The sequence below is a fragment of the Homo sapiens genome, chromosome 17 (genome assembly GCF_000001405.40).
Source record: "Homo sapiens chromosome 17, GRCh38.p14 Primary Assembly".
Taxonomy (NCBI): domain Eukaryota; kingdom Metazoa; phylum Chordata; class Mammalia; order Primates; family Hominidae; genus Homo; species Homo sapiens.
Genome location: NC_000017.11, coordinates 44,370,286 through 44,642,840, shown reverse-complemented (window position 1 = coordinate 44,642,840; position 272,555 = coordinate 44,370,286). Strand labels below are relative to the sequence as shown.

The following is a 272,555-nucleotide window of genomic DNA, read 5'->3' as shown; positions in this document are numbered from 1 at the left end:
GCTTTTCCTCCATAACCTGTTTCTTCCACCCACAATAATAACATTTATTCTTAATAGATTAGTACCAGTCTGGAGTTCTCTGTCATTCCCCTCTCTTAGCGTGCGCGCGCACACACACACACACACACACACACACACACACACACACACACACACACATGTCCATTCCTTTTTTCCTTGCTCTACTGATTATATTTAGGGCTGTTTAACTCACTCACTCACTCCCTTCCTTCCTTCTTTCCTTCCTTCCTCTCTCCCTCTTTTCCCCTCCTTCCCTCCTTCCCTCCCTTCCTTCCTTCCTTCTTTCCTTCCTTCCTTCCTTTCCTTCTTTCTTTCAGACAGGGTCTCACTCTGTCACCCAGGCTACAGTGCACTGGCATGATCTTGGCTCACTGCAACCCTTGCCTCCTGGGCTCAAGTGATCCTCCCACCACCTCAACCTCCTGAGTAGTTGGGACCACAAGTATGCACCACCACACCTGGCTAATTTTTTATATTTTATGTAGAGACAGGGTTTCACCATGTTGCCCAGGCTGGTCTTGAACTCCTGGACGCAAGTGACCCACCGATCTCAGCCTCCCAAAGTGCCGGGATTACAGGTGTGAGCCACCACACCCGGCCAAGACTGTTTAATTTTCTAATATTAGTTTCTAAGTAAATTCCCTGACCATTATAATGATGTTATCCTGGTTATTGATGGAATATTAATGGTTAAAATGTAAACTGTCAAAGTTAGGGAGGGATCTTATATCTCTCTTCATTTAAGAACTCTTTCCTTTAGAGAATTGCCTTTAGATTTTATAGTAGAGTTGAATTTAGGCGTAGGGGTGGGGAAAGGCAAGAACCCTATAACATAGGAAAATCCTAAAAACACTTGAATTTCTCTATCTAGCTTATCCTACATTTTGGGCACCATGACGGAAATCTATTGAGGGCTTCTAGCTGATTCTAGAATTTATGTTTCCTGAAAGGATTGCCTCCTGAGAAAGAGATGTCAATAAGATCACAATTACTTTGTTTTCAATCCTTAGTCTGTAGTAAGGCCTCATAATCTTCTCATAATGTTGGAAAGTAAGCTGGGGGATCAGGGAGCCTAGTATTTTATTCCTACTCTTATCCAGATGATCTCCATATTTCTGGCCTTTACCTTCTCCGGGTCTCACTTTTCTTTCTTTCTTTCTTTCTTTTTTTTTTTTTTTTAATTTGAGAGGGTTCTTGTTCTGTCACCCAGGCTGGAGTACAGTGATATGATTATAGCTCACTGCAGCCTTAACTCCTGAGCTCAAGGGATCCTCCTGCTTCAGCCTCCCAATGTATTGGGATTACAGGCATGAGCCACTGCACTGGGCTTGGTCTCACTCTTCTCATCTGTAAATTAAAGGGTCTGATTAGTCAACTTTTAAAGTTCCTTCCAACTTCAAATTGTTCTGATTCTGCATCCCCATTGATAGCCTAGAGACAATAATCTCTATTATTCTCATTCGAAGATTGAGTAATGCTAATGAAATACCAAAAATAAAAACTTGTTGAATTCCTCAGAAGAGAGATAGATTATCGAACTCCCACTTATTCAGAATGAGCAAGAAATGAGATATTTCAATTAATTCCATGTGTTGGTTAATGGAAGTTGTTATATACTATATATGGTTAACAAATATTTAGATAATTAAATATTATCTAAATATTTAGGTATTTATTCTAAAATACACAATAGAATTACCATAACCATAATAAATTTTTTATTCAGTCTGTTACAGGGCCCTCACAACAGAATTCTGAACTCATAATCATTGTATGGCACTGCAGCTACAGATAAGATTGAGCTAAGTGAACAATATATAATTGTAGACTGGATGCAGTGGTTCACACCTGTAATCCCAGCACTTTGGGAGGCCGAGACGGGCAGATCACTTGAGGTTGGGAGTTCAAGACCAGCCTGGCCAACATGGTGAAACCTCAGTTCTACTAAAAATACAAAAATTAGCTGAGTGTGGTGGCACATGTCTATAATCCCAGCTACTGGGGAGGCTGAGGCACAAGAATCGCTTGAACCCAGGGGATGGAGGCTGCAGTGAACTGAGATCATGCCACTTGACTCCAGCCTGGGCAAGAGCATGAAATTCTGTATCCAAAAAAAAAATATATATATATATATAATATATTTATATATATTTTTGTATATATATAAATATATATAAATATAAAAATATAAATATATTTATATATATGCATACTTGTTTCTTGAAAGTTTTGTTTATTTGTAATTTTTCCTTCTTATAAAATTGGAATATATAAAAATTCAAGTTTTTTTTTCTTTTCTTTTTTGAGATGGAGTCTTGCTCTGTCATCCAGGCTGGAGTGCAGTGGCACGATCTCGGCTCCTGCAACCTCCACCTCCCAGGTTTAAGCCATTCTCCTGCCTCAGCCTCCCAAGTAGATGGGACTACAGGCACCTGCCACCATGCCTGGCTAATTTTCTTTGTATTTTTAGTAGAGATGGGGTTTCGCCATGTTGGCCAGGCTGGTTTCAAACTCCTAACCTCAGGTGATCCACCTGCCTCGGCTTCCCAAAGTGCTGGGATTATAGGCATCAGCCACTGTGCCCAGCCAGAAAAATTCAAGTTATTGGAAACATAGAATTACAAAATTTTAGATCTGGATGGGCCCTTGAGAATCATTTGTCCCAACTCTCAAATGTACAGATGAGAATCCTGAGGCTCAGAGAAGTCCAAATCACACAGCTAGTGGTGCCACGGATGGTTCTAGAATTCATGTTTCCTGCAAGGGTTGCCTCCTGGAGAAAGGGATGCTAATAAAGTCATGATTACTTTGTGCTTAATTCTCAGTCTGTAGTAAGGCTTCATAATCTTCTCATAATCTACTCATGTAATCACCATTATAATCATTTATAATTGAGATAATTTCCTAGTACTCAAAACAATGTTGCCATCTTTTGAAAATAATCCGTAAAATAAGGGGCAGAGGGGGATATAGTAAAATTGTTTTTTTTAAAGAGATAAAATGTAAGTTTTTGATACCAACATTTTAAAGCTTATATAGGCAGAGTGAGGTAGCTCATGCCTATAATCACAACACTTTGGGAGGCTGAGGTAAGAGGATCACTTGAGCCCAGGAGTTCAAGACCAGCCTGGGCAACATAGTGAGACCCTATCTCTACAAAAATTTAGCTGGGCATGGTGGCGTGTGTCTGTATTCCCAGATATTCTGGAGGCTGAGGTGGGAGGATTGCTTGAGCTTGCCTGGAGGTTGAGGCTGCAGTGCACCTCTATCACAACATTGCACTCCATCCTGGGTGACACAGTGAGACCCTGTCTCTTAAAAAAAAAAAGCAGCAAATATCTTATTTGTAATAATTTTCTTTTTTTATGCAGGTATTTTGGCATCATATATGTCAGACTCCCTAACTAAGTTAGGCATTTGCCCATAAATTTAGGAACAATTGTCCCGAGTTTCCTCCAATTTCTTTGGTAGGAAGGAGAATGTAAAATATATTAATGCTTTTTCTCACTCTCCTTTGCTCTTTCTCTTTTTTTATATAATAATTTTTCTTGGAGGTGGGAGGTTTTGAGACAGGGTCTCAATCTGTCACCCAGGCTGGAGTACAGGCACATTCTCAGCTCACTGCAGCCTCAACCTCTGGGGCCCAAGCCATCCTCCCACCTAAACCTCTCAAGTAACTGGGGCCACAGGTGTGTGCCACCACACCCAACTAATTTTTGTATATTTTGGAGAGACAGGGTCTTGCCATGTTGCCCAGACTGGTCTCAAACTCCTGGGCTCAAGCACTCCTCTTGCCTTGGCTTCTCAAAGTGCTGGGGTTACAGGTGTGAGCCATCATGCCCAGCCTCTCTCTTTATATATATAACTAGGGTTTTATACCTAGCACATTCGAAGACTTGAGGACAATAAAAGTGGCTCTTCAACATACAAATGCTGGGGACCTTTGAAATAAGACATAAGTTTGTGACTATACCCATAAAAATTTTGGAAATCAAACACATTTTAAAAATTGTGTTCTGTGCCAATCACCTTGTTTTGATCTGCCGCAATCATATTTTTTTTTGTCATTAACAACATGGCTAGCTTCAACCATCAGTTGAATAATTTTATCTAAATTAGTGGATCTCCCACTTCAGCCTACATCAGAATTACCTAGAGCAGGGGTCCCCAACCCCTGGGCCATGGACCAGTCTGGTGGAGGTCCATGGCCTGTTAGGAACTGGGCTGCCCAGCAGGAGGTGAGCAGCAGGCAAGCCAGTATTACTGTCTGAGCTCTGCCTCCTGTCAGATCAGTGGTGGCATTGGAATCTCATAGGAGTGCGAATCCTATTGTGAACTGTGCACGCGAGGGATCTAGGTTGGCACTCCTTGTGAGATCTAATGCCTGATGATCTGGAGTGAACAGTATCATCCCGAAACCATCCCCTGCTCACTGTCTGTGGAAAAACTGTCTTCCAGGAAACTGGTCCCTGGTGCCAAAAAGGTTGGGGACCATTACCCTAGAGCATTTGTTAGAAAACAGATTGGCCCAAATCCCAGAGTCTCAAATTCAATAGATCTCGGGTGGGGCCCCAGAATTTGTGTTTCTGAGGTGATATTGATGTTCCTGGCTAGGGGACTTTGAGAAGTTCTGTTTTAGCCAGGTGCCGTGGCTCATGCCTATAATCCCAGCACTTTGAGAGGCTTCTTGAATGGACTGCTTGAGTCCAGGAGTTCGAGACCAGCCTGGGCAACATAGCCAAACCTTATCTCTACAAAAGACACAACAATTAGCTGGGTGTGGTGGCCCGCGCCTGCAGTCCCAGCTACTGGGAGGCTGAGGCGGGAGCATTGCTTGAGCCCAGGATGTCGAGGCTGCAGTAAGCTGAGATGGTGCTACTGCACTTCAGCCTGGGGGACAAAGTGAGACCCTGTCTCAAAACAAATAAATAAATAAAAATAATGATCTCTTGAACTGAAAATCAAAGTAAGTTATTTGGTATTATGTAGAGTAGGCCAAGACACCAGTATCAAAATGTTTCACTTTTACATAGTGAGACCCCTTCTCTATCAAAATAAAAAGGTGAACTTTTTTTTTATAGGGATGAGGTCTCACCACTCTGTCACACAGGCTGCAGTGCAGTGTCACGATCATAGCTCATTGTAGCCTCGAATTCCTGGGCTCAAGCGATCCTCTCACCTCAGCCTCCTGTAGTTTCTACTTTTTAATGAGTTGTGTTAATATTTTATTGACATACCTATTTATTTTTGTCAATCGAGTGAATTCCACCAATTATGGAGCTGTTTTGGTGTTGTACAGATAAAACCTCCAAATAAACAGGTAGCTGGATGGGACTGGTCCATCCAGTCCCATCCAGCTATAGTTAGATGCAGTTTTGTCTGGTTATTTGTGTGGTTGTTGCACTGTTCTAATTTAAAAGAAAGGAGGACTCCCATCTGATTAGCCTGGTGGAAAGCTATATTCTGTATTGGTTAGAGCTCCTAAATGATCTCCAAAGGGAGTTAAGGGGATTGTGGTGATGTGGTTTGCAGGTCAGCCCACTAGCTATTAAGATCAAACCACGCCTGGAGAGTTTGACTGTTTCTGTTTACTCAGTACTCCCAGGCTCACACTCCTCCTGCCATCTTGGTTATTATTTTTGTTGTTTGAGCTTTCAATTTGGCTTTAGGAAAATGTCAAACATTTGGTGGGGGAGTTGCATGGGTCATGACTTTGACCAGTGCACTATTAGAAAACATTTTCAGGAATTTCTCATGCTGGGAGCAGTACTGAAAAACTAAAATTATATATATATAAATAAAATTATGAACGTATAAAAACTGTATATATATAGTTTTTTAACTTTAATTTCCACTTCTTTCTTAAGTATGGTTTTTACATTTTACAAAGAAAGCACTGCTGGTTGTAGAAAGGTTAAGTAATACACAATGGGTTAAAGAAAAAGAAAAAAATCTCCTAGAGATTGCACCATACTGTTAAAGAAAAGCCTTCAGTCACACACACACAGAGAAACACTGGGCACAATTTTAACTACCACATGGTAGTGGTAAATATCTCCATGAGATGGTGCTCAAAGATTAGTTTTAGTTTCCATCCTGACTATTGTGAAATTACAATCAAAATTTATGTAGGTGAGTTCATGCCCTTTAATGTTCATACACATCTTTGTGTGTGTTTTATTGTATTTAGGGTGATTATAAAATTTCGCCCCTTTGGGGCTTTTGGTCATTACATTGTTTCTTTGGAAAATGTTATAAAAGAGATGAGGAGGACATTGTAATGTGTACCCAATTTTCACCAGACAGTATTTTATGGAAATCTTTCCAAGTTAGAATATACATATATATGATATTTATAATCCTTTTAAAGTCTTTCCTTATTTGAATATTCTGTAATTTATCATTAATCTTCAGATTTAATTGATTTGATTGTAAAATTAATACATGCTTGCTGTAAAACATTTTAAGACAGTACACAAATGTACAAAGTAAAATTTAAGTTTCTTCCCCCATCTTCCCCACCCCCTTCCAGAAGTATTCAGTTAATAGTTTGGAATTATTCCTCCAGACCTTTTTTACCTTTGATACAAACAAAAGTAATATATAGTTGGATATTTATTTATTTATTTAATTTTTATTTTTATTTTTGAGACACAGTTTCGTTCTGTCACCAGGCTGGAGTGCAGTGGCACGATCTCGGCTCACTTCTGCCTCCTGGGTTCAAGCAATTCTCATGCCTCAGCCTCCTGAGTAGCTGGGATTACAGGCATGCACCACCACACGCTGCTAATTTTTGTATTTTTAGTAGAGATGGGGTTTCACCATGTTGGCCAGGATGGTCTCGATCTCCTGACCTCATGATCCGCCCCCCTCAGCCTCCCAAACTGCTGGGATTACAAGCATGAGCCACCATGCCTGGCGGATTTTTAAATTTTAATTTTTTTAAAACAAAAACAGAGTCATAGTATAATGTACTATGATTCTGCAACCTTTTTAACTAACAATAAATATATCATGGTACAAATATCGAGGTATATGGTTTTTTAAATTAATTATTTACCTTTTCTTCTTCTTTTTTTTTTTTTTGAGATTCTGTCACCCAGGATGGAGTACAGTGGCGCACTCATGGCTCACTGCAGCTTCCTTTAGCCTCAAGCTCCTGGGTTCAAGTGATTGTCCCACCTCCGTCTCCCAAATCACTGCGACTATGGGCATGCACCATCACACTTGGCTAATTTTTAAATTTTTCATAGAAATGAGGCCTCACTATGTTGCCCAGGCTGGTCTTGAATTCCTGGGCTCAAGTTAGCCTCCTGCCTCTGCCTCCCAAAGTACTGGGATTACAGGCATGAGCCACCGTGCTGGGCCAGGTGTTTTTTTTAAAATGACTACATCATATCACAGAATATGGAGCAATCCTCTATTGAGGGACACAGGGTTTTTTCCTTAGCTTTCACTTATTATTTTTGTTTACTTGTCTTATTAACTCTGAATGATAAAGTTATAATAGAGTTATAATAGTTGTAATAGTGGGATTTCTGGGTTGAAGGGTAAACTCATTTAAAATGTTGATACATGAGGCTGGGTGTGGTGGCTCATGTCTGTAATCCCAGCACTTTGGGAGGCCAAGGCGGGCAGATCACCTGAGGTCAAGAGTTCGAGACCAACCTGGCCAACATGGTGAAACCCCGTCACTACTAAAAATTCAAAAATTAGCTGGACATGGTGGCAAGCACCTGTAGTCCCAGCTACTCGGGAGGCTGAGGTGGGTGAATTGCTGGAACCCAGGAGGCAGAGGTTGCAGTGAGCCAAGATCGCGCCACTGCACTCCAGCCTGGGCGACAAAGCTAGACTCAGTCTCAAAAAACAAACAAAAAAATGTTGATTCATGAGACAAAATTGCCCTCTAGGAAAGTTATACAATTTTATACCTTCACTAGAAGGTCAGAGAGGGTTGTTTCTTTATCAATCTGTTAAGCAATAGAAACATAGGCCAGGTGTGGTGGCTGACTCCTGTGATCCCAGCACTTTGGGAGGCTGAGGCAGGCAGATCATCTGGAGTCAGGAGTTCAAGACCAGCCTGGCCAATGTGGCGAAACCCTGCTTTACTAAAAATACAGAAATTAGCTGGGTGTGGTGGCATATGCCTGTAATTCCAGCTACTCAGGAGGCTGAGGCAGGAGAATTGTTTGAACCCAGGAGGCAGAGGCTGCAGTGAGCTGAGATGGCGCCATTGCACTCCGACTGGGTGATGGAGTGAGACTCTGCCTCAAAAAAAAAGCAATAGAAACAATATCATTGTTAGTTTTATTTGTATCGTTTTTCTGGATTACTAATGAGGTTAAACATATTTTCATATGTCTATTGACCACTCAGAATTCCTTTCTAAATTATCCATTCTTATTTTCTTTTCATTTTCTTTCTTTTTGCTTTTTTTCTTTTTTGAGACAGTCTTCCTCTGTCGCCCAGGCTGGAGTACAGTGGCAATGGCGCGATCTCAGCTCACTGCAGCCTCCACCTCCCAGACTCAAGCCATCCTCCCACTTCAACCTCCTGAGTAGCTAGGAGCACAAGCACATGCTACCACACCTGGCTAGTTTTTGTATTTTTTTGTAGAGACAGGGTCTCACCACGTTGCCCAGGCTTGTCTCAAACTCCTGGGCTCAAGCAATCCAATCGACCGAGCCTCCCAAAGTGCAGGGATTACCATGCCTGGCCTCCCTGCTGATTTTAACGGTCTTCGTTAGCATATACTAAATCCCCATATAAAAAAAAAATAAAAAGAAACAAACAAAAAAATCCCCATATATATTTAAATCTGCCTCTGGACTCCATTCTTTCCTTTCCTATTTCTGTACCAATCTCATATTGCTTTAATTTGCATAGGTTAAAAAAATTTCTAATATCTGGTAGGGGTACTCCTTTAAAAATTGTTTGTTTGTTTGAGACAGGCTCTCACTCTGTCACCCAAGCTGGAGTGCAGTGGCGTGATTTCGGCTCACCGCAACCTCCATCTCCCAGGTTCAAGCGATTCTTCTGCCTCAGCCTCCCGAGTAACGGGGATTACAGACGCACGTCACCACGCCCAGCTAACTTTTCTATTTTTTGGTAGAGACAGTGTTTCGCCATGTTGGCCAGGCTGGTCTCGAACTCCTGACCTCAAGTGATCTGCCCACTTTGGCCTCCCAAAGGGCTGGGATTACAGGCGTAAGCCACTGTGCCAAGCCAAATAGCTTTTTTAAAATTTTATTTTTACTTCTTTTTTTTTGAGACCAAGTCTCTTTCTGTCGCCTAGGCAGGAGTGTAGTGGCGCCATCTCAGCTCACTGCAACCTGTGCCTCCTGGGTTCAAGCTATTCTCCTGTCTCAGCCTTCAAAGTAGCTGGGACTACAGGCATGCGCCACCACACCCAACTAATTTCTATATTTTTAGTAGAGACAGGGTTTCGCCATGTTGGCCAGGCTGGTCTCAAATTCTTGGCCTCATGTGATCCGCCCACCTCAGCCTCCCAAAGTGATGGGATTACAGGTGTGAGCCACCACACCTGGCCTATTTCTAAATTTCTATGAATTTTTAAATTGAGGTGAAATTGTAGCATAAAGTTAACCATTTTAAAGTGAACAATTCAGTGATATTTAGCACATTCACAATGTCATGTAACCATCACCTCCATCTAGTTCCAAAACATTTCATCGCCCCAAAACAAAACTCTATATTCATTAGGCAGTTTTTCCCATTTCACCCTCTCCACACATTTTTAACACATAAAAAATAAACTTGTTATAAAATCCCAAGCTTCAGGTTTACCAGGTATTAAGGAAGCTTAAAAATCAAGTCCCAGTTCAGAATCATACAGGTTTTCCAGATTTAGATCGTCCTCCGGCAGGGTGTCTGCATCCTCCAAGCATGATTCTACATCCCCAGTAGCCCAAGACTCAATTTGGATTCTGAAAATTTGCTGCTAAATTGCTTTGTGATTCTTCTCAAGTGTCTATGACTTCTGTTGTCTCTTGAACAACCTTGTTTTTGTTGTTGTTAATGTTTTTTGTTTGTTTTTGAGACAGGGTATCTCTCTGTCACCCAGGCTGGAGTGCAATGGTGCAATCGAGGCTCACTGCAGCCTCCACCTCCCGGGCTCAATCAATCCTCCTGCCTTAACCTCCCAAGCAGCTGGGACTACAGGTGCATGCCACCATGCCTAGCTAATTTTTTATTTTTATTTTTAGTAGAGATGAGGTCTCACTATGTTGCCCAGGCTGGTCTCAAACTCCTGGACTCAAGCAATCCTTCTGCCTCAGCCTCCCAAAGTGCTGGGATTACAGGTGTGAGACACTGTGTCTAGCCTTGAACAATCTTGCAAACCCTCTACTTTTTTTTCTTTTCCCCTGCCCACCCATCCATAGCATCTGGCACTGGCTTTGTACCATCACATGCCCATCAAATTATTGTTGATTGATTTCTTTCAAAATTTCCATATTAGACCCTCATCAGCGTGTCAGGAGACTGTCTGGGGCATGATTTAAGTGGGAGTTGAATTAAGAAATTTCAACACACTGTATCTTACTTTCAGATAATATGACACTACTGGTTGCCATTTATTTAAGTGCCTATTAATTGTCATACCCTACAAATGGTTTTATTTAATTCTTATAACAATCTCATGCAGCGGAAGCTTACTGATGATATTCACAGAGGTTAAGTGACTTGCCTAAAGTCCCTGGGCTTAATTGTCAGAGCCAAGCTTTGAACCCAGTTTTGTCTGACTACACAGCACTTTCTAACATGCTATATTGCCTCCATATACTTTCTCCATCAAAGCCCACCCATCATGTTATCCAGGTTTGTTTTTACTTCATTGTCATAGTCATGTTTGCCTAGAGGGAGCATCCAAGCCCTCCTGCTGAGGTATATGATGGAGATACTCAAGAAGCACCACAGAATCATTGCTTCTCTCACAGGTGACCTTACTTCCTGCCCTGGCCAAGCTATCAAGGATCAAGTTAATTCCTCGCTTTACTATGTTCTAGATAGTAAACCACGTTGGGCTGGCACGGTGGCTCATGCCTGTAATCCCAGCACTTTGAGAGGCCACGTAGGGAGCATCCCTTGAGTCCAGGAGTTCAAGACCAGCTTGGGCAACATAGGGAGACCCTGTCTCTACAAAAAATAACAAAAAATTAGCTGGGCGTTAGGCATGCATCTGTGGTCCTAGCTACTCGAGAGGCTGAGGTGGGAGGATCACTTAAGCCCAGTTACTTGAGCCAGGGAAGTCGAGGCTGCAGTGAGCTGGGATTGCCCCACTGCAGTCTGGCCTAGGCAACAGAGGAGACCCCGTCACCAAAAAAAAAAAAAAAAAAAAAAAAAAGTGTGCCGGATGGAGTCCCATACTGTCTGGCCCACGTGTTATAACTGTCACCTTAGCTAGAGCTGGAGCAAGAATATGGAATTGAATCCAGGCTCAGCCTCCACTGTAAGGATGGGAGACATTATTTTCCTAAGGAAGAGAATCCCAGTGAGTGCCTGGGAGCTCCATCTCTTCCCAATCTGCCCATACTTGGCCTCTTCCTATTTCCTGTCTTCTAAAAATGTATGAAATTCAGGGATGTTAGAGAGTGCTATTTGGAGAAATTAAGTTTAAATGAATCAGAAACACATGGATTGGCTTTCCCTCAGAAGAGACTCACATTTTAAAACGGAAAGGAAAATATATGGGACGAAGACCAGATGGGATTTTAAGTATGGAAGAAGGGTTGGATTGTTTCAGCAAATCCTAATCAGTTGGGCACACCCAGCTCTAGCTCCCCTTCACAGCTGCAAAGACAGGTCACCTCTGGGATGGTATGGTCCTGGATGTGTGTTCTCAGAGGACAGAGGCCCTGGATGTGGAATTAGAGGGCATGAGTTCATGATGAAGCAATGTCACTTAGCAGCTCTTATGGCCTTGCCACTGGACATTTGGCCCTTGTAGGGCGTGGTGGCTCACGCTTGTAATTCAGCACTTTGTGGGGATGAAGTGGTCAGATTGCTTGAGCTCAGGAGTTTGAGACCAGCCTAGGCAACATGGCGAGCCCCCTTCTTTACAAAAAATACAAAAATTAACGGGGTGTGGTGGTGTGCACCTGCAGTCCCAGCTACTCACTCAGGAGGCTGAGGTGGGAGGATGGCTTGAGCCTGGGGGGCAGAGGTTGCAGTGAGCTGAGATCGCACCACTGCACTCCAGCCTGGGCAACATAACAAGACCCTGTCTCAAAAAAAATTTTTTTTTCTTATCTGCTTTAAAAAAGGGGGAGGAATTTATAACATCTTTACTACCTACTTGTATGGCTTTTGTGACATCATGGTTCCAGTTTGCCAAAAACTATTAAACCATTATTGTAATTTAGCTGCATAATAAAGACTTTGAGGAGGGTAATAAGTGATGAAAATGACCACATTAGGGCAAATAGGTTGACAATTTATAAAATGGCTTTAAGACTTTTCCTTCAAGGGGATGTTAGTGTAAGCACTAACATCAGTAACTGGTTTTTGTTAGGTGATCCTTATCAGCCCAGCCTCCTAGGTCACAGTCATTCAGTCAATAGCGTCACTTTTAGATGACTTGCATGCAGGAACCCAGCCCCTGGTGCTACATATGAGTATGTTTGGGAGTGGGGTAGTGGTGGGGATATGGAGCACTGGGACGATGAGCAAGAAAACTAAATGCTAGAAGGATGCTTAGAAATAATTATGTCCAGTTTCCTCCTTCTCCAAGATTAGAAAACTGTTAGCTAGGCACCGTGGCTCATGCCTGTAACCCCAGTGCTTTGGGAAGCTGAGAGGGGAGGATGGCTTGAGGTCAGGAGTTTGAGACCAGCCTGGGCAACATGGAGAAAGCCCTGTCTCTACCAAAACAACTTTTTTAAAAAATTTTTTTTGGACAGGGTCTCACTCCATTGCCCAGGATGAAATGCACTGGCCTGACCACTGCTCACTGCAGCCTGGACTTCCTGAGCTCAGGTGTTCTCCCACCTCAGCCTCCTGAGTAGCTGAGACTACAGACGTGTGCCATGGCCGGCTAATTTTTTCTGTATTTTTTGTAGCGATGGGGTTTCACCATGTTGCCCAGGCTGGCCTCTAACTCCTAACCTCAAGTGATCCTCCTGTCATGGCCTCCCAAAGTGCTAGTGAAATGGGAAGAGTTCCCTTGTCCCCCTTGCAGGGCATACGATAGGGGTGTGGCTCGCTTCTTCAGTGCCCCGCTGCTCAAACTTCTAGGGGAGACATACAGACAGGCAGGCTGTGGGGCTCCGGCCCTACCGCAGTGTCTAAGAGTGAATGCTTACAGCTCCTGGCGCCCCAGTGGGCGCGTGTTACAGGGTGCTCTTTCAGCTTTGCTGTCGATAAGTGGCTTGTCTTACCAGCTCAATTAGACTTCTTCCTTGGCGCAGAGACCGAGAACAGAGGGCTTTCTGTATCCCGGGGTTCTTCCCTTGGTGTACCAGAATCGGATCACATGTGGGCTTGGAGTATGAGTGCAAGGTTTTATTGAGTGGAAGTCGCTCTCAGAATATGGGACAGCCAGAAGGTAAATGGTTGTCGCCTAGGAATCAGGCCGCTCGGTGGCCCGCGCTCTCCTCTGACTGCCTCAGCCAAACTCTGTGTTGCTCTGCCTGATCAGTGGCCTGCCAGCATGCCGGTGCCTATCAGTGCGTTCCTCTCAACGCCTAGCCAATGTGTGTGCCTCCGCTGACGTGCTCCTCCTCAACATCCAGCGGCTTGGCTTGGCTTTCCTTGGGGGGGGTAGATCTCGGGTTTTTATAGGCACAGGATGGGGGCGTGGCAGGACAGGGTGGACTTGGGAAACGCAACATTTGGGCAGGAAAACAAAAATGCCTGTCCTCACCTAGGTCCGTGGGGGTGGAGCCCTAGCCAAGGACTACGCCCTCCTGTACCCAGCACTTCCGTTACCCCTTTCTGTATCATTTAAAGGCACCACACACTTCCCTTCCTAGCACTTACGTATCAGTTTCAACAGAAGAGAATGATTTCCTGGGTTCTCAGTTTTTCTCCCTGACTCGGGGTACCAGCCCAGTGTCTAAAGGCTCTTCGGGGTGGCGGTGGGCCGTGTTTTTCTTTCTCTCTCTCCTCTGATTGGGACAGAAATGTCTTACTCGCCTGAGTGAGCAGGGCACACAAGCAGGCGGGCTCTCTCTCCGGCCGGCTTTGAAGCCGACTAATTAGGGCTTGGGCTGTCACAGCTGGCTTCCCCTGCGCCTCCCCTGACCCTGCCCCTGCCGCTGCCCCTGCCTCCCAGCCTGAGAGCTCCTCCCCTGCTGCCTTGTCTTCCACGGCCGACTGGTGGCTCTGCCAAGCCATCCGGCAAGGCCCTGGGATCTGAGGCCTGGAAGGGCCAAGGCAAAAGCAACCGAGAAGGGACAAGATGAGGCGTGGGACATGGAGCGAGCCCACAGACCACGGGGTTTCTAGAGGACTGCCTCTTTCTGGAACCCCTCATTCATAAGGAAGCCTGGAAGAGAGCCGCCTGGGCTAGGGACTGAGCCGTGGGCCCTTTATTTGAAAGCCAAAGCTTTCCGAAGGCTCCAGCCTCTCAGCCTGGCCCTTATAATTAGCCCCAATCAAAGTGTTTATGTCAGGGCCTACTGCGGAACTCAGGGCCCCATGATTTCATTCCAAACCTGGGGGGAGGAGAGGGGAGTGAGAGGGACTTGTGTTGGTACAAAGAAAACAGAGGGATGGGTAAGAAAGTTGGTGAGTGAAGAGGAGGCCGTCCTGGAGCAGGGAGGACAATCAGCCTCCGTTTGGCCATCAGCACAGGGGTCAGGAATCCACCTAGAGGAGCTGGTGCCCCAGCATCCTGACCTGGGCCCGGCCTGCCTGCCTTCTGGGCAGGCTCTGTGGGTGGGTGGGCTTGTGCCAATCGGAAATGGCTCGGATATAATTAACCCAACTAATCACCAGCCTCAGCCCTGTGGGAGGGGAGGGCACAGCCCATAGCCACGGCCCCCCCAGGAAGCTCCCATCTCCCCATGCTCCCTCCTCTGACTGGGGCCTGGGGTGTTCCAGGCTCTGCAGCTGCTTTGGATGGTAGAATCAGAGGGCGGGCAGGGAAGGGATGTGGGAAGAGACATGTTGCTTATTCTTATCTCTGGCCTCAAGGGGGATGTGACCGGAGGGAGTGTGCCTGAGTGTCTGAGCTGGCAAGGGTGGGTGGGGGGTGACTGAAGGGATTGTGGGGGAGGGCTTGGAGAGAGACTCCCAGCCATGGCTCCCAGGTGGCACTGGCTGTGTCCCACACTCAGTTAGCACTGCCCTCCTGTCTAGCCCTCCCGGGGAACTCTCCCGAGTGGGATACAGCTTGTAGGGAATTCTGTGTACTGGGTTTCGTGTCCTGGGCAGGGCAGGTGGAGTGTGGCATCTGAGTTCATATCTCCCTTGCGAACAGTCCTGCGAGGCCTCCAAGGGGTATCCCAACACCCTTCCTCCCTCAGCAAGTGAAGCTTTCCAGGATCTGGACCTGGCTCCTCTCTCCAGTTTCACTTCTCTGCACTTCTGGGCTCCGGCCTCGGGACTCTCACCTTCTCAGACCAACCATACCAGTGGCCTGAATGCTCTTCCCTTCCTCTGATCTGAACATTAACTACCAGTAGCCTCAGAACTTGCCTCAGGTCAGGTGGCCCCTCTGCCGTCAACCACACCTGTCCAACCCTCTGACACCCTCTGTCCCTAGCATCGTGTTCTCACTTGCCAGAGCACGTCACATTCTTTTTAGTTATTTGTTGCCTTTCTTCAGTGTGACCTCCTTAAGGAAAGTCTGTGTTTGGTGTGTCTTTTATCTCTGTATATCAGAACCTAGCAAGATGCCTGGCGCATATGGGTGCCCAAGATCATAGGCTCAGGAGCCAGGCTACCAGGGCTTGAATTCTGCCTCAGCCATGGCTAGCTGTTGACCTTGAGCAAGTTCATTCACCTCTCTGTATTATGTGTAAATGAGGATAGTAATTAATTGTACCTACCATGTAACTAGTTTGAGGATTAAATTAAATAAAGTGTTTAAAACAATGTTCACCACATAGTAAACACTTAGTAAAGTCTTGCTGGGCTTATTCATTCATGTGTTGGCTCAGTGGATGTGTCTTTAGTACTTACCATGAGTTAGGCACTTGCTAAGCTCAAAAGAGGCACAAATGCAGTCCCTGCCACATGCAACTTCCTATCATTGAATGAATACATGGATAAGTATTTGGTGTGGTACTTGTAGGTTTGTTATATGTTTTGTTAAACAAACTCATATAAATGTTTGAGAATGTGTCCAGCTCAAATATTGAATAATTATGTATCTATTTGGATGGCATAAAACAAGCAATGAAGTGGGGGTAATCCCCTATAAACCTGACAGATGAGCCGGACGTGGTGGCTCATGCCTGTAATCCCAGCACTTTGGGAGGCCAAGACGGGCAGATCATGAGGTCAAGAGATTAAGACCATCCTGACCAACATGGTGAAACTTTGTCTCTACTAAAAATACAAAAATGATCTGGGTATGGTGGCGTGCACCTATAGTCCAAGCTACTCTGGAGGCTGAGGCAGGAGAATCGTTTGAACCTGGGAGGCGGAGGTTGCAGTGAGCCAAGATCGTGCTACTGCACTCCAGCCTGGAGACAGAGCAAGACTCCGTCTCAAAAACAAAACAAAACAAAAAAAACAACCTGACAGATGTAATGGCGATTGGAGCCTGTGGAAAAGCTTGTCCGGGGCAGAGGGTCTTGGAAACCTCCTGCCCAATCTTCATTGTTAATGAGAATGTCAAAAAAAAAGGTTTTTTTTACAAAGCAAAATAATTACTCTCATAGAAATATACAATAATCGTGTCAAAATTTTTATTTAACTCATTAATTAGTGAAGGAACCAGTAAGATGTTACAGTCAGTTCAAAGGACGATCCAAAGAGCAGAGACGTATTTAGGCCATCCAGAATGATGAAATAGGCTGGGCGTTGTGGCTCACACCTGTAATCCCAGCACTTTGGGAGGCTGAGGCAGGTGGATCACTTGAGGCTAGGAGTTCAAGACCAGCCTGGCCAACATGGCAAAACACTGTCTCTACTAAAAATACAAAAATTAGCCAGGCATGGGGGTGCATGCCTGTAATCCCAACTACTAGGGAGTCAGAGGGATAAGAATCACTTGAGCCTGGGAGGCGGAGGTTGCAGTGAGCCACGTTCGCACCATTGCACTCCAGCCTGGGTGAACGGAGTGAGACTCTGTCTCAAAAAAAAGAAAAAAAAAAAAAAAAAGAATGATGAAGTAGCAACCTGGGCAACATAGTGAGACCCTGTCTCTTCCAAAAATTTAAAAAATTAGTCAGGCATGGTGATGTGCACCTGTAGTCCCAGCTACTCAGGAGATTGAGGCTGCAGTGAGCTAAGATCATGCCTCTGCACTCCAGCCTGGGTGACAGAGCAAGACCCCGTCTTAGAACAAAACAAACCAAACAAAAAGAGTGATTAAGTAGGCACGGCACAGTGGCTCACATCTGTAATGCCAGCACTTTGACAGACCAAGGTAGGAGGATCACTTGAGCCCAGGAGTTCAAGACCAGCCTGGGCAACATGATGAGATCCAAAAAATAATCTACAAAAAATTTTATCTACAAAAAATAATTTTAAAAAATTAAGGATGGTGATGCACACCTGTAGTCCCAGCTACTCAGAAGGCTGAGGCAAGAGGATCACTTGAGCACGGGAAGCTGAAGATGCAGTGAGCCATGATCACACCACTGTACTCCAGCCTGGGCAACAGAGCTGTCTCAGAAAAAAAAAAAAAGATGAAGTAAATCTGCTTAATAGATGCTAAATTGGTCAATAACCACTGAGCAATAATCAATTGCATATGCACCAGGCAATTTGCATTTCTATGGACAAGAATTATTTCCATTGATTGGGTGGTAAAATAGCTCGATGACCATAAAACTAGAAAATAACACACAAGGACAGACAATAATCTTTTTGACCATATTGGAGTCTTTCACAACTCTCCTTGAAAAGAAGTTCTGTACTCAGGTATTTCAAGATGACAAGTGCCACTCACCTCTTTCAAAGAGCTTTAGTGTCAGTAGGGAGCCCAGGGCCAACCAAAGAGAGCTGGGAATCTGCCCACAGTCTCAGGCAGGAATAGCCTTTGTCACCTATTCTTCTCCACCCCAGCACTCTGGCTCCTGTCTCCCTCTCTTCCTCTTTCCCATTCCACCACCATGTCCTGTCAAACTGTGCAGGCAATATATTCACCCCTCTACATGGTAGTCACCATTTATTTTATTTTATTTTATTTTATTTTATTTATTTTTGAGACAGAGTTTGGCTCTGTTGCCCAGGCCAGAGTGCAGTGACAGGAGCTTGGCTCACTGCAACCTCTGCCTCCCGGGTTCAAGTGATTCTCCTGCCTCAGCCTCCCGAGTAACTGGGATTACAGATGCACACCACCACACCCAGCTAATTTTTTGTATTTTTAGTAGAGTTGGGGTTTTGCCATGTTGGCCAGGCTGGTCTTAAACTCCTGACCTCAAGTGATCCGCACTCCTCAGCCTCCCAAAGTGCTGGGATTACAGGCGTGAGCCACCGTGACAGGCCTAGCCACCATTTATTGAATATCTGCACATTCTATGTGCCAGACACTTAACATTCATAATATCATTTAATGTTCTTTGTTGTTGTTGTTTTAATTGAGACGAGATCTCACTCCATCACCCAGGCTGGATACAGTGGCGTGATCATAGCTCACTGCAGCCTTGAACTCCTGAGCTCAAGAGATCCTTGTGCCTCAGCCTCCCAAGTAGCTGGGACTACAGGCGTGTACCACCAAACCCGGCTAATTTTTAAAATTTTTTTGTAGAGTTGGGGTCTTGTTATGTTGCCCAGGCTAGTCTCAAACCCCTGGGCTCAAGCAATCCTCCTGCCTTGGCCTCCCAAAGTGCTGGGATTACAGGCACGAGCCACCACACCCAGCCTCATTTAACATCCAAAACTACAAAATGAGGGCTCTCTTTACCTCAAATTACAACATATTTAAATAACTGATGTTCATGAAAGCTGCTGTAAGGGCATCAAACTAGCCAGAGTGGAGCAAAAGTAGTCAGACTCTTAACCACAATACCAGAAATAGCAAGTGGGGTTATTTCTCATGCCAACTGTAATTAATTGGGTGACTACCTGGAGTACTGTGGTGAGATGGATTCTGAAGCATCCTTTTGGCTTAGTGGGAGATAGTGCTGGGATCCACTAGTGATGTCTGCCATGGTCACAGAATCAAAGAATGGAAGGGTAGGCACGCGGGCCAGATTTTTGTCAGGCTTGCTTTGTGTATTGTCTCCTGCATCATCTTCTGAACACCTTACTGATGTTGCTGATGGCAGCTACTCCCTTTAAGGGCTGAATCCTCAGCGTCTGGATCATAATGCTAGTTTTCTAGGTCTTTGCTACTCAAAGTGTGATTCCAACTGCGTTCTGGCCCCTCCTCTACCCTTCCAACAGTGCCATCACCTGGGAGCTTGTTAGAAAAGCAGGATCTTGGGGCTGACCTCATACCTTCTGAATCAGAAGTTGCATTTTAACAAGATTCCCAGGGAATTTGCACATTCAAGTGTGAGGAGCACTGATCTTTTATTTCATTTTTTTTCAGATGGAGTTTTGCTCTGTCACCCAGGCTGGAGTGCAGTGGTGCAACCTCGGCTGACTGCCAACTCCGCCTCCCAGGTTCAAGTGATTCCCCTGCCTCAGGAGAGTAGCTGGGATTACAGGTGTAAGCCACCTCACCTGGCTAATTTTTGTATTTTTAGTAGAGATGGGGTTTTACCATGTTGGCCAGGCTGGTCTTGAACTCCTGACCTCAAGTGATCTGCCCCCCTCGGCCTCCCAAAGTGCTGGGATTACAGGCGTGAGCCACCACGCCCAGCCAGGAGCACTGATCTTGAGGACTGCTTTTTTCAACTGCACCTGCCCCCACCTCAGCAGCCAGAATTATTTTCTTCCAGCAGGGTACTGGCTCAGTCCCAGTCTAAGTATTCCCAGCAGACCCTAACACTTAACCCAATGTTTACAGGCTATTTCGGACTTTGAGACATCCTCCCCAACATTAGAAAAACCCTGCAGAATTCTCTGGCTTTTCCCACTATGGGTGTGAGGGCCTGTGGGCCTGCTGGGCCCACCTCTACAACATGGAATCCTTCCCTGTTTTCGGAGACTCTGCAGAATCTCCCTGGGGCCTCAAGAATGCAGCCCAAACTTTACACTCTAGCCTTTGGGACCCTTGCCCCTTCTCATAGCAGCCCGGGGAATTGGGGTGGAGTTGGACAGAGCAAAGACATGGAGGAGAAATAGTTGCTGAATCTGGGAGCAATAGCTGTTCATTCAATCATTAGTTCAACCAGTGTTTGTTGAAAATTATTGTGTGCCAAGCACTAGTGATATGGCAATGAGTAGAGCATGGTCTCTGCTCTTGAGGAAAGTGGAGCTATTAATATATACAGATCGCCGGGCATGGTGGTTTACGCCTGTAATCCTAGCACTTTGGGAGGCCCAGGCAGGCGGATTATCTGAGGTCAAGGGGTCGAGATCAGCCTCACCCACATGGCGAAACCCTGTCTCTACTAAAAATACAAAAATTAGCCAGGTGTGATGTCACATGCCTGTAATCCCAGCTACTCGGGAGGCTGAGGCAGGAGAATTGCTCGAACCCAGGAGGCGGAGGTTGCCGTGAACAGAGATCACACCACTGCACTCTAGCCTGGCAACAGAGTGAGACTCTGTCTAAAATAATAATAATAATAATATATACAGATCATTGCAATATCATGTGATACAAAAGGCAGACACTAGGGTTGTCAGGAAAAAGAGGGGGCAAGGGCATTCCATGCAGAGAGAACAGTATGGGCAAAGCTGCAGAAGAATGGAAGAATGTGGCATGATCAGGGAGCGGTGAGTACGCATGGGACAGAGGATGAGTATGGGGAAGAGTGTGGCAGGGCTGGTTAGATGGAGGATTTGGGCTGACCCCTGCAGAATTTGGATCTCACTTTGGCTTCCTTGGATTTATAGAATGTGTGTGAGCCATCCAGCCTGCTCTTAGCACCAGAACTTACTTCTATACTGACTCGAGCCAGTCAGAACCAGGAGGCATTTATGCACACACGTGCATGCACACCCCAGAGAACACATCAAAGTCAGACTCCCCAGTCAGTGACTGACTGGGTTTCATCCCTACCGACACCCCCTGTTCACACTAGTGGGAGCAGGAATGGTCAGTTAATTAACTTCCCAGGAAAAACTCTAGGGCAGGACTTTGGGTCTCCTTGACCTGAAAAACGGATAGAAATGGAGAGAGGGCTGGCTACACAGATGTACCAGATCTGCCTGTGTGAATACCTGTGTGTGTGCATGTGGATGGATATGGGTGAGGCTATACCCGCACACCTCCAGGGAAGGGTGTGAAATGGTTGCCTCTAAATCACAGGAGATATAATCCTAATTCCTTGTCAGAGAAAGAAGGATAGACTGTTCCATCGACATCCCTCTGGAGTTCATCCCTCCGGGAAACTTCTTTTGGGGGTCAAAAAGTGAGGAGGGTTTAATGTATAACTTCAAATTCTTTGACACTCCTCCTATTCAGAGGTAAGGTCTGTGTCTCCTTGCCTTGAATCTGGACTACTTTGACCAACTGAATATGGTGGCAGTGACTCTATGTGACATCCAAGTCTAGGTTATAAAAGCCTTTGCAGGGCCAGGTGCAGTGGCTCGTGCCTGTGATCCTACCATTTTGGGAGGTCGAGGCGGGAGGATTGCTTGAATCCAGGAGTTCAAGACTAGCTGGGGCAAAATAGCAAGACCCTGTCTCTATCAAAATTGTTTTAATCAGCTGGGTGTGGTGACGCATGCCTGTAGTCCCAGCTACTCAGGAGGCTAAGTTGGGAGGCTCGCTTGAGCCCAGAGTCTGAAGCTGCAGTGAGCTTTGATTTCACCACTGCTCTCTAGCCTGGAAGACAGAGCAAGACCCTGTCTCTAAAGAAAAAAAAATTTGAGACCAGCTTAGGCAACATAGGGAGACCCTGTTTCTATAAAAATTAAAAAATTAGCTGGACGTGGTGGTGCCCACCTATAATCCCAGCTACTCAGGAGGTGAAGGGGGAAAATTGCTTGAGCCTGGGAGGTTGAGGCTACAGGGAGAAAAAAAAAAAAAAAAGCTCATGCAGCCTCAACCTTGGTCCTTGTAACGCTCAAACCCGTGCCCTTTGAGCTGCCTGAGCTGTCATGTAAGAAGTCAGACTATTCTGAGTTCACTATGCTAAAGAGGTCATATGGAGGTGTTCTGTTTAATAGTTCTAGTTGAGTTAATAGTTCTAACTTTTTTTTTTTTTGAGACAGAGTTTCACTCTTGTTGCCCAGGCTGGAGTGTAATGGCACGATCTCGGCTCACTGCAACCTCTGCCTCCTGGGTCCAAGCGATTCTCCTGACTCAGCCCCCGAAGTAGCTGGGATTACAGGCGCGTGCCACCATGCCTGGCTAATTTTGTATTTTTAGTAGAGATGGGGTTTCTCCATGTTGGTCAGGCTGGTCTTGAACTCCCGCCCTCAGGTGATCCACCCACCTCGGCCTCCCAAAGTGCTGGGATTACAGGCATGAGCCACCACGCCCGGCCAATAGTTCTAACTTTAGCCATGCTCACCAATACAATAGACATGTAGGTGAAACTGTTTTGAATTCTCCTGACCAGCCCATCTGCCAGCTGAATATCATCAAATGTCCTTATCAACACCTTGTGGAGTGTGGAGCGGAAGAATCTCCCCAGCCAAGCCCTGCCCAAATTCCTGACACATAAAATCGTGAGATATAATAAAACAATTGTTGTTTTAAGCTACTAAATTTTGGGGTACTTTGTTATGCAGGAATAGATAACTGAAACAAATGGTAATAATAATTATTAAGCTATCGCTGAGCGCAGTGGCTCACACCCATAATCCTAGCACCGTGGGATGCTGAGGTGGGAGGACTGCTTGAGGCCAGGAGTTTGAGAGCAGCCTGGGCAACATAGCAAGACCTCGTCTCTACTCAAAATAAAAAAAAAAATTGGCTGGGCGCGGTGGCTCATGCCTGTAATCCCAGCATCTTGGGTGGCTGGGGCGGGTGGACCAAGAGGTCAGGAGTTCCAGACCAGCCTGGCCAACATGGCGAAACTCCGTCTCTACTAAAAATACAAAAATTAGCCGGGTGTGGTGGTGGGCGCCTGCAATCCCAGCTACTCAGGAAGCTAAGGCAGGAGAATCGCTTGAACCTAGGAGGCGGAGGTTGCAATGAGCCGAGGTCACGCCATTGCACTCCAGACTGGGTGACAGAGCAAGACTCCATCTCTAAATAAATAAATAAATAAAATTAGCCAGGCGTGGTGGTGCACACCTGTAGTCCCAGCTCCTCAGGACATTGAGGTAGGAGGATTGCTTGAGCCAGGAAGGGTTGAGGCTACAGTGAGCCATGATCAGGCCACTGCACTCCAGCCTGGTGACACAGCAAGACACTGTCCAAAAAAAAAAAAATTAAGTTTATATATGTGGCACTGTTCTAAGTGTTTGACATGTATTAACTCATTTGTTCCTCAGAAGATGAAGTAGAGCTTGCTGGGCACAGTGGCTCATGTGTGTAATCCTAGCACTTTGGGAAGCCCAGGCGGGCGGATCACATAAGGTTGGGAGTTTGAGACCAGCCTGACCAACATGGAGAAACCCTGTCTCTACTAAAAATACAAAATTAGCTGGGCGTGGTGGTGCATGCCTGTTATCCCAACTACTTGGGATGCTGAGGCAGGAGAATTGCTTGAACCCGGGAGGCAGAGGTTGTGGTGAGCTGAGATCGCACCATTGCACTCCAGCCTGGGTGACAAGACCGAAACTGTCTCAAACAAAAAACCACTACTAATTTTGGGGCCGGGCGTGGTGGCTCACACCTGTAATTCCACGTTGGTCAGGCTGGTCTCGAACTTCTGGGCTCAAGCGATCTACCCATCTTGGCATACCAAAGTGCTGTGAGCCACTACACCTGGCCACCTATTATAGTTTTGATTTGCATTTCCCTAATGATTAGTGATGTTAAACATTTTTTCATTTGTTTATTGGCCATTTGTATATGTTCTTGAGAGAAATATCTTTTCAACTCCTTTGCCCATTTTTATTTATTTTTTTATTTTTTGAGATGGAGTTGCTCTGTTGTCCAGGCTGGAGTGCAGTGGTGCGATCTTGGCTCACTGCAACCTCCACCTCCTGGGTTCAAGCTATTCTCCTGCCTCAGCCTCCCGAGTAGCTGGGATTACAGGCACATGCCACCAAGCCTGGCTCATTTTTGTATTTTTAGTAGACACAAGGTCACCATGTTGACCAGGCTGGTCTCGATCTCCTGACCTTGTGGTCTGCCCATCTTGGCCTCCCAAAGTGCTGGGATTACAGGCGTGAGCCACTGCACCCGGCTTCTTTGCCCATTTTTAAATCAGGTGGGCTTTTTTGTTGTTGAGTTTTAGGAGTTCTCTATATATTGTGGCTATTAATCCCCTACCAGATATATGATGTACAAATATTTTTCTCATTCTGTGGGTTACCTTCTTATTCCGTTGATATTGTTTTTAATGCACAAAAATTTTACACTTTTATAATGTAACATCTAATTTACAATGTTTTCTTTTGTTGTCTGTGTCTTTAACGTCATACCAAAAAACCATTGCCAAATCCAGTGAAGTGAAGCTTCTGCTTACATTTAGGTCTTTGATCCATTTCTTTCTTTTTTTGAGACGGAGCCTTGCTCTGTTACCCAGGTTGCTGTAGTGCAAAGGCTCGATCTCAGCTCACTGCAATCTCCGCCTCCCGGGTTCAAGCAATTCTCCTGCCTCAGCCTCCTGAGTAGCTGGGATTACAGGCATGCACCACCATGCCCAACTAATTTTTGTATTTTTAGTAGAGAGGGGGTTTCGCCATGTTGGCCAAGCTGATCTCGAGCTCCTGACTTCAGGTGATCCACTGGCCTTGGCCTCCCAAAGTGCTAGGATTACAGGCATGAGCCTCTGTGCCTGGCCCTTTGATCCATTTCTAGTTAAATTTTGTATATGACGTGTAAGGGTCCAACTTCATTCTTTTGTGTGTGGATACTCAGTTTTCCGACTCCACTTGTTGAGAAGACTATCCTTTCCCCATTGAATGGTCTTGCCACCCTTGTCAAAAATAATTTAACTATATATGTGAGAGTTTATTTCTGGGTTATCTATAATCAACTCAGTTTTGAACACATATACTTTGAGGAGGAGATATCTAGTAGGCAGTTGCAAATGTGGTTGTGATGCCGACAAGAGTTGGGAGCTAGAGCTGTAGGTTTGGGCACTGACATTGTCCCTGACTTCTGGAGGGCTTATGTTACAGACGGAGACAGAATCATACACAAATAGCTGTGATCTACCAGAGGTCAACTTACATGCTATCTGGCTGTGAGCAAAGGGCCATGAAAAGAACGACAGAGGAGCAGTTAATCCACAATGGCGAGTAGGAGTTCAATAAGGAAAAGGCAATAATAGCTGATCTCTCTGTGGACTGGTACACCCATACAGGTAAACAGCGCATGGAACGGCAGGGTGTGGTGGCTCACACCTGTAATCCCAGCACTTTGGGAGGTTAAGGTAGATGGATTGCTTGAGCTTAGGAGTTCAAGACCAGCGGGGGCAACGTGCCGAAACCCCATCTCTACCAAAAATACAAAAATTAGCAGGGCGTGGTAGTGCTTGCCTGTGGTTCCAGCTGTTCAAGAGGTTGAGGTGGGAGTATCACTTGAGCCAGGGAGGTCAAGGCTGCAATAAGTCGAGATTGCACCACTGCTCTCCAGCCTGGGCGACAGAGTGAGACCTTGTTTCAATAATAATAATAATAATTTAACAACAAATTAAAAAAAAAAAGTACAAAGAAGTATGCATTGTGTGGTGGATGTGGGGAGAGAGGGCACGAAGAAAGGGAGACAGACCTGGAAGGACGGTTGGGAGCGCAGATAGAAGAAAGCTTTAATGTGAGGTCAAGGAGTCTGGGCTTTAAGTGTAGTAATGGAAAATCCAGTGGAGGCTTTGGGAGGGAATGGGAAGTGCATGAAGAGTGATGAGCAGTTTATTTTGCAGTACTTTCTTCCTATCAATATAAACCAGTTTCCTCACTCACTTGCATGCACACGTGTGTACACATACGTGTGACACTGCTTTTTCTGCCTAGATCCCAGTTCCATGCCTTAGTCCTAGATTGTAACTGCTTTATCACTCTCACTCAACTAGGCAGTTGACTTCAATTTACAGCCAAATTTTTTTTTTTTTGAGACGGAGTCTTGCTCTGTCACCCAGCCTGGAGTGCAGTGGCACAGTCTCGGCTCACCGCAACCTTCACCTCCTGGGTTCAAGCAATTCTCCTGTCTCAGCATCCCAAGTAGCTGGGATTACAGGCGTGCACCACCACGCCTGGCTAATTTTTGTATGTTTAGTAGAGATGGGGTTTCACCATGTTGGCCAGTCTGGTCTCAAACTCCTGAGCTCAGACGATCCACCCACCTTGGCCTCCCAAAGTGCTGGGATTACAAGCCATAAGCCACCATGCCTGGCCTAAATAATTTTATTTATTCCTTTTTAAATTCTTTCCTTCCTTTCTAATTTTTATTGAAATAACATAGACTAAAATGCATAAAGTGCTTTTTAAAAATTTTTTTGAGACAGGGTCTTGCTCTGTCACCCAGGTTGGACTGCAGTGGTATAAACACAGCTCACTGCAGTCTCAACCTCCTGGGTTCAAATGATCCTCCTGCCTTAGCCTCCCAAGTAGCTGGGACCACAGGCATGTGCTACCATGCCCAGCTTTTTGGAAAAAAATTTTTTTTTGTAGAAATGAGGGTCTTGCCATATTGCCCAGGATGTAAAGTGCATTTAAGTTTTAAGTACAGCTTAATAATTTTTTTTTTGAGATGGAGTTTCATTCTTGTGGCCCAGGCTGGAGTGCAATGGTGCGATCTCAGGTCACCACAACCTCTGCTCCTGGGTTCAAGCAATTCTTCCGCCTCAGCCTCCCGAGTAACTGGGATTACAGGCATGTGCCACCACGCCTGGCTAATTTTGTATTTGTAGTAGAGACAGGGTTTCTCCATGTTGGTCAGGCTGGTCTCGAACTCCCGACCTCAGGTGATCTGCCCACCTCGGCCTCCCAAAGTGCTAGGATTACCGTGCCCAGCCAGCTTAATTAATTTTTACATGTGTCTACACTCATGTAAACACTACCTAAGTAACGAGAGAGAACATTTTGCTCCTGCTACCTTCCAGTGAGTACTGTGCTACAGGTAACCACTATTCTGACTTTTATCACTATTGATTAATTTTGCCTGTTACAGAACTTCTAGAAAAGGAATCATGTAATGGTTGTATCTCTTTTGTATCTAATGTCTATGATATTTATTCACATGGTTGAGTCCACATGGCCACATAATTCCTTACAGTAAAACTCCCCACTTCATATTCCAAAATTAGCTTCCTGACCTGCTGCAGCTTTTAAACCAACTTACCTTTCTTCTCTTTCTCTCTCCTCCTTTTCTTTCTTCCTCCCTCTCCTTTTCCTCCCTCCATCGGTAAGTAGTAAGCACCTTTGCACGGGTGTTAGGGAAGCAGCAGGGAGCATCACAGTCTTGGTTCCTGCCCTGTTGGAAGTGTATGCTATGGTGGGAGGGACAAGTGAAGAACCAGGTAAAGACAATAGAGTGTGAGGCTGGGTGTGGTGCCTCAGCCTGTAATCCTAGCACTTTGGGAGGCTGAGGCGGGAGGATTGCTTGAGCTCAGGAAATCGAGACCAGTCTGGGCAACATAGCAAGACTTCATCACTACTAAAAATTTAAAAACTCAGCCTGGCGTCATGGTGCACATCTGTGGTCCAGCTACTCAGGAGGCTGAAGCAGGAGGATTGCTTGAGCCCAGGAGTTCAAGGCTGCAGCAAGCTATGATCGCACCACTGCACTCCAGCCAGTGCAACAGAATGAGATCTTGTCTCAAAACAAAACAAAACAAAACAAAACAGGCCAGCACAGTGGCTTATTTCTGTAATCCTAGCACTTTGGGAAGCCAAGGCCGGTGGATCCCTTGTGCCCAGGAGTTTGAGACAAGCCTGGGGAACATGGTGGAATCCTGTCTCTACAAAAGAATACAAAACATTAGCCAGTGTGGTGGCATGCACCTGTAGTCCCAGCTACTCAGAAGGCTGAGTCAGGAGGATCAACTGAGCCCAGGAGATCGAGGCTGCAGTGAGCCGAGATTGCGCCACTGCACTCCAGCCTAGGTGACAGAGTGAGACCCTGTCTAAAACAAACAAACAAAAAGACGGTAGAATGTGATGAGCAGAATGCTAGAAAAGTCAAGGGCACTATGGGAACTTGTAGAAGAGACTTCAAACCCCAACTTTATGGACCATGAAATACTTCCTGGAGGAAACACCTGAGCCGAGACCTGAAGAATAAATAGAGTGTTGTGAGCAGTCACCTGTACAAAAGCTGCAAGCAAGAGAGAATTTGTACTTTCAAGGAAATGCAAGAAATTCAGAGAAGTTCGGCTCGACTGGAACATAGAGCGCAAAATTGAGAAGAGTGCCTGCAGGGCCAGGCGCGGCAGATCTTGAAAGGTATCTAAGCTCCATTGAGAGTCTAGATTTTATCCTGGGAGCCATGGACCATCACTGAGGAGTTTCCAGTAGAAGAGTGACACAGTGAGGATCTGGTTTATTTTATTTATTATTAAATTTGATTTTGAGTCAATTGTTTTGTGTGTGGGGGGTTTTGTTTTGTTTTGTTTTTTCAGACAGGGTCTCACTCTGTTGCCCCAGGCTGGAGTGCAGTGATGTACTGCTCACTGCAGCCTTGACCTCCTGGGCTCAGGTGATCCTCCCCCCTCAGCCCCCACCCTCCCTCCACCATGTAGCTGGGACACCACCACCATGGCCAGCTAATTAAAAAAAAATTGTGTAAGGCTGGGTGCGGTGGCTTATGCCTGTAATCCCAGCTACTCGGGAGGCTGAGGCATGAGAATTACTTGAACCCGGGAGGCAGAGGTTGCAGTAAGCCAAGATTGTGCCACTGCACTCCAGCCTCGGTGACAGAGCAAGACCCTGTCTCCAAAAATAAAATAAAATAAAATTACGTAAATAATTTTTTTTTTTTTTTGTAGAGACAGGGTCTCCCTGTGTTGCCCAAGTTGGTCTCAAACTCCGGGGGCTCAAACGATGCTCCTGCCTCGGCTTCTCAAAGTGCTGGGATTACAGGTGTGAGCAACTGCACCAGGCCCTAAAAGTCATTTTAGTTTTTGCAAAGGTACACACATGGTACAAAAGAGCACATATTAAAGCACAAATCCCCCTGACTTTCCTGTCCCCGGCCATCCAGCACCCCACAGGTGTAGCCTTTGGAATGCTCATTTTGGCTGCAAGTTGAAAAGCAACATGGTATTGAAGCAAGAGTGAAAACAGGAGACCCTTTAGGAAGCCGTTGAGCATTCTGGATAACAGCGGATGGTAGTGACTGTGAGAATGATTTTACACTCTAGGAGGCCAAGGCGGGTGGATCACTTGAGGTCAGGGGTTCAATACCAGCCTGGCCAACATGGTGAAACCCCGTCTCTACTAAAAAAAAAAAAACCTACAAAAATTAGCCAGGCATGGTGGCACGCCTCTGTAATCCCAGCTACTCAGGAGGCTGAAGCAGGAGAATTGCTTGAACCCGGGAGGTGGAGTTTGCAGTGAGCCGAAATCGCCCCACTGCACTCCAGCTTGGGAAACAGAGCGAGACTCTGTCTCAAAAAACAAACAAACAAACAAACAAAACAAAAAGAAAAGGAAAAGAAAAGAAAATAAATAGAAAAGAAAAGAAAAAGAATGATTTGAGAGACATGGAGGAGGCATCAATAACAGAACCTGGGGACTGATTGGACATGGGGTATAGGAGAAGAAGAAGGACGACACTCCAGAGAGGAGATAGTGCTTCAGTGTGCCAAGGAGGAACAAAAGGGGAGCCAAGTTAGGGGGATGGCGGGGTGGTCCGCGAAGATGGGCCACCAGCAATGCCGTCCCCTCATGCGCATGCTGCTCCGTTAGTGCATTTTCTGTCTCCTTAAATCCAGGGTGGAGCCGGGCACCTGATTACATGCCTGTAATCCCAGCATTTTGGGAGGCCAAGGCGGGTAGATCACTTGGGTTCAGGAGTTTGAGACCAGCCTGGCCAACATGGTGAACCCCATCTCTACAAAAAATACGAAAAATGACAAAATCCAACAAAAAGTACATCTCTACAAAAAATATGAAAAATGAGCCAGACGTGGTAGTGAACACCTGTAATCTCAGCTACTCGGGAGGCTGAGGCATGAGAGTGGCTTGAACCCAGGAGGCAGAGGTTGCAGCAAGCCAAGTGCGCCACTGCACTCCAGCCTGGGTGACAGAGTGAGACTCTGACTTAATAAATCAATCAATCCAGGGTGGCCTGTGATTTGCTCTGACCAATGGTGGCAGCAACACTGATGCCCTGACAGGTGAGGTCTAGGTCTTTTTTTTTTTTTTTTTTTTTTTTTGGAGACAGGTCTCTGTCACTCAGGCTGGAGTGTAGTGGTGTGATCATAGCTCCCTGTAACCTCCGCCTCCCAGGCTCAAGTGATTCTCCCACCTCAGCCTCCTGAGTAGCTGGGTCTACAGGCCTGTGCCACTACACCTGGCTAATTTTTCTTTCTTTTCTTTTCTTTTTTTTTTTGAGACAGGGTTTTGCCATGTTGCCCAGGCTGGTCTCAAACTCCTGGCCTCAAGTGTTCCTTCCACCTGGCCTCCCAAAGTGTTGCGATTACAGGCGTGAGCCATCGCGCCCAACCTGAGGTCTAGGTCTTAAGAGACCTGACAACTTCTACTTCTTCCCTGTTGGAAGCCAGTCACCATGTAAAGAGGTCTGGCCACCCTGGAGGAGAGGGAGCTATAGGGAAAGAGAGCGAGGGAGAAGCACCAGAGGATGAGAGACTATGAAGGAAAAGAGAGAGCCCCAACCAGCCCCCTTCTCCTCCAGCCGTCCCAGCAGAGGGGCCAGATATATTTGTGAAGCATCTTGGATGCTCCAGAACCAGTGTGGCAAGCTGTCCACACTGAATCTTGCCCAATTTGTAGAATTGTGAGCAAAGAAAAACTTGTATTATTGGCTGGGCGTGGTGGTTCATGCCTGTAATCCCAGCACTTTGGGAGGCCGAGGCGGGCAGATCACCTGAGGTCAGGAATTCGAGACCAGCCTGACCAACATGGTGAAACCCCGTCTCTACTAAAAATAAAAAATAAAAAATAAAAAAATTAGCCAGGCATGATGGCACATGCCTGTAATCCCAGCTACTTGGGAGGCTGAGGCAGGAAAATTGCTTGAACCCGGGAAGCAGAGGTTGCAGTGAGCTGAGATCGTGCCACTGCACTCCAGGCTAGCCAACAGAGCAAGACTCAAAAAAAAAAAAAAAAAAAGAAAAAGAAAAGAAAAGAAAAGAAAAACTTGTATTGTTGTAAGCACTCAGTTTTGGGGTGGATTATTTACTCAATAGATAACTGAAAAATGAAGGGAGTGGGGAGTAGAGGAGAGAGGCTTTGGGTTCAGTTTGTTGCCTTAGGGTTCTAGACCTCAGAATTTCACAACCATGGCCGGCTGCTTCCCTCCTTTCCTGTTTCCTTGCTAAGCGTCTACAGCTTTGTAGTCCAGAGCTTCAGCCTGGGAAGTTCAGGCATCTGGTCTGCTGTTTCTCTGGTGCCCAAATAAACAGCTCTAAAATTCAATAGCATGTTGATGGCTCTGTTTCTTTGGTCAGTCTATGGTAGGTTCCAGTCCACCTTTGGTTTGGGGGAAGGATTTTTTTTCCTCTGATTTGATACCCCTGGGAGAAATGTTATTTCTTTGTATTATTCAGCTTCTATTAATAACACAAGTCTGAATACAAAGTAGGTGTTCACGAAATGCCAGATGAACAGCTAGATGAGGCTCACTTGGATAGAGTCCTAAATGGGGTCCAATTCCTGAGTTCCCGTCCCACCCAGAGCCCTTCAGTTTCTCCATGTATGCAAAGGAGGTCTCACCTTACTGTTTCCCTGCAGCTCAGGAGCTGGTCCCATAGCTGGGGGTGGGGTGGGGAGTGGAGATACAGATCAATGATGAGTTAAAGGGCTCAAATGCTGTCAGAGTGTCATTCCCTCTGTGCCTCCATGGGGAAATGGCCAGAACTGCAAGGAAGCAGGTGATGTGACATGCATGGGCAGTGTGATTGATGGGGACCAAGACCTGGAGCGGTGGGTCTGCATTCCTTGGCCTGCAGAGGCCTGAGGAGGGGCCGCATGTGTTTGCTGTGTGCACGTGAAAAAAAGAGAGTAGAGAGTAAACAGATCCTTGTTGTTTGGCTCAATGGCCCTCTTCCCCTTCAACCCAGGACGGCCGCCAAGAGCTCAGCCAATTGAGATCACCTGCCTTTATCTGTCTCCATGTTGTGGTGTACTTGGTTTCCCTGCAGAACGGGACTCCCCAAGACAGGGAGCACACCCCTTTCTCAATTTCCTCTTCAGGGCCAGAGAGACTAGGGACCCTCTACGCAGTCCCTATAGGCTGCTCTTGGTGGCCCCTCCAGAGCCCCTTTCTTGCAGCTCTGAGAGGATGTAGCATCCTCCCGTGTCCCCCAACCCAGCTGTCATCACAGTGGAATCCAAGAAGGGACTCAGGAGAGACTCTTGTCCAATCTTCTCTTATTCAAGGGAAGGATACTGATCAGGGAAGTGAAACATCCAACGTCCTGGCTGGTCTCTGGCAGAGTTGAGGCCAAGACCTATGTTTCCTAACTCCCAAGTCAGTGCCTCAGCTGCCCGCACAGCCTCCCTCAGAGCTCTCGCCTCATCAACCTTTTGTTTTTTTGAGACGAAGTCCTACTCTGTCGCCCAGGCTGGTGTGGAGTAGCGTGATCTCGGCTCACTGCGACCTCCACCTCCCTGGTTCAAGCAACTCTTCTGCCTCAGCCTCCAAGTAGCGTGTGCCATCACGCCCAGCTAATTTTTGTATTTTTAATAGAGATGAGATTTCACCATGTTGGCCAGGTTGGTCTCAAACTCCTGACCTCAAGTGATCTGCCCGCCTCTGCCTCCCAAAGTGCTGGGATTACAGGCGTGAGCCACCACTCCCGGCACTACCTCTCTTTTGTTTGTCCTCTACTTTCTCTTCTCAGCCTCTCTCTGGCGCATGCCCCGTGGGAGGGACACTTGCAGCTTCGGGGAGGGGTGGCCAGCAGGCAGCCTTTCTGAGTGAGCGTGGAGCTTACGGCGTTTTTGAACACAGAGAGGCTGACGTGCACTGGCACACGCACACACACTGCCACATCCACATGCAGGTGCTACTTGACTCAGCTGCTTCCGCTTGGCCAGGGAGACACAGGCACACACACAGCCACACACACCTCTGTTAGGTGGCGTGCTCTCCACTAGTCCCTGCTCAGATGGACCCTGGCACCAACAGGAGTCATGGGACTCCTTCCATGGCCTCAGCCCTTGGTGTCCACAGCAGGCGTAACTGGGGGCAACAGATCAAGGACAGATCAGGGACAGTGGAATGACTGACCCCTGTAGCCTGGGATCTGGGAAGACAGGTTCAGAGCCATCATCCTCACGGGCTCATCTTTGTCCACTTAGGATTCCTCCCACTGGGGCCCTGAGTGTCACTCCCAGCTGGATAATGGGAGGGTGAGAACCCCTACTTTCCTTCTTCCTCTTGCTCCCTTTGCCACCCCTTCCCACTGCTTGATAAGAATCTGTTTAAACTAAGCTGCTGCCAGGCCATAGACTCCATGGAGACCCAGCTGGATCTCTTAAAACACAAGGGGAGATGTTTATCTTTTCTCCTAGCCCTGCCTGGGTTACCTCCTCCTGGCACTGCCAGCCAAGGGCCCTGCCTGGTGAGACAAATTAGGGAAGACCAAGCTGGGCCCTGGCACCTAGGCTAAGGGTGTGAGCAGTGTTGGGGGAGGGGTGGGCCTGGCAGGCGGGGGAAGGGCAGGTAGGGAGGTGTCCTTTCAGAGTTTACTCACCTCTTCCTGTCCCCTCACCTCCCACCCCAGCCCCAGTCACTCCACTGCCCCCCACCTCTGGAGAAGCTGAATTGGGATTCGATCCCCAGCCAGTTGCTGGAGTTCCGGAGCAGCTGGCCCAGGCCTTGGGGGAGGGGGCCAGGAATGCTGGGGCTGAGGCCTGGGCCGCCCCAGACAGAGCCGGCTCTGAATTCTGGGAATGTTTGTGCAGCTGGAGCCCATTAGGGGAGAGAGCCAGGCCGCTTATTAATCCCAGCCTTGTTCCCCGGGAGGGGCCAGGGCCCTGCACACGAGTAGAGGGGGAGAGGGCTCTGCTAAGGGAGGCCAGCCCCCAGCCCCCAGCCCCCAGCCCTCAGCCCTCAGCCCCCTGCTTGGTGGAGTCTCAGACAGGAGCTTGGAGATCTGGGGCCCTGCACTTCACTTGCATGGTGCACATGTGTGTGTGGGTGTATGTACCCACATGTGTGTGGGGATGAGTGTGGAGGCAGGGGTGTGGGCACAGTGAGGGGGCAACTGGGGTATGGGGAGGTACAGAGGGTATGGGGGGTATGGCAGAAAGCGCTCCTACATGGAGAGGCAGGGAGCACATGGTGGTCCTGGGAGGTGGTGTGTACACTCCTCAGGGATCCCCACCTGCCCCCAAGAGCTCCTGCTGCCTGCCACTCTGGCTAGTGGGAGAAGAGGAGAAGGAGGGGATGGATTTGTGTGGCCCAAGTGTTGAATGTGTGCACAGATTGCTGAGGACTGAGTGTGGAGGCAGGACCTCCACGTGGAGCCATGGGGGTCATGTCCTGCAACAGCTACAGGGGACGCCATCTGCCCTGACCTCAATGTGAGGAGCACAATCCTGGGGTTGTGCAGTGTATGACCTGCTCAGCTACACACAGTGCTCCTGGGAGTAGGCTGGGAGTCTGGGGGCCTGAGTTTGGTTCCAAGCTGGCACTGCTGTAAGATGTGGCACAAAGGGTGATGACACTGAAACCAAATGTAGGCCTGGCATGATGTTCCAGCTCTTCTGAATAGCATGGGGCCTTGCATCTATTTCTTTTCTTTTCTTTTTTTTGAGACAGAGTCTCGCTCTGTTGCCCAGGCTGGAGTGCAATGGCACGATCTCGGCTCACTGCAACCTCCGCCTCCCAGGTTCAAAAGATTCTCCTGCCTCAGCCTCCTGAGTAGCTGGGATTACAGGTGCCCGCCATGACACCTGGCTAAATTTTTTGTATTTTTAGTAGAAACAGGGTTTCACTATGTTGGCCAGGCTGGTCTTGAACTCCTGACCTCAGGTGATCCACCCACCTCAGCCTCCCAAAGTGTTGGGATTACAGGCGTGAGCCACTGAGCCCAGCTTAATCTCTCTGAGCCTTACTTCCTTTATCCACAGATGGGCATTGGGTCTGTCCTATGTACCTCATAGTAGTGTTCTAACTTGGTGCCATGGAGGGTGGCAGAGGAAGCACCGCTTGCCCGCCTGTTACATGTGTGTTCTCAGGATGCCATCTTGGCAGCGACCTGTCTCCTGTCAGGCCCAGCGCCGTGTGATAGACAGCTGTGGGGGGATGCTCTGGTACATCTGGTACAGAGCTGAGGTCCCCTTGTACTTACTGCTCTCACTCAGGCCCTGCCACATCTCCAGCTGGGGGCTAAGACTGTTAGATGCACAGGGTGATGATACCAGAAAGGTTCCAGGAAGAATTCTACTGGAACTTGGGAAAGTTGGGACCTGTGACGAAAATCCCAGCACCCCGTTTGGGAAACAGGGAGGAAGACGCCATGACCATTCCTTAGAGAGAGGGTTCGCTTGCACGGCCTCTGCTGAACTGCGGTCCAACCCTTCCTGGGAGAAGGTGTGACTTCGGGCTGGTATATTAGAAGGAAGGTCAACGCGGGACAGGGGCGGGGTGGAGGGTGGCTTTGGAGAGACAGTCATCGGCCTTAGCCATCCCCAGAAGCCTTGGTGAAGGAGAAGAAGAAAACCCTCTCCTCTAACCCCTTGTTTCCACAAGCCTCCCTTTGTTCAGAGGGTCAGCTTAGGTATGGTGAGTTCTCTTCAAAACTTCAGAGAGGATTTCCCTGGAGGGTTGGTGGAACAGGAACCACAGAACACCAAGGCTGGTGATTACTGAGACAACAAATGGAAATCTCGGGATGCGCAAAGAATAAGAGCTGTCCGAGAATCCCCAATCATGTCCCGAGGTGGTAGTCCCAGTGGCTTCAAATGCCAGCGGCATTTCTGTCATAGGTGGTCTCTGAACCAGGCACTCTGAGGGCCTCCTCCTGTTAAAGTCTAACACCAGGGCTGTCTCAGTTGAAGAGAACTGCGGAGGTGGGAAGGAGACCCACAAAATTCTGGAGGCTCAGCTCCTGCCTTCAGGGAACCCCAGTCTAGTAGGGAAGACAGTCCCTGACCTCAGGAAGCTCCTGTTCTAACCGAAGGGAGACACCATTTGTCCTCTAGGAACGCCCAGTGTGATGGTGGAGACATACCCTCTGTCTAAGAAACCCCCTCATCTGATGGTGAAGGCAAGACACACAGATGCACACACACACACACTCTCTCCCTCTCTCCCTCTCCCTCTCTCCTACGACACAGAGAGTTTTAAAGATGAAGTGGGCCGGGCGTGGTGGCTCACACCTATAATCCCAGGACTTTGGGAGGCCAAGGCGGACTCCTGAGGTCAGGAGTTCGAGACTAACCTGGCCAACATGGTGAAACCCCATCTCTACTAGTAATACAAAAAAATTAGCTGGGTGTGGCACATGCCTGTAATCTCAGCTACTTGGGAGGCTGAGGCAGGAGAATTGCTTGAACCCAGGAGGCGGAGGTTGCAGTGAGCCGAGATTGCGCCATTGCACTCTAGCCTGGGCGACAACAGCAAAACTGTCTCAAAACAAAAACAAAAACAAAGACAAAAGATGGAGTGAATGTGAGATAAACTAATGGATCAAGTTCTAGGCAGTTGTGAGTAGTGGAATGAGTGATAGGGGAGAAGAAATGAGGCGTCCACTGGGGCAGCTCCCTGGAGGAAGATCTTGTGTGATGGCGTGGGCTGCAGTAGTGTGGGCTGCAGTAGTGTAGGCTGCAGCTTTTCATTGAACAGTTACCCCTGGCTACCTTTCCCCTCTGGGTGAGGTCTGGAAAGAGCATTGGCCTGGGAGATCAGGTTTGTGCTGGGCTCTGACACCAATTTGCTGTGTGACACTGAGCAAGACACAACCTCTCTGAGCTTGTAAAAGTCATGAGCTGATCCCTCAGATCCCTTCCAGCTCCCACATCCTAGACTTCCTGGCCCCAGCCCTTTCGCCCCCGCTTCCTCTCCCCCAGAGCCTCCCCACCGCTGCCCTTCCTCTTGGCCTTCCATTTGGTCTCTCCTGGGGCAGGTGGTCCAGGCAGCTGCCTGGCCTGTGTGGCGATGGGATCCCACCCACAGCGAGGGGTGGTGTTCGCTGGGAGTGGCTGTGACCTGAGGAGCTAGGTTTGGGGCTCAGGTTGGGGGTTCTCGGGTGAGGACCTGACTTTTGGCAGCTTTTCCCAATGCCCTCCAGAAGAGGATATTTGAGGGGAGGGAGAAAAGGGTTCAGGAGATGTCTTGGTTCAGGCTGTGGTGGGTCTGGGTTCCTTGGGGAGGCCTGGGAGGAGCAGTCATGGAAGAACGGGTTGAACTCCACTTCCCCTGAGCTTGGGGACATTGGGGCCAGCATTGGGCCAGGGTGGTTGCTGCAGCTGCTGGGTGTGCTTGTTGTGAGGGAGTTGGGTGAGGGGGTGGGATGTGGATTGGAAGGGACAGCTGGGTCTGCAGGAAGCCTTGCCTGACATCCCTCCTGAGACGCTTCCTCTCCCATCCCCACACTCATGGACGAGAATGAGGGGGGTACTCTCCACCCACCCAGAACAAGAGGCTAGACAGAGACTGGGGAGAGAATCAAGAGGGGCTGGCCTAAGACAGCCAGGTCATGTCCATCTCTGTGCCTTTCCAACAAAAAGGCTTCCATGAAAATGGCTTGGGTGACATAGAGGAGGTGGCAACAGATGACAGCTGGATGGAGGACTCAACTCCTGTTGTCGCTGATTCAGCCTTGAGCACTTCCAACATTTTGCCCTCTCCAGTGTGGGTCCTTCAACTTCAGCAGTGCCTGAGTATCACTTGGTATGCTTGTGAAAACACACGGGGCTGTAAGGCTGGCCTCACTTCAGAGATTTTGGATCAGCAGGTCTAGGGTGGGGGCTAAGAATTGGAATTCCCAGTGAGTTCCCAGGCGATGCTGCTGGTGCTGGTGCACAGGCCCCACTTTGAGTAGCACTTGAATGCTTCTTTCTCCCCTCTCTGGTCAGCTGTCTCATCCCTCTCCCCTCCCTAAACACAAGCCACCCCAGCTGTTAGGGGCTAAGCACATGGTGGGCATGGCAGAGGGCCAGGGTCAGACCCTGCGGTGGGAGGGACCCTGTGTGGGAGTCCGAGTGGGGAGGTGTAGAACAGGGCTCAGCCTGGTTTCTTCTGTCTGGCCCAGGCCCCTGCAACACACTGGGGTGACGCTCTATTCCCTCCTTTCCTCTCTTCTCCAGCACAATGGCCCTCAATCTGCACAGATTCTGGGAATTATAAGTGGACCAAGCATCCTATGTGGACCATGCATTAATATTTTCCACTCTTGCCTAGGTTTGTGCCCCATTGTTCTCCAAATACGTGTGGAGGGTGTTGTGGTGAAAAAAAACATAAAATTATTTAAAACTTCTTGATTAATTTATACTTTCTGGCCGGGCACGGTGGCTCATGCCTCTGATCCCAGCACTTTGGGAGGCTGAGACAGGAGGATTGCTTGAGGCCAGGAATTGGAGACCAGCCTGGGCAACATGGCAAAACCTCATCTCTACAAAAAATAGAAAATTTAGCCAGGCGTGGTGGTGCACGCCTGCAGTCCCAGCTACTCAGAAGGCTGAGGTGGGAGGATCACCACAGCCCAGAAGAGCAAGGCTGCAGTGAGCCACAGTTGCACCACTGCACTCCAGCCTGGGCAGCAAAGACACAGTCTCAAAAAAAAAAAAAAAGATAAATTATACTTTCTTAACTTCTAAAAATTATAAGGCTGGGTGCAGTGGCTCACACCTATAATCCCAGTGCTTCGGGAGGCTGAGGTGGGAGGACTGCTTTTGGCCAGGAGTTTAAGACAAGACTGGGTAACATAGCAAGACCCCATCTTTACCAAAAATTTAAAAAAAATCATCTAAGCATGGTGGAGCATGCCTATAGTCCCAGCTATTCAGGAGACTGAGGCAGGAGGATTTCTTGAGCCCAGGAGGTTGGGGCTGCACTCCAGTCTGGGCGACAGTGACCATCTCTAAAGCCAAAAATTATAAAATAGATCACACTTATAAAACATATTGGCTTTTTAATCAAGATGATTTCCGTGGTGATGAATGACCCCTAATGTAGCCCAGGCTACTGTTCCAGCCTCATCCAGATCCCCCTCTCTTCCAGGCCTTATTTCAGTTACACAAATGGACTTTGTTCCTCTGGCCTCAGGGCCTTTTCACTTGCTGTTCCCTCTGCCTACCACCAGCTGCCTCATGCACACTCACCCCCTCCACTCCTTGGCCTGATTAACTCTTGCTTTTCCCTCCAACCTAGGCTATCACTTCCTTACAAAACCTTTCCCATCCTCCTATGTTAATTCCCTCATTAGCGGCTCTTATATACAGGTATTTACCCCTCTGTCTGCAGCCCTTAAGTTACTTTTACATTTGTGTGTGACTTTGACTAATTTCTGACTCCCCATCAGTCTGAAAGTTCTGCGAGGCAGAACCCATTCATTTCTCCCGCTTATTGCCCACCACGGCAGCTCTAGAGCCAACCACAGTGCCTGGCACAAACCAGGTGCTTAATCAATATAAGATAAAAGATGACATCAATTAGCCAGTTGGTGAATGAAAGATCACCTCCATGTTGGAGGTAATGGCCAGAGACTTGCAGCCAACCTGGCATCGAAGGATAAAAGTTAATAAAAACCTGCACCGTGGCCTTCGGGATTTTCTGACCACCTGTTCTCATAGGTAGACCACGGCTTTGGCTTCTGCAGTGGAGATAAGAAAGGAGACAGGTGACTGGCAGGCCGCCAGCTGCAAAGTAATGGGAGTTGGGAGAGAGAAACATGGAGGGAGAAGGGCAAATGAAAAAGAAGGCAGAGAAGAAATCGTGGAGACAGAAGAGAGATGGAGAGGAGAAAACAGAGCCTGAAGAAGAGAAAGAGGACAAAGCCCCCTTAGGACAAAGCTGAGGGAAGAGGGTCTCCAGGAGGGTCGATGGAGTGGGGTCAAAGGGGCATCATTTGACGGCCTTGCTCTGTGACCCCCGCCACCCGTCTCAGCCACCTTCTCTCTTTCCCCACCCCCTGCGCCCTCCCCCTCTGCCCCAGGAGCTGGGCTAGTTTATTTTCCTTGGGCAGGCTTCCTGAAAGGGGAGCCTGGTTTTCCTGACACATGAAAAGTGTCTCAGACTGCCGTCTGACCCTTCCTGCAGAGCCCTAGCTCCAGGGAGTTTGTTTGACAAGCAGTCACACACGTGGACACATGCAGACATCCTGGCACATGGCACACACATGCACCCGGAGACCCCAGGGTGAGTCTGGGAGTTGTGCGGCCACAAGCATGTACGCACACATGCACCCCCACATGTAGAAATAAAATGTAAGGCACATACACCCCACATGTACTCCCCACATGGGTGCCGGGTGCCTGCGCTTGCAGGCTCAATGCGAACTGGCTCATTCACACGTAACACGTTATTCCCAACATCCACGTGTTCCCGTTTCCCCTCTTCACTGTACCGCTGGCGGCGAGAGGAGTTAGAGTGATGTACACAGGTTGTGTGTGGGCCATGTAAGTGGCTGGTGTGGCCCAAGGCCAGCTGCGGCTTCTCCTTGAGTCAGAGGAGGAGCCCTGGGCCAGAGCCACCACCCACTGCGATGTCAGGGATCCTCCCCTGCTTGTGGGTGGGAGGTGGGATGTCTGTGTCCCCCGCGCCCCCTGACTTCAGGCTCTTGGAGTCAAGTATACCATCGCCTTTGTCGCTGTGCTTCCATTGAGGGCTCCTGGGACTGGCATTCTCCCCTGCAGGTGCTTCCTCTGCCCAACCCCGCTCTCCAGGGGCAAGCCTATGCCACAGGGCCCACGGCCCCTGCCTTCTGAGACAGACCTTGGCAGAGAGCGCCCAGAGACGGGGATGGGACTGTGGCAACAATTATAATCTCAGCACCTACCAAGGCTGGTTGCCAGGTATTTCATGAACAATGTCTTATTTATTTATTTTTGAGACAAAGTCTTGCTCTGTCACCCACGTTGGAGTGCAGTGGCGTGATCTCAGCTCGCTGCAACTGCTGCCTCCTGGGCTCAAGTGATTCTCCCACTTCGGCCTCCCAAGTAGCTGGGACTACAGGCGTGCACCACCATGCCCAGCTAACTTTTGTATTTTTGGTAGAGATGGGGTATTGCTATGTTGCCCAGGGTGGTCTCAAACTCCTGGCCTCAAGTGATCTGCCCGCCTTGGCCTCCCAAAGTGCTGGGATTATAGGTGTGAACCACCACGCCCGGCCAATATCATTTATTTTATTTTAGACAGGGTCTTGCTCTGTCACTCAGGCTGGAGTGCAGTGGTACGATCATGGCTCTTTGTAGCCTCGACCTCCCAGGCTCAAGTGATCCTCCCATCTCAGCCTCCCACATTGCTGGGACTATAGGCATGCACCACCATGCCCGGTTAATTTGTAAATGTTTTGTAGAGAGGAGGTCTCCCTGTGTTGCTCAGGCTGGTCTTGAACCCCTGGGTTCAAGTGATCCTCCCGTCTTGGCCTCCCAAAGTGCTGGGATTACAAGTGTGAGACACCACACCCATCTTATTTAATACTTCTAACAACTCTGTGGAGGGCTGTACATCCTTCCTTTAGGGATGGGGAAACTGAGGCTTGGGGGAGGAGAGGTAAAGAAACTTGCCCCATTCACAGAGCTGATGAGGCCAAGAGCTGGGATCTGGTCCCGGGTCTGTCTGCCATCCAAGTCCATGGTCTTGATCAGTGTGCCATACTCGCCTCGCTGTGTCTTCAGCTGTAAACTCTCACAAGCTTTCCAGGAAGGAGCTGAGATTATTTTTGTAAAATGGCCTAGCACAATGCCTAGCACATAGGGAGCATTTGACAATTTGGTTTTCTCTCTCCTCTGGGTTCCTATGTGGAGGAAAGCGGGGTGTGCAACACTCCCCCGGGCCAGTGGATGGGGCATCAGCAGCAAGGAGGGAGGTGGGCAGGGTGGGCAGAGAGGCAGTCATAGAAACCAAGCCCCTCCAGCCTCTGGGAAGCCAGAGAAGCCAGCGATCATCACCCTGCGCCCCCAACACTCACCACATTCACCCACCCGATCTTGGGCTTAAGAGGCCCAGGAACATCCCCAACCACCGCATGTCCCCCCTTCTCTGTGACACTCCCAGGTAAAGGAGCCATTCCCAGACTCCCAGACAGAAGGAGGAGAGGAAAGGGCTGGGGGAGGAAGGGGGAGGGGCTGTCACACACTGAAGGCTTTGTGGGATTCCCAAGCGTCTAGGTGGAAACACTTCATATATCAAGTGTGTTTGTCCCTCCCTGGGGAAAGTGGGGGCAGGAGAGGGGAGGAGAGGCTGGGCCATTGGCAAGTGCGAGGGCCTGAAATAGGGAACACCAGTGTGTAACCCGAGAGGATGGGGAGAGGGCTGCCGAGAACCTTCCTTGATGAACTGACCTGGTCTGGGCTTCTGGGAGCCTTTGATTCTCCAGGCCTCTGTTGACTGAGCAGAAACATGCCCCCCACACCCCTCACTCCTTCCAGAGCCCTGGGCTCTTCCTGCAGGGGTCTACCACTCCCTTCCCTGCTTCCACTCCTGCTCACTCCCAGGCCTGCCCCTTGGTCCTCCCTGAGCCAGCTCTGCCCTCCCCCTCCATCCCTCACCATAATCCTGCCTCTCCTCCCCCTCCCTCCTGCCTTCTAAACCCTGCTCTGTTGAGTCACTGAGACCCCTGACCTCCATATCACCCGTTCCAAGATCCTAGCCCAGTCTCCTCTAAGTCTTGGCAGGTTCCCTGTCTCCACTCTCGCCAGCCCCTACTCATGCCCTGACTCAGCCTCCAGCCAGCGTGCTGTGCTGAGAGCGGCTGTCCTAGTAACCCTTGTAATGAATATGACTGCAATGGTGATTTTGGAAAAGTCAGCATTATTCATTTACATATTCAAGAATTTCTCACTGAGGGCCTACTAAGTGCTAGAGACTCCACTAGATGCTGAAGCCCTCACGGAGCTCTCAGTTACTGTAATACCACACTGAGGCTCCAGGCAAGACAGGTCCCTGTTCTGCAGCCTGTTCTGGGAGCTTCTGGTTGCTCCCAGCCCCACAGAGCAAAGATTCCCTGGGATATGCATGCCCAGAGCCTGCAGAGCCCACTTCGCCCTCCCTTCTACACATGCTCTGGGTTCCTGGCCCAGAGCTGTGTAAGATCTTATTGGAACCTGAGGCAAAAATAAATAAATAAATAAATAAATAAATAAATAAATAAAATCAGTAATACTGATCCTGTCTTTAAAAATTTGATATTTTGTTTATTATGGATTTTTACATTAATTTTGATTTTTAAAATATTGCATTAAAGTATCATCTCTATCTGCTGGGTGCAGTGGCTCACCCCTATAATCCCAGCACTTTGGGAGGCTAAGGCGGGAAGATTGCTTGAGGCTAGGAGTTTGAGATTAGCTTGGGCAACATGGTGAAACCCCATCTCTACCCCAACAACCAGAGAAATTAGCCAGGTGTGGCAGCATATGTCTGTAGTCCCACCTATGTAGGGGGCTGAGGTGGGAGGATTGCTTGATCCTAGGAGATAGAGGCTGCAGTGAACTGAGATTGCGCCACTGCACTCCAGCCTGGGTGACAAAGTGAGACCCTGTCTCAAAAAAAAAAAAAAAAATCACCTATGTTTATTACTGAGTTTTGTTGTATGTGTGTACCTTCATTTTTGCACCTGGGTGAGGGCCTCAATGGACTCACTCCAGTCCTGGCCGTCTCCTGGTCCCCAGAATTCCCCATCCAAGTGACCTCAGCCTATTTCCAAGGCCTGAGGAAGCCTTTGCCCTGTCCATCCTCCTGAGGGCCGACCAAGCTGCAAGTGCGCATGCCCTTGGGCTGAGGGGTGGTCTAGGGATGGCTGTCGTACAGGGGTGGGAGGAGTTTGCCCACAGGGCTGACTGAAGTGTCCCCTCAGGGGCACAGCAGAGGAAAGTGGGGGTAGGCCAGAGGGTGGAGGCAGCACCGCCATGTTCCAGTGCACAACTCCAGTCATTATGAAAGGATATTTGTCAAGGTAAGAGGATAGGATACATTTTTATTTAAGTTTGTTTGCTTGATTTATATGTTTTAAATATTTAGAAATTTTGTTTGAGGCCTCTTATGTGTACTTTTGCCCCAAGTCCTCAAATGTGAAAGGTGGGCCCATTTACAGGGTTGGGGAGTCGGGGGACAGAAGTTGTCAGGATGGAGTGAGCCAATCTGATGGGCTCACTGCCGTGTGCACCGTGAACCTCTGCTCCTGCTCTTCCCACACTGCCAATCCAGCCCAGCCTTTATGTCCCCTTCTTCTGTGCAGTCATCAGTGGTCCCTGCTGGCCTTGGTGGCCTTCTTCCTCCAAGCCTGTGACATTTACTGCCAGTCCCACTCCCGGAGCCATCACCCACACTGCTTGGTAACAGCCCCCCAAAAGCAATGTCATGCTGTTATTTAACTATTAGCGTGTGTGCGCCATGTCCGGGCTGCTGGGTGATCCGTGTTTTGACAGCACTGACTATGTATTCTTTTATTCTTCATGTTCCCTACAGTGTCAAGCCTGGAAAAGAATGGGTTTGAAGTTAGCCTGAGACCTAAGGTTGCTGCTGGCCTTGCCTCCTATTAGCTGTGTGATTGAGCAAGTTAACCTCTCTGAGTCTGACTTCTCATATATAAAATGGGATAATACACTCCAGCCTAGGTGACAGAGTGAGACCCTGTCTCAAAAAATGAAATGAAATGAAATAAAACTAAATAAAATGGGACAATAAGCCCTGCTTGGCAGGGTGTTGTGAACAAAAGAGGTAACGTATAGAAAAGGTCTGACAAAGTAGGAAGTCAATAAAATGTTAACCATAATTGTATTATAACTCATAATGTATTAATATATAGCTTACATGTATTATGTGCCATATATGTATATACATATATATATATTTCAATTTGAAAGCAGTAATTGTTTATTAACTGACTGAATTACAAAAATGATGGTGGTGGACCCCTTCCCAGTTCATCCTTCTAATGAGCCTGTTAATCTGGTCTTCCCTGTTACTAGTATCTCTACTTTCTACAAAATGAGTGGTCGTCTTCTTCATTCCACCTCGTTGGGAAGATAATTTGAATAGCCCTGGGAAGTTATTTGCTTCTTTGAAGTGTTTTTGTTTTTTAACAATACAGATCTCATGAATCAGATCCTTCATGCAGGTGACGCCACATTAACAAAGAGATCAAGCAGTAAAGTGTTATCTGTCACGGAAATTTGCTGCTGCTGCTTCATTTTTTTTTTTTTTTTTTTGAGATGGAGTCTCACTCTGTTACTCAGGCTGGAGTGCAGTGGCGCGATCTCAAGTGATTCTCAAGTTCAAGTGATTCTCCTGCCTCAGCCTCCTGAGTAGCTGGGATTACAGGCACGCACCACCACACCCGTCTAATTTTTTAATTTTTAGTAGAGATGGGGGTTTCACAATGTTGGCGAGGCTGGTCTTGAACTCCTGACCTTAGGTGATCCGCCCACCTTGGCCTCCCAAAGTGCTGGGATTACAGGCCTCAGCCACTGTACCTGGCCCTTCCTTGCCTTTTGGATTTTTTTTTTTTTTTTTTTTTTTGCAACGGAGGCTTGCTCTGTTGCCCAGGCTGGAATGCAGGGGTGTGATCTTAGCTTACTGTAACGTCCACCTCCTGGGATCAAACCATTCTCCTGCCTCAGCCTCCTGAGTAGCTGTGATTACAGGCACGTGCCACCACACCCAGCTAATTTTTGTATTTTTACTAGAGACAGGGTTTCACCATGTTGGCCAGGCTGGTCTTGAACTCTCAACCTCGTGATCTGCCTGCCTTGGCCTCCCAAAGTACTGGGATTACAGGCATGAGCCACTGTGCAAGGCCCTCTCCTTGCCTTTTGAAGTGTCTTCTGGGCAAATATTTTTCTCAGGCACTTGATCTTCACCTCTGAGAAATTCCTTTTCTCAACGATTTCTGGCACAGCCAGAACCTTCCTTTTCTTCTCTTTGACATTCTCCATGGTTCCAGGTGGGAAAGAGTCTATCATATTATTTATTTATTTTTTAAAATTCGATTTGGCAGGTGAGTTGTCACACATTCCTTAGTGGAATTTTATTATTAATATGTCAGTTTTAATTATATATTACTAGAGGCATTATATAAATTAAATGATTGAATGGGACAGGCAGGAGTGGAAGGGGAGGTGAGGAACTTAAGGGAGTGGAAATGGGTCCCTTCCAACTTAAGGCTCTTCTAAGAGAGAATGAGGGGCCAGGCGCGGTGGCTCACGCCTGTAATCCCAACACTTTGGGAGGCTGAGGTGGGCGGATCACCTGAGCTCAGGAGTTCGAGACCAGCCTGACCAACATGGAAAAACCCCATCTCTACTAAAAATACAAAATTAGCCGGCCGTGGTGGCACATGCCTGTAATCCCAGCTACTCGGGAGGCTGAGGCAGGAGAATCGCTTGAACCCAGGAGGCGGAGGGTGCAGTGAGCCGAGATCCCACTATTGCACTCCAGCCTGGGCAACAAGAGTGAAACTCTGTCTCAGAAAAAAAAGAGAGAATGAGGAAGCCTCGAACGGACCCTTGGAATACACAGTTCCTCCCTGGGCATTTGGCACAGGAGTGAGCAGTACGGGGCTCAGAATTAATCCCTCCATGTAGCTAAAGCATCCTGACCCTGGGCACTTCATTTAACCACCCGAGCTGCACACTTGGCACAACCCTGTCCCTGTCCTGCTGGCAGAGGCAGCTGTGCACCAGGCACCACCTCCCTCTGCTGAGGTATTGGCCGGTCTCCCCAAGTGGTTGCCCAGCCCCAACACACCTCAGAGTCTTGCCCAGGAGAAACCACAGGAACTGCGGGATCCAACAGGAGACGACTGGATCCCAGCTCCCAGGACCACCCACCCTGACCTCCTCCCCTATGATTATTACAAACATACTTCCAAGGGATTAGCAACCGTGCCAGGGATGTTGATCGCTAACCCTCAGTCCAACCAATGGTTTTAATCACCAGCTGCAGCCATAGTAACATTACTAACTAATAAGCAGTCTGCTAAGGTGGGGTGGGCATAGAGTGAGGAATTGGGCTGCAGAGGGAGGCACCTGCTGTACAACCGAGCCAAGGGGCCACCCTGGGAGAGGGTGGCTCAAAACTGCATTCCGCCTAATCAGGAGGTCAGCTCCTTAGGGCATTAAAGATACTGGTTTGAAGACGGGGAGCCTATGTTCAGGGATTCTGAACTCCCACGTCTTGCAGGGGGCCCCCAGTTAGGCTCCCCCATGGGAGAGTCCACACAACAGGACGCTCAACCTTGTCTGGCCAGGTTCCTAGATGGGAGCTCCCTGTAAATGCTGACCTCTTGGGTCTCAGTGTGTGCAAAAGTGTGGGAGGCTCAGGCTCGGAGCCTTTCTCATTGTCCCATGGCAGGGACGATAGCTGAGTCTACTCCTTGTCTTAACTCCATCTCTCCCAGCTGGGCTCTCATTTTTAACAAGCAACTCTAAAGTATTATCCAATGGGGGAGGTTAAAAGGTGGCCACTGGGCCCGGCGCGGTGCCTCACGCCTGTAATCCCAGCACTTTGGGAGGCTGAGGTGGGCAGATTGCCTGAGGTTGGGAGTTTGAGACCAGCCTGGCCAGCATGGTGAAACCCTGTCTCTACTAAAAATACAAAAATTAGCCAGACGTGGTGGCAGTTGCCTGTAATCCCAGTTACTCGGGAAGCTGAGGCAGGAGAATCACTTGAACCCAGAAGGTGGAGGTTGCAGTGAGCTGAGATCGCGCCATTGTACTCCAGCCTGGGCAACAGAGAGAGACTTTGTCTCAAAAAAAAAAAAAAAAGGTGGCCACTGGTACACCAGGAGTTCCCTTTGTCTGGGGACATTGACAAAGCAAGGGGGCAAGAAGGGCATAGCCCAGGAAGATGATAGGAGTAAAAATCAGAGGCAGATGAGGTGGTAGGGGGAGGGTAGAAAGGTTGAGGGGAGTCCGGAGACCCCCTCTGACTCCTAGGAACGTTCGGGAAAGTGAACGTCAGTCCAGAAGGAGTCTGTCCCTGTAGATCATGGTTGTAAGCTTTTTGTAAGCCAGGTTGTAACCTGGCCCTGTTACACATACACATCCTCATCCCTTCCTCGCTCTCTCTCCCTCCTTCTTTCCCTGTGTCTCTTTCCTTCATTCGTTCTTGTTCTAGACAATGGCTGAGACCTAGAGTTGGCTTCTTCATCTACCGGTTTTTCCTGGGGAGACTCCTAGGAGCTCTACCTCCACCCAAACCATGAGCCGCACCTCCTCACTGTCAGCCCCATCTGCCTCAACTTGAACAGAGCATCCCCTCTTCTCTGTGTGTTCCCCTGTGCTAGGCACTGAGGAACAAGTTGCAGGAAGGAAGGGACCTGCTGGAACCTGCAAACTCAGAGGCAAAAAGGTGCAGATTCCAGAGCCAAATGGAAATTCCAATAGCCCAAGTAGGCATCCAGCTAATCAGAGTGAAAGAAGAGGAAGAAAAGGCCCTTCTGAAGGAGGGGCATGCAGGTGAAGGAGCTGGGACCTGGCCCAGGCATAGAGGGCTAAGCTGATGCTGGAGATGGAGAGCTGTTTGCTTGGAGTGAGCTCATAGGTTCTAAGATGAGGGCTGGGATGGGAGGGCAGGGGGTGGCATGGCCTTGACCCCTGGGAGCCCAGACTAAAATGTCTGGCATACAATTGAAGGGAATAGAAGCTCCTCTCTGGGGCCTTGGGCAGGGAAGAAGGCAGCCTCCCTTTCTGTGCACCTATGCCCCAGGTAGAGGCAGGCATGGGGGAGATAGTATCCTGGGGGCAGTTGTCATGGAAATTGTCCCTCTACCCGCCTAACCTGGTGTCTCTGAAACCCAAGGGCCTCCAAAGCCCCTCCTGCCCCACCCCATGCAGCCAGTGACAACAGAACCATCTCTGAAATAAACACCATATAAGAACAGCAATCCCCAGAAACTCCAAAGGGGCTTTGATGTTGGGGCCAAGGATTTCGACTAAACAAGCTGGAAGCGATTTAGGCCAGGAAGGCTGCAGCGGTGCTGTAGCAGCTGCCCTGGGGAACTGAGTCAGATCGCCAGAAGCAGGGAGGGTCGCTACCCCCACCCTACCCTCCCCAACCCACCACTCTGGGCTCTCAGAGACCCATCTGGAGAGGCAAGGGCATGGGTAACTCCGTCGTGATTCTTCCTCCTGCCAGGGGGACTGGACCATCTGAGGACACCGTGTCTCCCAGCCAATGCCAGGCTACGAAGCAGATGAGTGGGCAAGCAGGCCACTGCTGTGTCCTCTCCTCCCCTCCACTCTCAAGCCCCCAGAACACAAATCTATCCCCCTCCATGTCTGCCATGCCTTCTCCTCCCTATCCAGTCCTCACTGGAAATTTCTTTATGAGGAACAGCTAATCTGGGGAGTAAATCTTGCCCCAGTCCAAAAAGTCCTCAGCCCCATAACAGCCACCGCTGCACTGGCACTGGGAATGGTCTGCCCCAACTAAAGAGTGAGAAGAACTTCAACCTCTTTCCTTCCTTCCTTTTTTCCTTCCTTCCTTTCCTTCCTTCTTTCCTTCCGTCCCTCCTTCCTTCCTTCTTCCCTCCCTACCTCCCTGTGTCCTCTGTCTTTTTTCCTCTCTCTCTCTTTTGCTCTCTCACCCTATCGCCCAGGCTGGAGTAGTGCGATCATGGCTCACTGCAGCCTCAACCTCCCAGGCTCAAATGATCCTCCCACCTCAGCCTCCCGAGTAGCTGGGACTGCAGGTGTACACCATCATGTCCTGCTAATTTTTAATTTTTTTTTAGAGATTTGGTCTCGCTATGTTGTCCAGGCTGGAGAACTTCAATGTTTGAAGCATCGATTCCCTCCCTAGAGAGTGGATTCTGTGAGGGCAGGGACTATGTCTCGTTCACCTCTGTGTCCCTCATATCTAGCGTAGTGCCTGAGCAGATAGGTATTCAATACATGGGGGCCAGGCACAGTGGCTCACACCTGTAATCCCAGCACTTTGGGAGGCCAAGGCAGTCCATTGCTTGAGCTCAGGAGTTCGAGACCAGCCTGGGCAACATGGCAAAACCTCGTCTCTACAAAAAAAAAAAAAAAAAAAAATTAGCCGGGCGTAGCGGCGCACGCATGTAGTGTCAGCTATTCAGGAGGCTGAGGTAGGAGAATTGTTTGAGCCTGGGAGGTGGAGGCTGCAGTGAGTCAAGATCATATCATTGTACTCCAGCCTGGGTAACAGAGCCAGACCCTGTCTCAAAAAAAAAAAAAAAAAAGTATTCAATACACATTTGTTGGATGAACAAATGAACTATCACCATGAAGGGTTAAAGTCCTTACTCATCTATCATAAGCCTCAGTTTCCTCTGCAAAAAGGTAATAACAAGCTTATAAGTGATTTTACACACACACACACAGATACAAAAACACATGTAAAGTACCCAGCTGGAGTCTGATGTGCTGCAGGTACACCATGGCTAGCTGTGGTTGTTGTTATGAGAAGACTACTTCCTAACTGGTCTGCATGTCATTTATAGCAAAATTCGCATTAGTGAATGTGCACGTAGGCCTTTAGAAGAAAGGGGCTTGATTCTTCTTCCAGGGTAGAGATTCAGGCAGGAAGGCAATAGGAGCCCCTCCCCTGCCCAACCTTCAGGGGTAGAGGCAGCTAAACCGTTGTGGAAGCGCGTGTTGCCTTTTTCCATCAGAGAGATGGGGGGAAACTGGGGCCTTGTCTGTACCTCCTAAAAGAGCCCCTCTGCCCTGCAGGTCCCCTTCACCCTTGGCTGTCTGCTCTCAAGGCACTCTGGCTGCTTTCTACCCCTCATGTTATCTCCCCGAAGGCCATCTGCCTTCCTTCCTTTTTAAAAAAAAATCTTAATTATTGTATTACATTTAATCACCAAGTCGTGAGTAATAAGATCCTGAAAGGACTGGTGGGGACTCTCCAAGCCAGACTGAATCTCACAAAGGAAAAAAAATTAAACAAAACAAGGGAGCCACTCACAGAGCCCCAGACACACACTTACATACTTTCTCACACATACACATACACGCGGAGTCTTAAACACTAAAGATGTACAAGGAGCACAGGTACCAAACACACATGCACACACTAGACACAATACACAAACACACATGAACACACTAGACACAATACACACAAACACATGCACACAGTAGACACGATACACACAAACACACATGCACACACTAGACACAATACACAAACACACATGAACACACTAGACACAATACAAACACACATGAACACTAGACACAATACACACACTAGACACAATACAAACACATGTGAACACACTAGACACAATACACACAAACACATGCACACACTAGACACAATACACACAAACACACATGCACACACTAGACACAATACACAAACACATGCACACACTAGACACAATACATACAAACACACATGAACACACTAGACACAATACACACACATGCACACTAGACACAATACACACACATGCACACACTAGACAATACACAAACACACATGAACACACTAGACACAATACACACACACTAGACAATACAAACACGTGAACACACTAGACACAATACACACAAACACATGCACACACTAGACACAATACACAAACACACATGAACACACTAGACACAATACACACAAACACACATGCACACTAGACACAATACAAACACACATGAACACACTAGACACAATACAAACACACATGCACACACTAGACACCATACAAACACACATGCACACACTAGACATAATACATACAAACACACATGCACACACTAGACATAATACAAACACACATGCACACACTAGACATAATACATACACACATGCACACACTAGACACGGTATACACAAACACACATGCACACACTAGACAATACACAAACACACATGAACACACTAGACACAGTACACACACACATGCACACACTAGACAATACACAAACACACATGAACACACTAGACACAACATATACAAACACATGCACACACTAGACACAATACACAAACACACATGAACACACTAGACACAATACATACAAACACACATGCACACACTAGACACAATACACACACATGCACACACTAGACACAATACACAAACACACATGAACACACTAGACACAATACATACAAACGCACATGCACACACTAGACACAATACACACATGAACACACTAGATACAATACACACAAACACACATGCACACACTAGACACAATACACTATTTCCAATACAAGTATCTGCACACACACACAGATACACATATAGCTAATAAAAAACCCCAACCAAGCAGTGTGCACTCACACACACGAACTTACAGGAGGCCTGACGACTGTATTTCAAACTTCACCTCCCAACCCAAGTCCAAAATCTGTCTCCAATTATCTGGCCCGTGTTGAGAGCAACAGGAAATCCAGAGCTGCCTCTGTCTTCTGCGGGAGATGGCGGGATTTCAGTCATCTCTCCATCGTAGAAAAACAAAAGCCTTCTGGCCTTGCCTCCCTCTCCCTGCCTCTAAGTCAGCTGGGGCTAGGAGGGTGTGGGTGGGAGGGGTAGGCAGGATAGGGGAAGAGAGGTGTCAAACCAAGCCTAGGAACAGCATGAGGAGCCTGGGAAGCCTGAGTCCTGAGCATGAGTCTTTCCGCCTTCCCTCAGAACACTGAACAGGGCACTTGTGTGGGTCAAGGATGGGGCAGACAGTGGGGACTTGGAGACTCAGTAATGACTCTAGACACCAGCCTCATAAGTGACCAAGCAGCATAGCAGAATAACCACTAGACTTACGTTCAGAAGACCTGGGCTTGGCCCCAAATCAGTGAGCCAGCTGCCAGTGATTTCATTTCTTAGAACCTCACTTAGAAAATGGGGGTGATCATAGCCACCCGCCCTACAGGGTGGTTGTGAGTGGTAAGTGACTTGTGCTTGTGTAGCTGGGAAAAATGACCACACCAACGTCATTATTAGCTATGAGATGGTGTCCCAGCCTGTGTGCAAGTGGCCGCTCTCCCCTCAAAGGAGGTAGTTCTCATTGCTTCTCCAGATGCCCTTGGCTAATCCCAAAGAAGAGAAAATACTGCTTCAAGAAACCTGGGTGAGTGGCCAGGTGCAGGGGCTCATGCCTGTAATCCCAGCACCTTGAGAGGCTAAGGCAGAAGAATTGCTTGAGACCAGCAGTTCAAGGCCAGCCTGGACAACATAACAAGACCCTGTCTCTACACTTTTTTTTTTTTAAATAAAGGATCCTGGGACTTCCGTTATTCAGAATGGTTCAAAACTTGCTTCTGGACAGTCATGCCACAATGCTGATTATTCTCTGTAGCACCGGCATTTTGAAGGATTTGCAATTGTGACCATATTGCTCTGTCAGTCTTCCATTGCTTTAGTCTAAGTTCCTCCACCAGACTGGGGGTTCCCAGAGACCAAACTGTCTCCCCCGCACATTACAGTCAGGTCCTTGCATCCTCCAAGAATGCAAGGAGACCAGAACTGTCTAACGTGCTAGAATTTAGAGGGTAATAATTCAGCAGCCCCTCCCTGTGCCTTCAGAGTGGGACATTCTTATTTGCATTTCAGACTTCTACCGACACCCAAAATATAGGGAATCCAAAGAAGAAAAAGGAGTAAGACGGAAAAGGAAAACTCTTCCCCCTCCCCACCCACCCTTCTTGTATTGTGAAAGATTTGATGGGCTGATATGGTTGATGGGAAACAGGAGAATGCTGGGTGCCGTGGCTGATGCCTGTAATCCCAGTATTTTGGGAGGCCGAGGTGGGAGGATTGCTTGAACCCAGGAGTTCAAGACCAGCCTGGGCAACATGGCGAGACCCCATCTCTACAAAATTGAAAAAATAATTAGCTAGGCATCGTGGCGTGTACCTGTGGTTCTAGCTACTTGAGAGGCTGAGGTGGGAAGATCGCTTGAGCCTAGGAGGTCAAGGCTACAGTGAGCTGTCTTCACACCACTCCACTCCAGCCTGGGCAATAGGGCAAGACCGTGTCTCAAAATATGAATAAAAATAAAGTCTGGGCGCGGCGGCTCACGCCTGTAATCTCAGCACTTTGAGAGGCCGAGGCAGGTGTTCGTGACTAGCCTGAGGTCAGGAGTTTGTGACTAGCCTGGCCAACATTGGCAAAACCCGGTCTCTACTAAAAATACAAAAAATCAGCCAGGCTTGATGGCAGATACCTGTAATCCCAGCTACTTGGGAGGCTGAGGCAGGAGAACTGCTTGAACCCGAGAGGCAAAGGTTGAAGTGAGCCAAGATTGCACCATTGTACTCCAGACAGAGTGAGACTCTGTCTCAATAAATAAATAATATATAATAAAATAAAATAAAAACAGTAGAATGATGGAGAGAAACCTGAGAGGGAAGGAGGAGAGGGGAATGAGGAGAGAGTGATGTGAGTGCCTCAAGGTCGAGGAACAGCCTTCAGCAAAGGAAGAAAATAACCCCAGAGCTTGGGTTTGGGTCCCCACCGTGGGTCAGCAGAGGACAGGGTCCTGGACAGGGTCAGGAGCTCCGATGGCTCCTGCTTCTCTCTTGGAAAGCACAAACGGGGCAAGTTTTTTTCTCCCTGCAGGCTCCCAACACATAACCTTTTAACATGTGGGATTTTCCATGTGGGGTGAAGGGGAGGAAACAGTCCAGCTCTGGAATTAAGAGGCCCCCGCTCTGCCTGCCCAACCTGGAGCTCAGAGGGTTGCATGATCTGAGTGGCCCTCCTGGGAAGGCCAAGCAGAGAGGTTGAGCTTTCCAGACTGCAGAGAGTGAGTCACAGTCTAACAATGTTATCTGTCAAGTGCTGCAGCTCCCTGGCTGGTCATGCCCATGGCCTCTCTCAGCCTGGATTCTCATTGGGTGTCCTCAATCTCACAAATGTGGAGGTCACACTGGTGCCTTTCTGTGCACTCCCCACCGGCCCCAGATCCAGTTATTTTTTTCAGCATAGGCAATCTCATGGGGAACCCAGCTAAAGCGATGGGTCAGAGGTGCAAAATGCTGGAAATATGGGGCAACTTTTAAGCCCAGAACTCTTAGGGAGTTAAGAATCAGGGCTGGGTGCAGTGGCTCACGCCTGTAATCCCAGCACTTTGGGAGGCTGAGGTGGGCGGAACACGAGGTCAAGAGATCGAGACCATCCTGGCTAACATGGTGAAACCCCACCTCTACTAAAAATACAAAAATTAGCTGGGTGTGGTGGCAGGCGCCTGTAGTTCCAGCTACTCAGGAGGCTGAGGCAGGAGAATCGCTTGAACCAGGGAGGTGGAGGTTGCAGTAAGCCGAGATTGGACAACTACACTCCAGCCTGGCGACAGAGTGAGACTCTGTCTCAAAAAAAAAAAAAAAAAAAAAAAAGAATCAGGGCAGGAAGACACCAAAGGAAAAGGAACCAAGGAGGTCTGTGTGGCAAAGAAGGCTGGATTGGTATGGCATTCAACACAAGAGGCTAAAGGCCGGGCACAGTGGCTCACACCTGTAATCTCAGCACTTTGGGAGGCCGAGGTGAGCAGATCACGAGGTCAAGAGATCAAGATCGTCCTGGCCAACGTGATGAAACGCGGTCTCTACTAAAAATACAAAAATTAGCTGGGCATGGTGGTGTGCGTCTGTAGTCCCAGCTACTTGGGAAGTCGAGGCAGGAGAATGGCGTGAACCCGGGAGGCGGAGGTTGCAGTGAGCCGAGATCGCAGCACTGCACTCCAGCCTGGCGACAGAGCGAGACTTCGTCTCAAATATATATATATAATTTGTGGCCAGGCAGGGTGGCTCATGCCTGTAATCCCAGCACTTTGGGAGGCCGAGGCAGGAGGATCACCTGAGGTCAGGAGTTTGAGACCAGCCTGGCCAACATGGTAAAACCCCCTCTCTAGTAAAAATACAAAAAAGTTAGCCAGGCGGGGTGGTGCGTGCCAGTAGCCCCAGCTACTTCGGAGGCTGAGGCAGGAGAATCGCTTGAACCCAGGAGGCGGAGGTTGCAGTAACCAAGATAGTGCTGCTGCACTCCAGCCTGGGAGACAGAGCAAGGCTCTGTCTAAAAATAATAATAATAATTTGCACAACACTCTCACATACATTTTCTCTTTTGATGCTCAGAAAAGCCCATGTAGAAGGTAAAGAAAATATAACTATTTTCTATTTTTAGGCTGAGGGGGATTAAGGACCTTGGTCAAGGGCATCTGCTATGGAACGAATGGTGGAGTAAGAACTAGGACTCAGGTATTCTAACTCCAAGGTCCCACTCTTTGCTCTGCAGAAGGTGCCAGAAGCAAGCCCTGGAGAAGGGCCAGGTTGTCTTCCTCCAGCCTCGCCAGTGCATACATCACCACCTAATACCACACAGGTCATTAGCAGAGAGGTGACCATGCCTATCTGCACACGCAAGAGACCAGGGCCACAGAAGAGATGGCTTTTGATTTCTCCCTTTTCTGGCGCATTCATTCCAAGAACTCAAAGTGAACAAATGTTCCGGCCAGACACGTAACCATGGTACCTACCTCAGGAAAAGAGCAAACGGGACAGTTTCATCCCAAGCCTAGAACACAGGTCCCCATTGATCTCTGTGGTGTTTGTGTCGGCTGGGGGATGGGACATAGGGTGGGGTTCAGGGCTGACCTCATCTCCTGACTTTAGAGGGGAGGCTGTGAGTTAAAAGGAGAGCCCTCATAGGGAAGGACTTGAAGGGGTGGCAGCAGCGGTTGCAGTGACAGGTTCCAAACTCTTCCCATTTCTCATACTCAAAGCAGAAAGAGGAGGTGGCAGCAGGGGAGGAGTCTCCAATTTCAGAGTGACTCAGATCAGACGATTGGCTGATACTGATCAGCGGTAGACAGTGCATAGATGACAGACACCTGTTTGGCTCTCCAGCGCTCACTGGGGTGGGGCAGGAACGAGGATGCAAGATAGAGGGGACTTGAGACATGAGAGGTGGAGAAACGAAGCCTGAGTGGGAGCCAGGCCAGGAAAGATCATCCCCTGAGACGTGGGATGAGCAGGCAGCTGTGGGCCAGTTACCTTTGAGAAAGACCCTGAAGGATATGGGAAATTTATATATATATATATATATATATATATATATATATATATATAATTTTTATTTTTTAGACAGAGTCTTGCTCTGTCTCCCAGGCTGAAGTGCAGTGGGGAAATCTCGGCTGACTATAACCTCCGCCTCCTGGGTTCAAGCGATTCTCCTGCCTCAGCCTCCTGAGTAGCTGGGATTATAGGCTTCCACCACCATGCCCGGCTAATTTTTGTATTTTTAGTAGAGACAGGGTTTCACCATGTTGGCCAGGCTGGTCTTGAACTCCTGACCTCAAAGTGATCCATCTGCCTCAGCCTCCCACAGTGCTGGGATTATAGGCGTGAGCCACCATGCCCGGCCTATATTTTTCTTAAAAAGAAAAACCTCATTATTCTTACTTTCTAAACAAAGCATGGCTGGGAAAAGAGAGAGAGAGGAGGGCATCCGCCATGGCAGAGGAGCAGGGGTACATGTTCTGGGCAGAGAAAGGACGACTGGGGCGAAGGCGCAGGGTGGGAACGTGGGCACACGGGGAAACACTGAGTCAGTCTGGAGCGTGAGGTAGTGGAAAAAGGGACTGGGAATGTAGACCAGAGCCATATCACGGAGGCCCTTAAATTCCAAGCTAAGGAATTTGCACTTCATTTAGTAGGCCACGGGGAACCTCTACAAGTGACTGGATTAAAAGCGCGCTTTAGGAGGAAAATTTCAGGCTGTGGATGAACTGCAGGTCTCATTACATTAGTTAAGCTGCCAAAGAAAGATGTGGGCTCCTTCAGGTTGCCGTTCTTGGGAACTGGAACCGGGAAGAGAGTCATTCAAAGTTCCCAGGTGTTGATTCTGCCCTTATTCTGAGGAGGCCTCAATAAGGTGTGAGCCTCAGGTTGATCACAGGTTTATGAAGCAGGCAGGTGAGCAAGCAGTTACTCTGCCTGGTGGGCCAGGACTCCCTCCTGTCAAGGTGAAGTGCTCTGCACTGCAAAGAAACCTGCAAAGGTTTCCCACACAGAAGGGAACAGGAACCCTAGCTTTTTCTTGGTCTTACTTTAATCTAAAAGCGCTGCTAGCAAACACATTTTATGTTTAGCTGGCACCTAATCTGAGGAAGTTTCAACCTGCCAGTCATGAAGCAAACAACATCCGCTGAACACAGCCAAGTGTCCAGCTACCTGCTCTTTGTCCACCATCCTGACACCACAGAGGGGTTAGGATGAGAAGACCGAAGCACTGAGTGGCCCACTGGACTGAGTGACTCTGGGAAGCCCTTGGACTCAGGGGTAACTCTGACCACAAGACAAATGTGCCTGGGCCAGGTGCAGTGGCTCACACCCATAATCCCAACACCTTGGGAGGCCAAGGTAGGAGGATGGCTTGAGCCCAGGAGGTCGAGGTTGCATGAGCTATGATTGTGGCACTGCATTCCAACCTAGGTGAGAGAGTGAGACCCTGTCTCTAGAAAAACAAACAAACAAACAAACAAAAAAAACCTGTGCCCCATCCCTCAGCTTTGCTTAATTGGGTTGCAGAAATTATTATTGAGAAACAAAGAAAAGGTAAAAACAAGAACAAACAGACAAAAACAAAAAACAAAAAAAAACACATTCTCCTCACTCCTAACCCTCTACAAGAGGTCAAGTGAGGTCACCCCTCCTTGACTTGCTGAGGATGGCCAAGCCATGAAAATGGCTTCCTAACGGATGCAACAAGGCAAGACAGTACAGGGCAGGCAGGAAATGACACAGTGAGTTGGACCAGGGACAGATGGAGGAGTTTACCCCAACACAGTGCCTGGAGGTACCTGCTAATTATTTATGCATTGTATTAATGAATCTCAGAAATCAGGAAGCACTTATTATAAGAGAAATGCAATCAAATCTGCAGTGAGGGCTGGGTGCAGTGGCTCACGCCTGTAATCCCAGCACTTTGGGAGGCTGAGGCGGGCGGATCATGAGGTCAGGAGATCGAGACCATCCTGGCTAACACTGTGAAACCCCGTCTCTACTAAAAATACCAAAAAAATTAGCCAGGCGTGGTGGTGGGTGCCTGTAGTCCCAGCTACCAGGAGGCTAAGGCAGGAGAATGGCATGAACCCGGGAGGCGGAGCTTGCAGTGAGCCAACATCGCGCCACTGCACTCCAGCCTGGGCGACAGAGCAAGACTCTGTCTCAGAAAACAAACAAACAAACAAACAAAAAACAACTGCAGTGAGAAACCATCTTTTACCTATAGGATAGGCAAAGATCAGAAAGCTTGATAAAATTCTGAGTTGGTGAGGGTGTAGGAAACAGACTTGTGTGCCCCCCGATTGCAGCTGTAAATGGGTAGCTTCTGTGCAAGGTGATTTAGCAGTATTGATCAACATTACAAATGCATGCCATTTCAGGTAAGCAGGTTCACTTCTGGGGATCTATCCTGCAGAAATGCACACGTGCAAAGCGATTTAGGGAGAAATGTATTTATTGCAGCTTTGCTTGTAACTGTACAGGATTAGAAAATAGAGGGCTGGTAAAATTGATTATAGTTAACCTATTCAATTAAATATTATGAATTATGATATGGATTAATCTGCAAGATAAATTACTTTGAAAAAGCTAGGGGAAGAATAGTGTGTATAGTACGATATCATTTGTGTGAGGCATAAAAAATAATATGTGCATGTTTGTATGCTAACATTGACGTGGAAAACAATATATACTTGCTTATATAAGCATAAACTGTCTCTAGAATGAAACACTACAAAACTTCCTCAGCTTGCTCCAGGAAGGGGAACTGCACAGCTGGGAGGCAGGTACATTGCATATTCATTTGTACCTTTTAAATTTTATACTACGTACAAGCGGTACTTGCTAAAAAAACATCTGCAGTGGCTCACACCTGTAATCTCAGCACTTTGGGAGGCTGAGGCAGGCAGATTGCTTGAGCTCAGGAGTTTGAGCCCATCCTGGGCAACCTGGCGAGACCCCACCTCTACAAAAAGTAAAAAATTAGCCCAGCATGGTGGCACATACCTGTCTGTAGTCTCAGCTACTTGGGAGGCTGAGGTGGGAGGATCACCTGAGCCGAGGAGTTTGAGGATGCAGCGAGCTGTGATCGCACCACTGCATTCCAGCCTGGGCGACGTAGCGAGACCCTGTCTAATAATAATAATAATAATCAGCAGCAGCAAGTGCCATGGAGATTCCTCCAACAGGGTGCCCGCCTGGCAGTGCCTGTGTGTTCATCTACAGCACCCCCTGCTGCTGTTTGTGAGCATGCGCTGTGCAGGGCTCGGGGGGAGGTGACAGGGTGGGGGATTTTTTTTTAAGACAGAATTTCACTCTTGTTGCCCAAGCTGGAGTGCAATGGCTTGATCTCGGCTCACTGCAAACTTGGCCACCTGGGTTCAAGTGATTCTCCTGCCTCAGTCTCCCGAGTAGCTGGAATTACAGATATGAGCCACCATGCCCGGCTAATTTTGTATTTTCAGTAGAGACGGGGTTTCTCCATGTTGCTCAGGCTGGTCTTGAACTTCTGACCTCAGGTGATCCGCCCACCTCGGCCTCCCAAAGTGCTGGGATTACAGGCGTGAGCCACCGCGCCTGGCCAGGGTGGTGGATTCTTTCAGGGAACACTGCATCCTCTTTAAAGAAACGCAGAGAGAAAAAAACAGTGTATGATGCTGGAGCTGCAAGAGCCTTGGAAAGGACAGGATGAGCTGGGTGCCCTGGTGTGCACCTGTAGTCCCAGCGCTTTGGAGGATAGAGGCAGAAGGACTGCTTGAGCCCAGGAGTTCGAGGCTGCAGTTAGCTATGATCGACACTGCACTCCAGCCTGAGCGACTGAGTGAGACACTGTCTCAAAAAAGGAAAAGAAAAATGAAAGGACAGAAAGTATTGTTTGGCGTCTGAGATCCCAGGCATAGCAGAAGGGGCAGTGGGAACGGATGGTCCTGGATTTGAGTACTGAATCTGTCTTTGTCAGCTGTGAGCCCTTGGACACATGACCCTTCTAATAAGTCTCAGTTCTTGCCCCATAAATTGGGCTAATAATGCCTTCCCTTAGGGTTGTTGTGAAGATCAAATAGGGCACAGAATGTGAACAGTGCTTTAGAATTAGAAAAGTGCTATAAAAATGCTAGGGGATTATTTTTAACTAGCCCCCCTCATTTTATGAGGTAATAAGAGGAAGTATAGGGCAGTGGTTAAGACAGGGACTCTGGAGCCCAGAACTGCCAGAATTTGAAACCCAGCTTCACTGCCGTCAGGGGTGATCCAGGGTGAATTACTTAATTTGGAGACCTCTGTTTTTCACCTGTGAAATAGGGTTAATAATAACATTTTCATAGGGTTGTTGTGAGGATTAAGTGAATAAATATATATAAAGCACTTGGCATCGTGTGTGGCACACAGTAGATGCTGTGTAAGCATCTGCTATGACTGACTTTTCATCATACATGCAATGCTAATGTACCTTACGTACCTTACATAGGGACTTGATAGGTGTTAACAAGCAGTACCATTTTACATGTGAGGAAATTCAGGCCAGGAGAGGGGACATAACTTGCCCAAACGCCCACCCCAAAGAACTCTAGGCACCTCCTAGACTTAAGTGCTGTAGTTTAGAGGGCATTCCCAGGTAGGGGTGTTATTTCTTAATTGAGCTCAGGAGTTCGAGTCCATCCTAGGCAACATGGAGAGACCCCATCTCTACAAAAAGTAAAAAATTACCCTGGCTTGGTGGCACATGACTGTCTGTAGTCCCAGCTACTTGGGAGGCTGAGGCAGGAGGATCGCTTGAGCCCAGGAGTTTGAGGATGCAGTGAGCTGTGATCGCACCACTGCATTCCAGCCTGGGCGACAGAGCAAGACTCCCTCTCATCATCATCATCATCATCATCATCATCATCATAAGCAGCAGAAGCAGATAATGCTATGGAGATTCCTCCAACAGGGCACAACCTGAATTAACAACTTGAATTAAAGCAGGGATAGATGGAGAACAGAGGAAGGGGGACCATGAGGAAGAGAAGCTTTGGAAGAAAGAGAGGACGGGGTTTGTGGGGAGACAGATGGGTATCCTGCTTCAGGCTCTATGAGAACTTAGCAAACAGATGTGGCACTAATAGGAAACTGAATTAGAATAACAGGAAATGAGAATTAGGGTTGCAGGACCCTGGAAGAACTTTAGGGTACAGAATCAAGGATAGGAGATTTTCAGCTAAGCTCTTGTGGGGGGTGCAGAGGTGGGTAAGAATTGAGAACACGATGAAAATTATTCATCTGCCCTATGAATAACTATTCCCCCAAAAAGGCAACATGGTATAATGGAAAGAGCACTAACAAGTATTTATTGAGTATCTACTATGTACCAGGCTATAAACCAGAGAGTTAAAAGGCTACTGTTTGTTAACTGGGTGCCCTTAAGCAAATGACTAAATCGCTGAAGCTCCGTTTTCACAACAGGCATAGCAATACTTACCTGGCAGGATTATCATAAAAAATGAAGTTAGGTGATAATTAACATGGAGGCCAAGCACAGTGCCTGGCATCCCGTTGGCACTCACACACATTAGATGCATCTAAGTTGAATATCTCTACGTAGGGCACTGAGCCAGGTACTAGGAGGAATACGAGAAGCTGTGAGATGGGAAGCCTCTTGCCAAAGGTGTTTGGGATCTAGTTAAAGAAACAGGACAGACGCATGAAAGATTTAAACAAACAGAAAACAGTTACCATAGTACATTCCACAAACTGGAAATGAGAAGCTAAAGAGTTTGAGGCGTGGGCATTCATCAGGGGCTGGGCTGAAGGGGGCTCCGGGGCTCCCTGAAGACATGACCTTGAGGGACCTACTGAGGTTGAGAAGAATGAGGTGCAGGGCAGGCAGAGGAGTAGAGGAAATGTGCTGGCCCTGAAAGCAGTGAGCAGGAACAAGGGTTTACTGAACGCTTTGGTCAGTTACCTGCCAGGGGCTTTCCAGGACCTATTCCTACTGGATCCTCACAGCAACTTGTGAGACACTTATCTCTATCCCCATTTCATAAGTGAGAAATGTTGAGAATCAGAGAGGCTAAATAACTCACTAAAAGTTTGGGAGACTGAGGCAAGACAATTCCTTGAGGCCAGGAATTTGAGGCCAGACTGGGCAACACAGCAAGACCCCATCTCTAAAAATAAATAAATAGCTAGTGTGGTGGCGAGCACCTGTAGTCCTAGCTACTCAGGTGGCTGAGGCGTTCAAGGTTACACTGAACTATGAGCTCACTACTACACTCCAGCCTGGGTGACCGGGAAAGACTCTGTCTCTTAAAAATAAAGCAAAACAAGGCTGGGCACGGTGGCTCACACCTGTAATCCCAGCACTTTGGGAAGCTGAGGTGGCCAGATCACCTGAGGCCAAGAGTTCAAGACCAGCCTGGCCAACATGGTGAAACCCCGTTTCTACTAAAAATACAAAAATTAGCCGGGCGTGGTAGCGCATGACTGTAATCTCAGCTACTCGGGAGGCTGAGGCACAAGAATCACTTGAACCCAGCAGGCAGTGCTTGCAGTGAGCTGAGATGGCACCACTGCTCTCCAGCCTGGGCGACAGAGCGAGACTCCATCTCAAAAAAAAAAAGGGGGGGGGGTACAAAACAAAACTGGATTTGCGAAAGCCATAAGGAAGAAACTAAAGATCCTGTGAAGTATTACTAAAGCAAGACAGGTGCTGAGGCTGGGTGCGGTGGCTCACATCTGTAATCCCAGCACTTTGGGAGGCCGAAGTGGGTGGATCACCTGAGGTTAGGAGATCAAGACTATCCTGGCCAACATGGTGAAACTCCATCTGGTGCTGAGATGGGGCTAGAGAGGTAACACAGTCTGCCATTCAGACTCTCATACACCAAAATTAAGAACTTTGGATTTGATCCTAAATACAATGGGAAACTACCGAACAGTTAAAGCAGGGGATCCAACTGATGTTGGGGAAAGAGCATTCTGGGCTGTTGTGTGGAACAGGATTGAAGTGGCCAAGAGCAGAGAGAGAACCAAATTCCAGTTATCTCAGAAGATTGGTGGTGGCTTGGACTGGGGTGGCAGTGGAGACAGACAGAAGTACATGAAAGTCTATTTTAGGAATAGAAGTGTGAGATGTGGCTGAATTGGGTATGAGGAGAGTTAAGAGTGTTTGAAGACAACGCTGACTCTGAGATCAGGAAATGCCACTTCTGAGATTGAAAAGATTGAAGGAGGAAGCAATTTGAGGCAGGAGGGAGTAGATCAGGGGCTTAGTTCATGTGGCAAAGAGAAGACTGTAATGTAAATTTACCCTGAGAATACTCAACCCTGCTAGAAAAGATAAGTGTGTAGTTTGGAAAACATGGGTGAAACATTTTAAGATGTTTCAACAAAATGTTTTTTAGACATAGGCAGAACGGTGTGTTAAATAGTTAGCAAGTAGAGCATCTGTGTGTTAAACATAGAAAGGACCAAGAGATGCCTAACATTCATGAGGCACCTGGGTACTAAACAGCCATGCTATACTAAATGCACAAAAGGTACTAAAGATTCCTAATATCCTAAACATGCGTAAGACATACAAAGCACTAAATACACCAAAGGCACTAATATTCAGGAGACACCAAATATGTATGAGCACTCAATATTCATGAGATTTTGTTTTGTTTTTTTTGAGATGGAGTTTCGCTCTTTTTGTCCAGGCTGGAGTGCAATGGCACGATCTCGGCTCACCGCAACCTCCGCCTCCTGGGTTCAAGCGATTCTCCTGCCTCAGCCTCCTGAGTACAGGCATGTGCCACCACCCTGGCTAATTTTGTATTTTTAGTAGAGACGGGGTTTCTCCATTTTGGTCAGGCTGGTCTTGAACTCCCGACCTCAGGTGATCCACCCACCTCGGCCTCCCAAAGTGCTGGGATTACAGGTGTGAGCCACCGTGCCCGGATGTGTGTGTGTGTGTTTTTTTTTTTTTAGATGGAGTTTCACTGTCACCCAGGCTGGGGTACGGTGGCACAATGGCACGATTTTGGCTCACTGCAACCTCCGCCTACCAGGTTCAAGCGATTCCCCTGCCTCAGCCTCTGGAGTAGCTGGGATTACAGGTGACTGCCACCACACCCAGCTAATTTTTTTGTATTTTTAGTAGAGACGGGGTTTTGCCGTATTAGCCAGAATGGTCTCGATCTCCTGACCTCGTGATCCGCCTGCCTCAGCTTCCCAAAGTGCTGGGATTACAGGCATGAGCCACCATGCCTGGCCTGTTTTTGTTTTTATTTTTGTTTTGAGACAGTCTTTTTCTGTCGCTCAGGCTAGAGTGTAGTGGCGCAATCATGACTCACTGCAACCTCTGCCTCCCAGGCTTAAGTGATCCTCCCACTTCAGCCTCCCAAGTAGCTGTGACTACAGGCACGCGCCACCAGGCCCAGCTAATTTTTGTATTTTTAGTAGAGGTGGGGTTTCGCCATGTTGCCCAAGCTGGTCTCAAACTCTTGGGCTCAAGCAATCTGCCTGCTCCGCCTCCCAAAGTGCTGGGATTACAGGTATGAGCCACCGCACCTGGCCCGTGAGGTTTTTTAAAAAATAAGTTTGATTTTAATTGACACATAATAATTGTACATATTTATGGGGTACAGTGTGATGTTTTGATACATATACACATTGTGTAACCATCAAATCAGGGTAATTAGCATATCCATCACCTCTCATAAGGTTTTTTTTTTTTTTTTTTGAGGCAGGGTCTGGCTCTGTTTCCCAAGCTGAAGTGCAGTGGTGTGATCTCAGCTCACTGCAACCTCTGCCTTCCAGGCCATCCTCCCACCTCAGCCTCCTGAGTAACTAGGATTACAGGCATGCACCATCACTCTTGGCTAAATTTTTTTTGTATTTTTAGTAGAGATGGGGTTTTGCTGTGTTGTCCATGCTGGTCTCGTGAACTCAAAGCAATCTGCCTGCCTTGGCCTCCCAAAGTGCTGGAATTACAGGTGTGAGCCACAGCGCCTGGCCCCTCTCATGAGGTTTTTTTTTTTTTTTTAATTTCCAACTTCTGAGTTTAGGGGTATGTATGCAGGATGTGCAGGTTTGTTACATAGGTAAACGTGTGCCATGGTGGTTTGCTGTGCAGATCATCCCTTCACCTAGGTATTAAGCACAGCATCCCTGAGCTATTCTTCCTGATGCTCTCCCTCCTCCCACACGAGGTTTTAATTCAATCTATTGGTGACATTTATTCTGGCCCATGTGCCCTCTGCTCAAGATATACAAATATAATCGTGGCTGCTCATCAAACTAATTAGCAAGCTACAGCTACGCCCCTGCAAACTTGACTTCCTCTGTCTGAAAAAGCAAGTGTGTCATTGGACCAGGACATCTATCTGTGGGTACCCCTGCTTAAATGTCAACGCTGGCCCTTGTAACATCCTCATCAGGGAAGGAGATGCAATAGAAAAAGATACAAAACAGATGAACCTGTGCACCCTAGATTCAGGTAGTATGGTCCTTCCACCTAGCTTGCACCCTACCCTAACTTGGTTAAATAGCCCCATCCCTTTTCCCTTGCATCTTGCTCTGTGTTTTAAGTTGATTTAATAAACCATGTGATTCGAGCATTTTAGCTTTGTCTAGGAGCCTTTCTGTTGTGTGACCTCAGAGATAGCTCTGTGGTCATGAACTTGGAGGCTACTATTGCAGCAAGATAATTTCCCACATGACAGAAGTCATGGGTGTATTTTTTTTTTTTTTTTGGCAAGTGAGGTAGCATGTTTAAAGTGGTGTTTTGGCAAGATTATGTGGCAGCTGTGTGTGGCATGGATTGAAGCAGAGAAGGCTGAAGGCAGAACTAAGACGAGTGCTGGCTAGAATCTCTGAGATCCTAAACCAGTGTAGGAGCACTAGAAATAAAAGAATGGGGTGTATTTTAAGAGACATTTTTAAAGGAAACATCAGTAGGATTTGGTGATTTACTGGAACTAAGAAAGAGCAAATGGGCCGGGCGCAGTGGCTCACGCCTGTAATCCTAACACTTGCAAGGCAGGCGGATCATTTGAAGTCAGGAGTTCAAGACCAGCCTGGCCAACATGGTGAAACCCTGTCTCTGCTAAAAATACAAAAATTAGCTGGGTGTGGTGGTACACACCTGTAGTCCCAGCTACTCGGGAAGCCGAGGCAGGAGAATCTCTTGAACCTGGGAGACAGAGGTTGCAGTGAGCCAAGATCATACCACTGCACTCCTGCCTGGGTGACAGAGCAAGACTCCATCTCAAAAAAAAAAAAAAAAAAAAAAAAAAAAAAAAAAAGAAAGAAAGAAAAAAAAAGGAAAGAAAGAACATATGAGTAGAATCAAAGACCATCTAAAGTTTCAAATGCAGATGGCTGAGGGAGTGACAGAACCACTGAATGTAACAGGTGGCCTAAATCTGTTAAGTTTTAGATTCGTTGGTTGTAGCTGCCCATGGGGTGATCCAACTGGAGATAACCTGATTACATCCAACAACGGCCTTGGCATTGATTAATCCTTCTCTCCTTTCCCTCTATTTAGTTTCCAAGTGATATTGCTCTTTTTCATGAAAATACCTTGTTTCTGTCTCTTGCTTTCTCTTATCTGTTCACTGCTGTCTCTCCAGTTCAGGTTCTTGTCCTTACGTTCCAGATTATTATAATAACCTCCTAACTGGTGCCTGCTCACAGACATCATTGAAACATTCTGGTCTTGGTGGGAGCAGTTTGAGTAATTGCTTCAAATGGACAAAATGGCTTGTTACACCTTTCCTCCTTCGATGCCATGTGGATGGCTACAGGAAATAATCATCCTGGTTCCATTCTCTTCCCATGCAAAGTGCTGGGTCCAGGGGAGTTGAGAGGATTTAGCAGCTTTGTTGCATTCAAGACAATTGGTCTGAAATTCTATTGATGATTGGCTGTTGTGGAGGGAATTGAGGCTATGAAAGATAGGCCATGTCCTGCAGCCACAGCCCAGTAAGGACACCAAGTGACTCTTAAAGAGTGACAAATGAAGGCAGGGTACATGGTGAATGGTTATCTCACCCTCTTTTTCTTTTTTTTTTTTTGAGATGGAGTCTCGCTCTGTTGCCCAGGCTGGAGTGCAATGACATGATCTCAGCTCACTGCAATCTCTGCCTCCTGGGTTCAAGCGATTCTCCTGCCTCAACCTCCCAAGTAGCTGGGATTACAGGCGCCCGCCACCACACCCAGCTAATTTTTGTATTTTTAGTAGAGACAGGATTTCACCACGTTGGTCAGGCTGGTCTCGAACTCCTGACCTCATGATCTGCCCACCTCAGCCTCCCAAAGTGTTGGGATTACAGGCGTAAGCCACCGTGTCCAGCCTCAGCCTCTTAACTTGTCAGTTTGGAGCTGGAGCTAAGCATCAGAACATGAAGGAAGGGTGAAGCAGAAGAGTCACCCCAGAAACTGAGGAATAACAAGAACATAGTGGTAGGAGGAGCCGGAGTTAAGGGCGGGCAGGCAATGCAACTAAGTAAGTTGGGAGGACAAGAAATCACAGAAAGTAAAGGACAGAAGGAGTAGCATGCATGAACCATGGGGTAAGCAAGCAAGAGGTCAAATCCAGGAATCCAGGATCCCTGGAGGGTAGCTGAGTGTAGGGAGACGATTGAGGCATGGCCTAGGAAATCAAGGGTCAGGAAGCAGGAATCCAGACTGGGAGACTGGAAAGCAACAGGCCAGGCACCAGGCAGAGGGCTGAACATTAAGGGTTGGATCCTCAAGCCAACAAGTCCCAGAAACAGATATAAGCAGCAAGAATGGAGCCCAAAATTTTATAAGTCAAGGGGTCTCAATTTCCCAATTACAGCCAGACCTGCCTCAGGGCATGCACTCCTTGTAACTTGAATGTGGCTTTAAAAATACGATTACACCCGGGTGTGGTGGCTCACGCCTGTAATCCCAGCACTTTGAGAGGCCGAGGTGGGCAGATCACCTGAGTTCAGGAGTTCAAGACCAACTTGACCAACACAGTGAAACCCCATCTCTACTAAAAATACAAAATTTTAGCTGGGTGTGGTGGTACATGCCTGTAATCCCAGCTACTTGGGAGGCTGAGGCAGGAGAATCACTTGAACCTGGGAGGCGGAGGTTGCAGTGATTGGAGACTGTGAATTGCACTCCAGCCCGGGCAACAAGAGTGAAACTCTGTCTTAAAAAAACAAAAACAAATACAAAAAAAAAATGTTTTTTGCCTAGCCAGAGATGTAAAGAACATATTCCTAGTATTTATTCCTATGCTGGTCTGAATCCAAGAGTCATTTGGGCACTCCTTTAGGAATGGAATCAGCCTGAGTATCTCTCTAGGGTGAGAGGCAGGGAGAAGGAGCAGGAAGGGATAACATTTGGAGTTGGCCAGGTCCAAGAGCTCACGACAAAATGTTCTAAATGGCCAAATGCTGGCAGTCATGGCTCATGGCTGTAATTCCAATGCTTTGGAAGGCTGAGAGGATTGTTTGAGGCCAGGAGTTCAAGACCAGCTTGGGTGACATAGCAAGACCCTGTCTCTACAAAAAAAAAAAAAAAAAAAAAAAAAAATTTAGCCAGATGTCGTGGCATGCGCCTATAGTGCTAGCTACTCAGGAGGCTGAGGCAGTAGGATAGCTTGAGCCCAGGAGTTCGAGGTTACAGCACCACTGCACTCCAGCCTGGGTGACAGAGAGAGGCCCTGTCTTTTTTTTTTTTTAAAAAAAAAGAGAGATGTACTCCTTATTATCAAAAGCTTGAGATCTGATAAAGGCCTCAACCCAAGCAGGACAACTAAAAGTTTTAAAGGAGGCTAGTGGGGATTTTGTGGGAGCCAAGTCTTCCCTAATTTACCAATCAGGCATTTACCTCTGCATTCCCTGAGAACAGAAACAAAATTGGTACAAATTGACATATTCTATAATGTTTTCAAAGTGTTCTTTAATTAGTTCATATACGTTTATTCTTTTATTGACTTAGAGTATGAGAACCTGAGGACAGAGTAGATGTCCCTTTAGAGTAGCAGTTTTTAGACTTTAAAAAATTATGAAGGCCAGGTGTGGTGACTCACACCTATAATCCTAGCACTTTGGGAAGCCGAGGCGGGTGGATCACCTGAGGTCAGGAGTTCAAGACCAGCCTGACCAATGGTGAAACCCCTTCTCTACTAAAAATACAAAATTAGCCAAGCATGGTGGCGCATGCCTGTAATCCCAGCTACTCGGGAGGCTGAGGCAGGAGTATCACTTGAACCCAGGAGATGGAGATTGCAGTGAGCCAAGATTGTCCCATTGCACTGCAGCCTGGGCAACAGAGTGAAACTCCATCTCAAAAAAAAAAAAAAATATAATCCATACATTTTATGTATGATCCAGGTCACATGCACTTATATAATCATATAAGTGGAAATCAAAGTTTCTCCAGACATTACTTACCTTTCCTATTGGTGCTGCACTGTGATCTTTTCTATTCCATTCTGTTCTAATTTTTTTTTAATGCTAGTTACATCTCACTAATTGATTTTGCAACTCACTAATGGATTACATATTGCAGTTTGGAAAACTCTGCTAATGAGTGTGTGAAGGCATATGGAGAAAGACATTGTCAAGAGAATGAGAAAACAAGCCACAGACTGGGAAAAAATATTTGCAAAATACACATCTGATAAAGTACTGTTCTCCAAAATATACAAAGAAATAAGTCTTTTAAAATTTTTCTGATTTTTTATTTTTTTGAGATGGAGTCTTGCTCTGTTACCCAGGCTGGGTGCAGAGGCGCGATCTCGGCTCACAACAACCTCCTCCTCCCAGATTCAAGCAATTCTCATGCCTCAGCCTCCCAAGTAGCTGCGATTACAGGTGCATGCCACCACACCCGGCTAATTTTTTATACTTTTGGTAGAGACGAGGTTTCGCCACGTTGGCCAGGCTGGTCTCAAACTCCTGAACTCAAGTGATCTGCCTGCCTCAGCCTCCCAAAGTGCTGAGAATGCAGGCGTAAGCCACTGCGCCCAGCCACTATTTATTTATTTGAGACATGATCTTGCATCGTCACCCAGGCTGTAGTGCAGTGACATGATCATGGCTCACTGCAACCTTCATCTCCCTGGGCTCAAGTAGTCCTCCTGCTTCAGCCCCCCAGAGTAGCTGGGACTACAGGTATGCGCCACCATGCCCGGCTAATTTTTAAATTTTTTTTGTAGAGACAGGGTCTTGCTATGTTGCCCAGACTGGCCTCAAATTCCTGGGCTCAAGAAATCCTCCTGCCTTGACTCCTAAAGTGTTGGGATTACAGACATGAGCCACCATGCCGAGCCAAAAACTCTTGAAACTCAACAATAAGAAATCAAATAACCCAATTAAAAAATGGACCAGGCCGGGCGCAGTGGCTCACGCCTGTAAGCACTTTGGGAGGCCAAGGCGGGCGGATCCTGAGGTCAGAAGATTGAGACCATCCTGGCTAACACGGCGAAACCCCATCTCTACTAAAAATACAAAAAAAAAATAACCAGGCGTGGTGGCGGCAGGTGCCTCAAAAAAAAAAAAAAAAAAAGGACCAAAGACCCTAACACACATCTCACCAAAGACATACAGATGGAAGGTAAGCATATGAAAAGACCTCTATATCCTATGTCATCGGGAAAATGCAAATTCAAACAATGAAATACTACTACGTATCTATTGGAATGGCCCAAATCTGGAATACTGACAATACCAAATGCCGTGGAGGATGTGGAATAACAGAAACCCTCATTCACTGCTGGTGGGAATGTAACACGGTACAACCACTTTGGAAGATAGTTTGGCAGTTTCTTACACCACTAAACATACTTTTACCATACAATCCAGCAATCAAGCACCTTGGTATTTACCCACGTGTTAAAAATTTACGTCTAGGTGGCCGGGCACGGTGGCTCACGCCTGTAATCCCAGCACTTTGGGAGGCGAGATGGGCGGATCACCTGAGGTCAGGAGTTCAAGACCAGCCTGTCCAACATGGTAAAATGCCGTCTCTACTAAAAATACAAAAATTAGCTGGGTGTGGTGGCAGGCACCTGTAATCCCAGCTACCCAGGAGGCTGAGGCAGGACAATCGCTTGAACCCGAGAGGCGGAAGTTGCAGTGAACCTAGATCATGCCACTGCACTCCAGCCTGGGGAAAGAGAGCGAGACTTTGTCTCAAAAAAAAAAAAAATTATGTCTACATAAAAACCTGTACATGGATGTTTACAGCAGCTTTATAATTACCAAAGCTTAGAAGCAACGAAGATGCCCTTCGATAGGTGAATAAACTTACCAGACAGTTCTCCGGGTGGCCTTGGGCCACCCAGTTCTCCGCTTTCTCACTTATAGTATTCAAGAATAACCGTAGATTGTTCTGGGAATGCAGCATCCTGGGATAACGAGGGACTGGACAGCACAGCCTGAGCTCTATTCCAGGCCCTCCTAGAAATAGAATATCCTTTAAAAAAAAAGAAAACAAGAAAGAAATAGGACGTCCTTCAACATTTTAGCCCACCAAGTCCTGTTGTCCCTAGGATACAAAACCCAGGGCAGTTTGCTAGTGAGGTAAGCAAGACATACACACTGACAAGACTCCATTCACCCCAGGCAGCTTTTGTGAGCCTCGGGGGACTGGCTGAGTCCTAGGCTACGCTGTCCCTTGCTGCCTATCTGTAAGTAATACATCTGGTGCGTGTAGCTTATTTGATTGGGGGGGTTTTTCTGTTCCACCCAACTCAAGCAAGTTGGTAGCCAGGGCATAATTAATCTGCTTTGAAAAACTGTGGAATAGCCAGACATTATTCAGTGCTAAAAGGAAACGTGCTATCAAACCACGAAAATGTGTCCAGAATTGGTGGGTTCTTGGTCTCACTGACTTCAAGAATGAAGCCGCAGACCCTCGCGGTAAGTGTTACAGTTCTTAAAGGCGGCGTGTCCAGAGTTTATTCTTTCTGACGTTCGGATGTGTTCAGAGTTTCTTCCTCCTGGTGGGTTCGTGGTCTCACTAGCTCAGGAGTAAAGCTGCAGACTTTCGCAGTGAGTGTTACAGCTCTTAAGTCGACGCATCTGGAGTTGTTCGTTCCTCCCGGTGGGTTCGTGGTCTCGCTGGCTTCAGGAGCAAAGCTGCAGACCTTCCCGGTGAGTGTTACAACTCATAAAAGTAGTGTAGATCCAAAGAACAAACAGCAACAAAATTTATTCCAAAAAGTGAAAGAATAAAGCTTCCTCTCTCCACCCCCCAACCCCCCCCCCCCCCCCCCCCCCGGAGAAATAGGACCCGAGTACATTGCCACTGCTGAGTCGGGGCAGTCTGCTTGCACTGCTGAGTCGGGGCAGTCTGCTTTTATTCTCCTATCTGGCCCCACCCACATCCTGCTGATTGGTCCATTTTACAGAGCGCCGATTGGTCTGTTTTACAGAGAGCTGATTGGTCCATTTTGACAGGGTGCTGATTGGTGCGTTTACAATCCCTGAGCTAGACACAAAAGTTCTCCACGTCCCCACTAGATTAGCTAGACACAGAGTGTCCATTGCTGCATTCACAAACCCTGAGCTAGACACAGCGTGCTGATTGGTGTGTTTACAAACCTTGAGCTAGATACAGAGTGCTGATTGGTGTATCCACAATCCCCCAGCTAGACATAAAAGCTCCCCAAGTCCCCACTAGACTCAGGAGCCCAGCTGGCTTCACCCAGTGGATCCCGCATCGGGGCCACAGGTGGAGCTGCCTGCGGGTCCCGCGCTGTGAACCCACACTCCTCAGCCCTTGGGTGATCGATGGGACTGGGCGCCCTAGAGCAGGGGGCAGCGCTCTCCGGGAGGCTCGGGCCGTGCAGGAGCCCACGGCGTGGGGGAGAGGAAGGGGTGGAGGCTCAGGCATAGTGGGCTGCAGGTCCCGAGCCCTGCCCAGCAGGGAGGCAGCTAAGGCCTGGCGAGAAATCCAGCACAGCAGCTACTGGCCCAGGTGCTAAGCCCCTCACTGCCCGGGGCTTGCGGGCTGGCTGGCCGCTACGAGTGCGGGGCCCGCCGAGCCCACGCCCACCCAGAACTCGCGCTGGCCCCCAAGCGCCCCGTGCAGCCCCAGTTCCTGCCCGCGCCTCTCCCTCCACACCTCCCCGCAAGCTGAGGGAGCCAGCTCCAGCCTTGGGCAGCCCAGGAAGGGGCTCCCACAGTGCAGTGGTGGGCTGAAGGGCTCCTCACGTGCCGCCAAAGTGGGAGCCCAGGCAGAGGAGGCGCCGAGAGTGAGCGAGGGCTGCCAGCAGGCTGTCACCTCTCAAAAACACGTGGAGGAACCTGAAATGCATATTACTAAGTCAAAGAAGCCAATCTGAAAAGGCTACATATAGTATGATTCCAACTCTATGATATTCTAGAAAAGGCAAAACTGTGGAGACAGTAAAAAGATCAGTGGTTGCTAGGGGTTGGTGGGGCTGGGAGGGTTGAATAGGTAGAGCATAGAGGATATTTAGGTCAGCGAAAATAGTCTGTGTGATACTTTAATGTTGTATATATGTCATTATACATTATAGAAAGTACAACACAAGTCCAGGCACGGTGGCTCACACCTGTAATCCTAGCACTCTGGGAGGCCAAGGCAGGCGGATCACTCGAGCTCAGGAGTTCAAAACCAGCCTGGGCAATATGGCAAAACCCTGTCTCTACTAAAAAAACCAAACCAAAACAAAACAAAAAAACCACACACACACACACAAAAATTAGTCAGCTGTGGTGGCACACACCTGTAGTCCTAGCCACTTGGGGGGCTGAGGTGGGAGGATCCCTTGAGCCCAGGAGGTCAAGGCTGCAGTGAGTCGAGATCGTACCACTGCACTGTAGCCTGGGTGACAGAGACCCTGTCTCAAAAACAAACAAACAAGAAAGTAAACCAACAGTGAACCTTAATGTAAACTGTGGACTTTGATTGATAATGATGTGTCAGTGTAGGTTTATCAATTGTAACAAATGTACTCCTTTGGTGGCCGGATGTAGTAGCTCATGCCTGTAATCTCAGCACTTTGGGAGGCTGAGACAAACGGATCATCTGAGGTCAGGAGTTCGTGACCACCCTGGCCAATATGGTAAAACCCTATCTCTACTAAAAATACAAAAATTAGCTAGGCGTGGTAGTGGATGCCTGTAATCCCAGCTACTTGGGAGGCTGAGGCAGGAGAATCGTTTGAACCAGGGAGGCAGAGGTTGCAGTGAGCTAAGATGTGCCACTGCACTCTAGCCTGGGCGACAGAGCGAGACTCCATCTCAAAAAAAAAAAAAAAAAAAAAAGTACTCCTCTGGTGAGGGATGTTGATAATGGGGAAGGTAGGTTATGTATGTGTAGGGACAGGGGTATATGGGAACTCTTGTACCTTCCTCTAAAAAAATTAGTCTAAAAAAAAGCATAAGGACTAAAAGCTGGGTTTGAGCTCCAATTCTGCAATTACCTGTGAGCTTCAGGCAGTGTCTCTCTGGCCTCTGGGCCTCATTTTTCTTTTTCTTTTCTTTGTTTGTTTTTTTTTTTTTTTTTTTGAGACGGAGTCTCATTCTATCACCCAGGCTGGAGTGCGGTGGTGCGATCTTGGCTCACTGCAACCTCCGCTTCCCAGGTTCAAACGATTCTCCTGCCTCAGCCTCCTGAGTAGCTGGGATTACAGGCAAGCGCCACCACGCCCGGCTAATTTTTGTATTGTTAGTAGAGACTGGGTTTCACCATGTTGGTCAGGCTGGTCTCCAACCCCTGACCTTGTGATCCGCCCGCCTCGGCCTCCCAAAGTGCTGGGATCATAGGCGTGAGCCAGCGCACCCAGCCGCTCTCACACGGTTTGAAATGTGCCAATCAGACCAACTTTTCCTAGAGGTGCCATGTACACCTTTACCTTGACAGCCACAGGCATGGCTCAGGGCACCTTTCTTCACCCTTTCCCCTCCCAGCTCAGGCGCCCATGCGTGCCCGCAGCAGGCAAAGGCCAAGCCCAACAGCCAAGAGTGGGCGGGAGAAAGCCGTGGTGGTAGCCAAACAGGGCAAACGGATGGGCGCTTCTTGCCGGCTGCGCCAATAAAACCTTTCCTCCCCTGGCCAAAGAATTCAACACGGTCTGAACTAGAGGAAAGATATAAGGATTAGGGGGGCCCACTTGCAGTAAGCAAGGGGTTCTTCTCCCAGAATCCTCCTCTTTTTGGCCTTTTAACTGTTTTTCTTTTTTTCCTTTTCTAAGTGAGAGGGCTCCCCCATCCCAGTAGTTTCTGATAGGGAAGTTAACGGAGGAGCGACCCCTGCTGGCTGAGAACTGCAAATTCAGCAGGGCACATCTGAGACACTCTGAACAGATACAAACAGCCTCTAAACCAACTTTTCAATCCCAAATTCGATTCCAGGCTTCAGGCTGAGGCCCTAGAGAGAAAAACCAGGTCCGAGGGATCCAAAGCCAGGCAACAGGCACAATGTAAATGGGCAGAACCAATTCCTGACGAGTGAACCCCCCACCACATAGAAGGAGGCCATGTTCCATGGCACAAACAGGCCCAGGGAACTCAGTTTGCTGACAGCAGGAAGAAAGGGAGGGAGAAAGGGAGGTGTAGATGAGAGCAGTTAATTCCTATTCTCCAGGTTTTCCCTGCTTCATGGGTACATACCGCATTGGTACCCATGGCTGGCACCTGACAAGGTCACCAGGGCTCAGGGACAAGAGGTGGAGGGTGCAGGGAGGATACTCGCTTTCTCTCTCCATCACACTCTGAGTATTCGCTGAAAGAAGGAAGGGAGTAGGGGACGCCTTTTTTCCCTGTCTTTCAGAATGGGCAACCAGTTCTCTTCACCACCCCCAGCTTATACTCTTCTGGAGTATAATGTATTCTGAACCATTGGGATTGCTTTGACCCTCAGCATCTGAAGGAAAAGCACCTCATAGCCCTCTGCACAAAGGTTTGGCCAAATTATGATTTATAGGAAGGACTGGCGTGGCCTCAGGAAGGGACCATTCATTTCAATACCATTGAACTAGGACCAAGCCCCTCAATTATACTAAATTGTCCATGATTGACCAGGGATTTGATGAAAATCCCACTGCCTTCCTGGAGAGGCTAAGAGGGAGCTTGGTAAAGCACCTCTCTCTATCTCCTGATTCAGTAGAGGGACAACTAATTCTAAAGGATCAATTTATTACTTGGGCAGCTCCTGACATCAGAAGGAAGATACAAAAACAGGCCCCGGGACCAGATAGTACTTTGAAGAAACTCCTGAAAGTAGCCACCTTGGTCTTTTATAATAGAGACTGGGAGGCCCAGGAAAGAGAGAGGAGATACAGGAAAGAGGCAAAAGCTTTAATGGCCATCGTGCAAGTCCACAAATCCCAGAATTCCCAGGGTGCACCTGTTAACTGCTAAAAGATATGGCAAGAACAGTTATCTCTTCTCAAGTTGAACTGCTCCTATATAAGGTTTAATTTCTTACAGCTCAGGGTACAATGTTGTTAGTATATTTTACTTCTTGTCTCTGGAATCTTTGGCACTAAATTCTTTCCTTGTATAATACACGTTTAATTTATGCACACTTAACCTTATAAAACTTGTTTTATTCTCTTGCGCCTAGAAGCCACCAAACTGCAAACGGTCAGGCAATCGGAGCCTCGGATGATGGCTCCCCTTTCCTAGGAACCCTTAGATAGACCTCTAGGAGGAGTCTGACTGCTGTTTTCCCCAAAACAATGCCCCCTATCAGCATGAAGCAGCTAAGACCAGTCATCGTCCATATTCTAAGGGCAGTTAGATGTACCTCTTCACACGGAGGAAATGATAGGGAAGTGCTGGGAAGGGAAGACTGTGGTCCTTTTAAATGATAGGGAACAGTTTAAAAACTATTGGTAACACTTCTCTTGTCAAGAAATTAGATCTTTTGATCCACTGATTTTATTTTTGGAAATGTATTCTAAGTGGGGGCCAGGCGCGGTGGCTCACACCTGTAATCCCAGCACTTTGGGAGGCCAAGGCGGGCGGATCACGAGGTCAGGAGATCGAGACCATCCTGGCTAACCCGGGGAAACCACATCTCTACTAAAAATACAAAACAAAACAAAAAAAACTAGCCAGGCGTGGTGGCGGGCGCCTGTAGTCCCAGCTACTCCAGAGGCTGAGGCAGGAGAATGGCGTGAACCCGGGAGGCGGAGCTTGCAGTGAGCCGAGATCGCGCCACCGCACTCCAGCCTGGGCGACAGAGCCAGACTCCGTCTCAAAATAAATAAATAAATAAATGTATTCTAAGTAATTGGAAAAGTGCTACAATTTATTGAACTACTGCCTGAGGGCTCTGTAGATGTATGGTCCCGTCTACTACTCATGTTACCAGACAGGTACTATCAGCCTTTTTATAGATGAGGACACACGCTCAGAGGTTAGAAAAATGCCACAAGTGCTCACAGCTACTACTGCAGTGAGTGGTACCAAAGCATGTCAAAGCCTCTGCTCGCCATACATTGTCTGTCTCTCTCTCCGTTTTTCCCAACTACAAATTTCATTCATCCATATTCCACTCTGCTGCATCTTGATCACTTGTTACCTGATCAAGGGGCAGGATTGAACTGAGTGAATAATCTGGTTCCGGGGTACTCCTGGTTTTGTAGGCCCAGTGGCTTTCCCTCCTCACCCCCACCCCCTTTCCATAGCAGAGGTGATTAGAGACCGGGGGATACTGGAGTCTGAGAAGGTAAGGGCTGTCCTTTAGAGAAGGAGAGGTAGCTAGTAATCAGGACTAGAAAATGTCTAGACAGGCCAGGCACGGCGGCTCATGCCTGTAATTCCAGTACTTTGGGAGGCCGAGGCGGGAGGATCACCTGAGGTCAGGAGTTTGAGACCAGCCTGGCCATCGTGGTGAAACCCCATCTCTACTAAAAATACAAAAATTAGCCAGGTGTGGTGATGCACACCTGTAATCCCAGCTACTCAGGAGGTTGAGGCAGGAGAATTGCTTGAACTCGGGAGGCGGAGATTGCAGTGAGCTGAGATCGCGCCACTACACTCCAGCCTGGGCGACAGAGTGAGACTCAGTCTCAAAAAAAAAAAAAAAAAATGTCTAGACCAGCGACTCGAAAACTAGTTTGGGGGCAGGCGGGTAGGGAGAGAGGTCAGGGAGGGATGATCTAGAAACTTCCTAAAGCTACACACAATTGCATATTCATGGGGGATCTGGCTATTTTTTTTTTCCAGGAAGAGGTCCAAAGAGTTTTGAGATTCTCAGATGGTCAGTGGCCCCCAGAAGTTTAAGATCCATTTAAGGTAAGAAGAGTGATTCTAGAGGAGGAGGGACCCTGGTACAGTGAGTAGCAAGACTGCAGAAGGGAGGGCTCGCCCGGCTCAGACCCCATGGCAGGCACCCCCGGGACAGCATCTCCCCACCCTCCTGAAGAGATTTTGGAACAAAAAGCAGTTCCCCATCCCACTGGGCTGAACCTAATCTTAATTCTTTGGGGATGTTCAGAAGAATTTTGTCTTGAGAAACTTTAGTGGCCTTTTTCTAGAGCTAGCTCTTCAAAAAATCTTAAAGGGCAAAAAGTTTGGAACTAACGTTAAAGTCTTCTGGAGGGAAGTCTGGGCTGGGAGGAGGGAAAGCCTGATCAATAAGAGGGGGGAGTCTGGAGGAGAAATGCCTGGGACCTTGAAACCCCAGACCATTGCCCTGGGGGAGGGCAGAAGAGCAGGCAGAAAGCAGCGTGGGCCTGAGACCTGCCCCAGGCCCAGGTGCCACAGGTGAGTGTATTTCCTTCTTGGCCCTGACCCTCCAGCAAACACAAAGCCTCGCTCTTCCAGAGGGAGGGACCAGCCCACTTACAACATGGAAACCCTTTTCTGCTCAAAGGACGACCTAGAAATCTCCAAAAGCAGATCTCTAAGCTCCTGTTTTTAACTGGGTTTTCTGAACAAGGGAGCTGAGGTGCCCTCTCCCGTGAGGCAGTGAGTTCAGGTGGTTTACCTCTGAGTCTTCCTCCAGGGTGCTTTCTCCTCTTTACCCCAAATTCCCCAAACTGTGGTCTAAAGCTTCCCTTCCTCTAAGAGTGTTTCATTTAAGAAACAGGACAAGGGTGTGGAGAGGAGGGTTCCCCCACAACAATTTTCAGTAGGGTAATTCAGCCCTTGGCTACTCCCCCTGAAGAAGGGGAAGGGTATCTCTAAGATCTGTTCTTTCCAAAAGATGGAACTGTCTTATTATCTGTCTTCCTCCTCAGTCATATAATCTATTTTGTCAGTGTCTCAGGCTCTCTTCCTTTATGTTGGCAGGAGACTTTGAGGAGGGGGTTGCTCAGTGCGAGGGTCCAGGGACAAATGTACCCAAAGCACACAGAGCCAAGATCTTGGGTGGCTTATAGGTGGGAGAGGCTCTCCCCAATCTTCAACAGAGACCAGCTCCTCTTCCCACTGAGCTCAATACCAGGTACTGGAAAATCCCACCTGATTCTCTGGCTTTTCCCATTATTACAAGGAGAGGCACTCACAATTTGTTTGTAATTTTACTCTTTCCTGCAGCCTTTGCGGGGTCCCTTTAGAATCCTGCAACAAATGGAGCCGGGGGCGGTGACACCTCCTCCCGCCTGCTTCTTTGATAATTGAGGGAACCTCATGTTGAGATCTCACACTTGTCATCATTTGATAAAAAGCTAGGTTTAACTGGCCACTGACACAGATGATTTGGGGGGAAATTATATATTTTTGGGAGGGGGCGCTGCTGAAATCCACAGGCTTCATACAATTCCAAACAAAGCCCCACATATCACTTCAATTACCACCAAACATTTCCAGTTCCCCTCCCCCAACATAAACTAACACAAGCAAACACTTCGAAGTAGGGGTTCTAACTTAACTTTCTCCCTTGTCCGGAAGACAGCCAACAAAGGGTGGTAAGGCACCATTTCTCCCATCACCATTTAGCTAAGAAAGCAAGGTCCAGGGCTGGGAGCACTCTTCTCTGCCCCACCCCCAGCCAAGTAGGTAAGGGAGAGAGGGGAGGAGGAGGTGTGGTTTGGTTAAACTAATAAAATGTTACAACCCTGTTAAATACAATTAAAAGGATAGATCTCTCAAAGATAATTAAATGCACTTTATTATTATGATTATTAGCTTTTAATTTACACTGTTAAGAAATGGAAGATGGCGAAAACTGAGTTATGTGGCATACTTGTATTCAAACTAATCCTTTGGAATTAAAATTCTAAAATATTCCAAATAGTTGAGGGAAATAATATGTGTTGGAAACTGGAGTTCTCACACCAGCAAAGATACTTTTAGACATCACTTCTCAGGAAGTTAACTTAAGAGAAGTCTTGACAGGCCAGGCACTGTGGCTCACTCCTGTAATCCCAGCACTTTAGGAGGCCGAGGCAGGCAGATAACGAGGTCAGGAGTTCGAGACCAGCCTGGCCAATATGGTGAAACCCTGTGTCTACTAAAAATACAAAAATTAGCAAGGAGTGGTGGCGTGCGCCTGTAGTCCCAGCTACTTGGGAGGCTGAGGCAGGAGAAACGCTGCAGTGGAGGTTGCAGTGAGCCAAGATCGCACCACTGCACTCCAGCCTGGGCGACAGAGCAAGACTCCGTCTCAAAAAAAGAAAAGTCTTGACTTTATTTGTAGGGGCTCAGGGGAAGATAAGAAACATCTGCTTTAAACATCCTATCAATCTTGTGATATAGAATGTAATGTAAACACTCAACCCACCCCCACAGCCACAAAGGGCCTATCCAGAGACTTCTTCTAAAGCAAAGATACCACCTTTTTTTTTTTTTTCATTTTTTTCTGGACAAATTTTAAATAAACCAGTCTTTTTCTCAAAGGAAAACTAAAAAGCCCACCAGCCCATCAGTCCCCTCCCTCCAACCCACCCGTCTTTATCACTTTTTGAAAAAAATAAGCCCCAAACAACAACAAAAACCCACACAAACCAACCCAGAAACTGCTAACCTGAACGCCAGAGATTTTTGGCTGCGGGAGTGAATAGACTGCAGGGAAAGAAGGGAAGAGATGCTAGGAGGTCTCAAACTCCCCAGATTTGCAAACAAGTGCTCAAAGGCGAATGCTTCCCCTAGACATGAAGGGAGGCAGGATCAGTACTCCTGGTGGGGTGTATGTTGGTGGGGGCTGTTTCAAAACACACTTCAAAAAGCATTTTTGGGCCACTGGAAGCACTTGGTGCAGCGAATTGAAAAGAAGAGAAGCCAGACAGGAGAAAGATCTTCCAGCCTGCAGGGGAATGGGCCAGGGGGTGGAAGCCATTCCTCACCGGATCTCTGCCCTCTCCCCACCAGCACACCCCGACCCCGATTTTTTTTTCCACGTCTTCATCTCTGTTGGGACTTTTCCAAGAGTGAGTGAAGAAGACAGGACAAATGAGTAGGGAAAGAAAAGGGGGAAGGAAACAAAACGAATCCAAGTCCTGTTCAAAAATATCCAACGGCTTCCACAGGCCCAGCGTCAGAGAGGAGGCTCACAAATTTGGCTTTTATATTAGTTGAATGGAACAAACTCCTAACGACTCAAAGCCAACAAAAACAGCGCTCAGGCTGGGTGCCTCTCCCATCAGGCCCAGCCCTGCCATATCACCAAAAAACTCCAAAAGTGGGGCGGGTTTTGAAGGGCACTTAAGAAAGAGAACCCTCCCCCCAACTACACTCCCCAACACACACACACCTCATTCTTCAGTCCTGGCGCCCACACCCCTGTTTTTTTTTCTCCTTTTTTCTTTTAAATAGAAAATATATATAATTAAATTTACAAAGACTATTTACAGTTTTAATTACAAACCTTGTGGGGGTGTTGGGCAGAGAGTTCTCTTTTAAAAAGCAACCTAAAAGTGAAATGGTTTCGATCGTTTTTTATTTAAAAAAATAAAATACGGAGTCTGTAGGGGCCCCACCCCGGGCGGAGGAAAGCGCCGCGCGGTTCCGGCCTGGGGGCGTCCCTCACACGGTGGTCTCACCGTGTCGGCTGTTGGTGAGGCGAGTGTAGAACTTCCTCCACGAGTGCAGCGTCTTGCCCGACCAGATCCAGAAGCCCGACGTGATGCCCACGATGAGCGTCATGAGGTATTTGATCATGTAGACCGTGAAGTCGGGCGACATGCGCGGCGTGTAGTGCGCCGGGCACGGGATGGCCAGGCTCTTGCAGTGCTGGCTCACCCACGAGCGCTCCCAGTGCTCGCGGAAGGCCTGCTCGTAGAAGTAGCAAGCGATGACGATGGTGGCGGGCACTGTGTAGAGCACGGAGAAGACGCCGATGCGCACCATGAGCCGCTCCAGCTTTTCGGTCTTGGTGCCGTCGTGCTTCATGATGGTGCGGATGCGGAAGAGCGACACGAAGCCGGCCAGGAGGAAGGACGTGCCGATGAACAGGTACACGAAGAGCGGCGCTAGCACGAAGCCCCGCAGCGGGTCCAGGCTGTTGAGGCCTACGAAGCACACGCCGCTCAGCAGGTCGCCGTCGATCTGGCCCATGGCCAGGATGGTGATGGTCTTGACGGCCGGCACGGCCCAGGCGGCCAGGTGGAAGTACTGAGAGTTGGCCTCGATGGCCTCGTGGCCCCACTTCATGCCGGCTGCCAGGAACCAGGTGAGCGACAGGATGACCCACCAGATGGAGCTGGCCATGCTGAAGAAGTAGAGCATCATGAAGAGGATGGTGCAGCCCTCCTTCTTGGTGCCCTGCACCACCGTGCGGTAACCGTCCTCGGAGAAGCGCTCGTTGCACACCACGCGCTCCTGGAGCACGAAGCCCGCGATGTAGGCCACCGACACCATGGTGTAGCAGCCCGACAGAAAAATGATAGGCCGCTCTGGGTAGCGGAAGCGCTGCATGTCTACCAAGTACGTGGTGACAGTGAAGAAGGTGGAAGCGCAGCACAGCACCGACCAGGTGAGGATCCAGAGGCGCGCGAAACGCGTCTCCTCCTGTGAGAAGAACATGGAACCATCGGGCCGCGCAGGTTCGCAGGGCGCAGCACAATCACGCTCGCCCAGAAACTTGTAGCTGAGATAGGATGGCACCTTGAGGACGCGCGGGCAGTGGAAGGGGTGCTCCAGCGTGGCGTAGCGCGGGGGAGCGCCGCCGCCGCCCGGGCCACCCGGGGTGCCCCCGGCACCCGGCTGCAGTCCCGGCGGCGGCGCGGTGGTGAGTAGCGCGGGAGCTCCGTCCTCGGAGTGGTTCTGGCCGACGCAGATCTGCTCGGCGCCGTGGCGCGGGAAGTGCTCGCAGCGCAGGCGCTCGGGCCACTGAAAACCGAACTTGTTCATGAGGGCTTCGCAGCCCTGGCGCGCGCGCTCACAGATAGAGCGGCACGGCGGGATGGCCTGTTCCAGCACGGTGCACACGGGTGCGTACATGGAGCACAGGAAGAAGCGCAGTTCGGGCGAGCACTGCACCTTCACCAGCGGATAGAACTGGTGCACCTCTAGGCCTGCGTCCTCCTGGTTCGTGTGGCCCAGAAGGTTGGGCATGATGGTCTGGTTGTAGGCGATGTCCGTGCACAGCGGGATGGAGATGGGCTGGCAGAAGCCGTGGTCCGGGATGGAGATGCCCTTCTCCCCGTGGAACTGGGCCGGCCCGGCGGCGGGCAGCAGCAGCAGCGGCAGCAGCAGGCGGGGCAGGGCGCTGCGGGGCCGCATGCTGGCCGCCGCCCCCCACCCGGCTCCTTGGCGCCCCCCCCGCCCCCGCCCCCAACCCGGAGACTGCGCTTCTTCCCCGCCGCCTCCTCGCTGCGGCTGCCGCCTCCCGCGCCTCTTTGCAAACTTTACTCGCGGCCGCAGAGTTGGGGAGGCCGGGCGGGGGAGGGGGCGGTGCGCCTGCCCGCTTGCTTGCCGCGGTCGGACTGAGCAGCCGGAGACACCGCGCGCTGCTGCCCTCTCTCCTCTTCCTCCTCCTCTCGCCTCTCAGCTCCCCCTCTCCCCTCCCTTCTGCACCCAGCGACTTCTTTGTGCCTCCTCCAGCCCTCACCTCGGCCTCTCCGATCCCAATTAGTCGGTTTCAAGGGGGCCCCCGCTGGCGGCCCCGCCCTCTCCTCAGCCCCCCAAAAAAGGGATCCTTGAAACCGCCCCGTCGAGCTCTAAGCACCAACCCAAAATGTGCTCTCGGCCAATCAGATTTAAACCCGAGGACCAGGCCCGAGGGCTGGATTGGTCGACCACAACATAATGAGATCAGAAACCAGATGCCAACAAAACTTTCCCCCCCTTTTGCTTTTTAAAGAGACAAGCTATTATTATATTAAGGGCTGTTTGCCCAGCCCGGGATTTCTCCGGAGTTGCCGCGGCGAGATCGGGGGACACTACTCGACCCTGGCTCACTCCTCTTCCCGGGCCGAGGTGCTCTGCCGGGTGGGGACTCTTTAAACCCTTGCCCCCGCCCCCGATCCTCGAACCCCACCTATTCCTAGTCCAATTTTTCAAATCGAGTGAAAAATCTCAAATTTAAAAATTAAAACAGACTTTAAAAAAACTAACAATTTACAAAGACCTTTTCTGTCCGCTCTTTCTGGAGCCCAGGCGAAAGTTTCACTTCACTTTACACGTAGATCCCTCGCCCTCCCCCTCCACACACCCTTAAAAAACCCTCTGAAAAATGGGATCCTGTCTCTTTAAGAGACTCTTAAAGGGACCAGGACTCCGAGGCGTAATTGCCCCGTAGCCAACACAAAGGAGCCCATTATGGTTCTTTGTGTTCGGTGGCACCTCAAAGTGAGAAAACTCAGGAACTCGGAGGCCCGGAGCTGGAGGGTTGGGGCGGGGGGCTTGGAGGGAGCGAGGGAAAGGAGAATGGCCCGGAGCTGCGGCTTCTCCCTCCCGCTTCTTCTGCGGCAAATCTTAATTGTGCAAAGTAAAGTTTAGTTGCCCTAAGGAGGAGGTCTTAATCGAAAGTTAATGGTGGGGGGCGGGGGGTGACGGGCAATTTTGAGTGAAGGGACGACTCTCTTAGGCCTGACGAACGTTTGAGGGAATTTTCCTTCTGCCTCCCCACCTCTACCTCCGCCCCCTAAAAGCTTCCAGATCCCGTCTCCAGGGCGAGAGGGGAGTTTTACCCAAATCTTAAGTGGTTCCACACCAGAGAGGGGTGGCGTGTGTGACGCGGGAGGAAACTGGGGGGTTGTGGTGAATTATCCCCTCCACATCTCTCACCTGGTAAGGGGTGGGGTGTGGCCAGCAGGGTTCCTGCTACTTTTAGAATTTTTCTTTTCCCTTCTAGGATTTTAAATTTGGAAAGGGGTCGAGGAGGAATTTGCATGTAAATCTCCTGGGCCTGATACTGGATGATGGATCAATTATTTTCTGTTGTCTCTCCCGAGGGACAGGGGAAAGGGGGGACTTAAAAAGAAGAAAGAAAATTGAGTTTAGAAAGCCCCTTTGCTTCACAGTATGGGCCAAATCCTCACAGTCTGGTGAAATGTTTCTTGCTCCAATATAGAAAAGAATTGTTTTAAACAACAACAGCAGAAGAAGAAAAATAACAAAAAGAGGAAAGGAGTAGGGAGAAGGAAAAAATATTCTAAGTAGATGGATACAAAGGGATCCAGGTTTGACAGGATTCAAAAAAAAATTTTTTTTTCCTGATCGAATGAATGATATAAAGATGTTCCGGTTTCTTACAACTTGAAAATGTTCCTTATTACATCCTGGGGAATTTGCCTTTTCCCTACACCAGGATGAAAATTTTCCTTCAAAATTGGGGCATGAGTGGGTGTCGAGGGGGATATGCCTTTTTTTGTGCATCCCATTTCCAGCCCACCCATCTCTATTCCACCAGCAAGCCCATTTTCTCTCAGAGCAGTCTAAGGATGGGAATGTTGTGCTCTCTCTGCTCCATTTGAGCCTGAGCTTTTGATCCTCAGATCTCCTGCCTAGTCCATCTCAAAGCATCTTGAGAGCCGGTACCAAACATGGAAGCTGAGCAGTGGAAACAAAAATGAATGACAGGCTCCTATACCCCATTCAGGAAGCTCGCAGTCCGATAGGAAATTGAGAGCAAATCTCCAATGTAAACGCAGCATCTTCAATTTCCTTCCATGACAAACCCGTTTTCCTGGCCTAGGGCCAGGTCTGAATGACAGTTATCCCCTCCCAGCCACCCCAAGGCAGATGGGGAGCTGGGGAGCTGGAAACAGGAAATAGAGGACATTCTTCCATTCACTCAGGCAACCTTTCATTCCTTCAACACACTTTTTTTCTTATTTCAAACCACCATAATAGGGGCTATGGAGAATGTGGAAAAAGATGACAGCATCTGCCCTTCAAAAATTTATAGTAGGCCGGGGGCAGTGGCTCATGCCTATAATCCAGCACTTTTGGAGGCCAAGGCGGGCAATCACCTGAGATCAGGAGTTTGAGACCAGCCTGGCCAACATAGTGAAACCCCGTCTCTACAAAAAATACAAAAATTAGCTGGGCATGGTGGTGCATGCCTGTAGTCCCAGCTACTCAGGAGGCTGAGGCAGGAGCTGAGGCTTGAACCCGGGAGTCGGAGGCTGAAGTGAGCTGAGGTCGCGCCACTGCACTCCAGCCTGGGCAACACAGCGAGACTCTGTCTCAAAAAAAAAAAAAAAAAAGAGTTTATAGTAGCCCAGAAGAAAAGTGATTCCACAAAGATGTTACACTTGTCTAGCATTTGTACATGAAATAAGGAGAAATCACGGTATTTCATGTTTACTCTTGCCTTTCACGTGAGGGACCTGAGTGTGAACAGGACCAGAACCTGCATCTTCAGATTACAGGCCTACCTACAGCACTTCTCATTCTGCCAACCTGCCTCTTGAGTACAGGAGCCCTGTAACTAAAGGATGTAATTTGTTATTTGATAGATACAGCATTTATTTCTGAGTTTTTAAAAATTAGCTTGGGCAGGATGCAATGGCTCATGCCTTTAATCCCAGCACTTTGAGAGGCCAAGGCAGGAGGATTGCTTGAAGCCAGATTTGAGACCAGCTGGGACAAGAAGTGAGACCCCTGTCTCTACAAAAATTTTAAAACATTAGCTGGGCATGGTGGTGCATGCCTGTGGTCCCAGCTACTTGGGAGGCTGAGGTGGGAGAATTGCTTGAGCCCAGGAGGTTGAGGCTACAGTGAGCTGTCATCATGCCACTGTGCTCCAGCCCAGGCAACAGAGTGAGACCTCTAAATAAATAAATAAATTAGCTTGGTCATTGACTTGGACCCATTTGTAACTCTGCCACTAACTATACAGCCTTGGAACAGTCACTTTACTTCTTTGAACCTCAGTTTTCCCATCTGCCAAGTAGGAAACCAACAGATTTTAAAAATGTGAGACTCCACATCCAAAATAATTTCAGAATGACAAAAATACATTTCATAATCATAAAGCGCCTTTTAAAACAAGAAGTTACGTTGAATTAAATATTTATTCAGCAGGCATCCTGGGAGACCTAGGGTAATGGCTACCCTTTTTTTTTTAGACGGAGTCTCGCTCTGTCGCCCAGGCTGGAGTACAGTGGCACAATCTTGGCTCACTGCAACCTTCACCTCCCAGGTTCAAGCAATTCTCCTCTCTCAGCCTCCCAAGTAGCAGGGATTACAGCCGGGCACCACCATGCCTGGCTAATTTTTGTATTATTAGTAGAGACAGGGTTTCACCATGTTGGTCAGGCTGGTCTCGAACTCCTGACCTTGTGATCCACCCACCTCGGCCTCTCAAAGTGCTGGGATTACAGGCGTGAGCCACTGCGCCCGGCCAATTGCTACCATTTTTTGAGCTCCTGCTAAGTTCTGCACATGTATATGCCTACAAAGTGGGTATTGTTTTTTGTTTATAGATGAAGAATCCACCTTAGGTGAGATCTGGCAACTTTCCCAAAGTCACATAGTATGTGGCAGGGGTGAGATTAAAACCCAGGCCTGTTTGGCTCTTAAAGCTGTGTTCTGTCTCCTGCATCACATAGCCCCTAATATCTGTAAGAATTGTGTGCTCTTATTCACTTAACAAATTTATGGCCAGGCACGGTGGCTCATGCTTGTAATTCCACTTTGGGAGGCTGAGGCAGGAGGGTCACTTGAGGTCAGGAGTTTGGAACCAGCCTGGGCAACATAGCCAGAACTCATTTCTTTTTTTTTTTTTTTTTTTTTTTTGAGACAGAGTCTCACTCTGTCGCCAAGTACAGTGGTGCGATCTCAGCTCACTGCAACCTCCACCTCCTGGGTTCAAGCGATTCTCCTACCTCAGCCTCCTGAGTAGCTGGGATTACAGGCGCGCACCACCACACCCAGCTAATTTTTGTATTTTTAGTAGAGACGGAGTTTCACTATATTGGCAAAGCTGGTCTCAAACTCCTGACCTCATGATCTGCCCACCTCGACCTCCCAAAGTGCTGGGATTACAGGTGTGAGCCACCATGCCCGGCCTCATCTCTTAAAAAAAAAAAAAATTACACTGAATACCAGACCCAACCCTTTGTTCCTATGGAGCTCATGTCCTAGTGGGAGACACTCACGTTGACTGCACAGTCACTGACATGGATGTAAAAGTGCCATGGGATTCAGTGCTGTGAAGGGAAGATCCGTAGTTCTTTGAAAGCATAATTGGGGAGGGAATCTGACTGAGTCGGGGAGGGCAAGAGAGGCTGTGTGGTTGGAGTGAGGAGCAAAGTAGGACGAGGTAAAGAGGCCAGCAGGGATCAGAGTTGCAGGGCCTCACAGATCACGTGTGAGGTGTTGGATGTAGAAACATGAACTCACAATCTAACAGGGAAACAGACATGTAAACAGACAAGGGAGGGACAGGCATTCCAGACAGAGGGAACATTGTGTGCAAGGGCGTGGTGGGGTGAAATAGATGGAGTAGGGAGGCAGCGCAAGACTTTGGCCCTGTGAGAGTCCCACGTGCATCTAGGAGAACGACGGCAGAGGAGGCTTTAAGTAGTCAGAGATCTTGGATACCTTGCACACGGTCTGGGCTCCTGGAGATGAGGATATACTGGAGAATTTTGGGAAAGGAAGAGGTCACATTTGCATTTTAACTAGTGCATTTGGGCAGTTTTGAGGAGCATCATGCCGGGAGCCTGAGATACCAGTTACAGATTGATCACAAGAGACCAGGCAAGAAATGGTGACGGCAGGAACTGAGATGTGACAGTGCAGATGGTAAGGAGAGAGAGTAAGGGACGAGATCAACCAAGGCTCTGACCTAGGTGCCCTAATGCTATTAACCAGGCTGGGAAATGCAGGGAAAGGGCAGATAATGAGTGCAGTCATGCAAGCCTGGTCCTATGGCACATCCAAGAGAAGGTGTCCAGAAGGCAGGCGAATAATCTAACTCAGTGCTCAGGTCAGAACTCTGGGCTAGATTTAGATCTGGCACCTTCAGCCTATGTCTGATGGTATGAGCATGGCTAAGATCACCTAGGGAAGATGGATAGGGTGGGAAGGCCAAAGCTTTGGGGATGTCAACATTTAAAGGCCCTGGGGCCAATAAGGAAGGAGACTGAGAAGAGGTGTTTGGGCCAGCAGAGATTCTAGCCAACATGAGGATGTCACAAGGTTTGTTTCTTCTGGGTCTGAGAGCTTCAAGTCAGGTTTTTGTTTTCTTTCTTTGTTTTTGTTTTTGAGACAGGGTCTTGCTCCATTGCCCAGGCTGGAGTGCAGTGGCTCGATCTCACTCATTGCAACCTCTGCCTCCCTGGTTCAAGGGATTCTCCTTCCTTGAGTAGTTGGGATTACAGGTGTCCACCACCATGCCCAGCTAATTTTTTTTTTTTTTTGAGATGGAGTCTCGCTCTGTCCCCCAGGCTGGAGTGCAGTGGCTCCATCTCAGCTCACTGCAAGCTCCGCCTCCTGGATTCACGCCATTCTCCTGCCTCAGCCTCCTGAATAGCTGGGACTACAGGTGCCCACCACCATGCCCGGCTAATTTTTTTGTATTTTTAGTAGAAATGGGGTTTCACCATGTTAGCCAGGATGGTCTCGATCTCCTGACCTCGTGATCCGCCCGCCTCAGCCTCCCAAAGTGCTAGGATTACAGGCGTAAGCCACCATGCCCGGCTAATTTTTGTATTTTCAGTAGAGACAGGGTTTCACCATGTTGGCCAGGTTGGTCTTGAACTCCTGACCTCAAGTGATCTGCCCACCTCAGCCTCCCAAAGTGCTGGGATAACAGGTGTGAGCCACCGCACCTGGCCCAGAATTTTTATTTTTCTTATTTCAGTTGTGAGAATTAAATGAGACAGCATATGACACTCACTATGACCTGGTGCTAGACTAAAAGCTTGGTAATAGTAGCTATTATTTTATCCAATAAATTATTGAGCATCTACTACATGCAAAGCAGATAGTCTGCAGAGACTCAGCCTCCAGCTTCAGGGAGCCTACAGTCTAGGGGGCCACATTCTGCTATCGCTCCCTAAGGAACATTTCTCTTTAGTCTTGGGCTTCTGCTGTGGGCTGGGAGCCTAGGTGTCCCCAGTGCACAGAAGTGCCACTTCTCCCCCAAACCCCGAAGTACCACTGTTAATCGTGTCTGCTTACAAATCTGACATCTAGGACCAGGTGGAGTGGTTCACACCTGTAATCCTAGCACTTTAGGAGGCTAAGGTGGGAGAATTGCTTGAGCCAGCCTAGGCAAGATAGCCAGGCCCTATCTCTACAGAAAATTTTAAAATTAGTCTGGTGTGGTAGCATGCACCTGTAGTCGCAGCTACTCAGGAGGCTGAAGCGGGTGGATCACTTGAGCCCAGAAGTTTGAGGCTGCATAAGCTGTGATCACCCCACCGCACTCCAGCCTGGACAACAGAGTGAGAACCCATCTCAAAAAACAAACAAACAAAAAAAAAACCAAATCTGATATCTGGGATAATTGTTGGGTACCTACTGTAAATCTGCTGCAGGGTCCATTCCCCCGTTCTGTAGGATGGGCTTGGCAGGAGCAGAAATCTCAACCTAACAGGAGAGCAGAGAAAATAGCTGTTGGAGTGGAAAGAAACCTGGTCTGGGGCTCCAAATGTCTGGGCTGCAGGCCTGGCTCCAGCCCCACTGGCCCAGTAGCTTAGGCAAGTCACCATCCCTTCCTTAGCTGCAGCTTTTTCATCAGTAGAAAGGGATCATAAAACAATTTATTGATTTTACCCTTGAGCCAGATGTAGGAGGCTGTGAGAATATGATGCTTGGATCATTGAAACTCTCCTTGCTTCATGCCACCCAAACAAGATGAAAGACTTGTGTGTCACAGATAAGTGAAATGACAGTCAGCAACATCCAACACACACAGGCATGCTCAGGAGAGGAGAGCACGGAGAACTTCTCCCCGCTAAGGAAACCTGGGGAGATTGCCTAGGGCTCCCACTCCCCGCAAAATATCCTCCTGTCTCTGGCCTTTCACCTTCCCCCGTCACAGTTTAGGTAATCACACATGTCCAGGTCTCCTTGCACGTTTTCCTCTAGAGCCCTTGCTTTCCAGAGAAGCTGTCCCCTCTGTCCTTGAGGGCTAATCTAAGGGACAATGCCTGGTATGGTGACTCCCGAGGGAATTCCCCCTGCTCCAATGAGCCTGCCAGAGGACAGGTCCCCTCTTTGTTTCCTCAATTCTGGGTCAGTGTTCTTTCCTTTTCAAAGCACTGAGGTCCCTCCACCCTAAAGAGGGAAGGGCTATGTGTATCTGTTTAGGAGACAGAGATCAAGGAGGAGGACTTAATTTCAGATACTTTAGGAGCCTCAATGGTTTTATTCTCTAAGCAAAAATGTTCTGCTCTAAACGGGGTGGGTCCTAGATACTTTGTGGAAAACAGGTCTGAGCATTCAGAGAATCAGTCTCCTTGGCTCCCCTCTCCCCTGACCCACACAATATGCCTCTGCTTTAGGTGAATTCACCTTTCCTCCTCTCTCCCTGAACCTGTCCATCAAGACCTTGAATCCACCTTCAGGTGAGGTATCAAATTCCTTCTCCCTGCACTCCATCCTCCATTTAGATCTCAGGGAAATGACCCTTAGAAATGGGCCACAGACCGGGCACAGTAGTAATCCCAGCACTTTGGAAAGATGAGGCTGGTGAATCACTGGAGCCTAGGAGTTGGAGACCAGCCTAGGCAACATGACAAAACTGTCTCTACTAAAAATTTAAAAATCTTAAAAATAAAAATAGCCTGGTGTGGTGGTGCATGCCTATGGTCCCAGCTACTCAGGAGGCTGAAGTGGAAGGATCACCTGAGTGGAGGCTGCAGTGAGCTGTGATCCTGCCACTGCACTCTGGCCTGGGCAACGGGAGTGAGACACTATCTCAAAAAGAAAGAAAAAAAGAGAAGGAGAGAGAAATAAAAGTAAGAGAGACAGAGAGAGAGGAGAAAGAGAAAGAGGGAGAAAGAGAAAGGAAGGAAGGGAGGGAAGGAAGGAAGGAAGGAAGGAAGGAAGGAAGGAAGGAAGGAAGAAGGAAATAAAGAAATGGGCCACCAAATAATCAGGAGACCTAGGACTCCTGGAATTCCAATTCCTGACAACTTGTAGGTTCCTTCAGTGCACCCTGCCCCACCCCTGCCAAGTTCCAAGGCTGCCCCTGGCTTTGGGGCAGAGGAGGAAGGAGACTTAGCAGAGCATAGCTGTTACCCCTTTATCTCTCCAATGTCTTTCTTCAAGGTCTCTGGCAGGCAAAATGGGCCATAAAAGGATTAAACAGATGTAACAGATGATCTATTAATTAAGGGCCTTCATTGGCCCAAGCCTGGGCTGAGCAAGACCAAGGTGTGGGCTGCTCAGAGCCAAATGGGGAAACAGGATCTAGAAAGCCAGTGCTAGGTTTGGCTAGTGAGGTTCTTGGGTGACTCTGCCTTCTAGAACAGGAAATAAATGTCCCTAGGAATGAACGGTTTCGATATTTTGTCTTCCAGAACCTTCTAGAACCTAATGCCAAGGGGAGAGGAATAGGGAAGCCTGAATCATAGCTCTGTAGCTATGGAGGGGTCCTTGGGGTGATGGGTGTGGGGGTGCTCCCTTGGGAGGGAGGAAAAGGTAGGTTGGCTTCCCAGCTGGAGCTCCCCTCCTGCTCCAGCAGAGCCCCACTCTTCCACCCTGGCTGCCCCCCTCCCATCTTCTCACTCTGCTCTTTCTTTTCCCCCTTCCTCATTTTCTACTCCTCCTTCTCCCTCTTGCTTCTCCCAGAATGTCTCTCCTTTCTCTCTAGGCTGGGCCACCTCACCCCCTCCCCTTCCCCTTTCCTGTAACTGAAGCTGTTGTTGGGAGTTGGAGGAGCTGGGCTGGTTTGAAAGGAGGCCCTGCTGCTTTTCAGGGAGGAATTGAAACTGTGGAGCTGGGGGTGAGGGGAGGCAGCAGAGGGGGAGGGGGGTGACTTGAGAAATCAAAGCGGCTGCAACTCCATCTGGGAAACCAACTTTGATTTACTAGCAAGGACCTGGCTCTCCCACTACCCCCACCCTTGCCCACTCCCCCTCCTTCCCTGGACTTTGCTTTGTGGTGATAACTGGGGGAAGGGGGGACGGACCCCCTTCCAACATGGAAGCCTGCTCTTAACCTGGGAGGACCAGCCTAGAGGAAGAAGGCCTGGGGGACTCTGCTCAGTCAGGCTGCAGATGCGGCTGAAGGGGGCCCAGCATCTCAGGAACTGGGTAGGAGAATGGATACCCCTGGGAAGGAGGAAAGCCTATTGGCCAGGCAGCCTGGCCCAGGCAGACTCAGCCCTGCTCTGGCTTGGGGCGACCCCCTCCCTGAGATGTGGGGCTGGGATGGGGGCACAGAGGAAGAAGGCCAGGGCTTTTTCATTTATCTATGGCCTTCCCCTCAGAACTGGGGGGCTTAGGGTCCAAGGCTGCCTGGTAAGAGCCAAGAAAAGAAAATGACTGAGAAGGAAAAAGGAACATCTATTGTAATAGACTATTTTGTGTTGAAATTCAATGTGAGCTATGGAGGACATTGGGTTCTGGTAGGGACTTGAGGCCATTTTGGGTGGAAGTGCTACCTTTCTCCTCCCTTCCTCTCTTGTACCCTCTGTTTTACTTTTCTTCTCCTCTGTCCAATTCTTAAACCCCTCAAGGTTGAAGGGGCTCTCTAACCAAACCCCTGCAATAGAAATAGGATCCCGAAGGTCCTAAACCCCCGGGGCCAGGGTAGAAATTCAGAACAAAATGAGTCATAACTTCAGGAAATGCTTATTCATGTTGTCAGCTGACTCCATCCAGTCCTCCTTGGTGGGGTGGTGAGTTTAAATCCCTGGACTCCTGGGTTCTAGGCAGACCCCCCCCTTCTCCTGAGCCTCCATCACAGCAGCATTTTTCAGGGTTCAGCATCCAACTTTCAGGACTAGCTCTTAGGAGAGAAAGGGACTAATTCAGCACAAATCTAGCCTTTTCTGCTCACTGCTAACCTTTCACTGCTCAAATCTAACCTTTCACTGCTCACTGTAGTGTCTGGGACTGCCCCATCAGAGCTCCTGCCCAGGGATAAAGTTTCTGAAAGCTGAGTCCACATGCATCAGTCCACATGCTGAGTCCATTATGGCAGGAGGGGAAATGGGAACTGGGGTTTGCCTGTTAGGAATATAGATTCCTGGGCCCTGCCCACTTATCCAAATATACCATCCCCAAGTGATTCGTACGTTCACTCTAAAGCTATCTGCTTTCCAAACCTCCAGACCATTCAATTAGCTTTCAGAGCCCTAGTTACTTTTTTTTTTTTTTTCTCTTCCAGATGAGGTCTTGTTCGGTCACCCAGGCTGAAGTATAGTGGCACGATCACAGCTCGCTGCAGCCTCAAACTCCTGGGCTCAAGAGATCCTCCCACCATTCCCACCACCTTCCTATACTGCAGAGGTTGGAAGCCAAAAACCTCACCTCTCAGCCTCCCTTGCAGCTAGAGCTCTGGATGCAAAATACGCTTATTTGAGATTTGGAAGGTGGAAGGGAAATGAGGTCATGTTCTTGCTGCAGTGGCAATTTCTAGTGATCCCTAGGTGCAGTTACCTTGGCTTAATTACAATGGAAGCCTTTTTTTTTTTTTTTTTTTTTTTTGATAGAGTTTCACTCTGTCCCCCAGGCTGGAATACAATGGTGTGAACTTGGCTCACTGCAACTTCCCACTCGCGGGCTCAAGCGATTCTCAGGCCTCAGCTTCCTGAGTAGCTGGGATTACAGGTGTGCACCATCACACCCAGCTAATTTTTGTTTGTTTAGTAGAGACAGGGTTTTGCCACGTTGGCCAGGCTGGTCTCAAACTCCTGACCTCAAGTGATCTGCCTGCTTTGGCCTCCCAAAGTGCTGGGATTACAGGCATGAGCCACTGCAACCGGTCCCAATGGTAGCCTCTTGATCCCCCTACCTGCTAGTGGCAGAGGTAGCAGCTTCTACTGGAGGGTCATTTCTGTGGCTTCGTGACAAAGTCTACTCCTCCAGGCCATCCAAGTTTCACAAACACCTAGTTTCCTGCTTGTTTTAGTCTGCTTGGGCTCCATAACAAAATACTACAGATTGGATAGCTTAAATGACAGAAATTTATTTTCTCATAGTTCTGGAAGCTGAAAGTCTGAGATCGGGATGCCAGCATGGTTGGATTCTGGCGAAGGCTTCCTTCCTGGCTTGTAGATGGCCACCTTCTCAGTGTTCATGTGGCCTATCATTGGTGTGTGTAGGTGGGGAGAGAGAGGTTTCTCTCTGTTCCCCTTATAAGGCCACCAATCCTATCAGATTAGGGGTGGGGACCCTCCAACCTCGTTTAACATTAATTACCTCCTAAAACCCCTATCTCCAAATACAATCACATTGAGGGTTAGGGCTTTAACATATTAATTTTGTGGGGCCATAATTTAATTTCGTCTATATGTATTGCATCTTTTTTTTTTTTTTTGAGACGGAGTCTTACTCTGTCACCCAGGCTGGAATGTGCAGTGATGCGATCTCGGCTCACTGCAGCCTCGACCTCCCAGGATCAAGCAATCCTCCCATCTTGGCCTCCTGAGTAGCTAGGAGCACAGACACATGCCTGGCTAATTTTTTCTATTTTGGGTAGAGATGGGGTTTCACCATGTTGCCCAGGCTGGTCTGGAACTCCTGAGCTCAAGCAATCTGCCTGCCTCGGCCTCCCAGACTGTTGGGATTACAGGCATGAGTCACTGCACCTGGCCTGAATCTCTTTTTTTGATAAAATACCTAGAGCCATTCCACCACTGTAAATCCTTGAAGTCCCCTTCTCTGTGGTGCTTCCCTGATACCACCCCTGTCCTTTCCCTGAGTTGATGTTTATCTTATGGCATTTAGCATGTGGCATGTGTTACCTACATATGTCTAACTACAGCCTCCCCACAGCCCAACAAGATAATCTCTTGAGGGCAGAGGCTGTGTCTTAGTTTTTGTGCATACCTTAGTGCCTTGCATATCATAGGCACCCAAGAAAAAATTGTTAAATGAATCAATGCTCTCTGTAAATAGGGCAAGGTCTGAAGAACTCCCTGAGCTGGGTAATCTAGAGACACAAGCATCCTGCCCTGGACAGCGAGCCCAATTCCCTTTCCATACATTCTGCCCTGCCTCTGAAACCCACACTTAGGGAGGGGAGAAGCTCAGCTCTGAGGATGAAAAATGAGCAAGGTTTCTAGGACGCAGATTTCTAGTCTCCAGTTTTGACAAGTATCTAGTTTCTCAAAGCCACATTTAATTACAAATATGCCCTGTCTCTACAAAAAAAAAAAAATTAGCTGAGCATGGTAATGTACACCCATAATCCCAGCTACTGGGAAGGCTGAGGCAGGAGGACCTCTTGAGCCCAGGAGGTCGAAGCTGCAGCGAGCTGTGATTGCAGCACTGCACTCCAGCCTGGGTGCCAGAGCAAGATCCTGTCTCAAAACAAAACAAACAAAAACAAATCTATTCTGATCTCCAATCTGAGAAGGGGTGAAGTGACAAATAAATCTGACATCATCGTGAGAACCCATGAAGTGGACGTAGGACACCTGAATGCTCGTGTCCTGGTCTTGGTGCTTAATACTTTTCTGACCTTCAGTGAATCTTTTCTCTGAGTATCAGTTTCTCCATCTGAAGAATGGGCACAATAAGTCTGTCCTGTTCCCTGTGAAGTGAGGACTGAAAGAGAAACTGGATTTGTAGGGACAGTTGCTTTGGGAAAGGAAGCTCAGATGGTACATGCTGCTTTGTAACCCAGAAGCAGAATATTAGCCAGAGGTCAGCCTGGGAGCCTGGACACAGGCACCTAGGGCAGACCTAGTCACGAGGCAGCATGCTAGGCAGACCACTGTCCTGGACTTGGACTCAATGGATTCAGCTCTGCTTCCTCACTGCATTCCCTGAGATAGGTCACTCTCCCTTTCTGAAGCTCTGACTCTTCATCGATAAGATAGGGACACTAATCTTCTCTTGAAGGGTGGGGAAGATAAGATGAAGTGGTAAGTGACTTCACATAGTGGATGCTCAATATAAGCCTTTAGTGTTGGTTTTTCCTGCTCTCAGGCAGAGGCAGCTGGAGAAGGAAGTTTGCTGGGGAGTTGGGGCAGGTGTCAGACTTCTAAGACCCTGGGGGTTGGTTGCTTTCTCCCGTGACTGGATCACTGATTAATCCTTGAGGAATCTCGAGGCCTAAGGGTTGGTAGTCTAGAGGGACAAATATGTGAATACTGGTTAAAGAAAGAAAAAATCTACAAGGGACTTCAGTTTTGGGGATAGACTGATATAGCCTCTTTGAAGCTGGGGCTGACCCAGTCACTCTGCAAGCATCTGGTTGTGCATACCTTAGTGCCCCTCCTCCAAACTCTTCCAAACATCTCTAAGGGTCCCAAAAGGGTAGAAATGGACTCATTCAGAAGTGAAGAAAGAGATCAGGGCCGCAGCTCTCCATAGCTCCTGTCAGGCCCCTTGGGAGGAGCCTGAATGCTGGGGCAGCTTGTGGGGGGGACTCCAATGATGGAACCAGGAGAGGCAGTTCCTACCTTGTGGATGGGGGTCACTAGGAAGGGAAGAAAAACACTTCCCTCCTCTCCCCGGGAAGCTTTCCTTCCCTGCAGCTGGTGCCCCAAGGATCCCCGCCCCCCATCCCAGGCCCTTCCCTTAGAGAGAGCCTGCTGAGCCTGGAATGAGAAGAATCTGAACTACAAACAGACCTCCCAGAGGCACCCCCAACTCTTCTCTAACCACTTCTAGCCAGCAAAAGGCTGGCTTCCTGGAGTGGAGGCAGGACTGGGGTTTGGGCCTTGGAGAAGGGGCCTAGGTAGGGGCGGTGGGGGGATATTTTTTCCTGGAGAGAGAGGGGAGGGAAAGGTTGAGGTCAAGATAAGGACCAGGTCATACAAGAACCATTTTCCAGGCAGGGCACGGTGGCTCAGCACTTTGGGAGGCCAAGGTGAGCAGATCACTTGAGGCTAGGAGTTTGAGACCAGCCTGGCCAACATGGTGAAACCCCGTCTCTACTGAAAATACAAAATTAGCCAGGTGTGGTGACAGGTGCCTGTAGTTCCAGCTGTTTGGGAGGCTGAGGCACAAGAATCACTTGAACCCAGGAGGCAGAAGTTGCAGTGAGCCGAGATCATGCCACTGCACTCCAGCCTGGGCGACAGAGCGAGACTCCATCTAAAAAAAAAAAGAACCATTTTCCAAACCAAAAATCATCAGAACCAGCGAGAGTATACTTGCAGGGGCTATGAAATTGGGGGTGTGAAATTAAGCCTGCCCCAGAATGATCCAAGCTATGAGGTCTGTGCCCCAAGAGTGACAAGCAATTGCCCAAATCCAAATACAACCTAGGAAGACAGAAAGAAACTGTTGGCGCCCCTGCCCCCACCCCCACCCCCTTGGCCTCTCTCTCTTCCTGTCTGAAACATTCAGTTGAGGTGGCCTCCAGGGCACACGCTCTCCCAGCCCTGTCTGGGCTGCATAACTGAGTCTAAGAAACCTGTGAATGGGCTTTGGGGAGTTGAGGGCAGGGGTTGGAAGCAGAGGGAAGATGGAGACACCAGCCAAAAGGACAGATGGCACAGAGCCAGAGGAGCCCCTCATGCCTGCCACACTTCCCCAGACCCTGGCCTTCTGCCCACTGTCCCCCTAGCATCCCTCCTCTCACCTGGACCCAGTCTGGGGCTTTGATGTGAGTCAGCCAGGGCTGTCAGTGCCCAGGGATGCCAGGCAGTGTACCAGTGGGGGAACCCTGGGGAGGGGACCAGGGAGGAGAGGCTGCTGGAGCTGGAAGCCGCCTTAGGCACGATGACCTCTTTGCAGGGGCCTCTCTCTCCAGCTTGTATAACACAGCTCCTGCCAAGGGTGGTATAGAAAGGCACAGAGCCCACAGCGGGCTGGGGAAGGCGGCTGAAAAGGCAGCTTAAGGGCTTCCTGCTGGGTGAGATGGATTAGGGGCCTGTGAGGAGGGAGCCGGGCAGTGAGAAAGGCACCGGCCCAGCGCCAGAGCCCCTTGGCCAAGACCCTCTGGGAGCAGGAGGCCCTAGGTGTCTGGCAGGAGGCAGTCAGATCAGCATCCTCCACTTGGCCGAGGGGCTGGGAGGATGGGGATCCAGCCGGAGCGACACACAGGGATGGGGAGCTAGACCCCGGGGCCCCCAAAATAGAGGGGGGAAGGAACGGAGGAGACATTTCTCGATGAAGAAGTGGACTTCTAGCAGGAAAAGGGAGGAGGGAAAGAACTGACTTGCCCAGCGATTCTATCCGTGTCATCCCGCTGCCTCTCAGAGTGAAGGTGTCATCCCAGAGGTTTTCTGCTGGGAGGGGAGGGGACAACCCTTCCTATCCTCCAGCCAGCCCTCTGCTTCTCAAGGACCCCAGTGTGGAGCTGAGAGAAGGGGACCCACATGGTCCTAAAGTTTCCACACAAGCACTGATTTAGGAGAAGAGTGCAGGTGGCCACTAAGACAAGCTGTGCTATTGAGAAACCCTGGGTGATACCTTGGACGGTGACAGTCTCCGGCTGGTTTTGCTCTGGCCTTGGGCTCCATTTGTCTAGTCTGTGAGATGGGATCCCTGAGGCCACACCATGGAGTGGGATGAGCATTGGCAGAGGTGTCAGGGGATCTGACTTAAGCTCTTGGAATCTTGATTTTTTTCACCAAATATAGAAAAGAAGAGTCTGTTCCATTGATTAGATAGTGTATCATTAAGAGATGACATGTGGCCCAGCGTTGTGGCTCACGCCTGTAATCCCAGCATTTTGGGAGGCTGAGGCGGGTGGATCACTGATGGTCAGGAGTTTGAGACCAGCCTGGCCAACATGGTGAAAACCCGTCTCTACTAAAAATACAAAAATTAGCCAGGAGTGGTGGTGGGTGGTAGTCCTAGCTACTCAGGAGGCTGAGGCAAGAGAATCACTTGAACCCAGGAGACGGAGTTCGCAGTGAGCCGAGATCATGCCACTGCACTCCAGCCTGGGCGACAAAGTGAGATTCTGTCTCAAAAAGAAGAAAAAAGAGAAAGAGATGTCACGTGCATTGTGGAAATTGCAAAGTGTGATATGGACATGAGGTATCACTATCCCTGAAGTGCTTGTGTGTGTGTATCCATCCTTTTGATAGATGTTCCAGGGGAGGGGAGGGGACACACTGAGAACCAGGGACTGCCATACGGGATGCGTTGCATCTTTCCATATCTTCACAAGGATTTTGAGAGGATGATATTGTCCCCATTTTACAGATGAGAAAACTGAGGCTCAATAGCTGATATAATTTGCCCAAGTTTATAGAAGCTCATAAAAGGGGGCATCTGAATTAGAAAGCAAGATTCTTGGGTCTCTAACAGGTTATGTGGCCCCAGGGTCTGGAAGCATTATTCGTAGGTCCCTATGTTTAGAGCAAAGATTTCCCCAAAGGTATGAGTCCTTCTTCTCCCTCTAGTTAGGCTCAGTTAGGAACTAACTTGGATTCACAAAATCCATCTCCTCAGAGTACAAAGGTTAGGGAGGGTTTGCAAAGTGGGTGAGAAAGTCTGAAATGGGCCCAGATGACCAGATAAGATACATGGCCAATGGGGACATTCTCTAGAAGGGGATCCAGGGATGGGTACTTCAGCCTCAGGGCATCCGTGGATCAGAGCTGCCCCGTCTCCCATCTCAGCGGGGCCAGCCCCCTTCTTTGTGCTCTTTTTTTTCCCACAGTCCAGCAAGGGGGGTACTGGGATCCCAGGCCCACCCCCTCCTGCTGGGCAGCACCCCATCAACCCCCACATAAAAAGCTTGAGAGTGGAGAAGGAGGGGGGCATTCTCACTCTGAGGAGGCCTCGGCACCCTTCTCCCTTTCTGGGGAACAAGAAACTTGCTGATGGCTTGGGCCCCTTCCCCAGCCCCTGGCCCCAGCCCTGGCTCCCCCAGACAAAAAGCTGCTTTACATGAGAAGAGCGGGCTGGCCTGGCCTTACCCGGGCACTCAAAGAGGCGGTAGCCCCTGACAGCCGCAAGACTGCCCCTTCCCCCACGCCGAGGCCTCGTTTAGTTGCAATTAGCAATTCTTTGCATATCCCCCCACGGGGCTGAGAGGGACGCTCGCCCTCACCTCCCAAACCCAGCCTTCAACCTTCCGAAGCCTCCCAGCCGCGGCTCCCATCACTCTCCCCTCTCCTCCCTCCTCCCCAGTCTCCTCACTGCCCCACCCCCAGCTCGCAAACTAGCTCATCGGCTTCCTGAGTTCTCCAAAGAGGGAGGCACCCAGAGGGGCCAAACCTAGGGTGCTCAGGGTCAGGGTGGGGGTGACCCCCTCCTCGATCCACACTGCCCCTTCCCTCCTCCTTTCCCACTTGCCACCCCCTCTCCAAATCAGGCGTAGCTTTTGGATCACTGGGAGGGGAAAGATAGAGGGAAAAGACATTTTAAGAAAGAGACCTGGGGCTCACGCCTGTAATCCCAGCACTTGGGGAGGCCGAAGCGGGCGGATCATGAGGTCAGGAGTTCGAGACCAGCCTGGCCAACACGGTGAAACCCCGTCTCTACTAAAAATACAAAAATTAGCCAGGCATGGTGGCGCACACCTGTAATCCCAGCTACTTGGGAGGCTGAGGCAGGAGAATCGCTTGAACCTGGAAGGCAGAGGTTGTAATGAGCCGAGATCGTGCCACTGCACTCCAGCCTGGGCGACGGGGGAAACAAAACAAAACAAAACAAAACAAAAAACAAAACAAAAAAAGAAAGAAACAGATCTGAGGGTGAATTGGTGGTGCAGAGATTCGGGGTGCTTGAGAAGGGGAGGAGGCTCTGTCTCGGAGGGAGTCGGGGACTCACCTCTTCTCCCCAGGCTGGTGGGCCTCTCCTTCATTCAGAAGGGCTTCTCTGCAGGGCTGGGGACCTAGAGCCCTCTGATGCCACACCAGCCAGGCAGTGGTAGGGTGGTGCAGCTTTGGAAAATGACTAAGAGGAAATAGAACCCCAGAGCTCTTGTGTTTAGGCTCACACAAATCCACTCCTCAGTATTTGGTCCACCTGAGGCGGGCGTGGGGGTGGGGGTAGGGGAGGGGAGGGAGAGTCAGGAACGTCTTCAAGCCCTTGATCCACATTAATTTTCCCCAGGGCCCTCCCCTCCACTCCCCCAAGTCTCCCGTGGACTTTTCCTGACCCCACCAAGGGGAGCCCCCGGTACAGCGGGTGCTCTAGAGCTGGCAGAGAGCAGGGGACCAGCCAGGCCTGCACTCCCCACACCCGTAGGACCTTCCTTTCCCTGTGGACTGAGACCAAGCATCCCTGGGGGAGAAGACCCCTTCTTTCAGCAATTCCATCCTTTAATTCTGCCCTGGCCTTAAGTGGGGGTCTGTGGGGAGTGGGGTATGATGTGCAACAAACACTTGTGGTCTACCTGGTGGTTAAGGGGCAGAGCAAGGCAGAGGGACTAAGCCCCCTCCCCTAGGGTCATCTCAGCTCCAAGTGTGGCTTTTATGGAGGACTCAGGGATTCCTGGCTGGTATGCTGCTGGTGAGGGGCATCTCCTAGGGGTCTCTAGGATTTATGGAAGGAAGAGGGCAGGACTGATTTAGAGGCATAGCAGAGGCTCATGGTTGAGCTGAGATGGGCTGGGTTATTTGGGGTAGTCCTCTCCCCATTTTAAGTATTGTAGTGTACCCTGCACTAGGGGGTGGGCAGGCATGGCTTAGGTTTAAGAGATAAAGGAGAAAGATCTGGCTCCTTTTGAGAGGTGAAGCTAGCTGGACTTTCTGGGTGGAGTGGGGGCTTGGAGAATTTCTTGGCTAGCTAAAGGATTGTAAATGCACCAATCAGCACTCTGTAAAAACGCACCAATCAGTGCTCTGTGTCTAGCTACAGGATTGTGAATGCAGCAATCAGCACTCTGTAAAATAGACCAATCAGCACTCTGTAAAATGGACCAATCAGCAGGATGTGGGCAGGGACAAATAAAGGAATAAAAGCTGGCCACTCCCCCCATCCCCACCCCCACTCCCAGCCAGGAGACCCAACCCGCTTGGGTCCCCTTCCCTGCTTTGGAAGCTTTGTTCTTTCGCTTTTCCCAATAAATCTTGCTGCTGCTCACTCTTTGGGTCCATGCCATCTTGAAGAGCTGTGACACTCACTGCGAAGGTCCACGGCTTCATTCTTGAAGTCTGTGAGACCAAGAACCCAAGAAGCCTGTAAGACCAAGAACCCATGGGAAGGAACCAACTCCAGACACACTTTTAACAACCTGTGATGGGCTCTCAAAACTCACATCTTAGGCTGGCGTGGTGGCTCACGCCTGTAATCCCAGCACTTTGGGAGGCCGAGGCGGGTGGATCACGAGGTCAGGAGATCGAGACCATCCTGGCTAACATGGTGAAACCCCGACTCTACTAAAAATACAAAGAAATTAGCCGGGCATGGTGTTGGGCACCTGTAGTCCCAGCTACTCAGGAGGCTGAGGCAGGAGAATGGTATGAACCCGGGAGGCAGAGCTTGCAGTGAGCTGAGATCGCGCCACTGCACTCGAGGCTGGGCGACAGAGCGAGACTCCGTCTCAAAAAAAAAAAAAAAAACCTCACATCTTTGGAACCTGGCCTGACATCTCAGAACCAGGGAGAAAACTGCAGATTGACTCTCAAAGAAGGGGTTCATTGGAGGCCTCAGGTGTTTCTGGAGAAGTAATCACTCATGATTATTTCCTAGGGAATTTGCCTCCCTTTCCCTTCAGAAGTCCCCAGCCATTGTTTGGGAAGAAAAAGTGCCATTTGTTTTTCATTTTTTTGAATTTTTAATTTTTAAAATATTTATATTTCATTTAAAAAAATAGAGACGAGGTCTCACTATGTTGCCCAGACTGGCCTCGAACTCCTGAGCTCAAGCAATCCGCCTGCCTTGGCCTCCCAAAGTGCTAGGATTACAGGCGTGAACCACTGCACCCAGCCTAAAAGTGCCCTATAAATGAAAGAAGGGATGTAAGTTCCCAGCTGGAGGTGAGGGGGTGGAAGAGGTAACTAGGAAAGTGGGAACTGAGGTCCTAGCCGGTGGGAGAGAGGCGCCATCTCGGGCTTCCTCCTCCAAATCTATCCCTGAGGCTTTCAGTACAAGCCTGGATTCCAGTTCCTCACCAGCGCCGGGCGAGGCTGGGCTTCTGGACCCCTGGGACGCTGCCTCATTCAGCTTGCTGAGAAGCTCCGGGTCTCTGGACCTGTGAAGACCTCGTGGCCACCCAGCTGCCCTGGGAGGAAGGAATTGAATGGGGGTCAAGTGTTGGGAGGTCTGGACAGGAAGCAGTTGTGAGCCAAAGGCAGGAAATGCTCCTTAGGAGCTGTCCTCCCACAGCTAACCTCCTCTGAGAAGATTGTTCACCACCCTCCCCTCCAGAGCAAGGAAATGAGGACAGAGGGAGAATGAGCCAGGGGCCCTGCCACTCACTGCCACCTCCCATTCCTGCTCACCAATTTCTGTAGTCTGTCCAGGTCCAGACCCTCCCTAGCCTAAGGTGTCTGGAGCTCCATCTGGCTGACAGCCCCTCTGTCTGGCCCCACAGTCAAGGCCCTCACAGTTTGTGGTCAGCAGGCCTTGTCTCCCTCCACTCACCCAGGAGCACTGGGCACCCAGCCCCACTGCTGGCTGGCCTTGCCTCCCTGGCCTTTGCTGTTTTGGCCTTCGTGTTTCCCTCTGCTCTTCTCCCCAGGGCAGAGTCCCACAAATCTTTAGAAATACAGCTGGAACCTGGAATCCGCTGAGACAGCTTCCCTGAAACTCTCTCCCTCAGGAGTTCCCGCCTCTGAGGTTCCTACACCAAGTTGTTCTCACTTCTTAAAACACAGACCACATGTTCCCCTGCTTTAGAATATTCAAATGATCCTGTCTGTCTTCCACTGAGCTGAGAGTTCCCAGAGCAGCTCTGCCCCACAGAAATAAGATGGAAGTCACAGATGCCATTTAAAATGTTCTATCCAGCCTGGGCAACATAGTGAGATCTCACCTGTTAAAAACAAACAAAAACCTACATAAAAGTTAGCTGGGTACAGTGATGCATACCTGTAGTCCTAGTCCCAATGACTGAGGAGTCTGAGGCAGGAGGATAGATTGAGCCCAGGAGTTTGAGGCTACTGTGAGCTATGGGAAAATTAATTTTTTGAGACAGGGTCTCACTTTGTCACCCAAGCTGGAGTGGAGTGGTGTGAACACAGTTCACTGCAGCCTCAACCTCCTGGACTCAGGCGATCCTCCCCCGCCCTCAGTCCCCACAAGTAGCTGGGATTGCAGGTGTGTGCCACCATGCCCAGCTAATTTTTGTATTTTTTGTAGACACAGGGTTTCACCATGTTGCACCGGCTGGTCTCGAACTCCTGAGTTTAAGCGATCCGCCCGCTTGGCCTCCCGAAGTGTTGGGATTACAGGCATGAGCCATCGTGTCTGGCTAAAATTAATTTTAATAATATATCTTATTTAACCCAATAGATCCAAAATACTATCATTTCCACGTGTAATCAATATAAAAGTTGTTAATGCTATATTTTACATTTTTTTCAAAAAGTCCTTAGAATTCAGTGTGTATTTTGCACTTTCAGCACATCTCAACTTGGATTAGTCCTGTGCTCTACAGTCATGTGGCTGGTGGGTAGTATATTAGCACAGTTCTAGAGAACAGGGATGGAGCCCTGTGTCTATACTTACATTAAGTCCAGATAATGTCTTGTTTAAAAAGCCCAGTTGTTTGGCCAGGCATGGTGACTCACACCTGTAATCCCAGCACTTTGGTAAAAGGTGAAAGATTTATACGATCTGAAGAGAAACCAGACTATACTCCCAGCACTTTGGAAGGCCGAGGTGGGTGGATCAGCTGAGGTCAGAAGTTCGAGACCAGCCTGGCCAACATGGCAAAACCCCGTCTCTACTAAAAATACAAAAATTAGCTGGGGGTGGCTGGGCGCAGTGGCTTACGCCTGTAATCCCAGCACTTTGGGAGGCTGAGGCGGGCAGATCACCTGAGGTCAGGAGTTCGAGACCAGCCTGGCCAACACGGTGAAACCCTGTCTCTACTAAAAATACAAAAAAATTGCCAGGCATGTGGTGGGCACCTGCAGTCCCAGCTACTCAGGAGCCTGAGGCAGGAGAATCGCTGGAACCCGGGAGGCAGAGGTTGCAGTGCGCTGAGACTGCACCATTGCACTCCAGCCTAGGCAACAGAGTGAGGCTCTGTCTCAAAAAAAAAAAAAGCCCGATTGTTGGAATCAGACTGCTTGGGTTTGAACACTGGCTCAATCACTAGCTGTGTGACCTTAGACATGTCCCATAACCACTCTGTGCCTTAACTGTCTCCTCTGTAAAACAGGCCTAACAACTCTCATAGAATTGCTGTGAGGATTAGGTAAAGAACTTAGATCAATGCCTGGCATACAGTAGGTGCTCACTAAAGGTTGGCTGTCTTCATCTTTGCAGGATGCTAACCTTGGCCCAAAACAATCATTTATTTATTTATTTATTTATGACAGGGTCTCTCATTCTATCACCCAGGCTGAAGTGCAGTGGGACGATCTCAGCTCACGGCAACCTCCACCTCCTGGGCTCAAGAGGTCCTCCCACCTCAGCCTCCTTAATAGCTGAGACTATAGGCACATGCCACCATGCCTGGCTAATTTTTAAGTTGTCTGTAGAAAAGAGGGTCTCACCACATTGCCCAGGCTGGCCTGAAACTCTTGGGCTTAAGCCATCCTCCTGCCTCCCAAAGTGCTGGGATTACAGGCCTGAGCCACCATGCCAGGCCTCTTGCCCCAAACAATCGTTTGCTGGAAGATTAAATGAGAAAAATAGTGCTTTGCCCTCCAGCCGATTGAGGCAGAAGTGAGAGCTGGGTGGGGCCAGTGAGTTTTGTCTGGAGAAGTTGGAATAGGATGGAAGAGGCGCAGGCTGTGGGTGGCGGGAGGCTCTCTGTAGGGCGAGATGGAGGTTTACAGCTGGGCTGCCACGGAATTTGGAAACTAACATCAGCATAAGGCCTGGATGATTCATTGCTGCAGCGAAGCTTCTGGGGTTCAAAGAAGGAAGGTCTAGAGGGCTGGAGCCTGCAGAAAACGCTTCAAGGAGCAGCGTGAGGTTTGAAAAGCCAGCGAGCAGCGGGTGATGTGGAGCTCCAAGCTCATTGCTTGGAGAAAAGGGCTGGTTGGGACAAAGGGTCTGATTGGAGTCAGGCCCGCTGCCTCTGGCGGGTGGCCTCCCTCGCTAGCGGTAGGCCTCGCGGGAGAGGGGAGCATCTGAGGATTGCATTTTAGGGCCACAGCGCCCTCTGCTGGACATGGGGACCTGGGGCAGCAGCACGAGTGGGAGCAGGTGACAAAATGTGCGGGAAAAGGTCTGTGCCAGATAGGGTCCTTCCCATTCCCAAGCACCCCTAGGAGGATCACACGATTGGAATCCCTTAACAAGTATAGGAAGTTTATAGAAAATGAGCAAGTCTTGAAGTGTAGCCACCTATTGGTTCATCTTTATTTGCTCACAGTTGGTGTAGATGAACGTGTACTACATTGAGTTTATTTCATCTCGTAATCCTTTGGAGTTATAGGACTGTGGGTTAGAGGCAAATAATAATAACAGCTAATGCTTGTATAGCCCTATGATGTGCCAGGTGCAATTTTATATTATTTTACAGATGAGGAAACTGAGGCACAGAGAAATTTAAATCACCAGCATAACATGACATAGCTGACATAGAAGAGCCAGTATGACTGCAGAGTGTGTACACAAAACCACCACTTCCTACTATTTCTCTGAAATAATCAAGGCCATTTTCCCCTTTACATGAGGTATGGTAAGTCCTGGGTGCTCCATGAATCTAGACCTTCCTAGTTCTGTTCCTGATTCTCAGACCGCTGCTAATTTTTTTTTTTTTTTTTGAGACAGGGTCTTGCTTGATTGCCCAGGCTGAAGTGAAGTGGCATTATCTTGGCTCACTGCACCCTTGACCTCCCTGGCTCAAGCAATCCTCCTGCCTTAGCCACTCGAGTAGCTACAGGCGTGTGCCACCATGCCTGGCTAATTTGTGTATTTTTTTAGGGACAGGGTTTTGCCATGCTGTTCAGGCAGGTCTCGAACTCCTGAGCTCAAGCAATCTGCCTGCCTCAGCCTCCCAAAGTGCTGAGATTACAGGCATGAGCCACAGCTCCTGGCTTAAAGAATTTTTTTTTTTTTTAAGTCAGGGCTGGCTGGGCGCAGTGGCTCACGCCTGTAATTCCAACACTTTGGGAGGCCAAGGCGGGCAGATCACTTGAGGTCAGGAGTTCGAAACCAGCCTGGCCAACATGGTGAAACCCCGTCTCTACTAAAAATACAAAAAAATTCGCTGGGCGTGGTGGCATGTGCTTGTAATCCCAGCTACTCAGGAAGCCAAGGAAGGAGAACTGCTGGAACCTGGAAGGCTGAGGTTGCAGTGAGCCAAGATCGCACCACTGCACTCCAGCCTGGGTGACAGAGCAAGCCTCCATCTCAAAAAAAAAGTCAGGGTTGACATTTATTGGTTTGTCATGCATGTCGGGGAGAAAAAGCCATCTCTTTTCTTCACCCATCACAAGGTTCATAGCTGACACCACTATAATAAAAGACAGATTAACAAAATAAAAGCATAACAAATTTACTTAACCAAAGTCTTATGTGATATAGGAGGCTTCAGAAATGAAGACCAAAGACCTAGGGAAAATAGTATATTTTTATGCTGAGTCTGAAGAAAGAAATGGATAGCTGTGGAAAAACATGATTAGAGGAAAAGGGGTATGATCTGATGGAAATAAACTGGGAGAGAACTCAGGAAGACCTATCTTTTCAGGTTCTTTTTTTTTTTTTTCCCGAGACGGAGTCTTGCTCTGTCACCCAGGCTGGAGTGCAGTGGCGTGATCTCGGCTCACTGCAACCTCCACCTCCCGGGTTGAAGCAATTCTCTTGCCTCAGCCTCCTGAGTAGCTGGGATTACAAGCACCCGCCACCACACCCAGCTAATTTCTGTATTTTAAGTAGAGACGGGGTTTTACCATGATGCCCAGGCTGGTCTTCAACTCCTGACCTCATGATCTGCCCACCTCAGCCTCCCAAAGTGCTGGGATTACAGGCATGAGCCACCGTGCCCAGCTTTTCAGGTTCTTTTTGTGTGCGTGTGCCTCTATATGACTTTCCTTCAACCTCCTCCCCCACCATTCCCCAGGTATGGTGCAGAACATCTGTCGCATGTGGGTCTTATGACCTAATTTCAGAGGAGATAGGTCAGAGAATTATTTTATAGATAGTGCTCACACAGAAAGGCCAGAGAAGGTCAGTGTGACCTCTGGAGGCTGAGGTGGGAGGATCGCTTGGACCTAGAAGAGTGATCGCCAAGGTACCATGTTTTGGGGTACTGTGTCCTGCACCCTGTCAGGAACTAGATATGTGGCATGCACTGTGCCGAGCACACTGTTGGATTGTCTCACTTAAGCCCAAGAATGGCCCTGTGAGACGACTATTATTATTTTCCTTCTTTGACTAATGGAGAAGTGTCCAGGCATGGCTTAGCTGGGTTCTCCACCCAAGGACTTGTGAGGCTGCATTCAAGGTGTTGGCTAGACCATGGTCTCATCTGGAGCTTTGACTGGAAAATGTGCTTCCAAATTCATTCAAGTTGTTGGCAGAATTCATTTCCTCATGGGTACAGGACCAAGGGTTCCAGCTTCTTGCTGGGTGTTAACTGAAAGTGAATCCTTTCCACGTGGGCTTTCCCAAGGTATCAGTCGGGGTCCTTCAGAGAAACAGTAGGATGCAAACATACAAACACAGCAAGACATTTATTCCAAGGAACTGGCTTATGCAACTGTAGGGGCCCGCAAGTCTGAAATCCACAGGAGACTGGCAGACTGGAAACTCTCAGGCAGGAGCTGATGCTGGAGTCTTGTGGCAGAACTTCCTCTTCCCTTTCTTAGGGAAGCTTTAGTTTTGTTCTTTAGTCCTTTCAACTGATTGGATGAGGCCCATCCCCGTAGTCGAGAATAATCTTTTTTTTTTTTTTTTTTTGAGACAGAGTCTCGTTCTGTTACCCAGGCTGGAATGCATTGGTGTGATCACGGCTCACTGCAGCCTTGACCTCCTGGGCTTAATTGATCCTCCTGCCTCAGCCTCCTGAGTAGCTGGGACTACAGGTGCACACCACCACATTTAGCTAACTTTTGTATTTTTTGCAGAGATGAGGTTTTGCCGTGTTGCCCAGGCTGGTCTTGAACTCCTGCGCTCAAGGCATCCTCCCACCTCGGCTCCCAGCTGAGATTACAAGTGTGAGCCACTGCACCCAGCCTGTTGAAAATAATCTTTATTTATGGTCAACTGATTGTGGCTATTAACCACATCTATAAAATACCATCACAGCAACACCTAGATTAGTGTTTGATAGAATAATTGGGACCTACAGCCTAGCCAGGTTGATGCATGAAACTAACCATCACACCCAACCTGGCTGCTCGCTTCACTAAGCCAGCAAGGAGAGTCTCTAGAGTGAGTTGGCCAGCAAGGAGTCTTATAAAATGTAATGAAATCGAGTGACATCTCATCCCTTTTGCCATATTCTATTGGTTAGAAGCAAGTCATGGAGCCAGGCACAGTGGCGGCATGTGCCTATAATCCCAGTTACTTGGGAGGCGGAGACAGGAGGACCGCTTGAACTCAGGAGTTCAGGAGTTCAAGACTAGCCTGGGCAAAATAGTGAGACCCCCCATCTCTTTTTAACAAAAAAAAAAAAAAAAAAGCAGCAAGTCATGGGTCCCACCCACAATCAAGGGAGGGGATTTCATGATGGTGGTGAATGCCAGAAGGTAGAAACATCTGTCCACCACAGAAGCTAAGGTTCAGGGAGCTTAGGAAGAGGCCTAGGGTCACGGTGGTGGTAAAACCGGTGGCCTGTTAATGGCCCTGCTGGAAGAGGCCCCTGTCCTGTTCCCTGCTGGTTGCACTTCCTTATGCTGACTCAGGTGTGTGCTGAGGTTCCTGGCTCTCTCCCACACTCCTTAGACAACTCAGCCTTTCCTAGGTTCCACTGTCACAGATAGGTGAGGTTTAAAGTTCGCTTACTTCCTTTACTTACCTTCCTCTTGGATCCTAGAACACTAACTTCATTACATCATTTATGTTGTACATTCTTTTTTTAACCTCACTGGACACCATTACTACTGTTTATGTAGTCAGTACTTGTTTAGATTCATCTACATATCTGTACTCTTCATTTCTTTTTAAAATTATTATTATGGTTATTATTATTTTGAGACGGAGTCTCACTCTGTCACCAGGCTGGAGTGCAGTGGCGCAATCTTAGCTCACTGCAACCTCTGCCTCCCAGGTTCAAGTGATTCTCCTGCCTCAGCCTCCCGAGTAACTTGGACTACAGGTGTGCGCCACCAGGCCCAGCTAATTTTTGTATTTTTAGTAGAGATGGAGTTTCACCATGTTGGCCAGGATGGTCTCAATCTCTTGACCTCATGATCCCCCCGCCTTGGCCTCCCAAAGTGCTGGGATTACAGGTGTGACCACCATGCCCGGCCTTAAAATTATTTTTTTTATTGTGATGTAATTCACCATTTTAGGCTGGGCATGGTGGCTTACACCTGTAATCCCAGCACGGAGAGGCCAAGGTGGGAGGATTACTTGAGATCAGGAGTTCGAGACCAGCCTGGCCAACAAAGTGAAACCTTGTCTCTACTAAAAATACAAAAAAAAAAAAAAAAAATTAGCTGGGCATAGTGGTGGACACCTGTAATCCCAGTGTGTCTGGAATTGGTGGGTTCTTGGTCTCACTGACTTCAAGAATGAAGCCGCGGACCCTCACGGTGAGTGTTACAGCTCTTAAGGTGGCACGTCTGGAGTTTGTTCCTTCTGATGTTCGGATGTGTTAGGAGTTTCTTCCTTCTGGTGGGTTTGTGGTCTCGCTGGCTCAGGAGTGAAGCTGCAGACCTTCCCGGTGAGTGTTACAGCTCTTAAGGCAGCGCGTCTGGGTTGTTCGTTCCTCCCGGTGGGCTCGTGGTCTCGCTGGCTTCAGGAGTGAAGCTGCAGACCTTTGCAGTGAGTGTTACAGCTCATAAAAGCAGTGTGGACCCAAAGAGTGAGCAGTAGCAAGATTTATTGCAAAAATCAAAAGAACAAAGCTTCCACAGTGTGGAACAGGACCCAAGTGGGTTGCCACTCTTGGCTCGGGCAGCCTGCTTTTATTCTCTTATCTGGCCCCACCCATGTCCTGCTGATTGGTAGAGCTGAGTGGTCTGTTTTGACAGGGCACTGATTGGTGCGTTTACAATCCCTGAGCTAGATACAAAGGTTCTCCACGTCCCTATCAGATTAGTTAGATACGGAGTATGACACAAAGGTTCTCCAAGGCCCCACCAGAGCAGCTAGATACAGAGTGTCAACTGGTGCACTCACAAACCCTGAGCTAGACACAGGGTGCTGATTGGTGTGCTTACAAACCTTGAGCTAGATACAGAGTGCCGATTGGTGTATTTACAATCCCTGAGCTAGACGTAAAGATTCTCCACGTCCCCACCAGACTCAGGAGCCCAGCTAGCTTCACCCAGTGGATCCTGCACCGGGGCTGCAGGTGGAGCTGCCTGCCAGTCCCGCGCCGTGCGCTCCCACTCGTCAGCCCTTGGGTGGTCGATGGGACTGGGCATGGTGGAGCAGGGAGTGGCACTCGTCGGGGAGGCTCGGGCGCACAGGAGCCCATGGAGGGGGTGGGAGGCTCAGACATGGTGGGCTGCAGGTCCCGAGCCCTGCCCCGCGGGAAGGCAGCTAAGGCCGGGTGAGAAATCGAGCCCAGGGCCGGTGAGCTGGCACTGCTTGGGGACCAAGTACAGCCTCCGTAGCCGCTGGCCCGGGTGCTAAACCCCTCATTGCCCCGGGCCGGCAGGGCCGGCAGGGCCGGCCGGCTGCTCCGAGTGCAGGGCCCACCAAGCCCACGCCCACCCGGACATCCAGCTGGCCTGCAAGCACGGCACCCAGCCCCGGTTCCCGCTCGCGCCTCTCCCTCCACACCTCCCTGCAAGCTGAGGGAACTGGCTCTGGCCTTGGCCAGCCCAGAAAGGGGCTCCCACAGTGCAGCGGTGGGCTGAAGGGCTCCTCAAGTGCCGCCAAAGTGGGAGCCCAGGCAGAGGAGGCGCCGAGAGCAAGCGAGGGCTGTGAGGACGGCCAGCACGCTGTCACCTCTCACCAGCTACTTGGGAGGCTGATGCAGTAGAATTGCTTGAACCCAGAGGCAGAGCTTGCATTGAGCTGAGATCACACCACTGTACTCCAGCCTGGGCAACAGAGCAAGACTCCATCTCAAAATAATAATAATAATAATAATAATAATAATAATAATATTCACCATTTGAAGTGTACGATTCAGTGGCTTTTAGTATATTGACAAGGTTGTACAACCATTACCACTATCTAATTCCGTAACATTTTTATCACTCTCAAAAGAAATCCTGTACCTATTATTTGCCATTCCTCCCTCCTCCCCCCCTCTCTGGCAACCACAAGTGTACCTTCTGTTTCTGTGGATTTGCCTACTCTGGACATTTCACATAAATGGAACATGTAATATGTGGCCTTTTGTGTCTGGATTCTTTCACTTAATATAATGTTTTCAAAGTCCATCCATGTCATAACATGTATCAACACTTCATTCCTCTTTATGGCTGTATAATATTCCGTTGTATGGATATACCACATTTTGTTTATCCATTCATCTGTTGATGGACATTGAGTTGCTTCCACTTTTTGGCTATTATGAATCATACTGCCATGAACATTTGTGTACAAATCCTCATCCCTTCTTGCATCTCAGACCTTCCATCTGGGATCCCTTTCCTTCTGCCTGAATTGCATCCTTTAGAATTTTTTTCATGAGGCACTTCAGTGAGGCTGATAGCAAACTGTTTTAGTTTTTACTTGTTTGAAAATTCAGTCTTGGCTGGGTGTGGTGGCTCACACCTGTAATAACAGCACTTTGGGAGGCCGAGGCAGGTGGATCACCTGAGGGTCAGGAGTTCGAGACCAGACTGATCAACATGGTGAAACTCCGTCTCTACAAAAATTAGCTGGGCGTGGTGGTGGGTGCCTGTAATCCCAGCTACTTGGGAGGCTGGGGCAGGAGTAGGCTGCCCCACTTGAACCCGGGAGGCAGAGGTTACGGTGAGCTGAGATCATGTCATTGCACTCCAGCTTGGGTGACAGAGAAAGACTCCATCTCAAAATAAAAAAGAAAGAAAGAAAAGAAAAGAACATTTACTCTTGAATTCTAGGTTGGAAGTTATTTTCTTTCAGTATGTTCAAGATATCATTCTACTGGCTTATGGCTTCCATTATTGCTGTTGTTGAGAAGGCTGCTCTTAAGATTTTCTTTCTATATTCAGGCCAGGCGCAGTGGCTCATGCCACCTAGCACTTTGGGAGGCCATGGTGGGTAGATCACTCGAGGTCAGGAGTCAAGACCAGCCTGGCCAACACAGTGAAACCCCGTGACTACTAAAAATACAAAAATTAGCTGGATGTGGTGGTGGGCACCTGTAATCCCAGCTACTCGGGATGCTGAGGCAGGAGAATCTCTTGAACCTGAAGGCAGAGGTTGCAGTGAGCTGAGATCATGAGCTGAGATCACGCCACTGCACTCCAACCTGGGTGATGGAGTGAGACTTTCTCTCAAAATAAAATTTTTTTTCTTTCTGTATTCAGAATTCTGACATTTCATTGTGATGTATCTGCATGTAGATTCTATTTTATTTATCCTGCTTAGAATTCTTCACGCTTCCAGAACTTGTGGATTGATGCTCCATCAGAATTGGGAAATTCTCAGCCATTATCTTTTCAAATCTTCACCTTGCCACATTCTCTTGTTCTTTCCTTTAAAAAAAAAGTATTTTAAATAAAATAAAATGGGGTCTTGCTGTTTTGCCCAGGCTGGGTTCAAAATCCTGGCTCAAGCAATACTCACATAGTGGGATGAAAGGTATGCATGCACCACCATGCCTGGCTTCTTTTTTTTTTTTTCCTTCTAGAATTCTGATTAAACGATATTAGATTCTTTCATTGTATCCTCCATGTGTCTCAAACTCTTCTTTTTGTCCCTTTTCTGCATTCTGGGTAATTTCTTCTGCTCTGTCTTCCAATGCCTCTCTGGGATCCCACTTTCCTTTAAGTTTTGGCCTGGAAATTCATCTCTCTTGTCAAATATCTGTAATATTGCTAAGGATTTTTTTTTTTTAATTGATCATTCTTGGGTGTTTCTCGCAGAGGGGGATTTGGCAGGGTCACAGGACAATAGTGGAGGGAACGTCAGCAGAAAAACAAGTGAACAAAGGTCTCTGGTTTTCCTAGGCAGAGGACCCTGCGGCCTTCCACAGTGTTTGTGTCCCTGGGTACTTGAGATTAGGGAGTGGTGATGACTCTTAAGGAGCATGCTGCCTTCAAGCATCTGTTTAACAAAGCACATCTTGCACCGCCCTTAATCCATTCAACCCTGAGTGGATACAGCACATGTTTCAGAGAGCACAGGGTTGGGGGTAAGGTCACAGATCAACAGGATCCCAAGGCAGAAGAATTTTTCTTAGTACAGAACAAAATGAAAAGTCTCCCATGTCTACCTCTTTCTACACAGACACAGCAACCACCCGATTTCTCAGTCTTTTCCCCACCTTTCCCCTTTCTATTCCACAAAACTGCCATTGTCATCATGGCCCGTTCTCAATGAGCTGTTGGGTACACCTCCCGGACGGGGTGGTGGCCGGGCAGAGGGACTCCTCACTTCCCAGTAGGGGCGGCCGGGCAGAGGCGCCCCTCATGTCCCAGACGGGGCGGCTGGCCGGGCGGGGGGCTGACCCCCCCACCTCCCTCCCGGACGGGGCGGCTGGCCGGGCAGGGGGCTGACCCCCCCACCTCCCTCCCGGACGGGGCGGCTGGCCGGGCAGAGGGGCTCCTCACTTCCCAGTAGGGGCGGCCGGGCAGAGGCGCCCCTCACCTCCCGGACGGGGCGGCTGGCCGGGCGGGGGGCTGACCCCCCCACCTCCCTCCCGGACGGAGCGGCTGGCCGGGCAGAGGGGCTCCTCACTTCCCAGTAGGGGCGGCCGGGCAGAGGCGCCCCTCACTTCCCGGACGGGGCGGCTGGCTGGGCGGGGGGCTGATCCCCCCACCTCCCTCCCGGACGAGGTGGCTGCTGGGCAGAGACGCTCCTCACTTCCCAGACGGGGTGGCTGCTGGGCGGAGGGGCTCCTCACTTCTCAGACGGGGCGGCTGCCGGGTGGAGGGACTCCTCACTTCTCAGACGGGGCGGTTGCCAGGCAGAGGGTCTCCTCACTTCTCAGACCATGGGTGGCCGGGCAGAGATGCTCCTCACTTCCCAGATGTGATGGCGGCCGGGAAGAGGCGCTCCTCACTTCCTAGATGGGATGGCGGCCGGGCAGAGACGCTCCTCACTCTCCAGACTGGGCAGCCAGGCAGAGGGGCTCCTCACATCCCAGATGATGGGCGGCCAGGCGGAGACGCTCCTCACTTCCCAGACGGGGTGGCGGCCAGGCAGAGGCTGCAATCTCGGCACTTTGGGAGGCCAAGGCAGGCTGCTGGGAGGTGGAGGTTGTAGCGAGCCAAGATCACGCCACTGCACTCCAGCCTGGGCACCATTGAGCACTGAGTGAACGAGACTCCGTCTGCAATCCCGGCACCTCGGGAGGCCGAGGCTGGCGGATCACTCGCGGTTAGGAGCTGGAGACCAGCCCGGCCAACACAGCGAAACCCCGTCTCCACCAAAAAAATACGAAAACCAGTCAGGCGTGGCGTCGCGCGCCTGCAATCGCAGGCACTGGGCAGGCTGAGGCAGGAGAATCAGGCAGGGAGGTTGCAGTGAGCCGAGATGGCAGCAGCACCGTCCAGCTTCAGCTCGGCATCAGAGGGAGACCGTGGAAAGAGAGGGAGAGGGAGACTGTGGAAAGAGAGGGAGAGGGAGACCGTGGGGAGAGGGAGAGGGAGAGGGAGAGGAGGATTTTTTTTTTAAAAAGCCTTTATCCAGCTTTTGCATTTGTTTTCAATGGGAAGGTTGGTCTGAATAACTTAGCCTATCATTACAGGAAATGGAAGTCCTACCATCCTCCTCACTCCCTCTTTTTCATGTATGTTCTCCTTTCCCTGATGATCCAAATTGGAGCCATTCTCCAGGGACTGTCTCCAAGCCCATCTCTTCCATCGGCCCTTCCCTGTCCTGCCCCTGTTGAGCTTTCCTGCCCCTAGAACTAGAACCGATTGTCCCCTACTCAGTGGCAGCACGTGGGGACCTCTCCTGGATTGTTCACTTATCAGATAGCTTAGGAATTGATGTATTGTCTTCCACAGTAGATGATCAGCTCTGTAGGTGATCAGGGAAGGCAGGAATAGCTCCCACCAGTAGCTCAAAATCATAGCAAATAAGAAGGGTTGGTGGAGATAAGAGAGATTTGAGTACAGTAAGTTTGAAGCAGTTTCTGGTGTCTGACCAGGTATTCGATGGTACAGGTTAAGACCCTCTGTCCCCAACGGCTTCTTTAAACCCCTATTGGCCCCAAGGGACCTTCTTCCTCGAACTGGAGGCTTCTGGGAGAGGGAGCTTGGTTCTGGAAACCCCAGGTCAGACAGCACCAGGGGGCGGTAGAGGCTTAAAGGCAACTGCATTGCCCTGGCAGGAGAGTAGGTGACTGCCCAAGCATTCCCATTGCAGCCCTGGGCCACGTTCACGTACTTGGGGGTCGAGCCGGAACCGAACAGAACTAGGCTTAGACCAATGTACCTGCTCCAAGTTGGACCTCTTTCGGTCCCCAGGACCTAAAACAAGATATGATGAATGACCTCCCTTCCATCCTGTCCTGTATCCCCTTGGGTCCCGTGCTAAGGTGGCGCCCCACTGAATTCCAGTTTCTGGACCAGGGAAATCCTTTCAATCCACTCTCCTAATCATTCTCAGCTAAAAAAAAAAAAAAGTTTTAATATATGATAGTGAGTGTCAATTAAGGTATAAAAAAAAAGAGAATGAGGATGGACTTGCCTTATTGTGGCGTGATCTCTGCTCTCTGCAGCCCCGACCTCAGGTGATCCTCCCACCTTAGGCTCCCTAGTAGCTGGAACTACAGGTGCTGCACCACCACCCTCGGCTAATATTTTTATATTTTTTGTAGAGACAAGGTTTCACTATGTTGCCCAGGCTGATCTCAAACTCCTGGACTCAAGTGATCCACCCTCCTTGGCCTCCCAAAGAGCTGGGATTACAGGCTTGAGCCACCAGGCCTGGCTGAAATTCTAATATATAACACAGGGGTTTGTTCAGTTAAGTGGGAAAAGAATAAAAATGATTTTACCATAGCTGGATTTCCAAATGGAAGAAAATAAAATTAGAGCTTTATCTTATACCATATGCAAAAATAAACTCCAGCTGGATCAAAAATTTAAATATAAAACTAAATGCATAAAATCTAATGAAAATCTAGAAGCCCGCATGTATGATGTATAAGAGTGGGAAAATATTAACCAAGATTGAAAATCGAGAAGCTACAACAGGAAAAAAAGGGTATAAATATTTCACTGTATAAAAGTTAAAACATTTTGGGGATGGAAAAACAGGACATAAATACAGGCATTAGGAAAATTTTCTTTTAAAAAGGAAAATAGTAGATTTAGAAATACGTTGTAATGCAGGTGGCAAGCCATGAGTTAACAGCTGTACTATACAAAAAGATCTTACAAGTTAACAAGAAAAAGACAAACACTTCACGGAAAAATGGTGAAGTCATGGATAGAGGATTCATGGAAACACAATTATTAAAAAAGACTCAGGCCTGTAATCCCAGCACTTTGGGAGGCCGAGGCAAGCAGATCACGAGGTCAGGAGATCCAGACCATCCTGGTTAACACAGTGAAACCCCGTCTCTAGTAAAAATACAAAAAGTTAGCCAGGCATGGGGACATGTGCCTGTAATCCCAGCTACTCGGGAGGCTGAGGCAGGGGAATCACTTGAACCCAGAAGGCTGAGGTTGCAGTGATCTGAGATTGCGCCACTGCACTCCAGCCTGGGCGACAGAGACTCTGTCTCAAACAACAACAACAACAAAGAAACACATATCTACTCTCTAACCGAGCAATCCTACTCTTAGAAATCTATCCCATGGAAATAAAACCAGCCATCCATAGGGATAGGTGTACAGTCTAAGGATGCTCAGTGTAGGATTAGTTAGTTGCAAAACACTGAAAACAGTAAATGCCCATCAGCGAATGGTTGAATAAATGGTTAACAGCCATTCAGTGAAATATTATTCAGTCTTTAAAAAGAAGGGAACTGAGGGCCAGGCACAGTGGCTCATTTCTGTAATCCCAGCACTTTGGGAGACCGAGGCAGGCGGATCACGAGGTCAGGAGTTTGAGACCAGCCTGGCCAATATGGTGAAACCCTGTCTCTACTAAAAATACAAAAATTAGCTGGGTGTGATGGTGCGTGCCTGTAGTCCCAGCTACTCCGGAGGCTGAGGCAGGAGAATTGCTTGAACCCGGGAGGTGGAGGTTGCAGTGAGCCAAGATCGCACCATTGCACTCCAGCCTGGGCCACAGAGCGAGACTCCGTCTCAAAAACAAAAACAAAAACAAAAAACAAAAAAGAAGGGAGCTGTAGAGCTGTAACAATTGTCTTGGAGGAATATTTAGGAGGTATTGTTGAGAAAGAAAAGCAAGAAGCAAAAAGTGTGAATAATGTGATCCTGTTTTTTGAAAACTAACAACAAATCCCCTATATTTCCTGTACACATATATATGTGTGTATATATATGACTATATGAGCAATAAAAAGTGAATGAATACAAACTGGGTAGTGGACATGGGTTACCTGGTTGGGAGAGAAGGAGAGGAAAAAAGAAGTTTAAAAACAAGATTAGGCCAGGCGCAGTGGCTCATTTCTGTAATCCTAGCACTTTGGGAGGCTGAGGCGGGCAGATCACGATGTCAAGAGATCGAGACCATCCTGGCCAACATGGTGAAACCCCGTCTCTACTGAAAATACAAGAATTAGCTGGACATGGTGGCACGCGCCTGTAGTCCCAGCTACTTGGGAGGCTGAGGCAGGAGAATCGCTTGAACATGGGAGTCAGAGGTTGCAGTGAGCCAAGATTATGCCACTGCACTCCAGCCTGGTGACAAAGCGAGACTCCGTCTCAAAAAAAAAAAAAAAAGAAGAAGACTAGGTTTGGTGTGGTGGCTAATGCCTGTAATCCTAGCATTTTGGAAGGCCAAGGTGGGCAGATTGCTTGAGCCCAGGAGTTTGAGACCAGCCTGAGCAACATGGTGAAACCCTGTCTCTACAAAAAACAAAAATAAAAAAATTAGCCGAGCATAGTGTCGTGTGCCTGTAGTCCCAGCTACTCAGGAGGCTGAGGTAGGAGGACCACTTGAGCCCAGGAGTTTGAAGCTGCAGTGAGCCATGATCGTGCCACTGCACTCGAGCCTGGGTGACAGAGGAAGACCCTGTCTCAAAAACAAACAAACAAAACACTGCTTTAAAAAGTTTGGAAGATAGAATAACACTTAATGTGTTTAGGTAAAATTGTTTGTACTGATATGTAGAAAAATCGTTTTAAAAGAATAAAATAGTAAAAAATCTAGTTCAGACCTTCATCACCTCTTATCAGTCTTCCCCTGTCAAGGAGAGTCAGACCTCAGTCCACACTGAACCCCTTACAGACTCTTTCCTGTCCCTACACCAGACCCATGGACATTGAAGATCATATCTAAATCAGGTCTGTTCCTCCAAAGTCTGAATGGTGCCAAGTGTCCGGGGCCAATCCCTGCTTAAATATTCAGTAAGTCTCTTGAGGTGATTGCTTCATCTCTCAGCCTGGAGAATCTTCAGAGGGAAGGTGGATGCCACAGCCCCTTGCCTCATAGAAATACATTTTTTTTTTTTGAGACAGGCTCTTGCTCTGTTGCCCAGACTGGAGTGCAGTGGCGGGATCGCCACTTGCTCACTGCAGCCTTGACCTCCCAGGCTCAAGTGATCCTCCCACCTCAGCCTCCTGAGTAGCTGGGGTTACAAGCACATGTCACCACCACACCCAGATAATTTTTTTTTTTTTTTGAGACGGAGTCTCACTCTGTCGCCAGGTTGGAGTGCAGTGGCACCATCTCAGCTCACTGCAACCTCCACCACCCAGCTTCAAGCAATTCTCCTGCCTCAGCCTCCTGAGTAGCTGGGACTACAGGCGTGCGCCACCACACCCGGCTAATTTTTTATTTTTAGTAGACACGGGGTTTCACCATGTTGGCCAGGTCTGGATCTCTAGACCTCGTGATCCACCCGCCTCAGCCTCCCAAAGTGCTGGAATTACAGGGGTGAGCCACTGCGCCCAGCCAATTTTTGTGTTTTTCGTAGAGATGGAGTTTCACCATGTTGCCCAGTCTAGTCTTGAACTCCTGGGCTCAAGTGATCTGCCTGCCTTGGCCTCCCAAACTGCTGGGATTACAGGTGTGGGCTCATAGAAATGCTTGTGGCCTCATAGAAATTCTTTTTTTTTTTTGAGATGGAGTCTTGCTCTGTCACCCAGGCTGGAGTGCAATGGTGCAGTAGTCTAGGCTCACTGCAACCTCCGCCTCCTGGGTTCAAGCAATTCTCCTGCCTCAGCCTCCCGAGTAGCTGGGACTACAGGTGCGTGCCACCACACCTGGCTAATTTTTGTACTTTTAGTAGAAACAGGGTTTCACTATGTTGACCAGGCTCGTCTCAAACCTCTGACCTCATGATCTGCCCACCTTGGCCTCCCAAAGTGCTGGGATTACAGGCGTGAGCCACTGCACCCTGCCTCATAGAAATTCTAGAAGCAGTCTGCCTCAAATGTTCATGGGCATCAGAATCATGGTTTGAGGGATGAGGATGGCATTCTGACTGGCAGGACTGGAGTGGAGCCCAATAATCAGTGTTATTTTTCAAACATTCCCATGTTATTCTGCTACCACTTTGAGAATCTCTTCTAAACACAGAACCACATAGACAGTTGATTTTTTCATATCCATTTAAACTCAGAGACATCTCAGATTTACCAAAATGCATTTTTTTTTTTTTTTAGAGACAGGGTCATGCCCTGTCACCCAGGTTGGATTACAGTGGCTTGATCACAGCTCGCTGCTGCCTCCAACTCCTGGGCTTAAGTGATGCCCCTGCCTCAGCATCTCTAGTAACTGGGACCACAGTTGTGTGCCCCCATGCCTGGCTAATTTTCTTTTTGAGACGGAGTCTCACTCTGTCGCCCAGGCTGGAGTGCAGTGGCGCGATCTCGGCTCACTGTAACCTCTGCCTCCCAGGTTTAAGCAATTCTCCTGCCTCAGCCTCCCGAGTAGCTGGGACTACAGGCATGTGCCACCATGTCCCACTAATTTTTTCCATTTTTTAGTAGAGATGAGGTTTCACTGTGTTAGCCAGGCTGGTCTCGATCTCCTGACCTCATGATCTGCCCACCTCGTCCTCCCAAAGTGCTGGGATTACAGGCGTGAGCCACTGCGCCCAGCCTAATTTTTTTTTTGAGACAGGATCTCACTCTGTTACCCAGGCTGGAGGGCAATGGCTTGAACATGGTTCACTGCAGCCTTGACCTCCTGGTCTGAAGCAATTCTCCTACCTCAGCCTCCTGAGTAGCTGAAACCAACGGTGCATGCCACCTTATCCAACTAACTTTTAAAGGAAAAAAAAATTCACCACTGGCCAGGCAGGACCCCCTGTGATAGGTAGCCAGGCTGCTAAGCTGTCTTAGAGGGTGTTTTTTAGCACATTCCTTCTTTTACTCATCAAATATTTATCACGTGCCTAGTCTGAATCAGCCCTGCTCTAGATCACATTGCTTGAGACAGTTTTTGAGACAGTGAGATCCTGTCTCAAAAAAAAAAAACATTAGCCGAGCATGTTGGCACACAATTGTAGTCCCAGTTACTAGAGAGGCTGAGGCAAGAGGATCACTTGAGCGCAGGAATTCGGGGCAGGAGTGAGCTAGATGTAGAGTCAGAGTCTCCACAAAAAGCAACTCTCCTGCCTTGCTCTCCCAAAGTGCTGAGATTACAGTCATGAGCCACCATACCCAGACAATTTTTTAAATTTTTTTGTAGAGAGGAGGGTCTCAACATTTTGCCCAGGCTGGTCTTGAACTCCTGGCCTCAGGTGATCCTTGCCCCGGCCTCCCAAAGTGCTGGGATTACAGGTGTGAGCCACCATGCCTGGCCAAAATGCAATTCTTGAAACCCTACCAAATTTGTCCCCCACCCACTCAACCTTACCAATCTCAGTAAATGACTCCAAATCCAGCCTGGTTCCTCACACCTGGAACCTGGAAGTCATTCTTAATTCTACCCTTTTCCTCATCCTCAATATCTAATCCATTATCTTCTTGCCAAGTTGTCTGCAAAATATACTTTAAACTTACCTTCTATTTCTGTTGCCACCGTCCATCACCTGTCATGGAAATTACTGTAACAGCATCTTCTCTGGTCTCCCACTTCCATTCTTGCACCCTTACAATCCATACTCCACACACAGGCAGTGGTGAGTCTCTTGAAAATGTAAATAAGATCAAATTGCTTCTCTTCTCTAAATCTGTCAAAGGTCTAACTCTCTCTCTCTCTCTCTTTTTTTTTTTTTGAGATGGAGTCTTGCTCTGTTGTCCAGGCTGGAGTACAGCGGCACGATCTCGGCTCACTGCAACCTCCACCTCCCGGGTTCAAGTGATTCTCCTGCCTCAGCCTCCCCAGTAGCTGGGATTACAGGCACACGCAACCACGCCCAGCTAATTTTTTTGTATTTTTAGTAGAGATGGAGTTTCACCATGTTGGCCAGGCTGGTCTTGAACTCCTAACCTCAAGTGATCTGCCCGCCTCAGCCTCCAAAAGTGCTGGGATTATAGGTGTGAGTCGCTGGGTCTGGCTAGCTCTAACTCCTTATAGTGACTTCAAGCCCCTCCTAGGTGAGCTGGCCCCTGCCTCCCTTTCCACTTCACCTCGAAATATTCTCCCCCAGCCCCTTCTTGCAGTGTCTCTAACCAGGACTGGCAACGTAATATGTGGGGCCCAGTGAAAAAGAAGTTGTGGGACCCTCCATCAAAAATTAGTAAGAATTTCGGCTGGGCGCGGTGGCTCACGCCTATAATCCTAATACTTTGGGAGGCCGACGTGGGTAGATAACTTGAGGTTAGGAGTTTGATACCAGACTGGCCAACACGGTGAAACCCCATCTCTACTAAAAATACAAAAATTAGCCGGATGTGGCAGTGTGTGCCTGTAGTCCCAGCTACTTGGAAGGCTGAGGTGGGAGAATTGCTTGAACCCAGGAGGCGGAGGTTACAGTGAGCCAAGATCGCACCACTGTACTCCACCCTGAGCAACAGAGTGAGACTCTGTCTCAAAAAACAAACAAACAAAAATTACTAAGAATTTCAAGATGGCTGTGGCAGAGCATGAAACCAAGCGAAGGGCTCTTCTGAGTGTGGAGCCTGTACAAGTGGCCCTGCCTCTCGCCTGGCCTGGGCTGCACCTCAGGAGCACTGTGCCCCAGTTTATAACATCGAGCTGTTGGCTCAATTGTCACCTGGTCCAGAGGTCTCACCTGACCATTGCTTAATTTAAAGCAGCCTCACACAGTTCCTCTATGTCACATCACCCCACGTTATCTTCTCAGCACCTCGCCCTGCTTGAAATGATCTCATTTGTTTACTTGTATATTGTCTGTCTCCTTACCTGGCTCCCCCAGCCAGAACATAAACTCAATGAGAACAAGAACCTTTCCTGCCATGCTCACCTCTGGCGTCTTCAGCATCTAGAGCAGGGCTGATTCGGACTAGGCACATGATAAATATTTGATGAATAAAGGAAGGAGTGTGCTAAAGAATGTACTCCAAGGCACCAGTCTAGCATACTGGCTATCTACCACAGGGGGTCCTGTATGGCCAGTGGTGATTTTTTTTTTCCTTTGAAAAATGCTCCTGGCCAGGCGCAGTGGCTCACGCCTGTAATCCGAGCACTTTGGGAAACCGAGGTGGGTGGATCATTTGAGTTTAGGAGCTCTGGGCCAGCCTGGCCAGCATGGGGAAACCCTGTCTCTACTAAAAATACAAAAATTAGCTGGGCATGGTGGCATGTGCCTGTAATCCCAGCTACTCGGGAGGCTGAGGCAGGAGAATCACTTGAACCCAGGAGGCAGAGGTTGCAGTGAGCTGAGATCGCACCACTGCACTCCAGCACAGGTGACAGAGTGAGACTCCATCAAACAAAGCAAAACAACAACAAAAATGGATTATAAAATCAGGAAAAAAAAGGCCGAGCGCAGTGGCTCACGACCTGTAATCCCAGCACAGGGAGGCCGAGGCGGATTGCCTGAGCTCAGGTGTTCGAGACCAGCCTGGGCAACACGGTGAAACTCCGTCTCTACTAAAATACAAAAAATTAGCCGGGCGTGGTGGCGGGCGCCTGTAGTCCCAGCTACTTGAGAGGCTGAGGCAGGAGAGCCGCTTGAACCCGGGAGGCGGAACTTGCAGTGAGCTGAGATCGTGCCACTGCACTCCAGCCTGGGCGACAGAGCGAGACTCCGTCCCAAAAAAAAAAAAAATTCAGGAAAAAAATCTATGAATCCACAGTGATATTCTAAAATGGTAGGCGGCAAGGAGAGAAAGTTCATCTTTATAGCATTCCTACTAATAATTGTAGAAGAAGTAATAGAATTAAAGAATCATGATTTTGTAACCATTGTTTGTAATAAACAATTCAGGCAAGGACTATCAGTGGATAATAAACTTTGTAATCCCAGCACATTGGGAGGTCAAGGCAGGAGGATCACTTGAATCTAGGAGTTTGAGACCAGCCCAGGCAACATAGCGAGACCCTGTCTCTACAAAAAATAAAAATAAAAATTGGCTTTGCATGGTGGCAGGCACCTAGAGTCCTAGCTACTTGGGAGGCTGAAGTGGGAGGATTGCCTGAGACCAGGAGTTCAAGGCTACAGTGAACTGATGGTGCCACTGCACTCTAGCCTGAGCAACAGAGTGAAACCCTGTCTTTAAAACAAACAATTGGCCGGGTACGGTGGCTCACAACTGTAATCCCAGCATTTTGGGAGGCCAAGAAAGGCAGATCACTTGAGGTTGGGAGTTCGAGAGCAGCCTGACCAACATGGTGAAACCCCGTATCTACTAAAAATACAAAAAAATTAGCTGGGCATGGTGATGCATGCCTGTAGTCCAACCTACTCGGGAGGCTGAGACAGGAAAATTGCTTGAACCTGGGAGGCGGAGGTTGCAGTGAGCCAAGATCACACCACTGCACTCTAGCCTGGGTGACAGAGTGAGACTCCATCTCAAAAACAATAAATAAATATAAATAAATAAATAAAACAAACAATCAAAACTCCACAAAAACCCATGGAGTGAAAGGCTGTTGAAAAATAAGATATTCACATGGTCTCAAAGTATCATCTTTTACAAGGGAGCAGTCTGGCTGACAATACATTAACCAATAAATGAAACTTGACATCACTAATAATGAGGACAGTTGATACCATGTGCCTCCTCATGTTGTGCTCTGAGAAGATCACAGCACCACCTATTTAGTATTCTTGCAAAATGTTTCAACTGAATCTAGTCATAAGCCAGACAAATCCCAATTGAAGGGCATGTTCAATGCAACAAAAGACAACCAAAGTCAATGGAACTGCTGTAGATGAAAAAATAGTGAAGAAACATGACAGCTAAAAACAATGCCTGATCATTGATTGGATCCTGGATCAAAAGCAAGTAGCTCTAAAGACCAAAAATGAGGTACTTTGAATATGGACCCTATTTTTATTTATTTATTTATTCATTTATTTATTTTTGAGACAGAGTGTTGCTCTGTCGCCCAGGCTGGAGTGCAGTGGCAGGAGCTTGGCTCACTGCAACCTCCATCTCCCGGGTTCAAGCGATTCTCCTGCCTTAGCCTCCTGAGTAGCTGGGATTACAGGTTCCTGCCACCACGCCTGGCTAATTTTTTTTTTTTTTTTTTTTTGAGATGGAGTCTCGCTCTGTCGCCCAGGCTGGAGTGCAGTGGAGCGATCTCGGCTCACTGCAAGCTCCACTTCCCGGGTTCAAGCGATTCTCCTGCCCCAGCCTCCTGAGTAGCTGGGACTACAGGCGTCTACCACCACACCTGGCTAATTTTTTGTATTTTTAGTAGAGATGGGGTTTCACTGGGTTAGCCAGGATGGTCTCGATCTCCTGACCTCATGATCTGCCCTCATCGGCCTCCCAAAGTGCTGGGATTACAGGCGTGAGCCACTGCGCCCGGCCAATTTTTGTATTTTTAGTACAGACAGGGTTTTGCCATGTTGACCAGGCTGGTCTCAAACTCCTGACCTCAAGTGATCCTCCTGCCTCAGCCTCCCGAAGTGCTGGGATTACAGGCGTGAGCCCTCACACCTGGCTGAATATGGACTTTATATTAGATAACATTATTGTATGAACATTGAACATTACATTTCTTTTTTTTTTTTTTTTTTTTTGAGACGGAGTCTCGCTCTGTTGCCCAGGCCGGACTGCGGACTGCAGTGGCGCAATCTCGGCTCACTGCAAGCTCCGCTTCCCGGGTTCACGCCATTCTCCTGCCTCAGCCTCCCTAGTAGCTGGGATTACAGGCATTCACCACCACGCCCGGCTAATTTTGTATTTTTAGTAGAAACGGGGTTTCTCCATGTTGGTCAGGCTGGTCTTGAACGCCCGACCTGAGGTGATCCGCCGGCCTCAGCCTCCCAAAGTGCTGGGATTACAGGCGTGAGCCACCGTGCCCGGTCTGCAACTTACTTTCAAATGGTTCAGAAAACAAAAACAAAAACAAAAACAAAAACAAAAAACCCAAAACATAAACTTATATATACAGAGAGGAAGAGAGAGAGAGAGAGAGAGAAATTTTGCAATTTAAGAATTGAATAATCGGCTGGGCGCGGTGGCTCACGGCTGTAATCCCAGCACTTCGGGAGGCTGAGGTGGTGGATCACGAGGTCAGGAGATCCAGACCATCCTGGCTAACACGGTGAAACCCCGTCTCTACTAAAAATACAAAAAATTAGCTGGGCATGGTGGCGGGTACCTGTAGTCCCAGCTACTCGGGAGGCTGAGGCAGGAGAATGGCGTGAACCCGGGAGGCGGAGCTTGCAGTGATCGGAGATCCTGACGCTGCACTCCAGCCTGGGGCGACAGAGCGAGACAACGTCTTAAAAAAAAAAAAAAGGTTAAAATGGGCCGGGCGCGATGGCTCACGCCTGTAATCCCAGCACTTTGGGAGGTGGAGGCCGGCAGATCACCTGAGGTCTGGAGTTTGAGACCAGCCTGACCAGTATGATGAAACTCCGTCTCTACTAAAAATACAAAAATTAGCCGGGCGTGGTGCCATGCGCCTGTAATCCCAACTACTCAGGAGGCTGATACAGAAGAATCGCTTGAACCTGGGAGGTGGAGGTTGTGGTGAGCCGAAATCACACCATTGCACTCCAGCCTGGGAAACAAGAGCAAAACTCCGCCTCAAAAGAAAAAAAAAAGGTTAAAATGGCAGATTTCGTTATGTATATTTTACAACAAGCTTTTGAACATTAAACAGAGCGTGTGGGGGCTGCATGCTGTTATTTTCCAGATATGCTGAGGAGGAAACCTGACCAGCTGCTAAGGGACTTGACCACAGTCATAAAATCTGGCTCTGTCTTCCATAGCTACAGGAGCCAGGACAAGGTTTTTCTTTCTTTCTTTTTTTTTTTTTTTTTTGGTTTTAAGGAGCGGAGAGTTTAATTGGCAAGAAGGAAGGGAGAAGACAGAAGGAAGAAGCTCCCCCATACAGAGACAGAGGGAATGAGGCTCCAACGTGGAAAGAGGAGGTCCCTACCTGCCAGGGATACCAGCCAGCTATATATGCAGAGGCTGAAGGAGGCAGTGTTTGATTTGCATGGGACTCAGGGGATTGGTTTGACTAGGCATGTCATTCACATAGCCCACGAAAAAGCTGGCCCTCCCACCCTAGCCTTTTAATATGCAAATACAGGGCGCTGTGATGTTCTACACACATGGGATATGTAAGAGTGGCCATGTTGCCAGAAACAACTGGGAAAAGGGCAAGAAGGCCGAAGGAATCTCCATATTTGGGTGGATCCAGTTTCTGATGACCTGCATTTACATATCAAAGGTTGCTGGCCTGGCTATAAGAGCTGGGGCTTTACAAGAAACTTTTCCGGAGATGCTTTAAAAAATGAAAACTTCCCAAGGACCCCTTTTCCTACAACATTCCCCCCTGTGGAGATGCCACACTAACTGCTGTTAGGGGGTTTTGGGCAATGACTCTTTCTGGCTACTTCCTGCTGAAAAGGGGCTTCGAATGGGGAACAGCAGCTAGGGCTCCTCCTAGAGTCGATCTATGGGTCGTCAAAAGAATGGCGTGTCCCTGTGTGGTTCAGTTTACAGCACCATTTGGAGTTTGATTGCTTCAGTCTGATGATTGAATTGCCTTTCCCGGACCATGGACAAAATTATACGCTTCTGATGAGTGGAGGAACACCAGGGTTCTTGGTCCTCATGCTGGTTTAGATAAAATGACACGGACACACGTGGAGCGTTATTTTGTTTCTTTTTTTTTGCATTTTGTTTCTTTTTTTTTTTTGAGATAGAGTCTGGCTCTGCTCTGTCACCCAGGCTGGAGTGCAGTGGTGCCATCTGGGTTCACTGCAACCTCCGCCTCCCGGTTCAAGCAATTCTTCTGCCTCAGCCTCCCAAGTAGCTGGGACTACAGGTATGTGCCACCACAGCCGGCTAATTTTTGTATTATTAGTAGAGATGGGGGTTCACCATGTTGGCTAGGATGGTCTCGAACTCCTGACCTCATGATCCACCCGCCTGGGCCTCCCAAAATGATGGGATTACAGGCGTGAGTCACTGTGCCCGGCCTACGTGGAGTGGTTTTAAGGAGTGGAGAGTTTAATAGGCAAGAAGGGAGAAGACAGAGGAAGAAACTCCCCTCTACAGAGAAAGACGGAGGGGCTCAAAGCCAACAGAGAAGGTCCCCCACATTTCTTATCTCTAAGCCTCAGTATTCTCATTTGTAAAGTGGAGATAATCAAGTTTATTGCCTTTAATGTGTCAAAAATTACTTTGATAATCCATGTAAAGTGTTAAGCATAGCGCCTGATATACAGCCAACTATCAGGTCCTTCAGTTCTGGAAAATGTTCACGTGTTATTTCTTGTATTACTACTTTCATATATTGTTGACAGGGACTGATTTTCTTCTTCTTTTTTTTTTTTCTTTTTTCCAAGACAGGGTCTCACTCTGTCACCCAGGCTAGAGTGCAGTGGTGTGATCACTGCTCACTGAAACCTCAACCTCCCAGACTCCGGCGATTCTCCCACCTCAGCTTCCCAGATAGCTGGGACTACAGGCACACACTGCCACGCTGGCTAATTTTTGTATTGTTTCTAAAGACGGGGTTTCTCCATGTTGCCCAGGCTGGTCTCAAACTCCTGGCCTCAAGTGATCCGTCCACCTTGGCCTCCCAAAGTGTTGGGATTACAGGTGTGAGCCGCTGTGCCCAGACTGTTCTTTTTTCTTTGTGTGTGGGGGGGTTTTGTTTGTTTTGTTTTGTTTTTGAGACAGTCTCATTCTGTCGCCCAGGCTGGAGTGCAATGGTGCAATTTCGGCTCACTGCCACCTCTGCCTCCTGGGTTCACACAATTTTCCTGCCTCAGCTTCCGAAGTAGCTGGGATTACAGGCATGTGCCACCACTCCTTGCAATTTTGTATTTTTAGTAGAGACGGGGTTTCACCATGTTGGCCAGGCTGGACTCGAACTTCTGACCTCAGGTGATCCACCTGTCTTGGCCTCCCAAAGTGCTGGGATTACAGGCATGAGCTGTTGCACCCCGCTTGCCTGCCTTGCCTACCTGCCTGCCTCCCTCCCTCCCTTCTTCTCTTTTTTTTTTTTTTTTTTTTGAGAAGGCGTCTGGCTCTGTCACCAGCCTGGAGTGCAGTGGCGTGATCTCGGCTCACTGCAACCTCCGCCTCCATGGTTCAAGCGATTCTCCTGCCTCAGCTTCTCAAGTAGCTGGGAGTGCAGGCATGCGCCACCACGCCCAGCTAATTTTTGTATTTTTAGTAGAGACGGGGTTTCGCCATGTTGGCCAGATGGTCTCAATCTCTTGACCTCGTGATCTGCCTGCCTCGGCCTCCCAAAGTGCTGGGATTACAGGCGTGAGCCACCATGCCTGGCCCCTTCCTCTCTTTCTTTCTCTCTCTCTTCCCTTTTCTCTCACTCTCTTTCTTTTTCTTCTCTATCTCTCTCTCTCTCCCTCCCTCCCCCCTCTCTCTCTTTCTTTTGAGAGAGGGTTTTGCTCTGTCACCCAGGCTGGAGTGCAGGGGTGTGCTCACTGCAGCCTCAACCTCCCAGGCTTAAATGATCCTCCCACTTCAGCCTCTCAAGTAGCTGGGACTACAGGTGCACGCCACCACACCTGGCTAATTTATTTTATTTTATTTTTATAGACAGGGTCTTACTGTGTTGCCCACGTTGGTCTTGATTTTCTTTTTTCTTTAGAGACAGGGTCTTGCTCTGTCTCCCAGGCTGGAGGAGTGCCGTGGTGGGATCATAGCTCACTGCAACTTCGAACTCCTGGGCTCAAGTGATCCTCTGGCCTCAGCCTCCCGAAGTGCTGGGATTAGAGGTGTGAGCCACTGTGCCTAACTGACAGGTACTTTTTGTGACAGAGGTTGAGTTTGAAATCCAGGTTTACCTGATGGCAATGCCTTTGTTTATAAACCCTAGAATAAATCTTTTCCTCTTCATCTTTGTGTCTTCTGTAGCACCTCAACCATAACACTGAATATATGTTTCTGTAATTGTTTTGCTCTAAAATATCCTTCAGTGGCTCCCAGAGAAAATTTATTTGAGGGCTTGCAGGTCAAAAAAATGTCATTTTTCCCTCTCATAGTTGATTAATGGTTTGGCTGGGTATAGATTTCTAAGTTGGTGTATTACTGCCCAGTCTTCTCTTCTCTGGAGAAGACCAACATCATTCCAATTCTCAATCCTTCATATGTGACCTAGTTTTCCTCTCTGGAAGCCTTTAGGAGGTTCTCTTTGTCCCACGTGCCCTGAAATTTCACAACACTGTGCCTGGCAGCAAATTCTTTTTCATCCATTGTTTTGGGATCTCTCAATTTAGAACTCAGGCCCTTAGTACTAGAAGATGTTCACACATTATTTAATATACTTAAAAAAATTGATTTCGAATCCTTTTTTGTTTGTTTGTTTTTAAGGGATAGGGTCTCACTCTGTTGCCCAGACTGGAGTGCAGTGGCTATTCACAGGCATGATCATAGCACACTACAGTCTCGAACTCCTGGACTTAAAGCTATCCTCCTCCTTCAGTCTTCCCAGTAGCTGGGATACAGGCGTACTCCACCATGCCCAGCTTTTTATTTTATTGTATTTTATTTATTTATTGAGATGGAGTCTCGCTCTGTTGCTCAGGCTGGAGTGCAATGGCACAATCTCTGCTCACTGCAACCTCTGCCTCCCAGGTTCAAGCAATTCTCCTGTCTCAGCCCCCCTAGTAGCTGGGATTACAGGCACCCGCCACCACGCCCAGCTAATTTTTGTATTTTTAGTAGAGACAGGGTTTCACCATGTTGGCCAGGCTGGTCTCGAACTCCTGACCTCAGGTGATCCACCTGCCTCGGCCTCCCAAAGTGCTGGGATTACAGGTATGAGCCACCGCACCTGGCCACCATGCCCAGCTTTTTAATATGCTTTTCTTCCATTTTCCTTTGTTATTTCTGTAAGTCCTACTATTCAGATATTGAATTGATGCCAACATGTTCTTATTCATTCTTTCCCATTTTCCACCTCATCAATTCAGTGAATATTTAGTGCCTACTATGTGCCAGTCATTAGTCTTGGTGCTGGGGAGATAGAAAAACAAAACTAAGAAAAATCTCTGCCCTCATAGAGTTTATATTACATACTAGAAAAGTGATAAGTACTTTTGGGCTGGGCGTGGTAGCTCATGCCTGTAATCCCAGCACTTTGGGAGGCCGAGGTGGGTGGAACAACTGAGGTCAGGAGTTTGAGACCAGCCTGGCCAAAATGGCGAAACCCCATCTCCACTAAAAGTACAAAAACTAGCCTGGTGTAGTGGTGCTGGCTTGTAATCCCAGCTACTTAGGAGGCTGAGGCAGGAGAATTGCTTGAACCCAGGAGGCAGAGGTTGCAGTGAGCCGAGATCACACCACTGCACTCCATCCTGGGCAACAAGAGCAAAACTCCATCTCAAAAGAAAAAGAAAAAAAGAAGTAACTTTTTGCCGGGCAGGGTGGCTCACACCTGCAATCCCAGCACTTTGGGAGGCTGAGGCGGGTGGATCATGAGGTCAGGAGTTCAAGACCAGCCTGGTCAACATGGTGAAAACCTGTCTCTACTAAAAATACAAAAGTTAGCTGGTCATGGTGGTGGGCACCTGTAATCTTAGCTATTCGGGAGGCTGAGGCAGAGAATTGCTTGAACTGAGGAGGCGGAGGTTGCAGTGAGCCGAGATTGCACCACTGTACTCCAGCCTGGGCAACAGAGTAAGACTCCATCTCAAAAAAAAAAAAAGTACTTTTTGAATAAAGACTAGAAGATGAAGGGCCAAGCCAAGGAGATATATAAGAATGATAAGCAGAAAGAACAGCGAATACATAAGCCCATGGGTGAGGCAGGCTGAGGCAAGAACAGGCCTGATGGGATCAAGGTACAGCCAAGAGGCCCGTATGTCCAGAGAGAAGGGAAACAGGGGTGGAGAGAGGAAGATGAGGTCTGAGAGGTGGGGCGGTGAGAGGTGGGGTGGTAAGAGGTGAACTTTATATTGTGAGTGACGTGGAAAGTCACTGTGCGTTGAATCAGGGGACAACATATGTGATCTGATTGACCTTTAACAGATCACCAGAGCTCCTTTGTAACATGTATGCTGCCAGGGTAGAAGCAGAACACGTAGTAGCTACTGCAATAATTCAGGAGAAAGTAAAGGTGGTTTAGACCAGGGCGTCTTTTTAGTCTGTTTTCTGGGTGATTTCCTGAGTAGCTGGGATTACAGACATGCGCCACCCTGGCCGGCTAATTTTTTTTTTTTTTCAGATGGAGTGTCGCTCTTGTCACCCAGGCTGGAGTGCAGTGGCGTGGCCTCAGCTCACTGCAACCTCCACCTCCTGGGATCAAGCGATTCTCCTGCCTCAGCCTCCTGAGTAGCTGGGATTACAGGTACTCACCACCACGCCTGGCTAATTTTTGTATTTTTAGTAGAGACGGAGTTTCACCATGTTGGCCAGGCTGGTCTCCAACTCCTGACCTCAAGTGATCCACCTGCCTTGGCCTCCTAAAGTGGTGGTATTATAGGCATGAGCCACCACACCCAGCCCCAAAATTTCTTTTTTTTTGAGATGGAGTCTTGCTCTGTCGCCCAATTCCCCTGCCTCAGCCTCCCGAGTAGCTGGGATTACAGGTGCACACCACCACGCCCGGCTAATTTTTTTGTATTTTTAGTAGAGACGGGGTTTCACCATGTTGGCCAGACTGGTCTCGAACTCCTGACCTCAGGCAATCCGCCTGCTTCAGCCTCAGCCTCCCAAAGTGCTGGGACTATAGGCATGAGCCACCGCGCCGGCCAAAAGTTCTTTCTTAAACTCAATATCCTTTTTTCTTTTTTGGCATCCCATGCCCCTTGATGCAGTCTCTTATTTCCTGATGTGTTCCCTTGTACCCTGATGTGATATAATGTCTCCGTGGATGTTGATAATTCTTTTGATGGTTTCTTCTGTTCCTTTCATTATCTCTGGTTCCTCTGAATTCGTTTTTTGGGGGAGGGGGGCTGTTGCTGTCATCATAGCTCACTGCAGCCTCCAAATCCTGGGCTTCAGCAATCCTCTTGCCTCAGCCTCCCAAGTAGCTGGGACCACAGGTGCATGCCACCACGCCTAGTTTTAAAGTTCTTTTGCAGAGTTGGGGTCTTACTACAATGCCCAGGCTGGGGGTGTTTCTATCTTTCCTGTTACAGGTTCCCTTCAAATGTCTGGCATTCTTTGGCTATCCATTCATAACAAGGCACTAAAAAGCTGAGTGAAAGGTCTGTGTGGATGGGGCTTCCTGAATGATGGACTTCTCTGTGGAGTATTTGGGCAGGAACATGATCTTTATGTAGGAAGACACCTCCCTACCCTCACTCCCATTGTTGGTACATGAAGCATTTTCTTCCCTAAGCTAGTCAATTTTCTAGAGAGGGTTCCTATGTTCTTTTGTTGGAGAAGTCAGACTCTCTGGCCAGAATGGAGGCTTTACCATATCCTCCCATTTTCAGCATGGTTGCTCCTTCTCACCTATAAAGTCCAGTCTCTCTGGTTCAGCCTTTCCAGAGGGAAAACCTCTAGTTTGCTACCTGGGTGGGAAAAGAGACATCGAATCATCAGTGGCACCAGGGGCTTCTACTTCCTGAGCCTTTCTGGTGCACTTTAGCATTGATCAACTTCTTTCCTGTCTTCTCCTACTCTATGACTTCTTTTTCTCCACTCTACTAAAGTCATTTCCATTTATCTGTGCTCTCTGGCCTCCAAAATGTTGACATCTGTTGTCTGCCATTGTCTCTTCTCCAGGTCTCTTTGTCCATGTGAATTTATGCACTTCTTATTCCTCTGCTGTCATTTCAGTGGGCTTTTGAGAGGAAGAAGAGGTCAGTGTGATGTGTATCCTCGTGATTCAATCTTTCACGCTACCCTTAAGTCTCTTTACAATGTTTGAGCCAGGCTCGGTGGCTCACGCCTGTAATCTCAGCACTTTGGGAGGCTGAGGCGGGCGGATCACAAGGTCAGGAGTTCCAGACCAGCCTTGCCAACATGGTGAACCCCGCCTCCACTAAAAATACAAAAAAAAAAAAAAAAAAAAAAGTCCGGGCGAGGTGGCTCACGCCTGTAATTCCAGCATTTTGGGAGGCCGAGGCAGGCGGATCACGAGGTCAGGAGATCGAGACCAGCCTGGCTAACACGGTGAAACCCCGTCTCTACTAAAAATACAAAAAATTAGCCGGGCTTGGTGGCGGGCGCCTGTAGTCCCAGCTACTCGGGAGGCTGAGGCAGGAGAATGGCGTGAACCCGGAAGGCGGAGCTTGCAGTGAGCCGAGATCGCGCCACTGCACTCCAGCCTGGGCGACAGAGTGAGACTCCTTTTCAAAAAAAAAAAAAAACAAATGAGCTGGGCTTAGTGGTGGGCGCCTGTAATCCCAGCTACTAGGGTGGCTGAGGCAGGAGAATCTCTTGAACCTGGGAGGCGGAGGTTGCAGTGAGCCGAGATTGCGCCACTGTACTCCGGCGACAGTGCGAGACTCCGTCTCAAAAAAAAAAAAAAAAAAAGAATACAATGTTTGAATTCTGTGTGCCCTGCCTCCCCTTAGATGGAAGCGTAGGCTGAAGCATGGGTGGGGCAAAGGGTAACAGCTAGAAAATACACACCCTTCCTCAAAAAATTACATTCCATTTGACTCTTTCAGGGCAGGGTAAGACCCATTTTTCCATTGTGTGATTTCTGTCAACTACTCTTTTCAAAAGGAGAGAAGTCCTGCCACCCTTCTATGTGTTTTATGTATTTTGGCTAAGAGTCCTGGAGCACTGGGTGAGGTCCTCAGAAGGGATGGAAAAATCCGATTCTTGACTCTCATAGTCAGCGCTAGGCAGGAGCATCAGAGATTACTGAATCCAATTTCCCTATTGTATAAAAAGGAAACTGAAGCCCAGAGAGCTTTAGTCGATCTGGATCAACTTCGGTCCCTTGTGAAATACTTCTCTCAAAGGATGGCTCGAAGTCAAGCTCCTTGCAGTCTTTGGGCCTTTGGGTCTAACGTTCCCTATGCCCCAATGCTGTAGGCTCCTCGCTGTGCCTCGGTCAAAGGTCCTTTCAGAGACTGTCCCTCTCAGCACTGTGGCCAGTTTTACTTTTTTGTGGCACTTGTTGATATTTAAAAATATTTATTTTACGAGTTATGTGAGTTCTTCCACTGGAATGAAATCCCCATAAGAGGAGATCATTCCTGTCTCGTTCACCGTTGAATCCTCAGGGTGAGCTGAGATTCGAAGCTAAGCAGTCTGGCTCTAAGGTCGCGCTTTCGGCCCAACATTATGCTGCTATTTAGTGAAGACGATGGACTTCTGCGCACACGGGGAAGCAACAGTGAGAAAAGACACCCGGAAGTGAGCAACAGCAAAACATCCAGATTTGTCCGCACGGTGCCCCCTCTGACCTTTCCCTCCGGAAGCTCTCGCGGCTCTCGGGCGGGAGTGCGCACGCGCGGCCACCGGGGTCGCTCCGGGTCGCGCGCGGAGCAGGGGCTAGAGGGAAGGGTCAGCCTCCAGGGCTGGCAGGCGCCTGCGCCGCGGGGCTCCCGTCAGGACGCGCATTCTCGCTCCCTCCCTCGGCTGCGCGCGCCCGGTGGGCGTGGGAGGAGGCGGGGAACCGGGGAGGGGTGGGTGTCGCAGGAGGGAAGGAGCGAACCGGAGAGCGTCGTCCTGAGAGGAGTGAAGGCGGCAAAATGGCGGACCGCTTCTCCCGCTTCAACGAAGACCGAGACTTTCAGGTAAACACGGGCGTCGCCGAGGATGCGGGGAAGGCGCTGGTCTAGCCCAGAACCTCCTTCATCTCCGGCTCCCAGCCCTCTTTCCTTCCAGTTTTGCTCCGACTTGCGAACCAGCTCGCTCTTCTCCCGTCTCTGCTTTCTCAAGAGGCCTCCCGGCTTGAGGGAGGCCGCATCTCCTCGCACCCGCATTCTCTTACCCCTGAAACTCAGGCCGCGGGGCTTGCGGCTTCCGCCTGTTTGGCATCGGATTTCGGAACCGGGCCTGAGCGCCGTGTGAGGGGCTGTGCCCTCCAGGTCTGCCCGATCTGTGCCGGCGAAGGGCTGGCTCCCAGGGGACAAGAGGGGTGGTTGGGTTGGGCTGAGAGGGCTTGGGGGAGAGTATTGCTGAGGCCAAGGCTTCCGAACCCCGGGATTTTGCTCTCACGGATCCTTTTGGGGTCCTTCTCTTTTCTTTCTTCACTGTGATAAATCAATTCCTTTCATTGTCTGCTTTTCCTCTTCCTTACCTGGGAAAAGGTTGCCTTCGCTATCAGACGCCTTATTGGTTAGTCATACATTGAGATTTCGCGGGGCATAAGTGTTGCTGTTATTAGGCTGTTAATTGGGCTTGGAAAGCAGTAAGTTACTGGACTATGATCCGATGTGAGCCTAACCTCAAATCCTATCTCGAAAGATTTGTGAGAAGCGTGATGATAATAGGCCGTCCACGCATGGGGTCACTAGTGCCAAAAGCTTGATTTTTCTTTCTTCAATTGCAAATGTTAGTATGGAAAAATGCCCTTACGATGGCAAGCTCTATTGAGTAAAAAATAAAGGCCAAATTAGAATAACTTGTTTTTTCGCTGTTGAAAATACCTTTCTGTTGAAATTGTTACCGCGGAAATCTCGAAGACTAAAAGGGATTTAGTAGAGATTGGCTATTTCTAGGTAAAATACATCCGTAGAGTCTCAAAAAAAAAAAAAAAACACTGCATTACTACCGCATATCCTGGCAACTGCAATTTGGGTCGGGATGAATCTCAGAACTCAAGTTTTTATCCCGCTGCAGATCCTACTCAAAGCAGTACGAAAGCACTCTAGATGTGTTTCAGAAGGCAGTTTAAAGAGTTTGAATTCCCTGAGATGATAGGATTGGTAAATAAATAGGTAAAGCAGTTTAACAATTTTAACTCAGCACTGTTAACAGTCTAGTACATAGAACGCTTATGAGAAGTTTTGCAGCAGTAAGGGATCTGGGGGCTGTTAAAAAGCCTTGTGATCATGCGCCTGCTGTATAGCTGCAGCACAATACAGGAGAGTCTCAGGATGTTCTAAGGATATAATGCAGATTCACCAAAGTTTGAAGCAGTTCATGTTAGCCTTTTGATCCCTGAGAAATATATATATATACACACATATATATATATTAGCAAGCACTATAAAATATGAGTTGGCTGCAAGGTGTATGAGCTTTATTGATTTTTAAATTACCGGTAGAGACATACTGATAACTAAAGCCCGCAAATGCTTTTCAGAGGAGAGAATAATCTCAAGGTGACCTAATAAAATCGAAAATAGATAATATGGACAGTTAAGTTTTGAGGGAAGATGACTGTCAACCACAGAATTCCAGCAGGCTTAGCAAACAGGATTTTCAGGGCCTTTAATGAAGATTTTGAAAATTGTGGATAGCAGAGTGTGAATGCTGTTTCCTGAAAAACATTCAGGGGGTTAGCCTGTACTTTTTCAATACTCAGTTTCCAAGTAAGATGACCCTGTCTTCTGATGCTTTAGTTGGGTATTGCAAAACCCGATTTTGGTTTCATGGTAGTCCTTTGAAGATGATACGTATACTTCATTTTCTGCTTATATGTTGAAAGAACCAACCCCTGTTAAATTGGGTCAGCCAGGAAAAATTTTTTTTTTTTTTGAAATGGAGTCTCGCTGTGTCGCCCAGGCTGGAGTGCAGTGGCACGATCTCGGCTCACTGCAACCTCTGCCTCCCGGGTTCAAGCAATTCTTCTGCCTCAGCCTCCCAAGCAGCTGGGATTACAGGCACCCGCCACCATACCCGGCTAATTTTTGTATTTTTAGTAGAGATGGGGTTTCACCGTATTGGCCAGGCTGGTCTCGAACTCCTGACTCGTGATCCGCCTGCCTCGGCCTCCCAAAGTGCTAGGATTACAGGTGTGAGCCATCGCGCCTGGCCGAAAATGTTGGTTTTTAAAATTCAGATGTCCTAGCATTTTGGGTAAATAGGGTATTGGGAATGGAAACCTTTTTAGACAGTTGTAAGATGTTAAAACTTTTATAAATTATGTTAACATTTCTAAAGTACATTCATTGAAAAATAAAGTGGTATTTTTCTAGATGTTTTAATAAAGGGAAAATACAGATTGACTTTCATTTAATGATGTATTTTGATTCAAAATTATTGGTGAGAGAATGTAATGTAATAGGATTCTCCTGTGAATAATGTATCTGAAACATTTTCAGCTTCAGGTTATTCAAAATTAAACGTGGCCTCCTTTTAAGGTTTTGGGTGAAGCCACTGACTATACTTGAAAACAAGTCATAGTAGGTTTCCAAACACAGTGGATAGATCTTGTTGCTTTCAACAGATCTTGTAGCACTGGAAATTGTTCATCTTCTCTGGTAAGTTCGAGATGACTTATTTTCTTTGCCTTTAATTTAGCAGGATGATTTAAAGTTGTAGAACTTCACTCTTTACCGGTTTATCAAGTGCAAATTTTGGAGAGTTTGATGTCTCTTGAAATTATTATGGAGTGAGGGAGTTGGGCTATTAAAATTTGTGAATACCTAAAGTTGCGAAGGTATTTTGTATATATAGTGAAAAGTTATAGTTAACAGTGGTATGCCACTTGAAGCACTCATGTATATAGAGATTAATAATTATCAGGGACCTAACTTTTTTTAATTGGTAACTTTATTATAATAACAAACAGGTCCTATTCCACAGGCTTTATGTGTCTTATCTCATAGTCTTCACTATAACCCTACGAGGTAGGTACTGTTATTACTGCCGTTTTCAGCTGAGGCACAGAGAATTAAGTAACTTAGCCAATTACATACATCTGTTAAATGGCAGAGCCTAAATTCATACTGGCTTTTGGATTCTTGTACTTGTCCTCATGACCATTCTGTCTGCTGCTGACAATTATACATTTTATGTAGCTGTAATTGGGTCATCAAATGTGGAGGATAGACTTATAGGTGACAAAGAATAAGGGAGCTTTTAGAAAGGTGATACAGTTCCAGTTTTTATTTTGTTTGGTTTTGTCCAGATCTGTCTCTTTCTGGTCTCCCAACGGCTTCTAGGGAGGCTTTCAACAATGATAAATTACATTGTGTCATAGAGGATATATTGTTACCTGTTTTAGTTTAGACATTCTTTTGTCTAGCCTTTTAAGTGTTTTTTTTTTTTTTAATCTTTGGAAATCTTTGTAATCTAAGCTGATGTATTTATTTTTACAAATGTTTTAAGAGTTTTAACTACTCCTTTAAGAATCTGGCCTCAATTTCTGAATGAGATATTACTTCTGCCAGCATTTACCAGATTAAGATATATTTGTTCCCAAATTGAAGTGTTACACAAACTAATGGAAAATGTATAACTTAAGATAATCAACACTTTGGATTACAGGTTCATTAAAGAAAGTTTTGTTTGTACAGTGATGTACAGCTAGCTATACGGTGCCATTAAGAAACAGTGCTTAGCATTTTATGGTTGCGCAGCTATTATTGGTGATGCAGCTGAATGCTGGTGAGGAAATGTTCTTTAGTATATGTACCTGCAGAGGACTGATGATTCGTGTTCCGAGTGTTCTCTGCATTTTATTTATTTATTTATTTTTTTGAGATGGAGTTTCGCTCTTGTTGCCCACCTGGAGTGCAATGGCACCATCTTGGCTCACCTCAACCTCCGCCTCCCGGGTTCAAGTGATTCTCCTGCCTCAGCCTCCCGAGTAGCTGGGATTTCAGGCATGTCCCACCATGTCCAGCTAATTTTTTTGTATTTTTTAGTAGAGACGGGGTTTCACCCTGTTGGTCAGGCTGGTCTCAAACTCCCGACCTCAGGTGATCCACCCACCTCGGTCTCCCAAAGTGCTGGGATTACAGGCTTGAGCCACCGCGCCTGGCCCTCTGCATTTTATTTCTAATGAAAAGGAACTACAGTAATAGATCAGTGAGTGATAAGTTGATAAGAGAAACAAGACATGCTATGTTAAAGGTCGTAATAAAAATACAGAAATTGCCCAAGAACTTTCTGTAATCTATGTAAGTAATCATAATGGTAAATAGCAATAAGCTAGTCATGTATTACATTTATGCAGTATGTTTGTAGGAATCCTCTTTGTGTTTCCATATGTAACCAGTATGTGACCCTTAGGAAATTCTTAGTTGAGACTATTAAGTGAAGAGGTTCATAGTTTTAAGATATTTAAGTCACAGAAGCATATTAGTGTATTTTCTGTATGTAATATAGTTGGCATTGTAATTCAGGTATGCCAGATATGACACATGGACAAGTGTTTTAAATCGTTTTTCCTATGTCTCGCTCCCGTAATCTGGAAGAAATGCCACAAGCTGTGAAAATTAATGTCAGTTTGGCTTGGGATACTGAAATTTATACAAAATCATTACTCTTCCCTGTCTCATAGTATGATAAGTGAAAAGGATTAGAATCAGGGCTGTACCAGTTTCAAAATACTGATGCTGAATTGACATGATTGTTAGCAAATGCAAAATGATATTGACATTGGTTAATACATTCTTAGGAGATCGAGAGTGACCAAAGTAAAGTCAGCATAAGAGAAGTTTCCCTGGAGGTGATTTGAAGGGTAAATGGTATATAATCACTTTTCAAATGTGGGACATATCAAGGACATCTCAACATCACAGAGAGAGACTTAAGTTGTAATTAGGAAAGATTGGGGTTGGGAAGAACTGTGATCAGAGGACTTCATGTGATGATGTATATTATTTGTTTTCAAAGTAGGCATGGGAGGCAGGAAGAAACAGATCTGGACAAATAGAGTATTATGCCGAGTATTATTTCAGGGCTCTTACAATACAGTCAAAATGATAGAAAAACAGGTACTCCTGTTGTACCTTTCCCTTTCTTCTATACATGTAACACAGTTCTCATTAGAGTACTGCAAAGGGATTCTTTCATCACAGTTTCTCATGTCTTTATGATAAATTGTATAACCAAAGCTAAAATTTGTGACTTAAAAATATTTCAAGATACATATGTAATAAGCTATCCTGATTGTGCTGCTTCATAATTGAGATACATTTCCATGTGATTTCTGTCTATCTGGGTACATGATAAAAATTTTTAAAAGGACAGTCTGTTTTTCTTTTCTTTTTTTCTTTTTTTTTTGGAGACAGTGTCTGGCTCTTTTGTCCAGGCTAGAGTACAGTTGTGGGATCTTGGCTCATGCAGTCTCCACCTCCTGGGCTCAAGCAATCCTCCCGCTTCAGCCTCCCAAGTAGCTGGGACTACAGGAATGTACCACCATGACTGGCTAAGTTTTGTACTTTTTTTAGAGACGGGGTTTCAACTTGTTGCCCAGGCTGGTCTTGAACTCCTGGGCTCAAGCGATCCTCCCACCTCAGCCCCCCAAAGTGCTGGGATTACAGGCATGCACCACTGCACCCAGCTGACAGTCTGTTTTTTTGATGTGGTCAAGACTTTTTTAAATTTAATTTTTTTAAATAAAAAATTCGTTTTTGAGACAAGGTCTCACTCTGTCACTCAGGCTGGAGTGCAGTGACGCGATCATGGCTCCTGGCAGCCTTGACCTCCCAGCTTCAAGTGATCCTCCCACCTCAGCCTCCTGAGTACCTGGGGCTACAGGTGTGTCACCAAGCCCTGCTAATTTTTTTCATTTTTGTAGAGATGGGGTTTCTCCATGTTGCCCAGGCTGGTCTCAAACTCCTGAGCTCAAGCTATCCTCCCACCTCGGCCCCTCAAAGTGTTGAGATTACAGGCATGTGCCACTGTACCTGGCCAAGATTGCCATTTTCTGAAAGCGTAGCAGAAGTTCATGAGATCTTAATTATGAATCAGAAACCTATGTAAAGTTTTCATTTTTGCTCTTGTGACTTAGTTTCTAGTATTTTATTAATGAAAATGGTTTCTAGCTTGAAGTAGATAGATTCCAGTTCGTGAGTTCTATTAAAATTCCTTCCCTGAAACAACTTGGTACTTTTGCTTGTAAGTCTGGCATTAATTTTCTTTTCATATTAGCATTACCATTTAGCATTAAGTGAAAGCAGATTCATGGTAATTACCAAAGGAATTACAGATGACCACCACAAATACTGAAAGAAGTCATTGATTTGATATTGCAGTGAATACCAGAAGATGTTGTAATAATTTTCCACTTATAAAAAGTGAATTGTCCATTTAACTCTGGAGGTCTAAGCAAATGTGCTTAATGCATATCGTATTAGTCAATGCAAAAAGTTAAATATGCCCAGGCTGAAAGAAGGTGTATAATGTATGGTCGTTCTTATACCAAATGATTTCTTTGGAATTTAAACAAATATGTTTAGTATTTTATTCCTAATTTAGGAAGAAAAAGCAACTAAAGTTGTTCTGACATTGTACACAGATGAGTAGCACGTAACTGTTATTTAGTAAGCCCCATAGATAGTAAGGAATAAAAGTTGTTAGTGAGCAAAACAGGAGTATCCTGCCATTTGCTTTAATTCTTCTTGTGATAGTTTTGAGGTACAATAATTCCTGTGTGCGTGTCACTCAAGCAACCAGAAAGTGTCTTTGTAATACGCATTTGGTCTCATCTCATGAAGTTCCAGTTGTTTGTTGTCATCCTTGTGACTCTTTGGTAATTACATTGATTTCAAAGAGGAATTCTAATTCATCTTACTGTTTCATAGAATTGAGACACAAAATAGCTTTACAGGTTTAAAGTTGTAATAGAAAAAAGTCATAGAGTTTTCTGACATTTTAATAATGACATTGTTGGAAAAGTCAGTACCTGTCTTATAGCCCCCATAACATTATTCTTCCAGAGTTAATAAGAAAAGAGGAGCTTACTTTTTCATCATTTTTGTAGGCAGTGCTGATCAAAATCAAGAAATTATTTTGATACTGTAGGTCTTGACTATAGAAGAAGTAAAGGTAGGCTGGGCGCGGTGGCTCACGCCTATAATCCCGGCATTTTGGGAGGCTGAGGGCAGGTGGATCACACGGGGTCAGGAGTTCGAGACCAGCCTGGCCAACATGGTGAAAACCCATCTCTACTAAAAATACAAAAAATTAGTTGGGTGTGGTGGTGCGCTCCTGTAGTCCCAGCTACTCAGGAGGCTGGGGCAGGAGAATCTCTTGAACCTGGGAGGTGGAGGTTGCAGTGAGCCGATACTGTGCCATTGCACTCCAGCCTGGGTAACAGAGTGAGACTCCATCTCAAAACCAAACAAAACAAAAAAAGAAATTAAAGCTAATGCTTGTGGATTGTATGCTGTAGTGTCAGTAATTTCCCTTGTTGCTATGAATAGAGCTATGAGTGAAATTATGAGGTATCTTTAAAGAAAGGGCAAAAGTGGTTGAAAATTTAATTGGTTTAATATTGTACTAGGGTATCATCTGTGCGAGCAATAACAAGGGGTATATTTACCTTTAGAATAGTTTCTAGAATATAGACTAATTTTTGAAAACTTAATTAAATAAAACAGTGTTTGAATAGTGGTTGTACGAAGAAGTACGTATTGTAGTGTAAGTATTTCTGTGCGGGTAGTTTGTTAAGAAGTGTTTTTGTTTTCAAGGAGTTTTCATTTTAGTTGGAGAGATAACATAAGTAGTAAGGTTTAGTTTATTATTCATAAGACCAGCATGATTATCAGAAAAACCAGCATGATTATCAGAAAAACAGTATAGCTAATAAATGCATAACTCTAAGTAAAGGAGAGAATCCTTAAAGTGGGATGATTGGACATGCTTTTATTTTATTTTATTTTTTTCAGACAGAGTCTTGCTCTGTTGCCCAGGCTAGAATGCAGTGGCATGATCTCAGCTCACTGCAACCTCCACCTCCTGGGTTCAAGCAATTCTCGTGGCTCAGCCTCACGAGTAACTGGGATTACAGGTGCCCACTACCACGCCTGGCTAATTTTTGTATTTTTAGTAGAGATGGGGTTTCATCATGTAGGTCAGGCTGGTCTTGAACTCCCACCTCCAGTGATCTGCCCGCCTTGGCCTCCCAATGTGCTGGGATTACAGGTGTGAGCCACCGTGTTGGCCTGGGCATGCTTTTATGAAGAAGTTAGCATTTAAGCTGGATCTTGAAGGATGGGATTGCATCCTTCAAGTGAATGGAAGTACACTCAGTTGGAAAAAATAGCCAGGACAAAAGTAAAGAAGTGGAACAAACAGAATTTGTTTTTTTAGGACAATGAATTAATGATTGGGCATAGGGAAAAAGTGAAGACTAGGGCTGCAAAGATAAATTTTATTTTAATGCTGTAAGCAGGCATGCACTAGCTATTTAAGGTTCTTAAGCTGAGGGATAGACAGTCAAAGCCCTCTTTCTTATAGGAAGATTAATTCAGCTATAGTTTGTTAGATGTGCTATACCCATATAGTTAAAGTGCTGATAACCAGTCTCTCTTAACCAGAGTTAATGTGAATAGGAGCAAAGGAGTAGAGGGTGTATACGAGGAGTGATTACAATAATGGACCATGTGATTTCTTTCTTTTATTTTGAGGTGAAGTTTCGCTCTCATTGCCCAGGCTGGAGTGCAATGGTGCAGTCTTGGCTCACTGCAACCTCTGCCTCGCGGGTTCAAATGATTCTCCTGCCTCAGCCTCCCAAGTAGCTGGGATTACAGGTGCATGCCAACATGCCCGGCTAATTTTTGTATTTTTAATAGGGACAGGGTTTCACTATGTTGGCCAGGCTGGTCGCGAACTCCTGACCTCAGGTAATCCACCCACCTCGGCCTCCCAAAGTGCTGGGATTACGGGTGTGAGCCACCGTGCCCGGCCGGACCATGTGATTTTAAGCGTGGTAAGGAGATGAATGAGGACTTCTGGGAGTGGGGGTGGTGGCAGCAATGTAGGTAGTGAGAGGGTGAAAAATTGGTAGGATCAATGGATTGTAGATTCTGATGGGGTTTAAGACTTGTTAGAGTGGGAGTACTGTAGGGAATGAGCTAGAAAGGTAGAAGGTGGTGGTCGTAGAACACAATGTTTGAAATAGGGTTTATATTAATAGAAGGGTTGAGATTATTGTTAATGAACATGAGAGTACATCATTAAGGCAGAATGGAGAGCAAGATCATTGTAGGAAAGGAAGTTAAGGAACTGAGGCACCAGGATGTTACAAAGATAATCTGACCTGGTTATGAGAATGGTAATATGGTATAGTTGTATACTGTCATGGTTTAATAAATGCCTCTTATATAATGTTCTTTTCTGGTTCTTCTAATAATTCAGTGAAGTAAATAGAAGAGGTACTAATCCTATTTTGAAGATGAAGAAACTGAGGCCCAGATAAATTATTTTGCCTAGTGCAGAACTGAAGTTTGAACTTTGCTCTTTTGACTTCTTTTGTTCTTTCCTTTTTAAATAAAAGAGACGGAATTTTGTTACATTGCCCAGGCTGGACTTGAACTCCTGGGCTCACACCATCCTCCCACCTCTGCCTCCCTAGTAGCTGAGACTACAGGTGCACGCCATCGAGCCTGGCTGATTTCTTGTATAGTATTCTGTTTATTGTGGTATATAGATTGGCCTCTCTTCAAGGTATATGTACTGTGGTATATAGATTGTGGTATGTAAAGTGTTGGTATTATCTCCAGTATGCAAAACATTGTACTTCTTTAATACATGGCAGCATTTTGTACCAGTTAATAAACTGGTAGAAAATAGTTGGTATGCTTATTAAAGATTATAATTTTTGTTTCAGAACATCTCAGTATTAAAAACCAATAGTTGTCAGGCGTGGGGGCTCGTGCCTGTAATCCCAGCACTTTGGGAGGCCAAGGTGGGTGGATAACCTGAGTTCAGGAGTTTGTGACCAGCCTGGCCAACATGGCAAAACCCTGTCTTTACTAAGAATACAAAAATTAGCTGAGCATAGTGGTGCATGCCTGTAGTCCCACCTACTGCGGAGGGGAGGCTGCTGAGGCAGGAGAATTGCATGAACCCAGGAGGCAGAGGTTGTTGTGAGTCAGGATTCTGCCACTCACTCTAGCCTGGGTGACAGAATGAGACTCTGTCTTAAAAAAAAAAAAAAAAACCTAATGGCTTACCACCATTGGTTTAATTGGTTATAAACCAGTGGTTTAATTGGTCATTTATGACTTCTTGCTTGTCTTTTCACTGTCTGTGGGTCTAGCAGATAATCCCATTCCATTTTCCAAACATTAGTGAGTACCTGATTGTTATCGTGGCATCATAAAAGGATAAGAAAACAAGACAAAATTCCATTTTGTTCATTTGTTCCAGTAAAATAATAGATTGGAGAGGAGAATGGTATTTCTACTGGATACTCTCAAGTTAGGGTTCTACAAGCTTATCCTTGACCATTACACCTTTATAAAAGTTGACTACTGTGATATATGGTGAGGGTAGTATCAGCTACTGTTTGTTGCCAGCTATATTACATGTCAGGTCTGGTGCAAAGACATTTCGAAGATATTTATCTAATCCAAGTAACTCTCCAAACTAGGTGGTGGTATCTCCCCCTCTTTTTTTTTTGTCCTTAGTTTTTTATTTTTTTGAGGCGAAGTCTTGCTCTGTCGCCCAGGCTGGATTGTAGTGACTACATCTCGGCTCACTGCAAGCTCCGCCTCCCAGGTTCACGCCATTCTCCTGCCTCAGCCTTCCGAGTAGCTGGGACTACAGGAGCCCACCACCACGCCTGGCTAATTTTTTTTTGGTAGAGACAGGGTTTCACTGTGTTAGCCAGGATGGTCTCAATCTCCTGACCTTGTGATCCTCCCGCCTCGGCCTCCCAAAGTGCTGGGGTTACGGGCGCTTTTTTTTTTTTTTTTGAGACGTCTCACTCTGTCACCCAGGCTGGAGTGCAGTGGAGCCATCTCAGCTCACTGCAAGCTCCGCCTCCCAGGTTCTCGCCATTCTCCTGCCTCAGCCTCCCGAGTAGCTGGGACTACAGGTGCCCGCCACCACGCCTGGCTAATTTTTTGTATTTTTAGTAGAGATGGGGTTTCACCATGTTGGCCAGGCTGGTCTTGAACTCTTGACCTCAGGTGATCCACCCACCTCAGCCTCCTAAATTGCTGGGATTACAGGCATGAGCCACCACGTCTGGCTGTAAATTGAAATAAATTTTAAGTATACTAGTGAAATGACACTAATAATCCCCAGGATGTCCATTTCTTTTTGGATAGGCTTTTTCTCCTGGGACATTTTCTTTTTAAATTCCATTTTTAAAGGCACATACATACATTTATTTATTGAGACAGGATTTCATTGTACTTCCAAACACAGGACGAATGTGGAAATTTGCCCAGGAAATTTGCGATCACTGCTTACTGCACTCTTGACCTCTTGGACTCAGGCAATCCTCCCATTGCAGCCTCCCGAGTAGCTGGGACTACAGGTGTGTACCACCACATTCAGTTAATTTAATTTTTTGTATTTTTTGTAGGGATGGAGTCTTCTTTTGTGGCCCAAGCAGGTCTTGAACTCCTTGCCTCTAGTGATCTTCCTGCCTTCCAAAGTGCTAGGATTACAAGTATAAGCCACCATGCCCAGCCAATATCCACCAACTTTGAGTAATATTATTCATTTAAAAATGTTTTTCAAAGAAGTTGTAAGAATTTTTTTTTTTTTTTTTTTTTTGAGACGGAGTCTCGCTCTGTCACCAGGCTGGAGTGCAGTGGCGCAATCTCGGCTCACTGCAGTCTCTGCCTCCCAGATTCAAGTCGTTCTCTGCTTCAGCCTCCCAAGCAGCTGGGATTACAGGTGACCACCACCACACTTGGCTGATTTTTGTGTTTTTAGTAGAGACAGGGTTTCACCATCTTGGCTAGGCTGGTCTTGAACTCCTGACCTTGTGATCCACCTGCCTTGGCCTCCCAAAGTGCTGGGATTACCGGCATGAGCCACCGTGCCTGACTGAAGTTGTATTAAATTTTAATAGTTATAGGAAGAGGGAAGAGGCTAAGAACATCTCTCTAGAGTTTCGTATTGTGTTTTGCTTTTTGAGATTATAGGCTCTTGATTGTGATCTTTGACTTGTCCTAATAATTCCTTCTTCTCCAGCTCTAATTTGTCTCTACTAATTTCTACATAGTTTAATCACATAAAGGATACAGCTGTGGGATTATGTAGACGTCAGAATCAGCACCAGTTAGCAAATAATAAGATTTCATTTATCTGGATAAATTTAAGGCAATTCCTGTCTTTATTGATACTTAAATGATCACCACAACCAAATTTGTAAGAGAGAAGTTTCCACATTTGTCCTGTGTTTGGAAGTAGAATCCTTGACTTGTAAGGAACTAGAGCTACTGTGTATTTTAATAACATGCAGAGCAGGTCAGCCAGGTTGTATTCATTTGCCATTAGATCTGCCACAAGTTGAAGTTTTTTTTGAGAGTGGAGGCAGTTGAAGGAAAGTCAGTTGGGTGTATGCATATAATTTAAAATCTAATACTTTTTTTTTTTTTTTAGAAAAGCTAGATTGCTTCCAGTCTGACCCTTTTGAACTTAAATTCCTGATCAGCATAAATGAAAAACTATATTTCAACTTTGAAAGCATATAGTATTCAGAAAGGAAGTGTTGATTTAGATAATGAAATAAGTGTTCCAAGCAGTCATCATTTTTTTAAATTTAAATTTTATTTTTTACCTCCCTCAGCTCATACCTACAAGCAGTCATTAAAACTAAATTTTAGGAATGCTGTAATATAGGACCTATGAATTTTTATTAGGATAACCATGAGTTTTAGTTTATACCTTTTGTCTTGGAATAATTACTGTTAGCATCTTTTGTTTTTTCTTTTTTTGTTTTTTTCTAAGACAAGGTCTTGCTCTGTTACCCAGGCTGGACTGAAGTGACAAGATCATAGCTTACTGCAGCCTCCAACTCCTGGACTCAAGGGATCCTCCCCACTCAGGCTCTTGAATAGCTGAGACTACAGGTGCACACCATCATTAAAAAAAATTTTTACAAAAATTAAAAAAAATTTGTAAAGATAGGGTGTCCCTGTGTTTCCCCAGCTGGTCTTGAACTCCTGGGCTCAAGAGATCCACTTGGCTTCCCAAAGTGCTGGGATTATAGGTGTGAGCCACTGCACCCAGCCTTACCCCCCATTTTATTCTCGAAGTGGTTTGTATGATATATGATCATCTAGATCTAAAGGAATTTCAGAGATCTAAGTGAGGTTTTGAAGGGAAGGTACAGCAGCAAAAAATACCTTTCAGATCCTGTTGAGGCCTTCAGATAATCAGACGCCATACTGAATGTTTTTAGAAAGAATGATCCTGATAAGTCTAAGTTTGTCAGAATGACTCAATTTTGGTGGGGAGGTGGGTTAGGAGGCAAGAAATAAAATATCACCACTACTATCATTGTCATCATTACTACTACTATTATTATAGTTGTGCCCTTGGGGTTTGAAATCACATTTTTCCTCCTTCCTCTTTTTGTTTTTCTAGTATAACATTCAAAAGGGACAAAAGGCAGCTGGGGGCGGTGGCTCACGCCTGTAATCCCAGCCCTTTGGGAGGCCGAGGCGGGCGGATCACCTGAGGTCGGGAGTTCAAGACCAGCCTGGCCAACATGGTGAAATCCCGTCTCTACTAAAATACAAAAATTAGCCAGGCATGATGGCGGGTGCCTGTAATCCCAACTACTTGGGAGGCTAAGGTGGGAGAATTGCTTGAACCCAGGAGGGGTAGGTTGCAGTGAGCCAAGATGGCACCATTGCATTCCAGCCTGGGTGACAGAGACTCCATCTCAAAAAAAAAAAACAAAAAAGAGGGGGTGGGGACAAAAGGATTCAGAGTGAAAAGAAAACCACTTAGTTAACCTTCCCAAAGACAACCCCACTATTTCCAATTGCATGGTGGTTCTTTCACAGAGTGCTTAGTATATTATCCATATACTAAGCATTATGCACTCTTAACTTTCCCAAAGGGTAGCATGCAAGCACATTTTCTAGCAGTTTGATTTTTTCCTCTTAATTGTATGTCCTGGAGATTATTCCATAACTGGAAGGTTTTTTGTTTTACTTTTTGTTTGTTTTTGTTTTTGTTTTTTTTGAGATGGGAGTCTCACTCTGTCCCTCAGACTGGAGTGCAATGGGGCAATCTTGGCTCACTGCAACCTCTGCCTCCCGGGTTCAAGCAGTTTGATTACAGGCACCCGCCATCATGCCCAGCTAATTTTTTTATTTTTGTAGAGATGGGGTTTCACCATGTTGGCCAGGCTGGTCATGAACTCCTGACCTCAGGTGATCCACCCGCCTCGGCCTCATGAAGTGCTGGGATTACAGGCATGAGCCACCGTGCCTGGCCTGTTTTTTGTTTTATTTTAAAGTAATTTTAGATTTGTAGAATAGTTACAAAAATAGTACAAGAGAATTTTGGTATACCACTCACTATATTCCCTACTACAGTATCCATACACTAACTATAATACAATTATCATGGGCCATGTGTGGTGGCTCACACCTGTAATCCCAGCACTTTGGGAGGCCGAGGCAGGCAGATCACCTGAGGTCAGGAGTTCGAGACCAGTCTGGCCAACATGGTGAAACCCCGTCTCTATTAAAAATACAAAAAGTTAGCTACGCTTGGTGGCACGCACCTGTAATCCCAGGCTACTTGGGAGGCTGAGGCAGGAGAATTGCTTGAACCCAGGGGGCGAAGGTTGCAGTGAGCCGAGATCATGCCACTGCACGCCAGCCTGGGTGACAGAGCAAGACTCCATCTCAAAAAAATAAATAAAATAAAATAAATTGGTCTGGCGTGGTGGTGCACACCTGTAGTCCCAGCTACTCAGGAAGTAGAAGATGCAGTGAGCTGAGATTGCGCCACAACACTCCAGCCTGGGCGACAGAGTGAGACTCTGTCTTAAAAAAAAAAAAAAAAAAAAAGGGTCAGGCACGGTGGCTCATGCCTGTAATCCCAGCACTCTGGGAGGCCGAGGCAGGTGGATCACGAGGTCAGGAGATTGAGACCATCCTGGCTAACATGGTGAAACCCCTTCTCTACTGAAAATACAAAAAATTAGCCCGGATGTGGTGGCGCACTCCTGTAGTCCCAGCTACTTGGGAGGCTGAGGCAGGAGAATCGCTTGAACCCAGGAGGCGGAGGTTGCAGTGAGCTGAGATCGCGCCACTGCACTCCAGCCTGGGTAACAGAGCGAGACTCCGTCTCAAAAAAAAAAAAAAAAAAGCTAATTGGTTTCTTTAACGTTAACACAAAAACATAAACACCATCAACTCCCTCATATTTTGCTGTAAAAATAAAATATTAACAGCAATCACTAATCCCTGGTAGTGAAGCACAAAACATTTTCCACCTACCCCCAACATAAATGTAGTCTCATCACAATGACAGGAACACCAAGTAAAAGTAAACAAAATACTAGGTGTCACTGGGGTTGGTGATAACTTTTCAGATGGAAAACCAAAGGCACACCCATGAAAGAAATAATTGGTAAGTTAGACTTTATTAAAATTTAAAACTTCTGTTCTGCAAAAGACACCATCAAGAGAAAGAGAAGACAAGACAGTTTGGCAGTTTCTTACAAACCTAAACCTATTTTTTACCGTTCAATCCAGCAATCATACTCCTTAGTACTTAACCAAAGGAGCTGAAAACTTAAGTCTACACAAAAACCAAAAACATGGATGTTTATAGCATTCTTTATTTGTAATTGCCAAAACTTGGCAGCAGTCCAGATATCCTTCAGTAGGTGAATGGATAAGTAAACTGTGGTATACCAATGGAATATTATTCAGCCCTAAAAAGAAATGAGCTATCAAGCCAGGAAAAGACATGGAAGAACCTTGGATACTTATTCAAGAATATGTGAAAGAAGCCAATTGGAAAAGGCTACATAATGATTGCAAATATATGACATCCTGGAAAAGGCAAAACCGTAGAAACAGTAAAAAGATCAGTGATTGCCAGGAGTTTGAGGGGAAGAAAATAAAGGGATGAACAGGTGGACACTGTGGATTTTTTGAGCAGTGAAATTATTCTCTATGATACTATAATGGTAGATAAATGTCTGTATACATTTGTCAAAACTCATAGAACTACATCAAGAGTGAATCTTAATGTACTATGGACTTTGGCTGATAATGATGTGTCAATGTTGGTTCATCTATTGTAGCAAATGTATTATAATAAATGTGCAGGATGCTGTGTCTATACTTTCAGCTCAACTTTGCGATAAACCTAAAACTGCTTGAAAAAATAAAGTCTGTCTATCTGAAAGTAATCACAAAAGTTAATAATTACAATAAACTCATATTCAGTATTTCTAAAGCACTTCTTCCAAAGAGCATGTGTAATTTAAAACTTTACTAAAAAACTGAAAGGTAACAAATTGAAAACAATGATTACCTCTAAGAAATGAAACGGAGAAAGGAGGGCTTTCTTTCATGTTTTACTTGTTACAGTGTGGCCTAAACTTTTAACAATACCCATTTTACATTTGTATTATTTGTGTTTAGTAGTATATTTTAATAAAGGGGGCCACAATATACTAAAAAATTAAAGACATTGCTTGCACAACCTTTCCTCACCTGTGACCAGGCTATCAGACTAGATGACATATTTAGAGGTAAGATTAAAGTTATTACAAAAATTGTTAAAAAAAATTTTTTTTAAGTTCTCCCTATGAGCTCAGTCTAATAAAATGTCTCAAGAAAAGCATTTTACAAAAAAATGCCCTTAATGGGCATAATTTTAACAATGCAAATCACCTTTAAAAGACTGTGTGCCTGTAATCCCAGCTATTCTGGAGGCTGAGGCAGCAGGACTGCTTGGGCCCAAGTTTGAAAACAGCCTGGGCAACACAGGCTGTTAAAGAAAAGAAAGAAAAGAAAAGAAATGGAAAAAATGGAGAAAGGGGAATGGGCAAGAGCAAGAATGTGAAAGAACTGAGTCTTTACCTTGGTTAACTTGAATAAAATAAAAACTGTCTTGTATGAACCAGCCTCTTTTCATTTTATTTACATAGGCAACATGGTGGAACCCCGTCTCTACCAAAAACAAAACAAAAACCACATTAAACAAACAAAAATTAGCCAGGTGTGCTAATACATGCCTGTAGTCCCAGTTACCTGGGGGGCTGAGGTAGGAGAATCAGTTGAGCCCAGGAAGTAGAAGCTGCAGTGAGCTGTGATTGCACCACTGCCCCGTAGCTTGGGTGACAGGGAGACCTTTAGTTATTCTAAATAAACACATAATATTCACTAGTGTACTAGAAAATGTTCTTATATAGGGCATATAGATGAAGAAAGAGTACCTGGACTTAAAGAACATGCTTTATGGTAGAGGAGATAAGTAAACAGGGAGTCACAGTACAAGTACCATAACGAAGGTATAAACATAAAGCTAAAGGAGCACAGAGAAGGAGTGTCAGACAAGACTTCAAAGTAAAAGTGAGTTAAGTGAGTTGGTCTTAGGGCTGGGGGCATAGGAAGAGTGTGGGGACACTCTCATTGAGGGAATGGTAGCCTGGCCAGATTTGCTTTTAAAAACTTTATTAGAGGCTGGGCGGGATGGCTCACAGCAGGAATCCCAGCACTTTGGGAGGCCAAGGTGGGAGGATCGTTTGAGCTCAGGAGACGGAGTCTGCAGTGAGTCGAGATTGTGCCACTGCATTCCAGCCTGAGTGACAGAGCGAGACCCTATCTCAAAAATAAACAGAAAATCAAACATTAGTAAAGGCCAGGCGCTGTGGCTCAAGCCTATAATCCTAGCACTTTTGGAGGCCGAAGCAGGGGGATCACCTGAGACCAGGGGTTTGAAACCATGCTGGGAACATGGCAAGACTCCAAGTCTACAAAAAAAAATTTTTAAATGAAAACATTAGACGGGTGTGGTGGCTTGCACCTGTAGTCCCAGCCACTTGGGGGGCTGAAGTGGGAGAATCACTTGAGCCCAGGAGGTGCGGTGAGCCAAGATTGTGTCACTGCACTCCAACATGGATGACAGAGTGAGACCTTGTCTCAGAAAATAAAAACAGGCTTGGCATGGTGGGCTCACACCTGTAATCCCAGCACTTGGGGAGGCTGAGGCGGGCGATCTCTTGAGCTCAGGAGTTCGAGACCATTCTGGGCTACATGATGGAACCCAGTCTCTAAAAAAAATACAAAAAAATGTAGCCAGGCATGGTGGCATGTGCCTGTGGTCTCAGCACTTGGGGAGCTGAGGTGGGAGGATCACTTGAGCCTGGGAGGTTGAGGCTTCAGTGAGCTGAGATTGAATCACAAACAAATACATAATAAAAGTTAGACAGAGGGTCCCACTATGCTGCAGGACACATCATAGCACTTATGATACATTGAAATATCAAATTAGGGCGAAATTTAACATGACAATTACAACATTAAGTTTTACTTTTTAAAAGTTTTTTGAAACTCACAGCCAAAAGAAGCCTAAAGTGACATGACAACAAAATGTAATGTGGTATCCTCTGTGGGATCCTAGAACAGAAAAAGACCATTAGAGGAAGTCTAAGATAATCTGAATATAGTATGGACTTTAGTTAATAATAATGTGTCAGAGTTGGCCTCCCAAAGCATTGGGATTACTACCTACCCACCTGGTGTGAACCACCCACCACACCTGGTTTGCCCGTGTTTTTTGTAGCCAACTTTTCAGCAGCAAAAGTGTGACTCTGGTGTCAAATATTGAGAAGCCAGGCAAGAAAATTAGGTGGTCTGTTACTTTAAGCTTTAAAAAGTTTCATATAACCTTAATGGATATTTTGATGTTATTTTGTGTTTACCTTTGAGCTTTTAAAATGAAAACTAAATGTATGTTTGAATCAACGCCATTTAAAATAAATTTCTGGGCTGCGCATGGTGGCTCACACCTGTAATCCCAGCACTTTGGGAGGCTGAGGCAGGCAAATTGCTTGAGGCCAGGAGTTCGAGACTAGCCTGGCCAACATGGCGAAACCCTGTTTCTGCTAAAAAATAAATAAATAAATAAATTGGTCTGGCATGGTGGCTCACACCTGTAATCCCAGCACTTTGGAAGTCCGAGGCGGGCGGATCACGAAGTCAGGAGATCAAGACCATCCTGGCTAACACAGTGAAACCCTGTCTCTACTACAAATACAGAAATTAGCTGGGTGTGGTGGCATTTGCCTATAGTCCTAGCTACTCGGGACGCTGAAGCAGGAGAATCGCTTGAACCTGGGAGGTGGAGGTTGCAGTGAGCTGAGATCACGCCACTGTGCTCCAGCCTGGGCAACAGAATGAGACTCTGTCTCAAAACAACAACAACAACAACAACAACAACAACAAAAACAACCAAACAAAAATTAGCCGAGCCTGGTAGTGCATGCTTGTAATACCAGTTTCTTGGGAGGCCGAGGCACAAGAATTACTTGAACCCAGGGGGCAGAGGTTGCAGTGAGTTGAGATCGTGCCACAGCACTCCAGCCTGGGTGACACAGCAAGACTCTGTCTCAAAAAAATAAAAAATAAAGTAAATTTCTGATTAAATATTTTGAATTTTATTTTAAAATGCAGTAAGTATGAAATTCAAAAGAAAAAAATGCAGTTAAAAATAGCCTACCTCGGCCAGTCGCGGTGGCTCACGCCTGTAATCCCAACACTTTGGGAGGCCGAGGTGGGCAGATCACAAGGTCAGGAGTTCAAGACCAGCCTGGCCAATATGGTGAAACCCCATCTCTACTAAAAATACAAAAATTAGCCAGGTGTGGTGGTGGGTGCCTGTAGTCCCAGCTACTCAGGAGGCTGAGGCAGGAGAATGTCTTGAACCCGGGAGGCGGAGGTTGCAGTGAGCCGAGATGGTGCCACTGCACTCCAGCCTAGGTGACAGAGTGAGACTCCATCTCAAAAAAACAAAAAAAAGAAATGAGTGTCTAAGAGATATGAGAGGTAGGCTGTATATATATATATATATATATATATATATATATATATATATTTTTTTTTTTTTTTTTTTTTTTGAGACGGAGTCTCACTCTTTCGCCCAGGCAGAGTGCAGTGGTGCTGTCTCGGCTCACTGCAAGCTCCGCCTCCTGGGTTCACACCATTCTCCTGCCTCAGCCTCCTGAGTAGCTGGGACTACAGGCACCAGCCACCATGCCTGGCTAATTTTTTGTATTTTTAGTAGAGACGGGGTTGCACCGTGTTAGCCAGGATGGTCTCGATCTCCTGACCTCGTGATCCGCCTGCCTCGGCCTCCCAAAGTGCTGGGATTACAGGCGTGAGCCACCGCGCCCGGCCTAGACACCCATTTCTAAGAGTTAACTTCTACTACAAGCTTCTAATGTATTCTAGAGCTGCTCTGTACATGTTTTTTAGTTTAGTTTTGAAAATTAACATGCAGTAGTATTGACTTATTTGATATGGATTTCTATGAATTTATTTTTTGATAGAAATATATTTTTTTTAATTTTACTTTAAGTTCTGGGATACATGTGCAAAACATGCAGGTTTGTTGCATAGGTATACATGTACCATGGTGGTTTGCTGCACCTACGAACCCGTCATCTAGGTTTGGTTTGGTTTTTTTTTTTTTTTTTTTGAGATGGAGTCTGGCTCTGTCGCCCAGGCTGAAGTGCAGTGGTGTGATCTCGGCTCACTGCAGCCTCCGCCTCCTGCATTCAAGCGATTCTCCTGCCTCAACCTTCTGAGTAGCTGAGATTACAGGCGCCCGCCACCACACCCGGCTAATTTTTTTGTGTTTTTAGTAGAGACGGGGTTTCACCATGTTGGCCAGGCTGGTCTTGAACTCCTGACCTCAAGATCCACCTGTCTTGGCCTCCCAAAGTGCTGGTATTACAGGCATGACCCACTGCGCCCAGCCTCGTCTAGGTTTTAAGTCCCGTACGCATTAGGTATTTGTCGTAATGCTTTCCCTCCCCTTGCCCCCCACCCACTGACAGGCCCCAGTGTATAATGTTCCCCTCCCTGTGTCCATGTGTTCTCATTGTTCAGCTCCCACTTAAGAGTGAGAACATGGGGTTATTTATTTTTGAGACAAGAGTCTCACTCTGTCGCCCAGGCTGGAGTGCAGTGGCGACACCTTGGCTCACTGCAACCTCTGCCTTGTAGGTTCAAGCGATTCTCCTGCCTCAGCTTCCTGAGGACCTGGATATCAGGCGTGTACTACCACACCCGGCTAATTTTTCTATTTTTAGCAGAGATGGGGTTTCTCCATGTTGGCCAGTCAGGTCTCAAATTCCTGACCTCAAGTGATCTGCCTGCCTTGGTCTCCCAAAGTGCTGGGATTACAGGTGTAAGCCACCATGCCCAGCCTAGTTCTATGAATTTTAACACATTTATAGATTCTTATAACTGCCACTACAATCTGCCTATGGAACAGGATTTTAATTTAAGTATTCAAAAAATACATTTTTTAGAGGTGAAATACAGAAATATTTAGCCTGTTTTCACCATTTTTCAAAAAATTTAAGTACAATTAAGATACAGTGAAATTCGCCCATTTACATGTACAGTTCATCAGCACCATAAGACGGTGAAAAAAAAGTACAATTTGAGTATTGACAAAACGCATCATAGTGCAGCCACCACAACAACCAGTGTATAGCTTCTGACAATCACTGATCTTTTTCTTTTCTTTAGCTTTGTTTTTTCCAGAATGTCCTATATATGGAAGCCTTTTGAGTATGGCTTCTTTTCACTTAGCATAATTAATTTGAGATTCATCTCTGTTACTACTTGTATGAATAATTTGTTTCTTTTTAGTGCCAAGTAATATCTCATTGTATGGGGTATACCATAGTTTTTAAAGTTCATTTCTCAGTTGACATTTGGATAGTTTCTAGCGTACAAATAAAGTTGTTAAAAACATTCACAGACAGGTGTTTTAAGTTGAGTGTACTATTTTATGTTCCCATCAGTAATCTATGAAAGTTGCTCGTCTGAAATTTTATCAGAGGAGGGCTCACGCCTGTAATCCCAGCACTTCGGGAGGCTAAGATGGGCAGATTGAGCCCAAGAGTTCGAGACCAGTCTGGGCAATATGGCAAAACCCCATCTCTACCAACAATACAAAAATTAGCTTGGTGTAGTGGCGTGCACCTCTAGTCCCAGCTACTCGGGAGCCTGAAATGGGAAGGATTGCTTAAGCCCCAAGGAGGGTTGAGGCTGGAGTGAGCCATGATGGTGCCACTGCATTCCAGCCTGGACAACTGAGAGAGACTGTCTCTCCAAACAAATGAAGTGGTATTAGGTTGTTTTTTTTTGTTTTTGTTTTTGTTTTTGAGACTGGAGTCTCACTCTGTCACCCAGGTTGGAGTGCAGTGGCGTGATCTCGGCTTACTGCAACCTCTGCCGCCCGGGTTCAAGCGATTCTCCTGCCTCAGCCTCTTGAGTAGCTGGGATTACAGGCGCCTGTCATCGTACCCAGCTAATTTTTTTTTTTTTTGCCCTTGTTGCCCAGGCTGGAGTGCAATGGCGCGATCTCAGCTCACTGCAACCTCCTCCTTCCGGGTTCAAGCGATTCTCCTGCCTCAGCCTCCCGAGTAGCTGGGATTACAAGCATGAGCCACCACGCCTGGCTAATTTTTTATTTTTATTTTAGTAGAGACGAGGTTTCTCCATGTTGGTCAGGCTGGTCTTGTACTCCCGACCTCAGGTGATCTGCCCTCCTTGGCCTCCCAAAGTGCTGGGATTATAGACGTGAACCACCGCGCCTGGCCAATTTTTGTATTTTTTAGTAGAGACGGAGTTTCACCATGTTGGCCAGGCTGGTCTTGAATTCCTGACCTCGTGATTCTCCTGCCTCGGCCTCCCAGATTGCTGGGATTACAGGCATGAGCCACCGCGCCCTGCCGCATTTTTTTTTAAATGCCATTTTAATAGGCATGTGGTGGTAATACATTGTGATTCTAGTTTGTATTTCCTTAATGGTTAATAATGTTGAATGTGTTTTCATGTGCTTACTTGCCACCTGTATGTCATTGATGAAATGTTTAAATCTTATGCCCACTTTAAAAATTGGGTTGTTTTTTTCCCCTCTTTTGAGAATTTTGTGTATTTTCTGGATACAGGTTTTTAATCAGGTATGGATTTGTTCAGCATTCATTGGTTTCTGATTTTTTTTTGAAAAGGAATAAGATTTGTAAATATTTTCTCCCAGTCCAGCCTATCAATTTTTTTTTTTTTTTGAGACGGAGTCTTGCTCTGTCGCCAAGCTGGAGTGCAGTGGCGCAGTCTCGGCTCACTGCAACCTCTGCCTCCTGGGTTCAAGCAGTTCTCCAGCCTCAGCCTCCTGGGTAGCTGGGATTACAGGCACGCACCACCATGCCCGGCTAATTTTTGTATTTTTAGTAGAGACAGGGTTTCACCATGTTGGTCAGGCTGGTCTCGAACTCCTGACCCTGTGATCTACCCGCCTCGACCTCCCAAAGTGCTGGGATTACAGGCGTGAGCCACCTTGCCCAGCCATCAATTTTTTATTCCATATATTGATTGTGCTTTGGGGTTGTCTCTACGAAAATATTTGCCTAGCCTGTGGTCACAAAGATTTTTCTCTTGTATTTTTTCTTCTAGAATATATCATTTTCAGTTTTACATTTAGGTCTGCAGTGCATTTTGGGTTCTTTTTTTATTCAAAGTATGGATTGAAGCTCTTTTGTTTTGTATATGGACACCTAGTTCTAGCACCGTTAATTGAAAACATTAAAATTTCTCTGTTGAACTGTCTATATTATTAATCCTGATTTGTATTGCATCTGACAGATCCAGAATGATTTGAAAAGTTAATTAGCTAACTGTATTTAGAAATTTGTTAAATGTCTTATTTGGAACCTGGCATTTGCTGACAGTAGTTTGTAATCTACAGAAGGGTTTTCTAAAATAACTTTAAGCCTAAGATTAAAAGATGATTTTGCTAATGATTCATTATCTTTTTGGAAAAACTTGTGTGATTTTTCATGCAGCAAGGATGAGCTGAAATGGTTTTTCCTAGAAGGTGCCCATTTTCTTTTTTGTAGACTTACTTGGTAGTTCTCTAATAATCTGTGTTTGTGCTTTAAATGTCATCTTTGATAGTGATATATTTTGGGGCAATTCTCTTTTTGTTTAAAACCATCACATAGTTGTCCTAAATTAAGTACTCTAGGCCAGGCTTGATGGCTTAGGCCTGTAATCCCAGAACTTTTAGAGGCAGAGGCAGGAGGATCACTTGAGCCCAGGAGTTTGAGACCATCTAAATCAAAATAAAAAACAGCCGGGCGTCATGGTGTATGCCTGTTGCCCTAGCTACTTGGGAGGCTGAGGTGGGAGGATTACTTGAGCCCAGGAGTTAAGGTTACAGTAAGCTATGATGGTTCCACTGCACTCTAGCTTGGGTGACAGAGAGAGACTCTGTCTCTAAACAAACTAAAGGTTTAATTACTTTAAAAAAGTAGTACATAGTTATTGTTAGGATGAGGGTTTTTTTGTTTTGTTTTTTGTTTTTTTTTGTTTTTGAGACAGACTCTTGGTTTGTTACCCAGTCTTGAATGTGGTAGCTCAGTCAGCTCACAGCAGTCTTGAACCCCTGGGCTGAAGTGATCCTCCTGCCTCAGCCTCCCTAGTAGCTAGGACTATAGGACTAGGACTATAGGTACACACCACCACGCCCATCTAGTTTTTTTTGTATAGACAAGGTCTTGCTCGCTATGTTGCCCAAGTTGATGTCCAACTTCCTGGCCTCCAGCAGTGCTCCCACTTCAGCCTCCCGAAGTGCTGGAATTACAGGCATGAGCCACTGTGCCTGGTTTATTCCTGTATCATTAAATTGTATAGACCTGTAGAGTGAAAGAATCGATATTCAGCTGTACATTGGTGTTCTGTACTATAATGAGGTTTGAGTTAATCTCAGTATTTGGATATTTATTATTTAGTAATTTAGAAGTACTTTGCAATTAACACCTTTAAAGTAACTTAAAATGTTGAGTGTTGCAGTAGAAATTAAAATGCCAAGAAGCAGGTGTTTGGAGGTAAATTGAAGACAGACTTTCAGGCTGCGCTTGGTGGCTCACATCTGTAATCTCAGCACTTTGGGAGGCTGAGGCGGGCAGATCACTTGAGGTCAGGAGTTCAAGATCAGCCTGGCCAACATGGTGTGAACCCCCCCACCCCCCACCCCATCTCTACTAAAAATACAAAAATTAGCCAGGTGTGGTGGCGTGTGCCTGTAATCCCAGCTACTCCGGAGGCTGAGGCGGGAGAATCCCTTGAATCTGGGAGGCCTTGTTTGCAGTGAGCTGAGATGGCATCACTGCGCTCTAGCCTGGGCGACAGACCAAGACTCCATCTCAAACAAAACAAAACAAAAAGACTTTCAGGATTAATAGCTGTTTTTAATTTTTTAAAATCATTTGTTCATGACTGCTTTTTTTCATTCCTGAAATACCCACTTTTAAGTCCTTTTTTTTTTTGTCTTTGGAAAACATACTCCTCCTGTCCCTTGCTATTCCATTTTTCTTCTTTTTTTTCCCTTTCTTTATTTGGATAGACTTTGCCATACAATTTTATTTTTATTATTTTTATTGTGGTAAAATATGTGTAACATAAAATTTATCACTTTAACTATTTTAAAGTATATAGTCCAAGCCAAGTGTACTGGTGTGGCGCCTGTAGTTCCAACTGGTCAAGAGGCTGAGGCTGGGCTCCTTGAGCCCAGGAGTTTGAAGGCAGCCTGGGCAACATAGTGAGACCCCCTTCTCTTAAAAAAAAGGATACAGTTCAGTAGCATTAAGTACATTAACAATATTGTACGACTACCACCACCACCATCTTGTTCTAGAACTTGTTCATCACTGCCACACAATTTTAGCACCTAATTGTTCCCTAGTGTTTGGTTGCCATGTTATTAGGTGTAAGAGATAAACAAGACTCAGTTCTTGTCCTCAAGGACTTCACAGTCTAGTGAGAGAAACGTAATACTTACTATACAATTTGGCAAATTACATGTTAGAGCTCCCCATCATTAGATTTTATTTATTGAATTAGAATTTTAATTTTACCTTGAAAAGGCAAAGTAACTTTTTGTTAGGTTAACATTCAAGTTATCATATCTTTCCACACACTGAATTCGTTTAGGCTAGACCAAAAGACTGAAGTCTTTAGTCTTTTGATTTAGGTCATTGTGGGACTCACAAATCCTGATGCCCTATATTTTAAGACAAGAAGGGAACCAGAAAATTGATATTTTGATTTAAAAGCAAATTATGAGCTATTCCTTCCTGATGAAGCAAGGAGATCTGTGAAAACTATGATTAGAGATAACTTCTTAGTTGTCTGCAGCTATCATTTGTTGAAACTGTTTTTACTTATTTTAGTTGCAGTGACAACTTGCTTGATTATGATCAAATACATCATTATAAAGCATGTTTATCTCCTTTGCAGATCATCTTGAGGAATAGTTGCTTTGGAAACTGTCAAGAGCTTATTTTTAATTTCTTGAAAAGCCGGGAGGTATCAGTTGATTTAAAGTTTAATGTCTTAGCAGATTTAGTTTAAAATAATGTTACCAGATTGAGCAGTATTTATTTAAAAATAGGTTTTATTTTCATTACTATGACTTGTTTTCTTCATTATTAAAGATTTAATGCAATATTGCATATAAAAAAGTAAAACAGGCTGGGTGCGGTGGCTCACGCCTGTAATCCCAGCACTTTGGGAGGCTGAGGTGGGCGGATTGCCTGAGCTCAGGAGTTTGAGACTACCCTGGGCAACATGGTGAAACCCTGACTCTACTAAAATACAAAAAATTAGCCAGGCATGGTGGCACACACCTGTAGTCCCAGCTACTTGGGAGGCTGAGGCACGAATACCACTTGAGCCTGGGAGGCAGAGGTTGCGGTGAGCTGAGATTGTGACACTGCACTCCAGCTTGGGCTACAGAGTGAGACTTTGTCTCAAAAAAAAAAAAGGTAAAACAGCGTGGCTCTTTGTTTGTAAGACTCTGTAGTCTTCCTAATGTAGTCAGTCTAAAAGAGTTGGTGTCCCAAATGGTTGATAGTGTTTTAGTTTACAATTTCAACACTTGTTAGGAGACTAAAAGTTCAGATTACTAGGCCTAGATTCCTAATAAGTTGTGTTTTGTTTTGTTTGAAATAGGATCTCGTTCTGTCCCCCAGGCTTGGAGTGCAGTGGCTTGATCACAGCTCACTGCAGCTTCGACCTCCTTGGCCTAAGTGATCCTCCCATCACAGCCCCCTAAGTAGCTGGGACTACAGGCTCACACCACAATGTGTGGCTAATTAAAAAATTTTTTTTTGTAGAAACAGGGTCTCACTGTATTGCCCAGGCTGGTCTTAAACTCTTGTCCTCAAGTGATCTTCCCGCCTCAGCCTCCCAAAGTGCTGGGATTACAGGTGTGAGCCACTGTGCCCAGCTCTAATACATTTTTATAAAGTTTTTGTTTGTTTGTTTGTTTGTTTGTTTTTGAGATGGAGTCTCGCTCTGTCTCCCAGGCTGAAATGCAGTGGTGCGATCTCGGCTCACTGCAAGCTCCGCCTCCCGGGTTCACGCCATTCTCCTGCCTCAGCCTCCCAAGTAGCTGGGACTACAGGCACCTGCCACCACGCCCAGCTAATTTTTTGTATTTTTAGTAGAGATGGGGTTTCACCGTGTCAGGATGGTCTAAATCTCCTGGCCTCGTGATCCACCTGCCTCGGCCTCCCAAAGTGCTAGGATTACAGGCGTGAGCCACCGCGCCCGGCCTTTTATAAAGTTTTTTCTTTTTTTTTTTTTCTTTTTTGAGATGGAGTCTCGTTCTGTTGCCCAGGCTGGAGTGTGGTGGCCCAGTCTCAACTCACTGCAACCCCCACCTCCCGGGTTCAAGCAGTTCTCCTGCCTCAGCCTCCTGAGTAGCTGGGACTACAGGTGCACACCACCACAGCCAGCTAATTTTTTGTAATTTTAGTGGAGATGGAGTTTCATTATTTTGGCCAGGCTGGTCTCGAATTCCTGACCTCAGGTGATCCACCTGCCTCAGCCTCCTGAAGTGCTGGGATTACAGGCGTGAGCCACCACGCCTGACCCATTTTTATAAATTTTTAAAAAGTTGGAATTTGTGGTGTGGTTTTGATTGTGTACTGAAAATGAACGATTGCAGTGTCCTTTTAGGTTAAAAAAAAAAAAGAAAAGTTAAAAATAATCCTTAGTTTGGTTAAGCTGTTAATAGATTTGACACTTAACTGCTTTTGAAAAATAACTGTAATCATCTTTTTTCAGGGTAATCACTTTGATCAGTATGAGGAAGGACACTTGGAAATTGAACAAGCGTCACTTGACAAGCCTATAGAATCGGTAAGATAATCAGTGCTTAATTTCGGGTCTTAGCTAGTTAGTTAGGTAGTGTTCGTGTGACACTTGATGTGAGTGAAGTTAAACTTATTAATAACCAATAGTACAGTTTAGAGTTGTTTTCTTGCATGCCATACAGTAATCAATTAAAGCTTGGGATGTAATCTAATATTTAATATGTTGGGAAATCAGTCCAAAAAAATCTAGAAACACATTAGAATTTCAATGGAAAAATATCTTTTTGGCCCATACCGATACTTTGTTGAAGGTAGCAAGTTAAAGTTTAGCATTTTGTGAATTGAATAAAGGAGTAAAATGTATTTTGATCCTTTATAGCTTCACCTTTCTTGGGCAATATAATTATGTATGAAATGTTCCTACATAAGTAGAATATGTATGGAAATTTTTTTTTAAATGTTATATTAAAAACATTTAAGGAGTAATATGTTTTATTTACCAGACTGTTGTGAAACATGGCAAGTTTGGTCTCTGTAGCTTAAGAAATGTGGTTTTTGTCAAAAGCTGATTATTTCTATCTTTTCACACTGCTTAGTTTTGGACACTGATGATATCAAGCAATAGAACAAGGAGATTTATTTACCTGGCTCTTAGTTTTAAAAAAACTTCTTAATTTTTGAACATTATTTTCACTTTGAAAAACCCGTTATTTTTAAATAACACAGTCTATTGTTAAAATGTCTAAACTTGTCATTATTGTCAGCAGTTACTATTTGTGCTTAAGTGTACATATTTAATAAGGATTTCGGTGAGTTATTGGTAAAACTTGAGTGGGGAAAAAAAGTCAAAAAGGGAATCTTAATCTTTATAACCATCATGACAAGCCCCCCACTTCCCCTTAAGAAACACTAGCTTCTTCCTCAGGAAAATAAGAAGGCAATTTAGAGAATACGGATATTTTAACTTTAGCTTTTATTTTCAAAACTGCAACATAGTAAAGGATCAACATATATTTATGTTCCTAATTAGGTTGGTGTTGTGTGTGTTTGTATGTGTGTTTAGATGTTTACAGAAATTTACACAACTTGGGGTGTTCGACATTTTTCTTCCACAGCAGTTGGCCCATATTAGCTAAGCAGCCATGATCTGGTTTGTATTGCACGGTCTGCCTTTTTTTAATTTCTTCTCTAGGGTTTCTTTCTCCCCACCTCCCTTTCTTATTTCTGTCTTTCTGGTCCAGTGAACACTGCATATAGTACCTTCTGTCTTAATGTGCTGGCATGATGCTAGACTTAGGCATGGCAGTAATTGATGACGCATGTGATAATGCTGCAGAGGGAGAATTCTCATCTGATATTTCACTGAAAGCCTAGTCTTGTGTTTTGACATAAGGATAAAATGCCAAGCCCACTTTGCTAAGTTAAAAATCACTGATTTTAGGCCGGGCACAGTGGCTCAACGCCTGTAATCCCAGCACTTTGGGAGGCCGAGGTGGGTGGATCACGAGGTCAGGAGATCGAGACCATCCTGGCTAACACGGTGAAACCCCATCTCTACAAAAAATGTAAAAAATTAGCCGGGCATGGTGGCAGGCGCCTGTAGTCCCAGCTACTCGGGAGGCTGAGGCGGGAGAATGGCATGAACCCGGGAGGCAGAGCTTGCAGTGAGCCAAGATCGTGCCTCTGCACTCCAGCCTGGGCAACAGAGCGAGACTCTGTCTCAAAAAAAAAAAAAAAAATCACTGGTTTGTGCCTTGTTCTGAATTATTTTGGGGATTATGACAAGGCAGAATTTTGTAATGAAATCTGTAGGCTAGACAGTATCTTGTATTTGCAAACTAATTTAATTTTTCCATTTCAATTTACAAAACTGGAGGGTCTGGCCGGGTGCGGTGGCTCAAGCCTGTAATCCCAGCACTTTGGGAGGCCGAGACAGGTGGATCACGAGGTCAGGAGTTCGAGACCAGCCTGGCCAAGATGGTGAAACCCTGTCTCTACTAAAAATACAAAAATTAGCCGGGCGCAGTGGTAGGCACCTGTAGTCCCAGCTACTCGGGAGGCTGATGCAGGAGAATGGCTTGAACCTGGGAGGCGGAGATTGCAGTGAGCCGAGATTGTGCCACTGCACTCTAGCCTGGGTGACAGAGCGAGACTCCATCTCAAAAACAAACAAATAAAAAAACAAAAACAAAAAAAACCAGGAGGGTCTAAGTTTAAGACAGAGCTGTCAGAATCAGCTCCCCAGTACCACATTCTACAAGGTGCATGGTTGGTTAATTGTCTTACACAAGCTATAATTCTGTGGATACTCAACAGTAGCAGTAAATTTAGATGAAATTTGCAACCTAGTATTCATTATTACGATACTTAACAAATATTTTTTAAACCACTAAATTAAATGATATTTAACATATTTTAAGCCTAGAGGGCTACACTGAAATATTTTTGGAAATTTCATTCCTATGGCACATGAGGCTAATGCTATTTTACCTCTCATAATGTCCAGGACTTTTTCTGCCACATATAGCGAGAACAGTATCAGAAGGCAGTCTAATTGAGTAATCATTGTTGAATAATCTCATTCAGTGGGAGTAGAATTGATAATATGCCTTATTTATTAAGTAGTGCTACCTTCTTCACTTAAAATAGCAAATAGTATATAGTACTCAGGCTGGATATTTAATTTTTTTAAATAAATGAATGTTCAGAAATGTATATTAGTAATTACACTTCTAATGAAAATTTACTTCTGAAAGATAAATATATGCATTATTTGTGATGAGATAGTTTAGGTTGTAGGAGAGAACTTCATGGCCTACATTGTATTAGGTAGAAGTAGGGCACAGGATCTGGGAGAATAAACAAAGATGCAAGAAAAAATAAGAAAAAAAAAAAGAAGTATTGACACACAAGATAAGAGGGATCTTATTTCTGTTGCCTGATCATTTGTGAGTAAAATTTTAAGTGTTTTTCTCTTTTTTCAACTTTTTTTTTTTTTTTTTACTTTTTTTGGTCACAGAAAATTTTAAGTTTTAAGAGAAACTCCTACAGTGATTGGCATCAAAGTAGGTAGTGTTCCCTCCCTCCCACCAAACAAAAGAAGTCCCTTATCACCTGAGGAATGCCCACTAAATAATAAGTAAATATTTAATTACATGGCTGGCTGGCTATATTAAGCTGTTTTGTTTTTAGGGGAAAATGGTGTTACTTCTAACACAGAAAGAGTGCTGAATTAAAATCTTTCTCTGCAGCAATATCTATTGAGAGGTGCTGACTGTTTTGCTACAGCATGCAACTCAAAAGTGGCTGAAAATATGCAGCTTTGGGAGTCTACAGATCATTGCAGGAGCTAAAGGTCTAGTCATTTTTTTTTAACCAAAGGTAATCTGCAGCAGCTGGTAACCGTGGAGGTCTCTGCACAGGTTTGTGCCAAGAATATGCCTGTGTGAAGGGTTATTGTGAGTATAGGATTAAGGTCTTTTTATTTTGTAGTAGGCTAAATTTGATGCAAACCAGCAAGATGGGAAATGAGACATGAAGATGCAATAATGTATTATGCTTTTAGTGAACTTCCGAAGCTTAGATTTGTTAGTGAGATATTGGTATTTCAATTTTATTAGGTAAATGTTGAAAATATATCAAAATCCAGTATTTGTAAAGCATTTAATAATATTTTTTGAAGTTTAATTTTCCCTTATTTGCTTCAACCAACCAGATATCTTTCAATGAGATTTTTCCTCAAGAATGAAATATCTTTTTAAGAAAATTATATGAGAATTGCTAAACAACTTGATTATCTCTATTAAAAACAAGTTGAAAAGTGTGAACATTTTATCCCTATTACGAGAAGCTTTGAATTTGAATTTTAAAAATTGTTATTGCTTTATGAGATATTTAGGTCTCAAATGTTATAATTATAACCTCCACTTACTTAAAGACAAAATATTTACAAAACAAAGCTTGATCTAAAGCCATAGCTCCGTCTAGGATTCAATCACAGAAGAATTAATTGGTGTTTTTTAGGATACACGGTCCTTTATGACCTTTATCATAGTTAGAAGATGAGGAATTGGGCGCAGGGGCTCACGCCTGTAATCCCAGCACTTTGGGATGCTGAGGCGGGCAGATGACGAGGTCAGGAGTTCGAGAACAGCCTGACCAACATGGTGAAACCCTGTCTCTACTAAAAATACAAAAAGTAGCCAGACGTGGTGGCACATGCCTGTGCATGTGCTGGGATTACCCAGCTACTCAGGAGGCTGAGGCAGGAGGATTGCTTGAACCTGGGAGGCAGAGGTTGCAGTGAGTCGAGATCACGCCACTGTACTCCAGCCTGGGTGACAGAGCGAGACTCCGTCTCAAAAAAAAAAAAAAAAAAAAGCGCTGGGTGCAGTGGCTCACACCTATAATCCCAGCACTTTGGGAGGCCGAGGTGGGTGGATCACAGGGTCAGGAGATAGACCATTCTGGCTAACACGGTGAAACCCCATGTCTACTAAAAATACAAAACTTAGCCGGGTGTGGTGGCACACGCCTGTAGTCCCAGCTACTCAGGAGGCTGAGGCAGGAGAATCGCTTGAACCCAAGATCGTGCCACTGCACTCCAGCCTGGGTGACAGAGCGAGACTCGATCTCCAAAAACAAACAAACAAAAAAAGATGAGGGATCAGATGGGAGAATGACTTTAAGCTATATAGAAGGCAGAATGCATGCATCATAGACTTAAAACATGTTGTTACTGTTGTGGTTGGAAGTGCAACTACCCATCAGCCGCTAGTCGGTCCTTGCTCTACCTGACTGATTAAAATTCTTTCTTTATGGTTGTCAGGATGACCTAATAGGTTTAAAAATGTAGTGTAAGCTTCAAACTCCAGTTGCTGATGTTTAGTTTGCGCATCTTAAGGATTTGGAAGTATATGTATAATTGGGTTTTGTGATGTTGCATATCTGTCTAGATCTGTGGACTCCACTAGTTCCAAACTGTAATTCTTTATAAGACTGCTGATTTGACATTTAGCAGTGACCATATGTGGACTGCACTAGAAATAATGTGCTTCTTGGAGCTGAATGGTGTAGCATTACTATATGGCTTTTCTCTCTAGTCTTCATTGTGTCATCTGTAGTGAGCTATAGAGTTTTTTTGTTTCGGGAATTTTTACAACTTGTTTGCATGGGTTCACCTAGTAGCATTGGTTCTTGCTTATAGTCTTTAATACACAATCAGCAAAGCTTACAATCCACTCAAGAGACTTACTATTTTGTCACTGTTGAAAATGGGCTAAATGATGTAAATTGAATGTGGCTGTCAACTAAAACAAAATTCAGTATAGAATTAGTATTCATCCAGTCATGGACATACCTGTAGCATGGTTTTCTCTTGAGACATAATAGGCCGTTTCCTACTGTAAAAACTTACAGCCAGCTTCATACAATAAAGTAAATTTTTTCCTGTGTTTTGGCAGGCTCCCGTCATACATGTGTATTGGTGGTGCTGTTACCAAAATGATCATTGTTACTATGGTGGCATACAGCTTCATGGAGCAGAAAGTTTCTACTTGGTATTTAATTAATAAAATGTTGAGGAATGGCTGAAACAGTTAATAATGAAGTATTTTTACATTGCTGGTATTGTGTTTTCAGCATATTGGTAGTTTATAATACAGACTTCTTGTTGTCAAAGATCTTCCCGCTTAAAAATTATATTCCTTTTCTCACGTGTTTATTAGAGAAGAACAAATGATAAAAATTAGCATTTTAATGATATATTTATGTGTAGAAATAGGGGGAGAAAAAAAGGCCAACTGAGGTAATCTAGGTGAAAAAGTTTGTTTTCAGTTTAGCTACATGGTTTAACCAGAATTAGAAGAAGAACTTCATTTCCAACCAAAGAACAGGCCGCACAGCCACCATTTTGGGGTCTTGAGCAGAGAGAGAAAACAAATAGGTGGTTTGTGAGAACTCTGAATTATGTAGAAAACCAGCTTTTCTACATAATAAATAAGCTTTGCCTTATTTATTAAAGTTAGGATTTCTTTGCAGTTCTTAAATGTACATTTAAATTATATCAAGTTGACTTTAGAAGAAAAAAATTATAAGCAGCCTACCTCTATCATGTATCTTTGTTGTTAACCAGAGTTTTTAAAATGAAAAAAATTTCTGTAATTTATTTTTGGTTCTATGAGATTATAATTAAACCCCAAATTATATATTTAAAAAACAAAAACCAAAAGATTTTTAGTCATTATTATAGTAACTGAAATTAAGTAGAGTTACTTTTTTTTAAAATTATTTTTAAAAATAATTACTACTTTGGAAATAAATTGGCTGGGCATGGTGGCTCACACCTGTAATCCCAGCACTTTGGGAGGCTGAGATGGGAGGATCACTTGAGCCTTGCAGGTCAAGGATGCGGTGAGCTGTGACTGTGCTACTGCACCCCAGCCTGGGTGGCAGAGCGAGACCCTGTCTCACAAAAAAAAAAAAAAAAAAAAAAAAAAAAAAGGAACAAAGAAATTTAATGTTCATTGCCCTTGTTCTGTCTAGATTACCTGTTTGAGCCGTAAGCTACTTGTGCCAACTTGGTGTTGTAAATAGCATCCATGGACCAGTCGTGGTGGCTTATGCCTGTAATCTCAACACTTGGGGAAGCCAAGGCAGGCGGATCACTTGAGGTCAGGAGTTTGAGACCAGCCTGGCCAACGTGGTGAAACCCTGTCTCTACTAAAAATACAAAAAAAAAATTGGCTGGATGTGGTGGTGCGTGTCTGTAGTCCCAGCTACTCAGGAGGTGGAGATTGTAGTGAGCTGAGATTGCCGTTACACTCCAGCCTGAGCTACAGAGTGAGACTCCGTCTCAAAAAAAAAAAAAAAATCCTGGAATAATTGGAATAATTTGCAAAAATTACAGTCGTTAACAGAGAGAATAGATTGCTTGTTTCCCAAAGACTGGTTATTGAGTTTCTTGTTCTTTCACAGAGATAGTTTTGATCATTTCAGAGGTAGACAAGTCTGGTTTGTTTTACTTTGTTATAAATTATTTTGGTGTGCCTCCTTGTGTTAGCCGTCATCCTTAAGCCTATTGGATTTTTGACGAGTGTTTATAAAACCTTTTTTTCTTTTACTGATAGGAAGGGAGACCATACTGAATACTAGCCCTTCCTGCAGAGTCACAGAGCTGCCTTTTTTCCTCCAAAAGCAGGTAGTTTGAAATGATAGGAAAGGTCCAGTTTTTCTGTGTTGGTCATTCATTTACCCTAGGAGGTTGGTGAGGGGAGGAGAGATTCTGGGAGATGTGTCTATTGTTTCTATTGCCTTTGTTATGATTGGAAGGACTTAGAGTGGCAAGTTAAATATTTTATTATAGTCCCTGAGAAAGTGGATTTAATTAAAGAACAGTTTTAACCTAAAGTTTTAGAAGAGAAATGCCACTACCATTTTCTATCAATGATTTTTTTCTGAGAAGGTGACAGCCATCCTCTTGAGTGGTTTTGTAAAAGTGGTGCTAATGTGTATAACCTTAATTTTTTCTTTTTTTTCTCCCTCTCCCTTTAACATTTGCTTTTCCTTTCACTGTTGTCAGTCACAACACGCTGCTCTTGAATCTCTCAGCTGGTCTTGACTCGTGAATTTACTTATGCTTTCACTCTTTAATAAATACATTACTTGCAAGCAGTGAATTGAAAACAAGACAAAAAAAAAAACGACCATTAGTGATTGGACAGTTTCTTACTTTGTGTTACATTTAACTGTTCTTTTGACAGCCCAGTTTTTAAAGCCAGGTTCGTATGGAAATGCTTTCACTCCACTTGCACTGCTTTTGGAAATAGCATACTGCTTCATCTGTCTGTTTATTTGAGTGCATTCATAATATAACACAATCAGCATAATGTCTCATCTCCACTTAGCCAAAGATTGAGTTTTCTTTAAAAAAGAAACAACAACAACAACAACAAAATGGAGGGGGGGGGAGCAACAATTTTTGTCAGCATTGTTTAATGCCTAAATCTTGGTGCCAAATATAGTTATGAGTCTGTTAAGAGATTAAACAATTATCTGATAAACCATATACTCTTAAAGTCATTCTGCTATCCTTGTCCTTCCTAGAATTATTCAGTTGTAGGAATTATGATATGAAATAAGGATTTTCTGCACAGGTAAGTTTGTTTTCATAGTAGTAAAATAAGGGCCTGTTTACCTTTTTGTTTTCTGCTAACATTACTTATATTGAGACTTTTAATCTTTTCTGTTTTAGGGGGTAATAAAGTTATAAATAGTCAGACACTGAACACTGGGTAAGGGAATGTTTTTCCTGGCAGTTCAGTTAGGAGGGGGGAAGGGAAGAAGCCCCAGCAGCCAGTAGTGTTATATTATATTTTTGTGATGTGTAGTAATGTGGAAGTCAGTGCTTGGGATCAGTAGTGTTTCTAATTCTTTCAAATGGTATAGAGCAAAAATAACTTGCAGCACACTTTTGTGCACCATAATGATTTTATATGTATATTTGAAACAATATGTTTTGTTTTAGAAACAAATTTTTCGTTATAATTTGCCTCCAGTTTTTGCTTTTAGAAAAGTATCCTGGGTTCATGCCTGTAATCCCAGTACTTTGAGAGGCTGAGGAGGGAGGATTGCTTGAGCCCAGGAGTTCTAGATCATCGTGGGCAACATAGTGAAACCTCATCTCTACAAAAAATAAAAAAATTATCCAGGCATAGTGTTGTGCGCCCATACCTCCCAGGCTGAGGTGGGAGGATTGCTTGAGCCCAGGAGGTCAAGGCTGCAGTTAGCTATAATTGCACCACTGTACACCAGCCTGGGCAGCAGAGCAAGATGCTGTATCAGAAAAAAAAAAGTCCTGGTTTTCCCCCATCAATGAAATAATTAGCTGTTTAGCCCAGTTTTCCAGGTTGCATGCTGTCATAAACTTACAGAAGAAAATGGTCCTTAAACAAACAAACAAACAGAGCATTCGGGAGGCTTAATCTTCTTCTAACTTCTAGTTAGGGAAGGTAACAGTAAAAAAATGTTTTTCTTTCCTCTATGAGTTCAAAGAACACTTTATCATTGAATATGGAGATGCCAGACAGTTTAATGTGCAATATTTGGTTTTAATGCAGAAATTTGTGGTTTCGTCAGCTTTATAAATTGATTTCAGGAAATATGGGATTTTCAAATGATTTACCTTTGTTTTCTGCTAACATTACTTATATTGTGACTTTTAATCTTTTCTGGATTAATACTATAAATTACATTTTAATACATATAGAATACTTTGTGTTTAGAATTTTTCAGTGTTGTCCATTGGGTGAATATGATCATTTTTTCTGATACAGTTAGTGCTTATTTTAGCCTTGTCTTGGTACTTCACAATAACTGTAAAAAGCAAAGAATTGGACAAAGAAAGGGCTGCAGATGTTTCCAATACCTTGACCCCTTAAACGAAAGCTGACATTTAATTGTTGTTTGTAGCATTTTTTTCATGCAGTTTACATTGAAATACCTTTTCGAATGTGCTCCTGGGAAGATGAGACATTATGTATGTTGGTTTCTACCCCTACATGCACTAATGGTTCTTTACTGTTAACTTATTGCTAGGCCTGTTTCATTCTAACATCTTAGCATTTTTGTTAGACTACATGTTGAAATGCATCACTCAGTCTGTGCTTGAGCTCATTTTATTTTTCTGTTTAATCAACTTAATTTCTTGTTTTACTAACCTCACTGTTTTTTCAGTTTAATATTGGCTGCATGCTAGTTAAATATTTATATTATATATATTATTTTTTTAAACCAATCAAGTCTAGCCTGGATTTTGCTCTGATTGTTTTTTCATTTCTAGTGGTGGGGCAGTCTTACACTTATAACTTACTTTGTATCATGAAAGCCTGACACATAAACAAAACAACTAAACACAGTGTAGATTTTCTTTAAAAAAAAAAAAATCTTAAAGTGGTGCTGTTTAGGTGGTGGATATGACTGTATAAGTACCTTGATTTTATGCTTTTTAGTGTTATTTTAAAACTTCATAAATGTATTCTTCCCCTTTTCCCTTTCCCCTTTTACTCCATTTAAAAATGTTATATACAAAAGTTGCCCAACACACCATCAGAAAGGACCCTTACCCCATATGTTCTTCCCATGTAAAATACTAGCCAGCTTTTCTTTTTACATTAATGTCCCTCTTATTGGGCACATTTACCCTATTATTAGCACCTTTTTGCATGCATATATGTAGAAGTATCTCTTGCTCATCATCTGTTTAAATGTCTCTAGGAAGGGAAGAATATATTATTGGAATATTTTTGGTTTGTCTCTCTGTTCTGTCTGTCAGGATAATATTGGACACCGCTTACTCCAGAAACATGGGTGGAAGCTGGGCCAGGGATTGGGAAAATCTCTTCAGGGTAAGTGTTTACATTTACCAGAGAAAAAGGAAGAAAACCATTTCTGATGCAGATCTTGTACCTGAATGTATTTGTTGTGTTTTTAAAAAAGTACTTGGGTTTCTCCCTACTACCTTTTTCCCCTTAGAGTAGTCTGTTTGTCCTATAACTGTATTTTAAGTCACTGTTAAGCCTCTATATTTGCCAGTAATTTGCAAGAGTAAGCTGCTGTGTCATCGAAACTTTCAAGTCAAACATACTGTGTGTGGCTCAGCCTGTTTTAAATTTTTTTTTTGGTGGAGGTGATGGGTGAGTGGAGTAAAAGGAATGCAAAATATCAGAGTATGCTTTCTTTGTGCTATTTAGTAATGTATTCTGGCTTCAGTATTATAAAGAGAATCATTCAGTAGCAGAATTTAATTTTTATTCTTTTAAATTCTCCCTGAAGCTGGTGATTGCCCTGGCTCTTTTGCTCTGCAATAAGAAATTTATGTAGTGGTAGAGAAGAAAAATTAACCTCCATGAAACATAAAATGAAAGCAGAGGTTTTTGAGGGCTCTCTGAGCAGAGAGGTTATTTCTCAGGTTCCTATCAAGGTCTGGAAAATGTATGGCTTAAAGTTTCCATTGCATTTGTTACTCTGTTTATACCAGTCATTTGTATTAAAAACAAAATACTAATATTTCAGCTTCTGAGTTCTCCCTAGTTGGAAACCAACCAACTGCGTTCTCTTTTTAGCTTTCTCAGATTCAAGAGCTACTGTTTGTTCTTTGCAGATGTGATATGAATGCTACCTCAGAAATTATGGGAATTGGCCGGGCGCGGTGGCTCACGCCTGTAATCCCAGCACTTTGGGAGGCCGAGGCAGGTGGATCATGAGGTCAGGAATTCAAGACCAGCCTGGCCAACTGGTGAAACCCCATCTCTACTAAAAATACATAAATTAGCCAGGCGTGGTGGCACATGCCTGTAGTCCCAGCTTGGGAGCCTGAGGCAGAGAATTGTTTGAACCTGGAAGGCGGAGGTTGCAGTGAGCCAAGATCGTGCACCTGTACTCCAGCCTGGGCAACAGAGTGAGACTCCGTCTCAAAAGAAAAGAAAAAAATTACGGGAATCGTTGTGCCTCTACATCTGGTCATGCGGGAGCTTATTGTATAATAGGCATCTTTGGGGAGAAGTGTGCTACTGTTGACTAATTCTTTGAATTCAGGAAATGGATTTTCAGTTTGAATGCCAAAGTCTGATCAATTCAAGTGTGTTGAGAGGAACACAAGGACAGGTGCAGTGGCTCATGTCTGTAATCCCAGCAGTTTGGGAGGTTGAGGCAGGAGGACTGTTTGAGGCCACGTGTTCAAAACCAGCCTGGGTGAGATAGCAAGACCCTGTCTTGATCTTTTAAAAAAGAAAAAATTAATTAATTAATTAAAAAGAGAGAAACCAGGAGGACAGGGCTTGAAATAGGATGTTTCAGTTATTTATTTATTTATTTATTTATTTATTTATTTATATTTTGAAGTGGAGTCTCGCTCTGTCGCCCAGGCTAGAGTGCAGCGGCGCGATCTCGGCTCATTGCCAGCTCCACCTCCCGGGTTCACGCCATTCTCCTGCCTCAGCCTCCCAAGTAGCTGGGACTACAGGCGCCTGCCACCACGCCCAGCTAATTATTTGTATTTTTATAGAGACGGGGTTTCACCGTGTTAGCCAGGATGGTCTCGATCTCCTGATCTCGTGATCCGCCCGCCTCGGCCTCCAAAAGTGCTGGGATTATAGGTGTGAGCCACCGCGCCTGGCCAGGATGTTTCAGTTATTAAAACCTTTAATTTTAAAATTCTACTTCTACAAATTCTATTGACTGGTGACACATGGGAGATGCTCAATAAATATGTTTTAATGAAATATTCATTACTAAGCATTAACCTATTCTTCTGGGGAAATAGAAGATTTAATTACCTTTAAACTTGTTTTCCAGTGGCACAAGAACTCTTTACAAACAATACAAAGAATACTCTGATTAAGAGCAATTCGTATGGGATAGACCACAGATTTTGTAAGAGCCCAGAAGAGAGAAGATAATCAGGACTGAAATGGAGATGGCTTTTTGATAGAATTTGTCCCAGTGGTTTGCATAGTTTTAAGTGTTGGGTTGACTTGAATGGAGGTGATTGTTTTAGAAGAAGGTCAGAAGACTAGATTTGCTTTTCTCTCCAATTTGAAATACCTCTTCTATTCGAGGACACCCAGGAACATTGTTGATTGTTATTCTCTTTGTTCAGGCACACAAGGTGGGGCTGGTTCATAGTGGCTAGCAAATCTGTTTGAATCCCAGAATTTTTTATGTTAAGCATCAGAGACTTTAAAGTACAACTAGAACCTGCAGAGAGAAAGGAGGGAGAAGAGATAGATAATGTGTTTAAGAAAGGATAGGTAAATGGCTACTCACCTACTTTGGATGATCCAAAGTTATTTTCAATTTTTGTTTTTAAGGAGATTTTAGGCAGGGTGCTGTGGCTTATGCCTGTAACCTCAGCACTTTGGGAGGTTGAGGCAGGAGGATCACCTGAGCCCAGGAGTTTGAGACCAGCCTAGGCAACATAGACCCCATCTCTATCTCCCCCTACACCCCACCCCCCAAAAATTAGTTGGGCTTGGTAGTCCATGCCTGTGGTCCCAGTTAAGAGGTTTAAGGTAGGAGGATTGCCTGAGCCCGGAAGGTTGAGGCTGCAGTGACCCTTGATCGCACCACTACGCTCTAGCCTGGGTGACAGAGTGAGACTCTGTCTCACACACACACGAAAAAAAAACAGTTTAGAATTTTGGTTCCCTTTAAACTTTGAGCTTCTTGAAAAGAGGAGTTAGGTTTTATCCATATTTTGCCTCCATCTCCATGGTAACAAGTATATATAGTAAGTACTCAATAACTCATAAATCTATTCATTTAAAAATTCAAGGGAAATTTAAAGCTCATTTGAAGGTTTTTTTTCTTTTTAATTGTTAAAAAACGGATAACATAGCCGGGTGCAGTGGCTAGCGCCTGAAATCCCAGCACTTTGGGAAGCTGAGGCAGAAGGATTACTTGAGGCCAGGAGTTGAGACCAGCCTGGGCAATATAGCAAGACCCCCATCTCTACAAAAAAAAAAAATTAATTGGCTGGACTTGGTGGCACACACCTATAGTCCCAGCTACTAGGGAGGCTGAGGTGGGAGGATCACTTGAGCCCAGGATTTGAAGGATGCAGTGAACTATGATTGGGCCATTGCACTCCAGCCTGGGTGACAGAGCAAGACCCTCTGTTTAAAATAAATAAATAAATAAAATAAAATTCACCCTTTCCAAAACACATAACATAAAATTTAGCATCTTAATCATTTTTAAGTGTACAGTTGTGTATGTGAAGTATATTTACATTGTTGGTGCAAAGTCCATCTGTTTTAAATGATTAGTATCTTTATTCTCCAAAAAGAATGGAGCCTTATTCTGTTTCCAACATTAAGAATTGAGTTTGTTTCATAACTGACTGTTTACTTCCTAGTGTCGGATTCAGCAGTGTACATGCAGGCATTGTGCTGGTTTCTCTCACATACCTCTTTCTATAGTACCCACATAATTTAACCTAGAATATATCCACATTTATTGCATATTGAGGCAATTTATGACAGATTTCTTTGACCATACTAAACCTTTGATATAAATAACCATTCAAAAAAGCCCTGTCACTCTAGTGTAAACAGTAGGCATCGCATGTGATTTCTGGGCTTATGCTTTTGTAAGTTCTTCACATTGACTAGTTCATTGTCAACTTTCCTTTTGATTTGAGTTTAGGACTCTTAACATATCTCACATGCAACCATCCACTAAAATTTTAAGCCTGGTCCTTTTGGGCTTTTTTGTCAAAGCTTTAAAAATTATTTTGACCCATGCAAGGCTTTTGCCAACAAAAGTTGCAGTTCTTGGTGCTCCAGTGCTGATGTCTTGTTACTGAATAGATTGGAGAATAGGGCATGCAGACTCTGGAATGAAGTTATCTGTGGCAGGATATTAAATTGTACTTTGTAAACTGAGTTTATTTTTGTACCCATTTTCTTATTCACATTTCATTCTCCTTTAGTATTTGTTAAAATATTTCAGAAATTTTAAAAAAGTTATTATATATGGCCGATAATTATTAGTATTAAAAAATAAAAGACCTGAAGAAAAGATAATGTTGACAAGATATCTGAAGGAAACAACACAAAAAAAGCACTACTGATGAGAAATATTATGAACAATTGTTTATTATAGAAACAGAGGATATGTTTAATTCAGAATAAAGCAAGAGTGAATGATAGTTGTATTTTGTAGCATTTAGACTGGATTCAGTTCTGGAAATTGTTTTATAACCTTTTGTCAGCTTTGAAATGGAATGTAGTTCAAAATTTTTATTTTTCTGTGAAATACATTTAGTCAATAGGTGTAGCCCAGAAATGGTGCCTGAAGTTTCTTTGTTACATTGTGTAAGTACTATTTGATGATTTGGCTGATTCTTTGGTGACAGACAAAAGTTTAGCTCCTAGGAAAAATGAATGGGGTCTGATATTATTTCCTATCTCACCCTGTTTAGAAGGTTCGATGAGTACATTTAGACAACCAACACATATTTACTGACCTAACACTACATTCTTGTTATACCAGCAGTAAATACCCTAAGACATGGAGAGTAGATAAGACATGGTTCCTGACTTTCAGGTTTATTTCCCAGTCCCTCAAGTCTTGCTTTTTTTTTTAACTGCTGTAGACCTTTGAAGTTTCCTTGAAGCCAAGGATGATGTTTTCTACTTTTGTGCACTCCTTTCATACTTAAATTAAGTATGTGATCAGTCTGAATATTTAATTAAAAAATTGTTTCAACCCCCTTGTGAGTAGGAAGTCTCACTAATTTTTGTGTAAAAGTACTTGGTGCAGGGTGTAATGGCAGTTTGTTAACATTTGGAAATAAAAGATCTGGGTTTGATTTTGGCACTACCATTTCCTATAAGTGAAGGGACAAGGTACCATTACTGAATTATTTTCCTCAGCAATAAATGGATATTAAAATCTCTGCCTGTCTTCTTAAAGAGTAGTTATGAAAACAAAGTAAGTGAACTTGCATTATACAGACTATAAAAATGCCATATATGCTTATTATTAACACCTATTGTATAGTACATAGTTCTTTTAACTGAATTAGAGATAATCCATCCTTAGGGCTTCCAAGATTAACAACAGTAATAGTTAATATTGCTTTATATGTGATAGATGTTGGACTTCAGGATCTGTGCTTTTGATGTTAGATGTGTTTTAGAGCCCCTAAATCCCTAATTTTGGTGTCTGTTTCACTAATTCTGAGCTCACTAGTCATCTCTACTCCTGAGTCTAACTTCTGAAAAATCTAACATCTAGAAAGAGCATCAGTCACTCAGTCGTGGCATTGGAACAACTGAATAACAACCCAGAATTTTAAAAGTTGGGTCCCCATTGTCATTCCTTACCCCACATAGATTCCAGGTGAATGAGAGGTTTAAATGTAAAAAATGAAATCATGAAATTATTAGGATGAACAATGGTAGAATTATTATCTTAAAATAATATTTGAGTAAGAAAAGCTTTTCTGAGCATAACCCAAAACTTAGAAGCCCTTGAGAAAAGGTTAAGGCCAGGCACAGTGACTTAAGCACCTGTAATCCCAGGACTTTGGGAGGCCAAGGTGGGAAGATCACTTGAGGCCAAGGGTTCAAGACCAGCTTGGGCAACAACAAGACCCAGTTCCTAAAAAATTTTAAAAAATAGATTAGCCAGGCATGGTGGCGTGCATCTGTATTCCTAGCTATTTGGAAGGCTGAGGCAGGAGGATCCCTTGACTCCAGGAGTTCGAAGTTGCAGTGAGCTGTGATTGTGCCACTGTACTCCAGCCTGGGCAACAGAGCAAGCCTGTCTCAAAAAAAGGAAAGGATAAGTTTGGCTATATTTCATCATAAACAAAGTCAACAAACAGACTGGGGAAAATATCTGTAATATCTCATTATAGGCAAAGAACAAGTTTCCTTCAGGTATTTATCAGCTTGAGAAAGACCAAAGTTAGCCTGGTAAGATTATGGGAAAATAGGTACTTACATCATAGCCATGAGAATATCAACTAGTGAAAACATTACAGGGAACAACTTGGATTACTTAAAAATTAAAATGGATGTGTTCTTGAATCCAGCTTTTTTTTTTTTTTTTTTCCTTTGAGACAGAGTCTTGCTTTGTTGCCCAGGCTGGAGTACAGTGGCATAATCATAGCTCACTGCAGCCTTGATCTCCTGGGCTCAAGTGATCCTCCTGCCTTAGACCCATGAGTAGTGGGGACTACAGGCGCATGCCACCATGCCTAATTTTTTTTTTTTTTTTTGAAATGGAGTCTCGCTCCATCGCCCAGGCTGGCTGGAGTGCAGTGGCACAATCTCGGCTCACTGCAAGCTCCACCTCCCGGGTTCACGCCATTCTCCTGCCTCAGCCTCCTGAGTAGCTGGGACTTCAGGCGCCTGCCACCGTGTCTGGCTAATTTTTTGTATTTTTTTTTAGTAGAGACGGGGTTTTAGCGTGTTAGCCAGGATGGTCTCCATCTCCTGACCTCGTGATCTGCCCACCTCGGCCTCCCAAAGTGCTGGGATTACAGGCATGAGCCACTGCGCCCGGCGAACGCCTGACTAATTTTTAAGAAATTTCTTGTAGAGACTAGGTCTCACTAGTCTTCCAGGCTGGTCTCGAACTCCTGGGCTCATGTGATCCTCCCACCTTGGACTCCCACAGTGCTGGGATTATAGGTGTGATCCACCATGCCTGGCCTTTTCATGCAATTAACAAAATTTTTAGGATATAAAATTCTTAAGCACATCTTCCTGGTTACTAAATAATTAATATGATTGTTAACACACAGTTGCTTCCTATGTAATAACATGTACATTCCGTTTGTTGATACTGAAGCAGCTTTTTCAAAGTTTTGCTTGTTTTATTTGGAGTGTATCTCCAGACATCTCACACATCGTTTTAAGAACATTGTATTAAGTTTTGGGATTGAAATAAATAAATGTAAAAATTTTACTTTATAAAATCATTAGCCAAAAAATATGTTGAGAGAGATGAACATTCTCTGTAGCTTGTATAGTAAAACTGAGGCATTATTGTGAAATATTAAAATGGTACATTCTGTGGGCATACAGGAGTGTGCCTGTATATTTATGTTTGTATTTACTTGACCATAAAGATAAAATTTTTGTTAAAGATAGACTCTCTGAAGGGAAACTGAGTTGCATTTTACTATATTTTTAAAATTTGGGCCAGTTGCAGTGGGTCACACCTGTAATCCCAGCACTTTGGGAGGCCGAGGCGGGCAGATCACCTGAGGTCAGGAGTTCAAGACCAGCCTGGCCAACATGGTGAAACCCCTTCTCTACTAAAAATATAAAAATTAGCTGGGTGTGGTGGTGCGTGCCTGTAATCCCAGCTACTCAGGAGGCTGAGACAGGAGAATCACTTGAACCCAGCAGTAGAGGTTGTAGTGAGCCGAGATTGCGCCACTGCACTCCATCCTGGGCAACAGAGCGAGACTGTGTCTCAAAAAAAAAAAATTGTTCTGTACTTGTATTACTATTCAAAAAATATAATTGTTTGAGAAAAGACCTAAAGAAGGCAGAATGAAAACAGAGTAGAGTTGGGGGTATTTCTTTGGTTTTATTTATGTATACCTCCTTCCCAGTCTTGTTTCAGTTAGGAAATAAATGGTGAATACAATGTAGGGTAAGGCCTGCATTACATAAGTCTCAAATATGTTTAGACTACATTTTATGACTAAAGGAAAATTAGACTTTTTTTTTTTCCATTGGAGATGAGGTCTTTCTATGTTGTACAGGCTGGTCTCAAACTCCTGGCCTCATGCAGTCTTCCCACCTTGTGCTTACAAAGTGCTAGGATTACAGGCTGAAAACTAGATTTGAATTCAAAAGAATAGAATAGAAACATGTAATGTTACAATTTAGGCTTTATTGTTAAATTAGAATATGAATTAATATTGCACTCACTTCTGGCCTGGTGTGGTGGCTCATGCCTATAATCCCAACACTTTGGGAGGCTGAGGCAGGAGGGTAGCTTGAGGCCAGGAATTTGAGACCAACCTAGACAATATAACAAGACCTCATCTTAACAGAAATAGAAAAATTAACCAGGTGTGATGGCACACGCCTGTAGTCCTAGCTACTTGGGAGGCTGAGGCGAGAGAATCGCTTGAGCCCTACCTAGTGTTGGAGGTTATAGTGAGCTGTGATGTGCCACTGCACTTCCTGCACCTTAGCCTGGGCAACATAGCTAGACCTGTCTCTATAAATAAATAAGCAAGACCTGTCTCAATCAATCACTATAAATATTTTACTGATTTCTTAAGAAAAATCATTTTTTGTCTGGGCGCTATGGCTCACGCCTGTAATCCCAGCACTTTGGGAGGCCGAGGCAGGTGGATCACCTAAGTTCAGGAGTTCGAGACTAGCCTGGCTAACATGGCGAAACCCCACCTCTACTAAAAATACAAAATTAGCGGGGCATGGTGGCGAGTGCCTGTAATCCCAGCTACTCGGGAGGCTGAGGCAGGAGAATTGCTTGAACCCAGGAGGCGGAGGTTGCAGTGAGCTGAGTTCATGCCAATGCACTCCAGCCTGGGTGACAAGAGCGAAACTCTGTCAAGAAAAATCATTTTTTGAGAAAATATTTTCATTAATATTATAGTGACATAGATACATTTTTCTGAAGTCTTTACAGAAGCTAAGTTGTCTTTCTATCTTACTTTCCCTTTTCAATTCATGTTTTCCTTTATAAAAAGGAAATAATGCTTAATATTTATTATGTGCCAAATATTGATCTAGAGTCTGGATGTTTTGCATGGTCTCATTTAATGAAATAGATATTAATATGCTCATTTAATTTTATTTTTTTTAATTTTTTTTTTTTGAGATAGAGTTTCACTCTTGTTGCCCAGGCTGTAGTGCAATGACGCGATCTCGGCTCACCGCAACCTCTACCTCCTGGTTCAAGCGATTCTCCTGCCTCAGCCTCCCGAGTAGCTGGGATTACAGGCATGTGCCACCACGCCTGGCTAATCTTGTATTTTTAGTAGAGATGGGGTTTCTCCATGTTGGTCAGGCTGGTCTCGAACTCCCGAACTCAGGTGATCTGCCCACCTCGGCCTCCCACAGTGCTGGGATTACAGGCGTGAGCCACCATGCCCGGCCACTCATTTTATAAATGGAAAGTTTTGGAAAGATGATACAGCTACCGAGGGTCTGCCATTCAAATATAAGCCTAACTTTGAAATCAATATTTATACCTTTTCCCTTCTTAGGAAAAGCTGATACTGAAAATAGGAATAGGTTGGTGGGGGAATAGCAAATATGTAGCTCCCCCAAATCACAAATCAAGGTATGGATTGTCAGAAAAGCTTAGTTATACACAGAGCTGGTGTATTTGAAGAAGCATGTAGCTATAATCTCTGTTTCCTGCTAATTAAATGGGTCTTGGAGTCTTCATACAGTTGCCAAAGGCAACCATAATTTTAGTTATTCACAATCCACATTTAATAAAATAAAATATAGAGCTTGTAGAGCCTTTGACCTTTTTAATGGAATAAATATAAACTATAGAGAAGAGGCCCAGGTAATAAACAAGATTAGTCAGAATTGGCAGTCTAAGGTAAGAGGTTAGGTTTTAGGGATAAAACAGAAAAGGAAAGGACCGGATGTGGTGGCTCACCCCTGCAGTCCCAGCACTGTGGGAGACCAAAGCAGGAGGATTGCTTGAGGCCAGGAGTTCAAGACTAGCCTGGGGAACATACCCTGTCTCTACAAAAATTAAAATAAATATAAAGATGAAAGGGATTGCAGGAGAGGAGACTGAATGAGAATGATAAACTTGCATGCTGTATAGAAAGGGACTACTTGTTTCTCAGTACGGAGATCATCACATTTAAAGGATAAATGAAAAGACCTTAAATGTGAGTTAAGTCATGGCAAAATAACAATCAGAAAAGAAGTTGCAGTTCCAGTGGCATGTGCCTGTAGTCCTAGCTACTCAAAAGTTTAAGGCAGAGGGATCAGTTGAGCCTGGGAGTTCAAGTCCAGCCTGGGCGACATAGTGAGACCCCTTCTAAAAATTAGGCAAGGTAGTGCACACTTATATTCCTAGCTACTTGGGAGGCTGAGGTGGGAGGATTGTTTGAATCTAGGATTTGAAGGTTACAGCTATGATTGTGCCACTGCACTCCAACCTGGGCAACAGAGCAAGACCTTTTCTCTAAATAATAATAAAATGCTGTAAGTGTTCAAAAGAAGAATAACTAGGGGTGACTTCACTAAGTCCTGAGGAGGGAGGAATAGATATTACCAAAGATAGGAGATACTGATGTATACAAGGTAATTGCAGTTGACAAAGAGTAGGTGTGGCTAATTGGAGCAGATTATGTCCATGGTGTAGTGGATTTTATGCGTTTTTTAACAGAAGAAACCACCTCAATTTTTTTTTTTTGAGGTTAAACTTCAGTATATGAAAGAGGGGGCAACCCAGCAGTTGTTTTGATTGAAGCAGAGTTCTAGGTCTCCAGGAATAGTTTAAAAACTGTAACTAGGCTGGGCACGATGGCTCATGCCTGTAATCCCCAACACTTTGGGAGGCTGAGGTCGAAACATCTCTTGAACTCAGGAGTTTGAGACCAGCCTGGGCAACATAGTGAGACCCTGTCTCTACCAAAAAATAAAAAATAAAAAATTAGCCTGGCATGGTGATGTGCACCCTTAGTCCCAGCTACTTGGTGGTTTAGGTGGGAGGATCACGAGAGGCCATGAAGTTGAGGCTGCAGGGTGCCGTGTCATTGCGAGTGTACTCCAGCCTGGATGACAGTGAGAGCATGTCTCAAAACGCGCGCCTGCACACACACACACACACACACACACACACACCCCTACCTACCTACCTACCTACAACTAGAAGGGAGAAATGGGAAATATTAATATAGGCACAAATCTCATATATGCTAAGCACTTAACAAATATCTCATTTAAATCTTATAATAAGCCCCTGAGAGAATTACTGTTGTCCCATTTTGTGGAAGAAACTGAGTCTTAGAGAAGTCCAATATGTTGCCCAAGGGTAAGCAACCAGTAAACTATAGAATCAGGATTCAGATCTCAGTCCTTCTGCCTCCAAAGCTCATGCCACACTGAATGTGGAAGGCCTTAATGCTCCTCCAATCTGGAATTGTATTTTGTAAGCCAAAGACACCTTGATCAGAGCAGAGGTATAGACTTACAGCCAGAAGAGATACTGAAGGCCGGGTGTGGTGGCTCACGCCTGTAATCCTTGCACTTTGGCAGGCCAATGTGGGTGGATGCTTGAGCTCAGGAGTTCGAGACCAGCCTGGGCAACATGGCAAAACCCCATCTCTACTTAAAATGCAAAGAAAAAATTAGCTGGGCGTGATGGCATGTGCCTGTAGTCCCAGCCACCTGGGAGAATGAGGTGGGAGAATCGCATGAGCCCAGAAGGTCGACGAGGTTGCAGTGAGCTGAGATCATGCCACTGCACTCCAGCCTGAGTGACAAAGTAAGACCCTATCTCAGAAAAAAAAAAAAAGATATTGAAGATAAGTTAAAACTCACTATACAGTTGAGAAATTTATTTTTAGGGTTCCAAAATGTTTTAATGATAGGGCTGAAACCCAAACCCAAATTCTTTGATTTGCCATCGAAATCTCTTTTCATTATCCCAGCCAGGCATTGGTGATGGAAATAAAATAATAGTCTGCTCAAAGAATGTCTGAGGATGGAGATGGAAAACCATTTAGAAAGTTGTCTGGGTATGAGTATAGATAAGGACTTGAAAGAGTAATAGTGGAAATGGAAAGGAAGGAATAACTATGAAGGCTGATAAAACAGGTCAACTATGAAGACAATATATAGTCAGTTTATGCACATGTTTGACTAGCAAGCCCCTATTCACTAGATTTAGTGTTAATCTTTTATAATAGCCATCATTTATTAAGTGTTTACTGAGTGCTTGGACATGGATTTTCTAACTTAAATCCTCTTTGAGGTAGATACTCCCATTTTACCCAAAGAGCATTTTACCAAAAGATCTTTGCCCAAGATCTTTTTTCCTTTTTTTTTTTTTCTTTTTTTTTTTTTTTTTGAGACGGAGTGTTGCTCTGTCACCCAGGCTGGAGTGCAGTGGTGCAGTCTCGGCTCACTGCAACCTCCACCTCCCTGGTTCAAGCAATTCCCCTGCCTCAGCCTCCCAACTAGCTGAGATTATAGGTGCATGCCACCACACCTGACTAATTTTCCTGTATTTTTATTAGAGACGGGGTTTCACTATGTTGGCCAGACTGGTCTCAAACTCCTGACCTCGGGCAATCCGCCCGAATCGGCCTCCCAAAGTGCTGGGATTACAGGCTTAAGCCACCACGCCCAGCCTGCCCAAGATCTTACAGCAGATAAGTGGTAGAATCTTGGTGCCAAAACCTATGCTTTTAACCAATATGCTGTAATGTACCTAAACTGTAGGTGCTAGCTTACTTCCCTATCCTGGAGAGATATGATGGTGGTGAGAAATACCAGTGCCACCGAATTGAAATATACAGTAGTTATTCAGGCCAGAAAAAGTGGAGATAATTCTGAATGTGATATATTCTCGTAGGGCACTTGAAGTGGTCATATATATTCTTCATGATGAGTATAAATTCACTAGAAACTTAAGGCTAAAGTTGAGTGGTAAGAACTTTTGCCAAATATTTAGGGATGGAAATTGGTGTCCAGGGAAAAAGAAAATACTGTAACTTATGTCTCATACTATAATTTCCTCCCTGACTTCTACTTTCTGTTTCTCTCCTGTGGCATTTTAAATATTCAATCTTGTATAATTTTTGTTGATGTGTCTCTTTTACCTAATTCAGTAGACTGTAAATTCCTAAAGGATAGTAATTACTGTGCATTTATGTATTCTCTGTTGCTGTTTTTCTTGTTTTGTATTCTGCATATGTTTATTGCATGCTTAAAAGGTGCCAGATCTGGGTTGGGTGTGGTGGCTCACGACTGTAATCACAGCTCTATGGGAGGACGAGGCAGGTGGATCACTTGAGGCTAGGAGTTCAAGACCAGCCTGGCCAACATGGCGAAACCCTCTCTACCAAAATATACAAAAATTAGCCAGGCATGTTGGTGCACGCCTGTAATCCCAGCTACTTGGAAGGCTGAGGCATGAGAATAGCTTGAACTCAGGAGGCGGAGGTTACAGTGAGCCGCCTGGGTGACAGAGTAAGACTCTGTCTCCAAAGAAAAAGAGAAAAAGAATGTGCCAGATCTGTACTAAGTCTTTAAGAGTGAATAAGATAGAACCTCTGCCCTCCAGAGGTTTATTTCTAATAGGGAAACAAATAATGTAACAAATTTAATACAGTATAATGATTGTTTTAATTGTGAAGTTAAAGGTACAGTGGAAGCTTAATAGAGAATTGAGCAATTTAAGTTATAATTTCAAATTTTTTATAATAATTAACAAGTGAAAAGTCTCAGATTGTGAGAATAAAGAAGCAACCAACTATTTTCTATCTGTGCATCTATACTTGCTGATAGATACATGGAGTACAGGTGTCTGTGAGTTAGTGGAATCTCTTTATTCTTCCATGAGAAGCGTTGGTATTTTAAAGTGGAATGAAATCTGAAAATGATAAGAACATAAAGTAAAAAGTGTTTTATAATAAACATATTTTATTAAAATCTTTCAAAAGTTCATTTAAAATTTACCACCAAAATTCAAAACAATGGCACTTAAAACACTCGGAAAAGAGAACAAAGTGTAATATATTTTTATGTAGTATTTCAAATGTAGTTTATTAGTTTTAAATCCAGTATTTCCTTTCTCACTAAATCTTCCCAAACCAGTAGATAGAAATCCCACTTGGTTTTCTTGTAAATCCCATTTGGTTCAAAAGGAGGGAGCAAAGAATGTAGACCTGAAGTAGGAGTTGGGGCCCGATGATAGCATACGTTGTTGAAATTGAGTGAGTGTGAGACAATAGCAAGTGGTGTGAGTTTTGCTGTGTTTAGAGAAGGTAATTGTTGCCACCTAAGATTATAATCTCAGTGTTGCTGGATCTTCTAAAATTGTTAAAAGCAGCCAGGAATTCAGATTCCTTTTCTGTGAAATGTTCTAATTGATAAATGTTGGCTTGAAGTCTAAAATAATGAAATTAAACAAAACATACCAGGCTGTATTTGAACCGCAAGTTACTACTTTGTGAGCTCATCTGAAATTTCACCTGGGTTCAATTCTAACTCTGCAACTAGTAAGCACTGTGACCTTGCTATACCCTCCATATAGCCATATTTTTACAAGATTTGGGGGTGTCAGGAATTAAATATGGCTATATGTTTTATATACCTATATATTTCTCTCTCCAGTATATAGAATAAGACATAATGCCACTTAAAAGATTGAGAAACTTAAATGTTTATCTGAGGTGAAACTGCTAAGGATAGGAGCTACCTTTACTAAACAAGTCTTCTTACTTCTACCCCAGTGCTTTTTCCATTATTAGTCTTATGGCTTTCAGCAGAATCACCTTGGGTTCTTGTTAAAAATGTAGATTCAGGCCGGGTGCAGTGGCTCACGCCTGTAATCCCAGCACTCTGGGAGGCTGAGGCGGGCGGATCACCTGAGGTCAGGGGTTCAAGACCAGCCTCAACATGGAGAAACCCCGTCTCTACTAAAAATACAAAATTAGCCGGGCGTTGTGGTGCATGCCTGTAATCCCAGCTACTCGGGAGGCTGAGGCAGGAGAATTGCTTGAACCTGGGAGGCGGAGGTTGCGGTGAGCCAAGATCACGCCATTGCACTCCAGCCTGGGCAACAAGAGTGAAACTCTGTCTCAGGAAAAAAAAAAAAAAAAAGTAGATTCTGAGGCTGAGTGCAGGGGCTCACGCCTGTAACCCCAGCACTTTGGGAGGCTGAGGTGGGAGGATGGCTTGAGTTCAGAGTTCAAGACCAGCCTGGGCCACATAGCAAGAGTTTGTATCTACTGAAAAAGAAAACAAGCAAAAAATTTAATGTCGATTCTGACCAGCATAAATCAGCAGGTCTGGGGTAGGGTTCAGGAAATGATATTTTATTTTATTTATTTATTTTTTGGAGACAGTTTCGCTATTGTTGCCCAGGCTGGAGTGCAGTGGTGCGATCTCGGCTCACTGCAACCTCTGCCTCCCGGGTTCAAGTGATTCTTCTGCCTCAGCCTCCCAAGTAGCTGGGATTACAGGCATGTGCCATCACGCCTGGCTAATTTTTGTATTTTTTAGCAGAGACAGGGTTTCACCATGTTGGCCAGGCTAGTCTCGAACTCCTAACCTAAGGTCATCCACCCGCCTCAACCTCCCAAAGTGCTGGGATTACAGGCGTGAGCCACCACGCCTAGCCCAGGAAATGATATTTTAAATATCCCCTTGCCCCATTTTTTAATGCAAATAGAATGGATCAGGGCTAGAAAAACATTCTTTTGGACCATATGAATAACAGGCTTCTAAGAAAATTACCTTCATTATAGTAAATAGGGTGGACAGTTTTTTTTTTTAAATTTATCCAAAATGTATTGGTTACACTAAAGTAGTATAGTGCTGTTTATTTTTTTTTTTTTATAGTCTTAGCCTTAGCCTAATTTACATTGTTTCCTATCTTAGTATTCATAGACTTTTGGACCTAGGTTAGTTTGCCTTATTAAAATGACACTGGGTTAGTAGGATACTTAGGCAAGAGAGTGGAGTGTCCAGGAAGCTTCTTAAGTGAGCAAAAGGGTATATAGTGATAGTGGTTTGTTTCTTCTTCTTCTTCTTCTTCTTCCTCTTCCTCTTCTTCTTCCTCTTCCTCTTCTTCTTCCTTCTTCTTCTTCCTCCTTCTTCCCCCCCCCCCCTTTTTTTTTTTTTTGGCTCACGTGATCCTCCCACCTCAGCATCCTGTGTAGCTGTAGCTGGGAATATAGGCATTTGCCACCATGTCTGGCCAATTTTTAAATTTTTTTCATAGAGACAGGGTCTCCCTATGTTGCCTAGATTGGTCTGGAACTCCAGGGCTCAAGCTGTCATCCTGCCTCAGCCTCCCAAAGTGCTGGGATTATAGGCGTGAGCCACCATACCCAGCCTGTAATACTTTGATTATTGATCATAGATAATAATTTTCTCCATCTGTAAATGGGGTTGTTTCATTACCATCAAATTGTATGTAAAACATTTGGAAATTATCACAGATTCTGTTTTAGAGTATCTTTCATTTTAAGGTATTTACTTTCAAAAATGCCAAATTTAAATTAGCCGGGCTTGGTAGTGGGCTCCTGTAATCCCAGCTACTCAGGAGGCTGAGATAGGAGAATCGCTTGAACCTGGGAGGCAGAGGTTGCAGTGAGCTGAGATCACGCCACTGTACTCCAGCTGGGGCAACAGAGTGAGTGAGACCCTGTCTCACAAACAAACACCCCCAAAATGTCTAATTTGGAAATAAAAGGAAGACTAATTTCTTTATTTTCTGAACCCTTGAGCGTTCTGCATAGTGATTTAAAGTTTACAAAATATCTTCCATTTGTTGTCTCTTTTGGTCTGTATGCCAGTCCTAAAAAGGGGGATGGGGTAGGTGTGGTGTGATGGCTTATGCCTGTAGCCCTAGCTACTTGGGAGGTTAAGGCAGGAGGATTGCTTGAGCCCAGGAGTTTGAGGCTGCAAGTGAGCTATGATTGTGTGACTGCACTCTAATCTCCAGCCTGAGCCATAGAGCTAGAACCTGTCTTAAAAAAAAAAAAAAAAAGGTGGTGATAATATTTTCATTTTGCAGAGGAGGCTGCTGAGACTCAGGCTCTGCTTGCCAAAAGTCACACAAGTGTCTAGCTATTATCTCTTATTGGAGAGCTAAGCTTTGCAGCCCAGTCTTTTTTAGGGATTGCCTAGAAAAATATAGGAAGAAGTTTATTGGCTGGGTGCGGTGGCTCACACCTGTAATCCCAGCACTTTGGGAGGCTGAGGCGGGCAGATCACGAGGTCAGGAATTCAAGACCAGCCTGGCCAATATAGTGAAACCCTGTCTCTACTAAAAATACAAAAATTAGCCAGGCATGGTGGCACGTGCCTGTAGTCCCAGCTATTCAGGAGGCTGACTGAGGCAGGAGAATTGCTTGAACCCAGGAGGTAGAGGTTGCAGTGAGCCAAGAGTGTGCCACTGTACTCCAGCTTGGGCAACAGAGTGAGACTGTCTTAAAAAAAAAAAAATTTTTTTTTATTAAACATGAAATGGAGGCCAGGTGCGGTGGATCACACCTGTAATCCCAGCACTTTGGGAGGCCAAGGCGGGCAGATCACTTGAGGTCAGGAGTTCGAGACCAGCTTGGCCAACATGGTGAAACCCCATCTCTACTAAAACACAAAGAAATTAGCTGGGCATGGTGATGCATGCCTGTAATCCCAGCTACTCAGGAGACTGAGGCAGGAGAGTCACTTGAACCTGCGAGGCGGAGGTTGCAGTGAGCCAAGATTGTGACACTGTGCTCCAGCCTGGGTGACAGAGTGAGACTCAGTCTTTAAGGAAAAAAAAATAGATGAAATGGAGGAGTTGCAGTGGAAAGTTAAATGAGGCTGGAAAGTTTTGGGGTAATGGAGTGATCCTGGAATAGTAAAATTTTCAGTGTAGCTATGGAAAAACAATAGTAAGTTTAAGAAGGCATTTGATTGTTGGCTTATTATAGTATCACAAGACTGGCTGCTGTCTACATAATCCCCCCAGATATTTTCTACTCAAATATTTTCCACTCTTCAAACTTTAGAATTGTGAAGTGAACCTTATAGATTTGTCTAACTCCTTTATTTTTAAGACAGAGTCTCACTCTGTCGCCCAGGCTGGAGTGCAGTGGTGTGAACTCGGCTTCACTGCAAGCTCCACCTCCCGGGTTCACACCATTCTCCTGTGTCAGCCTCCCGAGTAGCTGGGACTACAGGCGCCTGCCACACGCCTGGCTAATTTTTTGTGTTTTTAGTAGAGACTGGGTTTCGCCGTGTTAGCCAGGATGGTCTCGATCTGCTGACCTCGTGATCTGCCCGCCTCGGCCTCCCAAAGTGCTGGGATTACAGGCGTGAGCCACTGCGCCTGGCCTTTAACTCCTCTATTTTTGGATCACGAAACTAATATAGGCGGCATGGTGACTCACACCTGTAATCCCAGCACTTTGTGAGGTTGAGGCAGAAGGATAACTCGAGGCTAGGAGTTTGAAACCAGCCTGGGCAACATAGTGAGACACCATCTCTACAAAAAAAAATTTTTTTTTTTTTAATTAGCCACACATGGTGGTGAGTGCCTGTAGTCCTAGCTACTTAGGAGGCTGAGGTGGGAGGATCACTTGAGCCCAGGAGTTCAGTGTTACAGTAAACTATGATGACTTCACTGCATTCCGTCCTGCCTAGGCAACAGGGTGAGATTCTGTCTCTAAAAATAAAAAGAAATTAATAGCTAATAATGGGTCACATGCCCCATTAGTGACAGAACTGTAATTCAGATCCCCTGAGTTTCATGTTGCCACTCTTTACAAGTATATTTTTTCTTTTGGAATTCATTAATCAAGAAATACTCATGTAGGCTGGGCACAGTGGCTCATGCCTGTAATCCCAGCACTTTGGGAGTATGAGGTGGGTGGATCACCTGAAGTCAGAAGTTCGAGGCCAGCCTGGCCAACATGGTGAAACCCCGTCTCTACTAAAAATACAAAAAATTAGCCACCTGGTGGCGGGCACCTGTAATCCCAGCTACTCAGGAGGCTTGAGGCAGGAGAATCGCTTGAACCTAGGAAGTGAAGGTTGCAGTGAGCCGAGATCGCGCTGTTGCACTCCAGCCTAGGCAACAAGAGTGAAACTCCATCTTAGGGGGGGAAAAAAAAAAAAGAAAAAGAAATACTCACATAGATTGGAGCTCACTGGTAATTTTTGGTCTACCTACATGTATATAGGAGTGTACTGGGTACTTGAAGGAAGCCATTAATTTTTACTGTGACCTGTTTTTTAAAAAGAGGAAAAATGTTTTCAGAATTTCTAACAGACCACTTACCCTAAACCTAATTTCCTGGAAAACACCATTATTATGGGGGCTGACTTGAGGTTTTCCTTCACTGAAACTGGTTATGGCAACTTTCCAATTCAGTTTTTTAAAAGTTTGTCGATATATGTTGAATGTAAGTTCTTTAGTATTTTTTTCTTAAACATTTGATGCTTCCTTCTCCTTGACTACTGAGTGATAACAAGAAATGAAATTGAACAAGCCTTAAGGCTCTAATGACCAGTAATGTAAAACTCAAATATTTCATTATAAAAGTTTACATATTTTTTGATATATGGAGACCTTTCTAATATAGTGATATGTTCTACTTGATAAAATAATTCCTTGATTATGAGAGTTAAATCATTAGTATCTTGTGATGTTAAGCGGCGCGCATCATGATGACTAAGTATTTACAGTTGAACAAGTTTCAGACCCGCTACGAACATGTTCATTCTCTGAGTCAACAAATGCTTTTTAACTAAATGCCATTCTGGCCTACATACTGTGTCAGATATGGATATAAACATAAGTAAAACTCAGGGCACAAAAGTGCTACCACTTTTTTTCCCCCCGTGAGATGGAGATTCTCTCTTGTTGCCCCAGACTGGAGTGCAATGGTGTGATCTCGGCTCACTGCAACTTCTGCCTCCCAGTTTCAAGTGATTCTCCTGCCTCAGCCTCCCAAGTAGCTGGGATTACAGGAACATGCCACCACGCCCAGCTAATTTTTGTATTTTAAATGCAGACGAGGTTTTGCCATGTTGGCCAGGCTGATCTCGACCTCCTGACCTCAAGTAGTCTGCCTGCCTTGGCCTCCCACAGTGCTGGGATTACAGCCGTGAGCCACCATGCCTGGCCTTTTTTTTTTCTTTAAACTAAAGACTTAACTGTTTTTTTCCGTATCTCCTCAGCCCCATGTTTTAGACTATTTTACCCCAAAATTGTATTTATTAATTTGGCTTTCCCATTTGAAAAAACAAATTGATCTTAGCATGGTGGTTAGCTTGAGGCAATCTTTAGTGAGTCAGTATAATTTTAGCTAAAACAGTTGTATCTCATGTAAAAGTATGATTTTCTTTAGGTTTTTTTTTTTTAATTGAAAGTAACTCATGAATTCTCTTTATTATCTCTTCTAAGGGCTTGAGGATATCATGTTATCCCTGGATGAGATATCCTTCCCAGGCCTAACATTCTGATTTAACAACACTTTCACTAAAGCCTTTTGCCCCACCTTTGTTCCTGTTTATTAATATATTTAGTTATATGATTAAAATTGAACTATTTTATCCTAGATGGAAAGTATCAGATGGAAATTCGTTTAGGTCATAATTAAACTTGTGTGCCTTAGAAAACATCTGTATTTGAAAATCAAATTGGCCAGGCACCATGGCTCATGTCTGTAATCCCAGCACCTTGTGGGGCCAAAGTGGGCAAATTGCTTGAGCTCAGAAGTTCAAGAACAAACTGGGCGGGCAACATGGTGAAATCCCGTCTCTACAAAAAATAACAAGAATTAGCCACATGTGGTGGTGTGCACCTGTAGTCCCAGCTTCTTAGGAAGCTGAGATGGGAGGATTACTTGAGCCCAGGAGGTTGAGGCTGCAGTGAGCCGTGGTTATGCCACTGCACTCCAGCCTGGGCGATGGTGAGACCCTGTTTTAAAAAATAAATAAAGGAAGAAAAAAATCAAATTAATTTGGTTGTTGTATAGGTCACTAAAAAGGCCATGGCAAGAATATAGTAGGTTTTTGTAGTACTGGATAATTTGAACTCTATTTTGGGTAGAAAGTTTTTCCTTTTTTTTTAAACCTTAAAAACTCTCTAGGGATTAAGTAATGTGCTCAATGTTTTCAGTTAATGTTTTCTGAGAGGTAGCATATATCATATGTTAGAGTTGCTTAGAAAAATATCTAAACGATGCTGAAAGTAATAATTGTTTCTATGCCACCTAAAGACTCATTTTCAGGAGAAATTTGCAAAAATTAAGCTTTGGTTTGGAAATAAATGTACCATTTTTTATTCAGTGTTTCTGAAAGTTTCATGTGATCACAGTTTCAATAAATGAAATGATATTTAAGTCCATTAACATGACTTGAATCCTATTTTGAATACTTTTGCAAATCAGAGAATCACCTGCGTAATTTTTTTTATCTTGATTTTCACATATGTATTTGCATTACTTAAAAAGAAGAAATAAGTACTTTAAAGATGTCAGTGTAGGTTCTTGGCCTTTATCAGTTTAATGGTCTTTTTTCCCCTCTTTTCTCTTTTTCGACAAGGTTTTTCTCTGTCACCCAGGCTGGAGTGCAGTGGTGCGATGATAGCTCACTCCAGCTCCTGGGCTCAAGTGGTCCTTCTGCCTCAATATTTTCAGTGGCTAGGACTGCAGGTGCATGCCACCATGCCCAGCTAATTTTTTTAAGAAAAATTTTTTGGAGAGACAGAGTCTTGCTCTATTGCCCAGTATGGTCTCAAACTCCTGTCCTCAAGGCATCTTCCTGCCTTGGCCTCCCCAAGTGCTGGGATTACAGGCGTGAGCCACCAAGCCCAGCCCAGTTTTAATTGTCTTTTGAAAGTGGATTTTAGGCCGGGCTCATTGGCTTACACCTGTAATCCCAGCACTTTGGAGGCTGAGGTGAGCAGATCACTCAAGCCCAGGAGTTTGAGACCAGCCTGAGCAATATGGTGAAACCCCATCTCTACTAAAAATACAAAAATTAGCCAGATGTAGTGGCAGGCACTTGTAGTGTCAGCTACTCAGGAGGCCTAGAGGCAAGAATTGCTTGAGCCTGGAAGCTGGAATTTACAGTGAGCGGAGATGGCACCACAGCACTCCAGCCTGGGTGACTTAGCAAGATCCTGTCTCAAAAAAAACATGGATTTTGTGACTTTTTGATGGCTTTTATATTTACTTGCACTTCATTAAGGTCGTCTTTAAAGACAACTTTAGATATCTTTAAAAGACAACTTCAGACATTTTTAAGCTTTTTTAACTGCTTATGCATTAGCTTCACAAATGTTCTGTTTTCTCTCATTCTCAGCTGAAGTTCCAGCTGGTCAGATTACTCTATTTTGCCTATTTATTGGTAATTCATGGAACGTGGTGCTGCGGTTGTGGTGTTTTTTTTTTTTTTTACATCATCACTATATGCAGTGCCCAGAACAGTGCCTTGAATATAGTAGAAACTCTCTTTCTCTCTCTCCTTCTCTCTCTCTCTCTCTCTCTATATATATATATATGTATATATATACGTATACATATACACACATATATATGTGTATATATATATTATTTTATTTTATTTTATTTTTGTCTCTTTGAGACAGAGTTTCACTCTTGTTGCCCAGTCTGGAGTGCGATGGTACGATGTCAGCTCACTGCAACCTCCGCCTCCCGGGTTTAAGCGATTCTCCTGCCTCAGCCTCCCAAGTAGCTAGGATTACAGGCATGCACCACCATGCCCAGCTAATTTTGTATTTTTAGTAGATACAGGGTTTCACCATGTTGGTCAGGCTGGTCTTGAACTCCTGACCTCAGGTGATCCACCCGCCTCGGCCTCCCAAATTGCTGGGATTACAGGCCTGAGCCACCGTGCCCGGGCTTTTGATTTTTTTGGGGGGCGGGGGGAAGGAGTGTCGTTGTGTTGCCCAGGCTGGAGTGCAGTGGTGCAATCTTAGCTAACTGCAACCTCTGCCTCCCGGGTTAAAGTGATTCTCCTGCCCCAGCCTCCTGAGTAGCTGGGATTACAGGTGCCCGCCACCACGCCCAGCTAATTTTTGTGTTTTTAGTAGAGATGGGGTTTCACCATGTTGGCCAGGCTGGTCTCGAACTCCTGACCTCAAGTGATCTGCCCGCCTCAGCCTCCCACAGTGCTGGGATTACAGGCATGAGCCACCATGCCTAGCCAAAACTCAATATTTGTTGTAAATGTTTGTATTGAATCTCTGTAAGGGGAAAGCAGCAGAGATGCATTGTGGTGTTCTTACATCTTACATTGTGGTATTCTTACATCTGTTGACAATTCAACCAGTGTTTTAATCACTGTAGAAGCTTCTTCCTTTCTAATTTGTTTCTGCAGGGAAATCATATGTCTTCTGTTTCTAAAGTATGGCTGATTACTAGATTATGGTTGTCCTTTAATATATTCTTCCCAGTTGTTCTATTCCTAGAGTTTGTCTCTTTAAAAATAGTGTTTCCCTGGGCTGGGTGCAGTGGCTCACGCCTGTAATCCCAGCACTTTGGGAGGCCAAGGTGGCAGATCATGAGGTCAAGAGATCGAGACCATCCTGGCCAATATGGTGAAACCCTGTCTCTACTAAAAATACAAAATAATTAGCTGGGTGTAGTGGTGCACCTGTAGTCCCGGCTACTCAGGAGGCTGAGGCAGGACAATTGCTTAAACTTGGGAGGCGGAGGTTGCAGTGAGCCGAGATTGCGTCACTGCACTCCAGCCTGGGTGACGGAGTGAGACGCCATCTCAAAAAAAAATGGTGTTTCCCAAAAAACAACAAAAGAGTTCTTTCTCTGTAGTTTAAGTCTTTAGGACAGTTTTGTAGATTGATGTAACCTTAACCATTTTAAAATCAGAACTGATTCCTGAGGGATTGTTCTCAATGACAGAGTGGCTGTGATAATCAGTGGGTTTTTGTGTTTGACTGTATTCTTTCTTTAGTTATGTTATAATGCCTTCACATTTTAGCAAGACTTGCATATATAAGAGAGCACTTAGGAATTTCTATTATTGCATAAGTAAAACTGCCTTTTAAAATAGGCAATAGGCTGATGTGCAGCTCACACTTGTAATCCCAGAGCTTTGGGAGGCTGAAGCAAGAGGATCACTTGAGCCTGAAAGGTGGAGGCTGCAGTGAGCTGATCGTGCTACTGTACTCCAGCCTCAGCGACCCTGTCTCTAAAAAATAAATGTGTAATTCCAGTTAGTGAAACATTATTTAAGGTTTTGATTTAGAAAATATGAGTATCAGTTGTTTTCCATCAGATTAATACATTGATATTGGCATATTCTTGATTTTGCATGTGTTTCCTTTCCCTTCTCCAGTTGGCCAAGTAAGTGTCTGTAGATCTTTTCCTGAGGAAGACAGTTTCTTTTAAGGAGATTATTTAGTGTTCTGGTTGAAGTTGCTTCCTTTGGAGTGAAACAAGCAACAAAAATGTTCTCACTAATTTAATATATTTTAAATAATATTTGCTGTATTTTAAAAGAAACCAAGAAGTAGGGAACCTGGATTTTATTTTTAAAAGAAGTTGAGGCCGGGCGAGGTGGTTCACGCCTGTAATTCCAGCATTTGGGAGGCCGAGGTGGGCAGATCACCTGAGGTCGGGAGTTTGAGACCAGCCTGACCAACATGAAGAAACCCCGTCTTTACGAGAAATACAGAATTAGCCGGGCACGGTGGTGCATGCCTGTAGCCCCAGCTACTTGGGAGGCTGAGGCAGGAGAATCGCTTGAACCCAGGAGGTGGAGGCTGTGGTGAGCTGAGATTGCGCCATTGCACTCCAGCCTGGGCAACAAGAGCGAAACTCCATCTCAAAAAAAAAAAAAAAAAGTTGAGTTTTCTAGAGAATACATATTAGCAGACACTCTTGCTACCTACCTTTTGAGGTCATCACTACAAATTGGTATTCAGATATTGTAAGTGATGTTCTTTAGGATTATCATTGATAGCAACTGAATAAACTGAGGGGGTTTTTTGTTTTGTTTTGTTTTGTTTTTTAATGCTGCAGCCTCTTCCTGTATGTAGTGTTTGGTGTCTTTTCCCACTGGGATCTTTCCTTGGTCTATAGCCTCTTTAATAATGTTAAGAAATTACTACTTGGCCCAGGCAATAATGTCACCTTCAAGATTGCTTTGAAAGTCATACTGTTTATTTTCTGTGAGTTAACTCTGAGTGGAGTAATTTTAAATGTGACAGCTCTTGTGATGTCGGTTTCTCTAGAGCTGTCCTTCAAAGATTGGTTTTGTTGTGTGCTGAAAGAAGGATATTGGCCAGCCTGGGAAGTCTCGGTTAACAGGAAGCAAAGTTCTGAGGAGAGCCACTTAAAGAGTTGTATTCATTCATAACAGAATTCAAATGCACAAAGTTCTCCAAGCACTGAAGATCTAAGATTATTTTCTAGACTGCTTAATTGTTTTATATATATATTTCTAGAGAAGTCTTGCGGACATCTCACCCATACTCCAAGCCTCCTAGAGTTCTTTTGGTGAAGTAAATGACTTGATTACTGTCCAGTTAGTTGATCTGATAGAGTCTTAGATGTCATTTCTTTTAAAAGTCCTACCTTGGGCCCTGAATACTGATTTACGAGAATGAATAGTTAAATGAAAGATTGGAAACTAGAGCTAGTTCTCTTACTTTAAACTGACACCCTACCCCCTGCCTTATTGAAGAGGGTGTTGTTCATGTTCTCAAGTAGCAGTACAAAAATCTCACACCTTGGTCTGACCAGTATGAAAACAGCTGCTGTAGCACAAAATGTCCTTCCTCTGTCCCCGGCTGAGATTGGGGGAGGGACAAAGCCCAACTGTTAACTTTACCCCATCCTGTCTGCCTGCTAGAAGGCCTGTTTCCTACCCTAATGGTTTCTGCCTAACAAATGGTATTTCTTTTTTACAGCATTATGATCCTGGACTTGTTGTGGTGATGGTAATCTTAGCAGTGGTAATTTTTTATTTTCAGACTGAATTACTCCTTTTGTCATCAGTGCACCAATATGTTAGGCTTACTTTCTCTGTTGTAGCCTTCATCCTTCTGCTTGGTCTTTTTCATTTTCCTTTCCTTTCCTTATGCAACTTGTCTGATCCTTGTTCATTAAAGGGTAATGTTAAGAAGGGATGTATCTGTTTGTGTTAGAACTGCCAATAAAATCAGTTAAAACATTAAATTCTAATACTGTCAAAAACTTGATTTCCCCACAATGTAATGGGCACTAGCACTTGCTACTGCAATTTATAAATAAATTAAAACAAACTTTGACTGCCTTAGAAGGCAAAAGTACTAATGCAGAGTTTATAAACAGGGGTTTACAGAGGTAATGAATTTGTACCAAAACTTTCTTGATTCTTGCAAAACGAATTCTGACAGATCAAAAAAGATACCAAAATAAATTGCTTTGACATTTCTTTTTAATTCATTCATTGGACTATTTGTTTTTACCAGTAAATCCCTGACTGAGACGTTATGAAAGTGATATTGCACCTAGGAAGTCATTTTTATAACCTGTCTTTAATTTGGTCCTTTTGCTAAAGATTGCAGTCACTGCTTATTTATTATACCATTGGGCATAGGGTAGTAATGCATTTTCATTTTGCTTTACTGGCAGTCCTTTGATTGTATCTAAAAGAAGGCTGTATTCTAGAAGTTGTTGTTTTGTTTTTTTTTTTTTTCTGACATGAGATGTTCTTTAACAGTTTGGGTTTGGTTTTTTTGTTTTGTTTTTTTACTGTGATAATTCTAATTCTCCCTATTTATTGTTTAAAAACAATAATAGGATACATAAGTAGTTAAACTTATGAATTTGTTTTTCATTCCATCTTAAAGGCAAAAATTAATTCCACAAATATAGAGCCACCGAGTACAAGTGGTTGTGGTCGTTTTGAACATGGTTTCTTCTTTATTTTGCAGGACCAAAACCAGTCATGATCATGGCATTTATTTTTTAAAAAGTTTTTTTTGGGGTTGGGAGGGTAATGCCTCAGATTTAGCCTAAGAAAACTCCATTTTTAGCCCAAAGGTATAATATATGTATATATATATGTGTGTGTGTATAACAACAACAACAACACAACCAAAAAAACCAATTGTTTACACCAGCCTGAGTGAAATGATGAGGGAAGTAAACATTGTGTTTTTTCACTAAAGGTGTACAACGGATAAGGTAAGTCCTCTTTTCAGTGGGCTTACATCACAATAAAAAGCGCAGGTTGTGATGTAAAACAGCTGTGGTAGTAAAGTGCTTGTCTGCCCCATTTTGCTTTGTTTGGCTGGTTATGAGTGGATTAAATATATATTTATTAAAAAAATTATCCAGCATAGATCAATTAGTTTAAAGTCAATTTTCTTCGCAACTAGTCCTTTTCACAGCTTACCAGTTACCCTCGCAGCCAGTGTTAAATCCACTCTAGGAAATGGGACTTTAGAGCACCAGATTAAAAGGAAAACTATTCTTTTCTCTAAGGGCAACTAATTGTTTCTTTTTATTTAAACTTTTCACAGCCCCATTAAATTGTAAAGCATCTCCTAGTCTATGAGGAACATCAAAAAAAATTGTAAAGCATCTTTTGAAAACAAATTCAACATACTGAGTTGTAATTATAAAGTTTTACTGCATCATGTTTAAAAATGTACTTTTTCTATTTAACCATGCCAGTTGAGATTTTTTTTTTTAAACTAGGTTAAAAAGTTGTGTAGGAGGATATCAGTGGGCAGAGTAAAGTGATACTTGATGGGAAGTTATTTGGGGATCTTAAAAGGAATTTTTAAAGTTTTACAATTTAAACCTCCTGATGCCATTGCTTAAAAGTGCTTTGCATTACTTATTAATGTAATTTTGCCATAGTAATTTGAAATTAATCCCAACTGGACGTCAGCCAAGGTGGTTAATTGGGTTTAAACTAGGAAAGGAAGGTCTTGAGTGTAAGCTGTGAGAATGGCTTGTGTTTGGTTCACTGTAGCTTTCTGGTCTCTGCACTCCAAGGCAAGATCTCTAACCACCCAAAACCCAATGTGTAAAATGAGCTGTTGGTTTGGCTTTGCACCTTACCTTGATTATGTGTTCCTGTTACAGGGAGAACAGATCCCATTCCAATCGTTGTCAAGTATGATGTCATGGGCATGGGTCGCATGGAAATGGAGGTAAATTGATCTCATTAACTCATAAGTTTTGTGAGATATTTTGAAATAATACTAATTCCAAATTCAGATGTCTGTGCAAGAATACATTTATCAGATGAAATGTAGTTTTAATATTTTTCTTTGGATGACTAAAAAATATATTTTACATTTTCATTTAGTGCTACTTTTGAGACAAATAGAATATAAACAGAGCTGCTGTTTTAACTGGCACATAAAGAAGTTAAGTGATTTGCCGAGGGTTATACAGCAAGGCAATATCAGACTTAGATCCAGACCTTGGTACTTGCTTCAGTAGGCAGTGTTGCTCAGCTCTTAAAATGTTGCTGTGATAAAAGCTTTGCCTTTGTAGAATTGGGTACGGCTGTCACCTGTAATACCTGCTTTTCATTGCCTAAAATATTTTCTTCATTGACTCCTAATTCCTTTTTTTTTTTTTTTTTTTTTTTTTGAGATGGAGTTTCGCTCTTGTTGCCCAGGCTAGAGTGCAATGGCGCAGTCTCGGCTCACTGCAACCTCCGTCTCCCGGGTTCAAGGGATTCTCCTGTCTCCTGTCTCAGCCTTCTAAGTAGCTGGGATTACAGGCGCATGACACCATGCCCGGGTAATTTTTGTGTTTTTAGTAGAAACAGGGTTTCATCATATTGGTCAGGCTGGTCTTGAACTCTTGACCTCAGGTGACCCGCCCGCCTCGGCCTCCCACAGTGCTGGGATTACAGGTGTGAGCCACTGTGCCCAGCCTCAATTTTCAAAGAATTAGGAGTCGCTGGGCGCAGTGGCTCACGCCTGTAATCCCAGCACTGTGGGAGGCCGAGACAAGCAGATCACCTGAGGTGAGGAGTTCAAGATCAGCCTGGCCAACATGATGAAACTCCATCTCTACTGAAAATACAAAAAAAATTAGCAGGGCATTGTGGCGGGCACCTGTAATCCCAGCTACTCAGGAGGCTGAGGCAGGAGAATCACTTGAACTCGGGAGGCAGAGGTTGCAGTGAGCGGAGATCATGCCATTAAACCCCAGCCTGAGCAACAAGAGTGAAACTCCATCTCAAAAAAAAAAAAAAAAAAAGGAAAGAAAGAAAAGAAAATTAACATTGAAGTGAAGTCTACTTTCAACAAATGTGCCTTTTGGAAACTACCAGCCTGAAAGTAACAAACTATTTTGCATGTGATTTTCTCTGTGAGGTGACAATAAAGCAAGCAGTAGCTAAGCAAAATTACAATTTTTTTTTGTTTTCAGATAATACTGTAGTTGTGCAAATAACTTTTTCATAGCTAATCTTGGGGGTACTTTAGGAATTAAATCTAATCATATCTATTTTTGTCAAGCTTGATTATGCTGAAGATGCTACCGAACGGCGCCGTGTCCTAGAAGTAGAAAAAGAAGACACAGAAGAGCTGAGACAAAAGTACAAGGTATTTAAACAAAGCTATTCATTGGGAGATGGGGAGGTGCTCACTGAATAAGAAAGAACTCAAATTTTGTTGAAAATCATCACTGTTGCTAACAGCATTTGTTTGACATTTGGTGGTAATTAGTAGTAGATCTCAGATTTCTATTACATTCCTATTTATTGGCTCTGTATAAACTATAGAGATAATAATACCTACTTCTAAAGTGTGTTAGAAAGATTACATGAATTAGTGTTTGAAAACACAATGCCTGTTACATAGTAGGTATTCAAGTAGTGGTAGCAGTAAAAATTGTTAAAAGTCCTTTGAGGCCAGACACAATGGCTCACACTTGTAACCCCAACACTTGCAGAGGCCAGACACAGTGGCTCACACTTGTAACCCCAACACTCAGTAGAGACGGGGTTTCACCATGTTGGTCAGGCTGGTCTCGAACTCCTGACCTTGTGATCCACCCGCCTCGGCCTCCCAAAGTGCTGGGATTACAGGCGTGAGCCACCACGCCAAGCCTAATTTTTGTGTTTTTAGTAGAGATGGGGTTTCACCATGTTGGCCAGGCTGGTCTTGAACTCCTTGCCTCAGGTGATCTGCCTGCCACGGCTTCCCAGTTTGCTGGGATTTCAGGCGTAAGTCACCGCGCTTGACCCCCTTTCTTGTTTTTGAACTTAGCTTAGCTATATATTAAATTTTTGTGTGTTTTATTTTATCCAGAACTATAATATAACCAACTCATCTTCTTTTCCTGCCCCTTTTTCTTTCCCCTTTTTCTTCTCCTTTCCTCTCTCTTTATTCACTCTTCAGCCTATTTATACTGACTTTAGCAGTTTTCACCAAACCACTTTATTCAAGGCCACCAAACACTTCTATTTGCTAAATCCAATAAATCATTTATTTATTTATTTATTTTATTATTATTATTAATATTATTATTTTTTTTAAAGACTGAGTCTCACTCTGTTGCCCAGGCTGGAGTACAGTGGTGTGATCTAAGCTCACTGCTCCCGGGTTCAAGTGATTCTCGTGCCTTAGCCTCCGAGTAGCTGGGACTACAGGTATGAGCCACCACGGCCAGCTAATTTTTTTGAATTTTTGGTAGAGATGGGGTTTCACCATGTTGGCCAGGCTGGTCTCGAACTCCTTACCTCACGTGATCTGCCCACCTCGGCCTCCCAAAGTGTGGGGATTACAGGCGTGAGCCACTGCGCCTGGCATACTCTTTCTTCTTTAAAACATTTTCATTACTCTTGGTTTTGAAGAATTTATACTTTCCTAGATTAGTTGCTTCTTATCTGTCTTGCTGCTTCTATGTAGATTCCTTTGTTGGCTGCTGTTTATTCTGCCTGAACTTCAGATATTGGAGTTCCTCAGCTTCAGACCTGGGCCCTCTTTTTCTGGCTACATTCTTTCTCTAGGCACAAGAGTGGTCATGACACCATGTTTCATCATCTTTCACTTGGTTAAATTTTCTCCTTTGGGTTTTAGCTTAAATATTACCTCATTATAGATCTTCCCTAATCAACTCATTTAAATAATTAACCACTCTGCCTTATTCTCTTGCAACAACCTCTCTTACAATTTGTAATTATAAATTTTTATTCACTAATTTATATTCTGCTTTCTGTACTAGTCAGAAAGGGCATTGAGGAGAGAGAGTATGTCTATTTGTCTGCCAGTATATATCCTGCATCCAGCACAGTGTGTGGTGCATAAGTACTCAATAAATATTAGTTGAATGAATAAATATTTTGAAATAGTGAGAAAAGCCAGATTCATTTTATGTACTGTCTGAAATATAAACATTATAAAGAATACATTTTTATTTTTCAAGTAAAAGTTACACTGTCGAGTGAAAAATAAATGAAATACCTCAGTAATTCACAGCCTCATAAGATTATACATAGTATCTTGAGATGCTCTCTCCCTGGTAATAGAATTATTTCTCGGCTGGGTGCGGTGGATCACGGCTGTGCTTTGGGAGGATTGCTTGAGCCCAGGAGTTTGAGAGCAGTCTGGGCAATGTAGCAAGAATCTGTCTCTACAAAAAGAAAAAAGAAAAAAAATAGCTAGGTGTTGGTGGTGCATGCCTATAAATCCCAGCTACTTAGAGAAGCTGAATTGGGAGGATCACTTGGGCCCAGGAGTTGAAGACAGCAGTGACCTATGATCACACCACTGCACTCCAGCCTGGGCAAGAGCAAGAATTACTTTCCCCATCTTATTGATCAAAATATTTACTCCGAAACCCTGTCAACTCTGAACTACACTGTTTCTAAAATCTTAAATGTCCTATTATCTGACCATGGTCTTTTTTCCTTCCTGCTGTCACTCCTTTATTCTCCTATATTTTTTCTTCAACTTCACATGACTTTGGAAGCTTTAGTAACTTAGCTCCTCCTTAATTTGTACTTTTCCCCTCTAGCACCACACACTCATGTTTACCTCTCACAGCACTTTGATTCCAACTCCCTTTCCTCCTAGTCCTTTTGTCATACATACTCACCAAAAGCCTGTCCCGTTAGTACAAAATGCATTACTTGCATTCTTTATTTCTATACCCTTTCTGCCAACCTCACTGGGCCCTCAGAGCTGCCAATTAATCCTCTCATGTGTCATGTCCCTCTTAGTCCTCTCAGCTGTCATTCTCAAACATTGGTACTCAGCCTTCATCTTTCCTTAACTACCCTTGTCGTATCTCTGCCTTCCCGTATGTTTTTAGTTAAGAAAGAGAATTTGGACCATCAGGTAGTAATGCCTTCATCTACGTATACTATCCTACATCAAACGAGGGTTCACCTGCTCTCATACTTCAATATTTCTCTTTTGTTTCACCATCTGTTAAATGATAATTTGTACATACATCTGAATTCTGGATCCTAACTCTCCCTGTCTTATCAAAGACCTTCCACTTCTTTCCTGTATTGGCAACCTTTCTCTTTATTTGTTCTTTTCCTATCAACAGTAAACATACTTGAAGATTTGTTGGGAGAGGGAATCCTAAAATTAAAAAAAAAAAAAAAAAACCCACTCTGATTTACTCTCCATATAGCTACCACCTTCTCTTTTCACTTGTCTTTAGAACCAGAATTCTTAGTCACTACTCTGACTGCTTCCTTTTCATCACTCTCTCATCTCTAATTTTATAGAGATGGGATCTCACTCTGTCGTCCATGCTGGAGTTCTGTGGTGCTATCGTAGCTCACTACAGCCTTAAACTCCTGGGCTCATACAATCCTCCCACCTCAGCCTCCCAAGTAACCAAGACTATAGGCGTGCACCACCATGCCTGGCTAATTTTTTTTTTAAGAGATAGGGTCTCACTATGTTGCCCAGGCTGGTCTCAAACTCCTGACTTCAAATGATCCCCCTACCTCAGCCTCCCATTTTTATTTTTTAATTTTCATTTTTATCAAAGTTTTACTTGTATATAGTCTTAGAGCCAAATAGCTCTACCAGACTTTTAAAAGAAAAAACAAAAACTGCAGTCTCATTTGACATTCTTGTTATTTTATTAAATATTTTTAATATGTGAGATATAAAGAAAAACTATAAACACTTAGGTATTTTCTACTCAATTTAAGAAAAAGAGCACTATCAGTAACTTCATGATCCCATCACATTTCTGTCTCCTTTAGAGATAAACACTATGCTGATTTTTGTGTTTTTCGCCTTTTTTTTTTTTTTTTTTTTTTCCTTTTTGAGACAGTCTTGTTCTGTCACCCAGGCTGGAGTGCAATGGCAGAATCTCAGCTCACTGCAACCTTTGCCTCCTGGTTTCAAGCAATTCTCCTGCCCCAGCCTCCTGAGTAGCTGGGATTACAGGTGTGCACCATCACACCCAGCGAATTATTTTGGTATTTTTAGTGGAGACAGGGTTCTGTCATGTTGGCCAGGCTGGTCTAGAACTCCTGACCTCAAGTGATCCGCCTGCCTCAGCCTCCCAAAATGCTGGGATTACAGGCGTGAGCCACTGTGCCTGGCCCCCTCACAATTTTGTAGGTAAAATTGTTGTTGAGATAAAATTCACATAACATAAATTTACCATTTTAGTCATTTTATAGCAATACTACAATTTAATGATTTTTAGCTTATTTACAGTGTTGTAAAATTATCACCACTGTGGCCAGTGCGGTGGCTCACACCTGTAATCCCAGCACTTTGGGAGGCCAAGGTGGGCGGGTCACTTGAGGTCAGGAGTTCCAGACCAGCCTGGCCAAAATGGTGAAACCCCTTCCCTACTAAAAATACAAAAAAAAAAAAAAAAGCTGGGCGTGGTGTTGTGTGCCTGTAATCCGAGCTACTCAGGAGGCTGAGGCAGGAGAATCGCTTGAACCCAGGAGGCGGAGGTTGCAGTGAGCCAAGATCGCACCACTGCACTCCAGCCTGGGCGACAGACAGAGTGAGACTCTATCTCAAAAAAAAAAATGCAACAGTGAACATTCCTGTCGTCTTTCTGATCTTTATAGAGAAGCTTTCAGTCTTTCACCATTATGATGTTAGCTGGGGGTTTTTTGTTCTCATCAGGTTGAGGAAGTGCCTAATTTCTAGAAATTCCTGCTTTGTTTAGTGTTTTTACCATGAAAGAGAGTATTGGGTTTTGTCAAATGCTTATTTTGCATCTACTGAGATAACCTTGTGGGTTTTTTCCTTTTATATTCTGTTAATAATGGTGTATTACATTGTAGTGGTGTATTACATTGATTGATTTTTGTATGTTGAACCAACATTGAGTTCCTGGGATAAATCCCACTTCGCCTTTTAATATGCTGTTGAATTTGGTTTGATAGCATTTTGTTGAGCATTTTTGCATCTGTACACAGAAAAGATATTAGTCTGTAGTTTTCTTGTAATGTCTTTGTATCAGGGTAATACTCAGAATAAATTAGGAAGTGTTCCTTCCTCTTCTATTTTCCCTTGCATTTTAAAATGGTTTTTTAATGTGTTTTGTATCCTAAATATGTATTGCTTAGTTTTATGTAGTGGGTGGGTGGGTGGGTCGGTGAGTTGGTTGGTTGGTTGGTTGGTTTTGAGACAGTCTTGCTTTGTTGAGACAGTCTTGCTCTGTCGCCCAGGCTGGAGTGCAGTGGCACGATGGCTCACAGCAACCTGTGCCTCCCGGGTTCAAGCAATTCTCATGCCTTAGCCACCCAAGTAGCTGGGATTACAGGCGTGCGCCACCACGTCCAGCTAATTTTGTTTTTTTTTTTTAGACGGAGTCTTACTCTGTCACTCAAGTTGGGGTGCAGTGGCACGATCTCAGCTCACTGCAGCCTTCACCTCCTGAGTTCAAGCAATTCTTGTGCCTCAGCCTCCCGAGCAACTGGGATTACAGACACGTGCCACCATGCTCAGCTGGTTTTTGTTTGTTTGTTTGTTTGTTGTTTTGTGTGTGTGTGTGTGTGTGTGTGTGTGTGTGTGTGTTTAGTAGAGACGGGGTTTCACCATGTTGGCCAGGCTGGTCTCGAACTCCTGACCTCAGGTGATCCACCTGCCTTGGCCTCCCAAAGTGCTGGGATTACAGGCGTGAGCCACCACGTGGCCTAGTTTTACATGTTTTTTAACTTTATATAAGTGGAATCAGTTTTCTTGTATATATATATACACACAAGATTTTCTCCAGAGTGTGACATTTATTTATTTTCTTGTTTCCATTGCTGTAAGGGGTTAAACCTGTGTTCAAGGAATACACATAGGCTTAACTTCTTAAAGCAATATACTTTAGCCTCTGTATAATGTTGTCATTATCCTTTTTTACCTTAAAATTCTGCAGCTTCAGATTCATGGAAGGGTCTTTTAAACATTTTTGTTAATTCTTAGCTGTATTATACTGTGTTGATATATGTTGTGCATATTACTTCTTCATTTCTGACTTTATTACAGTTTCTTCTATAGCCTATAATGGGCTTTTTGTCTGTGTAAATATTCTTTTTTTTTGAGATGGAGTCTCTGTCGCCCAGGCTGGAGTGCAGTGGCGCCATCTCGGCTCACTGCAAGCTCCGCCTCCCGGGTTCATGCCATTCTCCTGCCTCAGCCTCCCGAGTAGCTGGGACTACAGGTGCCTGCCACCACGCCCGGCTAATTTTTTGTATTTTTAGTAGAGACAGGGTTTCACCATGTTAGCCAGGATGGTCTCGATCTCCTGACCTCGTGAACCGCCCACCTCGGCCTCCCACAGTGCTGGGATTACAGGCATGAGCCAGCGTGCCTGGCCTTGTCTGTGTAAATATTCTATGAGTACTGTTTATTTGAGATAGGGTCTCACTCTGTCACCCAGACAGGATCTCACTCTGTCACCTAGAAGTGCGGTGGCAGTGATCACAGCTTACTGCAGCCTCGACCTCCTGGACTCAAGCGATCCTCCCACCTCAGCTTCCCGAGCATCTGGGGCTACAGGTGCATGCCACCACACCCAGCTAATTTTTATATTTTTTGTAAAGACAGGGTTTCACCATGTTGCCCAGGCTGGTTTTGAACTCCTAGGCTCAAGCTGTCCACCCACCTCAACCTCCCAAAGTGCTGGGATTACAGGTGTGAGCCACTATGCCTGGCCTCTACAAGTACTTTTTTTTTTTTTAATTGAGATGGAGTCTCACTCTGTTGCCCAGGCCAGAGTGCAATGGTGCGATCTCAGCTTATTGCAACCTCCACCACCCAGATTCAAGTGATTCTCGTGCCTCAGCCTCCCAAGTAGCTGGGATTACAGGCGCCCACCACCACACCTGGCTGATTTTTGTATTTTTAGTAGAGACAGGGTTTCATCACGTTGGTCAGGCTGGTCTCAAACTCCTGACCTCAGGTGATCCACCCACCTCGGCCTCCCAAAGTGCTGGGATTACAGGAATGAGCCACCGCACCCAGCCTACGAGTACTTTTTGAAGGACTTCCCCAGCCTTCCAAGTAACTGGGACTACAGGTGCACACCACCACGCCTAGCTAATTTTTTGTATTTTTGGTAAAGATGGGGTTTTGCTATGTTGCCCAGGCTGGTTTCAAACTCTTGAGCTCAGGTAATCCGCCTGCCTCGGCCTCCCAAAGTGCTGGAATTACAGACATGGGCTACCACGCCTGGCCTATTTTATTTTTTAAGTTATTATGTGGTCTCAAAGTGGGAAATAAATGGATGGATGGATGGATACATGGATGGATGGATGGATATAGGATGGATTATATTTGTGTTGTTCTAGTTACCTTTATAACTTAATGAAATTACCCATGTTTGAGTGTCCATTATTTTCGTACTATAAGCAATAAAAAGCTAGCTTGTTTTCTCTTCTTTCCTCTTCCATTTTAAAAACTCTATCATATAATGTTAATAAGTAAAATGGCCATTCTTAGTATGTGGCTTCATACCATTTAATTATTATATTATGTACACTACTTCTATTACTTAATAATTTTCATGTTTTGTAAAGTTCTTTTTACTTCTATTGAGTTTGCAGAAGTAAGCAAACTCAAATTCATATCTGCTTCTGCCTGCCCACCCAGTTTTTTATTATTTGTATCATTTCTATTTTCTGACAGCATATAACATACATAGTTATATGTATATGTTACAGTTATATGTATATACTTTAATAGCCCTATTTCTTTTAACCTTAGTTATAGGAGTAAATGGTTTTAAAGCAGTCTGCCAGTTCTTTTGCTGAGTTTTCTTCTATTATTTCTGAATTTTGTACCCTATTAACTTACTTAAAAGTGGTTGTGCAAACAGTGTTTCTTGAATTATTTATATATATATGTATTTTATATAAACATAAGCCTATAAAAATAATTCACATCCAGCCTTGGGCACCATGATGAAACCCTGTCTCTACGAAAAATACAAAAATTAGCCAGGCATAGTGGCATGCCCCTGTGGTCCTAGCAACTCAGAAGGCCGAGGTGGGAGGATTAATTGAGCCCAGGAGGTCGATGCTACAGTGAACTGTAATTGCACTACTGCACTCCAGTCTGGCCAATAGAGCAAGACGCTGTCTCAAAAAAAAAAAATAGTAATATTAATTTAGGCAATTACATATATATCAACTTATGTATATGTGTGTATATATGTACACATACATATAACTCCATATATACGTGTATGTATTCCCTATATTTGAAAGATACATATAAAATCCTAAGTTAATTCTTTCCTTAGATATCTTATAGTATTTATTGTACCACTGTCTTCTGGAGTTGAGAGAGAGTGTGAGAGAGAGAGAGAGAGAGAGAGAGAGAGAGAGTGTGTGTGTGTGTTGTTGAAGAGATCAAAGGCTGGCCTGATCTTCCCCTTCTTGATTGTTTTTGCCTAGCTGCTGAAAGGAGTCTGTCTTTAAGATTCAATAACTTTACTACACTATTGATTGTCACTGATTGTTCTGGGACCATTTTCATTGTCACACTATGTGCCCTTTCTTGTCCTGTGTAGTTGAGTGGATCTTCCTTTAGTGAGCATGTGCTGATAGCCTTTTTTTTTTTTTTTTTTTTTGAGACAAGGTCTCACTCTGTCACCCAGGCTGGAGTGCAGTGGCGCAATCTTGGCTTACTGCAGCCTCTGCGTCCCAGGCTCAAGTGGTCCTCCCACCTCAGCCTTTCAAGTAGCTGGGACCAAAGGCAAGTGACACCATGCTCAGCTAATGTTTTGTATTTTTGGTAGAGCCGGAGTTTCACTGTGTTACCCAGGCTGGTCTTGAACTCCTGAGCTCAAGCCATCTGCCTGCCTCGGCCTCCCAAAGTGCTGGGATTACAGGCGTGAGCCACCGCACCTGGCCTCAGCCTTTTCTTAGATCTGCCGCAATTGGGCAGAACTTTTTGCTTTTCTCTATGTGCATTCTTTGTACTGCAAATGTTTCCTCATCCACCCTAACCCAAGTTCATCCCTTTGTTCTTCCCAGATCTCAGAAATTCTTGATGAGTGCAAGAGATGTAGGTATATTCATTTCAGAGGATCCTTTTATGTACAGGATATATGTTTTGCCATTTTCTGAAATTGCCACCTTTGGCTTTTTTGATATTGCTTAGCTTTGCCTTGTCTGGCTTCTACTACATTTCCCTCATTCAGGTTCTATAAAGAGCTTAACTTTCCTTCTGTGTGTTTTTCATACTCCAGATCATATCTGTTGCCCAGTTCTTCTGAAAATGCAGTTGGTGGGGTTTTTTTAATTCATAATTTTGTTTTTATGATACCCAAGAAGAAAATCAAAGCTGTTTTCCTATACTGCTGTATTCATACCAGGAACTCTAGTTTTGTTGCTTAAATTTGCAGCCAGGTGTGGGGGCTGACACCTGCAATGTCATCACTTTGGGAGTCCAAGGTGGGAGGATCACTTGAGCCCAGGAGTTCATGACCAGCTTTGGCAGCATAGTGAGACCTCATCTCTACAAAAAATACAAAAGTTAGCTAGGTTTGCTGGTACACGCCTATAGTCCAAGATACTTGGGAGGCCGAGGTGGGAAGATTGCTTGAGCCCAGGAGGTGAAGACTGCAGTGAGCCATGAACTGCACTGTACTCCAGCCTGGGCAAAAAAGCCACAAGTCGTTTAATAGCCAAACAACATGAAACTGTCCGGGACTGTCAAAGAAAATTATTGTGAAGGATTAGATAGGGCAAAAATAACAATGTGCTACACATACTCACTTTTCAGTTTTAATAAGTCTGTCCAAATTAGTTCAGTACTGCCACTCCAGAAAATAATAACCTTTTCTTGTTTACTGATTAAGTAGCTCTTATGGGAGATGATAGAGCTGCTTTGAAACTGTAGATATAGTCTTTGAGATAAGACTTATCTTTTTTAGGTCAGTCTGCTAGAAGGAGTTGCTCATTATGAAAGTAATGCATCTACCCTGCTCTAAAAGTCAAGCAAGTAGTCACTTAGCATTCCTGTCCCTTTCTCATCCTTCTGTGCGACATTAGCAAATGAATATACTCAACTTGCTTTGAGGTATCTTTTAATTGTTTTCTCTTTTTTCCTTTTTGAGATGTCTTTTGATGTCTAGTTTTTAAGTGAAACTGCTGAGGCAAATTGGACTGCCTTTGAGTCAGTCCCACAGTTTTTTGTTGTTGTTGTTTTTCTCCAACCTCCTCTCACATGTAAGAGTCCCACAGTTTTCAATCTCGCTGAGACCAGCAGATAACACATATCTGTGGGTTGGCTTTCCAAGCAGTGCAGCTTATATGTAGAATGACCATAGAATATTTAACTCCATCATTGGCTACAGACTCAGGTAATGCTTTTTTCCTTCGTGTCTGAAAACTAGACTATTAATACAGGTTGTATATCCCTTATCCAAAATGCTTGAGACCAAAGGTGTTTCAGATTTCAGATTTTTTGGGGGTTTTGGAATATTTGCATTATACTTATCAGTTGAGCATCCTTAGTCCTTTTAAACATTTGTTTATTTGAAGACAATTGTTAGTATGACGACACACAGATTACCCACCAAAGTACCACTTGTGTTTCATCCAGCTTTTACTGGTACCACTAAATATTATGAAAAGCCCTTTTTTGTCTTCTCAGATAGACTGTTTTCTCTATAACATTCACTTAAAGTTTTACCAAGTTCATTTTTTGTTTCTTTGTATTTCATGGGTCTTGAAGGATTATGTTGACAAAGAGAAGGCAATTGCCAAAGCCTTGGAAGACCTCAGAGCCAACTTTTATTGTGAACTGTGTGATAAGCAATATCAGAAACATCAGGAATTTGATAACCATATCAACTCCTATGATCATGCACACAAGCAGGTGAGTTGTAGTTACTTGCTAACAGAAGAAGGTACCTATCTATTGTTACAACAATTGGATTTTATGAGTATACCCCCCAAAACTTGGTGTCTATGATTTCTTGTGTCTGCCAATCTTTATCTGCAGTCATCCAACACACTTTGTTTTTTCAGTGGCAGAAATCCTGACATAGACACCACCTCCAGCCCACACTCCCACATATACACTATTTGACAAATTGTGTTTTGTAAATCTTATATAATGTTTTTGCCTTTTATTGATTTCTAAGTTTTTATTTAATTTTGTAATTCAGCTGAGGGTCACTGGGAGCTTTGTTTCCATTTCTGCTCTTAACGCGTTAAACTTTGAAGAGTTATTCAGCAGACTGTTATTTTCAAGTTCCCTACATAAGATTTCATGCTTTATTGGCTACCATTTTCTATTATTAAGTCATTTTGCTATTCAATATACCTTGGAAGTTAGATAAATTTTGAGAAGGAAAATAAAATTAGATGCTATCTTAACTTTAACAAAAAACTCTGTTGCTGCATGTTGAAGAGCTGATAAATGAATTACACTTTGCAGTCTTTGCCCCCTCCCCCGCCGCCACCCCATCATTTTAGAGGAGAAAATTGTACCTAACTAGTTACTGATATACAGAAGATGGCAATAATCCCCCTGGGAGAGTTTAGAAGGGAAAAATAAATTGTTACACCTATAGGACAGTTCTGGCTTGTTAAAGAATTTCAAGCCATTTGATCTTGGGTGACTTTAACATAACTTACTAGGTTTTTGGGGGGTACAATAGTTGTATTTGTTAAACTTGTAAATTTATGAGCATTGGAATGATGTCTCCTAAGCTGGACTTGTTGAACTAAGATTTTTTTTTAGCCTTCATCTTCCACCAACCATAAGATTTCAGTGCACAGGTAAAAGGCAATCTTTGACCAAGTTTTATTCTTACTAGAACTGGAAGAATTTGTAAGCTGGTTGTGGTATTACACTTTTTTGGAACAGTCTCCCCCATTTAAATATACCTAACCAATTTAAGATTCTTCCACTAATGGACTTGTATTCAAGACAGCTTTTCAACTTACTACATACCTTTGGACATTCTTTTCTGTTTTTTTGAGACGGAGTTTTGCTCTTTCGCCCAAGCTGGAGTGCAGTGGTGGATCTCAGCTCACTGCAACCTCCACCTTCTGGTTTCAAGTGATTCTCCTGCCTCAGCCTCCTGAGTAGCTGGGATTACAGGTGCCTGCCACCATGCCCAGCTAATTTTTGTATTTTTAGTAGAGATGGGGCGAACTCCTGACCTCGTGATCCGCCCACCTCGGCCTCCCAAAGTGCTGGGATTACAGGTGTGAGCCACTGCGCCCGGCCGTGGACATTCTTTTAATACATTGTCAGCTTTGCTTGATTCGAAGAAGAGAAATTTATAGAGCATATATATATAGACAAGCTGTATTGGCAGTTACTTTTTTACTCTTTCAAAGACTGGTTTTTCAGGAAAGAAAAATTCAACAGTGAATACTTCTATCCAGGACCTTTTCCAGTTTTTCAAAGTATTTATAATTTAAAAATGTTAGGCCGGCCGGGTGCGGTGGCTCACGCTTGTAATCCCAGCACTTTGGGAGGCCGAGGCGGGCGGATCACGAGGTCAGGAGATCAAGACCACGGTGAAACCCTGTCTCTACTAAAAATACAAAAAATTAGCCGGGCCTGGTAGCGAGCGCCTGTAGTCCCAGCTACTCGGAGAGGCTGAGGCAGGAGAATGGCGTGAACCCGGGAGGCGGAGCTTGCAGTGAGCCGAGATCGCACCACTGCACTCCAGCCTGGGTGACAGAGCAAGACTCCGTCTCAAAAAAAAAAAAATTTTAGGCTAGGCACGGTGGCTCGCACCTGTAATCGCAGCACTTTGCAAAGCCAGGGCAGGAGGATCACTTGAGCCCAGGAGTTCGAGACCACCCTGAGCAATGTACAAGACCTGCCCCCCAATCTAAGCTAATTACAAAAAATGTAATTAGCTGGGTGTGGTGGCACATGTGTAATCGCAGCTACTCCAGAAGCCGAGGTGTTAGAATCGCTTGAGCCCAGGAGTTTGAGGTTGCAGTGAGCCATGATCATGCCACTGCACTTCACACTGGGCAACAGAGCAAGACCTTGTCTCAAAAAAACAAAACAAATAAAAAACTCTTTCAGATTATCTTTATTTAATTAAGACATTTAGTATCTAAGTATATACTCAAGTTTTGGGGTTCTTGAGAATTTTTTCAATTAAGAAATATCTGTGATATATTAACAGAAAAGATATTTTAGGTGGAAAAATGGCATTAGAAAGGTTAGGCCAGGTGCAGTGGCTCATGCCTATAATCCCAGCACTTTGGGAGGCTGAGATGGACAGAGTCACATGAAGCCAATTCGAGACCAGCCTGGCCAACATAGCAAAACCCTGTCTCTACTAAAACTACAAAAATTAGCCAGGCATGGTGGTGCACGCCTGTAATCCCAGCTGCTTGGGGGTTCGAGGCACGAGAATTGCCTGAACCTGGGAGGCGGATTTTGTGGTGAGGCAAGATCATGTCGCTGTACTTCAGCCTGGGTGACAGAGCAAGACCCTGTCTCAAAAAAAAAAAGAAAAAAGAAAAAGAAAGAAAGGTTACACACTAGTCGATGACTTCAGAGTCAAGTTTTAACTAGAAAAGAGGCCAGGTGCGGTGGCTCGTGCCTGTAATCCCAGCACTTTGGGAAGCTGAGGGGGAGTTCACCTGAGGTCAGGAGTTCCAGACCAGCCTGGCCAACATGGCGAAACCCCATCTCCATTGAAAATACAAAAATTAGCTGGGCATGGTAGTGTGCACCTGTAGTCCCAGCTTCTCAGGAGGCTGAGGCAAGAGAATCACTTGAATCCGGGAGGCAGAGGTTATAGTGAGCCGAGATCGTGCCACTGCACTCCAGCCTGGGTGACAGAGCGAGACTCCATCTCAAGAAAAGAAAAAAAAGGTTTTTTTGTTTGTTTGTTTTTCTTGAGATGGAGTTTCACTCTTGTTGCCCAGGCTGAAGTGCAATGGCGCGATCTCGGCTCACTGCAACCTCCGCCTCCTGGGTTCAAGCGATTCTCCTGCCTCAGCCCCCAGAGTAGCTGGAATTACAGGCATGCGCCACCACGCCCGGCTAATTTTTGTAAAGAAAAAAAAGTTTTAACTAGAAAACAATAGGCTGGGTGTGGTGGCTCACACAGTATAATCCCAGCACTTTGGAAGGCCAAGGCGGGCAGATCAGTTGAGGTCAGGAGTTCAAGACCAGCCTGTCCAACTTGGTGAAACCCCGTCTCTACTAAAAATAAAAAAAATTAGCCAGGCGTGGTGGCCTGGCTAGTAGTCCCAGCTGCTCGAGGCAGGAGAATTGCTTGAGTCTGGGAGGTGGAGGTTGCAGTGAGCCAAGATGGCACCACTGCACTCCAGCCTAAGTGACAGAGCAAGACTCCATCTCAAAAATAAAGAAAAAAGTAAACCAGGAAAAAGTATAATTCAAACTTCAATAATGTATAGACTTGCCTTTTAAGGGAAAAAAAGCAAAACAGATTTACAATGTAATAAAATTCACATTGACAGCATTAATGTGTTGTATGATAATGTTTTAGTGACACTGTCCTCAACCTGAATGTAGTAGAAATTGTTACATCTTTGGTTCATTTGAATTTGACATGTTTATTCTCCTGCACACCTTGTGTTACCTCAGCTCTCCCACCACTTTTCTCTATTGCATTTGCTCTCAAACTAGGGAGATTTTGTCACTCTGGAGGCACTTGGCAATGCCTCTGTACATTTTTGGTTGTCCCAACTAAGGGTGTGATACTACTGGCATCTAGTAGGTTGAGGCCAGCAATGCTGGTAACATCTACAATGCACAGAAAAGCTCCTTGAAACAAAGAGGCAAAATGGCAGTTAATAGTGCTGCAGTTGAAAACCCTATTCTATCAGAATTAATTAAAAACTTTCGTATATATATGATATTGTGGTGTCATTTGACCTTAGTACAAACAAATTATTGTCATTTTAAGTCCCAAGTTATGTTGTAAACATTTATAAAGTGCTCATCTAGGTGATCCAGAATATTCACTTATTACTCTTCTTTAGAGTACCATCAAAATAAAAATACAAAATTAAGGGTTACCCATGGAGAACTCATGGACTGCCTGTTCACTAATACAGAATATATATCTGTGATCCCTGGTCTAGGAAAAATCTTTAGCTGGTATGATGAATGAATGCATGTGAGTTTATTTCTTCATCTTAAAAGCTCATCTTACGCATTAAAAAAAAAAAAAACCATGTAGTACAAGTTTGGTTTTGGTTTTGGTTTTTGGTGAAATGTTCTTCATTTGCTTGAAAGGTAGGCTTTTTCACCTTTCTTCATACTGCTGTTCTAATGCAAACAGTAGGATCTCAAAACAGAATGTTATAAATATATAAACAAAAGAAGCACAGCACTAAATTTTTCATAGTTCGTCTCTTCCCTGAACTTGGAATGTCTGAGGAACCCACTGGGTGCAGTGGCTCATGCCTATAATCCCAGCTACTGAGGAGGCTGAGGCAGGAAGATCTGTTGAGGCCAGGAGTTCAAGGCTGCAGTGAGCTATGCTCGTGCCACTGCACCTCAGCCTGGGTGACAGAGCAAGACTCTGTCTCTCTAAAAAAAAAAAAAAAATTACCCTGATGTGGTGACACGCACATGTAGTGTAAGTCCGAGCTACTTGTGAGGCTAAGCCAGGAGGATCGCTTGAGCCCAGGAGTTTGAGGTTGCAATAAGCTGTGATCATGCCACTATACCCTAGCCTGGGTGACAGAGCAAGACCCTGTCTCGGACAACAAAAAAAAATAATTTCTAAGGAATCTTTAATTGACCTTGGTACAACACAGCCACATAACCCCTAACAGGAGGAAGGACATATTTTTCATTCCTCTTTGATGGACATGAACTTAACATACAAATGGACCTACCATTTTTCCAAATTCATGCTCTAAAATCATAAAGACACCCTGTCTTGTCTTCCAGGAAGGCACACAGGATTATTATGAATCTGAGATAATAGGTAAGTACTTTCAACCCTGTATTAGCAATCCCTAGTTTGCATCTTCTATCAGATTTTCACCATTAATATTTTTCAGAGAAATAATGTATTACGTTAGTAGTAAACTATAGTAGAGGCAGGATCCTAAACATACCCTTCTCTTTAATAAGCACAAATAATCTCTCCAAAAGGAGCTATATGGTCACCCTCATTCAAGGTTTGAGTTGTTTTTTTCCTGACAGGATGCGGGGGTGTTATGTGCCTCTTTATATTCACTAGTTTTTCTCAGGTTTTCCAAGATTTTACGAAGAGTTGTTAACACAAAAATATTAAGACCCAGCTTGATCTTCAGAGATACAGAAGCTGATTAAGTATTTTGGCTCTTTTCAGTAGTTTAACCCTAGTTTTCAAGTGATCGATGTTAATACATTTTGAAATCTCTAAGAGTAGGCCTTTCCATTTCTGAAGAAATCCAATATATGATTCCTTTTTACATGAGTTAATTCTGATAACACCTGAATGCTCAATAGACATTAGCACTGACTAGCCGGGCGCGGTGGCTCACGCCTGTAATCCCAGCACTTTGGGAGGCCGAGGCTGGCGGATCACAAGGTCAGGAGATCGAGACCATCCTGGCTAACATGGTGAAAACCCCTCTCTACTAAAAATACAAAAAAGCCGGGCGTGGCAGCACGTGCCTGTAGTCCCAGCTACTGGGGAGGCTGAGGCAGGAGAATTGCCTGAATCCGGGAGGTGGAAGTTGCAGTGAGCCAAGATCATGCCACTGCACTCCAGCCTGGGCGACAGAGCAAGACTCCATCTCAAAAAAAAAAAAAAAAGACATTAGCACTGATCATCTCCTACCTTTGTTGGCTTAGTGTAAGTTACAGACAAATTTGATACTACAGATTTTTCTATCCCTACGTCCTTGCCTCCTTAATTATTTTGCATATCTTTAAAAAATTTGTCTGCTGATGGATATGACAGTAGAATCATTTTCTTTAGCATTTCAAGAGGCCTAAAATTCAAACTCCAAAGAATATTGTTTCCCAAAAGTAAATTAATTAATAGCAGCACCACCTTTATAGTCAATCCTCCTTCCCTCCCTCCCTTCCTCCCTTCCTTTCTTCCTCTTTTTCTTTTCTTCTCTCTCTCTCTTTCTCTCTTTTTGGCTGCTTCCTTTGTACCTTGTTACCTACTCAGGATTTTTCTTCCAATCTTAGCCTCTTGTTTGTGCCACTAAAGGTCCTCCTAGTACATAAACTAGAGAGGTCACAAATTATCTCATAGATATATTTTATCTGGCCTTCACATTATTAGTTTTTCCCTTTTTAATTTCAGTTGATTCCCAAATTTTAAAAATTCAATTTTACATAATTTAGGCTTTGGCTTATCTTGAAAAATTAAAATTATCAGACAACATTGGGCCTACATTTCAACATAACAGTTGACTAAAGCTGAACAGTTGCCATCTCTTTGCTCATTCTGCAACTAGCTGTGATCTCCACTTCATCTTTTCTCTTACACCAATCTGTGTGACTCATTATGTTACCTGCCAAACTCCTGTAAACATTTGAATTTGTGACTCAGGCCTATGCTTTTCCTTCCTTCCCACACAGGTTCCCGTGGCTTCTGACTGATACTGGGGAACTGGCACATTGAAAAGCTGCCTCCTTGCTAATAGTGTTGGGACCAACTTCCTTGCGATTTCAGTCTCTGGTAGTCTGATCCAGATTATCAAAATCTGGTACTGTAAAGCATCTTCAGAAATTCTTTAGGCCAAGCGTGGTGGCTCATACCTGTAATCCCAGCACTTTAGGAGACTCAGGCGGGCAGATCACTTGAGCCCAAAAGTTCGAGACCAGTCTGGGCAACATGGCAAAACCCGGTCTCTACAAAAAATGCCCCCAAAAATTAGCTGGATGTGATGGCAGTTGCCTGTGGTCCCAGCTGCTAGAGGGGCTGAGTCTATTAATACATGATTTAGTTAACTTTGTCTAAACTGTTTGCAACTGCTTTTTGACAGGATTGACCTTGTCTAAACTGTTTGCATCTGCTTTTTGACAAGATTACTTACTCTTACTTGACACTTGACGGTTTCATTACGCAGTAACATAACATTACCAAGGAACAGAAATTTAGAGTTTTCCTCAGGAGAATCATTTGAGCCCAGGAGGTGGACATTGCAGTGAGCCAAGATTGTGCCACTGCACTCAAGCCTGGGTAATATATTGAGCAAGGCCCTGTCTCAAAAAAAAAAAAATTCCTTTAACTGTAGGATTCAGTATCTCAGTCAGAGGAATATGCTTTTAGCCTCCCTCTTCTTTCTGCTAAAATACCTGTAGTATGAAAACTCCTATACTTTTTACATTTTCTAAAAGGACTAAAGTCTTATTTAATTCCAAGGTCTGTTTCAGTTGTGAACAAAAACAGTAGTTCCCTGAGCTTTAAATAGCAGAACTAAAACAGATGAAGCCTCTAGCAGCCACCAGTGACTGTATTCTGATTTGTACAGGATATAATCTGTTAATACATGATTTAATTAACTTTGTCTAAATTGTTTGCAACTGCTTTTTGACAGGATTACTTATTCTTAGTTGACTGTTTCATTACCCAATAACATGTATTACTTAAACAGCACAGTTCTCTTCAGGGATTATGCTTTAAGAAACAACACAGGTTTGAAGAAAGGAGTGCATCTCAGCACTTGAACATGTTGTAGTTTTATTTTAATAACCTATAGCAGAGAGGTGAAAATGTTGGGTTCAGTGGTATTCTATACCACTGTTCATACCATTTTCTTGGGGTCTGTTTTGCTTAATAAGAAAATTGACATCATTTGGCCAGTCTTCCAAAAATTTAGCATGTTTCATGCCTTTTCACCTGTTAAGTCTTATGTATTCATTCCCCTCTGCTTATGTTGGGAGTAAACTTATTATACCCAGCAATCACGACATAGCTAACCTTAAAAAAAAATCTGCTGAAGGCCAGGCATGGTGGCTCACGCCTGTATTCCCGGCATTTTGGGAGGCCGAGGTGGATGGATCACGTGAGGTGAGAAGTTCGAGACCAGCCTGGCCAACATGGTGAAATGAAACCCCATCTGTACTAAAAATACAAAAAAAAATTAGCTGGGCGTGGTGGCACACGCCTGTAATCCTAGCTGCTCGGAGGCTGAGGCAGGAGGATCGCTTGAACCCAGAAGACAGAGGTTGCAGTGAGCCAATATAGTACCGCTACACTCCAGCCTGGGCAACAGAGTGAGACTCCGTCTCAAAAACAACAAAACTGTTGAAAAAATCCCCTTCTGCTTAGGGGAGCTGTCTGCTTTTGTGATTAGGGGTAACCCTCAAAACAGACACTTCAGGACCTAATGTTGCCAGGGTAAACCAGGCATTCTCTTGTTATGTATTTCTAACTGTTCTTCATTTTGGCACTCAATCCCAGTTGACTAAAAATGATTCTGCCTTACTTTTGTTCTACAGTTTCAACCTTTCTGCCCCTTACACTTAATTTATCACAGTGATGCACTGTGGTAGAGATGCTGGGATTAGACTCTTTGTTCTATTGTAGTCAGAAAAGTTAAAGCAACCTAAGTAATAAGTTCTTTAGTGACAGTACTGTAAAGAGCTCTGAACTGGGTTGTTGTTGTGCCATTTGCTTTGGACCCAGGCAGCTCTTATGACTTATCCGCCTTCAGATTTTACCTATGGGGCAAATCTTTGTCCCCAGATATCTTCTTGGAGTGCTATGTAAATACAGATTGAGCATCCCAAATTCAAAAAATTAAAATCCAAAATGTTTCAAAATCTGAAAGTTTTTGAATGCCAACATGACTCTCAAAGGAAGTGTTTATTGGAGCATTTTGGGTTTTCAGATTTGGGATGCTCAAGCAGTAAATATACAATGCAAATATTCTAAAATGTAAAAAAGCCCAATATCTAAAACACTTCCAGTTCTAAGTATTTCAGATACGGGATACTCAACCTGTATACTTAAAGCTCATTATCTACAAAACCACAAAATTTATGTATACCATTTCATACCCACTGGGATGGCTAAAATAAAAATGGTACTCTAACAAAGTGTTGGAGAAGATATCAAGAAGTTAGAGCCCTCCTGCATTGCTGATGAGATAGTGAAAAGATAGTGGAAAAGTTTTTGACACTTCCTCAAAACATTAAATACAAAGTTACCATATTACTAGTATATACCCAAGGGAAGTGTAAACATATGTCCACACAAGAACTTGCCTAAAAATGTTTATAGCAGCATTCTTCATAATAGCCAAAAAGGGAAATAACCCACATGTCCATCAACTGGTAAATGGATAAAATGTGGTACATCTGTACAATGGAATATTATTCAGCAATAAAAAGGAAGGACTTACTGGTATATACAACATGCATGAATCTTGAAAATAGTATGCTAAGTGAAAGAAGCTGATCACAAAAGACCCCATATTGTATTATTTATATAAAAAGTCTAGAATAAACAAATGTATAGAGACAGAAAGCTGATTAGTAGATTCCTGGGGCTAGGCAAAGGGGAGATGGTGAGTAACTGCTTATGGGTATGAGGTTTCTTTTGGGAGTAATGAAAATGTTCTAAAATTAGATAGTGGTGATAGTTGCACAATTCTAAGAATGTACTAAAACCCACTAAATTTGACACTTTAGATGTGTGAATTTGGGCCAGGAGCAATGGCTCACGCCTGTAAACACTTTGGGAGGCCAAGGCAGGAGGATCCCTTGATCCCAGGAGTTTGAGACTATCCTGGGCAACATATGGAGATCCTGTCTCTACAAACATAAAAATAAATTAGCAGGGCATGATGGAGTGCATCTGTAGTCCCTGCTGTTTGAGAGGCTGAGGTGGGAAGGATCACTTGAGCCTGGGAGGTCGAGGCTGCAGTGAGCTCTGATTGTGCCACTGCTCTCCAGTGCAGTGACAAAGCAAAACCCTGTCTCCAAAAAAGGGGGGTGGGGTAAATTTTAGGGTATATGAAGTCTATCTCTAAGTCATTTTTAAAACCTCATTAACCAGCTTAAGTTTTCATGGTGGTAGTGGTGGTGAAAATATGTACTACATATACATATGTACATGTGTGTATGTATATGTTCATATATATATATACACATATATATATACACATATATATATATACACATATATATACATATATATATACACACATATATATATATACACACACATATATATATATATATATATATGCCTTAAAGCAGGCATACTTGGTGCTGTTAAAGAATATACCATACTTTTAAGGAGTTTTGCTGAATTCCTGAAAATAGCAAAACAAGCATTACATGGTAATTTTATGACAAATTAATTTGATATTGGACTATTCGGCCTGGCCGGGCACAGTGGCTCACACCTATAATCCCAGCATTTTGGGAATCCAAGGCGGGCAGATCACTTGAAGTCAGGAATTTGAGACCAGCCTGGCCAGCGTGGCAAAACCCCATCTCTACTAAAAATACAAAAATTAGCCAGGTATGGTGGCACGTGCCTGTAATTCCAGCTACCTGGGAGGCTGAGGCAGGAGAATTGCTGGAACCCAGGAGGTGGAGGCTACAGAGATCATGCCACTGCATTCCGGGCAAAAGAGCAAAACTCCATCTCAAAAAAATTAGCCCGGTGTGGTGGCACGCATCTATGGTCCCAGCTTCTCAGGAGGCTGAGGCAGGAGAATCGCTTGAACTCGGGAGGTTGCAGTGAGCCAAGATCGCGCCACTGCACTCCAGCCTGGGCTACAGAGTGAGACTCTGTCTCAAGGAAAAAAAAGAATTTGGGTTGGGCACAGTGGCTCATGCCTGTAATCCCAACACAAAAAATTAGCCGGGCATGGTGGTGGGAGCCTATAATCCCAGCTACGTGGGAGGCTGAAGCACAAGAATCGCTTGAATGTGGGAGGCGGAGGTTGCAGTGAGCTGAGATCATGCCACTGTACTCCATCCTGGGTGATAGAGGGAGACTCTGTCTCAAAAATAAGAAGAAAAAGAATTTGTATTTTTTTCTTTTTCTCTCAGTTTTTCACTATCTGTAATTGGCATTAGTATCTAATTTTCTCTCTTACCAAATACTTGGTTTTTTCTTACTGAATAAAATTAATTTTCATCACTTACTAATAGGCATATGGTAAAAGAAAGAATTTACATCTAATGTTCAGTAACGTGGCTTTCCCTAACCATTCATCTATAATCTTCCTTCACTGGGTAGTTTAATACTGAAACATTCTATATTCTCTCCTGGTCTTTTCTCTCACCCACCACCTGGTGATATCTTCTTGGGTGATCTCATCCATGAACATCAAACACTGAGACATGAATTAGGGTGACCCGGGCAAGCAACAACTACAGCATGATTACTTCAGTTAGGAAGGGGAGAGGAGACAGACATTAATGTTTTGTTGTAGAGGGAGGGGGAAAAAAAACAGTGGAGAGAAGAGGCTGTGATTTTGGTATGCAGGATCATTGACATAAGAGGAAAAGGAGTGGTTGAGATTTGAAGAAGGCCAGATTATGCTTAGCCAGAAATAGTGGTCGAGATACAACACATCTTTTTTTATTTTGTTTTAAAGACAGGTTCAGCTGGGTGTGGTGGCTCACACCTGTAATCCCAGCACTTTGGGAGGCAGAGGCAGGTGGATCACCTGAGGTCAGGAGTTCAAGACCAGCCTGGCCAACATGGTGAAACCCTGTCTCTACTAAAAATATAAATAGCCGGGTGTGGTGGCATGCGTCTGTAGTCCCAGCTACTCGGGAGGTTGAGGCCCGAGAATCACTTGAACTCAGGAGGTGGAGGTTGTGGTGAGCCAAAATTCTGCCACTGCACTCCAGCCTGGGTGACAGAGGGAGACTCTGTCTCAAAAAAATGAAATAAAAAATAAAATGAAAGGTTCTTGCTCTGTTTCCCAGGCTGGAGTGCAGTGGCACAATCATAGCTCACTGTGACCTTGAACTCAAGCAATCCTCCTGCCTCAGCCTCCCATATAGCTGGGATTACAAGCACATAACCACTGCGCCCAACTAATTTAAAAAAATTTTTTTGGCCGTGCGTGGTGGTTCATGCCTGTAATCCCGGCATTTTGGGAGGCCAAGGTGGGCAGATCACCTGAGGTCAGGAGTTTGAGACCATCCCGACCAACATGGAGAAACCCTGTCTCTACTAAAAATACAAAAATTAGCCAGGCGTGGTGGCGCATGCTTGTAATCCCAGCTACTCGGGAGGCTGAAGCAGGAGAATCCCTTGAACCTGGGAGGCAGAGGTTGCGGTGAGCTGAGATTGCGCCATTGTACTCCAGCCTGGGCAACAAGAGTGAAACTCCATCTCAATTTTTTTTTTATAGACACAGTCTTGCTGTGTTGCCCAGACTGGTCTTGGACTCCTGTCCTCAAGCGATCCTTTTACCTCAGCCTCCCAAAGTGTTGAGAGTACAGGTGTGAGCCACAACCCAGTTTGATAAATATTTACTGCGCATCTCTTTTGTGTCATAGACAACTATGTGTACATTGCATAGTTAGTTACAAAGAAAGACTAAGCCTCAGTCCCTGTTGGGAGAGCAGAGTTGCTATCTGGTGAGGGAAAGACGCCATGGATAATCTTTAGACCCTAAAGGGACAAAATCAAGTTTTCTCTTCAGAGCTGAGTAAATGTAGAACATGGGATTTTAGTGGCAGTAGGAAATATTCTGCCCTAAATTCTGCCTGTTTTCTGATACTTGAAATCCCCTTTACATGAGAAAAATGGGTTTTATTTAAATGTAGATAATCAATTTTAAATACTCGAGAAAGTAATCAGAATTATTCTTAGTATACTCCATCAAATATAAACTCCTAGTGTCAAATTTTATTTTGATGGTAGAGAGAAGCATAGCACTAAAAGATACAAAAAGATTTTGTTAAACCCTTGTATTATCTTTTGTTGTTAGAGAACACTGTGCAGAAATGTGTGTCTTACTCAACTCAATCACAGTTGAGCAGGAACACTGTTGCTCTTGACTATTGACAGAATGATGACTATCTTAAAAGTTCTAACCACTATAGAAAGAGGCCGTATTTCTTGGGAGCCATTTTACAGATGATCTGCAAAGCCCAATTGTCATAGTTGCCTTATTTTAATAGACACTGAGCAGAATGTTTCTGCTCTTGAAGTCTACACTTAAAGAGAAGTGGGTGGCTGTTGGGGTGTACCTTTTCTGCACATTTATAATCCACATTCAGATTTACCTGATTCTCATTTCTTTGGCTTAATCTTTTCAGTGATAGTAGAGCAATACTTTGTGTCCACAGTAAAACGTTTTTCTGCCAATATAATGCTGTTTAAGTTATGTTTTAAGAACTGGAATATCATTTCCATTTAGAGTGGTCTTTAACCCAAAGAGCCACAGTTAATGTGGATGGGTACTTCAAGTACTGGATCATTTGTTAGGGTCTTGCCTTTCTACTGGTCTTCTGGAAGGTGTAATGGAAATCCCAGCCACCATGTGATTAAGGATCTGTGGGAAATGTTCCTTCCATTCTGTACTGTGCCACAAATGTATACTGTTTTGGAAAAATGCTGTTGATTTTTCAGGAAAACAGAATCTTCATATCTTTTCATTTCCAGTGGGGTTCAGTCTCCTTTTCTTGAATTAAGGTATTTCCCAACTAAAAATGTGCTATGTGGCTTAAATTTTTGTTAATACCATTAGTGGTTCAATAACATAATCTAATTTATTAGCAGCTCTTCAGAAAGCATATCGTATAATTTTCAGAGATAAGGACATCTCATAGCTTTTGAGTCAGCTTAAATGGATAATTAAATCCATTCAAATTAGAATGTCCCATTTTGGAGTTTAACTTGAATTTTTGTGTATGGTATGGAATTTGCTCAGACTTTGACAAGAGATTGATGACATATCTGCAGTGTTTGGTCTTGTGAGCGCTGTCTCTTCTCTCATAGGCAGGCATGTTTCTCTATTCTCACCTGAAGAAATTATCTATAGTTGTGTTCCTCTTTAGAATTTAAGAGAAAAGTGCAGGTACAATTCACAGAATTTCACGTGGGTATTCCGTGACAAATGAGCCAGACGTTGGTAGCCTTTTGGAATAAAATAGGCAATTTTGGAAAACCTGACTCTGATTAGGTCCTTGTGCCTTTATAAAAATTACTTTTTAGGTAGGAAGCTGAGAAGTTTCTGGCCAGTATCTTTTGCCATTTGGCCCAATTCTGTCTAGAAATAAGAGGTATCTGGAGTGGTAACTAGGAGGACCATACTATATAACTTTAATATGTCCCTAATAAAGATACGAGAATACTTTATATCAACCTTTCCTACAAATAGTAGAAAAAATTATTTGAGGAAAAATGAAGGATCTGATGTTTGAACTGAATTATTCACTGGACATTTACCAGATGCCCTCCGTAGACTTAGTAGTGTTTTGTGCACTGCGGGGTTGATTATAAAGATAAGCTGTAGTCCCTGCCCCACACGGAGGGAAGGGAGTATTGAACAGTTGTGACTTATTAAATGCTTTACATTTATTTTGACATTTAATCTTGTTAATCTGTAGATAGATAGCCCTGTTTTTTAATGAGGGAGCTGGAACTCAGAGAGGTGAAATCACCTAGTAATAAGTGGATTGGCTAGTAATTAATGGATTTGAACCCAAGCTTTCTGACTCCGATGCTTTACACATACTGCCTTTTTAAAAGACAGGAATAACTGGTCAGAGAACAAAGTACGATAGCTGCTAGGTGAGCAGTATGACAAAGCACCACTAGGGACAGTTCAGAAAGAACAGTCACCTCTTTTGAAGGATCAGTGGAGACTTTGTAAGAATTTAGTCTGACCTTGAGTAGGCAGGAGACACTTGGAGTTAGGCATTCATTCTAGGTAAAGGAAAATATGAACCTTATAACCCATGTCTTGGCTGGGCGTAGTGGTGCATGCCTGTAGTCCTGGCTTCTTGGGAGGCTGAGGCTGGGGGTATCACTTGAGCCCAGGAGTTCTGAACTATAGTGCGCTATGCTGATTGGGTGTCTGCACTAAGTTAGGCATCATGTGATGAACTCCCAGGAGCTGGGGGCCAACCAAGTTTCCTAAGGAGAAGTGAACTGGTTCAGGTCGGAAACAGAGCAGGTCAGAACTCCCATGCTGATCAGTAGTGGAATCACACATGTGAATAGCCCCAGCACTCCCACCTGGGCAACAAAGTGAGACCTTGTCTCTTAAAAAAAAGTCGCCAGAATGTCCTCATCTGAGAGAAACCACAAGTATACATACTCAGTTTGAGATGGTTTGCTGAGTCCTGTCTCAAGGTTGGGGTGAGAATTCTGGGGTTCTCAATTCTGCTTTTGAGATTGCAGACTTGACTGTAAAGTTTGTAAATGTGATACTGGGAGCCTTCCTAAGCCTTATAGGGTATTCTTAGGATAGGTTTGCCCAGAGGGAGCCTGCAATTTAGATTCGTTTTATTGCTTCATCCCATCTTCTTCCGTATCTACCTCCAACCATATTCCTGTGGTAGGAACTTGAGATAGGATGTCTTCAGCATGATGTGGGCATGGTCCTGTTCCTTCATCTTCAAGGTTGTACAGAGTGGCTGCTGAATGGAAAGCCTAATCTTGACTCACCCTGGGGACTCCATACTTTGATAAAATGATTGTTCTTTTGGACAATGTCATGTAGTTTGAAAAATGCTTCCTAAAAGTAGTGAAATATTTGTAAGAGGGGAGGAAATGGCATGGGGAAATTTTCCAGTCTTAGCAGGTGGCTAGAGAGAAGATGGCAGGCCATAATGTATATGGACACAGTGGCTTATGCCTGTAATCCCATCACTTTGGGAAGCCGAGGCGGGCGGATCACCTGAGGTCAGGAATTGAAGACTAGCCTGGCCAAGAAAATGAAACTTCATCTCTACTAAAAATATAAAAAATCAGCCGGGTGTGGTGACAGGCACCTGTAGTCCCAGCTACTCGGGAGGCTAAGGCAGGAGAATTGCTTGGACCCGGGAGGCAGAGGTTGCAGTGAGCCAAGATCACACACCACTGCACTCCAGCCTGGGCGACAGAATAAAACTCCATCTCAAAAAAAAAAGAGAAAATGGCAGATGTGAGAAGAACATTATATTCTATCTAAATCTTGGTTAGAGAGCCTGTTACGTGTTTGGGGAAGAAAAAACTAGGTTTGTGGCCAAAAGTAATCATATAATAGGCCTGATAAGCCTTTTCTTTCTGCCCCATTCCCCTCAGGAGGAAGAAATTAGAATTCGTATTTATTTAAAATAGTTGATCCTTCATCTTGAAGTGGTTTTATAAAAATCTTAATTGTGGGCTGGGTGTGGTATCTCATGCCTTTAATCCCAGCACTTTGGGAGGCCGAGGCAGGTAGATCACTTGAGACCAGGAGTTTGAGACCACCCTGGCCAACATGGTGAAACCTCGTCTCTACTAAAAATATAAAAATTAGCCAAGCATAGGGGTTCACGCCTGTAATCCCAGCTACTTGGGAGGCTAACGCATGAGAATCTCTTAAACCTGGGAGGCGGAGGCTGCAGTGAGCCAAGATTGTGCCACTGCACTCCAGCCTGGGCAACAGAGTGAGACTCCATCTCAAAAAAAAAAAAAAAAATCTTAATTATGGGCACTAACAGTTTTGCCAGCTGTTCATTACTTGAACTTCCCCCATAATAAGGGCTAATGGAAACAGGACTGCTTTTTAATACCATAATGGTCTTTTCCAAAGTTCTGGAACCATTTTTCTGGAAGAAATACAGGTAGTTCCATTTTTCTAGGTGGGATTACTGTGTCAGTCTGTGTGTATGTACACATATATATGTTGTACAGGTGCTTCCCTTCTCCCTAGCCCTTTTAGAGTTGATGGCTTTGTCCCTGATTGTTCAGTATAATAGTTTACAGATTCACTAAGAGAGCTCGTGTAGTAATGCTTGCTTTATTTTTTTTTTCTCTTCCACTCTTGTTTTATTTTTTACTTTTTTTTCTTTGTGATGTGACATTTTCAGCTGATGTATTGAAAGCAAATCCTTCTAATTTGGGAGCCCAGATCACAAGAGTGAGTTTTTCTACTAGTGTCTTTAGCTGTATATCTTTTTTTGTGTGTGTCTTTTTACCCTTCCCCCCTCCCAATTTAAAAAGATTCAAAACACATTTCATAAATATTAGGTAAGAAAATTCCTCTGTCTGTTGAACATCATGCCTTTCTACAAAGCAATGTCCACTTTATACTGGGTCAAATTCCTTTTCCCAATGCTGTTGTAAAAGCATAGGTTAATGTATATGTTTCGTTTTGTTTGTTTCTTGTTATTATCTAATGTCTTGAAAATAATTTTAGTTCTGTCTTCATTGCAGATAGATATGTCTGGGTTCTGTCACCAGTGTGTCATAACACTGTTCTTTTTTGGTTGTAGTTTGTTTTGTTTTATTTTAAGGAAAATTATACAGTAGCTTCTGAAAATAAAAGACCCATTCTGTTACCTGGATTTTAAGTAATAAAATCTTTGACTTATCTCTGCTCTCCCTCCTCATCCCCTGGATATTCCTCTCAGGGCCATGAAGGAATGCAAAGCCTCACATACTACTTTCAGCAGGCTGACCAGATAAAAGTGGTCAGACTGGTGAGCTCTAAACATGCTAGCGCTGGAAGACCTGTCTTGGGTTTATTTAATAGTTATAGGAAACCTCTACTCATGCTGAAAGAAAAAAAAACCACCTTTTTATGGTGAAATAAAAGTATGCTTTCTATTTGTTCTAATTTAAATAACCCCCCCCCCCCATGTAAGCTGTACATTGCTTTTCAAGATCTTACACCTGGGTAATTTTCTGTACTAGCCTAACCCCTTTCTGTTCTCTTTGGCTTGTGTTATTACAATTTATCTCATGTTATGTTTGTCTAGTTTTGCATCCTGGAGGAGCAGGTGATTAAATAGTCCCTTTCTTTCCTCCCAGTGTTCTAAAATTTGCTTGTTGCATTTGAGATCATTTTATTTTGCCTAATAAAGCAAATGATATGCTGTCCTAATTAGAAATGCAGATACTGCAAGTGCTATACCCAAAGTAATCAGCCATTGTGTTTTCAATTGCCATAAGAGAATATGATAATGTGTTCAACACTAATACCATGACTGTTGGTTGAGGGTCATGTCCTAAAGGCTTTGCTTTCTGATTCCCAAGTTACTGTAAATCATCCACCCTCTGTATCTTTCTTTCTTTTAACCCAGAGATTAAAAGATCTGAAGCAGAGAGAGTTTGCTCGAAATGTCTCTTCAAGATCCCGCAAGGATGAGAAAAAACAGGAAAAAGCCCTTCGGCGGCTCCATGAGTTGGCAGAGCAAAGAAAACAAGCTGAATGGTGAGGATATTTTTTATCAGAGGGTTGTACAGATAATTATAATCCTTAAAATTTTAAATTATAGATTTCAGATTATAATTTAAGATTTAAATTAAGATTTAAGAATTAAAAACCTTGTGCCAGGCGCAGTGGCTCACCCCTATAATCCCAGCACTTTGAGAGACCGAGGCGGGCGGATCACGAGGTCAGGAGATTGAGACCATCCTGGCTAATACGGTGAAACCCCATCTCTACTAAAAATACAAAAAATTAGCCGGGCATGGTGGCGAGCGCCTGTAGTCCCAGCTACTCTGGAGGCTGAGGCAGGAGAATGGCGTGAACCTGAGAGGCAGAGCTTGCAGTGAGCCAAGATCGCACCACTGTACTCCAGCCTGGGCGACAGAGCAAGACTCTGTCTCAAAAAAAACAAAAGTGGCCGGGCATGGTGGTTCACGCCTATAATCCCAGCACTTTGGGAGGCCGAGGCGGGCAGATCACCTGAGGTTGGGAGTTCGAGACCAGCCTGACCAACATGGAGAAACCCCGTCTATACTAAAAATACAAAATTAGCCGGGCGTGGTGGCACATGCCTATAATCCCAGCTACTAGGGAGGCTGAGGCAGGAGAATCGCTTGAACCTGGGAGGCGGAGGTTGTGGTGAGCCAAGATTGCGCCATTACACTCCATCCTGGGCAACAAGAGTGAAACTCCGTCTCAAAAAAAAAAAAAAAAGAATTATAAACCTTCAGTTTTTATTAATTGACAGATAACAACTGTACATATTCATAGGTTACCTAGTAATGTTTCAATACATATAATATATAGCGATCAGATCAGGGTAATTACCATATCCATCATCTCAAACATTTATTATTTCTTTGTGCAGGAACATTCGGTATCCTCTTTCTAACTATTTGAAACTATATAGTATTGTTAACTCTAGTTATCCTACAGTGGTACAGAACACTGGAACTTACTCTTCCTAGTTAGCTGTAATTTTGTAACAAATCTCTCCTTCCGCCCTTCCCAGCTTCTAGTATCCTCTGTTCTACTTTTTACTTCTATGAGATCAACTTTTTTTTTTAAGCTTCCACATATGAGTGGCAACCTGCAGTGTTTGATTTTCTGTTCCTGGGTTACTTTACTTAACATAATAATTAGTCCTCCAGTTCCTTAAAATGTTTAATAGATCCTTCTTTCAAACTAAAAGCATATCTATATAATTATAGTATAATATACTGATTAAGTTTGTGTATTTTTGAGGCCATATTTTTCTTACTATTTATGTGACTTAATGAAATTATATCTAAACTCTCTATGCCTCAGTTTCCTTATCTGTAAGATAGAGATAAGAACAACTTACAGTTGTTGTGAGGAGTGATTATTACCTCAGAAATGCTTGAAGGGATGCCTAGCACATCAAAGATTCTCAATAAATCAATAAATTATGACACTATTACAATGATTCCCATTTTCTAACATTTATATTAAAAAGCATATGCTGGGCATAGTGACTCGCACCTGTAATCCCAGCACCTTGGGAGGCCAAAGTAAGAGGATCACTTGAACCCAGGAGCTCAAGACCAGCCAGGGCAACATAGGAAGACCCTGTCTCTAAAAAAAAAAAATCTTAAAAATTAGCCGGGCATGGTGGCACATGCCTGTAGTCCCAGCTACTCAGGAGCCTGAGGTAGAAGAATCACTTGAGCCTGGGAGATCAAGGCTGCAGTGAGCTGTGATCACAGCACTGCACTCCAGCCTGGGTGATAGAGCAAGACCCTGTCTCAAAAAAAAGAATCCCCTTTTTATTCAGTTTGCGGGGCGTTGTTTTTTATTTGTTTGCTGTGGAGTAGGTTTCATAACACAGTGTAAGTATTTCTTGCTCTCCAAATCTGTTGAGTTCTCATTTTCCAGTAGCAATAGTTTAGATAGCAAGAGATTACACATTGGCCGGGCACGGTGGCTCACGCCTGTAATCCCAGCACTTTGGGAGGCCGGGGTAGGTGGATCACCTTAGGTCAGGAGCTTGAGACCAGCCTGACCAACATGGTGAAACTCTGTCTCTACTAAAAATACAAAAATTAGCCGGGCATGGTGGCGTACGCCTGTAATCCCAGCTACTAAGGAGGCTGAGGCAGGAGAATTGCCTGAACCCAGGAGGCAGAGGTTGCAGTGAGCCAAGATTGTACCATTGCACTCCAGCCGGGGCAACAAGAGCAAAACTCCAGCTTGGGAGAAAAAAAAAAAAAAGAGAGATTACATATTGTCTGAATATACTTATCCCTGAGTTGAGGAAAGCTGTTAGCTAGGGTTTGGATAACAAGGACATCATATAAATAGGTCTCTGATTCTGTTTAGTTCTTGATTTGGAATTTAAGGGTATAGTGTACGCTGTATAGTGTACAAACTATAAAAATTGCAAGCCAGATGCGCAGTGGCTCACATCTGTAATCCCAGCACTTTGTGACACAGAGGCAGGAGGATCACTTGAGGCCAGGTGTTCAAGACCAAACTGGTCAACATAGCAAGACTCTGTCTCTGCAAAATTTTTTTTTAATTAGCCAGCATGGGCCGAGCATGGTGGCTCAAGCCTGTAATCCCAGCACTTTGGGAGGCCGAGGCAGGTGGATCACGAGGCCAAGAGATCAAGACCATCCTGGCCAACATGGTGAAGCCCATCTCTACTAAAAATACAAAAATTAGCTGGGCATGGTGGTACATGCCTGTAGTCCCAGCTACTTGGGAGGCTGAGGGAGGAGAATCACTTGAACCCGGGAGGTAGAGGTTGCAGTGAGCCGAGATCGCACCACTGTACTCCAGCCTGGGCAATAGGGTGACACTGTCTCAAATAAATAAATAAAATTAGCCAGCATGGTGAGGTGCACCTGTAGTCATAGCTACTTAGGAGGCTGAGGTGGGAGGATTGAGCCAGGAGTTTGAGACTGCAATGAGCTATGATCATGCCACTTCACTCCAGCCTGGGCAATGCAGTTAGACCCCACCTCAGAAAAATAAAACTTTCAGGCAAGATCATCAGTTTAAAACTATTGAGGCTCCTTGATGTTCCTTTTGTCAAAGATGAAAGTGCTCAGGTAACATTATGACTGTAGTACTGAATGCCCAGAAACTGCCACAAAACCAAAGCAAATGCTTGTTACGGTACCCAGGAGATAGGCATGGACTTTTTAGTTTCTGTGGCAGACATGCTGACCACAGACTGCCATAAGTAGCACAGTGGAAGTTTCTATGTTTAACTCAGAATATGCAAATTTTTAAAAAATGAAATTTGAAAGCATGGGGAAATTTTTATTTTTATTTTTTTTAGAGGTGGGGTCTCACTATGTTGCCCAGACTGGTCTTGATCTCCTGGCCTCGAGCAATCCTCCCTCCTCAGCCTTCTGAATCACTGAGATTACACATGTGAGCCACCCTGACCCAGCAAGAGTTTTTCTTTAATTGAATGAAATAAAACCTATGTGAATACATGTACAGCCATACATTAGATAACATACTGATGGACAAAATTATAAAATAAGAAATGAGATCAGAAACATAGTAATGATGGGCTATTTCAGTCGTGACATAAGTCTTACTTTTTTTTTTTTTTTTTTTTTTTTGAGACAGAGTCTTGCTCTGTCACCCAGGCTGGAGTGCAGTGGTGCTGCGATCTCAGCTCACTGCAACCTCTGCCTCTCCCAGGTTCAAGTTATTCTTCTGCCTCAGCCTCCTGAGTAGCTGGGATTACAGACGCCCGCCACCACAGCCAGCTAATTTTTGTATTTTTAGCAGAGGCGGGGTTTCACCATGTTGGTCAGGCTGGTCTTGAACTCCTGATCTCATGATCTGCTCGCCTCCACCTCCCAAAGTGCTGGGATTACAGGCGTGAGCCACTGCGCCCGGCCTGTACTTTATTTTTTATTTTTTTTTTTAATTTTTTTGAGAGGGAGTCTCGCTCTGTCACCCAGACTGGAGTGCAGTGGCGTGATCTTGGCTCACTGCAACCTCCATCTCCCAGGTTAGAGCGATTCTTCTGCCTCAGCCTCCCAAGTAGCTGGGATTACAGGTGTGTGCCACCATGCCTGGCTAATTTTTGTATTTTTAGTAGAGACAGGGTTTCACCGTGTTGGCCAGGCTGTTTACGAACTTCTGACCTCAAGCAGTCTGTCCACCTTGGCCTCTCAAAGTGCTGGGATTACAGGCATGAGCCACCACACCCAGCTTTTTGTACTTTAGACAGCTTAAGGAAAAGCTATGTAATAACTGGCTGGCCCTGGGAATTTGGTAGGTTAACAGAATGAGTCTTTGCCTAACCTCCTCTTAGAAAGTCGCATTTGTTAGTATAGGGCTAGGGAATATGACCACCACTCACTGTCTTTGAGACCTACCTATAATGAATGATAGGATATAAGAGATTAGTATTTTATAAGGTTTATGAAATGTACTCCTAAACCTGCTTTTTGTTTTTTATTTTTCTAAATCATCATGTAGTGCACCTGGAAGTGGTCCCATGTTCAAACCAACCACAGTGGCTGTAGATGAAGAAGGTGGAGAAGATGATAAAGATGAATCAGCTACAAATAGTGGCACAGGTGCCACTGCTTCTTGTGGCCTGGGATCTGAATTCTCCACAGATAAAGGAGGCCCTTTCACTGCAGTACAAATCACTAATACCACTGGACTGGCCCAGGCTCCTGGGTTAGCCTCCCAAGGCATCAGCTTTGGCATTAAGAATAATCTGGGGACCCCATTGCAAAAATTGGGAGTGTCATTTTCTTTTGCCAAAAAGGCTCCTGTCAAACTCGAATCAATAGCATCAGTTTTCAAGGACCATGCGGAGGAAGGGACCTCTGAAGATGGAACAAAACCCGATGAGAAGAGTTCTGACCAAGGACTGCAGAAGGTAGGAGACTCTGATGGGAGCAGTAATCTTGATGGTAAAAAAGAGGATGAAGACCCTCAGGATGGAGGGTCCCTTGCCTCAACATTATCCAAATTAAAAAGGATGAAACGAGAAGAAGGAGCTGGGGCTACAGAGCCTGAGTATTACCACTACATCCCCCCAGCACACTGCAAAGTAAAACCTAATTTTCCCTTTCTACTTTTTATGAGAGCCAGTGAACAAATGGATGGTGATAATACTACACACCCAAAGAATGCCCCAGAGAGTAAAAAAGGCAGTTCTCCCAAGCCTAAAAGCTGCATCAAGGCGGCAGCAAGCCAAGGAGCAGAAAAGACAGTTAGTGAAGTCTCTGAGCAGCCGAAGGAAACCAGCATGACCGAGCCCTCAGAACCAGGAAGCAAAGCTGAGGCAAAGAAGGCCTTAGGAGGGGATGTAAGTGATCAGAGTTTAGAAAGTCATAGTCAGAAGGTTTCAGAGACCCAAATGTGTGAGTCCAACTCTTCTAAAGAAACCTCTCTGGCCACCCCAGCAGGGAAAGAAAGCCAAGAAGGACCCAAACATCCTACTGGTCCCTTCTTCCCAGTTTTGAGCAAAGATGAAAGCACTGCCCTCCAGTGGCCATCAGAACTATTAATTTTCACCAAGGCAGAACCCTCCATTTCATACAGTTGTAACCCTTTATATTTTGACTTTAAACTTTCAAGGAACAAAGATGCCAGAACTAAAGGAACAGAAAAACCAAAGGATATAGGAAGCTCCTCAAAGGACCATCTCCAAGGCCTAGATCCTGGTGAGCCAAATAAAAGCAAGGAAGTGGGCGGAGAGAAAATAGTACGTTCCTCAGGAGGCAGAATGGACGCACCTGCTTCAGGGTCTGCCTGTAGCGGCCTGAACAAGCAGGAGCCTGGGGGTAGCCATGGGTCTGAGACAGAAGACACAGGGAGAAGCCTTCCCAGCAAGAAAGAACGATCTGGGAAGTCCCACCGGCACAAAAAGAAAAAGAAGCACAAAAAATCCAGCAAACACAAACGTAAACACAAGGCTGACACAGAAGAGAAAAGCTCTAAGGCAGAGTCAGGGGAGAAATCTAAGAAGCGCAAGAAACGAAAACGAAAGAAGAATAAGTCATCAGCCCCAGCAGATTCTGAACGAGGACCCAAACCAGAACCCCCTGGGAGTGGCAGTCCCGCACCACCAAGAAGAAGGCGGAGAGCTCAAGATGACTCCCAGCGGAGATCCCTCCCAGCTGAAGAGGGGAGCAGTGGCAAAAAGGATGAAGGTGGGGGTGGTAGCAGCTCCCAAGACCATGGTGGGAGGAAACACAAAGGTGAACTTCCACCTTCATCCTGCCAGCGAAGAGCAGGCACCAAACGGAGCAGCCGGTCTAGCCATCGGAGCCAACCCAGTAGTGGAGATGAGGATAGTGATGATGCTTCCTCACACCGGCTGCACCAGAAGTCTCCATCCCAGTACAGTGAGGAAGAAGAAGAGGAAGATTCAGGCAGTGAGCATTCCCGCAGCCGCTCAAGGTCTGGCCGGCGCCATTCCTCGCATCGTTCCTCCCGGCGTTCTTACTCAAGTAGCTCAGATGCCTCTTCAGACCAGAGCTGCTATAGTAGACAGCGCAGTTACTCTGATGACAGCTACAGTGACTACAGTGACAGATCACGAAGGCACTCCAAGCGCTCCCATGACTCAGATGACTCAGACTATGCCAGCTCCAAACACCGATCAAAACGGCACAAATATTCATCTTCTGATGATGACTATAGCCTCAGTTGCAGCCAGTCCCGAAGCCGATCTCGGAGTCATACCAGAGAGCGCTCAAGATCCCGGGGCCGCAGCCGCAGCAGCAGTTGTAGTCGTAGTCGAAGCAAGCGGAGAAGCCGTAGCACCACAGCCCACAGCTGGCAACGGAGCCGGAGCTATAGCCGGGACCGCAGCCGCAGCACCAGGAGCCCTTCCCAGAGATCAGGCTCCAGGAAGAGATCATGGGGTCACGAGAGCCCTGAGGAGAGGCATTCTGGGCGTCGGGACTTCATTCGTTCTAAGATCTACCGCTCCCAGTCCCCCCACTATTTCCGATCAGGCCGGGGAGAAGGTCCTGGGAAGAAAGATGATGGCAGAGGAGATGACAGTAAAGCAACAGGTCCACCTTCCCAGAACAGCAACATTGGCACAGGAAGAGGGTCAGAAGGTGACTGCAGTCCTGAAGACAAGAACTCTGTCACTGCCAAACTGCTACTGGAGAAGATCCAGTCAAGGAAAGTGGAGAGGAAACCTAGTGTGAGTGAGGAGGTGCAGGCCACCCCTAATAAAGCTGGGCCCAAGCTCAAGGACCCCCCACAAGGTTACTTTGGGCCCAAGCTCCCCCCATCTCTTGGCAATAAGCCTGTCCTTCCACTGATAGGGAAGCTCCCAGCTACCCGAAAGCCCAATAAGAAGTGTGAAGAGTCTGGCTTGGAAAGGGGGGAAGAGCAAGAACAGTCAGAGACAGAAGAGGGGCCCCCAGGGAGTAGTGATGCCCTATTTGGGCATCAGTTCCCTTCAGAGGAAACAACTGGCCCCTTATTAGACCCACCCCCAGAAGAGTCAAAGTCTGGAGAAGCTACTGCTGATCACCCTGTGGCTCCACTAGGCACCCCAGCACATTCTGACTGCTACCCTGGGGACCCAACCATCTCCCATAACTACCTCCCCGACCCCAGTGATGGGGACACCCTGGAGTCCCTGGATAGCAGCAGTCAGCCAGGCCCTGTGGAGTCCAGCTTGCTGCCTATAGCACCAGACCTTGAGCATTTCCCCAGTTATGCACCTCCCAGTGGGGATCCTAGTATTGAGTCAACAGATGGGGCTGAGGATGCTTCACTGGCCCCCCTGGAAAGCCAGCCCATCACCTTCACCCCTGAGGAGATGGAGAAGTACAGCAAGCTCCAGCAGGCTGCTCAGCAACACATCCAGCAGCAGCTTCTGGCCAAGCAAGTAAAGGCCTTTCCAGCCTCAGCTGCCCTGGCCCCAGCCACACCAGCCCTGCAACCCATCCACATTCAGCAGCCAGCTACAGCCTCTGCCACCTCCATCACAACTGTTCAGCATGCCATCCTACAACATCATGCTGCCGCAGCTGCTGCCGCCATCGGCATTCACCCTCACCCCCATCCCCAACCACTTGCCCAGGTGCATCATATTCCCCAGCCCCATCTGACCCCCATTTCTTTGTCCCACCTCACTCACTCAATCATCCCTGGCCACCCTGCCACCTTTCTCGCTAGCCATCCCATCCACATCATTCCCGCCTCAGCCATCCATCCTGGGCCCTTCACCTTTCACCCTGTCCCACATGCTGCCCTCTACCCCACCCTACTTGCTCCACGGCCTGCTGCAGCAGCTGCCACTGCACTTCACCTTCACCCACTACTTCACCCCATCTTCTCAGGTCAGGACCTGCAACATCCCCCCAGCCATGGCACGTGAGTTGGGGGATGGGATCCTAGGTAGGGCCAGGGGAGGAGACCCATAAATGTTCCCTTGGGGGTGTTGAGCCATTAATACCAGCAAGTAGAAGCTGGGATGGGCAGTGTCTGACAGCCAAAGAATTGAGTTTTGGCTTGCAGGGGTGGGTTTAGATTTGAAGTTTGCTTTCAGTTTACTATCAGGGATTTCTTTTTCCTGTCCTCCTCTCAATTTGTCCCTCCCTCTTCTGTGTTTCTAAGCTAGGGAACACCAGTAAGTGCTACCCACCCCTCTGCAGCAACATCTCCAAACTGTCAAGTTTAGATAATCCCCTCCTCCCTCTGCTTTTTTCCTCTGCTCTTCCCTTCTGTAAATTTTAAAACATTTTCCTCCCCTCTGGCCAGTGGGTTGTCACCAGAGCACTTGCTGTGGGCCCATCTGGTCTTGCCTTCTCAGCGCCACAGGGAAGGCCAAGCTGTTCTAGTGGTGGAAGTGCCACCATTTTGGGGTAGTATCTTTGACCATCTTTGGTGACGTTACGTTATCCCAGGTGAGGTGGAAAGCGTCTCACCTGGAACCTGATATAACTCAGGCTGCAATTCCATCCAGTTCCCACATCAACGGAGCCACACATTTGGCACTGTTATCTTGGTATCCCTCATCCCAGAAGAGGCATCTCCATATCCCAGAAAAGAAGATCCTATCATGAATAAAAGCTGTATGGCCCAGAGAGGAGCTCATGTGTCTAAAGTGAAGGGTATATTTTCTTCTGTTGTGTTGATGTTTCCTTCTTAATTTATAGGATTTTTTTAATGTAAAAAATTGCACTGAACTCTATAAACGTAAATGCTGCTTTTTGTAGCTCATATAAAAAAGGTTCCATATTTGTAGTATACTGCAATAATATTTTTTACATCCAGCTCTTTAAGTGATCCTCGTTCTGGTGGCTTTGTGTAAATATGTTTGCCCTAGTTGAATTAAGAAACTCTAAAGGTTATAAAATGAAAACAAAAAATAAAATATTTGTTTTCTGCTAGATGCAAAACTGACTAAGCATGTATATTTTACCAAACTTATGTATTTTTTGAAGTTATGAACTATAAAATGTTAAAACATTTTTTGCTGGGACAAAATGTTAAGTAATTTGCAGTATGTAGTGCCCCCAGTATTGGGATTTTTGAGCTAATGGGCAGCAGTCAGCTGGGGGCTTCTGAGGGATGCTCATCTTTAACAGTCTCCCTCATGTACTTTTGCTGTTTTACACAGAGAAACAGGTAGACCCCACAGAGGAGAAGGAGGGGATTCAACAGCTTTATTGTCTGGAAGCAGTGAGATTTGGTGATTGTCTGGGGGGATTCCTGGGTTTCCCTGGGTACCTTGTTCCAGGCAGTCAGTCCATTTGCCTTCCTAGTACTTAGCCCCCTCTGACAATTTTTTTTTTAATGTGCCTTTTGGGTTGGTAGAAACGGAAGTAGAAGTAGGCTGGAGGATGAGTTGGGACAGTCTTCCTTTTGTTGGGAGGTGAGCACATTTACAGATATTTTGCTTCATAGTTTCCATGCCCTCTGCCCAGCTCAGTTTAGACAGTAAACGTTCCTTGTTTCTTTTCTCCCATGACACTGACAAGAGGAATTACCACCTCAGCCTCTTTTGCCCCTCTTCTTGCCTTTCACCCAGGCTCTCAGCCCTAATTAACACACTGACCCAAAGGTGCTTGTGTTGCAGGTCCCATCTCCTTTGATGAGGTTAACAATTCCCACTTTGGCATTTTCCTAACTATTCGTGTGGCTAGAATTGGTTGGTTGGTCACTTGACAAGAAAAACCATACTTACCTGGGCCAAGGCTCTGTTCCTGCCTTCGCAAATTCTCAAAAGAGTAAAGTTTATGAAAAGAAAGTGGCAGGCAAACACAACTCTTGACTGCCCTCCCACCCTCCTACCTGTTCAGTACTCATCTGATTCAGAAGCATCACTTCTTGGATAACTAGCACTGGAAAAATGAAATCATCTGTGTAAGTGAAGGGACTCATTTTTCTTTGCTTTCAGCCCATGTAAATAAATAATACAGTATTAACATTTTCGTGCTGCTTCCCATTAGCTTGTAGATTGAGCCATACTCTGGCTGCCTCTTTGCCTTCCTAGGGGCATTTTCTTTAACTTCCAGAATAGTGATTTTAAAAGTAAAAATAAAAATAAACCTTACTTACAAGCATAACAGATTGTATTTAACTTTATCACATATGATAGAGATATATATGCTGTAAAATGAGGGAAAGGAACTTTCTAATAAACCAATGATTTGTGGAAACTTAGCAGAGTCTGTCGTAATTGTTGCCCCATCCACTCAAAGTTAGGTAGGGTTGGAGGTGTGGGTTATAAATAACATCTTGTTTGACATGACCAAGGAATAGATTCCTGTGAACCAGTTAGAGATGTTTGCAGTTGTGCTTCTGAAAGCTCAGGCTACGCAAAGAGAGAGGAAAGATGATGGTGTGGGAGGTGGTAATAGTAGTTAATTTCTCTCAGTTGTAGGTAGATGTATTGGGATGTACACCTCCTTTCCACTTCCTCTTTCCCACAAGAGGAAAGATTTCCTTCCATTTTAGATATATAATCTGTGTGTAGTAGAATATATGGTGTATATATAGGTGCTTACTAAATGGGTGTGGAATTTCTGGCTTTGAATTTTAGGATTTTGGACTACTTTAAGGGCACTGAGATGACAAGAATCATCTGCCGGACTTTTGTCCTCCAGGTGGAGTTCTGTATGCCAGTCTTCAGTTACTCTCCTCAGCCCTTTAATACCACTACAGTGTTTGAGCACCTCTACTTGGTATAAGGAAATATGGCCTAATTGTTACAGAGAAGATATAACCCCTACTCTTCCATATCAAAAAATCACAAAAGAGGCAGGGAAAATTTAGCATGGAAAGCTACCATAGAGTTGTAGTGATAAATTAGCTTTCCCTCTCAACCTCAGCCTTTCAAGAAGGAAAGGCTTTCTTTCCTACTGTCTTTTGATACATTTCTTTCCTACTCTGTTTGATACATCTGTGTTCTCCCTTTGATTAAAGAGGAGCTGTTCAACTTGAACCTGGGGTTGAGTACTCAGATCTGCCTATATTCCTAAAATAGCAAAGATCCTTACCCAGAAAGAAATGACATTAGACCTACAAAAATTAGCCGGGCGTAGTGGCACACGCCTGTAATCCCAGTTACTCGAGAGGCTGAGGCAGGAGAATCGCTTGAACCGGGAGGTTGCCGTGAGCCAAGATCACACCACTGCACTCTAGCCTGGGCAACAGCGTGAGACCCTGTCTGTCTCACACACACACACACACACACACGTTAGAAAATGAAAAGTGAGGCCAGGTGTGGTGGCTCATGTCTAATCCCAGCACTTTGGAAGGCCAAGGCAGGTGGATCACTTGAGGTCAGGAGTTTGAGATCAGCCTGGCCAACATGGTGAAACCCCATCTCTACTAAAAATTTAAAAAAAAAAAAAAAATTGGCCAGGCATGGTGGTGCATGCCTGTAATTGCAGCTACTCAAGAGGCTGAGGTAGGAGAATCGCTTGAACGTGGGAAGTGGAGGTTGCAGTGAGCCAAGATCATGCCACTGCACTCCAGCCTGAGTGATAGAGTGAGACTCCGTCTCAAAAAAAAAAAAAAAAAAAAAAAAATGGGCGGGGCACGGTGGCTCAAGCCTGTAATCCCAGCACTGAGGCCGAGGTAGGCGAATCACGAGGTCAGGAGAGATCGAGACCAGCCTGACTAACATGGTGAAGCCCCGTCTTTACTAAAAATACAAAAATTAGCCAGGCATGATGGCGTGCGCCTATAATCCCAGCTATTCAAGAGGCTGAGACAGGAGAATCACTTGAACCCGGGAGGCAGAGGTTCCAGTGAGCCAAGATCATGCCACTGCATTCCAGCCTGGGTGACAGAGTGAGACGCCATCTCAAAAACAAAAAAAAAGTGATTTTCTGAGAGCAGGGGAGGTGACAAGTCAAAGAGGCAGACTGGACTGTATAGAGTGTTATGTGAAGATACGTGCAGTTAATTGCCTTGTTCTGATAAGGCCTCAGCCACCTTGGCCTGAAACATGAAAGTACTCCCTCTTCAAACCCTTGATGACTAATTCAGGCCTCGTCAGCCATTTCCATTCTTATTTGCCAAAGACAGCTTCACTCACTTCTACCAACTCATATCTCAATTTTTGCAGCATTTTCCTGGGTGGCCTTCCTGACTAGAACCTAATTTCCTGTTCTGTGTAAGCTTACTGGCTTTTCAGAATCTGAATGCAGCTCATTTTGTATTCATTGCTTCCCAGTAAAATTGTAATCTCTGAGAGAACAGGGAGTGATTCTTATATCCCCCCACCGCAGCCCCCAACGTATCTCACACTGAATACATAGTAAACATTTTGATTATATGTTCAAGAATATGAGCAAAGTGGCCAGGCACAGTGTCTCATGCCTATAATCCCAGTACTTTGGGAGGCCAAGGCAGGAGGATCTCTTGAGCTCAGAAATTCGAGGCCAACCTGGGTAACATAGCAAGACCCCATCTCTACAAAACAATTTAAAAATTAGCTGGGCATGGTGGCACAAGCCTGTGGTCCCAGCTATTCATGAAGCTGATGTGGGAGGACTGCTTGAGCCCAGGGGTCAAGTCTGTAGTGAGCCATGTTCAGGTCACTGTACTACAGCCTGGGTGACAGAGCAAGATCCTGTCTCAAAAATAAAAAGAATATGAGCCAAGTAAAATATCATTAACTGAGGATTGTGCATCAGAATTGAGCCAAAAAAAATTCAAAAATGTGTTTTTTGGTTTTTGGTTTTTTGGGTTTTTTGAGATGGAATTTTGCTCTTGTTGCCCAGGCTGGAGTGTGATGGCACGATCTCGGCTGACCGCAACCTCCGTCTCCCAGGTTCAAGCAATTCTTCCTCAGCCTCCCAAGCAGCTGAGATTATAGGTGTGCACCACCACACCCGGCTAATTTTTGTATTTTTAGTAGAGACAGGGTTTTGCCATGTTGGCCAGGCTGATCTCAAACTCCTGGCCTCAAGCGATCCGCCCACCTTGGCCTCCCAAAGTGTTGGGAGATTACAGGTGTGAGCCACCATGCCCAGCAAAAAAAAAAAAAAAAAAAAAAAAAATTGTTTTTTAGGCATAGTCTTACTCTTGCCCAGGCTGGAGTGGAGTGGCAAAATCGTAGTGCACTGTAACCTAAAACTCGTGGGCTCAAGTGATTCTCCTGCCTCGGCCTCCTCAGTAGCTGGAACTACAGGTGTGCACTACCGTGCCTGGCTAATTTTAATTTTTTTGTAGAGACAGGGTCTCACTATGTTGCCCAGGCTGGTCCCAAACACCTGGCTTCAAGCAATCCTCATCTTGGCCTCCCAAAGTGCTAGGGTTACAGGCATGAGCCACCAAACCTGGTGTAAAAAATCTTTATAATTTTATTTTTCTTTTCTTTCTTTCTTTTTTTCTTTTTTGATGGAGTCTCACTCTGTCGCCCAGGCTGGAGTGCAGTGGCATGATCTTAGCTCACTGCCACCTCCGCCTCACAGGTTCAAGCAATTCTTTTGCCTCAGCCTCCCAAGTAGCTGGGATTACAGACACACACCACCACGCCCAGCTAATTTTTGTATTTTTAGTAGAGACGGGGTTTCACTAGGTTGGCCAGGCTGGTCTCAAACTCCTGACCTTGTGGTCCACTCGCCTGGGCCTCCCAAAGTGCTGGGATTACAGGCATGAGCCACCATGCCCGGCTAAAATCTTTATGATTTTCCATCCCCCATGGATTAAAGTTCAGATTCCTTAATATGGCATTCAAGGACCTCCAGTAATTTGAATCCCCAAGCTTTACCCCCTTGCGCCTCAGTCCAACCCTTTAAGCATTCTGCTATGCTGAGTCAACTACTTGTCCTTCCCTACCTCTGTGTTCCTTTGCTGCTCTCATGTATTCTCTATGCCTAAAAACCCTTTCATTCTCTGACAAAAGGCAACTTGAACATGAGTTCAAGTGCAACCCATGTTTGAATCTTAGTTTTGCCATCTGTTGGCTGCGTAAACATGGGCAATTTACCTAAAACTCTTGTGCCACAGTTTTGTGTTTATAAAATGGGCATAATAGTACTTATTTCCTAGGGTTGTTATGAGTAACAATGATATACGACTTTGATAATCTGTGTATTTTTCAAGGCATGCTTGACTGTCTCTCTGCTGCAGTTATGTGTGTTCATGTCTTAACTCTTTCTGGGCTGTTTGTTAAGTCTCCTTGATGGCTATCTTTGGAGTTTTTAAAATATTTTATTTTTTATAATTTTAAAATAGAGACGAGGTCTCACTGTATTGCCTAGGCTGGTCTTAAATGCCTGAGCTCAAGCCATCCTCCTGCCTCAGCCTCCCAAAGTGCTGGGATTACAGGCATGAGCCACTATACCTGGCCTAATGGTTATCTTTGTATCCTTTATCAACACAGTGCCTTGAACAGAGTAAATACTTATTGAAAACTTGAGTGAAATGTAAGTTCATATTTGGCCTCACAGAATACACCAGTAATACAGCAATCACTCACCTGAGGACAGTGGGAGGATAGAAGGTAAGTAGAGGACTGGGTTAAGTATTCGTTCAAGCAAATACATTAATTACACGCCTCCCATGTACTTGACACTGGGAACTCAGCAATGAAGAAGGCCCAGACCAAAGTTCAGGCTTTTAGCTTCCTGTCCTATAAAGGATAAGATTCTTAACTCTAGGCTGAGGTAGTAAATTACGAGGGGACTTCAAAATGGTACAGGGTGGTTGAGCAGGATACGGCAATGGTTAAGTTTGATCAGAAAATAGAAATCAAAAGGAAAATGTGGCTATGGTTACCCCTAGCGGACCTCTTAAATCTTCCTGAGAACCTGCTTTTTTGGGAAGGCATGAGTGCCAGTAAGACTTGGCACTCCTCCTCTTCCGCTTACCGAGAGAAAATGACTTTGCCTTTCTGCTCAAAACTCATCCCTTCACTTTGTCACCCTATGTTTGCATCTTCCATCCTTAGTGTGTGTTTCCATCCAGTCTTTCAGCAATACACGTACTACACATTGGACTCTTGGGTAGTCTCTAGGGCTGTAGCAAGGAGCCTTGCTCCCAAGGGACTCATTTACACAATCCTGTGAACGGACCAAGAGTAAACAGTGTGCTCAATGCTGTGCCTACGTGTGTTAGCCCACGCGGCCAGCCTGAGGAGTCAGGGAAGGCTCCCCTAGGCAAAGCCCCCAACCAGAATCAAGTCTTAATGGTTAAAGAGCTCCATCACCCAAAAAGGATTGAGGGCCTACCTTCAACTGAACAGCTAATGCATAATCTCAGAAACTGTGAGTCAAAATTCCCTGGAATAACTCCACTTTATCCCCAATCTCCTTGCCACCTAGACCAAGGTCCATTCACCACCCTGTCCCCAGCACTGACTGCACTGCTGTGGCCACACTAAAGCTTGGCTCAAGACGGAGGAGGAGTGAGGAAGCTGCTGCACCAATATGGCTGGTTGAGGCCGCCCAAGGTCCTAGAAGGAGGAAGTGGGTAAATGCCATATCCAAAAAGATACAGAAGCCTCAGGTTTTATCGGGGGCAGCAGCTTCCTTCTCCTTCCCCGACCTGTGGCCAAGTCACAAAGCACCACAGCTGTACAGCCAGATGGGGGAAGGGAGGAGATTAGAACTGTAGGCTAGAGTAGACAAGTATGGACCAGTTCACAATCACGCTATCCCAAGCAGAAAGTGATGGTGGCTTGGACTAGCACGGTGGTAGTAGAGATGGGGTAAAGATTCAAGAGACATCATTGATAGGCAGAACCAATAGGACATGGTAATAAACTATTCTCAGGAAAGGGGAGGAGTCATGGCTTTCAGCCATGAGCATCCACCCTCTGGGTGGCCTCACCCACTTCCTGGCAATTCTAGCCACCATGAGTCCAGGGGCTATAGCCCTTTGCTCTGCCCGTTGCTCAGCAAGTTACTTGGGGTTCCAGTTTGATAAGAAAAGACTTCCTGTGGAGGAATCTGAAGGGAAGGAGGAGGAGCTGGCCCATTCCTGCCTGGGAGGTTGTGGAAGAAGGAAGATGGCCAGAGCTTTGTGTCCACTGCAAGCCCTCTGGCTTCTGGAGTGGGTGCTGCTGCTCTTGGGACCTTGTGCTGCCCCTCCAGCCTGGGCCTTGAACCTGGACCCAGTGCAGCTCACCTTCTATGCAGGCCCCAATGGCAGCCAGTTTGGATTTTCACTGGACTTCCACAAGGACAGCCATGGGAGGTGAGCCGTAAGGGAAGTTGGGGTATTGGGAGAGAGCAGGACCCCTCCCCATCACTGCTTCTGGGGGCTTCGAGTTTCCCATTTGCGATAGCAGTTGAGCAAGGTGACTTGTGGGGCCTATTCAGGTTGATTTCTTGTCAAGAATGTTGGGGTCCAGGGGACTGGCTCAGGTGAAGGTATAAGGGCAGGGCACATGTGGGCTGATGGGCACTGAAAACTACAGCAAGAACAAAGGGAAGACAAGAGTTGATGCTTTATTTTTTCCCCAAGGGTCAGTTGTATGAACCACTCCACCCTCAACACCTTGAAATGCAGAGAGGAGGCCGGGCGCGGTGGCTCATGCCTGTAATCCCAGCACTTTGGGAGGCCGAGGCGGGCAGATCACCTGAGGTCGAGAATTCGAGACCAGCCTGACCAACATGGAGAAACCCCGTCTCTACTAAAAATACAAAAAAAAAAAAAAAAAAGAGACCAGGCACAGTGGCTCACACCTGCAATCCCAGCACTTTGGGAGGCAGAGGTGGGCAGATCATGAGGTCAGGAGTTCAAGACCAGCCTGGCCAATATGGTGAAACCCTGTCTCTATTAAAAATACAAAAATTAGCTGAGCGTGGTGGCACACTCCTGTAGTCCCAGCTACTCGGGAGGCTGAGGTAGGAGAATCACTTGAACCCGGGAGGTGGAGGTTGCAGTGAGCTGAGATCATGCCACTGCACTCCAGCCTGGGTGACAGAGTGACACTCCGTCTCAAAAAAAAAAAAATTAGCCGGGCGTGGTGCCGCATGCTTGTAATCCCAGCTACTCGGGAGGCTGAGGCAGGAGAATCGTTTGAACCTGAGAGGCAGAGGTTGTGGTGAGCCGAGATCATGCCATTGCACTCCAGCCTGGGCAACGAGAGCGAAACTCTGTCTCAAAAAAAAAAAAAAAAAAAAAAGAAAGGAAATGTGGAGAGGAGCACATGTCCTAAATTGATTTGCAGAACTAAAGTTGTCTACCCTCCCGCACCTTGCATTTCTGTTCCATTTCCCTCATCTCCATCAACATTATAAATATTTGAAAAGAAGCAATAGGTCATTAATGATTAGTATTGATCAGGCTTCAGAATCAAGAGTGCCAAGATTAGAGTCTTGGCTCCTCCTCTTCATAGCGTGTACCCTGAGCTACTATTGTGAGAGACACTGTGCCCACCAGCTTCAGGGAGTGGCAATGGGTGGCAATGGCAGATAGCCTTCAAGTGTCAGCCACTTAGGGGATTTCCTCTGCTGAAGAGAGCCAGTTCACTCCAAGTCCCCTCCCAAGATGGCCCACATCCAGTGTCTGATCAATGAGAAGTGGGTGAGTGGGGAGAGTGGAGGCAGGTGTGGGGGAGGCATTTGATAAGGGTCCAGCCCTCTTTCATCAACTCTGACAATTCTTTTTTTCTTCTTCTTCTTTTTTTTTTTTTTTTTTTTTTTTTTTTGAGATGGGGTTTCGCTCTTGTTGCCCAGGCTGGAGTGCAATGGCACAATCACTGGCTCACCGCAACTTCTGCCTCCCGGGTTCAAGCGATTCTCCTGCCACAGCCTCCCGCGTAGCTGGGATTACAGGCATGTGCCACCACACCCGGCTAATTTTGTATTTTTAGTAGAGACGAGGTTTCTCCATGTTGGTCAGGGTGGTCTCGAACTCCCAACTTCAGGTGATCCACCCGCCTTGGCCTCCCAAAGTGCTGGGATTACAGGCTTCAGCCACCATGCCCAGACTTTTTTTCTTCTTTTTTTTTGAGATGGAGTTTCGCTCTCGTTGCCCAGGCTGGAGTGCAATGGGGTGATCTCGGCTCACTGCAACCTCTGCCTCCTGGGTTCAAACGATTCTCCTGTCTCAGCCTCCCGAGTAGCTGGGATTACAGGTGCATGCCACCATGCCCGGCTAATTTTTGTATTTTTAGTAGAGACAGGGTTTCACTATGTTGGCCAGGCTGGTCTCAAACTCCTGACCTCAGGTGATCAGCCTGCCTCGGCCTCCCAAAGTACTGGGATTACAGGCGTGAGCCACCACACCCGGCCAACTCTGACAATTTTGAAGGGTCATTCTAGTTCCAAAGCTCGTGGGGTGTTGGCGAATGCTGTCATTGGGCCTGAATCAGCTCAACTCCTTCCTGTGCCCACTCCTGCTGATTTCCCCTCCTATAAGTAGTGATCCCATTGGCACTACTTAAACATCCTGCAGGCTAAAAAAATATTATGGGCCAGACACAGAGGCTCACGCCTGTAATCCCTTGGCCTCCCAAAGTGCTGGGATTACAGGTGTGAGCCACCATGCCCAGCCTATAAAAAAATTTTTTTTAATTAGCCAGGCATGGTGTTGCACACCCGCAGTCCCAGCTACTAGGGTGGCTGAGGGGAGAGGATTGCTTGAGCCCTGGAGATCAAGGCTACAGTGAGCTGTGATCATGCTGCTGCACTCCAGCTGGGCAACAGAATGAGACCCTGTCTCAAAACAACAAAATTATTTTTTAAAATTATAGCATTGTTTCAAGAGCGTTTGTTATGTATTTGGCTGGGACCATGCTAACCGTTACTCGTATTTATTACATTTACTCCTGACAGCATTGACTGGTTGTGAAAACCAGTCATTGGTTATGAAATTGGTATTCCTATTTCACATATGGCAGAATTGTGATTTAAACCTAGATCTGCTAGGGTCCTCCTATCAGCACACACACTCCAGCCCCACTTTAGAGGTACCCGCTACCTTCCCTCATTAAAACCAGCTCTCAAGAGGGGATCTGGTAACAGTCTAGGCAGGCATTCCAGGGAGCATGTGAACCGCTGGTTCTTGTTGCGGGTGGAAGGATGGAGGTGTTGTACAGAGTTTAGGTCTTTTTCAGCAAAGATCTCAAACCCCTGGTGTTCAAATCAAACCAAATGGTTATAGTCCCAGCTCTACTCTCAACTCACTGGGTTACTTTAGCCACGTGATTGCCCTCGCTGAGAGTCGGTTTCACTGTCCATAAGATGAAGAAGTACATCACGGTGGTCTGTGAGGTGTCATTGAGGAAAGATGGTCCAGTGCCCCCATGCCACATGGCCTTCCGGGCAGTGCTCCCAGCGCCGGCGCCAGGGCCTGGGATACGCTGGAATCTGCGCGGCGCTCACCCAGCTTTCCTATGCAGAGTGGCCATCGTGGTGGGCGCCCCGCGGACCCTGGGCCCCAGCCAGGAGGAGACGGGCGGCGTGTTCCTGTGCCCCTGGAGGGCCGAGGGCGGCCAGTGCCCCTCGCTGCTCTTTGACCTCCGTGAGTCCCAGGCAAGGAGAGCAAGGTTGGGGTCAGAGGGACGTGGACTGCCGGGCTTCAGCGCCCCACCCCTTCTTGTGCCTTCCAGGTGATGAGACCCGAAATGTAGGCTCCCAAACTTTACAAACCTTCAAGGCCCGCCAAGGACTGGGGGCGTCGGTCGTCAGCTGGAGCGACGTCATTGTGGTGGGCCCCGCGGTACAGGGCACAGGGAACAATCGGGGGCAGGGACACCTGGGGCCAGGAGGAGCCCAAGTCTCGCGCCCGTCCCCACTCCTGTGGCCTTTCTCCAGGCCTGCGCCCCCTGGCAGCACTGGAACGTCCTAGAAAAGACTGAGGAGGCTGAGAAGACGCCCGTAGGTAGCTGCTTTTTGGCTCAGCCAGAGAGCGGCCGCCGCGCCGAGTACTCCCCCTGTCGCGGGAACACCCTGAGCCGCATTTACGTGGAAAATGATTTTAGTAAGCGCCAGCTACGACCTGGCCCCGCCCACTCGCGACGGCTTGGCCCCGCCCCCATCGGATCCCGCCCCCAGCGCCGCAGCCCTTGCTTTGGATCTGGCCTCGCCCCAGGGCCCCGCCGACTCAAGGCCCCGCCCCTGTCCCCCAGCCCTCCTCCGGGCTCGCGCGCGCCTCCCTTCACCCCTGCGCTGACCCCTCCTCCTTGTCTCCTGCAGGCTGGGACAAGCGTTACTGTGAAGCGGGCTTCAGCTCCGTGGTCACTCAGGCGAGTAGGGAGCAAAAGCGCAGTGGGGGCGGCTCCCAAACAGGGCCCCCTCTCACCCTCAGGACTTCCCTTCCAGGCCGGAGAGCTGGTGCTTGGGGCTCCTGGCGGCTATTATTTCTTAGGTACGTGCCCATCCGTACACCTCCCTCCCTTCTCGCGGCCCAAGGAGACCGCTTTGGGCTTCACACCCGCTGTCCCTCCCGCCCTAGGTCTCCTGGCCCAGGCTCCAGTTGCGGATATTTTCTCGAGTTACCGCCCAGGCATCCTTTTGTGGCACGTGTCCTCCCAGAGCCTCTCCTTTGACTCCAGCAACCCAGAGTACTTCGACGGCTACTGGGGTAACACCGCCATTCCAGACTTCCAGCACCCCGAGGGTCACCGCCCACCGCAGACGGTCAGGTCCTGCCCCTGTGGGAGCCTCCATGGCCACCCCTGCCGGCCAACCCACCGCCTAAGCCGCTCCCGCCCTCCGCTCCTGCGGCTTCCCCGCAGACCGCCCACCTCCCATGCGCCCACCGCTCCCTTCCACTGCGGACTCGTAGCGCAGCCTGGGGCAGGGCTTGGCCCCTCGAAGGCCTCCGTTTTTCCATCTGCACAATGCAGGGCTGGGGCTGAGTGGCCTTAATCTCCTCCTTCTTTGCCCTCCGTCCCCTCTGTGCTTCCTCCCCTGGAAAAGACTAATTTGCGCCCTTGTCCTCAGGGTACTCGGTGGCCGTGGGCGAGTTCGACGGGGATCTCAACACTACAGGCAAGAAATCCACTTAGGGCGGGAGTTGGGTAGCCCAGCCCGGGGAGGAGCGCCTTCCTGAAATCTCCCCTATGTAGGGAAATCTTCCTGCACACACATTTTTCCCTGGGTGCAGAACGGGGAGCGGGAAGTGGGTAGGTTCTAAGGCTCTCATTCCCTGAGCCTGGCTCTCCCTATCGCCAGAATATGTCGTCGGTGCCCCCACTTGGAGCTGGACCCTGGGAGCGGTAAGTGCCCCCACCACTGGGCCTCCCGAAGCCCCTTATCCCAGTTCTCAGGCTGACAACTCCTGAGCGCCCCCCACCCCCGCCCCGCCTCCACCAAACCACCCTTTCTCACCTGGAGTGGGAGGTTGCTTTGGGTACAAGAATGATGCTCTCGCCTGCGCTGTCCGTGCAGGTGGAAATTTTGGATTCCTACTACCAGAGGCTGCATCGGCTGCGCGGAGAGCAGGTGGGGGCCAGGTCCCAGTGGGCGTGGCTGGGTGGAGGGGGAACTGAGACTTCAGAATATTTCATGGGAGGTGAGGGCCCATTTCTTAAAGAGGATGCTTGTCCAGCGGCGTGAATGATGGTGCTCCTCATCTTGCAGATGGCGTCGTATTTTGGGCATTCAGTGGCTGTCACTGACGTCAACGGGGATGGGTGAGGAGGGACATGCCCCACCCCTACCCAGTTGGGTCCCAAATTACCAGAGCTGCCCTCTGTCTCCCTTTCCTAGCCCTAGTCTCACGTATCCACTGGAGGAACAGGAGAGCAAGGGTCGAGGAGATTTGGCCCTAGCCCCAATATACCCCTGGTCCAGTCCCATGTAACCACTCATCTGGCCCACAGGAGGCATGATCTGCTGGTGGGCGCTCCACTGTATATGGAGAGCCGGGCAGACCGAAAACTGGCCGAAGTGGGGCGTGTGTATTTGTTCCTGCAGCCGCGAGGCCCCCACGCGCTGGGTGCCCCCAGCCTCCTGCTGACTGGCACACAGCTCTATGGGCGATTCGGCTCTGCCATCGCACCCCTGGGCGACCTCGACCGGGATGGCTACAATGGTGAGGGAAGAGAGGAGCCCTACTTGCTGCAGAGGGGTTAACAGCCACTCAAAAAGCATGGAGTTGGCCTGAGGGCAGCCAGAACCAGGATGGGTTTTAAGCATATAAGTATGTGGCTTAGACACATGGGGTGCTGAGTGGAGAGCAGATGGGAGAGTTGAAGACTAATTAGGAAGTGTTTGCCTTAATCCAAGCAAGAGACAATGACCACCTGGATGTGGATTTTGGCAGTGGAGTTAGAGATGGGAGTGACTTCACAGATATTTAGGACTCGGATTATTAGGACTTGGTGGGAGACTGGATGTGGGGCCAGGGGAGAGGTTGGAGTTGGGTGCCTGTGATGGCCTCCACTGCCTGGAACTCAGGCCGTGCAGCAGGTGCTGGGGAGAGGCGGGAGATCAGCAGTTCAGCTCTGGACCTGTTGAGCTTGAAGGGCTTGGGTGCTTTAGGCGGAAATATCCAAAGAACAGTTGGGAGTGGCTCTCCCCGCTTCCACAAGAGAGATCTGAATGGGAGACAGGGGTTTGGGGAAAGTGGATGAGGTCCCGGGACCTGTGAAATAAGAGGCCCAGGATAGAGCCCTAGGGAGCAAAAGCATTTAGGTGACTCCTACAGGAGGTAAGTCTGAGAAGGAGACAGAGGAGTGTCCAGAGAGGGAGGAGGGAACCCAGGGGGTCTGATGGCCCGGGACTCAAGGAAGAGCATGCGTTAAAGAGCATGCACAGGAGGAAGTGGGCGCTGCAGCTCCTGCTGCTGCTGCAAGATACAATTAGGTGGGGCTGGAGAAATATTCATGGGCTTTAGCAAGAAGAGGGTGCCAGGCATGGTGGCTCATACCTGTAATCCCAGCTACTTGGGAAATTGAAGCAGGAGAATCTCTTGAACCCGGGAAGTGGAGGTTGCACTGAGCTGAGCTTGCGCCACTACTGCACTCCAGCCTGGGTGACAGAGCAAGACTCCATCTCAACAAAATAAAAAAAAAAATAGAGAAAGAAAGGAAGAAAGAAAAAAGAAGGGGAGGTTATTGGTGACAGTGACATAAATTGATTCAGGCCAAGATAGGGTCAGAAGCCAGAATGCAATGGGGTAAGGTATGAATGGAGATGAAAAATTGGATGCAGCTAATGTAGACAGCTCTTTCAACAGGTTTGTGGTAAAAAGGAATTTGAGGAATAGAAAGGAAAAAAAAAAACATGTTTGACTATAAGAGGAAAAAGAGAAAAGGTGATCACAGAAAAGAGATGAGGGTCAAGGGAAGATTATTTCAATGTGGAAGAACATGTAGTAGGTTGAAAATGATGTTGTGGGGAAATGGGGGGATGAGCCAGCAGAGAGTCCCTGTGATGCCTCAGGGGGTGGGAGGGTGACTGGCCCAGTGTCAGGGTGAAGGAAGGAAACCTCTTCCAGGGTCAAATGGGGAAAGGGAAAAGAAAGTTGGTGTGGGATTATAGCATAACAGTGGGCTGCCTCTCTTCCTGAAGTAAGAGATTACGTCACCTGCTGAAGGAAGTGTGGGGGGTCTGGGAGTTTGATGGAATGGAGAAGGCTAGAAATAGATGCTAGATGGCCAGGCACGGTGGCTCACACCTGGAATCCCAGCACTTTGGGAGGCCGAGGCAGGAGGATCACTGGAGCCTAGGAGTTTGACACCAGCCTGGCCAACATAGGGAGATCTCGTCTCCATAAAAATTTTTAAAAATTAGCTGGGCATGGTGGCTATAGTCTCAACTGCTTGGGAAGCTGAGGTGGGAGGATTGCTTTAGTCCAGAAGGTTGAGGCTGCAGTAAGCCATGGTTGCACCACTGCACTTCAGCCTGAATGACAGTGCAAGACTGTCTTAAAAATAAAAAAATTTTAAAAGGGGCTTGGGCACGGTGGCTCACACCTGTAATCCCAGCACTTTGGGAGCCCAAGGTGGGCAGATCACTTGAGGTCAGGAGTTCGAGATCAGCCTGGCCAATGTGGTGAAACCCCGTCTCTACTGAAAATACAAAAATTAGCCGGGCATGGTGGTAGGCGCCTGTAATCCCAGCTACTGAAGAGGCTGAGGCACAAGAATCACTTTAACGGGGGAGGCAGAGGTTGCAGTGAGCCGAGATCGCACCACTGCACTCCAGCCAGGACAACAGAGCGAGACTCCATCTCAAAAAAAAAAAAATTTAGAAAAGGGAATAATGATGCTTAATTTTCAGGATATATTTTCCTCAATAGACAGTGAGAGTTGTCACTGTTTTTATAACAATCCTACTTGGCAGGTCCCTCTCCCACCTGATTGTTAACTCCTGGAGGGTAGGGCAGTGCCTCCTTCACCCACACTTTGCACCCCTTTCCTAGTCTCCTGGGATGTTCCCAGAGAAGCTCAGGAAAGTTTTACAGTCATCTAGGGAGGCTGAATAACAATCAGCCACTTCCTTTCTGTTACTCCTTCCAGACATTGCAGTGGCTGCCCCCTACGGGGGTCCCAGTGGCCGGGGCCAAGTGCTGGTGTTCCTGGGTCAGAGTGAGGGGCTGAGGTCACGTCCCTCCCAGGTCCTGGACAGCCCCTTCCCCACAGGCTCTGCCTTTGGCTTCTCCCTTCGAGGTGCCGTAGACATCGATGACAACGGATACCCAGGTGCCCTGGACTGCCTCCAGCTAGAAATGCCCAAGAAAGGCCCTTGGACATTCGCTGGAAGTGCCAAGAGACACGGCCAGGGGCTCATGCCTGGCCTGGTGTCCCACTATGGACTGCCAGAGGGGCTGGGTGAAACCTCCAGTGGGGGAGGTGGTGTGGGGAACCCCTGGGAAGATGAGATGAGGATCCCATGCCCTAATCGCCAATTCTGACCCATTCCTCGATGTCTATAGACCTGATCGTGGGAGCTTACGGGGCCAACCAGGTGGCTGTGTACAGGTGAGCACTGGCTCCAGGGGCGGGATGGGGAAGGTCCTGTGCCATCAAGAGGAGGCCAGGCCAGGAGGAGCCACAATGGCAAGCCTACCCCATCACCCTATCCCATCAGAGCTCAGCCAGTGGTGAAGGCCTCTGTCCAGCTACTGGTGCAAGATTCACTGAATCCTGCTGTGAAGAGCTGTGTCCTACCTCAGACCAAGACACCCGTGAGCTGGTGAGGAGGCAGAGGGCATGGGCCTTAAAGGATCTGGGACCTCAGAAAGGCTCCAACCCCTGAGCCCCACTTACGTCTTTGCAGCTTCAACATCCAGATGTGTGTTGGAGCCACTGGGCACAACATTCCTCAGAAGCTATGTGAGTGGCATGAAGGGGGCAGGAGGGAGGTGGGCTTGGACTCCCCCGGAGGCTGGCCAGGGAGGTCCTGACTCTTCTGCTTGCCCTGCCAGCCCTAAATGCCGAGCTGCAGCTGGACCGGCAGAAGCCCCGCCAGGGCCGGCGGGTGCTGCTGCTGGGCTCTCAACAGGCAGGCACCACCCTGAACCTGGATCTGGGCGGAAAGCACAGCCCCATCTGCCACACCACCATGGCCTTCCTTCGAGTACGCCCAGGCAGGGGATTGGCAGGGCTGGGAGAGTAGAACTTACCCACTGGACTTGTTCATCTAGCCCTGGGGCACTGAGCTGGGTGCTGTGAGTCCGGGGGTGGTCAGGACACGGTGCCTACTGGCCAGGAGAAGGTGGGATGTGTATGGTAGCAAGATGGCCTGACTCTTGCCCCTGTCCTAGGATGAGGCAGACTTCCGGGACAAGCTGAGCCCCATTGTGCTCAGCCTCAATGTGTCCCTACCGCCCACGGAGGCTGGAATGGCCCCTGCTGTCGTGCTGCATGGAGACACCCATGTGCAGGAGCAGGTAGGGACAGGCAGGGACAGGCCAGGGAGGTGCAGGACCCCTGATAGCAAATCAGGATTAGGGTTAGTGCCAAGTCACAATGTGAACCCCAAAACCTTGATGTCATTCCAAACCCTAATGAAAACCTCAAAATCCAGCCAGTCATGGTGGCTCACACCTGTAATCCCAGCACTTTGGGAGACCGAGGCAGGCAGATTGCCTGAGGTCAGGAGTTAGAGACCAACCTGGCCAACATGGTGAAAACCCATCTCTACTAAAAATACAAAAAAAATTAGCCGGGTGTGGTGACGCATGCCTGTAATTCCAGCTACTCGGGAGGCTGAAGCAGGAGAATCACTTGAACCCAGGAGGCAGAGGTTGCAGTGAGCCAAGAGTGTGCCACAGCACTCCAGCCTGGGTGACAGAGCAAGACTCTGTCTCAAAAAAAAAAAAAAAAGCCAGGCGCAGTGGCTCACGCCTGTAATCCCAGCACTTTGGGAGGCCAAGGCGGGTGGATCACGAGGTCAGGAGATCAAGACCATCCTGGCTAACACAGTGAAACCCCGTCTACTAAAAATACAAAAAAAAAAAAAAAATTAGCTGGGCGTGGTGGCGGGTACCTGTAGTCCCAGCTACTTGGGAGGCTGAGGCAGGAGAATGGCGTGAACCCCGGGGGGCGGAGCTTGCAGTGAGCCGAGATAGTGCCACTGCACTCCAGCCTGGACGACAGAGCGAGACTCCGTCTCCAAAAATAAAATAAACACCTGAAAATCCCAGTATCCCCTAAGCTCTGATGTAAATTGACAAACCCTGACATTGTCCCAAACCTCCAAATAAACCCGAGCCCCGATACCATCTACAAACTCCTTTTCGTCCTCAGATCTTCTTACTCCCTAAGCCCCTATGTGAACCCCAAGCCCACTGTTTTCCTAACCCTGATGTAATCCCTAAACCTCACACATCCCCAACTTACCCGCACACCCCAATGTGCCCCTCTAGACACGAATCGTCCTGGACTGTGGGGAAGATGACGTATGTGTGCCCCAGCTTCAGCTCACTGCCAGCGTGTGAGGAGGCCTCCCATTCTGCCCGACCCTGGCCCTTTCTGCCTATCATACCTGCTCCACACCTTAGTCCCCTCTTTTCCCACATCCTGGGCCCAGACCCAGGCTCCCTGGCTTCACTCCTCTTTCCCCACAGGACGGGCTCCCCGCTCCTAGTTGGGGCAGATAATGTCCTGGAGCTGCAGATGGACGCAGCCAACGAGGGCGAGGGGGCCTATGAAGCAGAGCTGGCCGTGCACCTGCCCCAGGGCGCCCACTACATGCGGGCCCTAAGCAATGTCGAGGTATGGCCCCCACCCTGGGAACAGTACCCGGGACCTGGGAGGCACTGGAGCCTTGGCTCTCTCATCTCCCTCCCTGAGAGTCCCTCTTCTCTTCTGCTTTGCTGTCAAAGATGTAATTTTTTATTTTTTTTTTAATTTGGAGGAGGAATACTTGCTAATGGCACAGAATTCCAAAACTCTATTACAAAAACCAGAAAAACAAAAAAGGTTTAGGAACCAAATGTTAACAGGAACCTCTGTTAACATTTGGTGGATTTCCTTCCAGTCTTTTTTTCAATATTGACTCACACTCACATAAGTATATATTTATTTTTTATGTTGTTAATATAGTTTATAATAATGGGGGTCATACTCTAATGTTTTGTGTTTTTTATTTCCAAAATGAAAATGCCTAAAAAGTAGTAGTGCTACAGCAATACACACACTAGCATGTGACAGTCCCTTGAGACCCCACCCCAAGAAACCCCCCCCTCCCTACCTTGGCACACAAATCTTTCCAGACCTTCCAAGGGAGCTTAAATATATATATATGATGCTCTGTAATTTCTTTCTTGGAACTGCCTTCCTGAAGGGCTTTGAGAGACTCATCTGTAATCAGAAGAAGGAGAATGAGACCAGGGTGGTGCTGTGTGAGCTGGGCAACCCCATGAAGAAGAACGCCCAGGTGAGGCTGCTGGGTCGTGGTACCGGGTCTCCACCAGGGGCTCATGAATAACCAGATTTTAGGGGTGAGGTTTTAGAGCCACATAGTTCTGGGCCAGAATCTTGGTCCTCACACTCCCTTGCCACATGTCCTTGGGTGAGTGACTTTCCCTCTCTGAGCCCCTTTACCCAGTGGGCTTCCAGGTAAAATAGAAATAATAATGGTGGCCTGGTGCGGTGGCTCACGCCTGTAATCCCAGCACTCTGGGAGGCCGAGACGGGTGGATCACGAGGTCAGGAGTTCAAGACCAGCCTGGCCAACATAGCAAAACCCCGTCTCTACTAAAAATACAAAAATTACCCGGGCATGGTGGCGCACGCCTATAGTCAGAGCTACTCGGGAGGTTGAGGCAGAAAAATCACTTGAACCTGGGAGGTGGAGGTTGCAGTGAGCCGAGATCATGCCACTGCACTCCAGCCTGGGTGACAGAGTGAGACTCCGTCTCGGAAAAAAAAAAAAAGAAAAAGAATAGTGGTGATCTTGGAGGGTGAAGACTGGAGGCCACATTCAGGGCAGGGCTGTCCTAAGTGGGGCACTTGGGCAGTGACCTTGGCCCTCCTCATCTCCCAGATAGGAATCGCGATGTTGGTGAGCGTGGGGAATCTGGAAGAGGCTGGGGAGTCTGTGTCCTTCCAGCTGCAGATACGGAGGTACTGACCTGGCGAGCGTGCCTACCCACCACCCTTCCCCCGTCTGACCCCCGTGCAGAGCCCCTCAGGTCCCTTCCATACAGAAGGGTCTTTCGAGGCCAGGCGCAGTGGCTCACACCTGTAATCCCAGCACGTTGCGAGGCCAAGGCAGAAGGATCACTGGAGGTCAGGAGTTGGAGACCAGCCTGGCCAACATGGTGAAACCCCATCTCTACTAAAAATATAAAAATTAGCTGGGCATGGTGGTGCGCACCTACAATCCCAGCTACTCGGGAGGCTGAGGCAGGAGAATAGCTTGAACCGAACCTGGGAGGTGGAGGTTGCAGTGAGCTGAGATTGGGCCACTGCACTCCAGCCTTCCAGCCTGGGCGACAGTGCGAGATTCTATCTCAAAAGAAAAAAAAAAAGGTCTTTGAAGAAGCCTGGTTCCCTTTCTTCCTCAGAGATTTATGTCTGAGTCTTGGAGCCCTAGAGGAAGTTCTTTCCCAGGTCTAACTTCAGTGTGGCATGCTCTTTGTATAATTAGCTCTCTCTGAACTCTCTAAAATTCTGGCCTCACCCCCAGAAAGTCACTGGGCTGGTGTCCCTGGCCCTGTTTCTCCTCATCCCCTCCCCTCTAGCAAGAACAGCCAGAATCCAAACAGCAAGATTGTGCTGCTGGACGTGCCGGTCCGGGCAGAGGCCCAAGTGGAGCTGCGAGGGTGAGAGGCCAGGGGTGGAGAAGGGAGATGGCATTCAGGGCTCTAAACTCCAGGGGGCGCTGGGGAAACCTCACAGGCCAATCAGGGCATCACACTCTCTCTGGGGGTCTTGGGCACCTGCAGGAACTCCTTTCCAGCCTCCCTGGTGGTGGCAGCAGAAGAAGGTGAGAGGGAGCAGAACAGCTTGGACAGCTGGGGACCCAAAGTGGAGCACACCTATGAGGTATTGGGGAGCCTCGCGTCCCTGGCTGGGGTGAGCGGGTCCTCAGAACTCCGGGTGAGGCGCTAAGCTCCCCACACCCTGCCACCACCACCCCTTCAGCTCCACAACAATGGCCCTGGGACTGTGAATGGTCTTCACCTCAGCATCCACCTTCCGGGACAGTCCCAGCCCTCCGACCTGCTCTACATCCTGGATATACAGCCCCAGGGGGGCCTTCAGTGCTTCCCACAGCCTCCTGTCAACCCTCTCAAGGTAAGAGCTGGGTGGAAGAAAGACCTGGGAAGGCGGCCCCAGACCAACCACCGGGGCACCTCTGTGGGCTGGGGTTCGGGGGAGACCTGGGCCTGACCACTCCTTTGCCCCCCCAGGTGGACTGGGGGCTGCCCATCCCCAGCCCCTCCCCCATTCACCCGGCCCATCACAAGCGGGATCGCAGACAGATCTTCCTGCCAGAGCCCGAGCAGCCCTCGAGGCTTCAGGATCCAGTTCTCGTAGTGAGCAGGCTCTCTGGTCTCTGGCCCGGCCTCCCCGGGACCCACGGGGCAGAGGGGATGGGAGGAGGGAGAGGGGTCCGGGTGTGCTGTGGGCCTCTGTGGGCCACGCTTGGTCCCTGGGAGCACTTCAAGTGAACATGGAGGAGCATGCTGGCTTGTGTCTGGGGTGAGCTGAAAGACACTTGCACTTTTTAAAAGCTTCCCAGTACGTTAAGGAGCATAAAACAATGCCAAAGCAAGGTTATCATAGATCTGAGCATTGTGCGCTGGGGGATGACCCTCCCTGCATCTCTGGGACTATGTGAGCAAGCCCGTGGAAAGACAGCATCCGAAGCTTGGATCCAAGGCCCTTCCTGATGGGAAGGCCACCGCTTCCTGAACCCCCGGCCCCTTCTGCGTTGGGTCCTGGGGGTAAGGGGGTGGGGGATGATGGGGTGATGGGCCGGGACGGGCTGGGGACTGACGATGCTTCCCCTCAGAGCTGCGACTCGGCGCCCTGTACTGTGGTGCAGTGTGACCTGCAGGAGATGGCGCGCGGGCAGCGGGCCATGGTCACGGTGCTGGCCTTCCTGTGGCTGCCCAGCCTCTACCAGGTGGGGTGGGCCGTGGTGGGGCGGGGCCGGGCCTTCTGGGCGGGGACCACTTTGCTCTGGGAGGGGCGGGGTTTGGTGTGGGAGGGCAGGAAGAGAGGGAAGGCAAGGTTTACTTTGGGGGATTGCAGTGGGATTAGGTCAGAGGCAGGGCTTCCCCGCCGGGGGTGTGGGACCTGGACTCCTGCAACCAATAGGCCTCTTGTGGGTGTAAACGGCTTTCAACCCCAACCTGTCCAGAGGCCTCTGGATCAGTTTGTGCTGCAGTCGCACGCATGGTTCAACGTGTCCTCCCTCCCCTATGCGGTGCCCCCGCTCAGCCTGCCCCGAGGGGAAGCTCAGGTGAGTGTGGGGGGATGGAGCAGAGACCAGTCCTGCAGGACCCATTGTCCCCCAGTCAGTGCCCAGCCAGAAAAGTCTGAGGGGTGGTACGGGTGGGTGGCATGGCTGGAGGTCACCAGCCTGAGGTTTGAGTCTTTGTGAAAGGCAGGTGTCAAGGTGACTGAGGAGACACGTGGGTTTGCCCCCAGGTGTGGACACAGCTGCTCCGGGCCTTGGAGGAGAGGGCCATTCCAATCTGGTGGGTGCTGGTGGGTGTGCTGGGTGGCCTGCTGCTGCTCACCATCCTGGTCCTGGCCATGTGGAAGGTGAGGTGTGAAGGACGGTGGAGTCCCCAGCGGGGCACAGGCTTGGCTCTGCCCTGCCTCACAGGGAGTCAAGGAGAGATGGTGGCCCACCCAAGTGGGTAATCCAGGGACCAGGGGTCTATGTCTCCACTATTAGAATGTCATTCTCGGTCCAGTGGGGTGGCTCACACCTGTAATCCCAGCACTTTGGGAGGCCAAAGCGTTTAGATCACCTGAGGTCAAGAGTTCGAGACCAGCCTGGCCAACATGGTGAAACCCCATCTCTACTAAAAATACCAAAATTAGCCGGGCGTGTTGACACATGCCTGTAATCTCAGCTACTCGGGAGGCTGAGGCAGTAGAATTGCATGAACCCAGGAGGCGGAGGTTGCAGTGAGCCGAGATCACACCACTGCACTCCAGCTTGGGCAACAGAGCGAGCCTCCATCTCAAAAAAAAAAGAAAAAAATAGAATGTCTTTCTCTAGTAGAGCAAAAAAGGCAAAACAAACACAAAAATGTCATTCTCCTGGGAACCCTTCCAGACACATACCACTGGAAAGGATAGCACCTGAAATTCTGAGGCCTTTAGACACCCCTGCCACCAAAAAGATTCAGAGGATATAGAGGGTATAGAGGGTGTAAGTCCTGCCTTCAGGAATTCCTGGCTGGTCTCAAGGACAAGATGCACTTCTTCCTAGCCCTGCCCTTCCCCTTGAGTGAGGCAAGAGGCCCAAGGATTGGTCTAGACCCTATTCCTCCCTTCCTATGTGGCCCTGGAGGGTCACTCGCTCCTCTGCACCTGGAGGAGTCTCAAGCACACTGAAGGGAAGACATGGTGCTTTTAGGGAAAACCACGCACTAGACCCACAATAATCAAATACATATCATCATATGCTCGAGTCATGCAGACACAAACTTCAGTATAAGAAAAATTCCAGGCTGGGCGTGGTGGCTCACACCGGTAATCCCAGCACTTTGGGAGGCCGAGGTGGGCGGTTCATGAGGTCAGGAGTTCGAGACCAGCCTGACAAACATGGTGAAACCCCATCTCTACTAAAAATACAAAAATTAGCCAGGCGTGGTGGCAGGCACCTGTACTTCCAGCTACTCGGGAGGCTGAGGCAGGAGAATCACTTGAACCCGGGAGGTGAAGGTTGCAGTGAGCCAAGATTGTGCCACTGCACTCCAGCCTGGGTGAGATTTCATCTCAAAAGAAAAGAAAAGAAAAATTCCAGGTGGGGACCAGGCGCGGTGGATCACTTGAGGCCAGGAGTTTGGGACAGCATAGTGAGACTCCATCTCTACAAAAAAGTTTTTTAAAAAAAATTAGTCAGGTGTGGTAGTCCACACCTGTAGTCCCAGCTACTTGGGAGGCTAAGAGGTGAGAGGATTGCCTGGGTGACAACAGAAAGACCCTGTCTCTAAAAATAAAATAAAAAAGAAAAATTCAGAGGCCGGGCACAGTGGCTTATGCCTGTAATCCCAACACAATGGGAGGCTGAGGCAGGCAGATCACCTGAGGTCAGGAGTTTGAGACCAGCCCGGCCAACAGGGTGAAACCCTGTCTCTACTAAAAATTAGCTGGGCGTGGTGGCACACACCTGTAAACCCAGCTACTCGGGAGGCTGAGGCATGAGAATTGTTTGAACCCGGGAGGTGGAGGCTGCACTGAGCCGAGATCGAGCCACTACACTACAGCCTGGGTGACAGAGTGAGACTCCCTCTAAAAAAAAGAAAAAAATAAAAACTCAGGGGAGAAAAAACAAAAACCCAACAATTCGTTCCATGCATTATCTCTAAATGTCAAAAGGCATCCATTTGTGAGTACAGTGGGCTTCATGTTCTGCGCTGGTCCAGGGAGGTGCTCATAGCTAGCATACTTCCTCACATGTGCTCTGGGGCCAGCAAATCATCTGTATACCCTGACCTTGGCCCCCGTGTACCCCCAGGTCGGCTTCTTCAAGCGGAACCGGCCACCCCTGGAAGAAGATGATGAAGAGGGGGAGTGATGGTGCAGCCTACACTATTCTAGCAGGAGGGTTGGGCGTGCTACCTGCACCGCCCCTTCTCCAACAAGTTGCCTCCAAGCTTTGGGTTGGAGCTGTTCCATTGGGTCCTCTTGGTGTCGTTTCCCTCCCAACAGAGCTGGGCTACCCCCCCTCCTGCTGCCTAATAAAGAGACTGAGCCCTGATGCTGAGCATGCTGCCTCCTTTTGGGGCCAGAGAAGAGATGACCGAAGGAATGTTTTGGACGGGGACCTAGGGCTGGTGGAAGTATGAACGAGAGAGTCACTGCCAGGGCGAAGTTTGCAAATCACTGTCTTTGGGGAGTGTCAGGGAGTACAGAGTTGGGGTGGTAGGTGTAACAGAAGACGGAGAGCCCGGCGCAGTGGTTCACGCCTATAATCCCAGCACTTTGGGAGGCCGAGGTGAGCAGATCACCTGAGGTTGGGAGTTTGAGACCAGCCTTACCAACATGGAGAAACCCTGTCTCTACTAAAAATACGAAATTAGCTGGGCCTGGTGGCGCATGCTTCTAATCCCAGCTACTCGGGAGGCTGAGGCAGGAGAATCGCTTGAACCCGGGAGGCAGAGTTTGCAGTGAGCTGAGATTGCATCATTGCACTCCAGCCTGGGCAACAAGAGTGAAACTCTGTCTCAAAAAAAAAAGAAAAGAGGGAGAAAGGGCGGCAGGGCCTCAGGGAAGACTAGAAGGGGATGAACATGTCTAAGGGCAGGATGGGATGGGAGGGCAGGTGAGGGGGATGGGAGCATCAGAGAAGGCAGGCTGTGTCCTTGGTGGGCAGCTTTATTTATTTATTTAATGTATTTATTTTTGAGACAGAATCTCGCTCTTGCCCAGGCTGTGCAATGGCATGATCTCGGCTCACTGCAACCTCCGCCTCACGGGTTCAAGCAATTCTACTGCCTCTGCCTCCTGAGTAGCTGGGACTACAGGAGTGCACCACCACGCCTGGTTAATTTTCGTATTTTTAGTAGAGAAGGGATTTCACCATGTTGGCCAGGCTGGTCTTGAACTCATGGCCTCAGGTGATCCGTCCACCTCAACCTCCCAAAGTGCTGGGATTACAGGTGTGAGCCACCTCGCCCAGCTACGGCAGCTTTAAATAGCACATTTGTTATGATTTCGGAAGGGTAAACTTTACAATGACCTGAGGCGTGGAAAAATAACACGCTCTCCCTGCCTTCCTATCAAAAAAGGACTTTAAAGCTGTTTGGAGCGAGAAGGGGCAGAGGAAGGCTGGCTCAGCTGTTGCCTGAGGAAGGCAGCGTCATGCCAGGGAGGAGACAGCAAGCATCGCTCCCTGGCTACCCTGCTGCTGTCCCTTCCTCCCCACCAAGAGGGGCCTTCAGCCAGGAAAGATGAGGATGGAAGACAGCTCTCCAGCTTTGGTGAGTAGAGCTGAGCAGCATATGTGGGGAGGTCTCCCTGGAGTCCTGAGGGATTTGTTCCTTCCTGGGTTCAATAAATATTTATTGGCCGGGCATGGTGGCTCATGCCTGTAATCTAGCACTTTGGGAGGCTGAGGCAGGAGGATTGCTTGAGCCCAGGAGTTTTTGGCTGCAGTGAGCTATGATCATGCCGCTGCACTCCAGCCTGAGCAACAGAGAAAGACCCTGTCTCTAAAAAAAAATTAAAATTGTCCGGGAGAGGTGGCTCACGCCTGTAATCCCAGCACTTTGGGAGGCTGGGGTGGGCGGATCACCTGAGGTCTGGAGTTCAAGACCAGCCTGGCCAACATGGTGAAACCCCATCTCTACTAAAAATACAAAAAATTAGCTGGCTGTGGTAGCAGGTGCCTGTAATCCCAGGTTCTTGGGAGGCTGAGGCTGGAGAATCACTTGAACCTGGGCGGCAGAGGTTGCAGTGAGCCGAGATCATGCCATTGCACTCCAGCCTGGGCAATAAGAGCCAAACTCCATCTCAAAAATAAAAATTACTAGCTAGGTGTGGTGGTATGTTCCTGTAGACCCAGGTACTCAGGAGGCTGAGGCAGGAGGATTGCTTGAGCCCAGGAGGTCAAGACTGCAGAGAGCCTTGATCTCACCACTACACTCCAGCCTG

At 46.0% G+C, this 272,555-nt stretch overlaps 3 protein-coding genes, 1 long non-coding RNA gene and 1 pseudogene across 19 annotated transcripts, besides 29 other annotated features; 3 read left to right on the top strand and 2 right to left on the bottom strand.

Annotated features, from left to right (window-relative positions):
- Positions 13,987–14,146: an enhancer, noted in NCBI's record as "active region_12264". NCBI's record gives its function as "activates an Ori minimal core promoter by ATAC-STARR-seq in GM12878 lymphoblastoid cells {active_cell/tissue: GM12878}" and the evidence as "EXISTENCE:reporter gene assay evidence [ECO:0000049][PMID:35858748]".
- Positions 14,257–14,376: a silencer, noted in NCBI's record as "silent region_8598". NCBI's record gives its function as "represses an Ori minimal core promoter by ATAC-STARR-seq in GM12878 lymphoblastoid cells {active_cell/tissue: GM12878}" and the evidence as "EXISTENCE:reporter gene assay evidence [ECO:0000049][PMID:35858748]".
- Positions 34,793–35,404: an enhancer, noted in NCBI's record as "H3K27ac-H3K4me1 hESC enhancer chr17:42684805-42685416 (GRCh37/hg19 assembly coordinates)". NCBI's record gives its function as "activates a minimal SCP1, AML or CMV promoter by ChIP-STARR-seq in primed H9 embryonic stem cells {active_cell/tissue: H9 hESC(primed)}" and the evidence as "EXISTENCE:reporter gene assay evidence [ECO:0000049][PMID:30033119]".
- Positions 44,485–45,062: an enhancer, noted in NCBI's record as "H3K4me1 hESC enhancer chr17:42675147-42675724 (GRCh37/hg19 assembly coordinates)". NCBI's record gives its function as "activates a minimal SCP1, AML or CMV promoter by ChIP-STARR-seq in naive H9 embryonic stem cells {active_cell/tissue: H9 hESC(naive)}" and the evidence as "EXISTENCE:reporter gene assay evidence [ECO:0000049][PMID:30033119]".
- Positions 54,983–55,548: an enhancer, noted in NCBI's record as "H3K27ac hESC enhancer chr17:42664661-42665226 (GRCh37/hg19 assembly coordinates)". NCBI's record gives its function as "activates a minimal SCP1, AML or CMV promoter by ChIP-STARR-seq in naive H9 embryonic stem cells {active_cell/tissue: H9 hESC(naive)}" and the evidence as "EXISTENCE:reporter gene assay evidence [ECO:0000049][PMID:30033119]".
- Positions 75,473–75,673: a silencer, noted in NCBI's record as "peak2866 fragment used in MPRA reporter construct". NCBI's record gives its function as "represses an SCP1 promoter by STARR-seq MPRAs in K562 erythroleukemia cells {active_cell/tissue: K562}" and the evidence as "EXISTENCE:reporter gene assay evidence [ECO:0000049][PMID:32103011]".
- On the bottom strand, positions 81,579–85,357 carry FZD2 (frizzled class receptor 2). Its single transcript, NM_001466.4, has one exon. It carries the CDS (start codon positions 85,150–85,152, stop codon positions 83,455–83,457), a length of 1,698 nt encoding a protein of 565 aa, NP_001457.1. The 5' UTR covers positions 85,153–85,357; the 3' UTR covers positions 81,579–83,454.
- Positions 84,147–85,107: an enhancer, noted in NCBI's record as "H3K27ac-H3K4me1 hESC enhancer chr17:42635102-42636062 (GRCh37/hg19 assembly coordinates)". NCBI's record gives its function as "activates a minimal SCP1, AML or CMV promoter by ChIP-STARR-seq in naive H9 embryonic stem cells {active_cell/tissue: H9 hESC(naive)}" and the evidence as "EXISTENCE:reporter gene assay evidence [ECO:0000049][PMID:30033119]".
- Positions 84,147–85,152: a biological region, named in NCBI's record as "H3K27ac-H3K4me1 hESC enhancer GRCh37_chr17:42635102-42636062".
- Positions 84,611–84,660: a silencer, noted in NCBI's record as "silent region_8597". NCBI's record gives its function as "represses an Ori minimal core promoter by ATAC-STARR-seq in GM12878 lymphoblastoid cells {active_cell/tissue: GM12878}" and the evidence as "EXISTENCE:reporter gene assay evidence [ECO:0000049][PMID:35858748]".
- Positions 84,906–85,152: a silencer, noted in NCBI's record as "fragment chr17:42635057-42635303 (GRCh37/hg19 assembly coordinates)". NCBI's record gives its function as "represses an EF-1alpha promoter that drives an FKBP-Casp9 reporter gene in an ReSE screen in K562 erythroleukemia cells {active_cell/tissue: K562}" and the evidence as "EXISTENCE:reporter gene assay evidence [ECO:0000049][PMID:32094911]".
- Positions 85,325–86,092: an enhancer, noted in NCBI's record as "OCT4-NANOG-H3K27ac hESC enhancer chr17:42634117-42634884 (GRCh37/hg19 assembly coordinates)". NCBI's record gives its function as "activates a minimal SCP1, AML or CMV promoter by ChIP-STARR-seq in primed H9 embryonic stem cells {active_cell/tissue: H9 hESC(primed)}" and the evidence as "EXISTENCE:reporter gene assay evidence [ECO:0000049][PMID:30033119]".
- Positions 85,551–85,650: a silencer, noted in NCBI's record as "silent region_8596". NCBI's record gives its function as "represses an Ori minimal core promoter by ATAC-STARR-seq in GM12878 lymphoblastoid cells {active_cell/tissue: GM12878}" and the evidence as "EXISTENCE:reporter gene assay evidence [ECO:0000049][PMID:35858748]".
- Positions 86,093–86,862: an enhancer, noted in NCBI's record as "OCT4-NANOG-H3K27ac hESC enhancer chr17:42633347-42634116 (GRCh37/hg19 assembly coordinates)". NCBI's record gives its function as "activates a minimal SCP1, AML or CMV promoter by ChIP-STARR-seq in naive and primed H9 embryonic stem cells {active_cell/tissue: H9 hESC(naive and primed)}" and the evidence as "EXISTENCE:reporter gene assay evidence [ECO:0000049][PMID:30033119]".
- Positions 94,231–94,778: an enhancer, noted in NCBI's record as "H3K27ac-H3K4me1 hESC enhancer chr17:42625431-42625978 (GRCh37/hg19 assembly coordinates)". NCBI's record gives its function as "activates a minimal SCP1, AML or CMV promoter by ChIP-STARR-seq in naive H9 embryonic stem cells {active_cell/tissue: H9 hESC(naive)}" and the evidence as "EXISTENCE:reporter gene assay evidence [ECO:0000049][PMID:30033119]".
- Positions 102,083–103,077: an enhancer, noted in NCBI's record as "OCT4-NANOG-H3K27ac-H3K4me1 hESC enhancer chr17:42617132-42618126 (GRCh37/hg19 assembly coordinates)". NCBI's record gives its function as "activates a minimal SCP1, AML or CMV promoter by ChIP-STARR-seq in naive and primed H9 embryonic stem cells {active_cell/tissue: H9 hESC(naive and primed)}" and the evidence as "EXISTENCE:reporter gene assay evidence [ECO:0000049][PMID:30033119]".
- On the bottom strand, positions 104,984–106,601 carry LOC105371791 (uncharacterized). Its single transcript, XR_934779.2, has 3 exons — positions 106,449–106,601; positions 105,977–106,086; positions 104,984–105,016 (listed from the first exon to the last, which is right to left on the bottom strand). It is a non-coding gene; the product is annotated as an uncharacterized LOC105371791 (long non-coding RNA).
- Positions 108,419–108,922: an enhancer, noted in NCBI's record as "H3K27ac-H3K4me1 hESC enhancer chr17:42611287-42611790 (GRCh37/hg19 assembly coordinates)". NCBI's record gives its function as "activates a minimal SCP1, AML or CMV promoter by ChIP-STARR-seq in primed H9 embryonic stem cells {active_cell/tissue: H9 hESC(primed)}" and the evidence as "EXISTENCE:reporter gene assay evidence [ECO:0000049][PMID:30033119]".
- Positions 108,923–109,427: an enhancer, noted in NCBI's record as "H3K27ac-H3K4me1 hESC enhancer chr17:42610782-42611286 (GRCh37/hg19 assembly coordinates)". NCBI's record gives its function as "activates a minimal SCP1, AML or CMV promoter by ChIP-STARR-seq in primed H9 embryonic stem cells {active_cell/tissue: H9 hESC(primed)}" and the evidence as "EXISTENCE:reporter gene assay evidence [ECO:0000049][PMID:30033119]".
- Positions 119,348–119,407: a silencer, noted in NCBI's record as "silent region_8595". NCBI's record gives its function as "represses an Ori minimal core promoter by ATAC-STARR-seq in GM12878 lymphoblastoid cells {active_cell/tissue: GM12878}" and the evidence as "EXISTENCE:reporter gene assay evidence [ECO:0000049][PMID:35858748]".
- Positions 130,787–130,836: a silencer, noted in NCBI's record as "silent region_8594". NCBI's record gives its function as "represses an Ori minimal core promoter by ATAC-STARR-seq in GM12878 lymphoblastoid cells {active_cell/tissue: GM12878}" and the evidence as "EXISTENCE:reporter gene assay evidence [ECO:0000049][PMID:35858748]".
- Positions 130,881–131,446: an enhancer, noted in NCBI's record as "OCT4-NANOG-H3K27ac hESC enhancer chr17:42588763-42589328 (GRCh37/hg19 assembly coordinates)". NCBI's record gives its function as "activates a minimal SCP1, AML or CMV promoter by ChIP-STARR-seq in naive H9 embryonic stem cells {active_cell/tissue: H9 hESC(naive)}" and the evidence as "EXISTENCE:reporter gene assay evidence [ECO:0000049][PMID:30033119]".
- Positions 139,152–139,501: a silencer, noted in NCBI's record as "silent region_8593". NCBI's record gives its function as "represses an Ori minimal core promoter by ATAC-STARR-seq in GM12878 lymphoblastoid cells {active_cell/tissue: GM12878}" and the evidence as "EXISTENCE:reporter gene assay evidence [ECO:0000049][PMID:35858748]".
- GPATCH8 (G-patch domain containing 8) lies at positions 139,435–247,560 on the top strand. Of its 14 annotated transcripts, XM_011524559.3 has the most exons (11): positions 167,949–168,012; positions 169,082–169,116; positions 175,727–175,744; positions 178,297–178,369; positions 206,296–206,363; positions 207,690–207,776; positions 218,349–218,492; positions 223,530–223,566; positions 235,575–235,624; positions 236,790–236,920; positions 241,388–247,560. In XM_011524559.3, exons 5-11 carry the CDS (start codon positions 206,337–206,339, stop codon positions 245,271–245,273), a joined length of 4,362 nt encoding a protein of 1,453 aa, XP_011522861.1. In that variant the 5' UTR covers positions 167,949–168,012; positions 169,082–169,116; positions 175,727–175,744; positions 178,297–178,369; positions 206,296–206,336; the 3' UTR covers positions 245,274–247,560. The 14 variants fall into 14 exon arrangements, with proteins under 14 accessions (XP_011522859.1, NP_001291869.1, NP_001291870.1 ...); XM_011524557.2 differs by lacking the exons at positions 169,082–169,116; positions 175,727–175,744 and adding an exon at positions 139,435–139,515 and having other exon boundaries at positions 167,938–168,012; NM_001304940.2 differs by lacking the exons at positions 223,530–223,566; positions 235,575–235,624 and adding an exon at positions 139,435–139,515 and having other exon boundaries at positions 167,938–168,012; positions 175,639–175,744.
- Positions 139,602–139,701: an enhancer, noted in NCBI's record as "active region_12263". NCBI's record gives its function as "activates an Ori minimal core promoter by ATAC-STARR-seq in GM12878 lymphoblastoid cells {active_cell/tissue: GM12878}" and the evidence as "EXISTENCE:reporter gene assay evidence [ECO:0000049][PMID:35858748]".
- Positions 220,685–221,658: an enhancer, noted in NCBI's record as "H3K27ac-H3K4me1 hESC enhancer chr17:42498551-42499524 (GRCh37/hg19 assembly coordinates)". NCBI's record gives its function as "activates a minimal SCP1, AML or CMV promoter by ChIP-STARR-seq in primed H9 embryonic stem cells {active_cell/tissue: H9 hESC(primed)}" and the evidence as "EXISTENCE:reporter gene assay evidence [ECO:0000049][PMID:30033119]".
- RN7SL258P (RNA, 7SL, cytoplasmic 258, pseudogene) lies at positions 233,483–233,782 on the top strand (annotated as a pseudogene).
- Positions 242,186–242,649: a silencer, noted in NCBI's record as "fragment chr17:42477560-42478023 (GRCh37/hg19 assembly coordinates)". NCBI's record gives its function as "represses an EF-1alpha promoter that drives an FKBP-Casp9 reporter gene in an ReSE screen in K562 erythroleukemia cells {active_cell/tissue: K562}" and the evidence as "EXISTENCE:reporter gene assay evidence [ECO:0000049][PMID:32094911]".
- Positions 244,861–245,361: an enhancer, noted in NCBI's record as "H3K4me1 hESC enhancer chr17:42474848-42475348 (GRCh37/hg19 assembly coordinates)". NCBI's record gives its function as "activates a minimal SCP1, AML or CMV promoter by ChIP-STARR-seq in naive H9 embryonic stem cells {active_cell/tissue: H9 hESC(naive)}" and the evidence as "EXISTENCE:reporter gene assay evidence [ECO:0000049][PMID:30033119]".
- Positions 252,976–253,035: an enhancer, noted in NCBI's record as "active region_12262". NCBI's record gives its function as "activates an Ori minimal core promoter by ATAC-STARR-seq in GM12878 lymphoblastoid cells {active_cell/tissue: GM12878}" and the evidence as "EXISTENCE:reporter gene assay evidence [ECO:0000049][PMID:35858748]".
- On the top strand, positions 253,192–270,660 carry ITGA2B (integrin subunit alpha 2b). Of its 3 annotated transcripts, NM_000419.5 has the most exons (30): positions 253,192–253,555; positions 256,710–256,831; positions 256,920–257,017; positions 257,125–257,290; positions 257,506–257,555; positions 257,632–257,677; positions 257,765–257,893; positions 258,256–258,303; positions 258,487–258,530; positions 258,703–258,756; positions 258,895–258,947; positions 259,137–259,348; positions 261,780–261,962; positions 262,196–262,241; positions 262,351–262,455; positions 262,540–262,595; positions 262,688–262,839; positions 263,027–263,152; positions 264,131–264,198; positions 264,332–264,479; positions 265,051–265,143; positions 265,753–265,832; positions 266,453–266,533; positions 266,657–266,756; positions 266,856–267,008; positions 267,125–267,250; positions 267,730–267,843; positions 268,081–268,182; positions 268,371–268,487; positions 270,418–270,660. In NM_000419.5, the coding sequence occupies exons 1-30, from the start codon at positions 253,368–253,370 to the stop codon at positions 270,475–270,477; spliced, it is 3,120 nt and encodes a 1,039-aa protein (NP_000410.2). In that variant the 5' UTR covers positions 253,192–253,367; the 3' UTR covers positions 270,478–270,660. The 3 variants fall into 3 exon arrangements, with proteins under 3 accessions (NP_000410.2, XP_011523051.2, XP_011523052.2); XM_011524749.2 differs by lacking the exon at positions 268,081–268,182; XM_011524750.2 differs by lacking the exon at positions 268,371–268,487.
- Positions 256,992–257,131: an enhancer, noted in NCBI's record as "active region_12261". NCBI's record gives its function as "activates an Ori minimal core promoter by ATAC-STARR-seq in GM12878 lymphoblastoid cells {active_cell/tissue: GM12878}" and the evidence as "EXISTENCE:reporter gene assay evidence [ECO:0000049][PMID:35858748]".
- Positions 262,428–263,384: an enhancer, noted in NCBI's record as "H3K4me1 hESC enhancer chr17:42456825-42457781 (GRCh37/hg19 assembly coordinates)". NCBI's record gives its function as "activates a minimal SCP1, AML or CMV promoter by ChIP-STARR-seq in primed H9 embryonic stem cells {active_cell/tissue: H9 hESC(primed)}" and the evidence as "EXISTENCE:reporter gene assay evidence [ECO:0000049][PMID:30033119]".
- Positions 267,103–267,680: an enhancer, noted in NCBI's record as "H3K4me1 hESC enhancer chr17:42452529-42453106 (GRCh37/hg19 assembly coordinates)". NCBI's record gives its function as "activates a minimal SCP1, AML or CMV promoter by ChIP-STARR-seq in primed H9 embryonic stem cells {active_cell/tissue: H9 hESC(primed)}" and the evidence as "EXISTENCE:reporter gene assay evidence [ECO:0000049][PMID:30033119]".

What these genes read in the sequence shown, in the direction of transcription:
- FZD2 (NM_001466.4), bottom strand. Translation starts at nt 85,152, where the DNA reads ATGCGGCCCCGCAGCGCCCTGCCCCGCCTGCTGCTGCCGCTGCTGCTG.
- GPATCH8 (XM_011524557.2), top strand. Translation starts at nt 139,471, where the DNA reads ATGGCGGACCGCTTCTCCCGCTTCAACGAAGACCGAGACTTTCAG. An exon ending in ACGAAGACCGAGACTTTCAG is followed by an intron (nt 139,516 to 167,937) that starts GTAAACACGGGC and finishes ATCTTTTTTCAG; the next exon opens with GGTAATCACTTTGATCAGTA. An exon ending in CAAAGAAAACAAGCTGAATG is followed by an intron (nt 236,921 to 241,387) that starts GTGAGGATATTT and finishes ATCATCATGTAG; the next exon opens with TGCACCTGGAAGTGGTCCCA.
- ITGA2B (XM_011524749.2), top strand. Translation starts at nt 253,215, where the DNA reads ATGAGTCCAGGGGCTATAGCCCTTTGCTCTGCCCGTTGCTCAGCAAGT. An exon ending in CGACCGGGATGGCTACAATG is followed by an intron (nt 259,349 to 261,779) that starts GTGAGGGAAGAG and finishes TACTCCTTCCAG; the next exon opens with ACATTGCAGTGGCTGCCCCC. An exon ending in AACCAGGTGGCTGTGTACAG is followed by an intron (nt 262,242 to 262,350) that starts GTGAGCACTGGC and finishes CTATCCCATCAG; the next exon opens with AGCTCAGCCAGTGGTGAAGG.